Source organism: Ranitomeya variabilis, chromosome 2, assembly GCF_051348905.1.
Source record: "Ranitomeya variabilis isolate aRanVar5 chromosome 2, aRanVar5.hap1, whole genome shotgun sequence".
Taxonomy (NCBI): domain Eukaryota; kingdom Metazoa; phylum Chordata; class Amphibia; order Anura; family Dendrobatidae; genus Ranitomeya; species Ranitomeya variabilis.
In genome coordinates this window covers 92654041-92942398 of record NC_135233.1, presented here as the reverse complement: position 1 = coordinate 92942398, position 288358 = coordinate 92654041, and the positions used below count along the sequence as shown (strand labels likewise).

The 288358-nt window shown below is 44.1% G+C and overlaps 1 protein-coding gene and 3 long non-coding RNA genes across 7 annotated transcripts; 3 read left to right on the top strand and 1 right to left on the bottom strand.

The window, feature by feature from the left end:
- Positions 1 to 31473: 31473 nt before the first annotated feature.
- LOC143809136 (uncharacterized) lies at positions 31474 to 33825 on the top strand. 3 transcript variants are annotated; one of them, XR_013222090.1, is made up of 4 exons: positions 31474 to 31586; positions 31694 to 31819; positions 32033 to 32168; positions 33172 to 33825. It is a non-coding gene; the product is annotated as an uncharacterized LOC143809136 (long non-coding RNA). The 3 variants fall into 3 exon arrangements; XR_013222092.1 differs by lacking the exon at positions 31474 to 31586 and having other exon boundaries at positions 31685 to 31819; positions 33172 to 33392; positions 33514 to 33825; XR_013222091.1 differs by lacking the exon at positions 31474 to 31586 and having other exon boundaries at positions 31685 to 31819; positions 33172 to 33400; positions 33514 to 33825.
- A 43272-nt stretch (positions 33826 to 77097) lies between these two features.
- SPTBN1 (spectrin beta, non-erythrocytic 1) lies at positions 77098 to 283074 on the top strand. 2 transcript variants are annotated; one of them, XM_077282706.1, is made up of 36 exons: positions 77098 to 77309; positions 140257 to 140441; positions 206027 to 206178; positions 213996 to 214169; positions 214982 to 215073; positions 217039 to 217119; positions 220486 to 220601; positions 222607 to 222719; positions 228135 to 228322; positions 230783 to 230900; positions 231530 to 231688; positions 234280 to 234582; positions 234662 to 234815; positions 235874 to 236744; positions 236826 to 236963; positions 237047 to 237803; positions 239503 to 239705; positions 240323 to 240413; positions 241405 to 241551; positions 243558 to 243821; positions 250855 to 251079; positions 251222 to 251311; positions 256304 to 256582; positions 258553 to 258683; positions 258833 to 259037; positions 259725 to 260099; positions 261952 to 262196; positions 262395 to 262533; positions 262917 to 263001; positions 263132 to 263328; positions 263723 to 263835; positions 263914 to 263980; positions 272437 to 272675; positions 279095 to 279268; positions 279794 to 279836; positions 281581 to 283074. In XM_077282706.1, exons 2-36 carry the CDS (start codon positions 140300 to 140302, stop codon positions 281794 to 281796), a joined length of 7086 nt encoding a protein of 2361 aa, XP_077138821.1. In that variant the 5' UTR covers positions 77098 to 77309; positions 140257 to 140299; the 3' UTR covers positions 281797 to 283074. The 2 variants fall into 2 exon arrangements, with proteins under 2 accessions (XP_077138821.1, XP_077138822.1); XM_077282707.1 differs by lacking the exons at positions 77098 to 77309; positions 140257 to 140441 and adding an exon at positions 173387 to 173601.
- On the top strand, positions 149898 to 152543 carry LOC143804529 (uncharacterized). The gene is made up of 2 exons (XR_013221044.1): positions 149898 to 151071; positions 151329 to 152543. It is a non-coding gene; the product is annotated as an uncharacterized LOC143804529 (long non-coding RNA).
- On the bottom strand, positions 251216 to 252819 carry LOC143804528 (uncharacterized). Its single transcript, XR_013221043.1, has 3 exons — positions 252733 to 252819; positions 251457 to 251545; positions 251216 to 251351 (listed from the first exon to the last, which is right to left on the bottom strand). It is a non-coding gene; the product is annotated as an uncharacterized LOC143804528 (long non-coding RNA).
- Positions 283075 to 288358: the final 5284 nt, after the last annotated feature.

Sequence of the window (288358 nt, the reverse complement as noted above, 5' to 3'; positions counted from 1 at the left end):
ATTTTTATCATGGAGGGGTGCAGAAACGCTGCAGATCCGCACAAAAGAAGTGACATGCACTTCTCTGAAATCCGCAGCAATTCCGCACTGATTTTTCTGCACCATCTGCACAGCTTTTTTTTTTTTCTCATTGAATAACATTGTACTGTACATCACAGTGCAGATCTGTAGCGTTTCTGTGCGGAAAAATCCGCTGCGGATCCGCAGCAAATCCGCATCGTGTGCACATAGCCTTAGAGAACAGAAAAAATATTTGGACGACTTCTTTAAATGCACTACTATGCACTTTGTGGCATTTTTACGCACCTTTAGGAGGTGTACTCAAGTCCAAAAAAGATGCTTTTTTTTCTCTAAGCTTTTTCTAAAAATGTCTCCACAAAAAGCACAATCGTTCTGATCATGAATTTATGTGGTTTTGGCTCAGATTTTTTTTACTGCAGGAATGCTGTGATCACACACTTAAAAACATAATTGCCCTGTTTACATACATGTTTTCACATAGTGCCTATAGGAAAAAAATGCACCAAAAAATGTTCAGCTCAGCAGCGTATTTATAGGGAACCTGTCACGTGAAAAAAGCTAATAACCTACAGATATGAGGCTATTCTGCTGGTTAAGGCTACGTTCACATTTGCGTTCGGCGCCGCAGCGTTGGGTTCTGCAGCGTCGCCGCATGCGTCATGAACCCCTATATTTAACATGGGGGCGCATGGACATGCGTTGCATTTGCGTTTTGTGACGCATGCGTCGCTGTGGTGCATGCGTCAGGGCGCAGAGAACGCAGTAAGTTGCAGTTTTTTCTGCGCCCAAAACCATGCAAAAGTGGATGCATGTGTCAAAAAACGCTGCTTTGTGCATGCGTTCACATTTGCGTTGTGCATTGCGTCGCCCAACGCAAATGTGAACGTAGCCTAATAGCGAGCTGACACCATGCGCCGCCCGCACTTAAAACCCCGCTGCTGGGAGGAAATTATCTTTATTTTTAACGCAACAAGTTCCCTTTAAACGCTTTCACAAAATCACATCCACTTCGCTTGAACTATTACGCAGTATTCACACATCCAGCTGTAAAGGTCCATGATTTACAAATCGGTCTCAGATCTCCCTATCCGAACTGAGCAGCTTATATGAGGCTGTCAAGATCAGGACAGGAAACCCGCGGCCAGTCCGAACATCGCAGACCACAACGATGTGTGAATCCATTACACAAAATAATGCAACCGAAAAACTGCAGCATTTTTACGCTACAGTAAACACGACTTCAGCCTATTTTTTAGGTTAGTGATATTTTTTCAAAATGCAGCATGTTTGAGCTGAGGAGATTTTCAAAGCACATTTTAAGAAGGCCACTAAAAAATTGCTTGTGAAAAAAAATACATGAGATTCATAGCAATCCCAACCCTGCACCTACCGTATATTTTCTATTAAAAAAAAAAAGAACAAATAAAAGGTTAGGTAATCATTTTCAGATTTGGTTAGATTTGGGAAGAAAAAAGTTTTTGCCCTTTAAAACAAGTGAAATACGACCCGAGCTGAATGGCGCGATTGTGCTACTGCTTGTCAAAGGCCAGCAATCAGATTGTAATTACCGCAAGGCATGCAGTGGCAGGGAAAAAACACGTATAAGTTGGGAGATGCTTGTCAGAGGCAGCACGCTGCTTGAAGGAAGAGCAGGGCTGTAGGGCCATCTTCTCAGCAATTGCTATACAATAGCCACAGGACTGTCGCCTGACTGCTATGTTGGACCCTGTAGGATTACTGAGGAATATTTGCCATCTCCCTTGTCAGTAACAAATGCACACAACTATTTCCTTATAATCCCATTAATGTTCTGGATGCCAATGTGATTACTGCTTGCATTTGTATGAAAATTATATTAAATGTACGAGAAATTAAAGTGATTTGCCTCTGAAAGTATAGACTTTGGGGCAAATTTATTGTAATGTATTCACACCAGTTATATGTATAACTTTAAAAGCAGAGTTTCACAACTCTGTCCTCACAGCTCCCCCACACATCAATGGTAAGGGAATCCGGCACTCCAAAAAGAAAGCTTCAGTAAAAAGTATTCGATCACACGGTCCAATAAAGTGAAAAAAAAGTGACGTGCACAGGTGAGAGAACATGTGGCATTTTCTGATGCCTTGATAATAATTGCATCACCTGTGCAATACTAAGGACATCCTGAAAACATGATCTGTTGGGGGCCGTGAGAAAGCAGCGTTTCCCAAACTCCAGTCAAGGTGAACCTGACAGCTGATACATGTAGAGCGCCCCCGTAGGGCAGTGGGGTACTCGGTATCGGGCCCTTCGGTTCTCAAGGGGGATGTCACGGTGGCTGACCCTGGTCCGTGGCCCTAGGGACATCCGTTGTAAATGGGGGAAAGGTCTTTAAAGGGATAATGTTCGTGACGCCACCTGTGGTATTCGGTCAGGGTGACCGACGTTGCTGTGAGGGGTCTGCTGGGGTGATGTTATGGCAGCTAGATGGTATACCTTCCCACAGGTGAAGTGTGTCCCCAAGGCTTTCCAGAGTGTAGATAGTGGATGGTGTGAGGCGCAGTGAAGAACGAGGACACAAGGTTGCAGTCTCTTTACCTTTACTGAAGGCTTCAGCATCCGCAGTCCAGAGCACCAGATCACAGGGTAGGCAGACTCTGGCCGGTCTGAAGGCAAATCCAGAGTCCCCTTATCCAGGTGGAAATCAGTAGCCTTCCTCTAGCGCCTGGGTGTTGTAGTACCTCCCTGCTAAGCTTCTCGGTAAGGTCCTCACAACTGATGTTGGTGTTCTAGATGTTATTTCTCTTTCTCTCTGTCCCCCAGATGGAATGGATAGGACAAACCTGTATGACTGGTGGCCTGAGGCTTTTTACAGGGACTCTATCATGCCCCGGCCCCCACAAGTTGCCACCGTGCCTCCTGGGTATGGGTCGGGCAGCTAACGTGGAATTAACTGTCCTGCCGGTCTCTGGAGCAAGGCTTGGAGACAATTACTCCCTCGGTGTTCTGGCTACCGGATTCTGCGCCTCAGAAAGGAGGCAGCCTTTTGCAGGGCAGAACTCCTTCTGGATTCCTCTCCTTGTGCTATGACTTTGTTTCTCACCCTCTACAATACAATTCTCTTTCGTGTCCTTCCTTAGGATGCTGCCGCACGTGGGGCAGGCGCAGTTCTGTGGCCTTCTGTCTAGGCCTCTGACAGGATCCCACCCGTCAGGGACCCCTCTGTCTGCAGCTCTTTGATGTTCCTCCTTCCCTCTGGCTGCCCGACAGGATGCTGCCTGGGTGAAACCCAGTCAGCTTCTGCCTAACTTCCTATCCAGCCCACCAGTTTTACCTAATTGTGAGGAGTGCCCTACTAAATAGGAGCATAACTCGCCCTGGTGGACTGGAGTGTGAAGTGTGGTGTATGGATTGTGATACCTGGTAAAGAGATCTCCTTTATTGCCTTCAGATGTAACATCACTCCCCCTGGTGGAAGAATGACATTACTGCAACGACCAGAACCCTGGGGCGCTGCACATGTTTCCCGATCTTGATTTCAGCCATTTATGTTTCAGTCTGAAATGCTGAAGCTTTACAAAGACAAACATAGTTTAAATGCTGCCAAGGACTGAACCGCACAGGAAACTAGTCGGTCAGGCAGGTCCCTGTTGGCGTCTCCCCGCCCATTCCTCTTGAGTGACAGTTCTCTACCGATGTGCGTGTATAGGAAGAGACCTGTCACTCCAGTCCAGTTATGTACATATACTTCTACTTATATATTCTCTAATGATAAACTATTGTCATTCACAGTGCATGTATGATAAAGGTCACATAGACTGAAACGTCTCGTTTTTATGCACCTTATTGAACCTTGTGATCTAATAAATTTCACTGAAGCTCGTTTATTGGAGTGTCGGATTTCTTTACCATTTATTCCATATTATTACCATACGAGTACCCGTAAACCTAGGAGTTCTGTATTTCTCTGTTTGCATAGTCCAGGGGAGTGGGCAGGAAGAAACCGTCAGGGACTTGCCTATCCGACTAGTGTATAGCTCGACTCATTCCCTGGCAGATTTTAAAATGTTTTCCTTTCACAGTCAAACATATATAGCTCACATCATGTAGCCAGTGTCTGATAACCGTGGTTCAGGCAGCATGCATCACCTTTCAAGTTCCTTTTAAGCTGTGCAGCTCTGCAATTGAATGCCCCCTGACGAAGGTTGTTTTTACCGAAACGCACGTTGGGGCAGAGGCGTGTCCCAGGAGGGTCTATCTACATTGCGTTGGGTATATGTTGACAATCGCCATATCATTGTACTATTATTGTCCTGCGATTGCCACTGTGACTATAACGGCTGCACAATATGATTAGTGACTGCTATTTTGCAGCTCTTTACTGTCCGTTATGATGCAGCGTCTCTTCTGTAAGCCCCTGACTTGTAGGTATCTCTGTTTGAGTATTGAGTACATGTGATTTCATGATGGCACCCCTTCTTTTTGATCATTCAAATCAGAGCATTGAGAGTACTATAGATAATTTTTTAATCTAGGACTATATCTTTATTGATCGACCCCCTGGCTGCATGCCTCTTGCCATTGTGTTTCTTACAGCACTGTTTGACTGTGTGTTATGCATCATCTCTGTGCACCTGATGTCATTTTTAATAATAAAGTTTTGATGTCTTATATCATATTCTCTGACCTTGTATCATCTGTTGTTTGGATATATATATAGCTCTGCAATTGAGCAGTTCTGGCCACCGCCAACACTGGGAATAGATGATTGTTGGGGGTGCCAATTGTTGCACCCCCCGATCACAGATTGATGACCTATCGAGGGTAGGCCATCAATGTTAAAGTCCCAGACAGACCCTTTAGTATGAAGCAGAAATAAGCATGATGACTCACTGCTAGACAGTACTAATACATGTTACGAAAGGGATTATTGTAATGTATTCTTATCAGTGGCAGGTTTATCAAAACTATGCAATTTATTTCTTTTTATCAAGTTTATAAAAAAACAGTAAATCATACTCCTCCTGTTATTTAGCTGTTGTTCTTTAAAATCAACAGCCCCCCTACAAATTATGATGCACCCACAACCCCCCCAAACAGTATGATTTCCCCACCCTCAGATAGGGAAACACATAAAGTGTATACTTTAAGGGGTATTCTTATCTCAGACAATTCTGGTATATCCAAAGGATATGTGTCATGGAATGGAGAGTTGGTTGTGTAAAACTAATCAGTGGCTTTTTAGCGCCGAATTTAATTGAATAAGTTACATGTTCCCCTTTTCCCCCTTTTTTTTCAAACAGAACATTTTTCTTTAATTGCAAACAAGGTCGCAGAAGCTCCATCTTTTGTATGCATGGGATACTGATGCATATTTTGTCACCCATGGAAGAAGATGGTGGCAAAACGCGCATCGGGTGAGGGGACGTCTGAGTGAACACTGTGCCCTGGCACACTCTTTGCGGTCACAAGGTAATTTGTATACATAGTAACATAGTAACACAGTTAGTAAGGCCGAAAAAAGACATTTGTCCATCCAGTTCAGCCTATATTCCATCATAATAAATCCCCAGATCTACGTCCTTCTACAGAACCTAATAATTGTATGATACAATATTGTTCTGCTCCAGGAAGACATCTCCATTATTGTCATCTTTTGATATATACACTTCTATATACTACCTGTGTATTTTTTGTCCTGGAGACATTTCTGTTCCCACCATGGGGCTTTATAATGGGTTCATTTCGATAAACTTTACTTACCATTGCACTCGATCTTATAAATACATTTGGATCCAAGCATATAATTCAACATCTTTGCGTGTTCCCTCTTTGCTCAGTACTTGCTGATACTTCTGTGTAGTACTTTGATGACCTTTTTCATTAAAATAGTCTTTCCGTTAAATGCATTAATATATATTCCCTTGTGCATATCCTTTGTGTAGTATTAAAATTTCAACTATTGATAGAGCCAGGTTTTTGTTATAAGGATAATTTGAGACAGTTGCAGCTAAATTATTATTATAATTATATCTCCTTGTTCATTATATCCATACCTCATTGGTTTCACCCAGCAGCGTCCCTTATATGACATTTTTGCTTTTTGTATTCTTTGGTTTTAAACTCTTATTATTCAATACAATTAATCTTTTTATGGATATCTTCTTTACTCGATCCTTATTTTGGTTTGAGTTTTTGCTATTGGTTCAAGACTGTGGAACTGCCATTCTGAAAAATAATGGACTGTAACTTTTAATGGGATACTGATTGTAGTTAGGATACTGGTAGATTTTGGAGTTGAATTCACAAACAATTATGGGTCTGATTAATCAAGTATTTTGTAGGTTTTTTTTGGGTGGAAAACTGTTTAAAACGTCGTAAAATAATGCAGCTTTTTTTCATTTTAATGCAAGTCCCTAGCCAGCTCTCCTCACTTTTCAACTGGAGTGAGTGTGGATAAGCAAGCCCAACAAATTTATCATATCATTTGTGCCTCAATAGAAGCATAAATAAGGACAGGAATGTGTGCCAGACTCTTAACTGGCATATTTTTTTTAATTTTTTTTAACGACGGTGCACAGCAGCTGAAAGATGCACCAAATTAATTATCAATATTATTATTAACCCCTTAAGCCCCAAGGGTGGTTTGCACGTTAATGACCGGGCCAATTTTTACAATTCTGACCATTGTCCCTTTATGAGGTTATAACTCTGGAACGCTTCAACTGATCCTGGCGATTCTGACATTGATTTCTCAAGACATATTGGGCTTCATGAAAGTGGTAAAAGTTCTTTGATATTACCTGTTTATTTGTGAAAAAAAAAAAACGGAAAATTTTGAAAATTTTGAAAATTTTGCAATTTTCCAACTTTGAATTTTTATGCCCTTAAATCACAGAGATATGTCACACAAAATACTTAATAAGTAACATTTCCCACATGTCTACTTTACATCAGCACAATTTTGGAACCAACATTTTTTTTGTTAGGGAGTTATAAGGGTTAAAAGTTGACCAGCAATTTCTCATTTTTACAACACCATTTTTTTTTTTTAGGGAAAACATCACATTTGAAGTCATTTTGAGGGGTCTATATGATAGAAAATGCCCAAGTGTGACACCATTCTAAAAACTGCACCCCTCAAGGTGCTCAAAACCACATTCAAGAAGTTTATTAACCCTTCAGGTGTTCACAGGAATTGTACAATTTGTCCTGAGTACACCGATACACCATATGTGGGGGTAAACCACTGTTTGGGCGCATGGCAGAGCTCGGAAGGGAAGGAGCGCCATTTGTCTTTTCAATGCAAAATTGACTGGAATTAAGATGGGACGCCATGTTGCGTTTGGAGAGCCCCTGATGTGCGTAAACATTGAAACCCCCCACAAGTGACACCATTTTGGAAAGTAGACCCCCTAAGGAACTTATCTAGATGTGTGGTGAGCACTTTGACCAACCAAGTGCTTCACAGAAGTTTATAATGCAGAGCCATAAAAATAAAAAATCATATAAATTATCTTTTCGCCCCCAATTTTTTATTTTCCCAATGGTAACAGAAGAAATTGGACCCCAAAAGTTGTTTTGCAATTTGTGCTGAGTACGCTGATACCCCATATGTGGGGGTAAACCACTGTTTGGGCGCATGGCAAAGCTTGGAAAGGAAGGAGCGCCATTTGACTTTTCAATGCAAAATTGACAGGAATTGAGATGGGACGCCATGTCGCGTTTGGAGAGCCACTGATGTGCCTAAACATTAAAACCCCCCACAAGTGACCCCATTTTGGAAAGGAGACCCCCTAAGGAACTTATCTAGATGTGTTGTGAGAACTTTGAAAGCCCAAGTGTTTCACTACAGTTTATAACGCAGAGCAGTGAAAATAAAAACTCATTTTTTTTTCACAAAAATTATTTTTTAGCCCCAGTTTTGTATTTTCCCAAGAGTAACAGGAGAAATTGGACCCCGAAAGTTGTTGTACAATTTGTTCTGAGTACGCTGATATTCTATATGTGGGGGGGAACCACCGTTTGGGCGCATGGCAGAGCTCGGAAGGGAAAGAGCGCCATTTGGAATGCAGACTTAGATGGATTGGTCTGCAGGCGTCACGTTGCATTTGCAGAGCCACCGATGTATCTAAACAGTAGAAACCCCCCACAAGTGACCCCATATTGGAGACTAGATCCCCCAAGGAACTTATCTAGATGTGTTGTGAGAACTTTGAACCCCCAAGTGTTTCACTACAGTTTATAACGCAGAGCCCTGAAAATAAAAAATCATTTTTTTCCCACAAAAATGTTTTTTTAGCCCCCCAAATTTTTATTTTTCCAAGGGTAACAAGAGAAATTGGACCGCTAAAGTTGTTGTCCAGTTTGTCCTGAGTACGCTGATACCCCATATGTTGGGGTAAACCCCTGTTTGGGCGCACGGGAGAGCTCAGAAGGGAAGGAGCACTGTTTTAGTTTTTCAATGCAGAATTGGCTGGAATTGAGATCAGACGCCATGTCGCGTTTGGAGAGCCCTGATGTGCCTAAACAGTGGAAACCTCCAATTGTAAATGAAACCCCCAACCCAAACAAACCCCTAACCCTAATCCCAACCCTAACCACACCTCTAACTCCAACACACCCCTAACCATAAGCCCAACCATAACCCTAACCACACCCCTAACCCTGACACACTCCTAACCCTAATTCCAACGTAAATGTAATCCAAACCCTAACCCTAACTTTAGCCCCAACCCTAACCCTAACTTCAGCCCCAACCCTAACTTTAGCCCCAACCCTAACCCTAACTTTAGCCCCAACCCTAACTGTAGCACTAACCCTAACTTTAGCCCCAACCCTAACTTTAGCCCTAACCCTAGGGTTTGATTTACTTTTATAGCGGGTTTTTTAGCAGATTTCTATGATTTGCAGCTGTCACACACTAAAAGACGCTTTTTATTGCAAAAAATTGTTGTCATGCCCTCAGCCGCCGGTCCGGTCTCTGCTGCGCAGGGAGACCGACGCCTATCACACAGCCTTACTCACCCTGTCCGTGGCTCCAGATGATCAGCGGCTCCTTTCTCTGCTAAGAACCTGCATCCTCTTGGCAGGTCTCCTGGAAATGCTCTTAGGAGCCGCGCCCCGCTTCCTGCACATACTTGAAACAGCTGGGCACCTGTTCGCTGTTAGGGCTGTCTGTGTTATGATGCTCTGTGCATAAAAATCACCCTCCCCTTAAGGAAGGTGCCTGGGCAATGTGCTCATTCTCTGGATTGTTGCCTCAGCTTCAGGCCACGCTCTACTATGCTCTACACTTTACTTACATCTCTATTTTCACAGAGTCCTCTTCTGGCGATTCCCATCCTGGACTCCTCTGGTCTCTCTGGTTCCTACTCCACAGAACCCTCCAGACCCTGCTACCGGTGGGATCAACCTTTTTGGATTTCATGGACCTTCAGGGATTCTCTCCACCAGCAGGTCCAAGTATTCTACAGTGTTGCTAGTTAGTCAGTACGGGTCGTCCTCTGGTCCTGGATTCGTGGCATTCAGGCCACCTGGTGTTGTGACGGGGGAATCCCTGTATAGGGGTACACCTTGCCCGGTGCTCCACTACGTGGTACAGTGTTGTGATCCAGAGGTTCTTTCCCTGACACCTTTTTCCTTGTTAATAAATATCTTTTGGTTTATGAGATCCACTCTCCTGTCTTTTGAGTATCGGGTATACAGCCGCCACTGCACCATCAGTGGTCTAGTGAGTCCACTATACCTTGTCACACCCTGTGAGTTGAGCACATTGCGTTGTACCGCGGGTCTCAGGGAAGCCCGCAGGGAGCCCCCTCCCTTTTTGAAAAAGCTGAAACGCGAAACGCGTGTCAGGGGCTGCGGGGCGAGGTGGGGACATTCCCCTGACTAATAATGGGTAAGCACACCTTTGGATTTATTTTTGGTCTGAACTGGCTTATAATTAGGTATTATGGGTTGATTTGATTGTTTAAAGCCAGCAGGTCTTTCTTTTTATAATTTGTGCGTTACATATTTACTTCCCTGGGTTACATTGTATTGTTGTCCCTCAGTCCTGCATATCTGCAGATCTCCTCTGGTCAAATTTTACTTAAAAGTTTTTGTATGTTATTTTCTCAATAAATGAACCTTTTTATACTTCTATGATGTTGTTTGGGACATTTTTGCTCTATTTTTCTGTTTTGTTGATACGTATAATTGTAGTTCAGTACCAGTAGAACATCTCAAAGATATTAAAACACTGAAGCAACTTTGTGTAAACCAAAATTTCTGTCAGTTTCAAAACTTTTGGCCACGACTGTATGCTGTAGCTGATTCTACACTTAAAGTTCCACAATATATACAGGTGCTTCTCACAAAATTAGAATATCATCAAAAAGTTAATTTATTTCAGTTCTTCAATACAAAAAGTTAAACTCATATATTATATAGAGTCATTACAAACAGAGTGATCTATTTCAAGTGTTTATTCAAGTTAAAGGGAACCTGTCACCTCAAATTGGCGGGATATGTAAATGTCTTTTTTCCGGTACGATGGGCGGCGTTTCGTCTTCATTTCTCCACCCCATCTGTCTCTGTTGTCCGCAATATGTTTGTGAATTAGAGTACTTGTCCTCCATAATTCATGCGTGCACAATGCTATCTTCGCTCGTGCACGCGCAGTATGCTTTGCCCAACTGCGGGCAAAACCAAAAAGCATTACTGCGCATGCGCCCGTGCACTATGTCCCAGATCACAGCAAAATACTTCCGGGACATAGTGCGCGGGCGAGCTTGAAAAATTATTTTAAAATCCAAAATGTTGGCCTACTGAAATGTATGTTCAGTAAATGCACTCAATACTTGGTTGGGGCTCCTTTTGCATCAATTACTGCATCAATGTGGCATGGCATGGAGGTGATCAGCCGATGGCACTGCTGAGGAGTTACGGAAACCCAGGTTGCTTTGATAGCAGCCTTCAGCTCGTCTGCATTGTTGGGTCTGGTGTCTCTCATCTGCCTCTTGATAATACACCATAGATTCTCCATGGCAGGGGTGGTGAACCTTTTTCCAACCGGGGACCATTTGGAAATTTATACCATTATTCGGGGGCCACACAAAAATGATCAACTTGAAAATTACCCCGGTGTATATATAGTCAAACAATTAATTATGGTAACTCACCCTTAATGTGACGGCTGGAGCGGTTTCTCTTTTGTTCAGCTGTGATGTTAGGTGATACTGATCATGTTGCTTCTCACAGCTGCTTTTCCAGGTTTGTGTCGGCCAGGAGAGCAGTCAACTTTTTGTCATAATAAGTTTTGTAAATCATATACATCACATAGGTGACGCTAGGACTATTGTATATACATCAAATAGGAGATGCTGAGATAGCTGTATGTACTCCACATAGAAGACGATGGGACTGCTGTATAAGCATCACATAGGATACACTGTGACTGCTGTCTATACATCACATAGGAGATGCTGGGACTGCTGTATATGCATCACATAGGAGACGCTGAGACTGCTATATCTATATCACATAGAGGATGCTGAGACAGCTGTATATACATCACATAGGAGATGCAGGGACTGCTGTACATACATCACAGAAAACACAGGGACTGCTGTATATACATCACTCAGGAGACACTGGGACTGCTGTATATACATCACACTGGAGACGCTGGGACTGCTGTATATACATCACATAAGAGACACTGGGACTGCTGTATATACATCACATAGGAGACGCTGGGACTACTGTACATACATAACATAGGAAACATTGAGACTGCTGTATATGCATCACAGGAGACTCTGGGGTCATATAAATTACAGGAGGGGCTGGGGGGCATGGATATCACAGGAGATGCTGGGACATATTCATCACCAGAGAGGCTGGGGGGAATAGACATCACTGAGGGTCTATATACATCACTTGGAAGCACAGACAGCACAGGAGGTATATATGTCCCAGGGGGGACTAAACATCATTGGTGGGGTCACATGCATCACTGGGGGCTATATACAGCACTGGAGAGATATACAGTACTCGGGGGATATACATCACTTTTGGGGTAAATGCATCACTGGGGAAAACATACATAACTTGGGGGCACGTACAGCCCTGGGGGGATATACCACACTGGGGGAGGGGGGATATACAGCACTGGGGGGCAGGCATCGCCGGGGAGGCACATAGATCACCGGGGGGACACAGAGATCACCGAGGGATGGTACAAAGATTACAGGGTGGTACAGAGATCACATGGGAGCACAGATATCACAGGGGGTACATAGCAGGGGGGGCACAGGGATCACAGGTGGGCACAAAGCTGGGAGCCACAGAGATCACAGGGGTGCACATAGCCTGGGGGGAACAGAGATCACAGGGGGCACATCACAGGGGAGGCACAGATCACAGGGGGGCACAAAGCTGGGAGCCACAGAGATAACGCGTGCACATAGCCAAGAGGCACAGACATCACAGAGGGCATATAGCTAGGGGGCACAGAGCTCACAGGGGGCACACCACAGGGGGGCACAGAGATCACAGGGGAGGGCACAGAGATCACAGGGGGCACAGAGATCACAGGGGGCACATAGCTGGAGGGCAGAGATCACATGGCACATAGGTAGGGGCACAGAGATAAAAGGGGGCACATAGCTGGAGGGCACAGAGATCACAGGGGCACATCACAGGGGAGGCACAGAGATCACAGGGGGCACAGAGATCACAGGGGGCATATAGTTGGGGGGCACAGATCATAGGGGGCACAGAGATCACATGGGGCACATAGCTGAGGAGCACAGATCACCAGCAGACAGGCACAGAGCTACCGGCAGAGATCCCTGGGGAGGCACAGAGCTGCGGGGCACAGAGATGCCTGGAGAGACATAGAACAGTGGGGCACAGAGATCTCTGGGGAGGCTGTTGTGAATTCCGCTCTTGGGCTCCCTCCGGTGGTTGTAAGTAGCACTTTTGTGAGTTCTGCTCTTGGGCTCCCTCCAGTGGTTTTGAGTGGTATGGCTGCTTCTTGGATTTAGCATCAGCAGCTGCTTCCCCTGATCGTCTTTCTGGCTCGGCTATTTTAGTCTGGCCTTATCCCTCAATCAATGCCAGTTGTCAATTGTTCCTGCTTGGAGTCACGGCTCTTTTGGATTTCCCTGACACTCTGACCTGTTCAGCAAAGATAAGTCCTTGCTTGTCCTTTTGCAGTCCTCTTGTTGTGGACTTATTGTTCAGCACATTCTATGTTTTGCTCATTTGTCCAGCTTATCAGTATGGATCTATTCAGCTAAGCTGGAAGCTCTGGGCAGCAGATTTTGCCCTCCACACCTTTAGTCAGGTGTGGAGATTTTTGCATTTCTCTGCGGTGGACTTTTTCTAGTTTTTATTACTGACCGCACAGTGTTCTGTCCTGTACTATCTATCTAGCTAGAAGTGGCCTCCTTTGCTGAATCTTGTTTCATTCTATGTATGTCATTTCCTTCTCCTCTCACAGTCATTATTTGTGGGGGGCTGTCTATCCTTTGGGGATTTTCTCTGAGGCAAGATAGCTTTCCTGTTTCTACCTTTAGGGGTAGCTAGTTCTCCGGCTGTGACGAGGTGTCCAGGGAGTGACAGGAACATCCCACGGCTACTTCTAGTGTTGTGTTAAGATCAGGAACTGCAGTCAGTATAGTTACCACCTGCTCAGAGCTAGTCGCATGTCGCTCCTAAATCACCAGTCCATAACAGGAGGCACAGAGCTGCCAGCACTCTCTGCCAGCAGGTCCTCTTCCAGGACAGGAGGACAGGAGCGCATTGGGCGCTAACCTCGCCCACTCTGATGACGTCATCATTTATGTGCAGGCAGGCAGCATTCTGTAGACGCATCTCCATTAGTAATTCATGGGCTTGATGTCACCTAACAATACAAAGGTGACATCGACCCCACAAATATGAACCCCACTTGCCACCTCTACAGGGCAAGTGGGAAGAGACAAAGTGCCAGAATTGGCACATCTGTTATGATCCTTAGTGGTTGAGGATCACAAATTACTCCAGCTAAGTAACAAACATAGGACAAGCTCTAGGGAGGTGGCAAACTGGACTGACCGCAAATCTGAACCTATCCAAACACACTAGAAGTAGCCGGTGAATGTGCCTAAAAATCCTAGACGTCTCGAGCCAGCCTGAGGAACTAACTACCCCTAGAGAGAAAGAAAGACCTCTCTTGCCTCCAGAGAAATAATCCCCAAAGATATAGAAGCCCCCAACAAATAATAACGGTGAGGTAAGAGGAAGGCACATACACAGGGGTGAAAGCAGATTCAGCAAATGAGGCCCACTAATACTAGATAGCAGAAAATAGAAAAGGGAATCTATGCGGTCAGTAAAAAACCCTTACAAAATATCCACTCTGAGATTTCAAGAACCCCCACACCAACTAATGGTGTGGGGGAAGAAACTCAGTCCCCTAGAGCAACCAGCAAGCGAGGAAATCACATTTTAGCGAGCTGGACTAAAAACATAATGAACGCTGATAATCAAAAAATAATCAAACAAAAACTTAGCTTGTCTTGGAGAGACTGGGAGCAAGGTAGACACAAGGAATCTGAAGAGCACTGAATACATTGATAGCAGGCAAGGAACTGAGTATCCAGGTGAGCTAAATAGAAAACCAACCAAGGATAACGAACCAGCTGATGCTGCCAACCTGCAGAAAGACAACACTACACAGTACCGCTTGTGACCACTAGAGGGAGCCCAAAAATAGAGTTCACAACACACATCTAATAGATGTGCCTTTTCTGGGTGGCTGTGGCCTGCTGTTTTTAGGGTGGGGGGCCAATATCCATGGCTCCTTACCAACCTGAGAATACCAGTCCCCAGGTGTCTGATTTAGCAAGGCTGGCTGTCAAAAATGGGGGGACCCCATGCTGTTATGGTTATTTTTGATAACCAGCGTTGCGGAAACTGACAACTGAGGGTTGCAGCCCCCAGCTCTCAGTTTTGCCTGGCTGGTTATCAGAAATACAGTGGAACCTATGACTTTTTTTTAATTATTTAATTTCCTGTGCAGTCACCAGCAGATGAATACTCACATCAGCCGCTCCTGCTCTCACTGTTATTAGCGGCAGCAGGTGTCGGCTGATGGGAGCAGTAGTCCCAAAAGCCGACACCAATAACCAGAGGTAAACTTTATACCTCCGATCATAGCTGCGGGCTCACACTGTCATTTGAGCAACCAAAGTCGCCTTACTACCTGGGTGACCAGCCAGAGCCGTGTTATGATGTGCCTCCAAGATTTTAAGATGCAGATGTATGGGTACTAGTGATGAGCGAGCACTAAAATGCTCAGGTGCTCGTTGCTCGGGTCAAGCAGATTGGAATACTCGGGTACTCGACTAGAGCAACGAGCCCAATGTAAGTCTATGGGAGATCCGAGTATTTTTACCGCGATCCCCCTCGGGGGTCCTTTTAAGGTCTAAAAAGTCTGAAAATGATAGAAACACTGCTCAACTGATACAGGAACATCATGGGGATCGCCCCTAGAAGCATTCCTGACTCCTAGTTCACAGCTTTAAACAATTTTTTCCGAGATTCATGCCATTTTTCCCAGTGCCACAAAAGACACACTAAAACGAAACCAAAACGGATTTTGCTGGGAAATATGTTAAGGCACATCCTTTGCAGGTTAATGACTTGCCTGTAAGGCCAAATAATTACCCCCAGACCGTAAATTTCCTCCCCCACTTGGGCTTAGTTCAGACGCAGCATTTTTGAAGTGTTTTTGAACTTAACATTGCTTCTAACCACTACAAATGCATTCACTGGGAAATGTCATTGTAACATTTAACAACCCTAGCTGGCCATGTGTGTGACACATAAGCAGACCCATCTTGTTTCATTTATGAAGGAGGGACTCTTAAAGTCACAGAGCCTATTTTTACTGGTGCATCAGGCGGCATTAATCTTCTTAAAGGGGCATTATTAAACAGTGGGTCTCCTAAACTGTTGTAGCCTACGCTGTGAGTGGATGGGCTGCCAAGAATTACGATGCACCACAATACCCCTTTCATAAGATGTCCAGGAGGGCCTCCTGAAAAAATATTGCATTGAATGCAAGGCCTGCCCTGCTACCAATTCATATGCACCCCAATAAGCCTTTGAACCCACATACTGGATGGGCCCATGAAAAACCACTTCACAATATGCATTTTGTACTCCCGTACTCCTTTGTTTTACACATTAGCAGCAAGGCCAGCCCTGCTGCATAGTCAGTCATATGCACCCCATTATGCCTTGGAACCCACATACTGGATGGGCCCATGAAAATCCACTTCACAATATTCATTTTGCACTCCCGTACTCCTTTGTTTTACACATTAGCAGCAAGGCCAGTCCTGCTGCATAGTCAGTCATATGCACCCCATTACGCCTTGGAACCCACATACTGGATGGCCCCATGAAAATCCACTTCACAATATTCATTTTGTACTTCCGTACTCTTTTGTTTTACACATTGGCAGCAAGGCCAGCCCTGCTGCATAGTCATATGCACCCGATTACGCCTTTGAACCCACATACTGGATGGGCCCATGAAAATCCATGTTAGCGCCGCCGCTGCTGTCCTGCGTCGTGGCTCCTCTGCTGCTGGGTCCGGGCGCGTCCGCTCCCTCTCCTCGGTTGCTGTGTCTGTTGCCGTCCCTGCACGCTCCAGCCGCTCTGTCTCTGGGTCTGGGCGCGCCGGTCCTTCTCTCCCTGCTGCTGCGCGTTCCCGGCGCTCCACTTCCGGGTCCAGACGTGTCAATACCTCTCCATCACTTCCGGTGCCTTGCTCTCCTGAGGGTATGCTGGGTCTGCGCAGGTGCTCTGGATTCTCCAGAGGGCGCAGGCGTATCCACTCTGTTTCTTCTTCCTGGGGTCACCCAGGTCAGTAATTCTGCAACCAATCCCGTTCCTGCTCCTGCTATAAGAGGCAGGTTCTCCTGTTTCCCTGCGCCTGATTGTCATAGCTTTGCTATTGCGTCTGGCCCTTCCCGCTTTAGTACTGTGCACTCTCTCCGTTAGGTTCTTCGCCTTCGCCTCTCCGTTCGTTCTTTCCTCCCTTGGTTCCCTTCTAGTTCCCGGTCATTCCCTTTTCTTGTGTCTTATTTTACCTTTTGTTTTCCCTTAGTCTCCCTCCGTTCTGGCTTCCCAGTCCTCCTGATCGTCGTCTGACTATCTGGGTCTCCCGCCCGTACTTCCTCTCCAGTATCAGCAGACTCTCGTCTCCTCCATCTTGGAGCCGTCCCTCTTGGTACTTCCACCGTGGGTAAGTGACCTCGGGGCCTGTATAGGGGTTGGTTCTACTCTAGGTCCGCTCGCCCAGGGGTATGTCTTCCCACGGTCCAGAGGGTCCACTCTAGTTTTTCTGTTCTGCCCGTTATAGTACAATCAGGCCATGGACCCCACAAGTACCCCTTTTTCGGCCCAGAAGGAATTGGCCCATTTACGAGATAGCCAGCAGTGTATAATGGCCTTCATGAAAACAATGGAGTCACGCTTGACCTCTCTGCAAGCTGCTGACCCTGTAAATGCCGCCCAGCTGGCAAGCCTCCAACAGGAGCTCACTCAGCAGCGAGATACTCAGTCCCGTATGCTAAGTTACATGGCGTCTATTGATGATCGCCTGTTTAATTTACAGTCCGCTCCTGCTGCTTCTGCACAAGCTTCCCCTCTTGACACCAGTCCTTCGTCCACTCCTCATCCTCCTCCTCGTGTGGGTAAACCTCCTAGGTATGGTGGCGATCCCAAGCTCTGCAGAGGGTTTCTGAACCAATGCCGTCTCCATTTCGAGCTCCTGCCAAAGCAGTACCCCTCGGATCGAGCTAGAGTGGCGTTTATTGTGTCTCATTTGGAGGGGGAGGCTTTAGCTTGGATGAATCCCCTGTGGGAGAGTGATGATCCCGTAGTCTCCCACTTAGAGGATTTTCTTGAGACCTTTCATAAGGTTTTTGATGAGCCCGGACGTTTGGCCTCTACTACTGAGTCTCTCTTTAATTTACGTCAGGGATCCTTATCTGTCGGACAATATGCCATCCGTTTTTGTACTCTGGCATCGGAGCTTGGGTGGAATAATGAGGCCCTTGTGGGTGCTTTCTGGCGGGGTCTGTCAAGCCGAATCAAGGACGAACTTGCTGGACGTGACACTCCAACTACTCTGGAGGATCTAATCTCCCTCGCTACTCGGATAGACCTCCGCTTTCAAGAGCGTTCTCGTGAGTCCGCTTGTGAGAGGAGATCTAATTCTTCTACATCTACTTTCCGTCAGTCCAGTAGTCCTCGTGTCCCCGTTACTACTCCTTCTACCTCTCCTATACCTGAACCCATGCAAGTGGATCGAGTAAGGATGGCAGAGCAGCGCCGTAAAGAGAGGCATGCCCAGGGTCTCTGCTTTTATTGTGGTAGTGCCGCTCACTTGCTTCGCAGTTGCCCAGATAGACCGGAAAACTCCTCCGCCTAGGACAGGTAAGAGAGGCCTCCCTAGGTGATCCTGTTTCCTCTCAACCTTTGAGTCTTTCAGTTTTGCTTGTTTCCAACCAGGGTCGTTCCTCCGAAATCGCGTATGTGGATTCGGGCGCGGCAGGTAATTTTATCAGTCTTGACGTGGCTCGGAGGCTTCGCATTCCAGTTATCTCGTTGGACTCTCCTCGCCTAGTAGCGTCGGTGGATGGAAGACCTCTACGGGAAGCAATTTCTTTAGTTACTGAAGAGGTGGAATTACAAATCGGGGCTCTACATCGTGAAAAGATCGACTTTTATGTTCTGCCGAATCTCTCTCACGCCTTTTTGCTTGGTCTTCCGTGGCTCCGACTTCATGAGCCTACTCTTAATTGGCGTTCAGGAGATGTGCTACGATGGGGTCCTACTTGCCTTGATCGATGTCTACGGTCTGTGTGTCCAGTGTTCTCTCCTCAATCCACTTGTGTTCCAGTTGGTTTACCTTCTCCCTACTGGTCGTATGCGGACGTATTCAACAAGAAAGAGGCTGAAAATCTTCCTCCACATCGTTCCTACGATTGTCCGATTGATATCCTTCCCGGCTGTTCTCCTCTTAGAGGAAGAATTTATCCTCTCTCGGCTGCAGAAACCAAGTCTATGTCCGAGTATATTCAAGAGAACCTGGCTAAAGGATTCCTCTCCTGCTGGAGCAGGGTTTTTCTTTGTAAAGAAAAAAGACGGATCTTTACGACCTTGCATTGATTATCATGGATTAAACAACATCACAGTCAAGAATAGGTATCCTCTGCCTCTTATACCAGAACTCTTTGATCGTCTTCCAGGTGCTCGTATTTTTACTAAGCTAGACTTAAGAGGAGCTTACAATTTAGTCCGTATTCGCTCCGGTGACGAGTGGAAGACCGCCTTTAACACCTGGGATGGACATTACGAATATTTAGTTATGCCCTTCGGCCTCTGCAATGCTCCCGCGGTTTTCCAAGAATTCGTCAACGATGTTTTCCAAGACCGTTTTCCGAGACCTTCTCTACTCATGTGTAGTAGTTTATTTGGATGACATTCTTGTATTTTCTCCAGATCTTCCATCGTATCGAAGGAGTGTTCGCAAAGTTCTGCAACGTCTGCGAGATAATCACCTGTATGCCAAGTACGAGAAATGTGTCTTCGAGCAAACCTCCTTGCCATTCCTTGGATACATCATCTCGGATTCTGGTCTCAACATGGACCCCGAAAAGGTGAATGCCATTCTTAACTGGCCACGACCCTGCGGAGTGAAAGCCATTCAACGGTTTATCGGATTCGCCAACTACTACAGGCAATGCATTCAGCATTTTTCTTCGATAATCCATCCTCTTACTTCTCTCACCTGTAAAAGCTCCTGCTCCAAGGCATGGACTCCGGAGGCTGAGAGGTCATTTGTATGGCTTAGGCTACGTTCACATTTGCGTTGTGCGCCGCAGCGTCGGCGCCGTAATGCACAACGCAAACAAAAACGCAGCAAAACGCATGCACAACGCTGCGTTTTGCGCCGCATGCGTCCTTTTTTTTATTGATTTTGGACGCAGCAAAAATGCAACTTGCTGCGTCCTCTGCGCCCGGACGCGGGCACCGCAGGGACGCATGCGGCGCAAAACGCAAGTGCGACGCATGTCCATGCGCCCCGGGAGCGTCTCCCTGCTTCTCAGCACAGCGTCCACACCGCCCCTGGCATCGGCATCGTTCAGCGCTCCTCACCCTGCGAGCACCTCGCTTTGCCAAAAGCGCTGTATACTGCCCTGCTATTTCTCAGGCGCCTTGCGCTCCCGCTCCCTGGCTAGCATTTCACCCAGTGTGTGACCCACACACACCATCCATGGTCTCCAGCTTTGACAACTATATCTGATGAAGGTCTCAGTTGTCGAGACCGAAAACGTTTATATGTTGAGCTGGATGCACCAAAATAAAAATCTATTTTTGAATCTTGCAACAAATTTCTCCTGAGTGCCAAGTATATTTTCATTTACATTTACGGGTTGGATCCCTAACTTGAGCACCTCCCAAGAATCCCTGAGTGCCGTGGTCACCACTTTCCACAAGAAGGGTGTTATCTTGGGGCCATTCTTCTAAATTGGCGGGTCACGCTGGATCCAAGAAGACTTTCGTCCTCATCTCCCGGTACTACTGGTGGCCTACCTTATGTCAAAACGTCAAAGAATTTGTCGCTTCTTGCCCCTCTTGTGCGCCGCAGCGTCGGCGCCGCAACGCACAACGCAAACAAAAACGCAGCAAAACGCATGCACAACGCTGCGTTTTGCGCCGCATGCGTCCTTTTTTTCATTGATTTTGGATGCAGCAAAAATGCAACTTGCTGCGTCCTCTGCGCCCGGACGCGGGCTCCGCAGGGACGCATGCGGCGCAAAACGCAAGTGCGACGCATGTCCATGCGCCCCCATGTTAAATATAGGGGCGCATGACGCATGCGGCGACGCTGCGGCGCCCGACGCTGCGGCGCCGACCGCAAATGTGAACGTAGCATTAAAGAGTCTTTTTCCACCGCTCCTGTCTTGCATCACGCAGAGGTAAACAAACCCTTCATTTTGGAGGTAGACGCCTCTTCCACGGGTGCCGGAGCTGTGCTCTCGCAAAAGACTTCCGAAGGTCAAATGGCTCCCTGCGGTTTCTACTCTAAAGCCTTTTCGACTTCAGAACGGAACTATACCATTGGGGATCGAGAGTTGTTAGCAATCAAATTGGCTTTGGAGGAATGGAGGTATCTACTAGAAGGATCTGTACATCCATTTGTAATTTTTTCTGATCATAAGAATCTTGCATACCTGCAAACTGCGCAAAGATTAAACCCTCGACAAGCCAGATGGTCCCTGTTTTTTGCCCGTTTTGAATTTGAGCTACGCTTTCGGCCAGGCAATAAGAACATTAAAGCTGACGCTCTGTCTAGGTCTTTTCAGCTGTCAGATAAGGAGGAGGAGCCTGCACATATCATCGATCCTTCTAAAGTCATAACTGTAGCTCCCTTACAGTTGATTCATCCTCCACCGGGTAAGACCCTTGTCTCGGACTGCGACACAAGAAGGGTGTTATCTTGGGGACATTCTTCTAAATTGGCGGGTCACGCTGGATCCAAGAAGACTTTCCTCCTCATCTCCCGGTACTACTGGTGGCCTACCTTATGTCAAGACGTCAAAGAATTTGTCGCTTCTTGCCCCTCTTGTGCCAGGAACAAAGTACCCAGACAACTACCATTGGGAAATCTGCTCCCTCTTCCTGTTCCGTCTGCACCTTGGCAAAATATTGCCATGGATTTCATTACCGACTTACCCAGTTCTTCCGGATGTACAGTCATTCTTGTTGTGGTGGACAGGTTCTCGAAGATGGCTCACTTTATTTCGCTGCCTGGTTTACCCTCTGCTCCTGAGTTGGCGGACATTTTTATCCTGAACATCTTCAAACTCCATGGTTTTCCTCTGCACATTGTGTCGGACAGAGGAGTACAATTTACTTCTACTTTTGGAGAGCTCTGTGCAAACTCCTTAGGGTGTCTCTGGACTTTTCTTCCGCATATCACCCTCAAACTAACGGTCAAGCAGAACGAACCAACCAGACCTTAGCCGCCTATCTGCGACACTTCACTAATGCCCATCATAATGACTGGGTTAATCTGCTCCCTTGGGCGGAGTTTGCCTACAATAACCACTCCAGTGAAGCCTCTGCGAGAACTCCTTTCTTCGTTGTATTCGGACAGCATCCTGGTTTGCCTCTTCCAGTCTCTCCTGCCTCCGGTGTTCTGGCAGCCGACTCTTTAGCTTTAGAGTTTTCCAAGATCTGGAGCGAAGTCAAGGAGACACTTGACAAAGCATCTTTAAGAATGAAAAGACAAGCCGACAAGAGTCATTTAGATTCACCTCCTTTCTTGCCTGGTGATAAGGTCTGGCTTTCTTTGAGATTCATCAGACTCAAGATCCCATCCTACAAACTTGGTCCACGTTTCATAGGTCCTTTCGAGATTCTGCGTCAAGTCAACGATGTCGCTTACAAGCTGAGATTGCCTGCCTCGCTCCGTATTCCCAATACCTTTCATGTCTCTCTTCTTAAACCTGCTGTCTTTAACCGGTTTTCATGCTTCATCTAGCACCTCTTCTCAACCAGTCAGCGCTGACAACGTCTTTGAGGTGAAGGATATTTTGGCTGTTAAGAAAGTTCGTGGTAAAGATCTTTTTCTTGGTTGACTGGAAGGGTTTTGGTCCGGAGGAGAGATCTTGGGAACCCTTGGAGAATATTGATGCCCCTCGTATTCTTTATAAATTTCGTGCCAGTTTACGTAGGGGGAGTTGTAAGGAGGGGGGTACTGTTACCGCCGCCGCTGCTGTCCTGCGTCATGGCTCCTCTGCTGCTGGGTCCGGGTGCGTCCGCTCCCTCTCCTAAGTTGCTGTGTCTGTTGCCGTCCCTGCGCGCTCCAGCCGCTCTCTCTCTGGGTCTGGGCGCGCCGGTCTTCTCTCCCTGCTGCTGCGCGTTCCCGGCGCTCCACTTCCGGGTCCAGACGTGTCAATACCTCTCCATCACTGCCGGTGCCTTGCTCTCCTGAGGGTATGCTGGGTCTGCGCAGGCACTCTGGATTCTCCAGAGGGCGCAGGCGTATCCACTCTGTTTCTTCTTCCTGGGGTCACCCAGGTCAGTAATCCCTGCAACCAATCCCGTTCCTGCTCCTGCTATAAGAGGCAGGTTCTCCTGTTTCCCTGCGCCTGATTGTCATAGCTTTGCTATTGCGTCTGGCCCTTCCCGCTTTAGTACTGTGCACTCTCTCCGTTAGGTTCTTCGCCTTCGCCTCTCCGTTCGTTCTTTCCTCCCTTGGTTCCCTTCCAGTTCCCGGTCATTCCCTTTTCTTGTGTCTTATTTTACCTTTTGTTTTCCCTCAGTCTCCCTCCGTTCCGGCTTCCCAGTCCTCCTGATCGTTGTCTGACTACCTGGGTCTCCCGCCCGTACTTCCTCTCCAGTATCAGCAGACTCTCGTCTCTTCCTTCTTGGAGCCGTCCCTCTTAGTACTTCCACCGTGGGTAAGTGACCTCTGGGCCTGCTCCTGACGGTCCCTGTATAGGGGTTGGTTCTACTCTAGGTCCGCTCGCCCAGGGGTATGTCTTCCCACGGTCCAGAGGGTCCACTCTAGTTTTTCTGTTCTGCCCGTTATAGGACAATCAGGCCATGGACCCCACAAGTACCCCTTTTTCGGCCCAGAAGGAATTGGCCCATTTACGAGATAACCAGCAGCGTATAATGGCCTTCATGAAAACAATGGAGTCACGCTTGACCTCTCTGCAAGCTGCTGACCCTGTAAATGCTGCCCAGCTGGCAAGCCTCCAACAGGAGCTCACTCAGCAGCGAGATACTCAGTCCCGTATGCTAAGTTACATGGCGTCTATTGATGATCGCCTGTTTAATTTACAGTCCGCTCCTGCTGCTTCTAGTTTTTCTGTTCCGCCCGTTATAATCCACTTGTATTTTTTAATGGTATGATGGTTCCCTCTCTGCAGAATTATTTACAGGAGAATTTGGCAATTTTATTTGCCATGTTTTTAACACTAAGGGCTCATACTCACTTGCGAGCAACTCGGATGAGTATCGCACGGCAATACCCGGCAGGGGTGGATTAAGGGTAGCCAGGGCCCCGGGCTGTTCAGACACTGTGGGCCCCCTCCGGTCATGTGACGGGGGTCATGTGACAGTGGTCATGTGACGGGGGTCGTGTTATACCCAAACCAGATTATTCCAGAAAAATGGCCAGGCCCTACTCTACTGTAACCTATTAAATATTTGTTAAAATCTGCAATACAATTTAGGTATATTTTGACCAATAATATCACATACAAGGAACAAATACCACCGCGCCATGACCAGACCACAAATTACAACCACAGTGATCGAATAATATGACATACAAGGAACAAATACCACTGCACCATGTCAAGACCACATACTACCACCACTTGGTGACCAAATAGCACATTCAAGGGACAAATACCACAACACCATTTCCAGACCACATATTACCACCACATAGTGACTGAATACTACAATACTGATCAATAATAAAAAAAAAACACAATACTATCACCATCAGTGCCATTATACACAGGAGATCTGTACTTAGTATGCAGTGTCTGTGTAGAGGTAATTCAGAGATCACTGGTGGTATTATACACAGGAGCTCTGTATATAATGTATAGGTAATACAGTGATCACTGGTGACATTGTACACAGGACTTCTGTATATAGCATACAGTGTATAGTGTCAGTGTATAGGTAACACTGACTCGCCAGTGACGTCTCTAGGTGAAGTCCTTCATCTTTCATCCAGCACAGACCGCCATCACTTCATCCAGCCAGGACTCATTTCTGCAGGAAATAACACAGTTATCTCGAGCTCTGCTTGCAGAACACATTACTTAATTTTTCACAACTTCTACATTACACCACATGGAGAAAAAAAGGTGATATAGTGTCACTCTGCACAGTAACAGGACCGCCCCCCCCCCATTTAAAACAGTATACTCAAAAAATAAAATAAATACATCACTGCAGTAATAATATCCCTTAATTAGCCCCTATGGTAATAATATTCCCACACCCTGGCCCCGTGTGTCTCATTCCTGGCTCCAGCCATATGTTCTCCCATCCTGCACTCATGAGTATCCATTCTACCCCATGTGATCTCCCCGTCCTGCCCCATCTGTCTCCATCGTATCCATCCTGCCCCATCTGTCTCCATCGTATCCATCCTGCCCCATGATCCAATCCTGCCCCATGTCTTTCATTCTGCCCCATGTCTCCAATCATGCCCCGTGTCTACATTCTGCCCATGCCTCCAGTCCTGCCCCCAGTGTGTCCAGCAATCTGCCCCAGTGTGTCCAGCATATTACCCCCAGTGTGTCCAGCAATCTGCCCCAGTATGTCCAGCATATTGCCCCAGTATGTCCAGCAATCTGCCCCAGTGTGTCCAGCATTGCCCCCAGACAGTGTCTCCAGCAATCTGCCCTAGTGTCTGACTCCAGCATATTGCCCCCAGACAGTGTGTCCAGCAATCTGCCCAAGTGTGTCCAGCAATCTGCCCCAGTGTGTCCAGCATATTACCACCAGTGTGTCCAGCAATCTGCCCCAGTATGTCCAATTGTCCAGCATTTCCCACAGTGTCCATCATTGCCCCAGTGTCTCCAGCATTGCCCCAGTGTCTCCAGCATTGCCCCCAGACAGTGTGTTCAACAATCTGCCCCAGTATGTCCAGCATATTGCCCCAGAGTATCCAGCATTCCCCCTAGTGTGTCCAGCAATCTGCCCCAGTCAGAGGCGTAGCTAGGGTTTTGGTTCAGGGGGGGCGAAGCTTTTGAGTGGGCCCCTAACCAGGTAACCTTGATTACAACTCGGTGACGCATCCTAATAGTGGAGGAGGACCTCAGCAGATGACCGCGCTATTACTGAAAATAATCTCTATACAAAGACCAACATGGATATTACCGCAATATGGTCAGTGGTAGATACCAGTCCTACAGAACATATAAGAGATTACAGCACAGTTAGAGATAATGACTTACCGCTGACGTTCTTTACGATGGAATCATTCATTTTTCCTGTCTTTTCCATCTGGCCAAGACCGACATGACAACTTCTTCCAGCCACGACTCGGCTGCAGAGATTACAGCAAAGACATATTTCACTTCTCATATTCCAGTCCCATCACCATCTATTCCCAACCAGCACAAACTCCTCATCCTGCTGATATCCCAATACTGAGCCGCTGCTGCCATATGTGTCGCTATTACTGCACCTGCTGTGTGGTTCTCTGTGCCTTCTAAATTCTAAAGCGCCCCACTATAATATAGTAGTGCCGGGTGCAAGTGCCCTGGAAACTGTGCCAATATTTTGCCCCTAGAAAGTAATAATGCCCTCTGTGTGCCCCTTTGATAGTCACAGTAACCTGCGTTCCCCTATGACAATAAGTGCCCACTTTAAATTTAATAATGTCCCGAGTCTCCCACCTGTACAGCTCATCTATACACAGTATGATGCTCTCTTATACACAGTATAATGCTCCCTCACTGTATAGTACCACCCACACAGTATACTGACCCCTTATTAGCCCCCAAACTGTTTGATGGCTCCAACACTGTAAGATGACCCCCTCACTGTAATATCCACACTGTATGATGGCCCCCTAGATAGCCTCCATATAGTATAACGCACCAGATAGTCCTCAATATAGTATAATGCACTCCCCATAGGACTTCATATAGTATAATGCACTCTCCATAGGCCTTCTTATAGTATAATGCACTCCCTATAGGCCTACTCTATATTGCATAATGCACGCCCATAGGCAGACTCTATAGCATAAGGCAGCTACCATACGCAAACTCTATAGCACAAGGCAGCCCCCATAAGCAGACTCTATAGCACAAGGCAGCCCTCATAAGCAGACTCTATAGCACAAGGCAGCCCCCATAGGCAGACTCTATAGCACAAGGCAGCCCCCATAGGCAGACTCTATAGCACAAGGCAGCACCCACAGGCAGATTCTGTAGTATAAGGAAGCCAACCTAGGCAGACTTTATAGTATAAGGCAGTCCCCCATAGGCAGACTCTGTAGTATAAGGAAGCCCTTATATGCAGACTCTGTAATATAAGGCAGCCCCCATAGGCAGACTCTGTAGTATAAGGCAACTCCATAGGCAGACTATGCAGTAAAAGGCAGCCCCCATACACAGACTCTATAGCATAATGCAGCCCCCATTGGCAGACTCAGTCAGCATAAGGCAGCCCCCATAAGCAGACTCTCAAGCACAATGCAGCCCCCATAGGCAGACTCTATAGCACAAGGCAGCACCATAGGCAGATTCTGCAGTATAAGGAAGCCCCCCAAAGGCAGACTATGTAGTATAAGGTAGCCCCCCCGTAAGCAGGCTCTGTAGTATTAGGCAGCACCCCACAGGCAGACTTTGTATTATAAGGCAGCCCCCCATAGGCAGACTTTGTAGTATAAGGAAGCCCTATAGGCAGACTCTGTAATATAAGGCAGTCCCCATAGGCAGACTCTGTAGTATAAAGCAGCCACCATAGGCAGACTGTAGTATAAAGCAGCCCCCATATGCATTATCTATAGCATGAGGCAGCCCCCATAGGCAGACTACAGAATAAGGCAGCCCCCATCAGCAGACTCTATAGCACAAGGCAGCCCCCATAGGCAGACTCTATCGCACAAGGCAGCACCCATAGCCAGATTCTCTAGTATAAGGAAGCTCCCGTAGGCAGATTCTGTAGTATAAGGTAGCCCCCCATAGGCAGGCTCTGTAGTACTAGGCAGCACCCCATAGGCAGACTTTGTAGTATAAGGCAGCCCCGCATAGGCACACTCTGTAGTATAAGGAAGCCCCTATAGGCAGACTCTGTAATATAAGGCAGCCCCCATAGGCAGACTCTATAGTATAAGGCAGCCTCCATAAGCAGACTCTGTAGTATAAGGCAGCCCCCATAGGCAGACTGCAATAAAGCAGCATCCATAGGCAGACTCTGTAATAAGGCAGCCCCCCATAGGCAGACTCTGTAATATAAGGCAGCCCCTCATAGGCAGACTCTGTAGTATAAGGCACACCCCCATAGGCAGACTCTGTAATAAGGCAGCCCCCATAGGCATACTATGTAGTATAAGGCAGCCCCCCATAGGCAGACTCTGTAATAAGGCAGCAGCCCCATAGGCAGACTCTGTAGTATAAGGCAGCCCCCCATAGGCAGACTCTGTAGTATAAGGCAAATGCCCCATAGGCAGACTCTGTAGTATAAGGCAGACCCCCCCATAGGCAGACTCTGTAATAAGGCAGACCCCCATAGGCAGACTCTGTAATAAGGCAGCCCCCCATAGGCAGACTCTGTAATAAGGCAGCCCCCCCATAGGCAGACTCTGTTATAAGGCAGCCCCCCATAGGCAGACTCTGTAGTATAAAGTAGACCCCCCATAGGCAGACTCTGTAGTATAAGGCAGACCCCCCCATAGGCAGACTCTGTAGTATAAGGAAGCCCCCCATAGACAGCCACTGTAGTATAAGGCAGCCCCCCAGAAAAATAAATACCTCTCTTCTTCATGGCTTCTCCGCTGCTCCGAGCACCCGCTCATCTCCAGACAGCGAGTGTCGGGTAGTGACATCATCACGCCTGCTGTCAGTGTTGGAATCGGTGATGTCAGACACTGACAGGGGGTTGATGGGAGAAAGCGTAGCGCTCCTTCTCTCATTAATGCGGTCAGCTGTATCGGCATCCAGCTGATACAGTTGAACCTGCGATGACAGGCGGGGGGCCCACTGCTGACACCGGGCCCCCCCGCCTGCTCAGGGGCCCCATAGCGGCCAGGTGGCAGAGCAGGGAGATCGATTCTCCCTGCTCTGCCACAGAATGGAACTGTATCGGCGCACTGTGCACACGCCGATACAGTTACAGTAGCGTAGCTCCGGGTGGGCCCCCTCAGAGTGCGGGGCCCAGGGTGATGCCCCCTCTGCCCCCCGGTAGCTACGCTACGCTACTGGATAGATGGAAACTGTGCAGGAAATGTGAGAAGTCATATATGTCTTTCTTGTAATCTCTGCAGACAAGTCCTGGTGGGAGAAGTTGTCATGTTAGTCTGGGCCAGATGGAAAAGACGGGAAAGGTAAACAACTCCATCAGAAAGAACATCCTCTGTAAGCCACTATCTGGAACTGTACTGTAATCACTTGTGTGCTTTGTGGGACTGGTATCTACCACTATATGGCCACAATATGGCAGTAATATCATTGCTGGTCTTTGTGGAGATGTTTTTTTTTGTTACAGCTGGATCGTCTGCTGAGGTTCTCCTATACCCACGATTAGAGTGCGCCACTGTAGCTGCAATCAGAGGATAGGGGACCACTCAGAAGTTTCCCCCCCCCTTGAACCCCTAGCTGCACCTCTGACTCTTGTACAGTCCAGCCCATGGCATATGTGACAGACCTGTGTATCACATCACCCCACGCCTGACCAAAACAGTCCAGTGAGGATAAAATTTGTCACAATGAATATGGCGCTGCACACACTGCAGGTTCGATGAAAATTGGAGGTGGAATTTGTGCTGTTTTGGTTTCGACTGTCTCCATATAGAGCGCGCTAATGTCCACTGCAGCCGTGAAACAGACCTGGCACAGGGGCAATGGGTTAATGGCTGGGAAGGATCAGAAAAGGGGATGCAGGGGCTTCATAAACATGGCAACACCGTACAACATGGCTTCCAATATATTTATGCTAGAAAACGTAGATACATAGTGACCTGGCCCCACAGGGCCTTATCCTACCAAACACCGAGACTGAGACTCCACTGTGACCACTCGTTCCCTCAGGAAATTAAATTTTTTTTTGCTTCTGAGGCATCTGGAATATGATGCCATACTATATAATAAAGAGCGAAGGACAGCACCAATGTCACGCGACGTCTCTCTTTGTCTCAAGGACTAACCCTGAACTGGTCACCAATAGCTCCACCATTTTGTGAAGACATCAGTAATATTTTTGATGCATTAAATCCTCCTTCAGTATTCTATAAACATGCTGCTGGGGGTGAAGTTTTAAATGGAGTCTGTCATCAGATTCATGCTGCTGAACCACGGGAAGCATGAATCAGATCCCACAGCCAGTATGAATCAGATCCCCTAGGCGGCATGAATCAGATCCCCTGGGCGGCATGAATCAGATCCCACAGGCAGCATGAATCAGATCCCACAGACAGCATGAATCAGATCCCACAGGCAGCATGAATCAGATTCCACAGGCAGCATGAATCAGATCCCACAGAAAATATGAATCAGATCGCACAGACAATATGAATCAGATCCCACAGTCAGCATGAACTCAGATCCCACAGACAGAATGTATCAGATCCCACAGGCAGTATGAATCAGATCCCACAGGCAGCATGAATCAGATCCCACAGGCAGTGTGAATCAAATTCCACGGGAAGCATGAATCAGATCCCATTGGCAGCATGTTAGGTATTAGTATGTAGGTATTCATTATACAAACTAGGGGGCAGGTCAGTGAGGGATCAGTGACCTGCCAGCAGTCTGCATTATGAATATCTAATCAGAGCACCACATACACCAGCCCCGCCTTAGGGCACGAGCATATCATTAACTACAAACTGAAAATAAAGATTAAGAAACAACCATAAGATGGATTTCATCAACCAATATATCATTTTATTCAGTATAACGGCGATGACCTGACATTCTCCTGCTGACAGGTTCCCTTTAAGCAGCAGCACATGAAGTCACAGTCATGCGCTGCACACAAACTGTGCTATCAAAGGGTGGAAAGTATGGTCATACCAACCAATATGCTCTACCATAGTATAACTACTTGTTACTGATGTTAATGCCAGCAGATGTCACGCATGGTCATTTTTGTGACATCATGTGATACAGACAGCCATTGTTACCTCACAACGTGATGTCACAATGATTGTGGTCTGTGTAAACTGGTGTTCCGGGGAAAATGCTCATTTCAGAAGGTGAAGACAATGAGAACAGAGGACCAAGGATCGAGGTTACAGATTCTCTTTTCAGGAGGTGAAGACGAGGAAACGGAGGACCCAGGATCGAGGATACAGATTCTCTTTTCAGGAGTTGAAGACGAGAAGGAGGATCCAGGATCGAGGATACAGATTCTCTTTTCAGGAGGTGAAGACAAGGAAATCGAGGACCCAGGATCGAGGATACAGATTCTCTTTTCAGGAGGTGAAGACGAGGAAACAGAGGACCCAGGATCGAGGATACGGATTCTCTTTTCAGGAGGTGAAGACGAGAAGGAGGATCCAGGATCGAGGATACAGATTCTCTTTTCAGGAGGTGAAGACGAGGAAACAGAGGACCCAGGATCGAGGATACAGATTCTCTTTTCAGGAGGTGAAGACGAGAAGGAGGATCCAGGATCGAGGATACAGATTCTCTTTTCAGGAGGTGAAGACAAGGAAATCGAGGACCCAGGATCGAGGATATAGATTCTCTTTTCAGGAGGTGAAGATGAGGAAACGGAGGACCCAGGATCGAGGATACAGATTCTCTTTTCAGGAGGTGAAGATGAGGAAACGGAGGACCCAGGATCGAGGAAACAGATTATCTTTTCAGGAGGTGAAGATGAGGAAACGGAGGACCCAGGATACAGATTCTCTTTTCAGGAGGTGAAGACGAGGAAACGGAGGACCCAGGATCGAGGATACAGATTCTCTTTTTAGGAGGTGAAGATGAGGAAACAGAGTACCCAGGATCGAGCATATTCATTCTCAAGGAGGGAAAGAGGGGAGAGGGTAAGTGAAGCTCACCATATTGATGACTTCATTTCTTTAGTATGAGCTCACCTGGAGGGTGCCATATCCTCTGGTGATAACAGCCATGATCATAAGAAGAAAGGAAATTTATTCGGGAAAATCCAATCCACTAATAAATAATATTATATATTACCAGATTGGATTGTGCCAATTAAATTTCCTTTCGTCTTTTCATACTGATTCTCATTTCAGAAGGTGAAGACGAGGCGAAAAGAGGACCTAACATTCAGGTGTCGACGAGGAGAAGGAGGACCCAGAATAGAGGACACAGATTCTCATTTTAGGAGATGCAGACAAGGAGAACGAGGCACCAGGATCATGGATACAGGTAGATTAGAAACTTTACAGGGTGTTCAGATAGTGCACCTTGTACCAACATGGACATCTACCCTCCAAGTCTATGGTTGTAAAGTACTACATTTCTTTAGTCTTTGCTGTCAGAATCTCTAGACTTTCGATATGAAGGTTCGAAGTGAGGTCACAAGGTGGAATGTTGAGCACTCAGAGTTCCATGTAACAAATGTGAGGTCACCCGTGGGGTTATCATAAAGGTTAACACAAAGATGGCAACTAGGATGGAGACACCACAGTGGGTTGTTCCGTCATTGACACTTCAAGTGGCAATTGTGGTTGGTACAGATAGTTATTGGGGTGAAAAGCTGCCATTATTTCACGACATGAATGAGGGCATTGAATAAATACATTGTGGATATATATTGTATTTGCGCCATTTTTTTAAGCAAATTGCAAATTTCACTGTCTTAAAGGCTTTTTTCAATGTTTCATGTATTAAACTATTTTTAACTGTATATGTTAAACATAAAAATAACATGAAGGGGGCATAATACTTTTGACATGAAGTACAATATATGTATGACTGCACATCTACATATGAGTCACATATTCTAGACAGTTAATGGCTAGAATAAATACATTTAGATTGCAATAATTTTTAATATGCATAAAACATTTCTATTTGCTTAACAATGTTTGCTGTGAATTGTAACATTTGATACATTGCTCTCATGTAACTTTGGGAAGTGTTCAACCATGCTTAAAAAGTTTAACTAACGTAATGTGCCCAAACTATATCATTAAGGTAAGGCATTTGATAAATGTGGAGTATGCACATAGTATTGCATATAGGGATTGTTATATATTATACATTATGTTCTCACTTATGTGCAAATAACAGGGGAACCTAGTAACAATCTAGTTTAAATACCACGGAGCACATGTAATAAACTCAAACAATCAAAAAGCATCATTTCTTTTTACAGTAGCCTTCAGATTTCTAGGCCAATGCATGACACATTACTTTTTCTTTCCAGGGACAGTATCTGGATGCTGGAATGAAGACTGAAGAATATAACATTATCCATGAGATTGTTTAGTCTTAATCGTTTCATATGCCTGTACATTATATTTGATGCCTTCTGATGTCATCAGAAATGACATTGCGGTTTACCACATCTACAGAGCTACAGGAAAAAGCCCAATACTGGTTCTATTATTGACCAGTTGATTTATGCCACTTAAGGAATCTGTTATGGTATAATGGTACTAAGTCTGTAACCTAGGATGTAATGTTTGTGGGGTTTAGTGTTTGTAGGGGGCAGTGTTTGTAGGGGGCAGTGTTTGTAGGGGGCAGTGTTTGTTTTCTCTTTTTGCAGTGAAGATGAATGTAACCACGCTATGACCTCCCATCGGTGAAGAAGATGTGTGGCGTGCTGCTAGGATATAATAAAGAAGATCTGGTTTCAGGAAACTACACTTAACATCATTGCTATACATGTACATCAGTTAGTTGTAGTATGGCCTTGGTCCAGGGTTCTTGAACTGATTGCCTTTTCTCGGGGTCGAGAAGGAATTTTTTCCCTGTGACACAGATTGGCTCAATGTGTCCAGGTTTTTTGCCTTCTTCTGGACCAATGGCTTTAGGTAGAAATAGAGATTGTATTTAATAAAAATATGTTTAAAATTCATTGATTTGTCTCCTCCTAATTTCTTTATATTACATACTGCTCTCATAGTTTTTATATGTTAGTTCTCAATTTTACAAACCATGGCTGCTGCATTATGAAGCCAAACAGAATATACAGAGATGGTAATGGATGGATAGATGGCCACATAGGTGATCATATGGTTCATTTTTTTCTGTACTTTCTATTGCAGGTATTAAAAGTCTTTAAATATTTGAATTTGCCATCTTTGTAAAACTTTTCCAGAAAATTCAATTTGCAGCTATTTGCAATATTGCAAGGTCTCTAATTGCCTGGAAGACATACACTCACCGGCCACTTTATTAGGTACACCATGCTAGTAACGGGTTGGACCCCCTTTTGCCTTCAGAACTGCCTCAATTCTTCGTGGCATAGATTCAACAAGGTGCTGGAAGCATTCCTCAGAGATTTTGGTCCATATTGACATGATGGCATCACACAGTTGCCGCAGATTTGTCGGCTGCACATCCCAAAGATGCTCCATACAAGGCAGGATGGATCCATGCTTTCATGTTGTTTACGCCAAATTCTGACCCTACCATCCGAATGTCGCAGCAGAAATCGAGACTCATCAGACCAAGCAACGTTTTTCCAATCTTCTACTGTCCAATTTCGATGAGCTTGTACAAATTGTAGCCTCAGTTTCCTGTTCTTAGCTGAAAGGAGTGGTACCCGGTGTGGTCTTCTGCTGCTGTAGCCCATCTGCCTCAAAGTTCGACGCACTGTGCGTTCAGAGATGCTCTTAGGCCTACCTTGGTTGTAACGGGTGGCGATTTGAGTCACTGTTGCCTTTCTATCAGCTCGAACCAGTCTGCCCATTCTCCTCTGACCTCTGGCATCAACAAGGCATTTCCGCCCACAGAACTGCCGCTCACTGGATTTTTTTTCTTTTTCGGACCATTCTCTGTAAACCCTAGAGATGGTTGTGCGTGAAAATCCCAGTAGATCAGCAGTTTCTGAAATACTCAGACCAGCCCTTCTGGCACCAACAACCATGCCACGTTCAAAGGCACTCAAATCACCTTTCTTCCCCATACTGATGCTTGGTTTGAACTGCAAGAGATTGTCTTGACCATGTCTACATGCCTAAATGCACTGAGTTGCCGCCATGTGATTGGCTGATTAGAAATTAAGTGTTAACAAGAAGTTGGACAGGTGTACCTAATAAAGTGGCCGGTGAGTGTATGTATAACTCTGATGTCTCCTAGGATTTTATAGACTAAACAATTCCAATGGCTTTTTATCGAGTTGACAAAAATGTTCCCTTTATTTAGGCAGTTGGAACAGGCTAGCTGTTTTCAGAGTGAAGAAGCAATGGCCTGTCACTAAGCCTTTATATATTTTTCTCAACTTTGGGAGCAGTTTTCTGTTTGTGCACCTTGTAGAGGGTACGGTTCACAGCATTGTACGGTATAGCTTTATAATACAGTGGACAAGGATGGGACAGGCGAGGCTATGTCTGGCAGTGTGGGGCCAGCTCAGACAGTCCAGGCGGCAGCAGTACAGTATCCATTGCAGTCAGAGGCATAGCTAGGGTTTCAGCTAAGGCAGAGGCGTAGCTAGGGTTTCAGTTTAGGGGGGGCCAAACATCTGAGTTGGCCCCTAACCAGCTAACCCTGTTTACAGCTACGGTTGCGCACTCTAATTGTGAATATAGGGGAACCTCAGAATATGACCCTACTGTTATTGAAAATAAATCTATATAGAAAAACGAACATTGACTTTACCGCCATATTGTGACTATATGCAACTTCGATGGTCACAATACTCTGAGTGCCCCTATAACAATAATGCTTAAGTGCCACTTAACATTTAATAATGTCCCCTAAGTTCCCCCATGTACTGCTCCATTATACACAGTATGGTGAGCTTAAAGCTTCCCTATACACAGTCTAAGGCCCCCACAGCTCCCCTCTACACAGTATGATGATTCTATAACTCCCCTATATACCGTATAATGTTCCCACTGCTCCCCTTTACACAGTATGATGTTCCCACTGCTCCCCTATAGATAGTATGAGCCCAAAGCTCCCCTATACACAGTATAATGCTGACAGAACTCCACTATAGAAAGTATAATGCCTCCCAGAGCTCCCCTATACAGTATACAGTGTAAATGATATGATGGGCCCGCAGCTCCCTTATACACAGTATGATGGGCCCGCAGCTCCCTTATACACAGTATGATTGGCCCACAGCTCCTTTATACACAGTATGATTGGCCCACAGCTCCTTTATACACAGTATGATGGGCCCGCAGCTCCCTTATACACAGTATGATTGGCCTGCAGCTCCCATATACACAGTATGATTGGCCCACAGCTCCCGAATACACAGTATGATGGGTCCGCAGCTCCCGTATACACAATATGATTGGCCCGCAGCTCCCGTATACACAGTAAGATGGACCCGCAGCTCCCTTATACACAGTATGATGGGCCCGCAGCTCCCTTATACACAGTATGATGGACTCACAGCTCCCTGTCATGATTTGGATAGCCTGGTCATTTACTCATCCTCCGGCGTAATCACTATTTTGTGGCACTGCTGCAGTGCCGCGGCTCAAACTTGTGAGCGCAGCTTCTGACAGGCCGGAAGTTACAAGCTATGTCACAAGCGGTCAATGTAAGACTATGAGGCTATGTGCACACATTGCGGATTCGTGTGCGGATTTACCGTGGATTTCCTGTGGTTTTTGTGCAGATTTCACCTGCATTTACCACCTGCGGAATCCTATACAGGAGCAGGTGTAAAACGCTGCGGAATCAGCAAAAAGAATTGACATGCTGTGGAAAATACAACGCAGCGTTTCCGCGTGGTATTTTCCGCACCTTGGCACTGCGGATTTGGTTTTCCATAGGTTTACATGGCACTGTAAACCAGATGGAAAACTGCTGCGAATCCGCAGCGGCTAATCCGCACCGTGTGCACATAGCCTGAGAGTGAGAAAGAGGCCAGAATGAGGCTCCACAGACTCACATTGATTAGTGACCTCTGCGCTGCTCCATAAAACACTGGAGCAGCAGACAGGCCACAAACTGCAGGAGATGGAGCCGAGCAGAGACAAAAACCGATGAAAACGCCAGAAGGTGAGTATCAGACAGGGGTCAGGGGACGTGGATTGTCAGCACCGCTCCAGGAATGAAATAAAAAATAATGTTGGAGTGGTGCTGTAAATGTGATGCAGCTCTTGGTTACTGTATGCGGGCTCCTTATACTAATACTCATAAAAGACCCAGGTGGTACGTATCAAAAGCCCCCTACTCCCCATCTCCAGCCTCCCCAGACAGCAAATATTACATGTGATGGAGTCAGTGGCGTAACTACAAAGTTATGGGCCCCGGTGCGAACTTCCAAATGGGGCCCCCCGCCCGCCATACAATTCAATGTAACCCCCATAGAATACAATGCAGCCCCCCTCATAGTATAATGCAGCCCCTCCATACAGGGGCAGTGAGAAAGACACGAGCAAATGGTGACGAGGGGGCAGGGGAGAGGGCACAAAGGGGCAAGGAAGACAGCACAGCCCACACAGAGGTATATACAGCACAGCCCACACAGTGGTATATACAGCACAGCCCACACAGGGGTACATACAGCACAGCCCACACAGGGGTACATACAGCACAGCCCACACAGGGGGACATACAGCACAGCCCACACAGGGGGACATACAGCACAGCCCACACAGGGGTATATACAGCCCACACAGGGGTATATACAGCACAGCCCACACAGGGATATATAGAGCACAGCCCACACAGGGATATAGACGCCGGTATAGTTATATGCGGCGGCGGCACTGGCGGGGGGAGGGGGAGGAACAGTGCAGCGGCCCACTACTGGCACCGGCTCTTCTGGCATTTGCCAGAAGTGCCCGATGGCCAGTCCGGCCCTGCTCTGACCTGCCGGCCCCGGGCCCCGGCCCTGCACCCTTCACCCAGGAGCGGAGCGTGCGGCTGCATGTATTGCTATGCGGCCGCACGCTCCTGAGTGCCGGGTGCAGGGCCGGGTATTGCTGTGCGAGACTCATCCGAGTTGCTCGCAAGTGAGTATAAATCCTAAGGCTTTAAAGAAGGCTAATACTTGCAATACAACGCAATTTTATTACAAAGTACAAAATTCAAGGAATAGTATGAGTGCGTACACTTTTGTATATGTACTTAACATACAAAGGTTAATAAGTACATATAAGGATTAAATACATATGATTACGTATATATAAAGATTAACTACATACAGTATACTTACATCATCAACAAGAGGCTTTTAAACATCATCCATCTGGAATATCAGAGAAGCAACACCAAGACAGAGAACCCCTGGGAGATTACCTACACTGCATGGGCATCCGCAATTATGCAGATATGAGCACACTATACATGTACAGGTACCCCAGTTTTGGCATCTGTCTTAGTCATGTTTCTCTGGTATTAAATAGTGATTTACACTATGTAGTAACTCTAGTTTCACCCAGCCCTTCAAGTGGCCAGCTTTCAAGGTTGTATGAAACTGACATATCATGGAGTCATCAGACGAGGGTCCATAAACCCCTAGAATATAAAAGCCACAAAGATTTAGATTAAACCATCACAGGCAGAGTTTCAGTAAACCTTAATGTTTTACAATGACAAACAGCAAACATATAGAGGCTTAGAACTGTTTGTGAAGTGAATAAACAAATATTTCTCAAGATTGTGTCACTATGAGCATTGTCTGTCACATCTGTAAATGTTTTAAAATGAATGCAGCTATGTAATTGTCTGAATGCATTTGGTATACAGTATTTTAATCTGGATTCCAAATCGCCATTTGTACGAGATTCCCCAGTTGTACATTTGATGCAGCCAAAGTTATGTCTCTCAAGGAGAGAAACTATTATAGTGGACAAAGAAATATTTGGCATGAACTACTGAGCCAAACTAACAACATTGCTTTATCAAATTTATATGAAGAGTATTGTGTCCAATGTGAGCAACCAGGCAACACAAAAAGGACCTTTTCAAGTGAGCTCTTTAAGGTACACAAATGTTATGAAGTCTTTGCCAACAAGGATGTGGTTTCACCAAATGGGGGGAACCTTTTTTAAAAATATACTATTGCCATCACAGCTCCCCTTGCTCAAAATTCTGTGGCCTATAACAGTACAGAACACGTTCACCCAGGTCATGTCATCGGAGATAAGGAAGAAACATTGCAGGAAACCGAGTTAAGAAGTAGGCCCAATGTAGAGGTGTGGGTCTCTGAGACTTGTAATGGAGTGCATGCACTGACAAACAATTCCCCAATGGGGGTCCTTTTTTAAATAAAATAGTGCCATCACAGCCCCCTTGCTCAAAATTCACCAGCCTATAACAGTATAGACCACATTCACCCTGGTCATCTAGTCGCAGTTAAAGAAGAGACATTGCAGGAGACAGAGTTAAGAAGTAGGCCCAATGCAGGGGTATGAGTCTCTGAGACTTGTAATGGAGGGCATGAGCTGACAAACAATTCCCCAATTGGGGGTCCTTTTTTAATAAATAAAATAGTGCCATCACAGCCCCCTTGTCCAAAATTCACTGGCCTATAACAGTACATAGCACGTTGACCCTTGTCATCTAGTGGTTCTGGATGATGAGGATGAGGATAAGGAGGAGGATAAGAACAAACAGACCAAATCTGGAAGCGTATACCCATGTGTGGTTGTGAAGAGGTGCATGAGAATACACCTCCCCAAAACAGAGAATGTATTTGAGGTTATGTTTCGCTGTTTTCACTTGGTGGTGTACAGAAGTCTTTCCCAATCCAGCCCTTGTTTATTTTTATAAGAGTCAGCCTGTCAGTATTTTCAGTTGACAGGCGGATGCGCTTATCTGTTGTAATTCCACCAGCGGCACTAAAAAACCGCTCTGACAGAACGCTAGCAGCAGGGCAGGCCAGGACCTCCAAGGCGTAGAGAGCCAGTTCATTCCACATGTCCAGCTTGGATACCCAATAATTAAAAGGCACAGAGGAATCACGAAGGACGATCTGCAAGGTACTCCCTCACCATCTTTCCAAACATTGCACTTCTTGTAACAGCACCCCTTGCCTCTGTGCTGTCACGATGGGAGGGTCTCAGAAAACTGTCCCAGAACTTTGCCATTGTTCCCCTGCCTGAGCTGGATTGTACTTCTGTCTCTCGCTTGGACTCCTTGGTTGTACAACAAACTCTGACGTCTGCTGCCAGCGTTCTCACATGGGAATTTTCTAAGTAATTCCGGGCCCTCTGGTACTGCAACATTTTAGTACACCTCTCTGCCTCTGGCAGAAGAGATTGAAAGTTCTCCTTGTAGCGTGAGTCTAGAAGTGTCACCAACCAGTAATGAGTGTCACCCAAAAGTTTTATAATGCGAGGGTCACGTGAAACGCAGCGCAACATAAAGTCAGCCATGCATGCCAGACTGCTAACAGGCAAGACTTCCGTGTCCTCAACAACAGGACGGCTGACCATGCTCTCCTCCTCCCTGTCCTCAGGCCATCCCCGCTGAACAGACGCCATGACAGCTGTGCTTGTAGTACCGTCTATAGCGCATGAAAGTAGCTCCTGTTCTTCCTCCTCCTCATTGCCTACCAATCCGCATTGAGAAGACATGAGGCTGGGCTGAGTGTAATCCCCCTGTATGGTTCCTTGCTCCATGTCCTCTTTCTCTGCCTGCAATGCATCCTCTTTAATTGTGGACAGATAGGTTTTCAGAATGCTGAGAAGTGGGATGGTGACGCTAATTATCGTGTCATCGCCTCTCACCATCTTGGTGCAGTCCTCAAAGTTTTGGAGGATGGTTCATATGTCTGACATCCATGTCCATTCCTGAGGACTTATGTGTGGAGTCTGAACTGAATATCGATGGCCTTGTTGATGTTGGTAGTCAACAACTGCCCTCTTCTGCTCACAAATCATTTCCAACATATGCAGCATAGAGTTCCAGCGCCAGGGGACATCACAAACACCAGTCGGTGAGCTGGAAGCTGCAAACGCTGCTGAAGCACGGCAAGGGCGGCTGAAGCTGTAGTTGACTTTCTAAAATGGGCAGACAGACGGCGTACTTTCACTAGCAGATCCGGCAGCTCCGGGTAGCTTTTCAGAAAACGTTGAACCACGAGGTTAAGCACATGGGCCATGCAAGGTATGTGTGTGAGCTCACCTTGCCTCAGAGCCGCCACCAGGTTACGGCCATTGTCACACACGACCAGGGCCGTATTTAGGGTTTCTGCTGCCCTAGGCACTTTTAGTGCTGCCTCCCCTTTGGTGAGTATGACACTATCGGCAGTGACTTTAGCAATAACCGCTGATGTGAAAGTCGCCTTTTGCAGCAGATTGGGCAGTTTTTCTGCATGTGCCGCGTAACGGATCACTTACAGCAACACTGCGTTCGGCCTCATTCATTCCTTATGGGATTTGCGGCACTTGCCATGATCTGGCAAATGCGGTACCATACCTCCCACCTTTTGAAGAAGGGAAGGAGGTATAAAGTGTGCGGCACGCATAGCGCGCCGCGGCAAATTTTAGGCCACACCTCTGACCACACCCATTTCACAACTAGTCACACCCATATCCACGTCCCAACCACAGCCATTTAGCACTGCTGATCACACTGTTTTATATACAATAATTATAAACGAAACAATATGGCCACAGTGCTCCATACTGTATAATGGCCACACATGATGCTCCATACTGTATAATGACCACACATGATGCTCCTTCCTGTATAATGGCCACAAATGATGCTCAATACTGTATAATGGCCACACGTGTGTCACGGGGGAACTAGATGAGCGAGAGCTAAAAACCCGGGCCGCTGCAGTTTCCCTCAGACTAGGGGAATCCTGACTGACCCTCTACCTGGAGTTTACACTGAAGGTGTGCATGTCCAGGCCTCGAACCTCACCCTGACTCCTGTTTTAACCCTAGGCTGAAACCAACCGCCCACCACCCAGTGAAGAGGTAATACACCAATACCCACGGTTAGCACAGACAAGGATAAAGGAAAATATACACCACGCCGCAGTCACTCAGGAATACACTATAAATGTGCAGAGCAAAATAAATACAAATATAGGAAGGAGTAAATAAGACGGAGGAAAATACACCACCAGCAACGAATCTCCAACAACCAGCTCTCCACTCCAGACCGAGATAACAACGCACAAGGCAGAAGCTATAATCGGCGACGCCCAACAGGAGAACTATTTAAAGGCCATGGGAATGGCCCAGCTTCCAATCCGAGGATTAGGTAAATTAACCCCGGAACAGCTAGATCAAATCTAGCAGACGCCAATGAGCAAATAGTGGTCAAAAGCGGAATTACCGCTGTCTGTCGGACGACCTGGTCTGAACAGCGTCCGACATGACAGTACCCCGCCTTCTACGAGGGACCCCAGGGCCCTCACGGCTTATAGGACCCGGCTTGTCTGGATGGCGACGATGAAAAAACCTGACCAGCCGATCCGCATGAATGTCCGAGGCTGGTACCCAGGACCTCTCCTCAGGCCCATAACCACGCCAGTGTACCAAGTACTGTAAAGTGCGACGCACTACACGAGAGTCAACCACCTTGGAGACTTCAAACTCCAAATTACCATCCACCAAGACTGGAGGTGGCATAGGCGCCGCGTCCACAGAACCCACCACCTTCTTTAGAAGAGACCTGTGGAACACGTTGTGTATCTTATACACTGTAGGGAGCTCCAATCGGTACGCTACTGGGTTAATGACGGCGGTGACCCTAAATGGACCAATAAAGCGTGGACCCAATTTAAGGGATGGTATTTTGAGTCTTATGTATTTTGTGGATAACCACACCCAGTAATCCACACTCAGGTCCGGACCTGGCACACGCCTACTGTCAGCCACACGTTTGTACCTAGCACCAACACTCAACAGGCGCTGTTTAACTCTCCTCCAGACTGATGACAATTGTGTTCCTAACTGGTCCTCCTCCGGAACGCCGGAAGAGCCCCTCTGACTCAAGGTACAAAATTGAGGATGTAGCCCGTAAACACAAAAAACGGAGACTCCCCAGACGACTCCTGGCTGTGATTATTGATGGCAAACTCAGCCAAAGGAAGAAAGGTAGACCACTCCTCCTGGTTATCAGAGACAAAGCAGCGTAAGTACTGTTCCAAATTTTGGTTCATACGCTCAGTCTGACCATTTGACTGAGGATGAAACGCCGAAGAATGAGATAACTTGATCCCCAGCCGTGAGCAAAATGCTCTCCAAAATTTTGACACAAACTGAGACCCTCTATCAGACACGATGTCAGACGGAACCCCATGAAGTCTGACCACCTCCTGCACAAATACCTGAGCCAGAGTCTTAGCGTTAGGCAACGAAGGCAAAGACACAAAGTGCAACATTTTAGAAAACCGATCAACAATCACCAATATGACCGTGTTCCCAGCTGATGAGGGCAAATCAGTGATGAAATCCATGGAGATTTCCGTCCAAGGCATACTAGGTACCTCAAGAGGAAGTAGTGTGCCAACAGGACGGGAGCGAGGCGTGTTAGCCCTAGCGCACGTGGTACAAGCTGCCACGTATGAGACCACGTCCTGTCGGATCTTGGGCCACCAAAACCGACGTGACACCAACTCCAAGGTACCTCTAACCCCTGGGTGGCCAGCCAGGACAGCATCATGATGCTCCGCCAAAACCTTTAGGCGGAGATGAAGCGGTACAAAAGATTTGTTGACGGGAAGCTCAGATGGTACCTCCTCCTGAGCCTCGGCAATCTCAGCCTCAACCTCGGTAGTGAGAGCCGAAACCACAACACCCTTTTGGAGGATGGGTACTGGATCCTCCCGAGGTTCTCCCCCCGGAAAACACCTGGACAGAGCATCCGCCTTAGTGTTTTTAGACCCCGGTCTGTAAGTGACCACAAAATTGAACCGCGCGAAAAACAATGCCCAGCGAGCCTGCCTGGGGGACAGACGCTTGGCTGACTCCAAATACAGCAGATTCTTATGATCGGTAATAACAGTAACCTGATGTACCGACCCCTCCAAGAAGTGTCGCCATTCCTCAAAGGCCAACTTAATTGCCAACAACTCCCTGTTGCCGATATCGTAGTTACGTTCGGCGGACGACAGTTTCTTGGAGAAATAGGCGCACGGACGTAAACCACTCAAAGATGAGCCTTGAGATAGTACCGCCCCCACACCAACCTCAGACGCATCGACTTCCACAACAAAGGGTTTAGACACGTCTGGCTGCACAAGAATGGGGGCTGAAACAAAACTGTTCTTAAGAAATTCAAATGCGCGCACAGCAGCCTCAGGACAAACGGAGAAATTGGTACCCTTTTTAGTCATGTCAGTTAGCGGTTTAGCAATGATGGAAAAATCCTTGATAAATTTCCTATAGTAGTTAGAAAACCCAAGGAACCGCTGAAGTGCTTTCAGGTTATCAGGACGTTCCCAATGCAGCACCGCTTGCACCTTAGCGGCGTCCGTTTTAAAACCAGAAGCAGACACAGTATAACCCAAGAAAGGCAACTCTTGAACAGAAAATACACATTTCTCAAGTTTAGCATACAGCTTAATCTCTCTGAGAAGCTGTAACACCTGCCTGACATTATCTAAATGAGCATCACGGTCGCAAGAATATATGAGAATGTCATCAAGATACATGATAACTAATTTCCCCAAAACATGCGAGAACACATCATTGATGAAATGTTGGAACACTGCAGGTGCGTTAGTCAACCCAAACGGCATCACCAAATTTCCAAAATGACCCTCAGGGGTATTAAAAGCCGTCTTCCACTCATCACCTTGACGGACTCTTATGAGGTTGTACGCCCCCCTGAGATCAAGCTTGATAAACCACTTAGCACCTGCCACCTGGTTGAACAAATCTGGTATCAGAGGCATTGGGTATGGATCACGTACCGTAATCTGGTTCAACTCCCTGAAATCCAAACACAGGCGTAATCCGCCATCTTTCTTCTTCACGAAGAAGAACCCTGCTGCCACCGGCGAGGATGACGGCCTGATGTGCCCTTTGCTCAAGCTTTCAGCAATGTAATCTTTTAACGCTTGTCTCTCCAGACCGGAGATGTTAAACATCCTTGCTTTAGGCAATTTGGCCCCTGGTTTAAACCTGATAGAACAGTCATAAGGACGATGTGGCGGCAACTCTGAACAACCCTTCTCAGAGAACACATCCACAAAATCCAGAAATGACTCCGGAACGCTTGAAGTCACCGCAGCCACACATGTTGCCAGTCAATTCTCCTGGCAGAACTCGCTCCACCGAATTATGTCCTGAGTTTTCCAGTCAATTACCGGGTTGTGCATAGACAACCAAGGAAAACCCCAAACCACCTGAGCAGGAAGATTCCTGAGCACCTTACATGTAACCCGCTCGGAATGTAGAACTCCTATGTGGAGTTTCACCTCAGCCACAAATTCAGTAATCTCCCCCTGAGAGAGAGGAGCAGCATTGATGGTGACCACGCGAATAGGATGAGAGTTTTTCAATCCTAAAACCTGCTGTGCGCGCAAACTCCTCATCAATGAGATTTGTGGCTGAACCACTATCCACAAAAACAGTAATTGGCAGCTCACTGCCAGCAATAAAAACCTTAGCTGGGAGCATGTACTGAGAAACCACCATGGAGGATATACATAAGCTCAGATTGGTCTCCTCCACACCATCTGAGCTTAGAAGTTTTCCGCCGTTGCGTTTTTCTTAGACAGCAGAGGACAGATGTTAGTAAAATGACCAGTTTTACCACAGTAAAAACAGGCTCCCTGCTTCCTGAGCTCAGGGGCTTGATGCTTGACATGTGACACCCCTGCGATTTGCATAGGTTCCGTGGGCTCACCTGCAGCAACCTCACGTGAACCTAAACCTTCTCCCACAGGCGGCGTCTCATGCTCCCCCTGACGCAAACGACGATCAATGCGGACAACCAGACTCATAGCGGAATCTAGAGAAGCAGGAGTGTCGTACATCAGAAGGGCTTTTTTAACCCTTCCAGAAATCCCATGTATAAACTGACTCCGCAATGCTGGATCATTCCATTGTGTATCGATCGCCCAGCGACGAAATTCAGAACAGTAATCCTCTGCAACTCGCTCCCCCTGGCGAATAGTGCGTATCTTAGATTCTGCTAGAGCCATTCTGTCAGGTTCATCATAGATTTTCCCAAGAGAAGAAAAAAACCCTCCACAGAGTCAAATGTAACAGAATCAGATGGCAAAGAAAACGTCCATGCTTGGGGATCCCCGCTTAACAATGACAACACCAGGCCCACGCGCTGAGCCTCATTACCCGAGGAGATCGGGCGCATGCGGAAATATAGTTTGCAAGCTTCACGAAAAGAAACAAATTTACTGCGTTCCCCAGTAAATCTTTCAGGCAAAGGAAATTTAGGCTCAGCAACTCTTCCTGTCGCTCCAGCCTGCACAATAGATACTGCTAGTCCCTGTTGCTGCACTGCCCCCCTCAACTCAGTGACCTGTAGGGACAGCGCCTCCAACTGGCGAGTTATGGAAGTCATGGGATCCATGGCAAAACACACACAAAAAAAAAGAAACCCCCCTTTTTTTTTGTTGTTGTTGGGCCGATTATAATGTCATGGGGGAACTAGATGAGCGAGAGCTAAAAACCGGTCGCGTTTGTGACCCGGGACTAAAAAACAAACAAAAAAACCTTGCTCAGGTGCCGCCCCCCGCAATGTCGCCACCCTAGGCACGTGCCCTTGAGTGCCTAGTGGCAAATACGGCCCTGCACACGACCATGCCTGGCTGTAGGTTCAGCGGTGTCATCCAAATATCTGACTGCTCTTTCAGCGCTGTCCACAACTCTTCTGCATTGTGCGGTTTGTCACCTATGCAGATTAGCTTCATCACAGCCTGTTGCCGCATGGCTGAGGCGGTGCTGCAGTGCTTCCAGCCTCTGACTGATGTGTTGATTTCAGAGATGGAGGATGAAGAGGAGGAGGAGCTGGTGCAGGAGATGTAGACTGTGGGGGCAACCCTGATTGAAGTAGGGCCAGCAATCCTCGGCATGGGGAGGATGTGTTCCATCCCAAGGTCCGACTGGGCCCCGGCTTCCACTATGTTAACCTATTGTGCCATCAGTGAGATATACCATCCCTGCCCACAAGCACTTGTCCATGTGTCCGTGGTTAGGTGGACTTTCCCTGTAACAGCATTGCTGAGGGCACGGGTAATGTTGTGGGACACATGCTGGTATAATGCCGGTACGGCACACCAGGAGAAATAGTGGCGACTGGGGACCGAGTACCTTGGAACGGCTGCCACCATCAGGTTGCGGAAAGCTTCAGTCTCAACGAGCCTTAAAGGCAACATTTTGAGCGCAAGCAGAAGAGAAATGTTACAATTTAGGACTGTGGCCTGTGGGGCGTTGGCTGGGTATTTCCGCTTGCGTTCCAAAGAATGGGGTATAGACAACTGAAGGCTGTGCTGGGGCAAGGACGTGGACGGGCTTGATGATGTTGGTGCTTGACTGTGGGCAACAACAGGTGCAGGACTAGAGGCATCTTGACATGCACGGTGGACTGGGGATTGGCTTCTGCGCAAAACAGTGGAAGAAGCAGTGGTGTCACCTGCAGTGTTCCTGGAGCCTGGGGTTCGGCCCACAAAGCCGGGTGCCTTGTTGCCATGTGCTTGATCATGCTGGCGGTGGTCAGGTTGGTTGTTTTGCTACCCCTGTTGATGCGGGCATGGCAGGTGCTGCAAATGGCCTGTTTGGGGTTATCGGCAGAGTCTTTAAAAAATAACCAGACTCGGGAATATCTAACAGTTGGAATAGCAACTTCACTCATATTGGTGTTATGGGGAACGGATGCACGCCTTCTGTCTGTGGCCACCACACTGCTTCTTCCTGCCTGTTGGGGGATATGCCTCCTTTCCCATATGTGCTGCTGTCCTCGCTATGCATGTCCTCCTGCCAGGTTGGGTCAGTCACTATGTCATCCACCACCTCGTCTTTCACATCTGCACCCTGCTCTTCCTCCTGACTTTTTGGCAATTGTGTCTCATCATCGTCCGCCTCTTGTGACACTTTCCCACCATCGCCTTCGTGTGACCGGGGCTGGTCAAAGCTTTGGGCTGCTCTACATGCGATCTCATCTGTCCCCACTTCAAGTTGACCGGCCGAGAGTCCGGAATCTTGAAATAGAAAACTGAACAGCTCTTCAGAGTGTCCAAGTGTGGGATCAGTTGTCTCAGGGCACTCGGCATAGTGGGAGGAAGGAGGATCAGGGTGAGGAATATCCGGGCCACACTCACGGCTACTCAGACTTGACCATGTGGAAGACATGGTGGTGGTGGTGGCTAAGTGACTGGAAGCATTATCCGCTATCCAACCAACAACCATTTCACACTGCTCTGGCTTCAATAGTGATGTGCTGCTGTCCCCTAGAAACTGGGACAGGAAGGTCGAGCGAGAAGATGTGGGTCTTTGTTGTGTCCCACTTTCAACTTGGCCACGGCCTCGTCCTCTGCATGCACCATCAGCATCACGTCCACTTCCCCGTCCCTTGCCCCTTGCCTTGCCCATTTTAAATGGACTACTGCACTATTTCAAAAGCTCAACACAAATGTATTTATTTGGAGCTAAATGATATCTGATCAGTATGCCTGCAAAGCTACGATTTTTCAAACACAAACACCAGGCCTCAGCCTGACAAAACAGACGGTATTAAATTTTTTGGGACTTTTGGTGAATTTAAAACCCCCAAAAAAGAGTGGCACAAGGCTATCACACAGAACTATGCTACGTATGCCTGCTGAAATACGATTTTTCTAAACCAGATACAACAGAACTCAGCCTGACATAACAGACTGTATTAACTTTTTTTTAGAGTTTTGTATAATTTAAAAAAAAGAAGAACTAGGCTAGCAGACAGAACTATGAAACTTATGCCTGTCAAGCTACAATTTTTCCACCACAGATACAACAGGCCTCAGTCTGATATTACAGACTGTCTTAAATTTTTTTTTTTTTTTTTAGAAATGTTTAAATGCAAAATAGTGCTGCATATAAGTAGAGTAACAGACAGCAAAAACAGTGGAAAACCGGCCTAAAATGCCCAAACTTGGAGCATGCAGATACATGAGGCCTGTCACGGAAATACCACACTGCCAAATATGTGGCCTGTATTTTTTTAAATGCAAAATAGTGCTGTATATAAATAGAGTAAAAGACTGGAAAAAACTGGACTAATGGCCTAAAATGCCCAAACTTGAAGCACGCAGATATATGAGGCCTGACACAGAAATACCACACTGCCAAATATGTGGCCTGTATTTTTTTAAATGCAAAATAGTGCTGTATATAACTAGAGTACAAGACAGCAAAATCAGTGGAAAACCGGCCTAAAATGCCCAAACTTGGAGCACGCAGATACATGAGGCCTGTCACAGAAATACCACACTGCCAAATATGTGGCCTGTATTTTTTTAAATGCAAAATAGTGCTGTATAGGGTTGAGCAAAACGGATCGGACAAATTCAAAAATCGCCGACTTTCAGCAAAGTCGGGTTTCATGAAACCCGACCCGATCCCAGTGTGGGATCGGCCATGCGGTTGGAGATCTTCGCGCCAAAGTCGCGTTTCGTATGACGCTTTCACCGACATTTTTCAGCCAATGCAGGAGGACGCAGAGTGTGGGCAGCGTGATGACATAGGTCTCGGTCCCCACCATCTTAGAGAAGGGCATGACAGTGATTGGCTAGCTTTCTGCGGCGTCACAGGGGCTATAAAGGGGCGTGCATGCCGACCGCCATCTTACTTCTGCCGATCTCAGCATAGGGAGAGGTTGCTGCAGCTTCGTCAGAAGCAGGGATATAGTTAGGGAGGGAAGATTAACCCCCAAACCGCTTGTGCTGTAGCGATTTCCACTGTCCAACACCACCTTTTTTTTGCAGGGACAGTGGAGGCTATATCTTTGTGCATCAGCTCTGTAGCTTATTAGGCTGCCTTATAACGCTCCCTGATAGCTGCATTGCTGTTTGCACCGCTGCTGTGCAAACCAACTGCTTTTTTAAAAGCAAAAATCCTGTTGCTGCTTTCTGCAGTTATCTTGTTTATTTGTCCACACTTTTGTGTGCAGCAGTCCTTTTTGTTGCTGCCATACTTGTCCTGAGATCATTGTAGGGAGATAGAAATACTACTACAGTCCTTGGATTTTTTCAGATATCTTCCAGCCACTTGCTGCCACTTACATTGCGTTGTGTTACACACTGTGCCTGAGTTGTGGTGCTGTCTCCCCCCAAAAAAAGGGAGATTCAAATTCTCACAAAGTGGATATGCGTCAGTTCTGTTAGTTTGTCGTATATCAGCCAGCCACGTTCTGCCACTTACATTGTGTTGTAAAATACAGTGGGCCTGAATTTGGGTTCAGTCTCCCCCCCAAAAAAGTGAGATTGAAATTCTCACAAAGTGGATATACCTCAGTCCTTTTGGTTTGTGGTGTATCAGCCAGCCACTTGCTGCCACTCACATTGCGCTGTAAAATACACTGGGCCTGAGTTTGGGTTCTGTGTCCCAAAAAAAAAAAGTGAGATTGAAATTCTCACAAAATGGATATACGTCAGTTCTGTTAGTTTGTCGTATATCAGCCAGCCACTTTCTGCCACTTACATTGTGTTGTGTTATACACTGGGCCTGAGTTGTGGTGCAGTATCCCCCCCAAAAAGGGAGATATAAATTCTCAACAAGTTTAGATACACCTTCTACCTTGTTTTATAGTACCATATAACGGTTGTTATTTTGGTTACATTTTCTCAAAAATGAGGAAGTCTGGTGGAAGAGGCCGTGGGCGGTCGTTCCCAGCTGGTACTGATGGTGGTGGTGAATCTGGTGGTAGTGGGAAAAGCAAAATAGCAGCTAAGGCTCGAGTTGTTGAGCCAGCGTCATCTTCTGGCTACACAAGGCCTCGAAGGCTCCCTTATCTGGGAGTAGGAAAACCACTGTTAAAGCCGGAGCAGCAGGAACAAGTTTTGGCTTTCCTTGCGGACTCAGCCTCTAGCTCTTTCGCCTCCTCTGCAGAAAGTTCCAAATTTAAAAGCAGCGAGTCGTCAGTGGATGCTCCCGGTCAGGAACAAGTCGCTTCCTTGTGTCCTTCACCCAAACCAAAAGAGAAGGATGCGTCAGGCGACACTACAGGTTACTCCATGGAGCTCTTTACACATACCGTGCCTGGGTTAGAAAGGGAAATTGTTAACAGCCCATTACAAGATGAATCGGACAAGGAGTGCACTGATGCACAGCCACAGCTAGATTATTATGCTGTTCCATTGACTCAGATCACTACATTGCCCTCGCAGTGTACTGAGGCAGAATCTGACCCTGATGAGACTATGGTGCCCCATCCCGAACGCTATAACACCTTACACGGTGACACAGAGAAAGGTGCACATGACATTGAAGAGGAGGTGATAGATGACCCAGTTGTTGACCCAGATTGGCAGCCATTGGGGGAAGAGGGTGCCGCTGACAGTAGCTCAGAAGCGGAGGAGGATGATCCGCAGCAGCCATCTACATCGCAACAGCTTTCATCTGGCTTGCCCGTCTCAGGCCAAAAACGTTTGTCAACCAAAAAAACAGTTTTAGGACAGCGTGGCCATCCAGTGAAAGTAGCACAACGTGCAATGCCTGAAAAGGTATTCCATAGTAGGAATAGTGGAGTGTGGCAATTTTTTAACCAAGATCCGAATGATCAGTGCAAAGTTATCTGTAGGAAATGCTCAAAGACCTTAAGCAGAGGGAAGAATCCCCAAAATTTCAATACAACGTGCATGCGTAGACATTTAACCAGCATGCACTTGCAAGCCTGGACTAACTACCAAACATCCCATACCATTGGTGCACCTGCTCAGAATGAAGGTAGTCAGCAACGCTACATTGCTTACCTCACCGTAAGCCCACCGGTTAGGACACCACCAGCAGCAAATGTGGAGGTATCGCCGCAAGGCCAAAGCAGTCAGGGAATCACAAGGTTTTTGGTAGGAAACACTGAATGTAGGTCAACCTCAAGAATACCATCACCAACTCTCTCTCAATCCGCCATGTCCACCACCACCACTTGTTCCACTATATGCAGCTCTCCAGTCCAGCTCACCCTACAAGAGACTCTCATTAGGAAAAGAAAGTACTCATCCTCTCATCCGCGTACACAGGGTTTGAACGCCCACATTGCAAGACTAATCTCATTAGAGATGATGCCCTACCGGTTGGTTGAAAGCAAAGCTTTCAAAGCCTTGATGGCCTACGCAGTACCACGCTATGACCTACCCAGTCACCACCTCTTTGCGAGAAAAGCCATTCCAGCCCTCCACCAGCATGTCAAAGACCGCATTGTCCATGCACTGAGGCAATCAGTCAGTAGAAAGGTGCACTTCACAACAGATGCATGGACCAGTAGGCATGTCCAGGGACGTTACGTGTCCATCACGGCACACTGGGTTAATGTGGTGGATGCATGGTCCACAGGGGACAGCCATAGTGGGACAGTTCTGCCTAGCCCACGGTCTAGGAAACAGTTGGCTGTAGGCGTTCGCCACTCCTCCTCCTCCTCCTCCTCCAGAAGCGAAATATCGTCCTCAGAGTGCAGTCACACGACCACTCCATCCGCAGCTGCCAGTGTTGCACACGAGGTGTCCCATTATGGCACAGCTAGTGGTAAGCGTCAGCAGGCTGTGTTGGAAATGAAGTGTTTGGGCGACAACAGACACACCGCGGAAGTACTGGCCAAGTACTTGCAGCAAGAAACTCAGTCATGGCTGGGCAGTGTACATCTTGAGGCAGGCAAGGTAGTCAGTGATAACGGAAGTAATTTTATGGCTGCCATAGCCCTTTCAGAACTGAAACACATACCTTGCCTAGCTCACACCTTGAACCTGGTGGTGCAGTGCTTTCTGAAAAATTATCCAGGGTTACCAGCCCTGCTCCTGAAGGTGCGAAGACTTTGCTCGCACATCCGCCAGTCGCCCGTACACTCCAGCCATATGCTGAACCATCAGCGATTGCTGAAGCTTCCCCAGCACTGCCTAATAATCGACGTTGCAACAAGGTGGAACTCCACACTGCACATGCTTCAGAGGCTGTGCGAACAGAGGCGTGCTGTAATGTATTTGTGGGAGGATACACATACACGGGTAGGCAGTTGGATGGCAGACATGGAGTTGTCAGGTGTGCAGTGGTCGAAGCTACAAGACCTCTGTCAAGTCCTTCAGTGTTTTGAGGAATGCACACGGCTGGTAAGTGCAGACGACGCCATCATATGCATGAGCATCCCACTAATGCGTCTGCTGATGCAAAGTTTGCCGCACATTAAGGAGCAGGCGTCTGCAGCCGAGGAGGAGGGAAGCCTTGATGACAGTCAGCCATTGTCTGCTCAGGGAACTTTCCTGGACGAGGTGGGGGACGAAGAGGAGGAGGATGATGGGGATGGCAATAGAAACTGGTGGCGTTACAAGGTCAGGTACAGGGTTTTTGCGGGAGACAAGTGATGTTGATTTGCAAGAAAGTGCTCCTCAACCCAGCACAAGCAGTGAATTGACACCTGGAACATTGGCCCACATGGCTGAGTATGCCTTGCGTATCCTAAAAAGGGACCCCCGCATTATCAAAATGATGACCGATGACAATTAATGATTGGCCTGCCTCCTGGATCCACGATATAAAGGAAAATTACAAAATATCATGCCACATGAGAACCTTGAGCAAATATTGGCTACCAAACAAGCAACTCTTGTAGACCGTTTGGTTCAGGCATTCCCAGCACACAGCGGCGGTGATGGTTCTCACACGATCTGTAGTGGGCAACATGGCAGAGGTGTTAGAGGTGCACAAATCAGAAGTTGCGTTGGACAGAGGGGTTTTATGACCAGGTTGTGGAGTGATTTCGCAATGACCGCAGACATGACAGGTACTGCTGCATCGATTCAAAGTGACAGGAGACTGCATTTGTCCAGTATGGTTACGAACTATTTTTCCTCCCTTATTGATGTTCTCCCTCACAAGTCATTCCCCTTTGATTACTGGGCATCTAAAATAGACACCTGGCCTGAATTGGCAGAATATGCTTTACAGGAGCTCGCTTGCCCTGCTGCTAGTGTGCTAAGAGTCTTCAGTGCTGCTGGTTCAATACTGACCGAAAAAAGGAATCGTCTGGCTACCCAAAATGTTGATGATCTAACCTTCATTAAAATGAACCAATCATGGATTTCAAATTATTTTGCCCCACCTTCCCCTGCTGACACGTAGCTTGCTTACAAAATTTCTTGCTTTTGGCCTCTTCTTACTGACTGCTCCAATTCCTCCATTTGCAGCTGCTGAATGTCCACCATAGGCCATTTTTTTACCTCTCTAAATGGGCTGACTCCCCCCACAGGGCCGTGGTCACCACCTAGCGCAAGCACTCGTACGAGTGCCGTTTGCCTGGACAGGTGGGTGTGCCCACTTTTGGGCGACGGCACTGGCACAGGGTCCCTCATAGTACAATGAAGTGTCTCTGACGGTGGTGGTGCACAGCCAATGTCAGACACAAAGTCGTAATATGAGGGGCCCTGTGAAAGTACCGCAGCCCACGAGAGAGTGTTCCCTCCCAGCTCAAACAGTGCTCTACCACTTGCAATACTTACCTCTCCCTGCTCCACCACAGTGTAGTCTGTGCTGATAAATCCTTCAATGACACTGCCAATACAAATTAGTTGAAATGATAGATGATAGTAAAAATATACAGGGGCCCTGGCCTCCATTTAGACCAGTTAATACTTTGCGCCAACTACCACTGTCTGCTACTCAGCAGAGGAGCCCACCCCTGTACCTACCTATGCCACCTGTTTATTTATGAACATTTTTTTGGCAGACATTTACCTCACTTTATTATTTTGGCCTACTAACTGTGTCAGCCACTCCTTACAGTTGTCCTCCACTGAACAAAGCTATGCCGCCTGTGTACTCCTGTTACCAGTTTTGAAGTGCATTTAGCCTACTTTTTTATTTTAGGCCTACTAAGTCTGTCTGCGCCACTCCTTACACTTGACCTCCACCGAACAAAGCTATGCCGCCTGTGTACTCCTGTTACGAGTTTTGAAGTGCATTTAGCCTACTTATTTGGGCCTACTAATGGTGTCTGCCGCTGCTTGTTGTTCTCCACTGAACAAAGCTGAGCCTCAATTTTCATCCTGTTTCGAATATTAAACTGCATTTGGCCTACTTGTTTGGTTGGGCCTACTAACGGTGTCTGCCGCTCCTTGCTTTTCTCCTCCACTGAACAAAGCTGAGCCACAATTTTCATCCTGTTTCGAATATTAAACTGCATTTGGCCTGCTTGTTTGGTTGGGCCTACTAACGATGTCTGCCGCTCCTTTCTTTTCTCCTCCACTGAACAAAGCTGAGCCGCAATTTTCATCCTGTTTCGAATATTAAACTGCATTTGGCCTACTTGTTTGGTTGGGCCTACTAACGGTGTCTGCTGCTGCTTGTTGTTCTCCACTGAACAAAGCAGTGCCACCTGTTTACTCCTGTTACCAATTTTGAACTGCATTTGGCCCACTTTATTACTTGGGCCTACTAACTGTGTGTGCCACTCATTACAGTTTTCCTCCACTGAACAAAGCAATGCCGCCTGTTTAGTCCTGTTACCAATTTTGAACTGCATTTAGCCTACTTTATTATTTGGGCCTCTATCTCTGTTTTTCCTCCTCATCCTGCCCATTGCCCAGCCACTGCTAGATGAGTCTGCTGGTACATTGACCCAGACCACTACATTCCCCTTGCACTCTACACAGCCAGAATCTGACCCTGCTGAAAGTCAGGTTCCCCTTCCCGCATACTATACCATCTTACACGAGGACAAAGAGGAAGGTGCAGATGAAAGTGCAGGTTTCTTCATCAGGTGGGGGGCTTACTCGTTGGCGACGTCACTGGCACAGGGCCCCTTATAGTACGCAAAGTGTCTCTGCCGGTGGGAGGTGCCACCGCTGTCAAACACACCGCGTACTATGAGGGGCCCTGTGCCAGTGCCAATGCGAACGAGTGGGCCCCCCTGCTTGCTCAGGATCACAGCACTTGCAAAGTTTAAATACTTACCTCTCCCTGCTCCACCGCCGAGACGTAGTCCGCGTTTCCTGGGCCCATGAAAAACTTGAACCAGCCCTACCACCCCACAACTTTAGCCAAAGGACCCCCAATTTTCAATGCCTAACTATTATTATAAGGTAAACTAAGATTGACAAGCTTAAGTAACAAGAACTGATGTTTTTGGCATTAAAATGGGCACCGTAGGTGTTTTCTTGTCCTCCACTCACTGCCGACTTTGATTCCCCATTGACTTGCATTGGGTTTCGTGTTTCGGTCAGCCCCCGACTTTTCGCAATAATTGGCCGATTTCACCCGACCTGACTTTTGAGAAAGTCGGGTTTCGCGAAACCCGACTCAATCCTAAAAAAGTAAAAGTCACTCAACTCTAGCGTTGTATATAACTAAAGTAAGAGACAGCAAAACAGTGGAAAACCGGCCTAAAATGCCCAAACTTGGAGCACGCAGATATATGAGGCCTTTTTGGTTTTTTGCCGAATTTAAAACAAACAAAAAAAGAGTGGCACAAGACTACCACACAGAACTATGCTACTGCGGAAATTTGATTTTTCAAAAACAGATACACCAGGACTCAGTCTGACTTAACAGACTGTATTAATGTGTTTTTTGCTTTTTGGTGAATGTAAACCAAAACAATTTGACCAAGGCTAGCACACAGAACTATACTACGCATGCCGATTTTTCAAAAAATTAAACACTAGCCCTCAGCCTGACATAACAGAATGTATTATTTTTTTTTTTGGCTTTTGGGTGAAAAAAAAATAAATTGTAGAACAAGGCTAGCACACACAACTATGCTACGTATGCCTGACAAACTATGATTTTTAAACAGATGTACCAGGCCTCAGTCTGACATAACAGCCTGTATATATTTTTTTTTGGAGGGGGGGGTGTGTGTGAATTTTTTTAAAAAAGAAAAAAAAAATGAAAACTGCAACTAGGTATATAGTAAATAAGTAGCAGCAGACAGTTATGGAGCTTTGGGAGGGAGGCAATGGGAGCTATGTACGCACATACAGTGCCTGCAGGCCTTGCACTGATGTGGATATGCCTTGTCCTGCCTACCTATTGCTGCAATCTCGGGACCCACAAATTAGCCCTAAAAAGGACTGTTGGCTTCTCAGGAGTTGTGGAATTAACAGTTGCAGACCTACACTAACTAATAAAAGCATGATTCTGACCCTATCTCGGCAGCAGCTCTCCCTACTCTCGCTGAATCCGGAGCAGAATGCGGCGAGCAGGGCGGTGCCAGGTCTCTTGTACTTGGGATGATGCTGTGCGGCCAAGCCAAAAACTGCATGACCACAACAAAGATGGCTGCGGTGTTTCATGGCCTGGAAGACAATCCCTGCAGCGTGAATAATCCCGGAAATGCTTGGTGCTCGCCGAGTACACCGATACTCAGGCGATTAACAAGTAGCGGCGAGCACGTTCGCTCATCACTAATGGGTCCAATTTTCCTGAAGGACCCACAGGGGCATCCCCATGAGGAAAATACCGCGCAGAAAAGCTGATTTGTATTTTCCACAGCATGTTAATTCTTTGTGCGGATTCCGCAGCGGTTTCCACCTGCTCCTCAATAAGAATCAGCAGGTGTCAAACCGCAGGTGGAACCGCACAAAACCCACAGGAATTCTGCGGTAAATCGGCAGTAAATCTGCAGGTAAAACGCAGTGCGTTTTACCTGCAGATTTTGCAAAAACGGTGCGGAAAAATCCGCACACAATTCCGCATCGTGTGCACATAGCCTAAATGACCGGAAAATTAAACCTGGTGATAAACAAAGGCCATTTAGCTTGCCTTGAATTAAAATGTTTAGCAGAATCAAGGTGCGTCAAATTTTTTTGATTAGTGATGACTGTGACCAGATGAATGCCCTCTCCAAAAAATGATGTCATTCCTCAAATGCCAACTTAATGGCCAAAAGTTTCCTATTGCCTAGGTCATAGTTTCTTTTGGCCGTCAACAACTTTTTAGAGAAGAAGGCACATTGATCCCATTTACCAGGGAACAACACTTCATCAACCTCGACAATACAATTGATAGCGGTTTATTGGCCAAGAAAAGTACTAAACTGCATCATGTGAGTGCCATGACAGTTGGAAAAATACGAATTGAAGTCCGTCTAACCATTCAGAAGCCAAAAGGTAGATATCCAGGCAAAATATCATAGTCAATTAGTCAGCTCATCCCAAGGTCTATCAATTCTGGCGCTACGAACACGGCAGTGGAGGTGGCTCGTATGCTTTACAATAATGTGATCACAAACGTTGATGCAAGCACCATGTGACACACATTACACAAGTCTGGAATGGTGGCCCGAAAAAAGGTGAAGGAGCCTCAACTTCAATATTGTCATAAGAGGCGTTGGTTTGAGTTTGCAAACAAGTACGAAAAGTGGACATTTAAAGATTTGAAACAGGTGATTTCGAGCAATTACACGAAAGTGAACAGGCTAGGCTCTGATAAGTACAAATGGGTCTGAAATAAACAAGGGAAAAAGGGGCTAATGCATTGAGAAATTGAAAAAAATGTCAAACTTGGTGGAGGAACTTGGATTTCACAGCCAAATGCATTGAATACTTGACCAGGTTTGATGGTGGTCTCAATGATAAGCTATATATGAGTATCCTACAAGATGAGTTACTTCGTATACTCAAGCACTATGCGTAGGAAAAGGACAATATAGTGTTCCAACAGAACAACATGATGCATAAGTCGAGATTGGTGAAAAATGGTTCAATGACAATGAAGCAGAGGTCCTGCAATGGCCCCCACAGACCCCAGACCTCAACTCAATCAAACAATTGTGGGCAGAATTAAAGAAAAAACAGTATTCATAACCATGTGAGTCAACCAGTATGCACCAACTTTGGAAACGTGTAGAAGAGACCTGAGATCAAATTTCGGTCGACACATGTATGAATCTGATCGAGAGCATGCCCAGAAGGATTCAGGCACTGTTGAAAACCAAAGGTGGACTTACAAAATACTAATAGAATAATAAAAATGATAATTTTGATCTTTAGGAGCAAAACAGTAACAATGCAGTGACATGACAAGAATCTGCATAACTAATCATATGCTAAATAGCTGCAAGTCAAATTTAAAGGGAACCTGTCACCCCCCAAATGGAAGGTGAGCTAAGCCCACCGGCATCAGGGGCTTATCTACAGCATTCTGGAATTCTGGACTTCACGGACTTCACGCTGCGGCTCCGGCGCAGGCGTACTTTGTCTGCCCTGTTGAGGGCAGAGCAATGTACTGCAGTGCGCAGGCGCCGGGCCTCTCTCACCTTTCCCGTCGCCTGCGCACTACAGTACTTTGCTCTGCCCTCAACAGGGCAGACAAAGTACGCCTGCGCCGGAGCATGAAGACCAGAAGAGGACGTCATCTGATGAAGATAGGAGGCCCCAGACCGGACCGCGACGCCCATCGGAGCAGAACCGGACCGGTTCCCTTTCAGTATGAGATATCATATCAAAGATGATTGACTATAAAATGATGGCAGTCTCAAGTTCAAATCAGAAGTGGATAATGAGATATGGAGCCTGAAAGTCAAAAGTTCAAAACACTGTTACCCTTTTGCTCTTCACTGTATCAGTCTAGGAGATAATAGTTTTTATAGTAATTCCCTTATAAGCACCTGTGTAATGTGTATTGTTGTCATCTTTATACTTTACTGAAATGATGTGTATAGAGATGTGTGTGTGTGATGAAGAGCAAGTAACACATTGTTAGGGTTTGCGGAACGCACATAATATATTTATTGATGTGATTGGTGCGTTCGCAACCCGGGATCCACCGTGCAGGAAATATCCTTCCGCTAAGTAAATGGCGGCACTATTTGGCGGTATTAACTAGCTCTGTTAGCTTCACAGAGCGGCCGAGAAAGCAAAGCTCTGTGCCCTGTTAACACTCACAGAGACACAGGTTAACTACCCAGAAAAGAGCAGTCAGTGGTCATGCATGCACACAACACTCCTCGCCGGAGGTGCCAGCATTCTAGGGGCTTATTTCAACCGGGTCCCTGAATACTCTCATACACAATCTCCTCGCCGGAGGTGCCAGCATTCTAGGGGCTTATTTCAGCCGGGTCCCTGAACACATTCACGCATATGACCACAGTGGCGCAAAGCATGACCCTTGATCTCCACTGAGAGATCTTACCCTGGGCATGCTCAGTGTGTGCAAAGCAGGACTTAGTCCCAGAAAAGCCTGTTCGCCGTAGATCAGTGCAGGGTACAATAGCAGAGCCTGGAGAGGCAACAAAAACCCTTTGCACTGAATCAGACTCAGTGAGACGCTGGGACCGACGTCTCCGCTGAGCAGGCTCCACTGCGGCCGAAGGAGAATGGGAGACCGCAGCAGAGACAGATCGAGATTCCCCCTATGCAGCAGAGGAAACTCGACTCCTAACACTACCCCCCCAAGGGCCACCCCTCCTTGAGCCTCACTACGCTCAAAAGCTGCAATGAGCAGCGGAGCCCGAATGTGCTCCACAGGCTCCCAGGTTCTATCCTCCGGACCGTGACCCTTCCAATCCACCAGATAAAATTTCTTGCCACGTACCACCTTGCACCCCACGATAGCATTCACCTCAAACTCATCCGTGGATGAACCCGATGTCCCGGCAGATGACTCAGAAAACCGGGACAAATGAACGGGCTTTAAGAGGGAAACGTGAAAGGTATCAGTGATACCAAGGCGTGGAGGAATAGCCAAATGGTAGACCACAGGGTTCACCTGTTCCAGAACCTTGAACGGGCCAATGTAGCGAGGCGCAAACTTAGTGGACTCAACTCGCAGCCTGATGTTACGGGTGGAGAGTCACACTAAGTCGCCAGGAGCAAAGGTCGGAGCGGGGTGCCGGTGTGTATCAGCCGAGACCCTCATTCTCTCCTTGGAGGCCCGGATGGCATCCTGTGTGCGGTCCCAGATGTCACGTGCCTCCACCGCCCAGTCTGCCACCCTAGAATCGGTGGATGACACGGGCATGGGCACAGGGACATGCGGATGCTGGCCGTAATTAAGGAGAAAAGGAGTCTGACCAGTGGAATCGGCTACGGCGTTATTCAAGGCAAATTCCGCCCAAGGTAGCAAAGATGCCCAGTCATCTTGCCTAGCAGAGACAAAATGTCGTAAGTATGTCACCAGAGTCTGATTGGTTCTCTCTACCAACCCATTCGTCTCGGGATGATATGCAGAGGAGAGATTCAGCTCTATGCTGAGTAAACGGCAGAGCTCTCTCCAAAACCGAAACGCAAACTGGGGACCCCGGTCGCTGACAACTTTATCAGGCATACCATGTAAGCGGAAAATATGTTTAATGAACAACGCCGCCAAGGCCCATGCAGAAGGTAACCGTGGTAGCGGCACCAAATGCACCATTTTCGAGAAATGATCGGTGATGACCCAAATGATGGTACAGCCGCGAGACTTGGGCAAACCCACCACAAAGTCCATCCCGACCATCTCCCAGGGCCTGTCTGCCACCGGCATGGGGTAAAGTAACCCAGCAGGCCGTTGCCGTGAAGACCGATTCTGGGCGCAGGAGACACACACCCGAATATAGTCCCCGACGTCACGGGCCATATGCGGCCACCAGTACGTCCTCGCCAAAAGCTCAGATGTCCTCTTGGTTCCAAAATGTCCACCCACTCTGGACGAGTGAGCCCAAGAGAGAACCTCCGGTCGCAAATTCGCTGGTACGAAAGTCTTGCCCGGGGGCACGGACTCTAGCGAAACTGGAGCCACAGTTCTCAGGCTCTCAGAGGGGGCAATAAGCCGAGGTTCCTCATCCTCCTCCTCAGATGACACTACGGAGCGGGAGAGAGCGTCGGCACGAATGTTCTTCTCCCCAGAGAGAGAAGAACAGGGACCATCTGGCCTGCGGAGAATTCAGCCGCTGGGCTGTCTGTATGTACACCAAGTTTTTGTGGTCGGTGAATACTTGGAAGGGAAAGCGAGCTCCAAGAGGTGTCTCCACTCAGAAAAAGCTAACTTCATTGCTAGCAACTCCCTGTCCCCGATGGAATAATTCCTCTCCGCTGGTGTGAAGGTCTTGGAGAAGAAGAAGCAAGGATGCTTCCGACCTTGAGCATCCTTTTGGAAAAGGACTGCTCCAGCACCAACGGATGAGGCATCCACCTCCATTTTAAATGGCTTATCTACATCGGGGAGATGTAGAATAGGAGCGCTAGCGAAGTGTGACTTAATCGAAAGGAATGCCTTGGAGACATCCTCCGACCACAACTTGGGATTTGCTCCCTTCTTGGTGAGGGCAACCAAGGGAGCTACCAAAGTTGAAAAGTGTGGAATGAACTGGCGATAGTAATTGATGAACCCCATAAAGCGCTGCACCGCTTTAAGAGAATGGGGTTCCTGCCAGTCCATCACAGCCTGTAGTTTATCAGGATCCTGTTATGACCCCAATGGCGAGGGTCTCAGAGGAACGTGGAAGTCTGCAGAATACAAAAATCCAGCTCATAGGGCAGTGGTAACTGGGTTGACCATATATCTACTCCTAACGCCAACACTAGAAGTAGCCGGGGATCATTCCTACGTTGATTCTAGATGACACGCGCCAGCCGGAGAATCTAGCTACCCCTAGTAGAGGAAAACAAAGACCTTTCTTGCCTCCAGAGAAGGGGACCCCAAAGCTGGATAGAAGCCCCCCACAAATAATGACGGTGAGGTAAGAGGAAATGACAAACACAGAAATGAACCAGGTTTAGCACAGAGAGGCCCGCTTACTGATAGCAGAATAAAGAAAGGTAACTTATATGGTCAACAAAAACCCTATCAAAATCCACACTGGAAATTCAAGAACCCCCGAACCGTCTAACGGTCCGGGGGGAGAACACCAGCCCCCTAGAGCTTCCAGCAAAGGTCAGGATATAGATTTGGAACAAGCTGGACAAAAATACAAAACCAAAACAAATAGCAAAAAGCAAAAGGCAGACTTAGCTGATATAACTGGAACCAGGATCAGTAGACAAGAGCACAGCAGACTAGCTCTGATAACTACGTTGCCAGGCATTGAACTGAAGGTCCAGGGAGCTTATATAGCAACACCCCTAACTAACGACCCAGGTGCGGATAAAAGGAATGACAGAAAAACCAGAGTCAAAAAACTAGTAACCACTAGAGGGAGCAAAAAGCAAATTCACAACAGTACCCCCCCTTAGTGAGGGGTCACCGAACCCTCACCACGACCACCAGGGCGATCAGGATGAGCGGCATGAAAGGCACGAACTAAATCGGCCGCATGAACATCAGAGGCGACCACCCAGGAATTATCCTCCTGACCATAGCCCTTCCACTTGACCAGGTACTGAAGCCTCCGCCTGGAGAGGCGAGAATCCAAGATCTTCTCCACCACGTACTCCAACTCGCCCTCAACCAACACAGGAGCAGGAGGCTCAGCAGAAGGAACTACAGGCACAATGTACCGCCGCAACAAGGACCTATGAAATACATTGTGAATAGCAAACGACACAGGAAGATCCAGACGAAAAGATACAGGATTAAGGATTTCCAATATCTTGTAAGGCCCAATAAAACGAGGTTTAAATTTGGGAGAGGAGACCTTCATAGGAACAAAGCGGGAAGAAAGCCACACCAAATCCCCAACGCGTAGTCGGGGACCCACACCGCGGCGGCGGTTGGCAAAGCGCTGAGCCTTCTCCTGTGACAACTTCAAGTTGTCCACCACATGATTCCAGATCTGCTGCAACCTATCCACCACAGAATCCACCCCAGGACAGTCAGAAGGCTCCACATGACCCGAAGAAAAGCGAGGATGGAAACCAGAGTTGCAGAAAAAAGGCGAAACCAAGGTGGCGGAACTAGCCCGATTATTAAGGGCAAACTCAGCCAACGGCAAGAATGTCACCCAATCGTCCTGATCAGCAGAGACAAAACACCTCAAATAAGCCTCCAAAGTCTGATTGGTTCGCTCCGTCTGTCCATTAGTCTGAGGATGGAAAGCAGACGAAAACGACAAATCAATGCCCATCCTACTACAAAAGGATCGCCAGAACCTGGAAACGAACTGGGATCCTCTGTCTGACACAATATTCTCAGGGATGCCGTGCAAACGAACCACGTTCTGGAAAAACACAGGAACCAGATCGGAAGAGGAAGGCAGCTTAGGCAAAGGAACCAAATGGACCATCTTGGAGAAGCGATCACATATCACCCAGATAACGGACATGCCCTGAGATAGCGGAAGATCAGAAATGAAATCCATGGAGATATGTGTCCAAGGTCTCTTCGGGACAGGCAAGGGCAAGAGCAAACCGCTGGCACGAGAACAGCAAGGCTTAGCTCGAGCACAAGTCCCACAGGACTGCACAAATGACCGCACATCCCTTGACAAGGAAGGCCACCAAAAGGACCTGGCCACCAGATCTCTGGTGCCAAAAATTCCCGGGTGACCTGCCAACACCGAGGAATGAACCTCGGAAATGACTCTGCTGGTCCACTTATCCGGGACAAACAGTCTGTCAGGTGGACAAGACTCAGGCCTATCAGCCTGAAACCTCTGCAACACACGTCGCAGATCCGGAGAAATAGCTGACAAGATAACTCCATCTTTAAGAATACCAACAGGATCAGCGACTCCAGGAGCATCAGGCACAAAGCTCCTAGAAAGAGCATCGGCCTTCACATTCTTTGAACCTTGTAAATACGAGACAACAAAATCAAAGCGGGAGAAAAACAATGACCAGCGGGCCTGTCTCGGATTAAGGCGTTTAGCAGACTCGAGATACATCAGATTTTTGTGATCAGTCAAGACCACCACACGATGCTTAGCACCCTCGAGCCAATGACGCCACTCCTCAAATGCCCATTTCATGGCCAACAACTCCCGATTGCCCACATCATAATTTCGCTCGGCAGGCGAAAATTTCCTAGAGAAAAAGGCACAAGGCTTCATAACAGAGCAACCAGGGCCTCTCTGCGACAAAACGGCCCCTGCCCCAATCTCCGAAGCATCCACCTCAACCTGAAAGGGAAGTGAGACGTCAGGCTGGCACAAAACAGGCGCCGAAGTAAACCGGCGTTTCAACTCCTGGAAAGCCTCCACGGCAGCAGGAGCCCAGTTAGCTACATCGGAGCCCTTCTTGGTCATATCCGTCAAAGGTTTCACAATGCTAGAAAAATTAGCGATAAAACGACGGTAGAAGTTAGCGAAGCCCAAGAACTTCTGAAGACTCTTAACTGACGAGGGCTGAGTCCAATCAAGAATAGCTCGGACCTTGACTGGGTCCATCTCCACAGCAGAAGGGGAAAAAATGAACCCCAAAAAGGGAACCTTCTGTACACCAAAGAGACACTTTGAGCCCTTGACAAACAAAGAATTTTCACGCAAAATTTTAAAGACCAACCTGACCTGCTCCACATGCGAATCCCAATTATCAGAAAAAACCAAAATATCATCCAGATAAACAATCAAAAATTTATCCAGATACTTCCGGAAAATGTCATGCATAAAGGACTGAAAAACTGAAGGCGCATTGGAGAGCCCAAAAGGCATCACCAAGTACTCAAAATGACCTTCGGGCGTATTGAATGCGGTTTTCCATTCATCACCTTGCTTAATGCGCACAAGGTTGTACGCACCACGAAGGTCTATCTTGGTGAACCACTTGGCACCCTTAATCCGGGCAAACAAGTCAGACAACAGCGGTAAAGGATACTGAAATTTGACAGTGATCTTATTTAAAAGCCGATAATCAATACAAGGTCTCAAAGATCCGTCCTTTTTTGCCACAAAAAAGAATCCCGCACCAAGAGGGGAAGAAGACGGGCGAATATGTCCTTTTTCCAGAGACTCCTTGATATATGAACGCATAGCGGCATGTTCAGGTACCGACAGATTAAACAGTCTTCCCTTAGGAAATTTACTGCCTGGGATCAAATCTATAGCACAGTCACAGTCCCTATGAGGAGGCAGTGCACTGGACTCAGACTCACTGAAGACATCCTGATAATCAGACAAATACTCCGGAACTTCCGAAGGCGTAGAAGAAGCAATAGACACAGGCAGGGAATCCTCATGAATACCACGACAGCCCCAACTTGAGACTGACATAGCCTTCCAGTCCAGGACTGGATTATGGGTCTGTAACCATGGCAGCCCTAAAACGACCAAATCATGCATTTTATGTAAAACCAGGAAACGTATCACCTCGCGGTGTTCAGGAGTCATGCACATGGTAACCTGAGTCCAATACTGCGGTTTATTAGCTGCCAATGGTGTAGCATCAATACCCCTAAGAGGAATAGGATTTTCTAATGGTTCAAGAGTAAATCCACAGCGCTTAGCAAATGAGAGATCCATGAGACTCAGGGCAGCACCTGAATCTACAAACGCCATGACAGGATAAGATGACAGTGAGCAAATCAAAGTTACAGACAGAATAAATTTAGGTTGCAAATTACCAACGGTGACAGGACTAACAACCTTAGCTATACGTTTAGAGCATGCTGAGATAACATGTGTAGAATCACCACAGTAGTAGCACAAGCCATTCCGGCGTCTATGAATTTTCCGCTCATTTCTAGTCAGGATTCTATCACATTGCATTAAATCAGGTGTCTGTTCAGACAACACCATGAGGGAATTTGCGGTTTTGCGCTCCCGCAACCGCCGGTCAATTTGAATAGCCAGTGCCATAGTATCATTCAGTCCTGTGGGAATGGGAAAACCCACCATAAAATTCTTAATGGCTTCAGAAAGGCCATTTCTAAAATTAGCGGCCAGTGCACACTCGTTCCAATGTGTCAGCACGGACCATTTCCGAAATTTTTGGCAATACACTTCAGCCTCGTCCTGCCCCTGAGACATAGACAGCAAGGCCTTTTCTGCCTGAATCTCAAGATTGGGTTCCTCATAAAGTAAACCGAGCGCCAGAAAAAACGCATCAAGATCAGCCAATGCCGGATCTCCTGGCGCCAGCGAAAAAGCCCAATCCTGAGGGTCGCCCCGTAAGAACGAAATAACAATTTTTACTTGCTGAGCAGAATCTCCTGATGAACAGGGTCTCAGGGACAAAAACAATTTACAATTATTCACGAAATTCCTAAACTTAAACCTGTCTCCGGAAAACAGTTCAGGAATCGGTATTTTAGGTTCTGACCTAGGATTTCTGATAACATAGTCTTGTATGCCCTGCACACGAGTAGCCAGCTGGTCCACACTTGTAATCAAGGTCTGGACATTCATGTCTGCAGCAAGCATAGCCACTCTGAGGTAAAGGGGAAGGAGAAAAAAAAACAAACTCAGAATCTTCTTTCTTATAATCCCTCTTCTGCAATGCATTAAACATTTAATACTGGCCTGGCAAACTGTTATGACCCCAATGGCGAGGGTCTCAGAGGAACGTGGAAGTCTGCAGAATACAAAAATCCAGCTCATAGGGCAGTGGTAACTGGGTTGACCATATATCTACTCCTAACGCCAACACTAGAAGTAGCCGGGGATCATTCCTACGTTGATTCTAGATGACACGCGCCAGCCGGAGAATCTAGCTACCCCTAGTAGAGGAAAACAAAGACCTTTCTTGCCTCCAGAGAAGGGGACCCCAAAGCTGGATAGAAGCCCCCCACAAATAATGACGGTGAGGTAAGAGGAAATGACAAACACAGAAATGAACCAGGTTTAGCACAGAGAGGCCCGCTTACTGATAGCAGAATAAAGAAAGGTAACTTATATGGTCAACAAAAACCCTATCAAAATCCACACTGGAAATTCAAGAACCCCCGAACCGTCTAACGGTCCGGGGGGAGAACACCAGCCCCCTAGAGCTTCCAGCAAAGGTCAGGATATAGATTTGGAACAAGCTGGACAAAAATACAAAACCAAAACAAATAGCAAAAAGCAAAAGGCAGACTTAGCTGATATAACTGGAACCAGGATCAGTAGACAAGAGCACAGCAGACTAGCTCTGATAACTACGTTGCCAGGCATTGAACTGAAGGTCCAGGGAGCTTATATAGCAACACCCCTAACTAACGACCCAGGTGCGGATAAAAGGAATGACAGAAAAACCAGAGTCAAAAAACTAGTAACCACTAGAGGGAGCAAAAAGCAAATTCACAACAGATCCATAGCCAAACCCTGGGCAGAGATTATATAACCAAGGAATGGCAAGGATTCCTGCTCAAACACACACTTCTCCAACTTGGCGTAGAGGGAGTTAGCCCGTAAGAGGTCGAAGACTTTGCGAACATCTCTCCGGTGGGAGTCAATATCTGGAGAGTAGATGAGAATATTATCCAGATAGACTACGACCGAGGTGGTGAGCATCTCCCGGAAGATGTCGTTCACAAAGTCTTGGAAAACGGCTGGGGCATTACAGAGCCCGAAGGGCATCACCAGATACTCATAGTGCCCATCCCTGGTGTTAAAAGCTGTCTTCCACTCGTCCCGCTCACGGATGCGAATCAGGTTATAAGCACCCCGCAAATATAATTTAGTAAATACCCTTGCTCCCCGTAGCCTATCAAAGAGCTCAGATATCAGGGGTAGTGGGTACTTGTTTTTAACGGTGATAGCGTTAAGACCCCTGTAGTCAATGCATGGATGTAATTCTCCACTCTTCTTCTGCACGAAGAAGAACCCAGCCCCTGCAGGTGACACTGACTTCCTAATAAAACCTCTTGCCAGATTCTCTTGGATATACTGAGACATTGCCTCCATCTCCGGGAGAGATAACGGATAGACTAGACCCCGGGGAGGCTCAGCACCAGGCAAGATATCGATAGGACAGTCATAGGGGCGGTGAGGTGGAAGGGTCTCCGCAGCCCTTTTGGAGAACACGTCCGCATAAGGCCAATAGTGCTTGGGGAGAGAGGAAAGATCTGCGGGTACCTTAGTTGTAGCAACCTGAAAGCACTCCCTCTGACATCTACCCTCACAGGATTTACTCCATCCCAAAATTTTCCCAGAGGACCACTCTATATGAGGAGAATGAAAACGAAGCCAGGGTATCCCCAACAGGACCTCATCAACTCCCTCAGGAAGGACCAAAAGAGAAATAATCTCCTGATGTGATAGAGATACAGAAAGAGTGAAAGGGATGGTTTGGTGTGTAATCTGTGAAGGTAGTGTCGACCCATTTACCACTCGAATGGTTATTGGCTTGGCGAGCATCACCAGGGGTATTGCGTGTCGCTGAGCGAAAGCCGATGACATAAAATTACTCTCCGCCCCAGAGTCCACGCAAAGCTCTACCATAAGAGTGGATGGACCTATGGTAATTGTCCCCTTGAAGGACAATTTTGAGGTAAACGTCGCTGTGTCTAATGTACCTCCTCCAACTGCCACTAGACGCTGACGTTTCCTCGACCGCTGTGGACACTTGGAGGCAAGATGTCCAGACTGCCGGCAAACATGACAGACCTTAAGGGTACGAGCGGCCTGGGACTTAGACCCCGCTCGCGACCCCTCTATGGCCTCATGTGACTCGGGCGCCTGGACCGGAGATTCCAAAGATCTGGCGAAGGTGGGAGCCAGCCGAAACCTCTGCTTACACTGGGCTCGCTCCAACCCCAGCTCGTGAAAACGAAGGTCTATGCGAGTTGATATAGATATGAGCTCCTCCAGTGTAGCGGGAATCTCCCTAGTGGCCAAAGCGTCCTTCACATGGTCAGCCAGCCCCCTCCAAAATACTGGGATGAGGGTTTTATCTGACCACTCCAACTCAGACGCTAAAGTCCGGAAGAGAATGGCAAATTGGCTGACCATGGCCGAACCCTGAGTCAATGCCAGCAGTTGGAGCGCCGTATCATGGGTGACTTGAGGTCCTACGAAGACCTGCTTCAGAGTGCCCAGAAACCGAGGAACACTCTGCACCACATGATCGCTCCCACAGCGGCGTAGCCCACTCCAAAGCTCTGTCCGACAGGAGAGAAATTACAAATCCCACCTTTGCCCGCTCTGTGGGAAAACGTGCAGCCAGGAGCACGAGATGTATACCGCACTGGCTCACGAATCCCCTACAGGACTTACTGTCCCCAGAGAATTTTTCAGGCAAGGGAAGGTGGGATAAGGTCAGAACAGAGGTGGCAGTGGGTAAAGCTGCTGCAGCCACGCTAGCAGCCTGAACAGCAATTGCGGTAACATCCACCGCCGAGGTTGCACGCTCGAGAGACGCCAACCGGCCCTGCAGCAGCTGGATGTACCCCTGCAATCGCTGTTCCTCCGCCATGACTTAGCCAGATCCTGGCGCTAGTATACTGTTAGGGTTTGCGGAACGCACCGAATATATTTATTGATGTGATTGGTGCGTTCGCAACCCGGGATCCACCGTGCAGGAAATATCCTGCCGCTAAGTAAATGGCGGCACTATATGGCGGTATTAACCAGCTCTGTTAGCTTCACAGAGCGGCCGAGAAAGCAAAGCTCTGTGCCCTGTTAACTCCCACAGAGACACAGGCTAACTACCCAGAAGAGAGCAGTCAGTGATCATGCATGCACACAACACTCCTCGCCGGAGGTGCCAGCATTCTAGGAGCTTATTTCAGCCGGGTCCCTGAATACTCTCATACACAATCTCCTCGCCGGAGGTGCCAGCATTCTAGGGGCTTATTTCAGCCGGGTCCCTGAACACATTCACGCATATGACCACAGTGGCGCAAAGCATGTAACTTTAGAAGATACTAGCGCATGGCCGTGCGGCCATGCGAGCCTTAAATAACTGCAGCACGTACAGGACCTTAAAGAAGAGGACCAATGAGAGATTGCCACTGAGTCTGCGTACCTACAGGACCTTCCTAGAAAGACCAATAGACTTGGCTGCAGAACCTGAACATGTGACCCTTGATCTCCACTGAGAGATCTTACCCTGGGCATGCTCAGTGTGTGCAAAGCAGGACTTAGTCCCAGAAAAGCCTGTTCGCCGTAGATCAGTGCAGGGTACAATAGCAGAGCCTGGAGAGGCAACAAAAACCCTTTGCACTGAATCAGACTCAGTGAGACGCTGGGACCAACATCTCCGCTGAGCAGGCTCCACTGCGGCCGAAGGAAAATGGGAGACCGCAGCAGAGACAGATCGAGATTCCCACTGTGCAGCAGAGGAAACTCGACTCCTAACACACATATGATGCAGTTAAATGATTATGTATTTTCAATCTGTAACCATTGTTTTTTTTCTTTTCTGTTTTGCGCAATCTCTCAATAAACTGAGTTTTTTTAAAAATGGATGATCGTGGAAATGTGATGTTGAAGCCGGAACAGGGAAGTAGAGATGGTCTATTTGAACTTTGGATGGAGGACATCTCTTGCCAAAAAATGACTGGAGAAAACTAACAGAGGACACAGGCAGAGGTAAAAAGGAATGACCGTGGTAAGAGACGTGTCTGTATTTTAATTTCAAGTCTATGCTAGGCTCATTTATTTAATAAAATTTTGGTGAATAACTCCTTGAGGCTGTGTGCACACGTAGCAGATTTTTTGCGTTTTTTTCGCTATAAAACCGCGAAAAAAACGCTAACATTAAGCATCCTATGTAACAGAATACAATCAGCATTTTTTGTGCACATGCTGCATTTTTTTCCTGAGCGGAATCGCAATCCAGAAAAAAACGCAGCATGTTCATTAAAATTGCGGAATCGCGGCGATTCTGCACACATAGGAGTGCATTGATCTGCTTACTTCCCGCACGGGGCTGTGCACACCATGCGGGAAGTAAGCAGATCAAGTGCGGTTGGTACCCAGGGTGGAGGAGAGGAGACTCTCCTCCACGGACTGGGCACCATATAAGTGGTAAAAAAAAAGAAGTAAAATAAAAAATAGTCCTATACTCACCCTCTGGCAGCCCGACCTTCTCAGCGGCCTCCGAGGTGTGTGTGAAGGACCTGCGATGACGTCACGGTCACATGACCCGCGGTCACGTGACCGCTACGTCAATGGAAGGTCCTGAACACACAACATTAGGAACGGACGCCGCTGAGGTGAGTATAACCTTTTTTTTATTTTTTTTAACATTCTATCTTTTACTATAGATGCTGCATAGGCTGCATCTATAGTAAAAAGTTGGTCACACTTGTCAAACACTATGTTTGACAAGTGTGACCAACCTGTCAAACAGTTTTCCAAGCGATGCTACAGATCGCTTGGAAAACGCTAGCATTCTGCAAGCTAATTATGCTTGCAAAACGCTAGTTTTCTGCGGGTATATGCATGCAAATTCTGCATGCGATATACCCGCGGCAGGAGGCGCAGAATTGCCGCGGAAATTTCCGCGGCAATTCTGCTACGTGTGAACTCAGCCTTAATATTGGAATTAGCTGTTGTGAATTGTCAGCTCTGATCACGGACCTAAAGGAAGAAGTTGTTCTTCATTTGTATCTGGATCCTTGGTCAAATACAACGTTTATACAACTCTGAAGCCCTGACTACTTTCTTCCCAGGATGGTTTTATACCAGGGAGAGGATCTGATTAATTTGAGTAAAGAGTTTTTAAATATGCAACTTGGAGAAGGAGCCAAGTCTCCATCCTGGCATCAAACGCCACAAAGGTTTGTAACAGGAAGAAGTAGGGGTTCTTATGGAGGGCATAGGAGAAGTTTTAGTTAGGGGAGAATTTTATTAGTTGCTTCAAACTATTATATAATTTGCCCCCAGCCAGAGGAACAAGATGCTGACACGTCCTCTCCACTTTTCTCGCAGTATTTTGCTTTGCTTATTGTACTTACATTTAAAACCAGGAAACATAATGAAATTAGGGGCTTTGGCAGCAGTGGAGAGGGGGATAAATAGGAATCTGTTCAGATGATATTCTGTTGTATTTGGCAGAGATGGGGAGATCTCTCCAGTGAACGATAGCGGTGATCAGGTCATTTTGGTGCCCACTCTGGCTTGGAGAGCAATGTAGTAAATGGTTTTTTTACCACTTGAGGAAAAAAAACAGACAAGTGTGAAGAGAATTACATATTTTAGTAAAAAAAAAAGAAGATAGTTTTGAATATTTATGGTTAATTCTCACAAGGAAGGTTGTGAGTTTTGTGTCACTTAACACTATATTGTCAATTAGGAAATTGAGACAGAAGATTTAGGTGTGGCTGAAGCTGCCATTATTTAACGTGGGTAGAAAAGCCCTGATTAAGATGTTTGTCTCTCACCTCTAGTTCTTTATGTCCTCAATGTTTGTCCAGTATGGGCTAATGAGAGAATTATCGAATTAATAGAAATGACCTGATTTGGTGGCGAGGGAGGGTGAGAATAAAAATAAATACCGTATATACTCGAGTATAAGCCAAGATTTTCAGCCCACTTTTTTAGGCTGAAAGTGCCGCTCTCGGCTTATACTTGAGTCAGTGTCCCAGGGGGATCGGTGGGGGAGAGAAACCTGCCGGAGCTGGCGGCTGTCACATCATTAATAGCAAGAAAACGAGCACTCACCATCTGTACAAAAGTCTTCCTTTATTGCGGCTTCATGTTAAAAAAGCAGGATATTACAGGGAGAACTGTGGTTCCTAGTGACGACGATCGTTTCGCTCCTCTGAGCTTCTGCAGACCTGTAGAAGCTCAGAGGAGCGAAACGATCGTCGTCACTAGGAACCACAGTTCTCCCTGTAATATCCTGCTTTTTTAACATGAAGCCGCAATAAAGGAAGACTTTTGTACAGATGGTGAGTGCTCGTTTTCTTGCTATTACTGCTATATAGACATTGTTTCCTGTTTTCACGAGCACCCGATTCTGTTGTGGCAGTAACAACGCCAGGTTATTTGCCAGTAAAGCACAGGTGGGTCGATGCTGATAGTGCGTCAAACTTTTTTTCTTTTTTGTTTTCTTTGGCTGTCACATCATACTCACCTCCTCCTGACACGTTTCTGCACGTCCCTACTTCTCAGATGGTCTCCGGCGCCTGCAGCTCTTCCTGTGTTCAGCGGTCACGTGGTACCGCTCATTAAAATAATGAATATTGTCGCGCCTCCACTCCAGTAGGCATGGAGCACATATTCTTTACTTTAATGAGCGATACCATGTGACCGCTGAACACAGGAACAAGCTGCCGGTGCATGCCGGAGACCATCGGAGAAGCAGGGAAGTGCAGAGACCGCGCCAGGAGGGTGAGTATGACCGGGGAGGGTGAGCCATGCGATATTCACCTGTCCCCCTTCCACCGCCGCGCTATGCCTTCCACGTCCTCTGGCTGTGACGTTCAGGTCAGAGGGAGCGATGACGTGTTTAGTGTGCGCCCTATGCCTGAACAGTCACTGCAGAGACCCGGAAGACACAGTGGCGCGCGGCGGTGGAACGGGGACAGGTGAATACCGCAAGTGCTGGGGGCCTGAGCCAGCGGCGACACTGGCACCTGGCCCCCATAGCGCGCCGGTGTCCCCCCCTGCTCAGGACACCGACACCTGGGGCCCAGCGACGAGAGGTATGTAATTTTTTTTTTTTATCGCAGCAGCAGCAGCATATGGGGCAAATTATTCTGTGGAGCATCTTATGGGGCCATCAACCTTTATGGAGCAGCATATGAGGCATATTATTCTATGGAGCATCTTATGGGGCCATCAACTTTTATGGAGCAGCATATGGGGCATATTATTCTATGGAGCATCTTATGGGGCCATCAACTTTTATGGAGCAGCATATGGGCATATTATTCTATGGAGCATCTTATGGGGCCATTAATAACCTTTGTGCAGCATTATATGGGGCATATTTTTGTATGGAGCATCTTATGGGGCCCATCATGAACTTTATGGAGCATTATATGGGGCGTATTTTGTATGGAGCATCTTATGGGGCCCATCATGAACTGTATGGAGCATTATATGGGGCTCCTGATTCAATATGGATATTAAAAAACGTTTAACCTACTGATGTCTCAATTAATTTTACTTTTATTGGTATCTATTTTTATTTTGAAATTTACCTGTAGCTGCTGCATTTTTCACCCTAGGCTTACACTCGAGTCATTAAGTTTTCCCAGTTTTTTTGTGGCAAAATTAGGGGTCTTATACTCAAGTATATACGGTACCTTCTTAAGTTTCAGAAAGAAACAGGCTTGGTCGTTTGCTATTTCTAAAGGTATTTCTCAGCAGCCCAATTACTTACATTTCAGGATTTCTGACTGTGAAAGATGTTTACTCAATATGAAAAAAGGTTTTGTTACACAAGAACATTTTTTAAGAGATGGCCAATGTTTTAATCTTGGAACCATACTTGGGAATCTATAGAAAGGATATTAAATACTAACATGGTAATTGGATGCACCTCATCATGGGATAATATTATATATACACTGCTCAAAAAAATAAAGGGAACACTTTTACAGAATATAACTACAAGTAAATCAAACTTCTGAGAAATTAAACTGTCCACTTAGGAAGCAACGCTGTTTGACAATCAATTTCACATGCTGTTGTGCAAATGGAATAGACAACAGATGGAAATTATTGGCAATTATCAAAACACCCTCAGTAAAGGAGTGGTTCTGCAGGTGGGGACCACAGACCACATCTCAGTACTAATGCTTTCTGGCTGATGTTTTGGTCACTTTTGAATGTTGGTTGTGCTTTCACACTCGTGGTAGCATGAGACCGACTCTACAACCCACACAAGTGGCTCAGGTAGTGCAGCTCATCCAGGATGGCACATCAATGCGAGCTGTGGCAAGGTTTGCTGTGTCAGCTTAGTGTCCAGAGGCTGGAGGCGTTACTAGGAGACACGCCAGTAAACCAGAAGACGTGGAGGGGGCCGTAGGAGGGCAACAACCCAGCAGCAGGACCGCTACCTCAGCCTTTGTGCAAGGAGGAACAGGAGGAGCACTGCCAGAGCCCTGCAAAATGACCTCTAACAGGCCACAAATGTGCATGTGTCTGCACAAACGGTTAGAAACCGACTCCATGAGGATGGTCTGAGTGCCCGACGTCCATAGATGGGGGTTGTGCTCACTGCCCAACACCGTGCAGGAAGCTTTTCAATTGCCACACACCAGGATTGGCAAATTCGCCACTGGCGCCCTGTGCTCTTCACAGATGAAAGCAGGTTCACACTGTGCACATGTGACAGACGTGACAGAGTCTGGAGACGCCATGGAGAGCGATCTGCTGCCTGCAACATCCTTCAGCATGACCTGTTAGGCAGTGGGTCAGTAATGGTGTGGGGTGGCATTTCTTTGGAGGGCCGCACAGACCTCCATGTGCTCACCAGAGGTAGCCTGACTGCCATTAGGTACCGAGATGAGATCCTCAGACCCCTTGTGAGACCATATGCTGGTGCGGTTGGCCCTGGGTTCCTCTTAATGAAGGACAATGCCAGACCTCATGTGGCTGCAGTGTGTCAGCAGTTCCTGCAAGATGAAGGCATTGAAGCTATGGACTGGCCCGCCTGTTCCCCAGACCTGAATCCGATTGAACTCATCTGGGACATCATGTCTCGCACCACCCACCAACGTCTTGTTGCACCTTAGACTGTCCAGAAGTTGGCGGATGCTTTAGTGCATGTCTGGGAGGAGATCCCTCACGAGACCATCCGCCACCTCATCAGGAGCATGCCCAGGCATTGTACAGGGAGGTCATACAGGCACGTGGAATCCACACACACTACTGAGCATCATTTCCTTGTCTTAATGCATTTCCACTGAAGATGGATCAGCCTGTAACTTCATTTTCCACTTTGATTTTGAGCATCATCCAATTCCAGACCTCCGTGGGATATTAGTATAGATTTGCGTTGATCATTTTTAGGTTTTATTGTTCTCAACACATTCCACTATGTAATGAATAAAGATTTACAACTGGAATATTTCATTCAGTGATATCTAGGAATGGATGCAAGATTTTAGTGTCCCCTTTATTTTTTTGAGCAGTGTGATATACACAGCTCACATGATGGAAGCTATAGATGGAATACACTGAAAGTTTCCCATCAGATGAAAAGCATGATGATTTACAAGAGGTTGTGCAGCATCTGAAGCGGAAAAGCTGTGGATGGAGCGCTACTTGAGCGTTATAGTGGCTGTGGGGCGCCCACTGATTACAGACCAGCTCTGCAGGATGGGGAGCAGCGCTGTGCTCAGTCTGCTGTCTGTCCCGGGGTCCTGGCGGAGAGGGGGATGGGTGGAGCACTGCTGCTGATGGTGATGATGAGAGAAGCGAGGGTGGAGTCTCCATCTGAGCGCAGGGCAGGGTGGCTGCTGTGCTCCCAGCCTCCTGCAGAGGTCGCTGTGGCGCTGGCTCTCTCCGCCCCTCTCCGGGAAGAATCAGTGCAGCTGTTGCTGTGTCTGAGGCTGCGGATTCCTCCAGTCCACTCCCTTCATTTCATCCCTGCTCCGAGCTCAGGCGGCTGCCATCCTGCAGGCTCCACACTCCAGTGCATTCCAGGTAATGGCTCCAGCCCCCGCTATTACTGCGCTTCTGCCATGGATTGATGGTGGGTGGGTTAGAGACCTGGATCACGCCGCATCCATACTGGGCTGTGTTCTGTATAGGCATTAATGCACGGGGAGGGCTGGATGCTCCTGGCTGCAGTCTGCATCATTGCAGCAGCACAAGCTCCCTCCTCTGCTGTAGTGTCCTTATACACGGGAAGGGAAGAAGACGTCAAGGAGGGGCTTATGGGGACCGATCGCAGGAGGTGCCCCCCTGGGAAGGGGCTGTGGTGTGCTGCCGGCTGTGGGAGCAGTGCCAAAGAGCCGGGATAACGGTGCGGGCACAGGCGTGGTCCTGTGTGCATGTACGTGCTGTGTGTGTGTGCATTGTAGGGGAACAGTGCTGTATCTGTGTGTGTGTAGGTGCTGTGTGTGCATGTAGGGGAGCAGTGCAGTGTGTGCATGTATGTGCTGTGTGTGTGTGCGTGCATGTAGGGGAGCAGTGTTGTATCTGTGTGTGTGTGTGTGTGTGCATGTAGGGCAGCAGTGCAGTGTGTGCATGTAGGTGCTGTGAGTGTGTGTGCGTGCATGTAGGGGAGCAGTGCTGTATCTGTATGTGCTGTGTGTGCATGTAGGGAGCAGTACAGTGTGTGTGTGTATGTAGTGCTGTGTGTGTGCATGTAGGGGAGCAGCGCTGTATGTGCAGTGCGTTCGTGTAGGGGAGCAGTGCAGTGTGTGCATGTAGGGTCAGTAGTGCTGCACATCTGCTCCTGATCATCCGGTTATATAAGCACAGGGGAGTAAGGTCTCTGTGTGTAATATATAATGTATTACTCCAATGGGTCAGTGTTGGATTGTTGCCACTTTGCTTTTTACCCCCTGGTTTTCTGGTGCCCACCTTCAACAGGTTTTTTTTCCCCCTTTTTGTCATCCCAGTGATTTCCTCTTTATTTTAGCCTGTACAGGTGGATAGTAGAAGTCCAAGTACACAGATGCCCCTGCCATGCTCAGGGTGACATCTCCCCTGCACTACATGTATATGTTGTATCATACACCAGAGCCTTTTATATGGTGCCCCAGGGTGGCATCCTTTTTGGCACTGCATATAAAAATCCTCCAAAGTATTTGTCTGGTAAGAACCACCTGGGTGTCTGAAATTCAATGCAGTGTGAGGTTTTCCATGCGCGGATTCTGAGGATGATGCAGCACTATGCAGCAAACTGACAAACCCAGTATGATGGTTGCAGTTCACATGGGCATCTGCTGGTGTGCCCAGTACAACCCCACCCAAGGATGTTTATAGTCAATGGCCCCCTCCCCCTCCTCTACTGGTCAAGCTGTGCCCAGTTGGTGAACATTCCCCTGATTTCCAGCAGTAGTAATGTTGGAGCTCTGTGTACTTGCTCTAATGTGTGCTGCCTTGTAATGAAGGCAGTGGGGGTGGTTAATTACAGTTCTGCAGATTTAATGCGGTCAAATGGAAGTGCATTCAGCCCTAAGGTCTAGGACATTAACCATTTTACTTCCAGAAGAGTTTACTATAGGGGTGATTACTATTTCTAGATTAGTCGTTGCAGGCTGGGCACATTCATTGGTTGCTGTGGGTGGGATGATGTGCGGACGTGTTCATGCTTTATGATTCCATTTTTCTTTTGGATCTTTGTCTAAATCCAAAATTAACAAGTAAAATCTGTTCCATCCAACATCTTGATGTCTGGTGTAATTGCATGAAGTTTCTGTTGACCGGCCGCCAAGTTAGAGCTAACCTCACCAATATCTCTGCTGAAGACTCTGAAGAACTAGTGGATTCCACCAACTCACAAGTCCTTTGGAATTCTGCACCTGTCTTGTAGGAATGTCAGGGTACGCATGTGTCGATGGTGGAGGGACGGAGTCGTTCTCAGGCGTGGCAGGATGTATGGAATTCCTGGCACAACTTCCATGGCATCTGTAAGCACGGATGAGGTGCAGAAACATGACATTTTGGAAGATTTACTGCTATATTAGGCTACTGAATATGTTCTACCACGGCTTCTCAATTTTTTTTTTTTCTTTTTTTCCGACTGGGTCCTCGCCAGCCAGAATACAATTCCTAGACTGACAGTAGTCATATTCTATGCCAGCTTTATAAAAATTACCTAAATGACTTCACCATCAACAGTGGGGCGCCCTATCGGTGACACCACCTTTGAGGAGCGCAGGTATAGCGCATACATTATGCACACATGTAACTCGTCTATGGGACATCTTGGCTTTAGGGTTACATGTCTGGGGGAGCTGTTTTAATGTTTTTTTTTTTTTATTATTGTATTTGAATCTGTTGATATCTAAATGATCAGATTTGACCTTTGTTGCGGTCTGCATTTGTGTCTGTACTATTCTTGTCTGACTTGGGATGGATCTGTTTCTATACTTGCCCAATGAGAGATGAATGGTGGAAATTTACCACCAGCTTTCAGGTATGTTATTGGAATGTGCAGCATGCCTCCTTGGTGATACACGGAGGGAGATTGTGAAAAATGCCAGGCCGCATCTGGTGGTGGTGACAGAAATGATTATTAGATTTGTAAGGGAATGTGCACACTACTTTTTTTTTTTTGCGCTTAAAAATGTAGTTTTCTAGTGGAAACCACTTCACGAAGCTCTCCTTCTTTTGAGATGTTTTTTGAGGAGTGTATTATTCCCCTTTTTTTTGTGCAGCCTCCTGATTGGACAGTAAATATTTAGGAGCCGATTCCCTCAGCCGCTTCTGAGATATGACGCAGTTTTTTTTATTTTTCCCACTAGGCGTTTTTCTAAATCTGAAGTGGTGGGGGGAGAATGCTTAAATGCCCCTGTTTGTGTACTTATTACATAGTTACATAGTTATTAAGGTTGAAGGAAGACTTTAAGTCCATCTAGTTCAACCCATAGCCTAGCATGCCCTAACATGTTGATCCAGGGGAAGGCAAAAAAACCCCATGTGGTAAGAGTAAGCTCCATCATGGGGAAAAAAATTCCTTCCCGACCCCACATACGGCAATCAGACTAGTTCCCTGGATCAACGCCTTATCAACTTAATTACTGTGAGCTAAATGAACCAGTGCTTTTAATGTCCGTGCACCAGAAATTGGGGAAAATCTAAATTTTGTCAGTAATGAAGACTGCGGACACAACGTTAAAACAGTTATTGTTTGTGTTTTTTTTCTTGTTAAAATCTTGTAATTTTTACCACACGCTTTAAAATTGTCCAAAACATGAAAAACTTTAAACTTGACCTGAAGATTTCAGTCACGATTTGTATATTGGATAATAAACACCACAAACCAGGCATTAGCATTGGTTTTGGGGATGTCTGGACACTGACTGGAAAACAACGCTCAAGTTTTTCTTTTTGTAAATGATCAAATCTCGTGGGCATCTATTCCTTAGGCCGGTTTCACACGTCAGTGGCTCCAGTACGTGAGGTGACAGTTTCCTCACGTACCGGAGACACTGACACACGTAGACCCATTAAAATCAATGCATCTGTGCAGATGTCATTGATTTTTTGCGGACCGTGTCTCCGTGTGACAAACACGGAGACATGTCTGTGTTCGTGGGAGCGCACGTATTACACGGACCCATTAAAGTCAATGGGTCCGTGTAAAACACGGACCACACACGGACCTTCTCCGTGTGCAGTCTGTGTGGCGTGCAGGAGACAGCGCTACAGTAAGCGCTGTTCCCCCCACATGGTGCTGAAGCCGCGATTCATATCTTCTGTGCAGCAGCGTTTGCTGCATAGAAGATATGAATAATAGTGTTTAAAAGAAAGATCTATCTGTCCGCCGCCCTCCCACCCCCTGTGCGCCCCCCCCCCCGCTGTTTTGAAAATACTCACCCGCTTCCCTCGTTGGCTGTCGATGCTTCCTGTGCTGGCCGCCCCTTCTACTGTATGCGGTCACGTGGGGCCGCCGATTAGAGTCATGAATATGTGGCTCCACCTCCCATAGGGGTGGAGCCGCCTATTCATGACTGTAAATGAGCGGCCCCACGTGACCGCATACAGTAGAAGGGGCGGCCAGCACAGGAAGCATCGACAGCCAACGAGGGAAGCGGATGAGTATTTTCAGAACAGCGGGGGGCGCACAGGGGGTGGGAGGGCGGCGGACAGATAGATCTTTCTTTTAAACACTATTATTCATATCTTCTATGCAGCAAACGCTGCTGCACAGAAGATATGAACCGTGGCTTCAGCACGATGCAGTGTACCACACGCGTGGGTACCACACGCTCCGTGTGGTACCCACTCGGCACACGGGCGGCACACGTGAGCCGCACGTATGGCCTACGTGAGCTCACGGGCACACGGATAACTCCGGTACCGATTTTTTCCGGTACCGGAATTATCTGGACGTGTGGGACAGTCCTTAGGCCTCGGTCACACCATCAGTATTTGGTCAATATTTTACCTCAGTATTTGACAAAACCAGGAGTGGAACAATCAGAAGTAGAATAGACACGTCACAGCTTCTGTATTTATCACTCACTCCTGGTTTTAAATACTGAGGTAAAAATCTCACCAAATACTGATAGTGTGACCATGGCCTTACACATCAAGCTTCCATGCGGTATATTAGAAGACGCACTTGCTTTTTAAATGCCGTGTCTGCTATATATTATTAATTAGCAGTCAGCCATTTGGTAATGTTTTATGAGGCGGTTGTTATGATTGTAGTAACCGATCTTGGATGAGTCTTCACCCAGGAAGATGAGGAGATGCTCGTATCGTCTTTGGCTCCATTTCTGGAATCACATAAGGGACATTGATCAAACTAGCTATGAGAAAAACCAGGCCTTGTTTCCCATAGCAACCAGTCACAGCACAGCTTTCATTTTGTATTCTGCCATTGCAAAATGAAACGTGCACTGTGGTTTTCATGGGCAGCAAGGCATGTTTTCATGACAGGGCTTCATGCAATTTATTTTATTTTTTTTCAGGAAATGTTGAAGGATCACAACCAAAAGGAATTAGCTTCAATGTAGTAGTAGTAGTATTAGCAAATACCTCCAATTAGAAACGTAGTATAGTTCTTCTGATTCGCTAGGTCACTTGCCCCATGTGCAGGGCAATGCAGTAGCTTAGGTGTTAGTGGTCGTAACCATGGATACCTAAGCTCCTGCAATGCTCTGCACATGGGGTAAACCACATAGCGAATAATGAGAACTATGCTAGATTTCTAATTGGAGATATTTGCTAATATCATTACACCTACTACATATTGGGATAGGATCTTGGAGCTGGAAATACACCTCTAATTTCATCCTTTCTTCAGGATGGCTCTGAAAACTGCAAGGGAGCTTGTATCCTATGGATGTATATGACTCATGCACAGAGCCTTCATGGAGCACCAGTAGGTAATTGGGAATGGTCATTTATTGATTATCTGCTGGTGTAAACATGCCTGCAACCACCCAACCACGAGCAAAACACTGACAAAAGGCCCAGGCATCTTCTGGACGTTGTTTTTTAGCCTTCCCATTAAGTTGTATTTAAAGCATAACTCGAGCGTTGTTTTTTTCCAGCCCTGGAGTGACTCTTTAAATGTAAGCCTCCTGCCCCAGTCATATACTCACCTTCTGACGTTTTCACAGCTTTTTTCGGTCCTCCTGCGCCATTTTGTCAGCTCTGCTTCTGACAGAACAAGGCCCTCATAGACCTACCATATATAGACTTAGGCCATGTGCACACGTTGCGGTTTTTGCTGCGGATCCGCAGCAGTTTTCCATGCGGTGTGCAGTACCATGTTAACGTATGGAAAACAAAAACCGCTGTGCACATGCTGCGGGAAAAAAACGCTCAAACGCTGCGGTTTATTTTCCGCAGCATGTTAATTCTTTTTGCGGAATCCGCAGCGATTTTACACCTGCTCCATATTAAAAAAACGCAGGTGTAAAACCGCGGAAAATCCGCAGTAAAACCGCGATAAATCCGCAGGAAAAACGCTGTGTTTTTGCCCTGCGGATTTATCAAAATCAGTGCGGAAAAATCCGCACACCAGTCCGCAGCGTGTGCACATAACTTTATAAAGTGACCTCCGCACTGCTGCATGAAACACTGGAGCAGCCAGCAGGTCCCTTTACACCGACTGGAAGTGGCGGCAAAAATGGATGAAAACGCTGGCAGGTGAGTATCGGGCAGGGGACTAAGCGCCACTCCAGGAGTGCAATTCAAAACAAACGCTGGAGTGGTGCTTTAACCCCTTCACCCCCAAGGGTGGTTTGCACGTTAATGACCGGGCCAATTTTTACAATTCTGACCACTGTCCCTTTATGAGGTTATAACTCTGGAACGCTTCAACGGATCTTGGCGATTCTGACATTGTTTTCTCGTGACATATTGTACTTCATGATAGTGGTAAAATTTCTTCGATATAACTTGCGTTTATTTGTGAAAAAAACGAATATTTGGCGAAAATTTTGAAAATGTCGCAATTTTCCAACTTTGAATTTTTATGCCCTTAAATCACAGACATATGTCATGCAAAATACTTAATAAGTAACATTTCCCACATGTCTACTTTACATCAGCACAATTTTGGAACCAAAATTTTTTTGGGTGACGGAGTTATAAGGGTTAAAAGTTGACCAGCAATTTCTCATTTTTACAACACCATTTTTTTTTAGGGACCACATCTCATTTGAAGTCATTTTGAGGGGTCTATATGATAGAAAATACCCAAGTGTGACACCATTCTAAAAACTGCACCCCTCAAGGTACTCAAAACCACTTTCAAGAAGTTTATTAACCCTTCAGGTGTTTCACAGGAATTTTTGGAATGTTTAAATAAAATTAAACATTTAACTTTTTTTCACTCAAAATTTGTTTCAGCTCCAATTTGTTTTATTTTACCAAGGGTAACAGGAGAAAATAGACCCCAAAATTTGTTGTACAATTCGTCCTGAGTACGCTGATACCCCATATGTGGGTGTAAACCATTGTTTGGGCGCAGGGCAGAGCTCGGAAGGAAAGGAGCGCCATTTGACTTTTCAATGCAAAATTGACTGGAATTGAGATGGGACGCCATGTTGCATTTGGAGAGCCCCTGATGTGCGTAAAAATTGAAACCCCCCACAAGTGACACCATTTTGGAAAGTAGACCCCCTAAGGATCTTATCTAGATGTGTGTTGAGCACTTTGACCCAACAAGTGCTTCACAGAAGTTTATAATGCAGAGCCGTAAAAATAAAAATCATATTTTTTCACAAAAATGATCTTTTCGCCCCCATTTTTTTATTTCCCCAAGGGTAAGAGAAGAAATTAGACCACAAACGTTGTTGTGCAATTTGTCCTGAGTACGACGATACCCCATATGTGGGGATAAACCACTGTTTGGGCACATAGCAGAGCTCGGAAGGGAAGGAGCGCTATTTTACTTTTCAATGCAAAATTGACTGGAATTAAGATGGGATGCCATGTTGCGTTTGGAGAGCCCCTGATGTGCCTAAACATTAAAAACCCCCACAAGTGACACCATTTTGGAAAGTAGACCCCTTAAGGAACTTATCTAGATGTGTGTTGAGCACTTTGACCCAACAAGTGCTTCACAGAAGTTTATAATGCAGAGCCGTAAAAATAAAAATCATATTTTTTCACAAAAATGATCTTTTCGCCCCCATTTTTTTATTTCCCCAAGGGTAAGAGAAGAAATTAGACCACAAACGTTGTTGTGCAATTTGTCCTGAGTACGACGATACCCCATATGTGGGGATAAACCACTGTTTGGGCACATAGCAGAGCTCGGAAGGGAAGGAGCGCTATTTTACTTTTCAATGCAAAATTGACTGGAATTAAGATGGGATGCCATGTTGCGTTTGGAGAGCCCCTGATGTGCCTAAACATTAAAAACCCCCACAAGTGACACCATTTTGGAAAGTAGACCCCCTAAGGAACTTATCTAGATGTGTTTTGATAGCTTTGAACCCCCAAGTGTTTCACTACAGTTTATAACGCAGAGCCGTGAAAATAAAAATTCCTTTTTTTTTTTCACAAAAATGATTTTTAGCCCCCAGTTTTGTATTTTCACAAGGGTATCAGGATAAATTGGACCCCAAACTTTGTTGTTCAATTTGTCCTGAGTACGCTGATACCCCATATGTGGGGGGAACCACTGTTTGGGCGCATGACAGAGCTCGGAAGGGAAGGAGCGCCATTTGGAATGCAGACTTAAATGGATTGGTCTGCAGGCGTCACGTTGCATTTGCAGAGCCCCTGATGTACCCAAACAGTACAAACCCCCCACAATTGACCCCATATTGGAAACTAGACCCCCCAAGGAACTTATCTAGATGTGTTATGAGAACTTTGAACCCCCAAGTGTTTCACTACAGTTTATAACGCAGAGCCGTGAAAATAAAAATTCCTTTTTTTTTCACAAAAATGATTTTTTAGCCCCCCAGTTTTGTATTTTCACAAGGGTACCAGGATAAATTGGGCTCCAAAAGTTGTTGTCCAATTTGTCCTGAGTACGTTGATACCCCATATGTGGGGGGGAACCACTGTTTGGGTGCATGACAGAGCTCGGAAGGGAAGGAGCGTCATTTGGAATGCAGACTTAAATGGATTGGTCTGCAGGCGTCACGTTGCATTTGCAGAGCCCCTGATGTACCCAAACAGTACAAACCCCCCACAAGTGACCCCATATTGGAAACTAGACCCCCCAAGGAACTTATCTAGATGTGTTGTGAGAACTTTGAACCCCCAAGTGTTTCACTACAGTTTATAACGCAGAGCCGTGAAAATAAAAATTCTTTTTTTTTTCACAAAAATGATTTTTTAGCCCCCAGTTTTGTATTTTCACAAAGGTATCAGGATAAATTGGACCCCAAAAGTTGTTGATCAATTTGTCCTGAGTACGCTGATACCCCATATGTGGGGGGGAACCACTGTTTGGGCGCATGACAGAGCTCGGAAGGGAAGGAGCGCCATTTTGAATGCAGACTTAAATGGATTGGTCTGCAGGCGTCATGTTGCATTTGCAGAGCCCCTGATGTACCCAAACAGTACAAACCCCCCACAAGTGACCCCATATCGGAAACTAGACCCCCCAAGGAACTTATCTAGATGTGTTGTGAGAACTTTGAACCCCCAAGTGTTTCACTACAGTTTACAACGCAGAGCCGTGAAAATAAAAAATCTTTTTTTTCCCACAAAACTTATTTTTGGCCCCCAGTTTTGTATTTTCCCAAGGGTAGCAGGAGAAATTGGACCCCAAAAGATGATGTCCAATTTGTCCTGAGTACGCTGATACCCCATATGTTGGGGTAAACCCCTGTTTGGGCACACGGGAGAGCTCTGAAGGGAAGGAGCACTGTTTTCCTTTTTCAACGCAGAATTGGCTGGAATTCAGATCGGATGCCATGTCCCGTTTGGAGAGCCCCTGATGTGCCTAAACAGTGGAAACCCCCCAATTATAACTGAAACCCTAATCCAAACACATCCCTAACCCTAATCCCAACGGTAACCCTAACCACTCCTCTAACCCAGACACACCCAACCCTATTACCAACCGTAAATGTAATCCAAACCCTAACCCTATCTTTAGCCCCAACCCTAACTGTAGCTCCAACCCTAGCCCCAACCCTAACCCTAGCCCTAACCCTAGCAATAACCCTAGCCCTATCACTAGCCCTAACACTAGCCGTAACACTAGCCCTAACCCTAGCCCTAACCCTAGCCCCAACCCTAGCCCTAACCCTAGTCCTAACCCTTGCCCTAACCCTAACCCTAGCCCTAACTCTAGTCCTAACTCTAGCCCTAACCCTAGCCCCAACCCTAGCCCTAACCCTAACCCTAACCCTAGCCCTAACTCTAGTCCTAACTCTAGCCCTAACCCTAACCCTAATGGGAAAATGGAAATAAATACATTTTTTAATTTTTTTATTTTTCCCTAACTAAGGGGGTGATGAAGGGGGGTTTGATTTACTTTTATAGTGGGTTATTTAGCAGATTTTTATGATTGGCAGTTGTCACACACTGAAAGACGCTTTTCATTGCAAAAAATATTTTTTGCGTTACCACATTTTGAGAGCTGTAATTTTTCCATATTTGAGTCCACAGAGTTATGTGAGATCTTGTTTTTTTGCGGGACGCGTTGACGTTTTTATTGGTAACATTTTCGGACACGTGACATTTTTTGATCGCTTTTTATTCCGATTTTTGTGAGGCAGAGTGATCAAAAACCAGCTATTCATGAATTTATTTTGGGGGAGGCGTTTATACCGTTCCGCGTTTGGTAAAATTGATAAAGCAGTTTTATTCGTCGGGTCAGTACGATTACAGCGATATCTCATTTATATCATTTTTTTATGTTTTGGCGCTTTTATACGATAAAAACTATTTTATAGAAAAAAATAATTATTTTGGTATCGCTTTATTCTCAGGACTATAACTTTTTTATTTTTTTGCTGATGATGCTGTATGGCGGCTCTTTTTTTGCGGGACAAGATGACGTTTTCAGCGGTACCATGGTTATTTATATCAGTCTTTTTGATCGCGTGTTATTCCACTTTTTGTTCGGCAGTATGGTAATAAAGCGTTGTTTTTTGCCTCGTTTTTTTTTTTTTTCTTACGGTGTTTACTGAAGGGGTTAACTAGTGGGGCAGTTTTATAGGTTGGGTCGTTACGGACGCGGCGATACTAAATATGTGTACTTTTATTGTTTTTTTTATTTTATTTAGCTAAAGAAATGTATTTATGGGAATAATTTTTTTTTTTTTTTCTTTATTTAGGATATTTTTTTTATTTTTTTTTTACACACATGTGGGGAATTTTTTTTTAACTTTTTTACTTTGTCCCAGGGGGGGACATCACAGATCATTGATCTGGCAGTGTGCACAGCACTCTGCCAGATCTGTGATCTGCTGTGCAGGGCTGCAGGCTTACCAAGTGTCTGCTCTGAGCAGACACTCGGTAAGCCACCTCCTTCCCTGCAGGACCCGGATGCCGCGGCCATCTTGGATCCGGGACCTGCGGCGAGGAGGGAGGTAGGAGACCCTCAGAGCAACGCGATCACATCGCGTTGCTCCGGGGGTCTCAGGGAAGCCCGCAGGGAGCCCCCTCCCTGCGCGATGCTTCCCTATACCGCCGGTACACCGCGATCATGTTTGATCGCGGTGTGCCGGGGGTTAATGTGCCGGGGGCGGTCCGTGACCGCTCCTGGCACATAGTGCCGGATGTCAGCTGCGATATGCAGCTGACACCCGGCCGCGATCGGCCGCGCTCCCCCCGTGATCGCGGCCGATCTGCTATGACGTACTATCCCGTCGAGGGTCAGATAGGCCCAGGTCACCTCGACGGGATAGTACGTCAAAGGTCACAGAGGGGTTAAAAGTATGACGTGACTTCAGAACATAATATACCTGAAGAATGATAAGGTGAATGATCAGGTCACTTCTTTTAACCGTGTGGCGTCTTTGAAAGCTTAATGGTAAGTTCACACTGGGCGTTTTTGTAACTTTTTTCTGCAGCAAAACCTGATTTCTTGGCAAGAAAGAAGCTGCGTCAAAAACACAGATTTAGGCTCTTTTTTGTTGCGGTTTTGGTGCGTTTTTTGCGTTAACTTGTCTTTGTCCATGCTAATGACCATGACTTTTCTGCAGCAAAAACGCTGCAAATAATGATACCTGCGTTTTTGCATAGTTTTTTCAACACCCGTTTAAGCCAATGGGTGAAAAATGCTGCAAAAACGCTGAAAGAAGTGACATGCTCTATGTCCCAACACAAGCAGCAAAGCACAAAATCCTGATGACAAAAAAACCATTGTGTGTGTATGAGATTTCTGAAATCTCATAGGCTTTGCTGGTACTGTAAAAAGCAGCTGAAAATTAGCATTAAAAAAAAGCAGCAAAAACGCCCAGTGTGAACATACCCTTAAGCGATTAAAACTAACAGCTTGAACATATGAACTGCAAAGTGGTTTTACAATAGAAATTAATAAGAAGTCTTTTTAATCATATATTTTTTTTTTTCTTTAAAGCATATTTTCTGGTGTCTTTCAAGAAACCCCCCAAAATATCTATGACCTTATGATACCTAAAGGTGCCTCTAACTTTACCTGCTCTGTTAGGCGCCATACAACTAAAAGGGCAACGAATTATGGAAGCATTTGGGCCATACACAGGGGGACTAGATGTACATTTTACTTGCAGGTCTGAGTCTTCTCATCGACTTTTAAGTATATGTCTTTTGTTGGGTCATAATCTGAATAGTCGGAATATCACAGCATAAAAACGTCATGTGGTTGTAATTTAAAAACAATTTGTTGTAATCCCTAATCCTGACTTTTTTTTTTAAATTGTCAGATTGTATTAAACAGCTGCCGTTTTGTTAGATAATATATATTTATAATATACCAAAATGGCAGCTGTTATATATTCATATATATTTTCATATCTATACATTAGTTTATACTGACGCGGTCTTGCGTGTAAGGTAACACAAGTCAGTCTACATTGCTGATGGATTTTATATTACTGTTTTATTTAGACAAATTAAACGGCTAAATGTTTTTATTTGCTTTATTTATTTGATAATTATACAGATGAGTTATGAGTTATTGTCACTACTAATAATGCTTTTTCTGATTGGACTTCCGTGCCAAGTGCTTGTCATCACTGTTGGGGGGATTCCATGGCTAAAGAATGCCTCCTGTTATTTGTTTGAAGGGCGGCTGTCACCAGCTATGGCATTAAACACGGCTTTGCTGACATCGGAGGTTAGCTCTACACGTTCATTGGCGTTGATGCGTTAGACTTGAAATATTTTGAAAGGGCATTTAGGAGTGAGACAGAGAAGTCTTGGAAATGAACTGAATATACGTCAGGTTTTTATGATCGATGTTTTGTACTGTTAGAGGACATATTGCAAAGTTGGTGTAGATTTAATTTCAAGAGATCAATTTAGTATCCCAAGAACTGTATCTATTGCCTTCTCGTGTTGGTGACTGACATTTTGTAGACAAGGTCAATGGTAGGATGTTGGCTGACTGTCGATAAACTGGCTCTTGTCATAGATCTTGTCACTATGGCTGCAATATTTATTCTTTCACATATAGACACAAGAATTTAAAAAAACACTTAAACATCTTCAAGGCACTTTGCTTTCACTGCAGGTTTTTATGTCCTCTTCCTAGACGAATCATAAAAATTGTATTTGTTATTCATAGTTGAAGGGATTGTCCAGGCACAATATCCATCCTTAGTATGAGTCATTAATATCATGACGTTGGGGGTCCGACACCTGTCAACCCAACCGATCAGCTGTCATTTGCTCCAACGGCTGCCAAAAGTAAACTGCTTCAACAAAAAGCAAGGCACAGTTCAATTTAATGTGTAGTAGCCAATGCCTGGTACTGCTCATCAGTCGCTATTTTTTTAATTTTATTTTTTTTTATGAGAGGTGTTCTGCAGTACGCACCAGCAACAACTACAAATTATTTTACAACTCTGTTCAAAGTATTTAAATCTGGCTGCCGATCTGGTATTGGTCACTTATCCCAAATATAGGACATCAATATGTTGTGCCCAGACATCACCTTTATCTATTATTTTAAGGGTTTTTTTTTTTTTTTTTAGCTGAATTACAAACTTTTGTAATTAGTTTTAACAAACTTGATTTAATAGTAGGATTTTTTAAGGACTTAAATAACACCCGTGAAAGTTATAATGGGAGCCATACTGTTTGTAATTCAGCTTAATAAAACCTTAAAGGGTTGTCCACTAGTAGGACAACCCTTTTTCATACCCCACTCTTTGGCCCTATAAAATAAAAAAGCCCATATTCCTCTCCTTTGCTGGTGCTGACACTGTAGGAACAGCCCTTTCGATCCCGGGGCTCTCGTTCGGTTGTTGCAACACTTGACCCTGGCGCTCAATCAGAGCTGGTGACCTGTGTCCGCCTTTGGACAAATTGAACATAAAGAAGAAATCAGAGATCAACTGCAGCCCGGACTTAGGCTATGTGCACACGTTCAGGAATTTTCGCGTTTTTTCATTATAAAAATGCAAAAAAAGCATACATTAAGCATCCTATTATTAGAATGCATTGTGCATTTGTGTGCACATGCTGCTTTTTTTTTCCGCTGCGGATTCACATTCCGGAAAAAAATGCAGCATGTTCATTCCTTGTGCGGAATCGCGGGGATTCCGCACACATAGAAATGCATTGATCTGCTTACTTTCCGCATGTGGCTATGCCCACCATGCGGGAAGTAAGCAGATCATATATGGTTGGTACCCAGGGTGGAGGAGCGGAGACTCGCCTCCAGGCCAAATAATTGTTTTAAAAAAAAAAAAATCATGATATTCTCACCTTCCGGCGTCCCCGGCAGTCTTCCCGCTCCTCGTGATGCTCCCGTTCCTAATAATGCCTAGCGGCAATGACCTGTGATGACGTAGCGGTCTCGCGAGACCGCTACGTCATCACAGATCATTCTCGCAATGTATTACTGGGAACGGGAGCATCGCAAGGAGTGGGAAGACTGCCGGAAGGTGAGAATATCATGATTTTTTAAAAAATTTTTTTATTTAACATTAGATCTTTTTACTACTGATGCTGCATGGGCAGCATCAATAGTAAAAAGTTGGTCACACTTGTCAAACACTATGCTTGACAAGTGTGACTAACCTGTCACTTTTCCAAGCGATGCTACAGATTGCTTGGAAAACGCTAGCATTCTGCAAGCTAATTATGCTTGTAAAACGCTAGTGTTTAGCGGGAAAACGCATGCCAATTCCGCATGCGTTTTTCCCGCGGCAGGGAGTACTGGAATTGCCGCGGAAATTTCTGCGGCAATTCCGAACATGTGCACATAGCCTTACTGTTCATGTTCAATTTCAACGAAGGCGGGTACAGTGACGCCAATGTTGATTGAGTGTCGGGGTCAGGTGTCACAACAACAATGCACTGGAGCTCTGTGGACCTCTAGTGCCAACACCACAGGAACGGTGCTGGCACAGGAGGGGAGTACAAGCTTTTTTTTATTTTATCGTGGCCCAGCGTGGGATATGACAAGGAGTTGTCAAAGTAGTGAACTACTTCTTTAAGCTTAATAGTATGACCCCCATTATAACTTTAATGTTTTTTTTTTAAATATCTAATTGTTTAGCCCCTTCCCGAACTGTGACACAGCGTATGCGTCATGAGTCGGTGCCAATCCGACCTGTGACGCATATGCTGTGTCACAGAATGATCGCGTCCCGGCAGATCGGGTGAAAGGGTTAACTCCTATTTCACCCGATCTGCAGGGAGAGGGGGAGTTGTACTTCAGCCCAGGGGGGGTGGCTTTGCCCCCACGTGGCTACGATCGCTCTGATTGGCTGTTGCACTTTCAACAGCCAATCAGAGCAATTTGCAATATTTCACCTATGAAAATGGTGAAATATTGCAATCCAGCCATGGCCGATGCTGCAATAGCATCTGCCATGGCTGGAAATCATGTTCTGCCCCCCCCCCCCACTGCCCCCGATCTCCTCCCCAGTCCTCCGTTCTGTCCGGTACCCCCCTCCGTCCCCCTGTCCGCTCCCCCCGTGCTCCTGTCCGCTCCCCCCGTCCTCCTATCCACCCCCCCCCCCCACCCCCTCATACTTACCGAGCCTCCCGAAGTCAGTCCGTCTTCTCCCTGGGCGCCGCCATCTTCCAAAATGGCGGGCGCATGCTCAGTGCGCCCGCCGAATCTGCCGGCTGGCAGATGCGTTCCATGTACATTTTGATCACTGTGGTAAACTTATCACAGTGATCAAAATAAAAAAATAGTAAATGACCCCCCCCCCCCCTTTATCACCCCCATAGGTAGGGACAATAATAAAATAAAGAAAATATATATTTTTTCCACTAGGGGTAGGGTTAGGGGTAGGGTTAGAACTAGGGTTAGCGTTAGAATTAGGCTATGTGCACACTGTGCGGATTTGGCTGCGGATTCGCAGCGGATTGGCCGCTGCGGATTCATAGCAGTGTTCCATCAGGTTTACAGTACCATGTAAACCTATGGAAAACCAAATCCGCTGTGCCCATGGTGCGGAAAATACCGCGCGGAAATGCTGTGCTGTATTTTCCGCAGTATGTAAATTCTTTGTGCGGATTTCGCAGCGTTTTACAGCTGTTCCTCAATAGGAATCCGCAGGTGAAATCCGCATAAAAAACACTGGAAATCCGCGGTAAATCCGCAGGTAAAACGCAGTGCCTTTTACCTGCGGATTTTTCAAAAATGGTGCGGAAAAATCTCACACAAATCCGCAACGTGGGCACATAGCCTTAGAGTTAGGGTTGGAATTAGGGCTAGGGTTGGAAATAGGATTAAGAATAGGCTTGTGGTTAGGGTTATGGTTAGGGTTAGGGGTGTGTTGGGGTTAAAGTTGGGGTTGGGATTAGGGTTAGGGGTGTGTTGGGGTTAGTGTTGGAGTTAGAATTGAGGGGTTTCCACTGTTTAGGCACATCAGGGGTCTCCAAAGGCAACGTGGCGCCACCATTGATTCCAGCCAATCTTGCGTTCAAAAAGTCAAATGGTGCTCCCTCCCTTCCGAGCCCCGACGTGTGCCCAAACAGTGGTTTACCCCCACATATGGGGTACCAGCATACTCAGGACAAACTGGGAAACAATTATTGGGGTCCAATTTCTCCTGTTACCCTTGTGAAAATAAAAAATTGCTTGCTAAAACATCATTTTTAAGGAAAGAAAAATGATTTTTTATTTTCACGGCTCTGCGTTGTAAACTTCTGTGAAGCACTTGGGGGTTCAAAGTGCTCACCACATATCTAGATAAGTTTCTTGGGGGGTCTAGTTTCCAAAATGGGGTCACTTGTGGGGGGTTTCTACTGTTTAGGCACATCAGGGGCTCTGCAAATGGAATGTGACGCACGCAGACCACTCCATCAAAGCCTGCATTTCAAAACGTCACTACCTCCCTTCCGAGCCCCGACTTGTGCCCAAACAGTGGTTTACCCCCACATATGGGGTATCATCGTACTCAGGACAAACTGGACAACAACTTTTGGGGTCCAATTTCTCCTGTTACCCTTGGGAAAATAAAAAATTCTGGGCTAAAAATCATTTTTGAGGAAAGAAAAATTATTTTTTATTTTCACGGCTCTGCGGTCTAAACTTCTGTGAAGCACTTGGGGGTTCAAAGTGCTCACCACACATCTAGATTAGTTCCTTGGGAGGTCTAGTTTCCAAAATGGGGTCATTTGTGGGGGAGCTCCAATGTTTAGGCACACAGGGGCTCTCCAAACGCGACATGGTGTCCGCTAACGATTGGAGCTAATTTTCCATTCAAAAAGTCAAATGGCGCTCCTTCCCTTCCGAGCCTTGCCGTGTACCCAAACAGTGGTTTACCCCCACATATGAGGCATCTGCGTACTCAGGAGAAATTGCCCAACAAATTTTAGGATCCATTTTTATCCTGTTGCCCATGTGAAAATGAAAGAATTGAGGCTAAAAGAAATTTTGTGTGAAAAAAAAGTACTTTTTCATTTTTGCGGATCAATTTGTGAAGCACCTGAGGGTTTAAAGTGCTCACTATGCCTCTAGATAAGTTCCTTGGGGGGTCTAGTTTCCAAAACGGGGTCACTTGTGGAGGAGCTCCAATGTTTAGGCACACGGGCTTTCCAAACGCGACATGGTGTCCGCTAACAATGGAGATAATTTTTCATTCAAAAAGTCAAATGGCGCTCCTTCCCTTCCGAGCCTTACCATGTGCCCAAACAGTGGTTTACCCCCACATATGAGGTGTGAGCGTACTCAGGAGAAATTGGACAACAACGTCCGTGGTCCAGTTTCTCCTTTTATCCTTGGGAAAATAAAAAAATTGTTGCTAAAAGATCATTTTTGTGACTAAAAAGTTAAATGTTCATTTTTTACTTCCATGTTGCTTCTGCTGCTGTGAAACACCTGAAGGGTTAATAAACTTCTTGATTGTGGTTTTGAGCACCTTGAGGGGTGCAGTTTTTAGAATGGTGTCACTTTTGGGTATTTTCAGCCATATAGAACCCTCAAAATGACTTCAAATGTGAGGTGGTCCCTAAAAAAAATGGTTTTGTAAATTTTGTTGTAAAAATGAGAAATCACTGGTCAAATTTTAACCCTTAACTTCCTAGCAAAAAAAAAAATTTGTTTCCAAAATTGTGCTGATGTAAAGTAGAGATGTGGGAAACGTTATTTATTAACTATTTTGTGTCACATAACTCTCTGGTTTAACAGAATAAAAATTCAAAATGTGAAAATTGCGAAATTATCAAAATGTTCGCCAAATTTCTTTTTTTTTTCACAAATAAACTCAGAAATTATCGACCTAAATTTACCACTAACATGAAGCCCAATATGTCACGAAAAAACAATCTCAGAATCACTAGGATCCGTTGAAGCGTTCCTGAGTTATTACCTCATAAAGGGACACTGGTCAGAATTGCAAAAAACGGCCAGGTCATTAAGGCCAAAATAGGCTGGGTCATGAAGGGGTTAAATCAGATTTATTAAAGGTAATTTAAAAAAATTTAGTTTGCTGATTTTTTTTTAACATACCATTAGTAAAAAAAAAAAGTTGAAATCTTGCAAACTAAGCCTCATATTGGGCTGACAATTCCTGTTCTGTGGAGATCACTCTTTAGTAGTCCTCTCATTATCACAGTCGGGATTACAATGATGGTTAACGTCTATATATAGATAATGCAGGATATCGCTATTCACAGGAGGTGATGATCATGGCTCTCCTTCTCCCCTCCCTGCACCATGACCTCAGCACAGGTCACAGAGCAAGCCCACAGTACGTTCCCTTTGGAATCAATCAGCATACTCACTATTGTTTTCTAAGGATTGGATTCAGCTACAAAAATCAATCTCTTAAGGAATTTTCACGTTGTTTATCTTGTACTTGGATTTTAAAGTGAATTTTACTTCAAAATCAACATCAAAAGCCACTTCAATTACTCTGATGTTGATTTTGAGGCAGATCTGTTTCAAAATTCACATAAACATGTAAACGTACCCTGTACCATCCCGTTTACCCATACCTTATAATTTAGTATATGCACAACCTGTCTGGTTTTCATTTCTGGTTGCTGTAGATTTCTGCCCTTAAGAACCAACATGGCTTTTGTGCATAAAAATTAGATTCAAGCTTTATTTTTTCTTGAGCAAATTTGGGACCATTGAATCTGACTAGAAAAAAAACTTCAAAGGCGTATTCCCATCTCCAAGAAATTAGAAACGTAGTATAGTTCTTGAGATTCGCTATGTCACTTACCCCATGTGTAGGGCATTGCAGTAGCTTAGGTGTCCATGGTTACGACCACTCATGTAGTGACAGACAGCTCTTAGTGGTCGTAGTTATAGATACTTAAGCTCCTGTAATGCCCTGCACATTGGGTAAATGACATAACCAATCTCTAACTATACTACATTTCTAATTTGGAGATACTTGCTAATAATATTATACCTGTTACATATTGGGATAGGATCTTGGAGATGGGAATACCCCTTCTAAATCTTATATCCTGTGGGGTATAGTAAGGCCTCAAACTTTTATGGGCTGTATAACGGTTCAGTATAACTTGGTACAATTGCACTTTACAGTTTTGTTGTACCGTTTCCTTAAGCCATAACTGTACTAGTTAGTATGAACAATTGTTTTTTTTGTGTAGTGGACATTACTAATTATATGATCCTTTGAGGAATATTAAAAATAAAAAATAAGTATCTAAACACTTTAATATGACCAAAGGCACTGTAAACCGCTAAAAAGAAATGCTGAAAACAATGAAATGCTTGAAGTTTTACATGCACTCTTGTTGAGGAAAAAAAAATGCTGCCGAAAGTGTGTGCCGGTGAGCTTTATTAGAGTTGAGCTACGTTTGCCACCGGTATGGCTCCCAGAAGCCAGCTGACTTTGCTGGAGAAAAACATTGTCTTTGCGACAGCTAAACCCTTAGCCGGTACAACGGGGCTCTTGGTGGGTGTCCTTCATATTTTTAGTTTGTATTCATTAATAGGTTGTATGGACAGGTCTTGTCTTCATGAGACAACCTCTTATTCATTGACTGGTGACGTTATGTATGCACATATCTGTCAGTGATGGGAAGCAGGCTAAGTGCTGTAGATTAAGGAGAAGATCCATGCGTTTCTCCTGCTGCTTTCCCTAATGCATTCCTTCCCTGTGCCCACTCACACCCACTCAGAGTGCTGTCTGTTTCATGTCAGCAGCCTGCATTTCCGCTCTGCACACTAATATGCAATTAGATACCTCGCTTCCTCTGGTTCCATAGTACTAAACATGAGGTAATGGTGTCGCAGCCTCAAGTACAATACTCCAGTTTACTGCTTCGGTTTGCTGGCTCCAACTAACAACTTGATACCTTTTTTTCATTTTTTTTTTTTTTTATCAAATAGGACTGTGTATAAAATATATTATAATATCTTATTTTGATTCAAGAACTAGACATAGGTATAGTGTTAGTGCAGTGATTCCCAACCTTATTATTTTACTGCGCTACACATCTTCGAGCAGCCTGAAATTAGTGTGTGTATATGTGTATAGATATAGAGATCTCTTAGGATTCTGGACTCACCAAGTCAAAGTTTGCCATTTATGCACCTACTAGATGGTGGCCCGATTCTAACGCATCGGGTATTCTAGAATATCTATCTATGTATGTATGTATATAGCAGCCACATAGAATATAGCACAGGCCATGTAGTATATAGCAGACAAATACTACGTGGCCTGTGCTATATACTATGTGGTTGCTACATACATACATACATACATACATACATACATACATACATACATACATACATATTGTAGAATACCTGATGCGTTAATACAGGCCACACAGTATATAACAGTGGCCACGCAGTATATAACACAGCCCAAACAGTATATAACACTGGCTACGCAGTATATAACACAGCCCAAATAGTATATAACAGAGCCCACGCAGTATATAGCACTGGCCAGGTAGTATATAGCAGCCACACGGTATATAACACAGCCCACGTAGTATAGAGCAGTGTGGGCACCATATCCCTGTTAAAAAAAAAAATAAAAAAAATATATATTTAAAATAAAAAGTAGTTATATACTCACCCGCCGGGATCCAGCGAAGCTGTGCCGAGACGCGCGCAGCTGCCGCCCTCTTCCGTTCCCAGGATGCATTGCGAAATTACCCAGATGACTAAGCAGTCTCGCGAGACCGCTAAGTCTTCTGGGTAATTTCGCAATGCATCTCTGAGAATGAAAGCTGGCGGAGGCCGCGCGCGTCTCGGCGGACTACGGAAGGTGAGAATAGCAGTTTTGTTTTTTTTTTATTATTATTATTATTTTTAACATTACATCTTTTCACTATTGATGCTGCATAGGCAGCATCAACAGTAAAAAGTTGGGGACACACAGGGTTAATAGCGTTAACGGAGTGCGTTACCCGCGGCATAACGCTTAACGCTGTCATTAACCCTGTGTGAGCGCTGACTGGGGGGGGGGGGGGGGGGAGTATGGAGCGGTCGCCGGGCACCGACTGGACGGAAGTAGGGAGGGACTAATCGGACTGTGCCCGTCGCTGATTGGTCGCGGCAGCCAGGACAGGCAGCTGGTGAGACCAATCAGCGACGCAGGATTTCCGAGACAGACAGACGGAAGTACCCCTTAGACAATTATATAGTAGATTCCATTTAAGCTGCTCCCCTGGGTGGTATTCTTTTTTGTTTTGTTTTTTTCTTTTATAAATCTGCTTTAAGGTTGACGAGATTTGGTCTTTCTTTTTTATTTTGTGCTACTTTTATGGTCTTTACAAAGGGGTTGTTCACAGGGTGATAATGCAGAGCAGCCTAAAGACACCCCTCTCTCCCCACCCCAGAGCAACATTTATTTCTATATTTTTTTTCCCCCTTTTTAGAGCGTCAACATTTATATGGAAAGAAGCTTTTGTGAATCTCCATATAAAACTGAAGGAGAAGTGGAGGTTTTTCCGCCAACTTTTTTTTGCTAATTCCACACAAAATCGGTAGCATTTTAGAGTGCAATACCAGTGGATAGGGTTTATCAATGCAAACGTTAAAATCACGTATTTGTGGCAGAATCCACACCAGAAAAAGCCTGCTGCATTTGTACTTGGCTTAAATGGATTGTTTGGATCTAATATATTGATAAAAGAATAAAGGGTTATTCACATCGCTAGATTATCTTGAACGAGCGTTGCTAAAAACGCTCTCGTCGCGATTATCTCTCCATGTAAACAGGCTGTTGATGATTGAGCAAAATACTCATGCATCAAGTAAAATGATCATTTGTGCAGTAAAAGATCATCGATCTCGGCGGTACGTCCCCATGTAAACACGACTCATGCTGCCGAGATCTATGGCAGCCTATACACATTGAGCAATCTAGTAAAGATTGCTTAGTGTGCATTGTTTACTGCGGTCTGCTTGTGTAAACAGCAGGCCAGTTGTGGAAGTGAACGGTCAGCACCTTTATTAGAGTCCCTAAGGATCTCTGGGAACACAAGTGTCAGCCAGGTCTTGGAAACTGCAAGGTCCGAGAAGAGACTAGTCGGCAAGGCTGTGGGTACAGTCGGTAAAGTGGCAGCCACAGGCGCTTTGTTTACATGGTTCATAGATTGTCAGCTTGCGAGAAGGTCCCTCACTCCTTCTGATACCGGAGTTGTGTTATGGTGTGTTATCTTTATTGTCTGTAATAGTCACCTCTAAAATTGTAAAGTGCTGCGGAATAACTTGGCGCTATAAAAACTATTCCCGAAAAAGTGGGCTGAAGGATAGATTGTGATCACTGAAAGGCTCCGCTAGTGTCATTACTGCTAGGAAGATTGGAAGTCGCTAATCTGTTCTGCAAAATCTCACCAACTGTGCCGCTGAAGATGTTTGCTGGAGACGGGTCACTGTTTTGTAGCATAAAGAACGAGGTCTGCATCTCCTGTTGTATTTTTGTGTGCAATTCCAGATGTTAAAGAGGAGTTTGTTCTTATGGACTGTTGTGGTTTCGTGGGGTCGCTGGGAATCGGAGCCAAGCAATGCGTAGTGGACCAGAGGAGCTGGGAACTATCCATTATGGTAACTGGTGCACACAAGTCCCCCGTTTTTCTGTAGCGGGGCGGAATGTAGAAAAGAAGCCCTCGCACGAGTGTACCACCGCGAGCCCCGTTACAGGTACATGATGACAGTGCTGATACAGAAGAGCGATTTAGGCCTCTGTCCAGATCTGCAAGAAAGTGAGACTCATCAGCAAAACCCGACATCCCTGATTGTAAGTCACTGAGGTCTGTGCTGCCTTGAATTTAGTCATTTTGCCGGATATTGTAGGAAACAGAATAATAATAAAGTATACACAGCAATGCCCACAACACAATTTTTTTTTATTTTTTTTTTATATAGAAATAGGGCTGTAAATTTAGGGGACCTGTCACTTTTCATAATGAGTAATTAATTACTCAGAGTAAATGCCACAGTTCTCCTGAAACTTCTGTACCAGATCCATTGCTGAGATATGACCCTATCCCCTGTATTTTGCAGTAACTAGTTTTATTAGCCGAATGGACATAGTCCTCCTATGACTTGTCACATTTCATGGCCAAGCTGTGAGTCAGGGTGGTCAAGGAAAGATACAATGCAGCCGACAGCACATCAATGTTAGGATGCCCACTCCAGTCCAACGACCCAATTGGAAACAAACAGTCCAGCACGAAAAAAAGGACAGCATCCAGTCCAGGTGATGAAAAAATTCACAAACTTTATTCTGCCATGATGCAATGTTTCGACCAATACATGCTTGACAAAGACCTGTATTGGTCGAAACGTTGCATCATGGCAGAATAAAGTTTATTGTGAATTTTCATCACCTGAACTGGATGCTGTTCCTTTCTTCATGCTGGAGTGGTCAAGGAGTCCAAGGTTAGAAGCCAGGAGGGCACGTCATAGACAGAAGGAAGAGAAAAAAGCGTGGTCAGGTAACGTTCCGAGGTCAGAGTACCGGGAAGATAATGGATCAGAGCTGAAGGGGTTAAACAGGCGGATGGTCAGCATGAAGTCCAAGTTTAGGCAACAGATCAAGCATACAGGCTTCAAGGCACAGGACAGCACAAACCTCACACGCTGAATGTACATCTGGCAGAGTTCTGGGAGACACAGCTCAGTTAAGAAGCATGGCAATTAACTGGAATAATGAACAAATGGAGACAGCCGACTCCTCACAGTCTCAGATTGGATAGTTGAGCTGCCAATCAAAGTACAGACAGCTTCAGCACACCCCCTATACCAGATTGGATGGCCGAGCTGTCAGTAACTGCATCCCAGACACCGCCACGCTTCTCCATGGACTTCTTGAAGATTACCACGCCCAATTGACTAACAAGACTAAATTTTTCGCTGTATAAAAATCTTGTATTCAGTTGGCAGTGTGACAGCCCTAACAGGATGTAACATTGTGCCCTGTTTGATGGATATTACTTATTTCTGTACCTGCTGCGGGGTGATCAGTGGATATGACATACTCCTAATAAACCCTATTTAGAGCTTCATTATGTTCCTTCAGTTCCTTCCTGTTATCTGCTGCACCCATACATGTGCTGTCAGCACACTGGACACACGAAAACCTAAAAGCTAGAATACCCCTTGGATTAGTCTCATAGTGCAGATGCGGTTCTCGTCTCTGGCCAGTGTCATTGCAGTGTAGTCACGGGCTTGCTGCTGTAAGGTGTGGCTCCATCCCCTAGGACTTTGGCTGCTCCCGCTGCACAGAGGATGGAGGTTTTCCGAAGGGCTGCACCAGAAAATATGACATAATAGCATGAGTAATTTCCTACAAATCCCTGGTGCGCGTTAATGCAAAAGCCACTCGGAGAGCAAATCATTTCACATTTACTTATACATTATTGCTATTCTTAGGCTATGTGCACACGTTCAGGAAAGTGTGCAGAATTTTCTTGAACAAAACCGGACTCTGCAGGAAATCCGCGTGCAAAAAATATGCAAAATTAATGAACATGCTGCGTTTTTTACTGCGATGCGTTTTTTTGTGTGGAAAAAAACGCAGCCTGTGCACACAAATTGCGGAATGCATTAAAAATGATGGGATGCTTATATACACTGTGTTCCAAGTTATTATGCAAATCGGATTTAAGTGTCAAAACAATTTAATTGTTTTGTTTTTCAAATAAACTCATGGATGGCATTGTGTCTCAGGGCTCAATGGATCACTGAAATCAATCTTAACCCCTTTCTGCCATTGGACGTACTATTCCGTCCATGTGGGGTGGGCCCTAATTCCCAAGGACGGAATAGTACGTCCAGCACGATCGGCCGCGCTCACGGGGGGAGCGCGGCCGATCGCGGCCGGGTGTCAGCTGCCTATCGCAGCTGACATCCGGCACTATGTGCCAGGAGCGGTCACGGACCGCCCCCGGCACATTAACCACCGGCACACCGCGATCAAACATGATCGCGGTGTGCCGGCGGTACAGGGAAGCATCGCGCAGGGAGGGGGCTCCCTGCGGGCTTCCCTGAGACCCCCGGAGCAACGCGATGTGATCGCGTTGCTGCGAGGGTCTCCTACCTCCTATCCCTGCAGGCCCCGGATCCAAAATGGCCACGGGGCTGCATCCGGGTCCTGCAGGGATTACTTCCGGGTGCCGTGCAGACTGCAGATGAAAGCTGCAGCCTGCACGGCTGTAAGTGAGATCGGTGATCTGACAGAGTGCTGTGCACACTGTCAGATCACCGATCTGTAATGTCCCCCCTGGGACAAAGTAAAAAAGTAAAAAACAAATTCCCACATGTGTAAAAAAAAAAAAAAAATAAAAAAATTCCTAAATAAAGAAAAAAAAAAAATATTATTCCCATAAATACATTCCTTTATCTAAATTAAAAAAATCAAACAATAAAAGTACACATTTAGTATCGCCGCGTCCGTAACGACCCCACCTATAAAACTATATCACTAGTTAACCCCTTCAGTGAACGCCGTAAAAAAGAGGCTAAAAACAACGCTTTATTCTCATACCGCCAAACAAAAAGTAGAATAACACGCGATCAAAAAGACAGATATAAATAACCATGGTACCGCTGCAAACGTCATCTTGTCCCGCAAAAAACGAGCCGCCATACAGCATCATCAGCCAAAAAATAAAAAAGTTAGTCCTCAGAATAAAGCGATGCCAAAATAATTATTTTTTCTATAAAATAGTTTTTATCGTATAAAAGCGCCAAAACATAAAAAAAAATGATAGAAATGAGGTATCGCTGTACTCGTACTGACCCGAAGAATAAAACTGCTTTATCAATTTTACCAAACGCGGAATGGTATAAACGCCTCCCCCAAAAGAAATTCATGAATAACTGGATTTTGGTAATTCTGCCTCACAAAAATCGGAATAAAAAGCGATCAAAAAATCTCCCGTGCCCGAGCATGTTACCAATAAAAACGTCAACTCGTTCCGCAAAAAGAAGACCTCACATGACTCTGTGGACTCGAATATGGAAAAATTATAGCTCTCAAAATGTGGTAACGCAAAAAATATTTATTGCAATAAAAAGCTTCTTTCAGTGTGTGACAGCTGCCAATCATAAAAATCCGCTAAAAAACCCGCTATAAAAGTAAATCAAACCCCCCTTCATCACCCCCTTAGTTAGGGAAAAATAAAAAAAATTAAAAAATTTATTTCCATTTTCCCATTAGGGTTAGGGTTGGGGCTAGGGTTGGGGCTAGGGTTAGGGTTGGGGCTAGGGTTAGGGCTAGGGTTAGGGTTAAGGCTACAGTTAGGGTTGGGGCTAAAGTTAGGGTTAGGGTTGGGGCTAAAGTTAGGGTTAGGGTTTGGATTACATCTACGGTTGGGAATAGGGTTGGGATTAGGGTTAGGGGTGTGTCTGGGTTAGAGGTGTGGTTAGGGGTGTGTTTGGATTAGGGTTTCAGTTATAATTGGGGGGTTTCCACTGTTTAGGCACATCAGGGGCTCTCCAAACGCGACATGGCGTCCGATCTCACTTTCAGCCAATTCTGCGTTGAAAAAGTAAAACAGTGCTCCTTCCCTTCCGAGCTCTCCCGTGCGTCCAAACAGGGGTTTACCCCAACATATGGGATATCGGCGTACTCGGAACACATTGGAGAACAACTTTTGGGGTCCAATTTCTCCTGTTACCCTTGGGAAAATACAAAACTGGGGGCTAAAAAATAATTTTTGTGGAAAAAAAAATATTTTTTATTTGCATGGCTCTGCGTTATAAACTGTAGTGAAACAATTGGGGGTTCAAAGCTCTCACAACACATCTAGATGAGTTCCTTAGGGGGTCTACTTTCCAAAATGGTGTCACTTGTGGGGGGTTTCTACTGTTTAGGTAAATTAGGGCCTCTGCAAACGCAATGTGACGCCTGCAGACCATTCCATCTAAGTCTGCATCCCAAATGGCGCTCCTTCCCTTCCGAGCCCTCCCATGCGCCCAAACGGTGGTTCCCCTCCACATATGGGGTATCAGCGTACTCAAGACAAATTGGACAACAACTTTTGGGGTCCAATTTTTTCCTCTGTTACCCTTGGGAAAATACAAAACTGGGAGCTAAAAAATAATTTTGGGGGGAAATTTTTTTTTTTTTTTTTAATTTTCACGGCTATACGTTATAAACTGTAGTGAAACACTTGAGGGTTCAAAACTCTCACAACACATCTAGATGAGTTGCTTAGGGGGTCTACTTTCCAAAATGGTGTCACTTGTGTTTTTTTTTTTACTGTTTAGGTACATTAGGGCTCTGCAAACGCAATGTGACGCCTGCAGACCATTCCATCTAAGTCTGCACTCAAAATGGCGCTCCATCCCTTCCGAGCCCTCCCATGCGCCCAAACAGTGGTTCCCCCCCACATATGGGGTATCAGCGTACTCAGGACAAATTGGGCAACAACTTTGGGGGTCCAATTTCTCCTGTTACCCTCGGGAAAATACAAAACTGGGGGCAAAAAAAATATTTTTGTGGGAAAAAAATGTTTGTTTTAATTTTACGGTCCAATTTCTTCTCTTACCCTTGGGAAAATAAAAAATTGGGGGCGAAAAGATCATTTCCAGTTCATCCACCTGACAGCACCATGGAGGTTGTCTTCTTATCCACAGTGGGACAGGAAACCACGAGTATAAAAGGACCCTCCCCTTACCAATCCTCAGTGTTTTTCCTGTCCCACTTTGGATAGGAACCGCGAAATTCCGGCAAGCTCCGTGGGGATGTGTGGATCGGGGGGTCTAGGCCCTGTTTTACCCTTCCCGCTGCAAGAACCCCGTGCGCTGAAACCCGACACAGGGTCCCTCAGCCTACCCAGTGTAGCGCTGCTCCTGGGGTTGCCGGACGTTCCTCCCAGGGGGGGCTCTCGTCCGTGCACGCTGTAACTCCCTGTGACATGAGGCGGTCAGGCGGCTCACCGCAGCACCGCATCGCCCGGGCAGCGCCGCACGCTGAAGTCCGGAGTAGCCGCTTCCGGGTGAGTCAGACAGGGTCGGCGTCTGTTTCCGGTACGGAGCACTTCCGGGGCATGCCGGCGAGCACGAGCGCTCCAACGCCAGAAAGGGTAAAAGGTAATGGGAGTAGGTAGACCCCTATCCTGCAATATCCGAGATGGAGGATTCCGCCAGGATAGAGGGTGATAATCAGGCCCACGTAAGTCCCCCCGCAGAGGGCAACTGGTAATACCTGCCCCCCGACTGTTTCTACCTCTTTCTAAAACAGAGCCGCTTCTGTTATTATAGGTAGCCTCCACCGCCGCAGCTAAGAAAGGGAGAGGTAAGAAGTGCCCCTTATGCTCCACTAAACTAAAGGACACATGGCAGAAACCCCTGTGTGAGCCCTGCACTAACCGCATACTGGGCGAAGAGCAGGCCTCTCTCATGTCTAACATGCGGGCTATTATCAGGGAGGAGGTACAGGCGTCAGTCTCTGGCTTAATGACTCCTCAACCATCACAACCAGATAAGAAGAGAATGAGGGATTCGGCCTCTTCGTCTGAGGGGGCCTTGTCCGATTCAGAGCTGGAGAACGAGGAGTTTAAAGACCCTCCCGGCAGGTGAGGGGGCTCCGCGCTGTGCACAGCCCCGGTGTCCGGCGGGATAGACACTTACGTCTGCTGTTTCTCCACAGGGGGAAAAAATACTTATTTTCCTCTGCGGACACGGACGAGCTCCTGGGCGCAGTAAGGCACACCATGCAAATTGAAGAGCCGCCAGCCTCTTGTTCAATCCAAGATGAAATGTTTGGCGGATTACGAGCCCAGACCTCAAAAGTCTTCCCCGTCAACGCTCATATTCGTGGAATGATTCTGGAGGAATGGGAGGAGGCGGAAAAACGCCTAATCATTCCTAAAGACTTTAAGCTACGCCTCCCTTTTGATCCAGCGGAGGTCAAAGACTGGGAGGATGTCCCTAAAATAGACATTCCCTTAGCCAGAGTCTCCAAAAGAACTGCAATACCCTTTGAGGACTCATCTAACCTAAAGGAGGCTATGGATAGAAAGGCAGACAGTCTCCTAAAACGAGCCTGGGAGAGCTCAGCAGCTGTAATGCGTGCGAACATAGCAGCAACTTCAGTAGCACGGTCTATGCACCTATGGGTGGACGACCTAGCGGACCAGCTTTCCTCTAAAACCCCTAGAGAAACAATATTAAAATCCCTTCCCCTCCTTAAAATGGGTACAGATTTCTTAGCAGATGCGTCGGCAGAAACAGTAAGGTTTACGGCCAGGAATCAATCCTTATCAAACGCGGCCAGAAGAGCCATCTGGCTCAAGAACTGGTCCGGGGACGTACACTCCAAAAATAAGCTCTGCGCCATACCATTTTCAGGGGGAAGAGTTTTCGGTCCGGTACTAGATGACATCTTAGAAAAAGCGTCAGATGATAAAAAGGGGTTCCCAGAGGACAAACGCAGAAAATTTCAGCCCTTTCGGAGACCACGTTTTAATCAAAAAAGTGATTATAGGGGGAAAGGGAAACAAGGCAGGTGGAGCTACCCAAAGGGTGGAGAATCTAGAACCAAAAATAAGGAATCCACCTTTTCAGGTTCAACACCGAGCTACCATAGAAAATGACGCCACCAGAGTGGGAGGGCGTTTAACCAGGTTTTCGGGAGGCTGGCAAAAGATCACTACAAGCCCATGGGTGTTACAACTAGTGGCTCAGGGCTACAGAATCGAGTTCTCTTCTCCTCCCCCACAAAAATTCCTGATCTCCAGCCCCCATCTCACCGCAACATCGCCCATGTGGGTAGATATTCAGGACCTGCTAAAAACAGCTGCGATTGTCCCGGTACCTCCCCAAGAGATAGGACAGGGATTTTATTCAAGCCTATTCTCTATAATAAAACCTTCGGGGGAGTCAAGAACTATCATAAATCTCAAACACCTAAATTCTTGGGTAGTATACAAACGATTCAAAATGGAATCGATAAGATCTACGATTCCCCTCCTGGACAGGGGAGTGGTTATGTGCACTCTAGACTTAAAGAGTGCGTATTACCACGTTCCTATCTGCCTAAACCACCAAAAATATCTGAGGTTTGCAGTAGAAAAAGGAGGAAAAGTCCTTCATTACCAGTTTCGTTGTCTGCCGTTCGGTCTAGCTTCAGCGCCAAGAATTTTTACAAAGATTATGATAGAGGTAGTAGCCTACCTAAGAAATCGAGATATCTTAGTCATCCCGTATCTGGACGACTTCCTTGTGGTAGCAGACACGGTAGATCAACTCAGGATCGACTGTCAGTTCGTAATCTCCACACTGCAGAATTTGGGGTGGATCATAAACTGGAAAAAATCCGATCTAGTACCCAAACGGAGCATAAAATTCCTCGGGGTCATGTTAGACTCAGATGTCAGGATGTCCTTTTTGCCGGAGGAAAAACTGCGAGGCATAATAAGCAAGATTCATCTCTTCGCGAAAAGCAGAGTTTCCATCAGAGATGCTATGAAAATCCTAGGAATGATGACGGCCTGCATACCTTGCGTGAACTGGAGTCAGTTTCACTCCCGACAGCTTCAACAGGCGATTCTCTCATCCTGGGACAGAAGACAGGGATCCTTGGACAGGGTGATACAGCTGCCAAACCAGGTGAAAACCTCGTTGCGTTGGTGGACAGATCCCAAAAACCTCAGGCGGGGAGTACCCTGGAGTCATACTCCCGAAGTAATAATTACCACGGACGCAAGTCAGCAAGGCTGGGGAGGCCACGTCCAGGGAAGGTATTACCAGGGTCTGTGGACCCGAGAAAACAGCACGCGGTCCTCAAACTTCAGAGAGCTGCTCGCAGTCTGGAAGGTCCTATCTTCAGCGCAAGCCTTGGTGAAGAACAGGCACATAAAGGTGCTCTCGGACAACACGACAGCAGTGGCGTTCCTTCGACATCAAGGTGGTCCGAGACACAGAGCTCTACAGCAGTTGGCGGAACGAATCTTCAGGTGGGCAGAAGTGACGGTACTCTCGATCTCCGCAGTTCACCTGGAAGGTTCCAGCAACCAAGTAGCAGACTTCCTGAGCAGGAGGACGGTTCTATCTACAGAATGGGAGCTAAACAACGTGGTTTTCAGAGACCTGTGTCGTCATTGGGGGTACCCGGAGATAGACCTCTTTGCAACCAGACAGAACGCAAAAACCAGCATCTTCTATTCACTAAACCCTCAGGAAAACCCGGCTGGAGTCGATGCCCTCTCCCAATCATGGGAGAGAGGCCTGTTGTACGCGTTCCCACCGCTTGCTCTAATACCAAGAACTCTCAGGAAGATCGCAGAAGATGGAGCCAAAATCCTTCTTGTAGTACCGTACTGGCCGAAGAGGAGTTGGTTTACCTTACTGAAAAAGATGTCAAAGGAGAAACCAGTTATTCTTCCACAAAGAAGGGATCTCCTCTTTCAAGGTCCCGTTCTCCACCAGAATCCGGAATCCCTCCGTCTATCAGCCTGGATCCTGAGCGGCAAGTCCTAAGAGCAAAGGGTTTATCGGACGAGGTAATCTCTACGTTAAAAGCAAGCAGGAAGCCAGTAACCTCTTCTATCTACTTAAAAATCTGGAAAAAATTCTGCAGTTACTGTGGAGAAACTGCAGTCGATACTGACCGCCCTAATGTTCCCAAAATCCTCGATTTTCTCCAGGCAGGGTTTAATGCAGGTCTCAGACCCAGTACCTTACGGGTACAAATCGCGGCCCTTAGTGTTTTCTACGACTGTACTTTATCAGCTCACCCATGGATAAGTCGATTTTCCAGGGCAGTTGCAAGACTAAAACCTCTGTTAAGAAAGACTATCCCACCATGGGACTTAAATCTGGTTCTTAACGAATTATGTAAAATTCAGTTTGATTTGGATGATAACCCAGACATAGGTAAATTGTCCCTAAAAACGGCCTTCCTCGTAGCCATTACTTCCGCTAAGAGACTGGGAGAGCTTCAGGCCCTCTCTATTCAAGATCCATACTTACAAATTTTTCATGACAGGCTGGTTCTGAGACTGGACCCAGCTTTCCTTCCGAAGGTGGTCTCCGATTCAAATATTAATCAGGAAGTCATACTCCCTTCCTTCTTTCAGTCTCCCAAAAATCAAAAAGAGTCTCTTTATCATAGTCTGGATGTTAGAGAATCGGTTCTTAAATACCTAGAAATTACAGCACCCTGGAGGGTAGATAATAACCTGTTTGTTCAGTTTAGAGGCCCGAATAAGGGTAAGAAGGCGTCTAAATCCACAATCGCGAGATGGATTAGATCCGCAATAATATCGGCCTATAAAGCCCGGGGGAGGGATCCACCGGGTTATATCAGAGCACATTCGTCTAGGTCAATGGCAGCCTCATGGGCAGAAAAAGGGGGCGCTTCAGCAGATCAAATTTGTAACGCCGCTTCCTGGTCAAATCTTAGTACGTTCTCCAAACATTACAAACTAGACGTAATGTCAACACAATTAAGTTTTGGCAGGAGGGTACTCCAGGCAGTATTCCCACCCTAGGAAGTAGTCTGCTTTGGTACTTCTCCATGGTGCTGTCAGGTGGATGAACTGGAAAACGGTAATTAGTCTTACCGGTAATAGTATTTCCAGGAATCCATCCTGACAGCACTACTAGTTTCCCTTCCCATGCTAATTTACTAAGATCTAATGTGATGTAAACATTTGTATCTTGCTTGTGTTTAATAAAATATTCTTTTTTGGCATCCATCCAGATGTGGTACTTTGAAAATCACTGAGGATTGGTAAGGGGAGGGTCCTTTTATACTCGTGGTTTCCTGTCCCACTGTGGATCAGAAGACAACCTCCATGGTGCTGTCAGGATGGATTCCTGGAAATACTATTACCGGTAAGACTAATTACCGTTTTTTGTGAAAAAATATGATTTTTTATTTTTATGGTTCTGCATTATAAACTTCTGTGAAGCACTTGGTGAGTCAAAGTGCTCACCACACCTCTAGATAAGCTCCTTAGGGGGTCTACTTTCCAAAATGGTGTCACTTGTGGGGGGTTTCAATGTTTAGGCATATCAGGGGCTCTCCAAACGCAACATGGTGTCCCATCTCAATTCCAGTCAATTTTGCATTGAAAAGTCAAATGGCGCTCCTTCGCTTCCGAGCTCTGTCATGCGCCCAAACAGTGGTTTACCCCCACATATGGGGTATTGGCGTACTCAGGACAAATTGTACAACATCTTTTGGGGTCCATTTTCTCCTGTTACCCTTGGTAAAATAAAACAAATTGGAGCTGAAGTAAATTTTGTGTGAAAAAAAAGTTAAATGCTCATTTTTATTTAAACATTCCAAAAATTCCTGTGAAACACCTTAAGGGTTAATAAACTTCTTGAATGTGGTTTTGAGCACCTTGAGGGGTGCAGTTTTTAGAATGGTGTCACACTTGGGTATTTTCTATCATATAGACCCCTCAAAATGACTTCAAATGAGATGTGGTCCCTAAAAAAAAATGGTGTTGTGAAAATGAGAAATTGCTGGTCAAATTTTAACCCTTATAACTCCCTAACAAAAAAAAATTTTGGTACCAAAATTGTGCTGATGTAAAGTAGACATGTGGGAAATGTTACTTAAGTATTTTGTGTGACATATCACTGTGATTTAATTGCATAAAAATTCAAAGTTGGAAAATTGCAAAATGTTTAAAATTTTCGCAAAATTTCCGTTTTTTTCACAAATAAACCTATGTAATATCAAAGAAATTTTACCACTATCATGAAGTACAATATGTCACGAGAAAACAGTGTCAGAATCACCGGGATCCGTTGAAGCGTTCCAGAGTTATAACCTCATAAAGGGACAGTGGTCAGAATTGTAAAAATTGGCCCGGTCCATAACGTGCAAACCACCCTTGGGGGTGAAGGGGTTAAACACATGTGATAATTAGTTTTCCAGGTGATTCTAATTAAAGGAAAACTACTTAAAAATGATGATCCACATTATTAAGCAGGCCACAGTTTTCAAGTAACATGGGAAAGAAAAAGGATCTCTCTGCTGCTGAAAAGCATCAAATAGCGCAATGCCTTGGTCAAGGGATGAAAACATTAGATATTTCTTGAAAATGTAAGCGTGATCATCTTACTGTTAAAGGGAACCTGTCACCCCCAAAATGGGTGAGTATAATCGAACGTCTTTTTCTCCTCTTTCAGGTAACATCGGGGGCTTATCTACAGCATTACAGAATGCTGTAGATAAGCCCTGATGCCGGTGAGCTTACCTCACCAGCCATTTTGGGGGTGACAAGTTCCCTTTAAGAGATTTGTGGCTGAATCTGAGCACAGTCATGTTCGTGCTGATAAAGGCATAATGAAGAAGGTTTCTGCCAGGCAAATTCATCGGATAAAGAGAGCAGCTGCTAAAAAGCCATTACAAACCAGCAAACAGATATTTGAAGCTGCTGATGCCTCTGGAGTCCCTCGAACCTCAAGGTGCAGGATCCTTCAAAGGCTTGCTTTGTTTCATAAACCTACTATTTGGCCACCCCTAAACAGTGTTCACAAGCAGATACGGTTGCAGTGGGCCCAGACATACATGAAGACTAATTTTCAAACAGTCTTGTTTACTGATGAGTGTCGAGCAACCCTGGTTGGTCCAGATGGATGGAGTAGTGGATGATTGGTGGATGGCCACCATGTCTCAGCAAGGCTGCAACGTCAGCAAGGATGTGGAGGAGTCATGTTTTGGGACGGAATCATGGGGAAACAGCTGGTAGGGCCCTTTAAAGTTCCTGAAGATGTGAAAATGACCTCTGCAAAGTATACAGAGTTCCTGACTACTTTCTTCCATGGTATAAAAAGCAGAAACGTGCCTTGAGGAGCAAAATCATCTTCATGCATGACAATGCACCATCATGCTGCAAAGAATACCTCTGAGTCATTGGCTGCTATGGGCATAAAAGGAGATAAACTCATGGTGTGGCCACCATCTTCCCCTGTCCTCAACCCTATAGAGAACCTTTGGAGTATCATCAAACAAAAGATCTATGAGGGTGGGAGGCAGTTCACATCAAAGAAGGGTTCCTATGTTAACATGTAACTTGGCCTGTTAGGATGTTTTGGAGTTAAATAGCTTTTTTGTTCAGTGAATGTCACCTCCTAATGCTGCAAATTCTTCAAATGAGCATTTTCAGTTCTTTAAAACATATCAAATGTTTAGAAATTCTACTGTGCCTAATAATTTGGAACAGTGCATTTTGAGGTTTTATTCATTTTGGAGATTATACTGTTATCATTGGGAGGTTTCTTCAATAAAATTCGATGTATAATCTAACGGGTGATGACTTTTATTAGACTGACTGTCATGTGGACCGACCATTTAGGAAAATCCGAGAAAAATATCATTTGCATAATAATTTGGAACATAGTGTATGTGTGTTTTAGTGTTTTTTCCCGCAGAAAATGGCTGAAAAAATGCCAAAAATCCTGAACGTGTGCACATAGCCTTAAGGTTTCTGTATGATGGAGGCGGATGCCATACTGTATGTCAGTGTATACTGACTGCTGCAGGGAGTGTACAGGTGGTCTGCATACTACTGAATTATAGAATATAACTTTTTTTTTTTTTTCTCCTCCTGAGTTACTGCGATATTACACACTTGTACATAAATCTAGGCTTGTTGGTCAAGGGGGCGTGATTCTGAACTCTTCTTATTGGGGTCTTCATGAGCATCATACCCCTTAGAGTAAAAAGACTATCTGTATCCATTGGGCGTTTTACATTTGAAAACACAAAAGTACGTGAATCATGCTTTTATTATCTTATCTCAGTGTATATATTTTAACAATGGAAATGAATGGCCTACCTACGTCCTTGTATGTCATTCATTGAAATGCTCCCAGTCTGCACATCCGACCTGCCTGGAAAAAAAATGTAGATGTAGCTGTACCGGTTCACTGACTGACTTCAGAGCGAGATTACCAGGTGGAGGACACAGAGGTCAGGACTATATAGAGTAAATAGCTGAACTTTTCCTGGGATGTTTCTTCAGCTGCTGCTGGTTGGCTTCATGGGCCGCAGCAGCACTGGTCTGCTGGATGGAGGCTGTTAACCTTCAAGTGACCTTTAAGGCTGTTCTGCAAAGCTGTATTTCCATGCAGGGCAGGAATGTCCTCAGCACTAGGTGACATGTCACAGCTGTTAACCCTGTCCTCTGAATTTTAATTAACACTATAATTGTTTCTGGAATTAGATCTGATATTTTTTTTTTTTGTCATAGTTGGCATTTTATTTTAGTTTTCAAATTTAGTTTTTTGGCAAAATATTACAGATCCTTTATTGGACAGAGGAAAACGGTAAAAGACGTAAAAAGTCTGCAAGCGTTGTAGAAACCTGTGCTCCTGAACCAGCAGCTTTTTGCATAGATTCAGTGCAAAAATTCACACAAAAAAACACTTAAATTCTCTTTTCCATTCTTTTAAATTGAAAATCAGACTTATTGTGCACATGGTGCATTATGTTCCATTTTGTCCATTTTTAGACTGGTTTTCCTGCCTTTAAATCACTGCAAAATATGCAGTTTTGTCAGTTTTAGTTCTAGTTTCTGATTTATGTATTTGCCAAGTTTTTGGTGTGGAAAAGTGGCAAAAAAGCACCATTTTTTTTACACTCCATAGTATAATTAATGCTTTTAAAACCAGGCAGAAAATCTCATAAACAAAATGACATCAGAACAGGGTGGGGGAGAAAAAGCTTTTTTTAGAAGAAAAATTCAAACCTAAAAAAAAAGATTTAGCTGTAAAATCCATTTTAGATACACTTTGAAATGGATTAGTTGCTTATTCCATCAGAGTGAAAGGCCTCCTTCACAAATCTGTATAGAACACGTACGTGAAAAACCGCTAATGGTGCCATCTATCAGTGTTTTCCCCGTATGGATGAAGAAATAAATAACACAACTTCTTCTACACTTTGCAATGTTAAAGGGAAGGTGCCATAAAAAAAATTTTTTTTTCCAGCAATTGAAATAATGTAAAGAATTAAAGTTTACATTTTCTTAAAAAATATTATCATTTGTTTATAATTTAGTAAAATATGAAAAATAATTTAAAAAGGTTTGGCATTTCCACTTTTAAACACTACGGGGAGCAGCTACTGAAATTTGACAAAAACCTAGTGTACAATTAGCTCACATTACTGCACTGCAGTAAATATGGGCGGAGTCTGCTGACATGGCTGTGATGTCACTCATCCCCTTCTGGGTGTTTGCTAAGGGATATGAGAGCATGAGATTTAGGAACAGTGAGCAGCTATTTTGTTGGTGACTGCAAAGTTATACTAACAAGTAGATAGTTTCCAAGGATGGCAGGCAGCAAGGATTTTGGGAGATATATGGTGGAAGGAGCAGGGTGACAGCATCACAGAGTATTTCAGGAGAGCAGTGTGCTGGTCTATGGGGGGCACCCTGTTCAGTGCGCGGAGCATCCAGGGATTGTACGTAGAGCGCTGTCTTTTATACACATGGATGGGCCGTCGACCCACAGAAATCCAGGACACATTTCTGCTGATTGATGGCCTGTTCTGATCCAGACTTTGCATGCAAAGACCCCGTTCCCCTCCTCAGATCCTGTCCTGGCGATGTGTGAAAGCGAGGCCACAGGCGCAGTCTGGGGTGATGCTGGGAAGCAGCCTGAGGGGAAATGTAGCCATATAGTAACAATAAAATGAGACGCCTCTCTTCAGCTGCCTCACCAGCCCTCCCCTGACTGCACCTAACTGGAGATCATGCTGCCCCCTCTATTACCCCAGACCCGTGTGCAGGTGCTCAGCCAGAACCACCCTAGAATGGGTCCCCTTTCTGAAGATAATACTGCCTTAGTGTTCTCACATATTACCGCCATATAGATCATACATAATACCGTCAAATAGATCACACATAATGCCGCCATATAGATCACACATATCACCATAGTGTTCTCACATAATACCGCCATAGAGATCACACATTACCATAGTGTTCTCACATAATGCCGCCATATAGACCTCACATAATACCGCCATATAGATCACACACAATACCGCCATATAATTCTCACATAATACCGCCATATAGATCACACAATACCGCCATATACTTCTTACATAATACCGCCATATAGACATCACATAATACCGCCATATACTTCGCACATAATGCCGCCATATAGACCTCATAATACCGCCATATACTTCTCACATAATACCGCCATATAATTCTCACATAATACCGCCATATGCTTATCACATAATACCGCCATATAGATCACAATACCGCCATATACTTCTCACATAATACCGCCATATAGATCACAATACCGCCAAATACTTCTCACATAATGCCACCATATAGACCTCACATAATACCACCATATAGACCTCACATAATACCGCCATATAGACCTCACTTAATGCCGCCATATAGACCTCATAATACCGCCATATACTTCTCACATAATACCGCCATATAGACCTCACATAATACAGCCATATACTTCTCACATAATGCCACCATATAGACCTCACATAATACCGCCATATAGACCTCACATAATACCGCCATATAGACCTCACATAATACCGCCATATAGACCTCACATAATGCCGCTATATAGATCACACATGCCGTCAAATAATTCTCACATACTACCATATAGATCACACATACTGCCATATACTTCTCACATAATGCCGCCATATAGACCTCATAATACCGCCATATAGTTCTTACATAATGCCGCCATGTAGACCTCACATAATACCGCCATATAGATCACACATGCCGTCAAATAGTTCTCACATAATACCACTATACAGATCACACATACCGCCATATAGTTCTCACATAATACAGCCATATAGATCACACATAATGTAGATAAAATAGATCACACAATACTGTCAAATAGATCACACAATACTGTCATATAGTTCTCACATACCACCATGTAGATAACACATAATACAGTCAAATGCTTCTCACATAATACCGCCATATAGATCACACAATACTGCCATATAGTTCTCACATAATGCCGCCGTATAGCTCTCACATAATGCCGCCGTATAGTTCTCACATAATGCCGCCATATAGCTCTCACATAATGCCGCCGTATAGCTCTCACATAATGCCGCCGTATAGTTCTCACATAATGCCGCCATATGATCTGCACGATCAGCTCTATCCTCACCTACTGTATCCTCACCCATCCCTTGTAGATTGTGAGCCTTCGCGGGCAGGGTCCTCACTCCTCCTGTACCAGTTATGACTTGTATTGTTCAAGATTATTGTACTTGTTTTTATTATGTATACCCCTCCTCACTTGTAAAGCGCCATGGAATAAATGGCGCTATAACAATAAATAATAATAATAATAATAATATAGCTCTCACATAATGCCGCCGTATAGTTCTCACATAATGCCGCCGTATAGTTCTCACATAATGCCGCCGTATAGTTCTCACATAATGCCGCCGTATAGTTCTCACATAATGCCGCCATATAGTTAAGTATAGTATATAGCATAATAATAGTATAATATAGTATAGAGCATGATACGGGTAGCGTACTGATGCCATCCGTGTGCAGTATGTGTTTTTCTCGGACCCATGGACTTGTATTGGCCCTTGTCATCCCTGGCTGCTGGGAAAAAAATGGACAAATCTCCATGTGGTTTTTCATGGACACATGGTCCTTGGCATGTGTGCAGCCCCATAGGTTACAATGGGTATGTGTGCGATCTGCCCAAAAAGGACAAAAAAAGCAGCTTGTCACTTGCGTTTATGTAGAAAAAAAAACCCTCTTGCTTGACAACTCCAGCAATGTTCCATGTACAAAGTCTGGCAAAAAATGGCCAGAAACATCTGACCGCTGCATACGGCACGTCAGTAAACCACAACAAAGAAAGAACGGTGCATGAGAAAGTTCCCGTCTGCGGCCAGTAAGGTCTCCATCCTGTGAGGGGTCTGCTTAAAGTGTTCATTTTGCATTTGAAAGGCACAATAGTTCTAGCTGCCAAAACCGTGAAACCAGCCCATCAATCTGTTTCCTTGTAATGTATCGGAAAGCCTAAATCTAAGAATAAAAACCTTTAATTTGTCCGGGGACAAGGATGTGTCGGAAAACTTTGCCACTTGTTGGTTCAATAGAATAATGTCCAGAACGTGAGTACATGGAAGCCTAGTCCTCACCTGAAGGGCACGCTGTACTGTCTGCAAAGCCGGCTGTGGAAAATGAGGTGCATGACACAAAGGTTGAATTCCTTAGTTCCTTGCCAGGAAACGTCCACCTAAATTCTGCTTTACTCTGGATTAAACGCATTGTAATCAGATGAGATAAACTTGTCAGTTACTTCCCAATGACGGATAAACTGGCACCTAAAATTAGCCGGCATTTCAGACTTTTAGCCCATGATTAGCATTGGCAAGAGCTCATGCAAGTACCAAGTCTTTACAGTTCTAGAGCAATGGAGGACCGCTTTTAATGAGTTTACATCTGGCCCCCTAATATGGACCAACGGCTACTGGTCTTCCATGTTAATAAAGGAAACCACGCAGTGCATTGTTTGGGGGATGATGTTCCGGTATGATCTTGTACAATGAGACTGCATTATTCCACACTGATGGAAGAAAAAGTTTAATGACTGATCCAAAACCCTCTTGGCCATGTGTAATGAGCCCATCACATAGTACAAATGTATCTTTTTGATGTCCATTGAACAGAAGACAGTCTGCTGTGTTTGGTAACCTCTTTTTGACATACAGATCTAGTTGTTGTAATAATAGCCATGACCAACCACAGTGCAGTGATTTGTTTATGCACTCAGTAATACACTGCTCAAACAAATAATAGGCAACACTTAAAGGGAATCTGTCACCCCCAAAATTGAGGGTGAGGTAAGCCCACCGGCATCAGGAGCTTAACTACAGCATTCTGTAATGCTGTAGATAAGCCCCCGATGTATCCTAAAAGATGACAAAAAATGGTTAGATTATACTCACCCAAGGGCGGTCCTGCTGCTGGTCCGGCGCCTCCTATCTTCATCAGATGACGTCCTCTTCTGGTCTTCATGCTCCGGCGCAGGTGTACTTTGCCCTGTTGAGGGCAGAGCAAAGTACTGCAGTGCGCAGGCGCCGGGAAAGGTCAGAGAGGCCCGGCGCCTGCACACTGCAGTAATTTGCTCTGCCCTCAACAGGGCAGACAAAGTACGCATGCGCCAGAGCTGCAGAATGAAGACCAGAAGAGGACGTCATCTGATGAAGATAGAAGGCGCCGGACCCGGACCAGCAGCGGGACCGCCCCGGGTGAGTATAATCTAACCTTTTTTTTCTCATCTTTTAGGATACATGGGGGGCTTATCTACAGCATTACAGAATGCTGTAGATAAGCCCCTGATGCCGGTTGGCTTACCTCACCCTCGATTTTGGGGGTGACAGATTCCCTTTAAACAACACAATGTAACTCCCAAGTCAGTCACACGTCTGTGAAATCAACATGTCTAATTACAAAGCAACACTGTTTGTGAATCAATTCCTCCTGCTGTTGTGCAAATGGAACAGACAACAGGTAGAAATTATAGGCAATTAGCTACACAATCCCTATAAAGGAGTGGTTCTGCAAGGGGTGACCACAGACCATTTCTCAGTTCTCATCCTTTTTGGCAGTTGTTTTGGTCACTTTTGCATTTTGTCATTGCTCTCATCCTAGAGGTACAGTGGCATGAGGTGGTGTCTACAACCCACAAGTTGCTCAGGTAGTGATGCTCATTCTGGAGGGCAAATCAATGCGAGCTGTGGCGAGAAGGGTAGCTGTGTCTGTTAGCACAGTGTCCACAGCATGGAGCAGATACCAGGAGAAGTGGAGGGGGTCATAGAAGGGCAGTAACCCAGCATCAGGACTGGTACCTCCTCCTTACAGCCCAACACCGTGCAGGGCGATTGGCATTTGACAGAGAACAGGAAGATTTGTAGATCCGACATGGGCACCCTGTGCTCTTCACGGATGAGAGTAGGTTCACACTGACCACATGTGACAGTCTTGAGATGCCGTAGAGAACGTTCTACAGCCTGCAACATCGTCCAGCATGACCAGTTTAGCAGTGGGTCAGCCATGATGTGGGGAGGAATTTCTTTGGAGGCCTTCCATGCCCTCCATGTGCTACCCAGAGGTATTCTAACTGCCATTAGGTACTGGGATGAGATCCTGAAATGTTAGCATCATTGCCATCATCATGTAGGAACTGCCATGGCCTGGCCTGCCTGTTTTCCACACCTGAAAACAATTCAATTGAGAACATCTGGGACATCCTGTCTCATTCCATCCACCACGCTACGTTGCACCATAGACTGTCCAGGAGTTGACTGATAATCCATGTCTGGGAGGAATCCCTCAGGAGAACATCCGCTGCCTCAGGAGCATGCCCAGGCGTTGTAGGGAGGTCATACAGGCACGTTGAGGGCACACACAGTACTGAGCATCATTTCCTTGTCTTGAGGCATTTCCGCTGAAGTTGGATCAGTATTTTGATCTTTCACTTTGTGAGTATAATTCCAAATCCAGACCTCCATGGAATATTAATTTTGATTTACATTGATCATTTTTATGTTTTATTACTCTCAACGCATTCTACTATGTAGTGAATAATGATTTGCAACTGGAATATTTCATTCAGTGATATCTCGGATGTGGGATTTTAGTGTTCACTTTATTTTTTGGAGCAGTGTATAAACCATGAGGCCATTTATTTATTTTTTACATGATAATATTGTATACACAGCACAAAAACAGCCTTTTAGGGGAAACCACGTGAACCGGTCCTTTTATACGTCTTGGCCATGTTCTTGGCGCGCGATCACTGCACATTTACTGTTAGGTTATCCCCACATGTGTTGCAGCTGTCCAATAGCTGCGAGATATGTTTTGGCCTTGGTTGCCGCTGACCTCTCTGTGGCATGTCACCAATATGGACTAACTGCTCTACTGTAAAATGTTAAACAGCTGCCTCTCCGATATGTCTCGCCATTGCTGGCTTCTTCAGGGAAATGAGGCTGCAAAAAAAAAGCCTAATTTCCCTGAAGAAGCCAGCAATGGCGAAACATATCGGAGAGGCAGCTGTTTAACATTTTAGAGCAGTTAGTCGATATTGGTGACATATGCCATAGAGTGGTCCGCGGCCACCAAGCCTAAAACGCCATTGACATTAACAATTTATTGTCCGGTTACTTTTGATAGGCCTCATATGGGGAAATATTGAATAATATTTATCCTATTTCTAATCAGCCAGAGAAATTAATAAGAACATTGCAAGGGGAGGGATTGAATAATACCTACATCATTGTGAGATTGCTTATAAAAAAAAAAAAAAAAAAAAAAAAAAAAAAACTAAAAAGGAAAAATAATGCTTACCCCTGAATAATAGCCATCAGACATTTGAAATTGGGAGCAGCAATTTCATTGTGAGATGAGGAATTATATTCACCCCGAATGGCTATTACAGTAAGCTGGAACATTGCTGTCTAATATGGATTCTGTATTTTTAAACGAGCAATTTCACTATTATTGTTACAGTTTAATAAGTTACCGTATATACATATACTTGAGTATAAGCTGACCCCGAGTATAAGCCGGGTAAGTATTGTCCCCTCATTCCTATCCTGGTATGTTTGGCTCCCCCCGTCCTGTCCTGCTCTGTGTGGCTCCCCCTGTTGTATGCATGGCTCCCCCCGTCCCATCTTGTATGCAATGCTCATCTCTCTCCCCCCTCCCATCCTTGTAAGCATGGCTTCCCCGTCCCATCTTGTATGCATGGCCTTCCCCCGTGTCCCATCTTGTATGCATGGCTCGTCTCTCCCCCCCCCCCCCATCCTTGTATGCATTTCTCCCCTGTCCCATCTTGTATGCATGGCTCCCCCCGTCCCATCTTATATGCATTGCTCATCTCTCTCCCCCCCCCCCCTCCCATCCTTGTATGCATTTCTCCCCCCGTCCCATGTATGCATGGTTGGGCTCCACTAATCCTCCCCGTCCTTCTCCATCATACTCACCCTCCTCACACCGTCACCGTCGCTGAACATCCCTGTCCGGCGCGGCAGCTTCTTCCTGTGCTGAGCTCATTAAGGTGATGAATATGAGCTCCATGCCTGTGGGAGTGGAGTCGCATCCATATTCATGACCTTAATCAGCGGTACCACGTGAACGCTCAGCACAGGAAGAAGCTGTCACGCCAGGACAGAGATGCAGCGACGGAGGGTGAGTATTGATGTCTTCTGGAAGCCGGTGGCTGCAGCTGTCTCTGTGCTACAGCCGCCGGCTCCCCGCTCCACCTCCCCTGCCGGCTTTCTGGACCATGACTCCTGTATAAGCCGAGGGGGGCACTTTTAGCAAAAAAAATGCGCTGAAAATCTCGGCGTATATACGGTATATTTTATCTTAGAATCTTTAGATAGGGTCTTTTTGCCATTCGGCAACTTGTAAACTGTACATAAAGTGCAGCACAGATTCATCTCAACTAAAAGCCGAGATCCTTAGATCCCGAACAGAGCAGACATATAGGACATTTCATAACTTTCCCAAATTCTTATGAAAATATTTACAGCACATCCTGCATTGTACTACTGTACCCAATTTATTATATAGTTTAGGAGTTGGTTCACTTTATACCGACTGAGTCTGACTCAGACACCACCAAAATGGACTCCGACTTTTCAGCGTTTTTCACCCATTAAAAGTAATGGGTGGCGAAAAAAACGCTGTAACGCAGGTATCGGGTTTTGCTGTGTTTTGTGCCAAAACTTTATGAAGTAGAATGATTTTTTTTTTTTGGGTCACTAAACAATATCCGCATGCAAAAAAGACAAATGTAGCGTGACAAAAACGCAAGAAAAGACAAGCGAAACTTGGTGCTTTACTGACGAGAGCAGGTTTTGTTGTAGAAAGAAACGCCACGTGTGAACATAGCCTTACACATCAGCACTTGCAGCAGATATTTGTGCTGCAAATACGGAATGCGTGCACACACTTTTATAGTCAATAAAATAACTTTCTTCAAAGAACGTTCCCAGAATAATCCCATAAAAATCGTTCACCCATTGCCTGATGGTGTTGACCACGCGTGGCCAGTTTGAATGAGCCGTCCTCTTGGTGTTGACTTTAACCCTAGTGACGGAGCCAAATTTTTGAAATCTGACCAGTGTCACTTTATGTGGTAATAACTCTGGAACGCTTCAACAAATCCCAGTGAATTTGATAGTTTTTTTCGTGACACATTATACTTTATGATAATGATAAATCTAGGTCGATATGTTTTGTGTGTAGTTATACAAAATATCAGAAATTTAAGAAAAATGTAAAAAAATTAGCAATTTTCAAACTTTGAATGATTATCCCTTTAATCCAGATAGTCATACCACAGCAAAACATTAATAAATAACATTTCCCTCATGTCTGCTTTACATCCGCACCATTTATAAAATGTTCTTTTATTTTGTTAGCCTTTTAGGACGTTTAAAAATGTAGCAGTAATATTGGAAAGAGGTTTCCCCTCCTACCATAGCTGAGTGGTTCTCCAAAGTTGACCATATCTCTAGGCTCGAAGAATTGTCCAGTTGGGAAATGAATAGTCATGACCTGTACGTAAAGGTTTGGGCCCCTTGGAAAGAGTTACGAGCAAGCGAGGCCACTTAATTAAATTAAATTAAATTAATTAATTTGTTTTAATTTCACTTTTACCTCTCAATGTATGCCCACGGTGTTCTGAGTTATGACTGGTTGTATTTATACAGTTTTCATTTGTTATTGAACATGTCTCAGTGTTTAGTACCATTGCAGGTTGAACCAATTTTAATCCCCCCCCCTACCCCTACCCTTGATTTCTCCTTTGTTCTCTCTTCCCCTTCCCTTTACTTCAATCCTCCCACCCCTAAACCTTTTTTTTGCTTTCCCCTTCCCCTCCTCCCCTATATTGTTCCCACTCCCCACCTTCTACCAACGTAGTCACTAAATTTTGCTCTACTGACTTCGAGTATTCATGCTTATACTATGTGACATTTGTTCATTGTTTTTTCATTTATTCAAAAATAAAGAATTTACAAAAAATGTAGCAGTAATTTTTCATTTTTTCAAGGAAATTTACAAAATTTATTTTTTTAGGGACTTAGCCATGTTTGAAGTGCCTTTAGGGGTCTCATATATTTGGAAACCCCCAAAAGTGATGCCATTTTAAAAACAGCACCCCCTGACATATTGAAAACTGCTGTCAGGTAATTTATTAACCCTTCAGGTGCTTTTCAGGAATTAGTGCAAAGTGACATGACAGAAATGAAAATGTGCATTTTTACCACCTAAATGCCTCTAACTTCTGAACAGGTTACAACAGCCAGCAGACTCTTAGGGTGCGTGTCCACGTTCAGGATGGCCGGTGGCATCGCCGGAGCGGCGAAGCCGCTCGGCGCTAAGCCCCGCCCCCTTTCTGGGACTGGATGATGCCGGATGTGTTAACTGTACACATCCGGGATCATTGCACCCTCGCATAGCGCCCTGTGATATTACTTGCGGCGACGCAGCGTCGCCGCAGGTAGCACGGACATGCTGCGATCTGAAAAGACGCGCAGCATGTCCGGAGTCGCAGGGCCGACGCGTGCGTGTTTCCACGCATAGTGGACATGGGATTTCAAAAAATCCCCTCCACTATGCTGGAACATCTGGTTGCTGCGTGTTTGACGCTGCAGCTCTGCGCAGCATCAAACAAGCAGCGTTTACTGACCGTGGACACACACCCTTAGGCCGCTATTTGGTCATGAATTGCCAATTGCAAACATCAGGACCACAAAATCATGATCTGAGGGCACCAATTTGGATTAGGAGGAAGCCCCCACACTCTGTTAACCATTTATAATGATGTAGTCACTATTAAAAGCAGCATCTAAGGGGTTACACAGATTTGGACGGTGCCAACACTGATCGTGGCTGATGCAGCAAGTTGTGAGCTATAGTGTACAGCCGACAGCTGCTGGATTGTCACCTGTATGGGGGATGCTATTCTCTTATATCTCAGGTCAGTTAAAAGACTTATTGGCGGTCATTAAGGGGTTAAGGAAGAGTCCTATTTACAAAAAAAATAGATAAATAAAAAAAATAAATATTACAAACCCATCACCTAACTTTTTTTTTTTTTTTCCCCCACTTATCTATCCTATAAGCAAGCTCTGAAAATGTTGTCTCTGCGGTGCGTCAGCTGCACATTGTCATCGATGGATGGAGAGCCTGTGTGGTGACACATGAGTTACCAAAAGCTCTTAAACAATGGGTGCAATGTCTGGGGAAGAAACTCTGGAAAGGAGACTGTGTTATTTCAGCTGCCCCGTCACACAGAACACATAATTGCTCTGATTAGTCTTTAACACCTACTTCACACAGATGTATCCCAGTGCAGGAGCCATTTTGAGGTCTTATAATGAAAACTGAACATTTAGTGCACAAGAAAATTTGGGAACCCTAAAAAATGAAATGTTGATAAGGTCGTCCCCTTTCAGGAAACTTTCTGCTGTAAGCTTCGGTTGTACTAAAAATCAATCTTAGAATTACCGGTACTTTCCCTACCTGAAACCAGTGCTGGATCTGTACAAATGTCCTGGTCTGTTTTTTTTATCATCTCGACACCGCTGCAGACAATCACTGTGGTCAGCGACTGTGTATGCGGCACGAGAAAAGGAGCTCACAGATTTTCCTGAAGGAGACCTACTGTACTTTTTATGCAGTATGGAGTAATAAGGTGCCTGGCCGAGGTCCATACAGCGGTATGCCAGGCACTTGGAAACGCAACCCCATCAAGTTTGTTTGTCTCCCTCCTCGCCTAATTGTTTTTTTTTCCCTCAATATTTTTTTAACCTACCGTATTTTGTTTGAAGAAAATGCTTGGTGCTAACCAATATGGCGTGCTTTACCATGCCCTGCTATTCCATATCTACACCTTGTATTCTGAGATGTGTAGAGATGTGACCACCTCGTGAGTAGCTGTGAAGAAGACGACCATGTTGGTTTTCGTTAACTTTTCCCAACAGATCCAACAAAGAAACTGGTAAAGTGATTGAGAATACAAAATGACTGTTCAACCAAGCACAGTACTTTGTAAGTGACATAGCCCTAATGAAAATCATAGCATTAGTGTCCAAATGACAGTGAGTGGTCCTTTGGGAAAATATGCTGAGTCGCTTGGAGCACCCTCAATGTGGCCGATTAGAACAGTGCATCTTTGCCTAGTGGTTTTCCATCTATCTCTGCCCTCTTATAGCTCCTGTAACGCCAGAGCTGCCAGTGACTGAAGAGGGAGACTGAGATGGGCGACAAACAAGTAGTTGGGAAGGTGCACTGAACGGTCTGGCCATGCAGAAGGTGCACGGAGTGCCTCATTAGCATATTTCAGTAAAGAACACCTTTTGGAGAACACTGCAATGGATTTGTCCACGAAAAGAACAATTTTCATTACGGCTACAAGGTGCTTTGCTTGGTTTGAACACTCATTTTACACTCAGTCTCTTTAAAGGGTATATCTGGGACTTTAAAACAAATGTGCCTAATCACTAACGAGCTGGTAGTTGCTACCTACCGGCCTGTTGTGCCTGAAGCTGTCCTCTGCCGACACAGAGCAGTCACAGGCTTCCACTGAGGTCACGTCAGCAGGGCGGCAGTATCTCTTCCTGTTGAGAGGGCGGACTACTGGTGTCATGCTGATTGACAGCCTGCTCTCTGCCTAATTGGGGGAAGCCGGCTGTCAATCAGCATGACACCAGTAGTCCGCCCGGTCAACGGAAGAGAAACTGCTGCTCTATTGACAGGGAGCAGCTGAATCTCTGGCAGGAGCGGTCAGTGACCAGTGCTGGGTAAAACATTCAGGTAGTTGCCTCTGTTGTATTTTAAAGTCCCCTTTAAGTGCTCATGCACATGGCCGATTACCCCGGACGAGCACAATCTGTGGTTTTCATGGGTATTCTATGAGGCTGTGCACATGTCCAAAAAACGGAGACCTGTCCAATTTTTGATACGATTGTCGGACCAGTTTATAGGTCCGTTAGGAGCATCGGACTGCACTCGGATGACTTCTGGTTTTCACAGACTGACATAATGGAGGATGTGGAGAGACTCTGCCCCTCACCACTCTCCGTGTCCAAGAAAAACTGATGTCTCCCTGATCGAACATCAATCTCTGATCAAGATAAATCAGACTGATTTTTCGGATGCAGTTGAAGCTGTCGTGTGGCCCGACCCCAACAAGAGAGAAACTCAAGTACTAATACTTGGAAATCATCGCCAGTGTTGCTTGAGACGAGCGTCCTATAAACACAATGTAATGGGGAGGATATATGGGAAATCTAGAACTACTCTCCCACTGCAGAGATGGGAGACTTGGGGATTTTTGGGATCTTTTTACATTTCATATTAAGTTTCAAAGGCGTATTCATCTTTCAAAAGGGCAAAAACTCTTCCGTTGTCGTGTGATTTCCAGTATTACAAGGTCCGTTTTTCCAAAGCAGAAAATCAATATTTGGTATTTTTCATCCCAGCCAGGATATAAATGTGCTTTTTGCTGCAGCTGCTCTGTGTACATCAATATTACTCAGAGATAATGATCCTTCTGCAGAGATGTAATTGTTAAATCCAGTAATGCATCTGGCCGGCTTATGCACACGTTATAAATAAACCCGTATTACACGCCGTTCATTGCGCCACTCTTTCATGTTGCCATAGCCTTTAATTTCTCTCTGCAGTGACGCATGCCTCCATATTTTCTGCTCCGGGTGTTTGGGAACAAAGCTGGCAGCGCGGGGAGCTTTCTGTAATGCTTCACTAACAATGCGCCACAAATGGGTTTTTTTCCAGATCATCTTTTCTCTTGCTGGAAGCTTTGCACCGCCTGCAGTCCTGGGCGCCTTCCAAGCTGAAAGAGACACCATGGGGCTGGTTGGGCAAACTGGTCTGTAGGCTGCCGGTAATCTGCTAGAGGAGGCTGCTGATTGGCAGCTGAGGGTGATCATCCGCTGTTAGAGGACCAAAACAGAGTTTTTTTCCTGATTCATCAACGCCTTCCCACCTATATTTTTGTCTTGTGTGTTTTGAGCCTTTTTTTGTTCTCGTTTTCACGCGATTCATTGCGCTTTTTTTAAAAGTCCATTTATACATGCCACGTGCCCGCCTGTTTAATGATTAAGAAGTTTTGGAACATACCTGCTTCATCAATTGGTGCTTTTTAAAAAGGTGAAACATTTAGCGCAATTTTTCTCCAGTAACCCACCACCATTCCCCCAACCCGGTTTGTTTTTACCAACACGCCTAAGTTTGTTTCAATTCTTCCAACTTTGCTGCCAAATCGTGACTTTTTGCGTCAAGTCGCAAAAGCAGTTACAAAAAGTCAAAAAAGCAACTAATGCCACAAGACAAAAAAGGGAAAGTGACTTAAAAAAATGCAAAACAAAACTCAGCAAATGAGGGATCTGGGCCAAGGTGATTTTCCACAATTGGGTGTTTTTGGTTTTTGTCCACCTGAGAAGAGTCTAAAGTCCCTAATTTAAAACTTCCCTGTAAAGGGCAAATAGTGACCATTTGTATGGTGGTAACTGGTCACACATGGAACAGTGAAGCCGGGTTCATACAGACAAGTGTATGCAAAATCGTCGTTTTTTGTCCTAAGTTTTTTTTTTTTTTTTTAATTACATGAATTCCATCATTGCAAGTGTAAAACCGCTCATGTGGTCGTCGACCTTGGTTTATGTGCTAGCCATTTTGCGCTCATGGTGATCTATTTCCCGATATGACGCTGCCACCTCGTGCCGGCATTCTATATATCCATCGGGCATACATCTTGCAGGTTGTGGTGGACTGTATCCTGTCTTTCCGGCAACCATCCATGTCCAGTGTCTGACGCTATCCCTGCTGGCTGTGGTGGGATATTCCCGGTTCCCTGGTCTGTTAAACCCCTTTTTCTAATTGTTGCGGGTTCCCAGTCCCCACCAGTATCCCCTTCCTCGCTCTCCGCGCCATGCTGTGTAGGTGTACTATAATAATGTATCGGATACGGTGATGCTTTCCTCTTGTGTCCCGGGCTTTATTCTCGGTGAGAAAGCATGGTGGCTTACACTCCAGTCCTGGGCATTGTGTATTCAGGCAGTGAGGTCATTGTGGTAATTGCAGTTGTGCGAGTCATCGTCGTGTTGGAGCCTGTATCGTGGGAGCACAATCTGGTGACTCGGTTTCTATGTGATCTAGACTTCAATGATGTTGATCTAATGTGAGTACGTCACGGCGCTGGTAACTCAATCCCATGGGCTTATATCACAAAGGCTTCTTTAAAGGGAACCTGTCACCCCCAAAATCGAAGATGAGCTAAGCCCACCGGCATCAGGGGCTTATCTACAGCATTCTGTAATGCTGTATATAAGCCCCCGATGTATCCTGAAAGATGAGAAAGAGGTTAGATTATACTCACCTGGGGGGGCGGTCCGATCCGATGGGTGTTGTGGTCCGGTCCGGGGCCTCACATCTTCTTACGATGACGTCCTCTTCTTGTCTTCACGCTGCGGCTCCGGCGCAGGCGTACTTTGTTTGCTCTGTTGAGGGCAGAGCAAAGTACTGCACTGCGCAGGCGCCGGGTCTCTCTGACCTTTCCCGGTACCTGTGCACTGCAGTACTTTGCTCTGCCCTCAACAGGGCACATAAAGTACGCCTGCGCCGGAGCCGCAGCGTGAAGACAAGAAGAGGACGTCATCGTAAGAAGATGGGAGGCCCCGGACCGGACCGCAACGCCCACCGGAACAGAACCAGGACCGCCCCTGGGTGAGTATAACCTAACCTCTTTTTCTCATGTTTCAGGATACTTCGGGGCTTATCTACAGCATTCCAGAATGCTGTAGATAAGTCCCTGATGCTGGTGGGCTTAGCTCACCTTCGCTTTTTGGGGGTGACAGGTTCCCTTTAAATCTAAAATGGGGGTCCCTTTCAGATTTTTTTTTTTTTTTCCTTTGGCTTTTTATCTTAATGTCAGTTTTTAAAAAATCCATTAAAGTGGATATTGTGAATGTTTCCCCTGGAATTTTTTTTTTTTAATCAAAATAGGGATTCAGAATTAAGTCTTAACTTGTCTCTTGGGGTCTTACTGGTAGAAACAACAGCAATTCCTACAACATTGACCCTGTATTAAAGGGAATCTGTTATCAGGTGTTTGCTACGTTATCCGAGAGCGGCATAATGTAGGAAAAGAGACCCTGATTCCTGCAATCGCAACTGCTGCACCCAGTAAACGATCAGAGTTTTTAGATGAAGCAGAGCTCAGAAAGCTGCCCATATCAGGCTCTCTATGCACATTGTATATGCACAGTGAGCTGCTCATCGAAGGAGGGGCGTGGTCCGACTAGAAGGCACATGAGCTGTAGTCCAGGCAGTGATAATCTCTTGGTGATTAAACCTTCATTATAATTAAACGGTGCATAGCCTAATAAGTGACATATCGCTGAAATCTGTGTTTTAGCCTCTGTCTCCTGCTGTCTTCAGATTAATGCGCCTGTTCAAGATCCACTTTATTCATTCTCTTAGGGGCTGCCGGATAAAAGCCAAGTGCAGCGTTTGGATATTTTGCAATATTTTTGCAAGTGCCATAGACAGTGCAGGGAGGAGAGTGCAACATGCGCATTTCAGCTCTGTTCAAAACAGACCGAAACTTGGGATCGAGAATCACCTGGACCTTTAGGTGATAACATTCAATTCTGAGAATACCCCTTTCACCGTTATGATTTCTTATTGTATCTTTATTGTAGCCTGATGCAGAGCTCCAAATTACCTCCAAAAGCAATGAAGGGAACATGTTTGTCCCCTGTAGCTGCCAGTAGCATGAGCGTCGGGGTATGTTCACATGTAGCATATACGCAGCAGATTTACGGGCAGAAAAGCCAATGCGTATTATTGTGGTATGATTTTAATATTGGATTTCGTATTTTGCAATATGTAGGGTGAAATGAGGGAAATCTGACAAAATCCACGATGAGTCCACAACGGATCACGGACACGGTTGTTAATGGCACAGTCTGTATGGAATAAAATGGACGGGTATAGATTATTGTGCAGCCAAATATCTAAGGATATTGGTTTCGCCAGGAAAGGTTGCATCAGGGGCTTATTTACTAGTTTTCTCTTTTATGACCTTGCTTGTAAAATCTAAGCACACAGTACAAAGTGCTCAGCAGTGGGACTTGCTTTTTCCTTCCTATATGGATCGTTTCCAGTAGGTGGCAGCAGACCTCTGTGAATAATCCCGCACTGTTGCGGTGTAGTATATTACCGTGCTATAGTCATTTCCCTAGAAAGTTACTGCTAAACATTATTTTGAGGATGAAAAGTAAATCTTTGGCGTTGTGGAAGATCTGTACATCTGCAGCCAAAATCCAGTGAAAACACACATTTTTGTGGTTTCCAGTAGTGGTGTACTGGTATCTTGCAGGGTGTATGGAGTTACATCCTGAGTAGTAAACCATGATGAACGTGTCTGACATTCTTGTTCATTATATCATTGGGGGATTTTGTTTTGTGCTTTTTTTTTTTTCTTATTTACAGTAACCATTGTGTTTTTTTTTCTCATCTTTTTTGGTTTCTGGTACCTCATCTAATGACTTTCTCCTTTTAAAATGTTAACCCTTGCACTGTTATGTATCGAATTTCAGTATAATGGATTCTTGTGGCACATAAAATAATTTTTTATATTGTCAGTATTCCATTTGTGGCGCAGTTTAGTATGCTCTGATGCCCATATTGGCAGCATAGAGGCCGGAGTCTGTCGCCATCCTAATTTTACTGGATGGATCAGGTATACTCAAACGGATTGTTCAGAGGTTGCGGGTCTTATAGGAGCATTTGACTTATTAATGAGCCCCTCTAAGATGGATTTTGTAGCCCATGGATTGCTGGGGAACAACTTACTATGTGGTATCAGATTTTAAAAGCAAAAACATTATTTTGTGATACTCTGTCACACTAGGTCTATGCTGTATGTCCGTCTGCCACCCCGTGGTTGTCGTGTGAATTGCAGTCTATCAAGGCTGGCTTGTAATATTGTCACATGACGCTTGGAAAATTTATAGTAATATTGCTGTAGTCAATTAGCTGATTTCTGGGACATTGATTTTGTCCCTCTAAGTGTCTCAGTGCATGATAGGATGTGGCTTGCCATACAGGATGAACATGTAGTGATTCACGTGAAAAATGACATGCATTACAGCAGATATCATATTGCACGGAAATGTATTTATATTGGCATTTTAATTAATCTCCTGTGTTTTAGAGATCATAATGTAGAGGTAATGAGGCTGCCTTCACATGCACTGTACTTTTGTTTGTGTAAATAAAAAAAAAACTCTTTAAACTTCATGTGATTTTTAGAAGTATTTCTTTCAGGTCGGCTTTTTTTAATTACTATTATTCAAGCATTTCTTTCTTTCTTTTTTTTTTTTTCTCCAATGCCTATGGAAAAAATGGCTGAAAAAATCAATTTAACAGTGAAGCAAACTAGGACAATTAAAAGGTTTTTTTTTTATATTATGGTAATTTTCACCAAATATCTGGCTCCAGCATTTGATACAGAAAAAAATTCACAAAATAGAGCTGTTTCTTGAAAACCTTTTGTTACCCATAATTTGGGTGCATTTTAGCAGTTGTTCTAAGGACACAAGTCCCATGCCTATCGCGCGTCTATCAACCCATGTATAACATTTGTTAGTGTGGGGCCTAGAATCTGTGGTCTGGACATCACTGGCAGCCGAAGGTGCCCTCATTACCTCCATGCGATGGAGACCTTGGCGTATGCAAGGTGCACAATTTATAAACTAATAATTATAAAGTCGGTTACTCATTCCGAATGACGTCATCAGAGTTACTTTAGGAAAATGGCCGTTGTGGTTCTCCCAAAGTATCTTCCACTTCAAAAACTGCTGGTATGCCGGCGTCTAATAGACTGCGGGTGCACATACCTATAGGCCATGTTCACACGTTGCGTTTTTGCTGCATTTTTTTTTTTTGCAGGTAAAACCTGCTCTCTTGGCAGTGAAGAAGCTGTTTATAAAAAGCAGGTTTTTTAGGATCCCAAAGTTCAGCTTTGCTTCCACCACAGAAGCATGAACACAGGTCACCGATGCAAGACATATGTGAAACCATCCATCTTTGGAAAAAGGGCAATTTGATCAAATTATTTAGTGGAAAAAGATCTTTGTCTGAATGCATAATGACTATCCTGAACAAAAAAAGTTCACAAGTTCAAAAAAAAATACACAATTAAAGGGAACCTGTAACTCCCCCAGGCGTTTGTAACTAAAAGAGCCACATTGTGCAGCACTAATGCTGCATTCTGACAAGGTGGCTTTTAGTTCTTGGTGCTGTAACTGCAGAAATAATCGATTTTGCAATTTGTCCAAAATACCTTGAAACAGTCCCGGGGGCAGGTCTTTCCCCCCCAATACAGACGCAGCACCGCCGTCACTCATGCCCTCTTGGCACCTGGCGCCGCCTCCTCAGCGTTGTTTTCAACTGTCCCGGCACCTGCGCTGTTATCTTATGCCTTGGGCATGCGCAGTTAGCGCTGCCCGTCTGACATCATTTGATGTCTTGCTGACTGCGCCTGTGTGGCCGCGCTGCCCGAGATCCCGCCCCGCAGTGTGAATAAATCTCGATGCTGCATCTGCAATAGGGGCGGGGGGGGGGGGGGGAAAGACCTAGCCCCAGGACTGTTTCAAGGTATTTTGGACAAATTGCAAAATCGATTATTTCTGCAGTTACAGCACCAAGAGCTAAGAGAGCCACCTTATCAGAATGCAGCATTACTGCTGCACAAGGTGGCTCTTTTAGTTACAAACGCCTGGGGGGGGGGGGGTGACAGGTTCCCTTTAAAATGTATCAGTGGGGGGAGGTGAATTGGTAAAAAAATAGTTTACCGCTAGTTTCACATTTGCGGTTAAGTCCGCAGCGTATCGTCCGCAATAGCATGCAAAAACGCATGCAAACGTCTGGTAACGCAACATTTTTTTATCCGCACCAGCTTACACATGATGGTAAAAACCGCAGCGTTTGCATGCGTTTTTACATGTGTTTTTATGCGCATGCGTTTGATATCTCCAGGAGGGTTGCGCATGCGTTCCCATAGACAGTAATGCATTTTTTTGCCGCATTCCTTGCGCTAACAACCGCATACGTTTCTAGGCGGCAAATTGACGCCTCTAAAATTACTACATGTAGCGTTTACCGCGCCAAGCCGCAAACGACGAAACGACGCATGCGTCGTCAAACGCGGCAAAACGCAACCAATCGCAGACACCTGCGTCCCTAATGTTAAAGATGGGAATACACGACGCATGCGGAAAATTGCGGCACAAACGCTGCGGACACAACCGCAAATGTGAAACCAGCCTAAGACACTGGCAGTTTGTAGGACTTTGACACTATTGGTCAGCCCGTGAGTTGATCAGGTATTGTTCACTTTCACACCTTGGTCGGTCATTTGTTAACTTTTACACATCACTAATTTAATTAAACTGTGTTAATCCTAACTTCCATTCTCAGGTGAGGACACCAAGATATTATGGTATAAATTTGAGAAAATCACAAAAAGAAATGGGTTTCACATACTGCAGGTACAAATTGTACCTGCTTTTTTTTTATTATTTTTTTTTCTCTAAAACCACAGCAAAACCTGATCCCTGCTTTTTTCCACTTACTTGTTGCTTTCTATGGGTGAAAAAGTGCCAAAGTGACCTGCTGCAGTTTTCAAAAACTCAGCAGTTTTCCAATTCAGTCAGGGAAAAAAACTGTGTGTGTGCATGAGATTTCTGAAACCTCATGGCTTTTGCTGGTACTGTAAAACGCAGCTTTAAGTTTCCATAAATGCAGCAAAAACCCAACGTGTGAAAATAGCCTATGGTTATGCTTCTGTACTTCACCTTGTCTCCATTCTGCGGCGAGCGCACCCTCTGAAGGGTTATTCCCATCTTCAGAAATGGTTATTGTTGAATAACGCTTGCAAATACAAATAATTTGGCAAATTACTGGTTATTTAAATTTTCAGCCATTCTTCAGATATTAACATTTTATTTTTTGCTTCCAGCTCGTCTTGCAAACCGACCATCGCTGCGGAACATGTGCAGTTCTTTTTAACATTTGATCTTGTTAACACTGTTTTGAAGCCGGCAAGGATCGCTGAAGCGTATTGTTTCTGCCTAAGGCTAGCTAGCAGCGGCGGTCGGTCTCCTAGGCAATGTACTGTAAGCAAAGGAATAAAAAAAAGTGCTAAAATCACAACAACAGCTGCACATTTTAATAAGTAAATTGGAAAGGTTCTTGTATTTTTAAGCACTATCCGACTATATCCATCTGGGAAGATGGGAATAACCCTTTATTGGGTTTATGGCAGCTATTATTTCCACTCGCACGCTTTACAACATGTGATAGAGTATTATGGCCGGATAAACACGAGATATCAATACGTCTTCTCTACAGTCATAGTTGTATACACAATTATACATAGCTGGAGCTGGGATCATTCAGTTGCATTGTGATAGGTGATCTTTGAGGTCGTTCCTGTTGGCGTGGTCCAGACAAGTGTAAGGGCTCATTCACACATCAATGTTTTGTTGATTTTTTTTTTTTGTATGTAGACAAAAAAAGTCTGCATTTCATCATCCTTTATTATCAGTTTGGTCAGTGGGTCAGTTTTACCATCAGTGTGGTCAGAGTTTCATCAGTCTTTCGCAGAAGAAAAATCTGAGCTGTTGGAGGGTTCTCAGGCTTCAGCTATAAACAAGTCCTTGAAAAACGTACAACACGCAGATGGCAGCCCAGTCCTTTCCAATTTATATTTTTTTCCCACTGATATATAGACTTGCATTGTGAGTTTGGTCTGAAGCTTGGGTCAATATTGGACAAGTGACTAGTCAGCCCAAGTAAAGCAACATGTGAGGCTGCCGTCACACTAGCTGTATTTGGTCAGTATTTTACCTCAGTATTTGTAAGCCCAAACCAGGAGTGGAGCAATTAGAGGAAAAGTGTAATAGAAACATATGTAATAGAAACATATGCACCACTTCTGCATTTATCACCTACTCCTGGTTTTGGCTTACAAATACTGAGGTAAAATACTGACCAAATACTGCTAGTGTGACGGCAGTCTAAGCTGCCTCATAGACTGTCACAGGTACGAGTGCTACCACTGATGGCAGTCTTATGAGGAAAACGGACACCTGAATGAGACTTTACTGTCAGACTGTGACCAAACTACACCATCCTGTCTTGTAAGGACATGCCATAACCAGCGAAGAGTGGTGATCGCGCTGCTAGGACCACCCATGATTCGCAAAGCGAAGGGAACACCAACAGTCAATCTCATTTAGATGACACCACCATTTTTTCAGTTCCAAAGATCACCAAAAACTCATCGTGGGAAGACCTCAGTATTTGTAAGCCAAAACCAGGAGTGGAACAATCAGAGGAAACATATAATAGAAACACGTCACTGCTTCTGGATTTTTCTCCCACTTCTGGTTTTTGCTTACAAATACTGAGGTAAAATACTGACCAAATATTGAACACTACAACTGAAGAATGATGAAATGGGATTCCTCACTACAGTACACTTTTTTTTTTTTTTTTTTTCCCCTCGCTATTCTAGAGTCCATTCACACAGTCCTGTTCACCTCTCTAATAATAATTTTTGTATTTTTATTTTTTAGAATGTGTTATAAATACTAACCGGCAGGTAGTTGCTAACTCTCTGCCTGTTGTCTGATGCCGATCTCTGTGGTCGCGGACTGCTCCTGCAGGTGACTCAGTGGCTTCTGTCGATAGCCGGCAGGAGCAGTCTGCAGTCATTAGGAGCCCGTGTGTGCCGGATACCACAGATAAGGGCAACTATCTGCCTGTTTTTATGCCCATAGTTAAAAATAAAAAGTCCTGGAGAACCTCTTTGGAGATTCTTCTAGATTCTTGAGTCAGTGTTGCTTTCAGAGGTTTTGTAGAATCTGACTACGATATTTTGTCAGTAGCTTCTGCTCTTCAGAAGATATTTTGCACGGTATAAAATAATTTGTATCTTCTCTACTTTTATCAGCGGTTTAATAAATCAATTTTAGAATGAGCTCAAGGCCGAATTCTCGTGGGGTCGGTGTCTTGTGCTCCTCTGTTCCTGGATCAATAACTGCTTCTCTCATCCTGGGTGGAGTAGATGATAATGGACGCTGTCCAGTATTTTGCATGGTCTGCTGAATATGACTTCAGTGGAAATATAGCTGATGTAGTCTCTTCCAAACGTCGTATGTAAATGTTTCCATCATTGCTACAGTGCAAAATGGAAGATCATTTCCTTTACACTATTGACTTTTTATGTGGTAAGGTGGTTGTTCTGTAAGGCAGGGGCGATATCCGGGACATTATGTTATGGCCACAATTACACCCTTTTACGTGGTTCCCTGAAAGTGCCCACATGAAGCCGAAATCTTGCCTCTGTCCATTTGACCTTTTAGATCATCTAGAGGGGGCTGCACTACTTGCGTCCCCTTTCTGTGACCCAAATTAGAGGTTACAGGTTACATTATTGGGCGACTGCTGCAGGGATATTTATTGGCACATCCGGTTTCCCTGGGTGGAGAGGGAGGGTTGGAGAAGTCATACTCGGAGGAGATCACCAAACCGGCTTCAGTTCAGAGAATCCTATTGGAAAAATGTCACAAAAAGCGCTTACGACAAATGCCGCATGTCAACACTTTGTGTGTCGTGAATTTGACATCTTACTATAGATAAAGTAACAAGTGGCCATAATAAAACCGTTTAAAAAACATCAACGAAAACTTATCGAAAGCTGAAAAACTGTGTGATTCCAGCCGAATAAAGCTTTATATTTGTAATGTAGAAATAATGAGTGAGATTGTGAAGATCGCCTCCTGTACACTAGGGAAATACGTGGACGTGGCTTCTTCCCGTGGTACCGAACTGTCTCCAGGCAGCAGAAAAGTCGCTGATGTCAGCCCATTATTTTGTGAAGGGTGAGAATGCAGAGAGGTTTGGGATAATTGGTTTTAAGGAAGAGAATTATTTTTTCCCCTCCCGTAAAGCGCACTCGAATCACCATGACAATAATGTATCGGGGAAGTTGACTCTTGACGTTGGACACAATGGACGTCCTGTGCCCGGCATTGTCTCCCGTTGTCTTTATTCAATGTATATAGGTATAGGCGAGTTACTAGATGCAGAACGGAGGTCAGTGACACGTCTGTAAACATGCACTTACATTTCCAAAGATATTCTTGAGTTGTGTGACATTCATGAAAAGCCATTTCCTGAGACTCACAAAAAAGCTGTGACATTGTGCAAGCTGTAAATCTGCGGCTCCTGCCAGTCCTGTGGCTGTAAAGAAAAGGTCTCACAATTGCCGCTTTCTTGTGTGGGGCTTGGCACAGAGACTAATGTGTTTTCCCAGAAACCTTTCAGGTTGCGTTGGCACCAGCATTATTGTAGAAGAGGAGTAGGCGATTTACATTAATTTATTCTTCATTTCATAGCGGAGTTACATTTCTGTGCAGGAAATGAATTGATGAAATCTGAAAATGTAAAAAATATCACTCAACGGGTAACTCCATCAGCTATTCTCTTGGAGAATTTGTGAACAATCTGGCAAATTTCAAAATATAGAGTGAGCATGGATTCAGATATTAGGAGGTATGCTGATGTGCCCAAACAGCAGCTGGTGAAGGGCCTGACACTTTTTCCAATGTGTTTACTTGGCACTAAAGTGAAGCCCTCAAATTTCTTAAAACCTCTAACACTTTTACCCATTGAAAATGGTGGGAGATATACTTTTTGAATTTTTTTTAATATTTTGATGGCGAATTAAATCTTTAATCTATAGCAACAGGGAAAAAAAGGGCAGCTGTAAAAAAAACACCACACAGTGGGGACACTATAGCCACTCCCCTTACGCCTTGATTGACAGCCAGCTCTATACACACACGCTGCGGAGCTGGAAAGTGTCGAAGTGATTAGAGCTCTAACTGTAACCACTCCTGCACCATCCTGGAAATGAGCGGCTGCAGGGATAACATAATTTTCTCCATGTAGCTGCACTTCTATGTAAGGAAAACAAACCTGATTTAAATCCTCTTTACGTGCAGATTACCACTGTATCTAAATACCACTATATTTGCAGGTAAAGAGATTTTTTGGAGGTGCCCGGTTCCCTTTTATAGATGACTTCAGTATTTCATGTGGGGAAAAATGGCAAGGAACGTGCGTACCATGTCAGATTTCTTTTGCTATTACATGGTTCTTTCAATTTCCTTTTCTACATGGAAACATTTGGGTAATATTGCATGTTTTGGGCCTAAAAAAAGTATAACCAATAAGTTTTGAAACCATTTTGTTTTTAAATTTTATGTTATAAATGGGACATTATAGTATCAAATCAATACTAGGTTATCTCCACACCAGACAGAAATTCCGTGGTAAAAAAAAATTGGCAAAAATTGGTACAGATTTTGTCGGTTTTATTGCAAAACTTCTAATTCCACCTTTCACATTAGATATGGGAATATTTCCAGCCTAAATGTATATATTTTGCAGGGTGTAGATGAGACTTCATAAAAGACCCCCCTGTACAAGAACAGTATATGGGCCCTTTTCAGGCTAATTGCTCACCATAATGCAGAATTCCACATGCTTTGGCTTCCCTATTGGGCCCCTGTATCAATGGTATGGTATGTTCTACCCTGACGCAGGACCCTTATGCTACCATAAAGGGGTGGTAGCAAGTTTGAAAGTTACTACCCATCCATAAGATCCCATGTGAATGTAGTGGAGGTTGTGCTTGTTCACCTCTGTTGGGTATAGTCTCCACGGGGCAACTGTAGACGGCAGAGTACAGCACTTTACAAACTCTAGGAGTCCCAAACAGGATAAATGGAGCAGAGCTGCATAGGCTCGACCTCCACTCCTCCTCAGAACCCCATTCTCAGGATTGATGGGAGTCCCATCAGTCGGGGAAGATATTCCCCCATCTTATTGGTGTAACAAAGGATAGCCAATCTCATTACTTTTGGCTTATTGTTAAGGGCTGGGCTATTTAGGTGTCCGGAAGATCACTTTGTTTTGGTGATCACATTTGGTGTGCGAACCATGGCATATGGGAAAATGGTGTCCTCGTTGCTCATAGTACAAGTGACGGTTGTCTTCGAATAATTTCTGACATACTTTTGGGTCTAATTCAATAACTACTGGGAAAATTGAAATTTTCCTTGAAGTTCTCTGGTGAACATAGATTCACATTGTTCCTCTTCTTCGAGCAGCATTGTACACATGCTTAGATAATTCGGTATTTTTCATTCTCTTTGGACGTCAACTCCTATTTACACGCAGTTGAACCTAAATGTTTGAGATGTCGGAGATTATTCACTGGTGTCGCATCTTGTAACCTCCTGTCACTTTTTGCTTGCCTCTTCAGATCTGAGTGAGCTGTAGCTGATGATAGGTTAGGGAGGTCCAGAATGACGGCTGTCGCGACAGACTTTGACAACATTGAGATACAACAGCAGTACAGCGATGTCAACAATCGCTGGGACGACGAGTGGGACAATGAGAACAGCTCCGCCAGGCTCTTCGAGAGATCCCGCATCAAGGCATTAGCAGGTAGGTTCAGAACACTTATTAATGGTGGAGTTTTTTGAATGTTCATAGGACGAAGGCCAACTTCATACATCTGACTGACCGGACAGTCACTGTCCCAAGTATGGACCCTGATGTTTGGACCGACCGGGCTGATGAGTTCTGGTCAGGAGAGCGTGGCCGGTCTGGACATCATGGACTTCAACAGTCAGATGTGTGATCCTGGCCTAAAGGTGAGGTCTATACCCGCTGGGCTGTCATCTGTACTTGTATGTCATTTATTTGATGAACTTCATCCACATGTTTTCATGTTCTTTATGAAGAGACCGCAGGTAAAGAAGGATGCAGGGACAAAAAGGAGCCAGAAAGCAAATAACTTTTTCAACTTTCCTTTTAACTTCCAACCCAACAAAGATAACAACAGTTTTCCACGCAGGGAACTTAAGTACAAGATCACAATTTCACAGTAAATCCTATCTATTATATAGGCGCCCTGACTTATACCCGCGGAACACGACAGCGCCTCACTAGTGACCCCCTAACAAGAAAAAGTCAACAAAGTTCACTTATCAGCGCTGTTTCAGCGATGCAGTCCTGATGGTGAGGCTCCGTCAGCGACGTAGTCCTGATGGCGGGGGAAGGAGGTGTCCTCCGTCGACGGGCCCAGGTGTAAATTCGAGACCAGAATGTCTGTTGCGGTGCTGCGTCACCTCCTGCAGGCGGACGTTGATCCGGGATAACAGTTTCCAAGTCCACAGAGGAGTCTTTACGGGGAGAATTAGCGGAGTAATCCGTATCAGTGACCGCTGAGACAAACCCAGGAGGGACCGGAGCACTCTCTGGCAAGATACTCCCGGGGAGCGCGGTAATACTGTCCCTGAGACGATCAGCGCTACCCCTCTGCTTTGGGGGTCGCTGACGACGGATGCGCCGCTTTCTGGGGGCTCTGGTAATTGCCCGCAGCGTCTGCTGCACGTTCTCCCCCTGCTTCCAGCAAGTCTCACTGCGGCCTGCACATACACAACAACGGCGCTGCAGTTCCCTCTCCTCAGAGTTCTCCCGTGCTTCTCTGCCCCTGCTCTCGCGCGCTTTTCTCTTTATCCTCCCCTTTTTCTGCGTCACTCCGTCTCCTGTCACATTCGCCTGGCTTCCCGTACACCCTTCAAATCCGTCCCCCGGAACCCCGACTCCCGGCAACAAGGCTTCCGCCCGTCTGTACGGCTTACCAGGTCCCCGTCCCCTACATTTACATGGTAAACTGTTGTATACCGCTGAAAGGACGCTCTTTTGGCCTTCATCAGGTAAATGAAGATGTTCCTCAGTGTGAGGCTAGGGTCACACCACCGATTTCTCCACATGTGGAAAAACGGACTGATTATTTTGATCAGACTAGCATCAGTTTATTTGTTTTTTCATACATGTACAGGAAAATATATCTTATCCACCTTGTCCTTTCTGTCAGTCTGTGAAAACTAGACCACACTCCATCATCCCAAGTGCGGTCCTTTTTTTTTTTTTTTTTTATTTCTGTTTCTTTTTTTTCTTCCAAGAACTCATACTTGCATTGGCGATTTTGGTTTGACCCCCAGGATCAAAATCGAACAGGTCCTTTTTTTTTTTTTTTTTTCCGCAGACCACTTGGTCCAAGGAGAGATGATCATACATGGGCACGGACCCATATAATATTGTGGGTACGAGTACTACCCGGGAAAATCGGTCATGTACCTGAGCCTTATATGCGATGAAAAATAGGTTGTGGACTTCCTAGGGGATGTCTAAATGGGCTGGATTTGCTGCAGATTTTCCAAGATGGAGAGAGAAATCTGTACCAAATTGTGCAGATTTTGCTGCAGACTTTCTACAGTTTATCATGTATTGCAAAGGGTGAAATCTGTCCTGAAAATCTACAGCATAAAATGACTGACTGCGGCCCAACCCATATCTGCCTGGATTTTCTTTGCAATGTGTAAGAGTTTTTTTTTTGTTGGAGTCTTGCAATCCTTTTCCCTGTCCATATAATTTTTTTTTAGTAAAAGTAGCTAAAGTCACAGAATAGAAATGGCTGAAATGCTGCTGTTTTTCTGGTAACAGATTACATTTTTAGTTTCGCAGCTATTCAGCCAAGTAGTTCTAACCACAAGTTCACATGATTGAAACCCATGTTACCCACTGTTGTTGTCAAGGTCAGGGCGGCCATCTGTGGTTAACCCTATAAATGCCTGGTGGCTATTTCCCTAGTGTTAAACTGGATGAGCCATAATGTGTGCCTGTGTACCACTGCGTCGCTTTACAGAATTCTTCACCTCCTGCTTTTAGTGGTTTGGACTTTGACATAGATGATGTCAAGGCTGCAAAGAGCAATGTGCTAATCTCTAGATATAGCTGAACGTATATAACGATGCACTGTAAAATGGCATGACAAAGGCTAATAACAGACAATAGACATGAGCTGGGACTTGGATTACTGGAAATAACAATTTGACATTTAAAGGAGTTCTACCAAATTTTGAAAAAACTTCACTGTTTTCTTCTCAAAACAGCCCCTCAGCTGCCCACAGGTTGGGTATAGTATTGCAGCTACAGCCCATTCACTTCAGTAGAGCGGTGCTAGAACACCAGACACAACCCATGGGCAGCTGGCTGCTTTTCACTAAGCATCTGTGTGCTTATCCTGTACAACCCCTTTAATATGAGCGCTGCAGCGGTGATCGGCAGATCCCTGGAGGTGGGACTCCCGAGAACCCTAACAGACGAGGGAAGATGTAACCTTTTCCTTACTTCTCGTTCAGTGGATGCTGCAGGGTAAATTTAGTATGTGCAAGGGACAGTCGGGTAATAAATGAACGCCCCGAGCCCACTGGAGTAAAGCCCACCATACACTTTAGATAGCTGTTGAACGAACAATGTTTGGCCGGTAGGAGGCAGCTATCTTGACTGACTCTCCCATGTACAGACGGATCCTGTGCTCTCTACATCTGACAGCGGCTTATCTCACCAAGAACAAAAGGTATCAGCAGTCCAAGATCGGACATGCCCGATCCTTATTACCCCTGACACCAATCCAAGATCGAACATGCCCGATCCTTATCACCCCTGACAGCAATCCAAGATCGGACATGGCTGATTCTTATCTCCCCCGACAGCAATCCAAGATTGGACATGGCTGATTCTTATCTCCCCCGACAGCAATCCAAGATCGGACATGCCTGATCCTGATCACCCCTGACACCAATCCAGGATCGGACATGGCTGATCCTTATCTCCCCCGACAGCGATCCAAGATTGGACATGCCTGATCCTTCTTCCCTGACACCAATGCCTTACCCTTATCACCCCTGACACCAATGTTGTAAGATCGGACATACCTGATCCTTATCTCCCCCGACACCATTCATAGTTTGTTGTGAACCATTGGGTGATGCTCATTGACTTCTGTTACACCCTATTTTCCCCTTTAAACATGTAATGTGGCCAAAGCGATGGAGGGTGGCTATGTATTGATCTCCAGACTCCTCAGAATAAATACTTTCCACAACAGACGCAGGCATCATCTGTCCCGTTGTGGTGACGTGGACTACTCCCTGTAAAATTCAATACCTCTGCTGCATGTTTGTTAGGTGGGGATTTTCCATCCAGCTTCCAATTAGTAGGACAGTCTAGAAATAATAGTGAGACCATTATTAAGTCGTAGACTTCTCTGTCTGTCAGGACCTTGATAACAGAATTACTGGGAGGCTCAAGGCAAACAAAGGCGCAGGCTGTATAATTCCTGTGGGCAAGTATGAGGTTATGTCATGCAGCGAGCCTCACACCCTAATGGCACCGTCTGTAAATGATTCTCCAGATCCCATGCTCACCTGCAGCATTTCTGACCTTGAAGCAGAATGTCTCGGTGCTGTGGAATATATTGCTCTGAAAATGTCCTGTACTGTATGCCTCCTGGGCCGGTCCCCAGTGAGCAGTGCACATGGTTATGTATTGTTTCTTGGCCGCAGGACGATACGTGCTAGAAAAATCTTCTGTGTCTTCTGCTGCTGAATTGTGCAGCATGTTAGTAAACTATGGCCACCTCCTGATCATTGATGGCTGATGTGTGTAACACAAGAAGATTGGGTGAGGGGGAATGATTTGCGCTGCTTTGGCTAGAGAGGACTTTATTGCCCACTGCACTATTTACTGTGAAGACCCTCAAACTAAGCAGCAGCCCCTCAGCTACGTTGGACACGGTGACATAAACAGTGGGAACGTCTTGTTATTTGAGGACCAGCGAGCGCAGAGAAGACGGATTGCTGTTACTTTCTATGGCTCGGTCCTTCTCTTCTGATCCAGAGGTCTGAGTTTGAGTCCTCTCTAGGGTTTAATTTAATTGGAGAGGTGTAGTGTCTGCGTAATGTCGTGGACTGGATTCATCCAGTTAGTTTTGAGTCCATAGTAAAGGGAATCTGTCACCAGGTTTTCCATCTGGAAGTAAACCCTTTGAAGAACAGCGCCGATTCTGCAGTACCCAGCAGCAGCTACATAACAAATGGATCTGTGCCCTGCAGCTCTGTTCAATATGTTTATATCCAGCCAACACCAGCGATGATAACAGCTGATCTGTGGTTGTTCTGGGTGTTGGACCCCACGGATCTGATATTTGTCATGATTCGGACCAGGTTTTGGGTTTTGTGTCTCCTTTCCCTGGTCTGGTCAGTCCAGGGGTTAACTTTCTGCCTCGTTTTGGTTTCGGGTCTGCTGTTTCTGTGCGCTGTGTCCTGCAGGCAGTGTCAGTTGTACTTCCTCCCTACGGCATGAGTAGCTAACTCTGGTGAAACCCTGATTTGTCCTGCTGTGTTTAGCTGACTTTGCCCATGTGTGTTCATTTCTCTCTTCCCGCCCCAGCTCTGTGTTTACCCTTCGTGTCTGGATTCCCCGGTACTCAACTCGGCTTTGGCTCTGACCTGACTCCGTCTCTTCCTTCTGGTATTTCTGCTTCTGACTTGTACTAACCCCTTGGCGCTCCTCTGACTGTGTGTGATTTTCCCCTTAGTACTACACTACTCTCTGGTATCTACCCGGCTTGTTTGACTATTCTGCTGCCATCTGGTGGTAGCCTCGCTGCAGTTCTGGTCTGCTCTGAACAGGATTTCAGTCCTCTCTTCGCTGCCACGTAGTGTAGTTTGCAGTTACCTGCAGAGCTGCAGCGTGACAATATTGACTAATTCTATACAATGATTCCGAAAAATACTGCACTCGTCAAAATGAAGTTTTATGCTTAATAATGTAATTTTATTTGCAGCAAGTGATTTGTAGCGACAAGCAAAAACGTTTGGGCCAATTTAGTGGCCTTGGTCACATAGTCGCACTGTGCAGGGAACATATGCTATTGTGTCCCCTAGTGATGCGTGAGAAGTATGGCCAGTCTGTGAGGTACAAGGCAGCCGCCAATCTGTGGTGGTGACCATGCTCAGACACGGCAGTGTCAGCACCTGCAGCTGTACCACCACCGATTGGCGGCTGCCTTGTACCTCACAGACTGGCCATACTTCTCATGCATCACTAGGGGACACAATGGCATATGTTCCCTGCACAGTGCGACTATGTGACCAAGGCCACTAAATTGACCCAAACGTTTTTGCTTGTCGCTACAAATCACTTGTTGCAAATAAAATTACACTATTAAGCATAAAACTTCATTTTGACGAGTTCAGTATTTTTCGGAATCATTGACTATTGGGACAGTCAGTCCCTTCTTACTAGCACCGTCCATCTCCCGTAGTTGAGTGCTAGCCCTCTGTTTCCATAATTCTATGGACAGGTCGTCAGTATATTATGACAACACCTTTTGAGTACACCTAGACCATGAATTCCCCCAGTTCTTGACTTCATCCTGCATTCTCCCCTGTCCCTAATACAAATCACACTTGCACTTTCATATGTGCTGATCTCGTTGGAGGCTGTGACTTGAGGGTCTTCATGTGACTGTTATGTAGCCAAGGTCCAAAGATCAGTTTATACTGATATTGTAACATCTACGGCATGTCTAATGAAGCTGTGTGATCAGCTGCTTCCAAGAAGTGTTTTTAAGACTTTCTCAGAATATACATCTGATGTCTAAATTTTAGCAAAAGGAATTAATTGTCACAAGCATTTAAATGAGTTGACTCACAATCACAACTTCTCAAATACAGTGGGTACGGAAAGTATTCAGACCCCTTTAAATTTTTCACTCTTTGATTCATTGCAGCCATTTGGTAACTTCAAAAAAGTTCATTTTCTTTCTCATTAATGTACACTCTGCACCCCATCTTCACTGAAAAAAAAAAAACAAATGTAGAAATTTTTGCATATTTATTAAAAAAGAAAAACTGAAATATCACATGATCATAAGTATTCAGACCTTTTGCTCAGACACTCATATTTAAGCCACATGCTGTCCATTTCCTTGTGGTCCTCCTTGAGATGGTTCTACTCCTTCATTGGAGTCCAGCTGTGTTTAATGAAACTGATAGGACTTGATTTGGAAAGGCACACACCTGTCTATATAAGACCTCACAGCTCGCAGTGCATGTCAGACCAAATGAGAATCATGAGGTCAAAGGAACTGGCCAAGGAGCTCAGAGACAGAATTGTGGTAAGGCACAGATCTGGCCAAGGTTACAACAGAATTTCTGCAGTACTCAAGGCTCCTAAGAGCACAGTGACCTCTATAATCCTTAAATAGAAGATGTTTGGGACTATGAGAAGTCTTCGTAGACCTGGCCATCCAGCCAAACTGAGCAATCGTGGGAGAAGAGCCTTGGTGAAAATGGTAAAGAAGAACCCCAAGATCACTGTGGCTGAGCTCTAGAGATGCAGTAGGGAGATGGGAGAAAGTTCCATAAGTCAACTCACTGCAGCCCTTCACCAGTGAGGCCTTTATGGCAGAGTGGCCCGACTGAAGCCTCTCCTCAGTGTAAAACCTATTAAAGCCGGTATAGTGTGCTAAAAAACACATGAAGGACTCCCAGACTATGAGAAATAAGATTCTCTGGTCTGCTGATACGAAGATAGACCTTTTTGGTGATAATTCTAAGCAGTATGTGTGGAGAAAACCAGGCACTGCTCATCACCTGCACAATACAATCCCAACAGGGAAACATGGTGGTGGCAGTATCATGCCATGGGGGTGTTTTTCAGCTGTAGGGACAGGACGTCTGGTTGTCATTGAAGGAAACATGAATGTGGCCAAGTACAGAGATATCTTGGATGAAAACCTCTTCCAGAGTGCTCTGGACATCATTCTTGGCCGAAGGTTCACCTTAAAACAAGACAATGACCCTAAGCACACAGCTAAAATAACAAAGGAGTGGCTTCAGAACAACTCTGTGACCATTCTTGACTGGCCCAGCCAGAGCCCAATTGAGCATATCTGGAGAGACCTGAAAATGGCGTCCACCAACGTTCACCATCCAACCTAACGGAACTGGAGAGGATCTTCAAGTAAGAATGGCAGAGGTTCCCCAAATCCAGGTGTGAAAACTTGTTGCATCATTCCCAAGAAGACTCCTCATGGCTGTACTAGCTCAAAAGGGTGCTTCTACTCAATACTGAGCCAAGAGTCTGAATACTTATGACCGCGTAATATTTCAGTTTTTCTTTTTTAATAAATTTGCATTTCTGTTTTCTTGCACTCAAGATGGGGTGCAGAGTGTACATTAATGAGATAAAAATGAACTTTTTAGAATTTACCAAATGGCTGCAATGAAACAGAGTGAAAAATTTAAAGGGGTCTGAATACTTTCTGTACCTACTGTAAGTCATAAAATAAGTCATCAGCAGAGTCTTGTAAGAAGTCCACAAATGGTGCCCAATTGGTTACAAGAATGGGTGACCAGGGTATGTGAACCGGTGACTTATCATGTCTCCGGCCACACTATTCAGTGTCTATGGGACTGATAGAAAGTATTCAGCTATATGTGTTTTCCACAGTAGCGGTGCACATGTCAGCCTGTTGCTCCATCCACGTGGCAGATTCTGTACCCTGGTTCTTGTTGGGGCAGACTGCGATCAGCAACCTATGATCAACATCATCTGACACTCATTGACCATCGTGGCCAGGTCCTTTGTAAGTTCCTTTGAAAAATTGGTGTTTTTACCATCTTTACTGAGGAACGCTTCCACTGCTACCCATAAATATTGGTGGAAATGACATGGGTTACAAGCGCCAGTACCGTACTTCATGGACTTTCTGCTCCACTAGATCTGGACTGAACTCTGGCAGTGACAATGGCTGGTGCAGCCTTGGCTTGATCACTTGGCATTGTGATACTCCTCGTCATGGCTGTACCTAGGAGGAGCAATATGGCGCGTGCTACACTGCCAGCTGGCACAGCTTGTAAGTACGCCAGTGTGAGTAACTCTCCCACCAGCCTACGTCTTCACCATGTCAGTCCTACCTGATACCTTGTCAGAAATGTTGCCAGACGTCCTTGGACCCATTATATAGCAATCTAGAAAGTTGCGTCCAGGTTCCCATGTGCCGACAGTTTATAAAGGCTCCTGCAGCTTCAATTATACTTAATTGCGGGTGTGGGGGTGTATTTCTTTTCAGTCTGATCTTCACCATTATTGCTGCATGATGTCATTCATGTTTCCTCTCCATTAGCAGCTGTCACTTGTGGGGATGGAGGCTGTGAATCATTTCTCCTCTGGCTTTACGTGAGACTGTCCGTTCTTCAGGTCTGGCATCGTGATGAATGTCGTAGCTCTGCTCGTTAATTGTAATTTAGACCTTTGCTGTTTCTGGTGTAATTACAACGATCGGCATGTTTTCTGAGGGCTGTAAGGTATTCTGTTTTATACTCCAGGTTACTGCTTTGTGTTCCTAGCTCGTTTTTTTAGACTCTTCTTTTTTTACGCTCTGAAACCCACCGCATTTCGACTATCCAGGGTTGTTTGTAACAAGGGACGCTAATCTCATGACTGGTTCCCTCTTAAACAAGAATGGTCACCCTGTACTGTGTATTACTCCTGCTCACAGGGCTGCTCAAGCTGCGGCCCGGGCATCACGTGGCCTGCCATGCCATTTTGTGCGACCCCCCCCCCCCAGCCTTCTGTATACAGTGGTTTCCATGTCAAAGGGAAGAAGATGTAGTGCCCAGGAGAAGCATGAATGAGCACAGAGTACCCATATCCAAGTCCCACATATATGGACAGACTAGGGTTCCTTGACCCATGTTTAGCCCTCCAGACAAGTATATGTGGGTTGGAGTGGTGGCTGCCTGTGCCTGCAGCTCGCACTATTCTGTTTTAAAGGGAATCTGTCAGCAGATATTAGATATTTAATCTCAGAGCAGCAAGTAAGTTTGATTCCAGTGATGTCCCTTACCGTACTAGACTGTGTTGTAGTTTCAATACAATTGGTGTTTTATTAGAAGGAGATTATCACTGCCTGACTAGGTCTCACGTGCCAGGCAGTCAGGCTAATCTGTGTAATCCCGCCCTCACCACTGGGAGTTTGCTGACATTCAGTGGTTGAGGCGGGGGTTATACATAGCTTACCAATATGTCCAGTGCTACATCTACAACAGAGAAAACAGGCATTCTATCAAAACTACACCAAGCAGTCCAATAAGTGATAGATCCCTGGAATTGGGCTCTATTGCCCTATAGTATATTGCTCTCCGATTACATAACAGAAATCTGCTGACAGATTCCCTTTCGGGGAATTGTAAAATGCAGGCGTCTACTAGAACACCCGTAAATAAACAGGTCTGCTAACAGCTGGCATAACGGCCATTCATTATGATCCCTTTTCCATAGACTTCTTTAATGGTCACAATACAAACAACTATCTTGTCATGCATTTTATTTTTTTCCCGGCTCTAAAAAGGATTGTAGCTGAATTGCAGCCAAAACAGCCAGGACGTTTTTGTCCCCATTCATCTGAAGGGATCCATTACTGGATCCTTTCTATTTCCATATTTGTTTTCCCAATCAGGCTACAGTAATGTAGATATTACTGTTTTTGCTCCTCATCCGTACACAGTAGTTGGCTGTGAGATGACATGGACTTGCATGCTAACTATCTGTAGGTTTTCGTTTTTTTGTGGAAGGAGGTAATGTGCCTTTTCTCCAGACAGTATTGCCTGAAAGTCTACGTATAATAGCTGGATCTCCACAAGTAGAGCAGCTCCATCCAAGAATCTCAATGAAATGTAAACTGATTTCAGTCTTCAGTTTTATGACAAAGGTAAAATGCTTTCATTATTGATGACCCATCCTCTGTTGTGGCAGAAAGGAGCCGGCCGGGAGCTGACAAAATCTCACAAAATCCCGGCTTATTTAAGCCAAAAAACTGTCCCTCATTACTTGTGTGTTTTTCAGCATAAATTGTAGAACAAAATTAAGCCAACCACTAGATGGTGTAAGCCTACATTAAGGAGGCTAAGGTGTGCCACAGTTATTAAGCCGCCTGTGCCACTCCAACAAATTTATCACTTTTTAAGACCGTCTAGCCTTAAAGGGAATCTGTCACCAGGCTTTTACTACCTCATCTGAGAGCAGTATAATGTAGGAAAAGAGAGCACCGGTTCTAGAGAAGTCACTTGGTTTACTGGGTGCAGAGGTTATAACAGTTTTTTGATGCATGAGAGCTCAGAAAGCTGCCTCCGCAAGGCTCTGTATGTGCATTGTGGCGCAGTGGTTAGCACAGCAGCCTTGCAGCGCTGGAGTCCTGGGTTCTAATCCCACCTTGGACAACATCTGCAAAGAGTTTGTATGTTCTCTCCGTGTTTGCGTGGGTTTCCTCCGGGCACTCCGGTTTCCTCCCACATTCCAAAGACATACTGATAGGGAATTTAGATTGTGAGCCCCATCAGGGACAGCGATGATAATGTGTGCAAACTGTAAAGCGCTGCGTAATATGTTAGCGCTATATAAAAAATAAAGATTAACAGTGAGCTGCTAATCACAGGAGGGGCGTGATCAGACTAGCCATTGTGGCAGTGATAGTCTCCTGGTAATAAAACCATAATGGTAAGTAAACCGCAGCACGCCGCCTAAGTTACACATGGCTGAATTCAGTGCTTAACGGACCAACATCATGCTGTCCTCAGATTACATAGCAAAAACCTGCTGACAGATTCCCTTTAATTTGTCACTCATGGGCTAGACTGTTTTAGGAAAACTGCACCACTGTATTATGCCTAGTGCCGGACCAGAAGGGGCAGATTGACTGATCTTTGGTTGACTTAAAGGCTAGATTTGCAGATCCATGTTGTGTGGATCGTAATTCATGAACCAACCATGGATCTCCTAGCCCGAAAACTCTTTATTTCATAAGCTGCAATAGCCATTAAAAAAAAAAAGAGCTCAGGTGCTTTCCCTGTGTAGATGGTGCAGGCTGCTGAGTTCACTGACTGGCTGCAGAGCTGTTGATGTGACTGAAGTGCTGCAGACCGGTGCAATGGCGGAGAGCCAGCTGCCGAGTTCACTGATTGGCTGCAGACCGAGACGGTGTAATGGCGGAGAGCCAGCGCTAGACCTCTTGAAAGGTAAGTAAAATTTGGTTTGTTTGAAAGCACGTTTTCTGGAAGGAGAGAACCTTTTCGAATGGGGTTTCCGGTTTCAGAAAGTTCCTGTTCCCTCGGGTTCTTCACTCGCCCTCCCTGGGTCCAGAGTCTCCGCTGCTGTCTGTTACTATGTGCAGTGCAGTGTAATTCTACCGCCAGTTTGTGAGCTCGCGCTGTCAATTTGGGCAGAGTCGCTGAGCTCCGTACCTGGCTGCACTGCAGCTGCTGATATAGTGGACCCAAGGAGGGTGAGTGATGCCCATTTGTTTAAAACAAACTGCAGCCGTGTGACAGGGTTTTTTTTTTTCAGATCCAGAAAACCCCTTGCAGTTCTGCGTTAGACATCACACAATATATTGCCTTTACTGGAGCTGGTCGTTAATTTTCAGCCTTTGAGAGATTACTTCTCCACTATTTAAACCCAGTGAGTTTCTATTATCTTCACACAAACGTGGAAACATGGAGAATAGATGTTCGTACAATGCTCGCTGCTTTCCACAGCTTCTGTTATCCCATGATCAAAAGCCTTGAATTACAAGTTTTGCAGTGAAGCATAAGTACAAAAATAAGGTTTGAAATCGGATTAAAAATACATTTTTTTTTTCTGCTCCTTTCATGTATTTTTTTTTTTTTTAAATGTGACCCCACCCAGTGCCGAAGCTTAGATGGAATTATTGCCTCTTATCATGTTGTCACTACTGGGAGAAATTACATGGGACGGTGTAATTATAATTTCTTGGCAGCGGAGCGACTCTCTGAAATGTATTTCTAAGCACATATGTGTTGTGGATTATCAGCCGTCCCGGCGCACATCCCGTGCCAATGGTTTTATCAACAGATTGCATTTAAACAAAAGGGAGACAAAAGTCTCCTTATCTCTGTGACTGCGCTCTCCAGGGCAGAATCCGGTATTTTTGTTGCATTCCCTTAGGTAGAGGAAATGTGGAGTGTGGCCTCTGAAGTCTCCTTTCACATGTTCCCCGTTCATGAGTCGGAGGGGCCAGTTTCCTCCATGTAGCCCCTCTTATTATTGGAGTATTTCCTTCAGTCGTCATTCCCATGGCTGTCCGAGCCCTCCGGAGATAAACAGGATGTCTCCCCGGCCGCTCCCCCCCGTATTCTGAGCTTATTGATGGTCATTGTCTTCACTGAAGACTCTGATGATATTTCAGTGTGTCACTGAAGTGCATTTTTTCCTATATTAAGCTGGTCTGATGTTGCGGCCAATGGTAATTGTCAGAAGATGGCTTAGATTAGAACTGCGATGTATCTATAGAAATGAATGTTCAAGCAGATCTGTCACCATACATTTATTATTAAATTAAAATTAACTTCACAAAGATTACACAGCCATTCTGATGTGGATTTTGAAAATAAATACACCAGCCTCATCAGGCCTGAGAACTATTTAATAAAGTATGCAGTTTGTATGATGAAATCTATTGACTAATTCACTTAAAAAAAAAAAAAAAAATTACTCCAAAGTTGCCCATGCATATTAAATTAATGTTTGTGAAACCTGCTAATTTGAGCTGGACCAGTGAACCAATTTATGTACCGTGTATGGAGGAGTATCCCAACTCTTCGATGCTAGAAGAAGAGTCCAAGATATTTTTTTTTTCTGCCCAAGGCCCCATTCACACATCAGTTTTTTGCCATCAGTCACAATCCGTTGGCTCGACGTATCCGTCGCAGATTGTGAAAAACTGATACGATGAATCCGTTTTTTTCGCCGGATCCGACTAGCTGATCTGGCTAATTAGATCCTAAAAAAATCGGAGCATGTTCAGTTTAGAAAAAACGGAATCCGTTGCTGGATTCTGTCATTTGACGGATCCGGAACCATAGGCTTTCATTCTAGCAAACGACGGACGGCGATGGATCTGTCGCTGTCTGTTTTTTCGACGTACACAAAAAACGTTACTATGTCCGTTGTCTCGGCCGCCGGACAGACAATTTTCGATGGATCCGCCGAACGACGGATGAAACATGAGGCCATCCATCGCAATCTGTCGCTAATACAAGTCTATGAGTAAAAAACGGATCCGGCGGCATCAGTCGCTGGATCTGTTTTTTTTTTTCATAATTCGACGGATTGCGACTGATGGCAAAAAACTGATTAAGTTTAAGCAGATTAAGTTTGTGTCTAAGAAATGTCTGAGAGTTATTTCTGCAAAACAAACTTATGCGGCACTGACATTTTTTAATATGCCTTGATTAGTGTCTACTGCTACACTTGAGTGCTGATCTGTAGCACCTGGGAGCGGACACTACACAGTGTATAGGGCAGTGCTGTTCCAGCACTGTACACTGTTTACGTAATCAATACTGTACTGTTCCAGCTCAATACATGATTTCATTCAGCAGTCGCTTTTTCAGATAGTAACTGCTAGGTGGGAGTACCTAGTGTAGGAACTCCACCTGATATTGATAACCTATTGAATAGATTAGTCCTGGAATTCCCTTTATGGATGGGAGATGATTGAAATTTTAAAAATGAAAAACGGGAGGAACGGGTTTTATAAAGGCAAGTATAAATCTAGGAACTAGAGCTGAAACGTCAAGTTTCGATAGTCACATTTTGTGTGTCAAGTCACAATACCTTTTTTTTCAATGCATAATTTGGGGTTTTAAACATATTCTCTTCTACTGAACACTTTCAAGAGTGCCGTTTTCCTTTGTTTTTATGTCCCTTCTGGAATTGTATGAATACGGTAAGTTGGCATCTGGGTGTTACCTTTCTCATTGTCAAAGTCCTGTGTCCCTACACTGTACACCATCATTGACAGCACTGATTGGATAGTGTAATGTATGGACATGCCCCCAATTGGTAACGCCCACTTGTCAATGTATTCATATTTTTTGCTAGGAATAACGGGAACAGCACAAGTTTTATAAAAGCTTTTTACTAAAACAGACTTGTCAGTAGAGCGGACAAGTCCCCGGTAAGAGTAGGTCATCAATGCCGTAGTCCCGGAAAGCCTAAGTGCGTGTTGTCTAGCTCCTGCTGATTAATGGCATTATACACGCCGGTACATTAGAGCCATAAATGAGAACTGAATAGAATAAGGAAGTCGTTAGTATGGATCAATCTATAGTGAGGATCCACACGGTAACAAATGGACATTTTACATGTCCATAATGGCATTGTTTGGGGATGATTCATTCAGGTTTCAGATTAAAGGGTTTTCTTGTATTTTGATTAAAAAAAAAATGTAATGGCAAAGAATGTGATTTAATAATAGTAATAGAACCAACATCTATGTACCTCTTCAATCCATCGATGCTCGGGCATCACTTTTCTGTTGGTCCCTGCCGGCCTTGGTTTACTTTGCATCAGCGATCATGTGACCGCTGCAGCCAATCCCTGGCCTCAGTGCTCTTGAGTTATATACACAGGCATCACTGCTAAGGCCTGTATGTATAGTGGATGTATGATCTGCGCAGAGTAAGGGCTCCTTCACATGAGTGATGTTTCTCGTATGCAAAAAAAAAGTCTGAGTTTCATCAGTGTTTTTGATCAGACTGCCAGCAGGTTTGGTCAGTGTCAGTTTCTTTACCATCAGTATTTCGGTTAGCTTTTAATCCATTTCTCAGGTGAAAAAAAAAACTGATGGGGGAATCTGGAGAAAATTGCACCAAATAGTGAAAAACAAACTGCGCACAGATGGCATTCGCGTGCAGTCTGATTTTTTTTTTTTCCATCTTCGCTGACCCATAGACTTGCGATTTTGATGTGCTACTCTGATCAATATCTGACATGTCTCCTTGCTTTTGTGCGGATCGTGTGGTCTGAGGAATAAATCGGACATACGAAATTCCCCATAGACTGTCGTAGGTATGAGTGTTTTCCAAAAAAAAACCACTGCACTCACACGAAAAATTTGACGTCTGAGTGAGCTGCTCTGGGGCTGCACAAGATATAGCTGGTGAGTAAGTGAAATCGTTTAGTGCCGAACTTTTGTTGCCATTTTATCATGGGTAAGACAATAGATTCAGATGGCAGTGTTGTCCAACATGAGACAATGGGCATAGGTCTGTAACCCCCAACTGGCATGAGATCTTGTGTGTAAGTTGCAGAGAACATAGAAATTAAAAAACAAATCCTTATTTTGTATAGAAGTGTCACACCTGCCCATGGTTTGTATCTGCTACTCCGGTCCGTCCGAAATGAATGGATCGTGTCTCTAACGTCAGCTGCCAAGCTTTCCAGTCCTGTGTAACCTCTGTAAGACTGTCCATGTGCCACTTGAACCTCTCATTAAATATATTCATCTGGTGTATTCCTTCAGCTTGGATGAATGGGAGCCAATATACTTAGTGAATATGCTAAGTGTAAAAATAAAACATTAGAATTACACAATGTATTTCCACATTTCTCTTCTACATTCAGACGGTGACAATTCGCACCCATAGCTACAAAGTGTCCATGGACTTGTGTTTCATAGTTGAGCACATGTGGCTGATCCGGGCTTTAGTGCTGTGTGAAAACGCATTGATTTAAGAGAAAATCGTCTTAGCTGGGGACACAAGGCCAGAGGGATGCTGCTGAATAATGAACGAGCGTGCTGCGGCGCTGAGTGCATGAGAGAACAAGGTCAGACGAGAAGGACATCTGAAGGATTCACTTGATACAGGAGAGGAACATTAGACCACAGTAACCACACAGCAGATGTCTGTCTCACTGTACAGTTAATCAGTTTACGATCCTTGGGGCGATCGCATCTGGAGCTCCAACATGGAGACTGTTTGCAGGCCACTAGTCCGCGCTTGTGCCCTGTATTGAGGAGCGCTCACAGGACCCTGACTGCTTTGATTTACTTGCTCATAGACCTGGGGGAAAAAAAAGACCTGGGACATCGTAGTGATGTCTGGGATGCAAACTGCTCATTTATATTTCATGGGATTTTTTTTATCTTTCTTTATCATTAGCATAGTAAGTAGTGATGAGTACCTAAACCTGATGACGCTAGTGTTCATCCAAGGCCCCTCCAGGAAGAGGAGGAATGGAGATCTGTGCGTTGTCATCACCATCTATAATTTTAATTCATGGAATAAACTGGTCGCTCTATTGGAAAGTCAGAACCGTGAACATGCAGAGCTTACCAGACTACGTTCCTAGTCTGAGAAGTATTCCAGTGATCTCCAATTTTGCATTGTGAATGCCTTTGAGCTGGATATATGGCGAGTGAGTTATTGGGGTACATTGTCCTCAGATGTAAAGAGAGCCCTAAGTGTTAAAAATCTGTGTCTTTAATGACCACATACACAATAGATAGAAATCATCCGAACCCAGCATTTTCTACTGGATCAGCTTACCGTCTAATGCCTATGGGTCTTCCGACTGATCCTTGTGTACGGTGAGGAGGTGAGCCTCTGCCAGATGATTTATACAGTGGAACTCTCGTAGAGAAGGCAAGCAGAGCCCAGCATTCCTGTGTATGCGTCAGGAGAGATGGATAATGTGTATGGCCAACATTAGTTTCCATCACAAGCACTAACCATGGAGTGCAGGATCCTTCACACAAGAGGAGTCCATCAGTTGCCGCATTTATCTATTAGGCTACAGTCACACTAGCAGTATTTGGTCAGTATTTTACATCACTATTTGTAAGCTAAAACCAGGAGTGGAGCAATTAGAGGAAAAGTGTAATAGAAACATACGCACCACTTCTGTATTTATCACCCACTCCTGGTTTTGGCTTACAAATACTGATGTAAAATGCTGACCAATTACTGATAGTATGACTGCAGCCTTATGGGGACCATCAGGTTTAGACAGTTCTGGATCATCAAGCTCCATTCAACTTGTTCTGCCGACATTAACCCCCTCAGCTGGGGTTAATTTTTGGCAGCTGCACATTTGTGGTATTAAATATGACTACCATACCTGGTCACACTGTGTCCACAAAAGCAGCATGCACTCTTTGACTTTTCACTTTCTCATTTGGGTAATATAAAAGGGCCTCCAACCACCAATATTATAGCGTCTGGACAGGTGCTCAGACAAGACAAGACTTTTTAACTGCTATATGGAAGCTACAAACCAATCTATGTATTCTAAGACAATCTTTCATGGCAAATCCACATGTGGCTGGTAGGCTACTGCTTCTTGTATAGATCCTATCTATGTGAATGGGGATTCCTGAAAGGAATTAATCGCATTTCTAGTTTACATCTGCAGCAGAAAACCAAGGGTCAGCCTCAGATTCCTGACAATGAACATATCCAGGAACATCAATGGTTCCGTACCTCCAAAGTTTCATCTCAAACTCCACAATCTGTACAGTAATGTGATTTACAGAGCACAAAACCTAGTGCTCAATCTCCGAAGGAAGCCATTTTGCTATCTGAATGTAATGAATGTTCCTTTTCATTTGGTTAGTCACAAAGATGTGATGGGTGATGGATTCAGATTTCAGCCAGGGTAACATTTTCTCAAACACCATTTCCTTGTGGAGGTAGACACGGGAAACAGATGTAAGGAAACTCTTTGCTTTTGTAGCCAGTCAAATTATATTCCTGCATGGCATCTTACTTTGTGACCTAAATTCTTGGCTTTTATTTATACGTAATGTTGATAATGGATGACCTTTTAGATATATTTTACATACTCTTCTCCTTGCCCCTTTCATCTGTTTCCTGCTTTGCGAAATGTTAGTAAGTTGGTCAAATCAAGGAGCCAATAGACCAGACCAAGGACATGAATTATGAGGTGTTGGTGTGCCCCTCCGGCGCAGTTCTATTTTCTAATGTGTTTGGGGTTATCCTAACGCCCATCATGGCAAATTTTGGGTGAGGGGGTAGTGAAGTATTGAGCATGATGGATTTCAGCGTGCCCAAACCTTTGGTCTCATGAGGGATATAAGCCACCATTAGAGGGGTCTGACAGCATTAGCTCTTAGAAGTTCTTCAATGGCTCACAGGAAAATAAAAGCTTTCTATTTATTTCTGTATCTGTCTATGCATAGGAATATTGAAGTAAAAGCAGCCCCCCAACTTACAAACATCTGACTTGTTTGTACGAGTAACCAGGGGTTCTATGTCCAGAGGTTGGCAACACTGCATAGAAACGTTTGTGCTTGAAGAAAGGACTGTAGTCCTATAATCCTCATCATAAAATAACCTCAGCACAAAACAAGAGCCAAAAAGAGCTAGTTACGAACCTCTGATGTTTAAAAAAAAAAATATATATATATATATATATATATATATATATATATATATATATATATATATATATATATATATATATATATATATATATATATATATATATATATATATATATATATATATATATATATATATATATATATCACCGTTAACCACTCCAGCCAACCCGCGGCGTCCGGTGGTCTTGTTTCCTCCACCACTCCACATCTTCACTAAATGCCAGGACTTCCAGCCACATCCAGAGGTCGCCACGTGTAGGAAGGTCATGACGTCAAGATATGCACTGCGACCTTATAATGCGCAGTGACCTCGAGGGCCTTTGATGAAAAGGCTGGAGATGTGGTGCACAATAGAGCAAAGAGGACTGCATGGCGGGCATCGAGGCTGTGTAAGGCCCCTTTCACACCTCAGTGATGTGCCGCCGGATCCGTTTTTTTCTCATAGACTTGTATTGGCAATGGATTGCCTCACTTTTCATCCGACGTTCGCCGGATCCGTCGACAAAAAAAAAATCCATCGCCGTCCGTCGTTTGCTCGAATGGAAGCCTATGGGTGCCGGGATCCGTCAAATGACGGAATCCGGCAATGGATTCCGTTTTTTTTTTTTTAACTGAGCATGCTCCGATTTATTTAGCCAGATCTGCAAGTCGGATCCGTCGGAAAAACGAATCCGTCGCATCAATTTTTCACAATCTGCGACGGATCAGTCGAGCCAACGGATTGTGACTGACGGCAAAAAACTGATGTGTGAAAGTGGACTAAGCAATGAGGTTGTTTTTTTTTTTTTTATTTAATTTTTTTTTTAAACCAATACTCTGCCACTCTAGACGCTCCCCCCCCCGCCAACCCACCACAACTGCTCTCTGCAGGCCATCTGGTCCTTTTCTTTCGCCATTGTGTGCCATGTCTCCGGCCTCTTCACTATAGGTCAGGACTTCCGGGCAATGAGAATTTAAAAAAACAAACAAAAAAAAAACCCCCTCTACAATCCCCCAAAACAAAGTGCTGTGCATGCAGACTTTTCAAAATAATGCCACAAAAAAAGTCTGCAAAATGCAGTATGGGAACGCAGCTGTGCAAGGTTTTTTTTTTTAATCTATGAGATAAACGCACCCTATGTGTAATTCTTTAGATTTTCTGTCATATCTTGGAGTGAACACTGTCGTAGAAATCTTGATAGTCTTGGTTCTCCTTGGTAGAGAAGAGTGTCATGGAGAATGCATTGAATCCATTCTGAAAATTACACACATGACCCTTCCACAGACCACCTATTATGTTACCTTGCTGTGGCGTTGCATGTTCCCGAAGGTTGAAATGCTATACTACACTCTCAGGTGATCTTACTCTGCGGTAACCCAATTCTTGTGTGTCTTGGAATGTAAGATCTGCTCACACTTTACAGACGGAAGTTCATAAATTCAGACTCGATCTGTACAATAAAATATTGTCTGGAAGGAAAAAATGCTCTTAGCTTGAGTCTAAGGGTATGTTCACATTTAGTCTTTGAGTTTTTGGAGTGAAGACTTATTTTTTCCTTTTTAAGGAGAATTTTGGATGGTTTCCGCACAGTTTCCTATCAAACCTCCTTTAAAAGAACCAAACCTGAACATACCATTAGCCTGGTTTCAAATGTTGGGCATGTATGGACCGTGATGTCCGGACTGGCTGCAGGTCTTCCTACCTGATCTCTGCCTATGAGGTTGTTGCGTTCAGGCCAGCACACCCTTGGTCTGTACTCTGACTGAGTGTCAGTCATGGGAAACTAACCTAAGGATATGTGCACACGATTACTTTTTTCAGGCAAAATCCCCCTGAAAAAGCACCGTAGAAGTGTTACAAAAAATAAACATAATCCACAGCAATGTAAGGCTACTTTCACACTAGCGTTAACTGCATTCCGTCACAATGCGTCGTTTTGCCGAAAAAACGCATCCTGCAGAACTGTTTGCAGGATGCGTTTTTTTGCCATTGATTAACATTAAGCGACGCATTGTGACGGATTGCCACACGTCGCACCCGTCGTGCGACGGATGCGTCGTGCAGTGGCGGACCGTCGGGAGCAAAAAACGCTACATGTAACGTTTTTTGCTCACGACGGTCCGCTTTTTCCGACCGCGCATGCGCGGCCGGAACTCCGCCAGAGCTCTGCCCCCACCTCCCCGCGCTTCCCCACACCTCACAATGGGGCAGCGGATGCGCTGGAAAAATGCATCCGCTGCCCCCGTTGTGCGGCGGAGACAACGCTAGTGTCGGGAACGTCGGCCCGACGCACAGCGACGGGCCGAGCCCGACGCTAGTGTGAAAGAAGCCTAAAAAGTAGATTACAGTGCACATGTTCTGTTTTTTTTCCCTCACTACTTTTAACTGCTTCAGGGTTTGGAAATCCTTGAAGCTGTGTAAAGAAGTAACATGTTAATTTTTTTTTCTTCTTCATGAAAGTATAAAGCAATGACACGAGCTGCGGAGCCACCGTAGAAACGATTGGTGAAGACTTTTGAGGAAAACGCCCGCCAACATTTTCCGAACTGGTTTTCACCTTGGAAAAACTCAGTGGTTACACTGGCATCTTAAGGCTATGTGCACACGTGAGGATTCTTTGCAGAAATTTCCTGAACAAAACTGGACTTTTTCTGCAGGAAATCCGCATGCGTTTTTTTCTCGGTTTTTGTTCGGATTTTTCGTGTTTTTTTCCGGAGCTTCCCAATCCATTAAATAGCGGGAAATCTGCGAAAAAGCCGCAAAATTAATGAACATGCTGTGTTTTTTACCGCGATGCGTTTTTTCGCAGAAAAAAAAACGCAACATGTGCACAAAAATTGCGGATTGCATTGTATTAATAGGATGCTTAATGGAAGCGTTTTTTTCACGATTTTATCTAGAAAAATCCGGAACGTGTGCACATAGCCTTAAGATGACGTGTGCACATACCCTTCGGTCTTATTTGGACGTTCTGAATTTTGAACTGATTTAGGAATTAATTCTGCGCCATAATCAGGATTGTTGCCTGATCTTCATGCTCCATGTTCCGGATTTAAAAAAATAAATAAATTAAAAATTAGCTCCACCAAACCAGGTATATTCTACCTTTACTTGTCTGTTACATCTTCATCCAGTTGGCATCATCGAAAGTTTTCAGTCTTTAGATGGTGTAATGTACATGAAGCTCATACTAATACACAGGACACTTTTCGCTATGTTTACTGTCCCCATATTTGTCACTTCTCTTTTTTCTTCCTTGCTGTCACTCCCTGGCTCACATGTACATTTCTTGCAGTGATGAAATGCTGTAAATACTTTTCTCATGCTGCAGAAAGAAGTATGACAATGAGCCTTTGGAAGTATGGTGGGAGGTTTTACATTCCATCGATCATCATTTTCACATTAGCTGAACCCATTCAGGATAACAGACGACGTATTCAGCAATTCAAGGCATGAGGAATATGGCTGTAGGGACATGTGCACATGAAGCCCTTGTGATTCATATGGGGGGACTGGACAGTGGAATGTTAACCACTCATGAAATCTGCTTTATTTACATGGGCAGAAATCTTTGCAGACTTGGGGTATGTTCACACAAGGCATTTGTTTCCTTCATAAGAAAGGTGTTTGCAGGAAAAACACACATTAAGTGCCTGTTCTTGCTTTTTTTTAATGCATTTTAGTGGCATCTTTGATATTTTTGACATTCATTGTGGTGAAAAACATAGTATAAAGATCAAGTTTTGTAAATTTCATTATGCTGAAACTGTAAAGCACAGCATTTTTGCTCACAAAACGCTGCAAATACTCAACGTGTGAAGAAGCTCTTACTGCACAGGATGATGTACAGCGAAATCCACACTGGCCAAACCACTCCAAGTTGTGTAATTTTGATGCAGATTTCTTTGCTTCAAAATTCTGTGGATTCTCCTCAAATCTTGCCCATCGCACTGTGAGTGACATTGAATATCTAGAAAAAAGCGGCCATATTTACCAAACCTGGTCACTAGTGATGAGCGAGTGTACTCGTTGCTCGGGTGACCTCCGAGTATTTGTTAGTGTTTGGAGATTTAGTTTTCATCGCGGCAGCTGAATGATTTACAGCTATTAGCCAGGCTGAGTACATGTGGGGGTTGCCTGGTTGCTAGGGAATCCCCACATGTACTCAGCCTGGCTAGTATCTGTAAATCATGCTGCTAAGGCATGCATAAAGCAGACTGGGCTCCAGGGTAAACTCCATTGTCCCCAGCCACTTCATTGGTGGTTACAGAAGCCCTCCTATGAGGATCATTTCTTCTATACATAAGTGTGTTAATATACTCCCCTACCGCTGTCTTCTCCGAAATCCAGTGCTGTTCTGCTCCTCTTCTCAGTGATGTCCTCACTCTTCAGACTCTCCTGGTCACTCTATGCGTGATCCTGAAGTCTCTTACAACATAAGTCTAAGAATCTTTGTTCTGACACTTCATGGGCTTACGTTAGAAAAGTCCTATTTGGGTCACGTAGAGCGCAGTGCTACCCACAGAGTCTGAAGAACAGTGACATCAATGAGAAGAGGAACAGAATGGTGCTGGATCCTGGAGAAGATGGCGGTAGATGAATAAGTTATAACAGGCACACTAAAGTACATACGTATACACAGATTTTAAAAAGATCTTATCCTGAGGACTTCTTTTAAAAATGAACCACAACCCCTGTTTCTGGTGTCCATCTCTCCTGCCTCTCCTTTCTCAATTTTTTTTCTTGTTCTTTCTTGTCCCCTTTTCACAGTCCATCTCTTCTCTCCATCCAGATCTGTTTTCGGTATGGGATTTGTCTTGGGTCTGGTTTAGTGTCTTGTGTATAGAAAAAAAAAAAGTAACTTTGGAAGCGAAGAAAAATGTAAATTGTGCGTGACCGCTAAGTTTTATGCTTCATTCATTTATCAAGCAATATACTTGTCCATGTTTAGAGGGCTGTTCAATGCAAGGTTTTAACTTGTGGTCAACCATTAAGATGTAAATCGAAGATTTGGGGGGGGCAATTTTTTTTATTTTTTTAAATCTTAAATTTATTGCTGAACATAAATCCAACCCTCTCAACTCTGCAGATGTCTGTTCCTAACCACCCCCTTGAAGAAGCTGATGAAACACATGTGTTGGGATGATCTTTGTGCACAGCGATACTGTTATGTGATTGTGATTTTCGTTTTTCACGGTTTGTTTTTCCTCAATCTCCCCTTTAGATTATAGTTTCGACTTTCTGATTTATATTTGGTTGTTTAATGAATTTACTTTTGGGCTCCTTATGCATTTGCCTGTTAATAGTGTCTGATTTCCAGTTTATCTAGTTGTGCAACCAGACTTTCATGTATCTCACAGCCATACTTTTGCATATGATATTCTAGTCTCCTATCTGTAGGTCGATATTTTGCTTATAGGATTGACTATTTAGTTTGCTGCTCTAGGTTGGTTCAAATTCCTATTTCTAGCCTAAACTTCGCTCTTAAAATGTCACAATAGACTTAAAGTCTCAAATTATTTTTATTGTGGGCAGAGTTTTATACAGTACTGTGCAGACTGTCTCCTCTCCATGAGAAATGGACTGGATATGTGCATTCAAAAGGCACAAAGGAAGGGAAAGGACAACATCTTCGGGCACTTTGTATAGTGTGAGGCAGTGACTCGTGTCACAGGTAGGGATCGCTGTGTGTTCTTCCCTGATTGTGCATGGAGACAGATGAAGTCCATAGGTGTGCATGGCAGTCACAGATTTCCGGTCTGGGTTTTCCATGTGGCTGAAAACCACAGGTTTGTTTGATAAAAAAACCCTGCAGTAAGAGGTATGGGTGTGCAACGTCAGTGTCGGTCTGGTGTGTGCTGTTGTGCAGAGCAGAGGCCTGCAGAGCGCTGGCTGTGTGTGTGTGAAGCAGCACAGGCCTGCGGAGCCAGCTGCTATGGCATCAGAATAGCCTGGCACCCGCAGCGTACACAGCGATGCAAGTCGTCCATGGTAACTGGTCTTGGATGTGGACAGTCCTGTACCCGAAAGAGGACTTGCATGTGTAACGATTGCAAACAGGTGGATATGGTGCCCGGCTGCTATCTGGAGGATATCCTGGGCTGTGTACGACTGTGTGAGTAAAGAGTCTGTGATACAGCGGTGCAGGACAGCCATGGGAACTAGTCAGAGGAGGACTGGCGTGTGTAGTGTCTGCAACATTTGAAGCTGTGTTTGGAGACTGTAATATGGCGTGCGGTCGCCATACGGATACTGGACAAGGAGAGGTCCGGTGTGTTTAAGGACTGCAATCTAAAAGCCATATGATGTGTAGTGCTATGAAACTGGCACTGAGACGAGATGCAACTGTGTGTATTGAACTTTGATGACATGTACTATAAAATGCTATGCACCTTTGTGTCAAGTAACACATTAAAGAGAATTTTGTGTTTGAACTTTGTGGGTCACTGCCTCTTCGCTGCGTACGGTGCTACTGCTCCATTACAATAGCTTTTTAAGACGCAAAGGGAATCCAACAGTAGGATCAATCCTCTTAAGCCTTTTTTATGATCATGCAGATCATAACATAGAATAAAATGATACCTTGATATCTGCAATCCGATGTCTTTTTTCCCCCCAGAAATTAAGGCTTTTTATTTTAAATAAATAAATGTAAATGAGCTGTTAGCAAAAATATGGGCCAGACATTGATCTCCCTGAGAATCTGCCTCCAGAGATTATTTTAAATGAAAGGGCGAGTTACCAGTGTGAGACATGTAATGACTGACAGTCTGCTCTACTGATCTCGCTAAAGATCTGTGCGCGATTGCAAAATGCCTGGAGCAGAGTAAACCTTATTGTGATTATAACTAGCTCAGTACAGCCAAACTTTCTCATTACAAACACATCTGTATGTAGGTAGTCAGTGTGGGGGGGGGACAGTATATCAGATCCGACAGCACTGTGAGAGGACAGCGGCAGGTGTTTGTAATAGGGAAATTTCTTCTGTACTGTGTTAGGTCTGATCTCACTGCAAAGCTGTGTGGTTATGAAAGTAAACGGTCAGTCATTATACGTATGTCGCCTTTTCATTTAAAATAAGCTCTGGAGGCAGAGTCTCAGGGAGATCCAAGTCCAGCCTATAGATCTTTACAGCTCATTTGCATATTAAGGAAAACGTGGCTTCATTTTATTCAACTTTCCATGACTTTTTTGCCCTTTTGAGAGTTGATCCTACTGACTGATTTCCTTGCGATTATTCACTTGATCAACATATGAATACAGTCAAATCTTTTTGCAGCGTCCATTCCACTTTGTACAACACTTTGGAATGGTGAAGACTTCAGAGGAGTGGTGAGTACATGGGTGCTTGCACATTCAGTGGCCCCGTTGGTCTGGGCTTACGTCTGAACCGACGGGGACATACACTATAATGGTGCCACCAGAGATTGAGTGCTCCGCTTATGAATCGAGTACACGTTAATAGAGGAGCATTTCTGCCTAACCTTAGCATGGTGTGCCTGTATTAATAGGAAAGATGGTGGCCAGTTCCATAAGTGCAACAAGGCGAGCACTAGTTCTCCTTATTACATACTAACTGTGTGTAGGCCGGATGAGGAGTGCTGACTCTTCTGTTCTCTCACAGATTTTCAGCCATTTAACCCCACATATTTTGTATATTGCTGTGGGCATAAATTTAGGGGATTTTCACATTTCCTAGCATCAATGAAAAATGAAATCTGACAACGATGTACCAGTGGATCTGGGATAGAAATCCAATGCTGTTACTCGCTTTCTTGCTACAGATCTGCATGAGAATTAGCATCAATTAAGTGAAAAAGCATGGTACTTTTTTTTTCTAACAACCTTGCCAAAAATCTGTGCATATACTTTTTTTTTTTTTTTCTTTTTTGTGCATGTCCACAAGATTTCAAAAACCCTTCTCCCATGCATGAAATGCAGGCTTCTACATGTTCATTTCATTGTGCAATCCTTACTGAAATGCTCAACAGATCTTTAAAGGGGCTGTCCACTTTTGCGGACAACATTTTTCTTATATGCATGCAATTGGATATAGAAATCATTTTTGCAGTTGGTGCAACATTTATAATGAAACCCGTTTGCCTCCTATAGCCGCTGTATTATACAGTCTATTGCTGGATGTAGAGTGAGGTAACAGGGACGGCCATATTATCTTTATTTCATCAGATGTGTTTTTGGCGTTTACTATTATATAGGTGTGACCGGGTCTCCTCCTGCTCTTGTTAGTGCAGCTTTCCAGCTCTCCAGTCCATACAATGGCTGCTGGCGGAGGAGCATGTGACCAGTCCTGTCCATCAGCCTTGTCCAATGGAAAACCTCACACGAGAAAACTGTCTTCCTATTGGAGGAGGCTGATGGACAGGTCTGGTCACATGTTCTTCCGCCAGCAGCCATTGTATTGAGCTGTGCAGTCTGTGAGGAAAGGTGCGCTAACGAGCAGGAGGAGAACCTGTCACATCTGTATAATGGTAACGGCCACAAAATTATTTCCTAGCACATCTGATGAAATAAAGGTAATGAGGCGACCCAGGTACATCATTCTTCAGCCAGTAATACACCGTGTAAGGCCACGTTCACACGTTCAATATTTGGTGAGATTTTTACCTCAGTATTTGCCAAAACCAGGAGTGGAGCAATCAGAGGAAAAGTATAATAGAGACACGTCACCACTTCTGTATTTATCACCCACTCCTGGTTTGGGCTACAAATACTGAGGTAAAAAACTCACCAAATACTGACCGTGTGACCGTGGTGTCATACAGCGGCTATAGGAGGCAAACCGTGCAAAATTTGTACCAAAACCCAATTGCAAAAATGATTTTTATCCCCAACTGCATGCATTTAGGTAAGAAACAAAAACTGTCCCCAAAGATGGACAACCCCTTTTAAGGATGATATTGGGTCATATATTTATTAAGCACACTACTGTAATATGGCAGAATCATTGGGTTAGCCATCAGAATTGCTTTAATACTCTTTGGGAATGTCCAGATCTCTTGCTTATTGCACGCGCTCTGCAGTGATATGACCGCTCCTATCTGGATCCCTGAAAAACTGTTCAGAGGTGCCGCTGACGGACGCATTCATTACAATGAGACAAACTGAGTACAAATGGACTCCATGTTTTTTTAAAGAGGTGTAGTCTGCTACGCTCCTTTGCTTGTTCGAAAAGACGGAGCACAAGTTTGTAATGGCCCATTTTTCAGGGATTCTGACCGAAGCCATCAATCAATTGGTGAACATTTTATGCACTTAACTTTAGCCATATTCTGTGTTTTGTTTTAATCCCTTTCACCCTTTGGCTTATCAAATGTCCCTATATTACAGCATTTTATAAAGACTACTTGTACATGGGCCAGAAAATCTTACTAAATTTGACTGACTTTAAATCCGTGAATACTATTTTTCTAAGACTTGGTGTAAAAATTATCCATATTGGTTGTTGCTGCCACTAGGGGGCATACCCGTTGCTCCCCATGCATCCTGCACGCATTTCTGCAGGTACATGCCATGTGTCATTTATGTTTTAAGAATCAATTAGTCAACTTTCTCATACACCATTATGTGCTGGCATCTACGTTTTAATCTAACTCGACTGATGCTATATTTTATTATTTTACATATATATCTCTAGCTATGCAGCACTCTGCTAACGTTTTAAGCAGTTGTAGAAAAAAATGCTGCAAAGTAAGAATGCTTTCAATATAGCAGCGTTGATACTGTAATTTATTAACACTAACCTTCCCATGGTCTATGACCTGTGAAATTAACCTGTCTTCCACAACCTCACCTTTGTAGCAGACTGGCTTTCCTCACCCAGGTTTAAGCCTCCCACAGTTGTTTGTTTCAATCTACATATGAAAATTGCAATCCCGATCACTTTTTTGGTATAACTTAGTTACTTGTACACCTGACTATTATCCTACAAATGCCTGACAGCATGCAAGTGTACCTAGAAGAATTCATACTGTTTTTTGAAGGCAATGTGTTGTGATACCAGATATTGCTTTAAAGTGGCTATTTGGGGCTTTTTTTTTTTAGTTCTTAGCCCCATATGCAAAAATATAATAGGCAGGTAGTTGCTAACTACCAATCACTGATGGCACAAAACAATCACTGTCCACTCCTGATGATAATTTTGTGGCTTCCGGTGATGTCAAGTTGACAGTTCAGCTTCATTACTTCCATTCTACTGTCGTTGGGCTGTCACTGCCTATATTATACTGATTGGCATCCAGCTCCCCACTACCTTACTGCGGGGAGCAGGCTGTCAATGAGCATGACATCATCAGCGACACCCTGTTAACAGAGCAGACGGGAAGAAGATGATCTGCTATGTTGACAAGAGGTGAAACTAAACCGGACTATCACCAGCAGAAATCGTCTTGCGCAGAACAGGCAGGTAGCTGTCTGTTTAGTTCTTAGACACAGACACACACACACACACACACACACACACACACACACACACACACACACACACACACACACACACACACACACTGGATAACCCCTATTTTAATTTAATTTTTGTTCATTCACTTTGCATTTTGTTAATTGATAAAAGAACAAACTTAAATTTTCTCTTTTTTTTTTTTTTTAAAGCATTCTCACATTGCTGAATTTTTGCCACACCTGCCTAAAACTTGTGCAGTTGTGCTTTCAGCTGAATATAGTTTCCAGCGAAGTGTCCCCATTTATCTTCTTTTCATCAACCACATCACTTATATTTGGATTATTAGATCAGATCGGAGTCTCATTCTTGTCTTTGCAGCGGAAATTAATTTCATCCATAAGATAATCCTGCCCTCCTCGGATATGACAGGCAGTGCTGTCTCGATAGATTGTGTTTCCTCGTCTGCTTCTAACGTGGTGATTTCAGTGTGTCTGTAAGTGGCCTTCTTTCTCTGACTGCAGATAAGTCACTGACCAGAAGATGGTCAGACATTTACCTAAATACGACACCATACCATAATGGGGGACGTGCAGTATAACCGGAAATATACGTCTTTAAGGGCACAGTGTAGAGCAGTGATGGGCAACCTTTTGAGCTTGGTGTGTCAAAATTCGCCAAAAAACCGAGCATAACTTGGGTGGTGTGTCACCTTGATAAAAAACCATAAATTTGCGACATGTATAGTTTAAATAACAAATACCGTATGTATAATTATAATTATTTAACTTACCTGCTTAGTGACTTCTTTGTTCATCTGTCAGTTGGTTTCTTTTGTTGGTCTTGCTATTATTTAACTTGTGTGGGGTGCCGTGAACTAAGATAAGTGAGGGGGAGGGGGAATTCTTGTGATGGCGAACCTGTGGCACTCCAGCTGTTGCGGTGGTAACTCAGATATTCTTTTAATAATTGCATCTTTATTCTGCATATCATGAAATAGAACTGGTGCACATCTTAAGAGAGTATCTTTAATAAATTCTCCCTCACTGAGTGCTTTTCCATGCTGAGCTATGGAGTGAGCAATGCTCAGACTTGCAGATGTTAAATTTGTAGAGCTTTTTACAAATTTAAGGATGGAATTAGATTGGCTCTTATGAAGGTGTAGCTGCCTGGAAATGTATTCCTTCCTTTCATCCTCACTTTTTTTCAAGAGCTGGGAATGATTAGTTTCAAAATGTCTATTTACATTCCACGTTCTGCTTACTACCGTTTCACTACATAGAACGCAAAATGATCTGCCATTTTTTTCTATAATGCCATACATCTCAGTCCATGTCTTTTGAAAGGGTCGGCTACTGCTACTACTACCACTCCCTTTACTTAACTTTGGTTTTTTATTTTGTGGCTTCTCCATGAGAGAAGATTTATAGTTAGCCCTGCAGGCAATTAGCAGAAATAGGGGTTAATAAGGATGCACCACAAACAGTAATGGTGGTGAAATGGAGTCTGTACTATGCTGCAAGATGGCGTTCCTAATGGCGGGAAACGGCACCCATAGCACAGGCCTCTTCCAGCCTCCCCCTCACTTATCTTAGTAATGGCCAATGACACCCCACAGTTCACTGGATGATGGTTGCTGTAGTTGTCACAGGGCCTGCAGACAGCAATCACAGGGCCTGCAGACAGCAATCACAGGGCCTCCAGACAGCGATCTCCTCAGGCCTCAGAAGTGCAGCCTGGGACTTCTGGCCGGCGCAGCAGGGAGCAGCACAATGCCACCCAAATAACAGAGCTAGGGCGCAGAGCGGACTCTAGGCATGGGACCGGTAGGTCCGATCTTTCCGGCCGGCGAAGCAGGGAGCAGCGCAATGCCGCCCAAACAACACAGCTCCGACGCAGAGGCCTGGGACTTCCGGGAGCTGCGCCGGGCCTACCGGAAGTCCCAGGCCTAGACGCTCTGCACCGGAGCTCTGTTGTTTGGGCCCACAGACCTCCTGCATGGCATCCGACCCGCGCGGAGGCCTGGGACTTCCGGGAGCTGCGCCGGGCCTACCGGAAGTCCCAGGCCTAGACGCTCTGTGCCGGAGCTCTGTTGTTTGGACCCACAGACCTCCTGCATGGCATCCGATCCGATAAAAAATCGGATCGGATGCCATGCAATGTAAAGATGCAATTTCTATGGGGCCGCGGCCGGCGTGTCACTGAAAATGACTACGCGTGTCAGCACTGACACGCGTGTCATAGGTTCGCCATCATTGGTGTAGAGCAATGAGCCGATATTTGCAGAAAGTCCCCAGTTCATTTATAGGTGTGGAAGACGAGTGACAGCCAGTATGGCCGACCGTGCAACTTACAGGGTAGATCACCCAACAAGCACTTACAAACCTAGAAAGCATTTAACAACTGAAGGCCATTTATGTGACAGGTGACTTTATAGCTTGAGGTGGAAATGCTTCTTCAGGCATGTGTGTATTGTAGTCTGGCCTTCACTTCTGTAGAGTGTTGTGTAGCACTACTCTGTCACATCCCATATGCCGAGAGCCGTCACCTTCACAGCTGTCCTCTCGTGCATGCCGCATCCTACAATAATGTACTCAGCTTTTTCTTATATGCCTTGGATTGAATGGTGGCAAGTACTAAATCATTTAATTAAAACAAACAAAAACCTTTTTTGTTGATCTTTCATGTGCCAGTCATATGAAATCTAACATAGAAACCATATGCAAATCGGGCTACAAGTGCACTGGGGATTGTCGGTGTATTGGCACGCCCTCCGTGTACGTCCAGTCTGGTTTGCATATGGCTTCTGCATGAGATTTTTCCTGACTGGCACACCGTGTAACATGGATTTACTATGTGGAGTTTTCAGCCTGAAAAAGCCATGCCAAAAAATCTTAGGTTCATACTGCTTGGAAAACGACAGAAAAGAAAGCCCCATGCACAAAATAAGACAAAACAACTCGTGAAAAAATTGACTATTTATCTATTTATTTATTTTTTAAGTAGCTTCAAAAGTTGCAGAAATAATGTGGGTGGAGGGTGCTGAAAAAAACATGTATGTGTATATACATATCTGTGTGTGTGTGTGTATTGTTTTCTATCCGGTGTGTCCTGGTGGCCGGTCACCCTGTGATATTCTATTATCAGCGACATTTTCTCCCTGATTTCCTAGGCCCCCGTGCACACAGCGCTGATCTGCGGGGATCCCTGGACTACAATGGCCGCTGTCCTCTTGAGCGTTGTCACACAGTAATAGATTGCTCCACACAGATATGTGACAGCTATTGATTGGAGTGACCGCGCTCGTTTCCATCTGATGGTAATCTGAGACTTTTCCGTTACATGAGGCTCTTAAACAAAAGATTGTAATTCCAGCAGCTTTGTTCAGGAGCGTACCATTGTCTGCGGCTTTGTGCAGCCAGCTAGACAAGCAGGGCCAGCCTTCTGGGCTGCAGACACTGTGTGCAGGGAGTTTAGCATCTGATCCTCCTTCCACAAATGTGTCCTCATGTTTGGCATTTTTGCATTTGGCTCTCCTTAGGGGCAGCCTCCTACCCTCTCCTGAGCTGCTATGGTTCAGCCTCCATTTCCTTTACAATGTCTTATGCTAATCAAGTGACATCACCACTAAATACACAGTGTGGCTACTGATTAAATTACACACCAGCAAGGTTTGCAGGAGGTGTGCTGCTGCTCTGCTGCCGCCTGTGTGTGTCTGAGTTATCCAGCATGCTGGGGGACACACTAGATCAGCACTGAAGCCCCCTATGGAGGTGATCCCACACACAACCTGGCCGTTACTGACCACGTCTAGCACAGTCTGACACTCGTGGGCTTGTGGATTTTGTACTCTGCTTGTATTGATTCAGACTTAGCACCCGGCGCTTGTCTCCTGCACGTTGGAGCTGTTTGGATTTATGGTGGGGGTCTTCTGTGGTTTATGCCTCCGATAGCACCACATCTTCTTTCCAAATGGAATTGCAAAGGACCTCTAGCCTATCGGGCCCATTGTCCCCAGGATTTACTGGGCAGGTACCCTACAACTACAACCAGCTGGAGGGACGATTTAAGCAGCTACAAGGTAAGCTTGGGCTTGTCATGGCTGCTTGTTAGCTGGGTTGCTATGATATCTGGCTGGAAAGCTGATGTTCAGTTACGGTGTAAATAATGCAGGTGACCTGTAATGGTAACCACACATGAAATCGGGATTGGTGTCCCAGCCATGGCTTGGTCTCTGTCTGTTATCCGGGTATTGTGGTTCTGCCATTGAGTGTGCAGGGACTTGATGGCTGTCACCGGTGTGTTCACGCCCCATGGTGTGGAATGGATGGACAAGACACCGGGGAAACAATGGTGGGGAAGGAGTGGTCTTTTGTGTGGAATTCAGCTTCTGATGGTGGCTTCCAGGCAGCGTCTAACACCAAAGACACATTACTCTCTCAATGTGACAGCTCGCACTGTCGGCATTCTCAATTATTTAACAACTGGAAATGAATATGGCATTGGCAAGCAATCTTACACCTAAGTGAAACCTCTCAAATGGCTGGGGAACTGTAGGCATGTCTCACTATTTCACATTCTTTTCCTTATTTCCAAGCAATTGTGAGACCATTGAAATTGTATAGAGTGGCGCTGTCGGGATGGCACCCTCAGAGTGGCACTGTCGGGATGGCACCCTCAGAGTGGCGCTGTCAGAATGGCACCCTCAGAGTGGCGCTGTCGGGATGGCACCCTCAGAGTGGCGCTGTGTACTTATGGTAATATTTTCTGCAATCTGTCAGAAAATGTGCTGGTCTCTGATCATTCACACATATACAGTAGATTTTCTACTGGATTTAATGAATGAACTCCGCTGCTCTTGGCTACTTCAGGTGTCCAGCTTTTGTGTCAGACACACCCAGGAGTGTGCAGTATGAGTATGTAGGTACAGTATATTTACCCAGGAGTAACCGACGGGCCATTAAATAAAGTTACACATTCCACACAACTCTCTGCACTTGATAGTGTGAAAAGTTTGGTCGATGACCCTTAATAAATTCCTTGTACATATTATAACAATTAAGGCAGGAAGAGGAAAAGCAAAATGTTCTGTGTGCATTGAAATTATCAAAACTTGAAGAGTGTATGTAATATGCAAAACCTTTCACTTATCAACTTTGCAATGTCACAGCAACATTGAGTATAGGGAACAGTGTGTGTACAGCAGATACATCTGTGTGTGTATGTATATATGTGTATATGCACACTGTATAATTGTGTATGTACAATGAGGAGCAAAAAGGTAACAATCCTTTGAACTTTTGACTTTGTCTCCATATCTCATTATCCACTTCTGCTTTGAACTTGCGACTGCCATCATTTTATAGACCGTCATCTCAGATATTTCATACATAAATTTGACTTACAACTATTTAGCATATGATTAGATATGCAGATTCTTGTCATGTTACTGCATTGTTACTGTTTTGCTCCTAAATATCTAAATCTTTATTTTTATTTACTATTTTGTAAATCCACCTTTGGCTTTCAACACTGCCTGAATCCTTCTGAGCATGCTCTCTATCAGATTCATACATGTCGACCAAAATTTGATCTCTGGTCGGGTCTCTTCTACACGTTCCCATAGTTTATGCATACTGGTCGACTCACTTGGGTATGTATATGATGTTTTTCTTCAATTCTACCCACAAGTGTTGGATTGGGTTGAGGTCTGGGGACTGTGAGGGCCAATCCAGCAGTACCTCTACTTCACTGTCATTGAACCGCTGCTTCCCTAATCTCAACGAATGCTTCATGTTGTTGTCCTGTTAGAACACTGTCACCCTTTTCATAGCCATAGTACTTGAGTGTACGAAGTAACTAATCTTGTAGGATACTCGCATATGGCTCAGCATTGAGACCATCATCGATTCTGGTCATTAGGGTTGAGCGAAACGGGTCGTTCATTTTCATGAAACCCGACCCGATCCCTGTGCGGGGTCGGCCATGCGGTACGCGATCTTGGCGCCAAAGTCGCGTTTCGTATGACGCGTTTAGCACCATTTTTTCAGCCAATGAATGAGCGTGGGCAGAGTGATGACATAGGTCTTAGGGGAGTGAACGCCTATCGTCATGTTATCGCTTGTGTGCAGTAGGGATTTGGAATGTGCAAAATGAAATTTTCTGTGCTGGGAGAGAGAGAGAGACACACACTCACTCTCTGTGGTCGGCCGATTTCACTCGACTTTTAAGACAGTCGGGTTTCACAAAACCCGACTCGACCCTAAAAAACTAAAGGTCGCTCAACCCTACTGGTCATGTATCCAATGCCTTTGGCTGTGAAACAACCCTGTATCATCAGGCTTCCACCACCGAACTTGACATTTCCTTCAGTTTCTCAATCCATTAGCTCCTTTTCCCCTTACTTCTTTCAGAGCCTAGTCTATTGACTTTCGTGTCATCATTCAAAATCGCCCATTTCAGATCTTTAAATGTCCACTTTTCGTTCCTGCTTGTAAACTCGGACCGATGTTTCTTATGACAATATTGAAGCTGTAAAAGAACAGAGGTATCACTTATGCGCTGCTATAATCCAATATTCGGTGAAATTAAAACATTTATTTAATCAGATTTAAAAGTCAACACGTTTCGAGGTCATGCAGGACCTCTTCATCAGGACTAACCTGGAGATTTCTTCACATTTTTTTGGCCCACCATGCCGGATTTGAGTAATGTTCATCACACGGTGCTTTCATCCATGTCTGTGATTTCACTATTATGAAGCTTTTGAGCCATGTTTGTCGCGCCAGAACTCTTAGACCTTGGAATGAGCCGACTTGTCGACCCTGATATTTTGCATGGATGTCCACCTTTTTGGCTTCTGAATGGATGGACGGACTTCATTCTTCCAACTGTCATGGCACTCACATTATGCAGTTGGGCAATTTTAGTGGTCAAGAGATCGCTATCAATGAACTGGATGATGCTGTTTCTCTTTTCTTGGAAAATCATCTCCATGGCTGCTCGTTGATTCGAACCAATGACCTTTCACTTGAGAATCAACCGAATAAAACACTGAGCTATCAGGGAATGTGAGGTTGTATTTTGTAGTATTCGGGAAGAGAAATATTTTTCCACCACCAGGAGCAAAACGGTAACAATGCAGTGACATGACACGAATCTGCATAACTAATAATATGCTAAATAGTTGTAAGTCAAATTTATGTATGAAATAGTAAATAGATGATTGTCTATAAATTAATGGTAGCCTCACAATCAAAGCAGTAGTGGATGGTGAGATATGGAGATTGAAAGTCAAAAGTTCAAAACATCTACATCTGTACTCTTTTGCTCTCCACTATGTATGTATGTCTGAGTGAAAGAAGGATCGCACGTTGGGACTTCAACTGCGGATTCTTTTATTTTCAGAGGCGATAAGCTGCTGCCAGAGGAGTCTTGTCAGTGGCTTTCTCCTCTCTCCATGTTGAAGACATATAAACTCTTGGCCAAATACTCATATTTATGGGAAGCCAGGAGAAATGACTGCCTGCTGAAATAAAAAATGTTCGCTCTGGTTATATTTTGTATACGGCCAGCGTCACTATTCATCTTTCATTATAACAGGTGTTCTGTCAGCAACCTGACAGAAGAGGACAACGCTAATGCTACAGATATAGAGAAACAGTCGTCGCGTTTCACTGGATTATTCTATTCTGGGGTGTGTCCTCACACTGTCCAATCCGTGCTAAGAACATCAAGACTATGTAGGGCAACAAGGGGAGTAGTCAGCCTCTGTCAAGTCATGTAGAAATTTTTAGGAGGACTAACATTAATTGCATAGCACACAATAATGGGAACAGATTATCCAGAATTGGGATTTCATAGACAATACAAGTAAGTACTAAACACTTAGACTATGACCGTGTTTTCCGATTATGCTAATCAGACTGCTCTCCGAGAATATGATCTGATCTGTCAGATGTGGAAAATACGGGAGAAAAAAATTATTATTTTTTTTTTAATAAAAACTTGATCCCAGCTCACCCAGTTGCTCTATGCTCATCCATCTGGGGCTCAGACACCGGCCTCGCCCTGGCCTCACATCGGGGAGAATAGAATAAATTGGAGTCCAGCTCAACAGGACTGGATTTTCCTTTTCTTTTTTTTTTTTTCAAAAGAAAAAAATAGTGCATAGAAAAGAAAAAGTTTTACATGGTCGACATGACTCTGTCAACTGTCAACGCATTTTGACTGCACTATGCAGTCTTACTCATGAGTCACGAGTAAGACTGCCTAGTGCAGTCGAAACGCGTCGACTGGGTCATGTCGACCATATAAATTTATCTTTTGTATGCACTATATTTTCTTTTGAAAAAAAGAAAAGGAAAATCCAGTCCTGTTGAACCGGACTCCAATTTTTTTTATATCTTTTTTTTTTTTTTTTTCCTTCAGAAAAAAAATTCAGACAAGTTACGGTAACAGCCGCATAAGATAACCTTGCATACCAAAGATACGCTCGTCCTCACTATCCCTTATAGTGAGAGGTGATCGGTTCTACGTTAAATTCCACTTCACATTTCCCTGAAGCGATCTATTTTACTCTTACAGCCAGCTCAGATTGAGTAGAGGCTGACTATAGATCTAATGAAAAGACGTCCAGGGAAATGTCACTCCCCCATTATCAGTCCTTTCTCCCCATCTCTGGTTGAGAGCCTCCAGAAACCTTTGCGTGTGTCTGAATGATATTAGCCGCTCTTGTTTATCAGCTGCTGGAGGTTGTGTTGTAGTTTCCTTACTGACATGTGCGGATTAGGTTGGTATGTTTTGGTTACCACATGGCATTGTTGGCATGATTGGTTGGGGTTTGCGGTGATGAGATTGCCATTGTTGGGCTCGCGCTGCGGGGTATGGCAGGCACTTGCAGGAAGTAGACTGGATTGGGCTGAGCTGCTGATGGGGTTTGGCCCGCCTCGCCGGGGATGGCGATGGAGCTGAGCAGGTGGGATGGGGCATGTAAGGTTTTTTTATCAGAATTCAGAATAAATCTGCCGCACAGAGCTGGACGGTTTATTACCAAGCTGCTGCATAGTGTGAGCCCAAACCCTGTGACATAAATCATCAATATGTCCTGCTCTCATGCCAGCAATGGGCTTAGGCGAAATCCTAATGAAAAGCATGGGGGTTAGAAGAGGCAGATCTCTGTAACAAAAGGCTGCTTATTCTCCACACTTTAAGGGGGGCTAGAGGAAAAGGCAGCAACTGAGCTTGTCAAGGGTGGGGTTCACCTCCAGGAAACACTTTAAATTACCCGAGCAAGCCCAAGGCCTCCAGTCCGACATCAGTGTAAGGAATTGTCTGCTCCTCCAGTAATGTAGAGGAATTGTGAGTGATGCCGGCCCGGTCTGGGGAATACGTTCCTGCATATGGACGGCATCACGTTTCCACTTCACAGTGCAGATGTTTTAGTCTTGCTATGCTACATGTCAGCCGTAACATAAGTCACGTCTGACATTGCTGCACCCAGCAATAGGGAACTAATTACTAACCTATGCGGTTGTTCCATCATGAAGTAACATTATTGTGTAATGTGTGTGTGTGGGGAGGGCGTATGGTTAAAAAAACAGCTTTTTTTACATGTCCAAAGTATTCCAAGGCTGAACAAGATGTTGGCGCAGCTTCTCCCCATCCATCACTTTCAGTTACATTTAGGGTTTTATAGATTGATGCCTGACAATAGCCAGGGGAAATGTCCGTTCTCTTCAGTGTTATATCATACAGCAGGTCACATCGTTACACATGACCCTAGTTTTTGCTTTTGGAATACAAAAAGCAGAGTTAAAAAAAAAAAAAAAAAGTTGTCTGTGTGTGAATACATGTATAGGAGCGTGTGTGTATGATATGCACACAATGGGTGTACGTTAATACCTACTGTATATACATAGTGAGTATAAGCATCACTTTTGGGGTTTACATTTTGTATTTTTTTTGCACCCCCCGGAGAATATATACGGTAACTACTTTTTTACAGGTCTGTAATTTGTGCCTTTGCTGTGTTATTCCTACTATATATTTGTGAATAAATGGGCAACTGGGTGTTACCAGTTTGGGTTGTGTCCTGCACCCAGTTCAATCAAAGCTGACCCCTGTGACAGGAGAAATAAGAACGAGTTGTCAATCTAATATATAAAGCTGAATGTGTGTGTGTGTGTATGTATGTATGTATGTATGTATGTCCGGGATTGGCATCTGAACCGTCGCAGCTACAGCCACAAAATTTTGCACAGTCACACGTCTGGACCCTGAGAGCATCAAAGCTATGTTGTGAGGTGAAATTTTAACCCCACGCTTTCCAATTCACCAAACAATTTTGCCCCTATCTACATAATGGGGAAAAAATGAAAGGAAAAGTGTTGGAGGCAAATTAACAGCTGCCAGATGTGAACAAGGGGGACTTAAAGAATGACAGCGATGGCGCCAAAGAGTATATACTGTACAGTTGCTAAGGTGGGGCCCCAACATGGGATAATCACCACACCACCACGGGGATATGAACACACACACAAAATGCGCCACATACTACCACGTGCTCGAACACATATACCACCCTCAGCGCACATTTCACCACACATACACCAACCTCGCCACATAAAAGTAGAAACACAAAAGTCGCCGCTCAAAACTCGCCACGCGCAAAACTCTCTACATGCAAAACTCGCCACACGTGCAAAACTCACCTCATGGAAAACTCGCCACACGCAAAACTTGCACACGCAGAAAAATTGCCACACGCAGAAAAATTGCCACATGCACAAAAGTTGCAACACATGCAAAAGTTGCCTCACACAAAACTTGCACATACTCAAAAGGCACCACACATAAAACTCGCCACGCGCAAAACTCGCCATGCGCAAAACTTGCTGCACACAACGCTAACCTGTCACATGCAACTCGACACACAAAAAGTTGCTACACGCATGTCGCCACACAAAACTCATCTCACAAAAGTCCCTACATGCATGTCGCCACACGCAACTCAACACACACAACTTGACACACGAAACTCGCCCTAAAACACACACAAGTCTGGTATTATCCTTCAAAAATAAAAATCTGATTAATAAGCAGACAAACTACAAGAGCAACAAATGTACCATATAGGAATCCGGCAGCTGTCAGTCACATGACCAGTCTATTATGTGTATGTGTGAGCTAATATATACTGCCAGGGGGTGGGCTTACTGTTGGCTGGGGATTTATCAGGCTGCCATTTTAGCTTACAAATACTGAGGTAAAAATACTGACCAAATAACGTGTGAACGAGGTCTAATACAGGAGGAGATGACATACAGATATATACTATATACAGGAGGAGATGACACACAGGTATATACTATTTACAGGGGAGATGACAGACAGGTATATACTATATACAGGAGGAGATGACACACAGATATATACTATATACAGGAGAGATGACACACAGGTATATACTATATAGAGGAGGAGATGACATACAGGTACATACTACATACAGGACGAGATGACATACAGGTATATACTATATACAGGAGGAGATGACACACAGGTATATACTATATACAGGAGCAGATTACCTACAGGTATATAGTATATACAGGAGGAGATGACATACAGGTATATGCTATGTATAGGAGGAGATGACATACAGGTATATACTATATACAGGAGGAGATGACACACAGATATATACTATATATAGGCGAGATGACACACAGGTATATACTATATACAGGAGATTACATACAGGTATATCTAATATATAAAGCTGAATGTGTGTATGTATGTATGTGTGTATGTCCGGGATTGGCATCTGCACCGTCGCAGCTACAGCCACAAAATTTTGCACAGTCACACGTCTGGACCCCGAGAGCGTCATAGGCTATGTTGTGAGGTGAAATTTTAACCCCGCGCGTTCCAATTCACCAAACAATTTTGCCCCTATCTACATAATGGGGAAAAAGTGAAGGGAAAAGTGTTGGAGGAAAATTGACAGCTGCCAGATGTGAACAATGAGGACTTAAAGAATGAGAGCGATGGCGCCAAAGGGTATATACCGTACAGTTGCTAAGGTGGGGCCCCGACATGGGATACTCACCACACACGGGGATATGAACACAAACACAAAATGCGCCACACACTACCACGTGCTTGAACACATATACGACCCTCAGCACACATTTCACCACACACACACCAACCTCGCCACATAAAAGTCGAAACACAAAAGTCACCACTCAAAACTCGCAACGCGCAAAACTCGCTACATGCAAAACTCGCCATATGCAAAACTAGGCTCACGCAAAACTCGCCACACGTGCAAAACTCACCTCATGGAAAACTCACCTCATGCAAAACTTGCACACACAGAAAAATTGCCACATGTACAAAAGTTGCACCACATGCAAAAGTTGCCTCACACAAAACTTGCACATACTCAAAACGCACCACACATAAAACTCGCCACGCGCAAAACTCGCCATGCACAAATCTTGCTGCACACAACTTGCTACACTAACCTGTCACATGCAACTCGACACACAAAATGTTGCTACACGCATGTCGCCACACAAAACTCATCTCACAAAAGTCGCTACATGCATGTCGCCACACGCAACTCAACACACACAACTTGACACATGAAACTCGCCCTAAAACACACACAAGTCTGGTATTATCCTTCAAAAATAAAAATCTGATTAATAAGCAGACAAACTACAAGAGCAACAAATGTACCATATAGGAAATACGGCAGCTGTCAGTCACATGACCAGTCTATTATGTGTATGTGTGAGCTAATATATACTGCCAGGGGGGAGGGCTTCCTGTTGGCTGGGGATTTATCAGGCTGCCAATAGCAACCAATCACAGCTCAGCTTCTATTTTGCTACAGTTAATTAACCTGAGCTCTGATTGGTTAATATAGGCAACAAAGACATTCTCAGTATAACAAAGCTAATATATGTTGTGAAATGCTTCTATTAGCTTAGTTTTTGCCTTTTAATAATTACATTTCTATCTATTTGTTTTGTGGTTTTTGTGTGCAGAATACATTTTTGTTAACACATTCTATTTTGCTAACAGCAGTCATTAACCCGGGCGAAGCCGGGTAGTACAGCTAGTTTATTCATAAATTTGTTGTAATAACAGTACTACAATTAAGAGAAAAGATTGTCTATTTTTTTTGTGTAAAAGACAAAAAATTACTAAATCAGGGATGCTGAAAAAGCTGAGGTATCCCCTTCACAAAGAGCACTAAGCTGATATTACTGGAAATGGGTTCTTAGGTTTTCTTTTGTTTCCATACCTCTGCAAAATAAGAAGGCAGTTGTAACGTTTAGTGTGATAATGCCATCATGTCCATTCATAAAAAAATGCCATTCAGTTTAAAGGGACGTAATGGTTTTGCTGCTTTGCATCCAGGGTCTAAATGACAGACGCCAGGTCAGAATCCAAACAGACGCCATTGTAGATTAGTCCTATGGGATCCATTATTAGATGGATTCTCCAGAGTGTCATTGCTTCTATAGTAAACTGAAGCCATAACTCCATTTTGAGCATGGTGATCTCCTAAAATGTCCAGCGATCCTCTCCAACTATCTGGATTCTGATGTGCACAGACTTTTTTCCACCCATATGAAGGTTAGGCTTCATTTACTTGTGCGTTGACGTCTCTGATCGGAGCCGGTGTTACTGGAGGAGAATCAGAAAGGAAAATTGATGCTTAAACCAAAATATGGTTTTAATAATGGCTTAATAATTGCGTAAGAATTTAAAGCGCATTATCCTTGGTAATTGGGAGTGTTCAGGGTGTGCCCTATGGATCCCAGAATTGTCATTGTGGATCAGTCCTGTCTGCTTCCTCCACAAATTGACAATTTGTGATGTTTGTGTATCGGGTGTTACTTTTATTCTCTGCTATAACTTGTGCTATAATTTCAAGCTCCGACACTTAATTACTAAATTGATGCTTTCCTATATTGTGTGAATGTAACAAGCAGTGAAACAAAAGATCAGATGCTACGCTCCAGATTTATGAATGCACAGTATCCAGGCCCTGGGCTACGATTTACGCTTTTTTTTTTTTTTATGATTTTTCCACGCTCCACAAATTATAGAAACCCACTGGAGACTTGTGTCCAGAGATGCATATGGGGCCTGGCCTGTCACAGAAGATTGAACGTCAATTAAGTATTGATTGCACACACAATTGCAGATACTTGCTCCTGAGATGTTATGCAAACTTTGCAAAAATATTTATGGCCAGTTAGTCCTGTATAACGCTATAATATCCCCGTCTTCATAAATTATAGTGGCCCTTCTTGTGTTTGTACCGAAATTTAGAACTATGTGATGCCAAGATCTTATAAATGGTGGTAAGCTATTAAGTCTGTCAGGGCCGGCCCGAGAGATTACAGCGCCCTAGGCGAAACTATTTTGTTGCGCTCCTACTACTTTTAACATACCTCCCAACTTTTGAAGATGGGAAAGAGGGACAAAGTTTCGGCAATTTTTAGGCCACGCCTCTGACCACACCCATTCATAACTAGCCACACCCATATCCACGTCCCAACCACACCCATTTAGCACTGCTGATCACAGTGTTTCATAAAGAATAATAAACAAAAAAATATGGCCACACATGATGCTCCATACTGTATAATGGCCACACATGATGCTCCATACTGTATAATGGCCACACATGATGCTCCATACTGTATAATGGCCACACATGATGCTCCATACTGTATAATGACCACACATGATGCTCCATACTGTATATTGGCCGCACATGATACTTCGTACCGTATAATGGCCACACATAGCTACTCCTACACACGCGGCTGCGCTCTGTACACACGCGCTCCGCTCCATACACCTCGTACACACGCGGCTCCGCTCCGTACACCTCGTACACATTTAGCTCCGCTCCATACACCTCATACACACACGACTCCGCTCCGTACACCTCATACACACTGCTCCGCTCCGTACACCTCATATACACACACGGCTCCGCTCCGTACACCTCATATACACACACGACTCCGCTCCATACACCTCATACACATTCAGCTCTGCTCCATACACCTTTTGCCTTTTGAAAAGATTTTTTATAATTTTTTTCTATTTTTTCTCTGGCGCCCCCTTAGGGTCGAAGCCCTAGGCGGCCGCCTAGTTCGCCTATACGTTTGGGACGGCCCTGAAGTCTGTGCAAGTATTTGAGTGTCCTCACAGTGACAGGTTGGGGTCTGAGTGCTGGGACCCCCATCAATTACAAGAACTAAAATCCTATGTCTCCCATGTATCCCTATTGTGACCAGCTCTGTATACATACATGTTTTATGGGTTTATGTGAGCACTAGTGCACGTGCATTTCCCTGTAAAATGAACAGTCATACGTGTGCGATACTGCGCTGTTCACATTGGAAACAAGGCACCCCCATTCTCATGAGACATGGGACACTGGCACCTGAGGGGTCAAACCGGACGAGCTCCTCAGTCGAGTACTGTACTGTTATACTGGCAGAAGTGCTCCGTCTCTGTAATGGCACCTGCTAATATTGTCTAACGACCTCTCACCCCTCTTGTATACGCCCTTCCCAATCTTTTCGGCCTTATTGACCACTAGGGCTTACATCCGACTCCTCATTTTCCCTGCCTCCAGCTCCCCAGCACGTTCTCACTACTGAGCATGGGCATAAAGTGCAGCACAGATTCAGCTCAACTAAAAGCCTAGATCCTTAGATCAAGAACAGGACAGACATTTATAGGACACTAGATGGTGGCCCGATTCTAACGCATCGGGTATTCTAGAATATGCGTGTCCACGTAGTATATTGCCCAGTTACGTAGTATATTGCCCAGCTACGTAGTATATTGCACAGCCCACGTAGTATATTGCACAGCCCACGTAGTATATTGCACAGCCCACGTAGTATATTTCCCAGTTACGTAGTATATTGCCCAGCCACATAGTATACAGCACAGCCCACGTAGTATATTGCCCAGCTACGTAGTATATTGCCCAGCCACGTATGTCACAGGTTAAAAAATAAACATATACTCACCTTCCGAGGGTACCCTTGTAGTTCTGTCGCCTGTGTGCTGTGCAGGCGGCAGCTTCCGGTCCCAGGGTGTGATGACGTCGCGGTCACATGACAGGTCCATGTCATGGCAGGTCCTTCTCGCAGACCATCCTTGCCAACGGAACCTGCCGCTTGCATGGACCGGTCACCGGAGCGTCGCGAGAGAGGGAAAGGCGGCGGAAGGTGAGTATATAATGATTTTTAATTTTTTTAATTATTTTTAACATTAGATGTTTTTACTATTGACGCTGCACAGGCAGCATCTATAGTAAAAACTTGGTCACACAGGGTTAATAACGGCGGTAACGGAGTGAGTTACCCGCGGCATAACGCGGTCCTTTACCGCTGGCATTAACCCTGTGTGAGCGGTGACTGCGGGGAGTATGGAGCGGGCGCCGGGCACTGACTGCAGGGGAGTAGGGGAGGGACTAATCAGACTGTGGCCGTCGCTGATTGGTCGCGGCAGCCATGACAGGCAGCTGGCGCGACTAATCAGCGACGCGGGATTTCCGTGACGGAATTTGCCGACAGAAAGACGGAAGTACCCCTTAGACAATTATATATATATAGATTTCATAACTTATTATGAAAAAATCTTCAGCACATCCTGCAATGTACTACAGTACCAAATATATTGTATATTTTAGGAGTCGGTCCATTTTATTCTGACTCCATCAAAATGGACACCGACTTCACGACTCTGACTCCACAGCCTTGCTGTACCAAACCTGTGGCTAAGCATAGAAGATATACATCTATAAGGACAAGGTGCTCATTGCGGGATTGCTGCCACTAATCTAAGTTCCCTGCCCATGTAATATACCGTACTCACCAGCTGCTTCTTCTGTTTTTAACGCCGCTTTGGTCGTCTTCTGCAGGCTGTGACCTGCCAGATTGCTCCAGTGTTTTCAGGGTGATCCGGAAGTCACTACTCAATGTAAGTCTATGCGAGCGAGAACTAGGCTTCTCATTGACTTACATTGAAAGCTTGTGTCCTTTACCTCTGACATCCGGTCAGTTAGAAGTTGTGGTCACAATATGGCGGATCGGGTCTAGAGCCTCACCAGGGAAGAGCTGAAGACTGTGATCAGGCACCTTATATAGTGGCACCACTTCAGCGCTGAAATAAAAGTAATAAAAAACCCACTGGAGTGGTGCTTTTAACAACTGGATGGTTGTTTCTGGGATAAATGGTCATATATGAGATGTGATAATGCTCTTCGGACCAGAAAAAATATAGGTCACTCTTGGCAATGAAAACAATGTATTTCCGTTTATTGTGGGTAAGATCTTAATGATTTTATATGTTGAAACTGAACGCCTTTGTAACCGTGCCAGAGCGTGACTGATATTATTCAAGGCACTAAATCAGAAGCACAGGAGTGGGTGTACCATCTTGCCAGCCTGTTACTGCAAGATTTCTTATGTCTTCGCTCCTCCATAAAGAAGATAAGTGGGGGCAGTTAGTCTCCATATCTTATGAATTGCATTTTCATATACACCCAGGTTCGTGTTACATGAAAAAAAAAACCTGGTCTTGATTTGTTTGAGAATGTGAAAACCTAATTTCTAGATCCTTCTCATGTCTCAAATGGTTGACGGTCGTTATACTTCTGTCTGTAATTGTCATGGATTAATAAAAAGCTTTTTTTTTTTCCGCCTCCTGTGTTTTATGGCAGATTAATATTGCTATTCTGCGTTTCTTATGGTGATGGCATTGGAGAACATAGGAGTTGATCTTTACGTTTCGGTAGAAGCCCTACATTTGGAACGTGTTTATCAAATTAAAGGAATTCTCCTAGTAGCCTATGTCTCCTTCTTTCTGTTCTCCTTACTGACATCTGGGTAACGTTATTCAGCCCATAAACTGAGGGCGGGCAAGTGTAGACTCCTTGTACAGCTGCATATTCATCCTGCACTCTACCTGTACGGTCTAAAACATCTGCCGTTAACAAGAACAGATGATTTTACATCCTCTCCAGAGGCATCTGCAGATACATCTGACATAGGGCATCTGCAAGATGAACAACATCATTGCATTATGATCCAAAAATGCAAGGTCAGTAGGTTTCCAGAAGATAAATGACCCCACCATGTAGCGGCAGGGTGTGTCGCCTTTTCCAGTAAGGCAAAGAGTTCAGACAGAAATGTCTTGGATTACTCAACACTGCCCCTAATCTGGTCTGTTCTCAGCATGTAACATTAGTCTTCATCACTTTTATGGTACGGTAAGAATAAAACCTATACAGACTCATCAGATTTCATCATAACGAGAGAGATTCGATCTTCTCTATCGGGTCTATAACTCCTCATCTGTTTGTTGCTTCTCATCTGTGACCATGGGTTATCTTATCTCTTATCTGCATGATCTTGACTGTGTGAAAGTCCTATGTGAGACTTCCTGATGTGTAAAACGCTACTGATGGTTCTAACTATTATTAGACATACTAGTAGTACAAATGTGGGGAAAAAGTTTCATGTTTTCCCCCTATTTTCCGTACCTTAGTACTTGATGTTAGAGGTTGTCCACTATTAATGACCTCCCCATCTGTCCTAATAGTGTATTTTTAATTTGTTTTTTTGCTACTGAGTATGTATCTCTCTGCCAATCACATGAATTAGTATGTCTACAATGTTTTTTTACCGGTGACTTTCTGTCTTTTGTCCATTTTCTGGTCCCTGGGTTCGGTGGATCATCACCACGCCGCTTTAGGAGGAGAATGTTGGAAAGCTTGGTGACTGAGCTGAATACGTTAGCCCAGTAGAGTTTATATTCTACGGTAATTGAATGGGATTATATGGAAAATGGCTTTATTAGATTTTGTTTTTACTTTGGGTTCAATGGCTGGGTTTATTGGATGGTACCATGTATTCTTTCAGTTCCATTCTTCTGTTTGTCATTTTGCTTTGCTGTTAGTTGTGACAATGTACGAGCTGATGGCTGAGTATATTTGAGAAAGCCCACGGGACGGGAGTGGTGGTGATCACAATGTCACTCATGTGCTCGGCCATTTTCTGGTCTAATGTCTGGTGGCACACAGAGGCTGTTGTTTATGCTTGGACCCTCGGTAACTATCACATGCCGGTTCTCACAGTTCTTCTCAATGCCTCTCTGTTCTCGTAATGATGAAGAAAAATTACAGTGAAAGTGGAACATTGCAGTTTAAGTTTCTTCCACAGGCTTCAAAGTTCCCTGGAAATCCACAGTTGTACATTCCTGCAGATCACTAGACAGGCACAAGTTTACGCATTGTAATGTCACTTAGTAGGGAACATTTTTATTAACCTTATTTCTTACTTACAGTTTTTAGGCTTTGTTCACATCAGAATTATTTAATTAGTGGCAATGCCAGACATCAGTGGTGCCCATTGTACCTCATTTACAGTAAAGAAATCCATTGGGTGTCCTTCAAGATGCCTGGCGTTTTCACTGTTTTGCAGGGCTGTGGAGTCGGTAAACCAAACCTCTGACTCCTCAATTTCCATGACACCGACTCCACCAAAATGGGCTCCGACTCCACCAAAATGGGCTCCGACTCCACCAAAATGGGCTCCGACTCCACAGCCCTGCTATTTTGTGTAGTAATATTTGCTGGATCTGAACAGAATGTCCAACACAGGTGTGAACAGACCCTTAGTACATACATGTTTTTTGTTTATTACAGTTGGAATCATTTCTGTAAATGGTCGTCATCCTTGCTGTGTTCATGTGGACTCTAAAATACTGGAAACACAAATTAAGTTTTTGCGTTTCCAAAATTTGAGGGGAACAAAGCAAATTAAACTGTTCAGTTTATTCTGGATTGTTTTGAACACTATTTTATCTAGAGAGGAGCTACCTACAACGCTGTATGTTAGACTAACTAAGGCCGAAGTAGAATGACCGAGACGCTGGTACTCACCCATTGATAGAAGACTATTCACTTAGAAATGGAGCAAAACCTTTATTTTTTAATATTTTTTCCAATTTCCAGAATGTTTTTTTGAATTTTGGCAAAAAAGTAAATAGAGAGGGGTTTACGTCGCTGAATAACAGGAGTGTAAATGAGCGCTACGGTCTGGTTCCCACGTAGTAATTGCTGCCCACGTTTGTTTTTTTTAACTTGATTTTCCCTATGATACTGGGAATGAGTCCAATGGGAACACGTATAAAGCTTTCATTTATACCTGTCTTTCCTTTTTGTATCTGCTCCCAATTTTGGCAGAAGTCAATGTGGGCAGAAAGTGCACGATAACCACAATGAGGTAACTTGGCCTAATATAGCTTTCTTTTGCCCTTTATTCTTAGCACAGGTGCTGGGCCCCAAAACAGACATGGGTAGGCCCTTTTAGTATAGTGTAGGGTGAAAGTTGCAGCACAGTCTGTGCGTGTAACCTTTGTGGCTGCATACGTCACCTCATTTGGGCAAAACCTATGTAAGAAGAATTAATTTTCTAATTGGAGTGTTTGGTTTTTTTTTCCCCTTTTCTTTCAGTTTGTGCCAAAAAGTTTAAGTTTTATCTGTACCTTGGTTCTGTTTGGCCTGCCTGTCATGCCCCCAAGTTTTTGGGTAGACTGTTTGTTTTTTTTAAAGATACTTTATGGGGTCATAAATTTCACGGCTTAGGTAATACTCATTTACCAAATGGTTTTGATTTGAAGAGGACACAAGTCACGCTGTGAACAAATACAGGAAGAAAACGGCATTTACTTTTCATCCAGTGACCTTTGCTCGTCAGATTATGCAGGACTGCGAGCAGGGCTGGGTCTCCTCGGCAAGAGTTGGCATTGATTGTGTGCGCAATTGTTCATTTTCTACTACAAGAACTTTTTGGATATGGTAGTTGGAAGACATGTACTTTTTTTCAATGTCCTTGTTGGAAAGTTTTGTCAGTGGACACTATGCAGATGTGTGATTTACATATGGGTGGTCTACACGCAATCACAGTAGCAATGGAAATCATGGGTAGCTTGATAATGAAAAAGTTTACATATTCCTATGAATCGTGTTTAATTAGCAGCTGAAGGGTTGTCAGATAACCATATTCTTGTAAAACCGCATGTCAAAAGTATAGCTGTAAGATGAGAACGTTCAGCTTTGTAGGATAGATTGGAAATATACACCAGTGGATGCCATAAGCACCATTTTTTGTTCATAATTCTTATCGGCACACCCTTTTAATGTAACAGGATGACTCTGCCTCATAGACATTGGTAGTGAACTGCCCACATGGCAAAACCAGCATGAAGGCTGGTATTTTATACACCGGTCTTCATACAGAGACCACTGGACTAAGATGCACCAAATTCATTGACGAAATGATTGGGGAATAATTAAAGTGCAATAGAGTTATCCAAAATACAGGGTTACAAAAAAGGCACTACCGCCAACACTATAAAGAGTATAAGAGATCCCATCTTCTGCAGATCCGCAAATCTGCATAACCAATGTAGTATCTAAATATCAATGTGTTTAAAAAAAAAAAAAAGTGATCTTTTCAGCTCTCGTGTGAAAGAGACGTATCCCAGTAATTGACTGGATTGCATTACTATAAGTAATTGCCATTTTTGTAGCATAAATTATAATGAATTTGTTAGGCTGCGCTAGGCAGACCAGCAAATGCCAAGTCTCAAATTTTTCTTAATAAAACTGCACACCAGGCATTGCGCAAAAATGTTGCTCAATTTGCAACTGCGCCACCCCAGTTTTCTGGCACAAACTGAATGATAGTTACTTGGTTCCAAGCAGTGGTGTAACTTGAAACTCATGGGCCCCGATGCGAAAGCTCCAACGGGTCCCCCAAATATTTTAACTCTTTAATAGCAATAGTCATTTTCTATAGGCCAAAGTGACTTTTAGGGCCTTGATTCCAGCTCACCCAGTTGCTCTATGCTCATCCACCTGGAGCTCAGACACCGGCCTCGTCCTTGCCTCACATCAAGGAAAATAGAAAAAATTGGAGTCCGGCTCACAGGGCTGTGGAGTCAGTCGGTAAGCCACAGTTGCGACTCCGACTCCTGGATTTATCAGGTTCCGACTCCAGCTCCGACTCCAACTCCTTCATAAATGGCCAATTCGTAACAATAAATTTACTGTTGTAAAATATTAACATCGTGCTTATTCAGTTTCTCACCATCATATAAGTAATCAGACCACTTAGAGCAAAAACTATATTTATTAGAATACAATTAGAATATAGCAAATAACTTTTATAAACTTTTCTAAACTCTTGTAAGTAAATATGCAATAAACACTGTTATGCAGTTAATAAGAAGAAATCTATAAATTTGTCCTCAGAAAAGGTATTGCCCTCTGTCAGATCCTCCTTCATGGATGCCCTCAAATCTGATCTAATTATTTTGAGAGCAGAGAACAACCTCTCTACACTAACTTGGGTTGGTGGCAAAGCAGTAACCACTCGGGCAACATCTCTGACGATGTCAGGATACAGAGGAATCGCTTGTTGCACTGTTATTTTTGATGAACGGTCAAATTTCTCAATTTCTTTTAGTGCACATGAAAAATTCTGCTGAAATGTACTGGCTGTGTTCTTTGATGGGGATGACTCTTCTATGCGGGAACGCAAATTCTTCATCAGTTGATGAGGGTGAAGATGTGGCAGGACGACCAAATTCTTCTTGTTCCTCCTGACTGTTCTGCAACCCTTTCATCCTTACTGCTATTTCAAACAGAGCTTCTTTTCCGTTAGTTAGCTGTTGATCATCTAGAAGAATCCGATGCATTGGGTCTACATAAACAGCTGCCAAAAGAATGTTATTTTGTAATAGTAGCTCCTCTCTCCATTTGATTGATGTAGCAATGCCACTTGCAATTAACCCTCCTCTTTGGGACAGGCGAAACATCAGGTTCTTCCACTCCTTTAAGAAAATACCTGGAGTTAAGTCCTCTGCTTGTAATTTTTTAGTCACTGTAAATGGGTGCTCTAGCAATTTTTCCAGCTCAGTCACCGGATTCCACTGACTTTCATTTAGCGTCAGTTGAGGGTTAGCCATGTCTACAAGAAAGGTTTTCAGTTCAACCAAGCGCTGAATCATTAAGTAAGTACTGCCCCATCGTGTGGCTTGATCAATAATTGCCCCTTTTCCAGCACGTCTCTTCAAAATTGAGTCAACTTTAGGGGTTCTGGCAACAGTAGCCAATTTTCTCACCTTGCCAATCAGTGCAGCAGCATGTCCTTCTTGCAGACTGTCTCTTATAGCCAGCTGTAGCGTATGCACAACACAGCGCATGTGATGAAAGAACGTATTGACACAGTTTTAACAAGATCATCTAAACTATCATGTTGCTGTTCATCTGAAGCAACTTCAGTTTGCTCCTCAGTTACAATACTGCGTTCCTCTATTTCAAACATTTCTGTCTGTGGACCCAGAATGTTCTTCTAGCTGCTGGTCACCATCATTACTCTCATTCATTAGCTTAATAGTACTTATCATATTTGAAGCATTGTCAGTTATGACAGAAAGAACTTGCTCTTTTTTAAGTTCATAGTCTTGCAGAACCTTTTCCACCAAGACCTGGAGAAACTCACTGGTGTGATGAGCTTTGGTGTCTTTTACTGCCAATGTCTTGGTAACTATTTCATTTTTGTCACAAACAAATCGGACATTGATGGCAAAATAGTTCACTCTGTGACGTGTGCAGGCATCCATTTTAAGAAACAGAACGCGTCCCTTGAGAGTTTTTTTAAGTTCTTCCTTTTGTTTAAAAGCTTCTTCGATTACTAATTTACTAATACTCTCTCTCTCTCCAGAGAAACACCAAGCTTGCGGGCCATTTCCCCATTCAGACACATAAAAGCTGGTCGTGAAAATAATGAAATAGGCACACTATCCTTTACAACAAGCTCTGTGATCTGTTATTTAAATGTATCTACTGTCATTGTCACAGTAACTTTGTCACTGACAAAATATCTTGCAACTGATGGCTGCAAAGTTCTCTGCTCCTTTGTTTGGCTGGAAGAGCTGGGCACTGGTTCATTGGTTTGGATGCAGTCTCTCTCACCCACTGCTTTCAGTACTTCTGGATGAAAGCGCTGTAAATGTCTCTTTAGATTAGAAGCTCTGGTAGGAGTATTTTTGCCTGAATATGCACTGATCTTGGCTTCACAGCATTTTTTTTCGTCTGGATCATTTGTCATACACTGACAGACATAATGTTTTCTATCTTGAGTGATGGTGAAATGTTCAAATACAGCTGATTTAATGTGACGCTTCTTTGACATTCTTAGGTTTTTAATTCTGCATTCACAATCCAAATGACAATTGTTTTTCCTAAAAACAATTGTACAAAATTATTGCCAGGTCGTACAACTGATATAGTGGTCAGTAATACTGTTATTCCTCATGTACTCACAGTTAACTGATGCAAAGTTTGTTGAAAGGATAATACTTCTTACAGTCTTCCTCTTCTGAGTAGCAGCTGTGAGATGCTTGGAAGACGCACACCTAGTAAACATCTAGTCTAGAGGAGGAGCTTTACTACTAAGAATTTGCAACACATTTTCACTTTCAGTTTCATACATTGTAAGTAGGGGGGTTGGGGCAGCATGAGGTTAACCAAGTATAAGATTAGATAAGGGCAGTGGAGAACAGTGACACACAAGAAGTAAGAAATGTCTCTATCTGCAGCAGAACTGCTTATCACTGTTGTTCATAGTTTGATAGAACATATATATTTGAGTAACATTTATAAAATTCATATGAAAGTTCAATTATGAAATATTAATACATTTTTTTTAAAGCTGGAGTCGGTACATTTCTACCGACTCCGACTCCGACTCCAACCAAAACTAACTCCGACTCCACGACTCCGACTCCACAGCCCTGCCGGCTCAACAGGACTGTATGTCCTTTTCTTTCTATTTTACAAAATAAATTATGGTGCATACAAAAGACCATGTACATTTTTCTTTTGAAAAAGAAAAGGAAAATCCAGTCCTGTTGAGCCGGACTCCAATTTTTTTCTATTTTCCTTTTAGCGCCCCCTAGTCTCCAGGGCCCGGGTGCGAATACAACCCCTGCACCTATTGTAGTTACACCCCTGGTTCCAAGTACATCCAGCCCAGATGTACGGATTACTCCAAGTGCTGGACATTGGCCTGGGCCATGTTGGGGCATCTTGAGATGTGGAGGAACTTACCAGCTGGGCTGCCACTAGTGAGCTGCGTGCCACCAGGAGATTGCAATAAGGTTACCGCATTCTCCTGTTCGTTCTTAAGACCTTACTGTTTTCTATTACCCGAGTTGTAATGAGAAGGTGTGCGGTGAGGGATGATGCGTCTGCACACAGCTCAGAATAGGGGGATTCTCAGCAGTCAGGTCAGATTAGCGTCTGTCCAGTCATTTAGTCAGCGATTTATCTTTGAGTCATACAACATGTACTAAGCTATATAAAAAATTTTTTTATTGGACTCCGCGGTCTGCTCGCTGCCGTCCAGCTGGAGCACACTCCATAACTGGACTTGTTACAGATCTCTTTCAGTGTATCTGCTGCCAGATGGAATAAATGCTTATGTAATTCCCATGTCCTCCTATATATGAGCCAGGGAACCTATGAAGGGCTAACTGATGAGGATTTTGATGTGTATCCACTCCAAAATCCACATCAAAACACTCCAGGTGAACGTACCCCTAGGCCGGTTCCACCCGTCCCAGTATGGACAGCGATGTCTGGACCGACCACAGGTCTCCTGACCCATACTTAAAAGGGTTGGCCCCTTAATTTTAACAAGTGTGCTGTTCTGTGATTTTCTGGCACTTACACTGTGCAGCATCCTATATGATCTGTGTATACTTCTCACAGCAGCCAATGTAGCCAGGAACAAATGGATCTCTTGTGAGTTAATACAGAGGAAAAATCTGATGCATGTTTGCAGTAAATCAAGGCGGACCTCACAATATCGGACCCTAATAAACTGCACGTAGCCTAATTCCAATGAAAAATCTATTGTCAGATGAATGTGAACGACAACGAAAATTACCCATTGCACACCTGGGCGGCTATCATTCAGATTTTCGCATTAAATACATGCGACAATCCACTTTATAAATGAAAACCCACATACCATTCCACTGTTCTGTATTTTACGTCCATTTTGTGGCTCAGTATTAGGCTCTGCAATTTGGGGGGCAAATATAGACTCATAAAGTAAATAAAAAGTGTGATACTGACATAAACATATGAAGCTACCTATATACAATATTTTCTTTCTATATCCAGATATGAATGAGGCCTAAACATGCTGTAATCTACAAACCGGGTAATCTGCAGGTCATAAATGCATTTATCAGGTTTTGCCTTTGTAGTATTGATGTGTAGAGGCAATCATCTTCTCTGGAAGCAATTTGCTCTCGCACACTCCACATTCCTATGCAGCGCTTTATCTGCCATCGTTTCTACGTGGGTGTACTACATTGTGCTCCTCGTATTCCTTCTGTCGCAGTTATACTGAGAATTTTCTGGAATACTGAGGTAATTGTAGAAATTCACCAGATTATTTTCTATTCCCGAATAAAAGTGGCTATATGGGATCTTTGCTATTGGATCCTATAGTGATGTGCTGATCTGTCAACATTTTGATCTGTTTTTTATTTTTTTCCTGTGGAATCCAATAAAGATACTGGTAAATGCTAGCGTGATTGCAGCCTGGAAGGTCCATCTTGTTACACAGACATAAAGGCAAAACACGAGAAAACACCACCACGACCGTATTTCTGCCAGCATTGTTGACTTGAAATAATTTGGTGGTCAAATATTCATGTTTACCACCAGAATAGGATGGATAAGCGGCTACCAGACTCTGCTTGCTACTGGTTAAAATCCTTAAACCTTGTATCTCAGCAGATATCAGGAGACCATATAGTTGCTCCTATGCCCCACACATGTTAGATGGCGATCTCTACCGAGCGCTCTTGTGTTCGTTACGAAAGAGTCACTGTTAGACTCATCTGATGGGAATTTATGTTCTAGAGAACAAAAGGATCAGCAGTCAGAAATGTGACATGCAGTCCGCTTCTCCCCCTGACAATCATCTGTCGTTGCCCTCTTCTCCTCCATACACATCAATATTGGCAGGTTTGATGGATGTTAGTCTGTGTATCGCCTTTAAACATTAAATTGCTGTGAAGTCCCTCGGATAATGATAGGTTCCTGAATAATCTAATGATTAAAGCCTTGCTCAATCCACGTTAGAGATTACCGTCAAACAGTCATGTTGCCCTATGTGTACTCCTATAGAAGGCTCTGTCCTTTACTACTAGGCCTACACTGGCATATGTCACCCGTAAACTGTAGAGTCAGCTCAGCTGGTACATATCTAAAGTAAAATGTCCCTCGTTTGGCCTGTGTTTCGTAAAGTGGTACCCTATGGATAAGACTTTGCTAGTAACTTTTTCCTGCGAACACATCAAATGTAGGGCTGAAATGGTATGTACTTCACGTGTGGAGATTCTAAATAGACCTGCCTACCTGCTTGTTTTCCCTCAATCTCCATCCTCCTCTTCGTTCACTGACTGCTCGGTCTTCATAGAGCCACGGAAGGGTGGAAATAGATGGAAAAGAAGCAGGTAGGAAGATGTGTATAAATAATTGGCTCCGCCACAAATCACACAGCACTCTTGGTTTGAACAGTCATTCTGTTCTTCGAGTCCCCTTAAACATGCACGATTCTTCTTTACCTTCAGTCGACCAGGGTCCCAATACATATTAGACATTCTGCTGAACCCATCAACATCAGGGGGTTGAGCTGACATTAGTCTGTGTATGGGTGCTTTTAGTCCACTATAAGACAAGATATCTTGCCATTCTATATGGCCCCACTACAGCAGGGGAGATTTGGGTTTCCTCAGGAATTCCATCAATTTTGACCAATCTGTGAACACCATTACAGTCGCTCGCACCCATTTTTACACTCATTGGACTGTGAAACTTGTCCATTTTGTGTTCCTCATTAGCTGGCCTTTCTCTCAGGTCTTAGCTGGCCACTTTTGGCTTCTGATTTATTTCTGTGCTAATTTTATAAATAAACTTCCAATTTCTGGTTTGTTTTCAGCTGCCAAGAGCATCAGGAAATGTTCCTCGCAGCTGCTACAGTTCACCCCACGTTCACTTCCTCTGTGCGTTGTTCCCTGTATTTACGGTATTCGGATATTTATTTGGTTCCATCTTCCCTAGAAGCGATGACTGTCTTTTCGAAGACTACATGATTCTTTGTCATTGGATCGTATGACTGTTTTGCGACATTCGTAATATATATTTCCACTTGTACATGAAATATTACATAGGAAACCTTGTGCCGGCCTTATGTGCAAAGAAAATGTGAGAATTTTACTTTTGAAAACTGTAGCAGTTCATTCTGACCATTTAGGACGTGTTCACATGTCTCGCTGCATTTTTCTGATGTAATTTACATGAAATCAGGGCAAAAACCCAGTTTTACATAAGTGCAGAGCTTTTGCCACAGTATTGCGGTACATACCTGGGAACATTTTTCGTTATTGAGGCTATTTTATGTTATTGATGTAGAATTCCCTATCCCTTAATGTTGAGTTGATACTTTTTTTTTTCTGCACTGGGGACAGAAAAAAACAGATCTGCACCAGCCTGTCCCCATTCACTATAATGGCGTCCATCATTTAAAAAAGTGCATGCTATTTTTTTTTCTTCTGGTAATTGATTGTACTTACATTGGAAACTTCGACATAAGTAGGCTTAAAGGTGTTGTCCTGATTCACCAAATTTCAGCCCACAGGTTCAGTTATGAGGTCTCCAACGGTGCCCCTGTTCTCTGTTGCTTGGCAGTGCAGTGTGAACGACGTGACTGCAATCCATAAATTGGCCACATAGAGTATGTCCACACGTGACAGCAAATATTGCAAAAGGGGAAAATCTGCAGATGGAAAATTTAGATGCTTAGCATTTAAAAATTAGCAGCACAGATCATTTTCATCATGGTAATTATTCACACCCGTGTGGATGAGATTTTTTTTAAATCTTAATCCTATACAAATTTGCTACCCGCAGATCTGCAACATGTGAATAAGCCGGTATTTTTTGTTGTTGTTTTAATGAAGAAATGAAAGCTATCTAGTAACAATTACAACCTATGAAGCATTCTGTAAATTGTTAAATGGCAATATTTCCCATTCCCCTCCAATTCCTACAATACATTGAATAGTAGGTTCAAATAACCATTTGTAAGAACTTTTAATACCAAAGGCCTGTCTCGCTGGGCAGTTTCCTTCGATATGTCTAGAGTTTCAAGCACAGGAAATTGCATCTGGCTCATATTTAGTACTGTAATACAGATAATGTGACAAATGACACGTGTGGTTCTCCCTTGTGAAAGTATTCTGAGATTCGGGCGGTATGCTGAACATGTCCCGGCCCCGTGTGAGTGAAGATGGAGCACATGCTGTATACATGGCGTATACACGGTGACAGCAGATATTGGCCATGCCGTTCTCTTGTTTGGCTATTAACACAGTTTCCATCGTAACCAGCATGTTTCTGGTATCTGACAAAAAAAAACAAGTGACTTGATTGTGAACAGACCCCGAGGTCATGTGCATTAAGGTCACCCTTGACACACAACATATACATAATCCTAAGAATGTGTGCAGCATGTTGGAGGCTGAAGCTCCTCCAATGTCATAACGGAGGGGACCTTTCAAGTGTGAATAATTTCTCTGAAATGTATGTCACATAAAAATTCTCACAAGTCATCTTTGCTCTGTGATTAACCTCCAGATATGTGGTGGGAACCTTTCTCCATTGTATTTTTTTTTTTTTATTAGAGAAACCAATCTAACTCGCGTGTGAGTAGCACTTTCACTCGCAGCTTCTTTTTTTTTTTTTTTTTTTTTTTTTAAGACGTGGGCTCGGGATTTGGTGGTAGGCACTTATTTTTTTTCTTTCTCCTTTTAAGTCATTACCTACACACAATTTCTAAACCCCGATTGATACAGCTGCCTTCCGCAGTCTGCGGCCTCCTCAGAACAAAGCACAACTGCTACTACTCCACACCTGTGGTAAAGAGGGCACCCGCGTGTGACGTGTGTGAGGGCAAGGTGCCATAGATTTGGGTAATATATTTAGGGAGATCTAGAAGCAGCTTCTGGCTGGGTCCTTTTTAGATTTATGGATCACTTACACGGGCCGGTGTCGGGTCAGTAATGAGTTCCGATTGAATGTATTTAAGTTGTTTAGCGCTTGTTTACGGGCCTATGTATACAGGCCAATGGGCAATGATGGCAATGGAATGATCGTAATAATGACTGTTCTTTCTCCATACATCATCATGTTTTTGGCAGCGTAGCTCCGGTTTACACCAAGCTGTGTTTTAGCTGATAACGATGATTTTTATGCCGGCATGAAAATCAGATCACCCAACTATCAAGTGTTCTTGCTGGCATGTCTGTCCTGTCAGATAGGAAGTACCAAATGCTCGTCGATTATCGGCTTGTTTAAAAGAATTGTTAATAATTACAAAATGGCTTCTCACACTGGTTGTTTAGTTCGGAGCAGTGAGAATGGGGCGTCGGTAAAGGATGTGCCCTCCTGTTCTGTTCAGTGTTCTTGGGGCTGACTGAAACATCAAAACTTTGTATTCTGCGGTCAACGTTGGTCCTGCACGTACCATACTATTGTGTTCTACTCGAAAGCCTCCCCCGGAAAGTTGGATAAAAGGAGCCGAAAGTTTCATATTTTGGATTCTGTGCCTCCATTGAAGTCAATGGCTTGGTTTGAAAACTAGAAAAACGTTTGTGTGTTTCCCCGATGGAGTGCAAGAGGTGGTGTGATCGAAGTCTAATTTGTTTCAGGTTTGTCATGTGAAGCTTGAGAATAAAGCGCAACCCTATTCAGGTGTCAAGTAAAAAAAAACAACACAAGTTGTCCAATCTGTCTGTTGCTTGCCGTACACAGTGGAAATGATCTGCTAATTTCATCCATTGCGATGCACAGGCCGCGGTGTGGTATATGTCTAAGCCATTTACTACAGTCAGGCCTGACTAGCCAGAGACTTTCCGCAGACGACTATTGCATAATTTACGCATCCAATTTGAAACCTTAACTAGTTTAGCTACATATCATAATCTGTGACACAAATCCCAAAAATGCAAGAGGTTTATTCCTCATTTTAGGACTGTAGCCAATTAAATCATTCTTTTTCCTGCGGTTGACCGCATATCCAGGGTAAACAAGTGCTGTGTAAATTTAGAGCGTTATTGCTTTATTTTTGTATAAAACGCTTTTCCACAGTCCTCAGTGCAAGATGGTTTAGAATAATGATCTTGGGATGAAAGAAGAATACCTTTTGGCATAGGTGAAGTTGTGTGTCTGTGTGTAAACCTACATCTGAGGCACATGATTTCTGTTCTATTAGTTATTACTAGTCTGGTTATACTTTGTCAAAATCCGTAATAAAGAAACAAAACTAGGTGAGCGGAGTTGCTATATGACCTTATTGCCTTCCGTAGAGGCAGCTTCCTTCCTCATGGTAATGCAAGATAACTGTCAACTGCTTCGGTTTCAGTCTTCTGCTTTCCTGCTTTACTTTGCATCTTCATTTGCATTTCTTCCCCTGGGGAAACTGTTTCAAGTAAGGCATCAAAATCGTAATTCTTGTTAAATTGAAAAAAAATTAAAAGTAATCTGTATTCTTACCCAGCTTTCTGATGCATTGGGATGGAAGAAAGTTGTAATGCAATTATAGAATCTTTACGGGATTATACCAAGGACTGGTGAGGGACCAGAACAGTAAAGTTTGAAAACGATCACTTATCCACAGAATAAGGGCTAACTTGCCGATTGCACTGTGTCCAGCGATTGGGACCTCTACCAAGAATTGGGGCACTGTAGAGCTTTGTCGATTGTGTAGCCACGGTCTAGTATTTGCACCACCACTCAATTCCTTATTTATGGGACTTCTAGAGATTGGGCAGCTACAGTGCTCGGCTATCTCTGGCAGTCCTGTAAACCTTGGAAGTGATGGTACACTTGCTCAACTGCTGGCCCGTTCACTGAGCCCATCACCAGTTTTCTTGTGAATGAGTGATAACTTTAAAAGTTGGTACAAATCCTATAAGCGCAGGCAGTATTACCCCCATCATTCATATCTTACTGGCATCGGTACAGTCTTAACGTGAGCCTGTCAACACGATTTTGTAAAGTAGAGATTAAATTGAGACCCTTTGAAGAAATCCGTTTTATGATTTATTCTTTAATCAACATTTGAAATTTTCTTTTGATTAAATTTCGGTGCACAGGGGCTGGACTGTGCACTGGGTCTTCTCCTCCTGGTCTGTGATTCCCCAGCCCCTGTGCCTACATCCTCTGTTTGAAAAGGAGATTTCAGAGATGAGGCAAAAAACTAAACTAAAAAAGCAGTGGCCTGTGGTTCACAGACTGGAGGCTGAGGTCTGAGTCGGGGAGGAGAAGACCGTGTACAGTATGGCCTCTGTGCACCAAAATTGTAAAAAAACTGCAAATGGTGAGTAAAGAACAACAAAGGTATCGATGTAATCAGTATTATGGCACCATGACAGCCATGTCTTTACTGTGCTGACAGGTTGTTTTTTTTTTAAAGAGCTTAAACATATTGGTTGAAGCCATCGATTTTCCATTTGATTGGTGAACTATCAAATGTGTATACAAGTCTCTTAACATTTGGATGTTAAGAGACTTGAAGAGGACCCCAGTGTAAAAACAATATATGGGCCTTTTGCAGTCCAATAGTTCATCATAATGCACAAGTCTACCTGCTTTGGAGATGGAAATGGACCTCCTGGGTCTTGGGTACCAATGGAAGGTCCTCCCCTGATTGGGCACATTGGGTTATAACATGCCCGATCGTTTGTTCTTATACGAGATGAGCCATATTCCTCTATCGTTAAAACAAAAAAAAAATCTCTCCCCAAGCCATGTGTATGGAGAGTAGGGAAGAAAAGTTTTTTGGCCAACAGCTTTCCGAGGTGGATAGCAACCTTTAGGCCGGTGTCACACTTGCAACTGCAATGCGAGAAACTCGCTCAAGTCTCTCGCCTCAATACCCGGCACTGCCGCCGGCGGTTCAGGCCGGAGCATTCAGCTGCATAGAAATACATGCAGCCGCACACTCCGGTCCTGAGTACCGGCAGCAGGCCAGGTAATGAGGCGAGAGATGCAAGTGTGACACCGGCCTTAGACTACTGCTTCCACCATTATGGCCACTGGAAGAATACGCTGAAATACTGCTGTGACTACCATTAGTATTGTTAGCAGCCACTAGTATTATCCTAGGGTAGAATAATATAAGTCAGGGCTTTATAGTTCTTCAAACTCTAAATCTAAAGATTTGTATATCAGTCTACAGTTTTGGCAGGGCAGCAATGAAAAGGCCATTTCCTGGCCCAAAGAGTCATATTTCTAATCTTTCAATAGAGAATTTACAAAAACAAGATGCCTTGTAATGGAGCATGGGCGAGCGTGATGATGTACGGTATATAATGTATCATCGTAATATCTGGGCCGGGGTCCGAGGTAATTGCTATGATATTTAGCGAAGAATGAAAATATTTGACATTCTACCTTCCTCCACATGAAATACTTCACCCATGGAAGACGCACGTCCTCTTACCCCTTGGAGTCTGAGCACTGGAGGAAGTGGAGGAATTTCCTCTGCTATTGCATTTGTTTTCTTGCGCGGCCAACACAATGGCGTTACTGTGTCGTAGTTCATCGGGCAGAATTCTGTTCCATAATGTCAACACATGAAGGAAGCAGAGCATCAACTTTTCTTGATGAGCTGCAGATCTGAGGTGCTTAATGTGTACATGTGATGTTGATGTCTGTGTGAAATGCGGTGGAATCGCATTAGGTTTTCATTATTTTTAAAATATATTAAAGTGTAATTGTAGTTTCAATTTATATTTCACAAGTCAATAGTACATATGAAAATAATCAACTTTGTGATATATCTAATCAATAACCAATCAATTGGCCTTTTTTTTGTATGTATACCATCTTTGGCCAGTACCTAACCACCTGTAATAATTATAGGGAATAACTCAGGAGACTCTTTGCGTGGAACAAGACAACTACAGGACACAGTTTTATAAGTGGTAAAGTCTATATTATCACACTGTGATTCAAACAGGTGCAGAGAGAAACTCAAGTCCACAACACTTGGTGCAAATATCAAACGCAGCTTAGCAGTCTATAGGAAACTTCAGAGGAAAATGCAATCATGCAGAAAGTCTATGAAGCACAGTTATTCTTGAGGATACTTGACACGAATAAGTCCTTGCTTAGTCCAAAACACAGATAGATATGCTTATAAGGCAGTTCAAATAATATCTTAGCTCAACCAGGGAGGTCTGGGTAATAGTCTCAGGTTCTTGCAGAGCAGAAACGGCTTACAATGTCCAGCAAACGCAGATGGAAGTAAACACGAGCAGCAGATGAAGGGGATTACTGGAACTGGTGTATGCAGCAGGAACTCAGAGCAGAGTAGCAGGATCTCCACACAGGTTCACAGGAGCAGGTATATAGCCAGGGAGTCACCAGAGGTCAGGAGCTGGATGCAAGGCAGAATACTCTAGCACAGACTGAAGGCTGGGGTGGAGTTTTATAGCAGGAAGACACAGTGCACATGAGACCAAAGACGCCATCTTGGAAAAGGGCAGTAATGCACAAAAGGTAATAAATGTTCAGAGTCCTGACACCACCCCTGGATGAAGCATTTCATTGCGAAACACGCGTCGGGTGTGGTGGGTCCCCAGGAGTACTCCATTGGTAACTATATGTATACTTACCTTGTTATACACTTGTATACTACTATATATATTATCTGTTATATTTGGTGCTTTGTTTGTACATGGTCACACAGTACTATCTTGTGTAGATAAACTTCAGTAATTTATATATACATATATATATATATATACACATGTATACACACAAAGATAAATAAAAATATATATATATATATATATATATACACACACACACACACACACACACACACACACACACACACACACACACACACACACACACACACACACACACACACACTGTTTATCTGGGGTCACTTTCCTGAGTTGCCCACCTTGTTTATCTGTGCTTGTGGTAATATACCTATCTTTTAATATTGGTTATATTGTCTCTATTAAAGATTATGGTTGACTTCGTGGATATGTTTAGGTGTTTTTGATATATCTTATCAGAGAAATCCACTTCTTTCTCCTTCTGGACCAATCAAATCATTTTCAGAATTCTTCTGAAGCCTCTGTCACTCCAGCTCTAATCCCACATCCAGTACTTCCTGCTTGACAGACAACCTCTATTCTATTTGACTTCAGGGTAAAGAGCCGTCAGTGAAGCAGGAAGAGGCGGCACTGGGCAGGGAGTAGAACTGGAGTGACAGAGGCTCCAAAACTACAAATGGCTCTTCAGACTCATTTACACATCAATTCACATACTGATTTCTCAGTAATGGAGGAGCAGACTGGCCATGTAACGGTATTTCTGGACTTATTCTTTGAATGCACTACATGCACGTGTAAATAGCTTGGGGTGTGAAAACCTGACAGATTCCCTTTAAAGGGTTGTCCTTAGGGCGCAGTCAGATGGTTGTATTACTAGCACTCACATCGCATTCCTCGAACTTTGCTGTCAACTGCAACTGCGTGACAGCTGCATAGAAATACATGCTGCCACGGGCAGGTCAGGAGAGCGGACGGCCAGCCTGACAATTGCGATGAGATCTGACTGCACCCTAAATGTGACTTCAGGAACGCATCTTCCTCCTTCTTCCCAGCTTAATGCTTGGGGGGTTTTTGTTATTGATTGACAGTTTGTGCCAGCGCCATGGTTCAGCGGCGGGCCCGGATAGTGTGCTCTCTGATTCTGCAAGCTTTTCCTCTGCAGCTTCAGAGCAGGACTTGCAAACTCTATTGCATAGACCTTGTAAGCGTTGCGCTTCTTGCTTCAGAGTCTGCCCACTGCTGATAGACTGCAGCAGAGGACAGTAACCTGTATTGCAGGCGGTAAATAAAACAAAAAAATCCCATCTTTTCTGAGAATGAGGGGGATTTTCAATAAGGGATAAATCGCATTGTTGCTAGTTTTTACAATTAGTATTATATATCCTTTTGCTGTATAAAATTATGCATTAAAAAACTGCATAAAAGTTAATAAAGATACAATTTTACCTTTACTGATCTTAGTGCCAGCATTGCTCATAGGTAGAGGAGTTTTTGTTTGAAATGTTATAATAAGGGAACATCACAAATGCTTTACTTTAATGATCCGTGTAACAGAGGCGGGCACCATAATGTTTATTACACATGGAGGCTTCTCGCTTGCTTGGAGTTGACCCTTGATGACCATTGATGTTCATTTTTCACTTTCTCTATTCTAGATGAGCGTGAGGCTGTCCAAAAGAAAACCTTCACAAAATGGGTGAATTCACACCTGGCCCGAGTCTCCTGCAGGATTACGGATTTGTACGCGGACCTCCGAGATGGGCGGATGCTTATCAAACTACTGGAGGTTCTCTCTGGAGAAAGACTTGTAAGTATCGTCCTTGCAGTGACCTGGCATTGTCAGCCACTCTCTGTGTAACTCATTTCTATACTATAGGGGATTTCTCAGTTCACATGGGGTTATCAGGAGCTTCATTTCCTTCCCTTGTTACGCACACAGGAATCCGAGGTGTGGCGGTTTCTTGCTACACATTTTACTACTTGTTTTCTGCTAAAAATGGGGGTTATAATATCTGCACTACCATCTTCTATCCAATCATGTGTAATAGAGTCATCTGGAAACTTGACATCTGAAATGTAAAGCAAAAGTTCTGCTTGATCTGTAATTCTATACCGATACTAGAAACGCCATCCCGTCATTTAGGTAATGCTGTGTTCATCCGAAACTCCTGAAAGGGATTTTGTAATTTGTCAGGAAACCCTTTAAATGCACATTTATATGGTGTTCATCTTGAAGATCTAGACTGACCTATGATTGCCCAATGTTTCATATTAGGAGTGACTTTAATAATACAGCTAATAATGGCCTATATTCAGTATTTAAAGGGGTTGTCTGGGAATTTTATAAAGTTGGTCAACAGATGGAGATGTGTTAAAATGGTGAAATGCCCATTACTCACCATTCAGTAGCCTGCAACAGTGACCATGAGTGTGAAACTCAGGGAGTTAACTTTAACAGTGGGTGTTTTATAGCTTTTACTGGGGGCGTGTACTTCTTCTCCCAGTGTGAGGCTCACCAATCATAAGCAGGCTGCAGCATACAAGAGCAGAATGACCAGTGATGTCATTAGGGTGTGGCACTATTAACTTATTTGGGCTGCACACTCTGTCTGACAGAACCTGTGTACTCAGGTCATGTGACCCTGATGACCTCACTGATCCTTCTGCACTTCTATGTTGCTACCGGCTTATGATTGGTCAGCAGCACACTGGGAGAAGTACACGCCCCCTGATAAAAACAATGATAACACCCCCTTGGACTTGACAGATGTTAACACATTAGGTGCCAAAACTTGATTGCCAATATCTTCCTAATAGAGAAGTGTAAAAAAAATATATATATATATTCCAGTTTGCTGCCATTGTTAAATTGTCCAGTTCAACATGAAAAAAATGGTGAAAGATCCTCTCTTATTCTGCAGATAGCAATACACAGTGCAACACATAATATAGGTGGTAAATGGTGGAACATTTTCAATTACTTTCATCCCCAAGTACATGCAGGTTAAAATAAAAAAAAATAAATAAAAAAAAAAAGTTCTCAAAGGTGGACACCTTCTATTTGCTCTAAATGCCGTCCATCATATTTTTGTAGACTCCTTTTTGAGTAGGTCACGTCCCCTTAATATGCATATCAAAATGTGGCTGGGGAAACGGGCGTATCTTAACTTGTAATCCTGTTTTTCACAAAATTTCACCACTATTTTAGTTTAATTGTGTTAGCCAAGGTAAGCCGACTAATTGTTAAACTTGCACTAAGCAGTCTAAGGGCTTGTTCACACTTTGTGTTTTTGCCATATTTTTTTCATAGTAATAACGCAGCATTTTACAGTACCAGCAAAGTGAATGAGATTTCTAAATCTTACACATGCTGCTTTTTTTTAGTTAATCAGTTCTTGCTCCTTTACTACAGAAGGTAGTAGGGCCATATGTTTAGGGTTAAAAAGTCAGGTGTCTCCATAAGTTGGTGACTGGTGTTCCCCAGTGAGACTGGCTGGAAGTTGTTTCCTAACTTTCTCCCTAAGGTTTTGTTTTTAGCCACGTTTACCCCCTTACCAAAGTACAGTTGTGTCATATACCAACTCCCTGACTTTGATGCGGACTCAGGAAGTGAGCCCGCATCTTTCCCTGCTCACGGTGGCTGTGATATTTAGCCGTCATTTGCTGCTAACAGCCACGAGTGCAACGGAGCACTGCCCTTGGCTGTTAACCTATTAAATACCACTATCAATCTCTGACAATGGCACTAACAGTGAGCTGGCATGGAGACACATCCTTTCATGTGTCCATCAGTGTCTTCTTTGATGTTAACGCGGGGCACTGATCAGTTGCCATGACAGCCGGGGGTCTGCTGAAGACCCTTGTCCCTGTCATGACGGTACTCCTGTGAATAACAGTTTGTCTGGTGTTCATAGAGTAACTGTACTGACTTGTAGAATCCTATTACCAGGTTATTTTTACTGCATAGTGAACATGATAAAAAAACACTATTGTGCAATTACTCCGCAGCGTTTTTTACCGTGCAGAAACGCTGCAGATCCGCAAGTGATTTACAGTACAATGTAAATCAATGAGAAAAAAACCCGCTGTGCTAATGGTGCGGAAAATTCCGTGTGGAAACGCTTCTGATTAAAAGAAGTAGCATGTCATTTATTTGTGCGGATCTGCAGCGTTTTTGTACCCATTTCATTATAGAAATCCGCAGGGGTAAAAAACGCAAGAAATCCGCACAAAATCCGCATAAAAAACGCGTCAAATCCACACCTGCGTTTTCTGCCTAGAGATGCAGAATCTGCACAAAACATTCCTGAGGCAAAACCGCAACGTGTGCACATAGCCTAAGCTTCCAGAAACCACACCTGGGCAGAAAGTCTGAATTATTTTTTTTTCCCCACTTTTGTTTTTCATCCCACTTTCAGTTTGCACACATGCATGGCAACACTATTCTTCTCTAACCTTCACTACCTTTCTCATACACATGCATGGATGTATCTTCAGTGGGGAGAGGGAATTAACGTACAGCTACGTTTTTGTTTTCTAATATGTGACGTAGCCCTGAGACCGTCTCTGATCACTCAAAACATTTCTCACGTTTGTTGGTCAGATAGCTGAGCGCACACAGAGCCAGCGCTGTGGAGTCTGTAAGCCAAACCTCCGACTCCTCAATTTCCCCTGACTGCACAGCACAGGTCACTACTGAGCATGTGCATAAAGTGCAGCACAGATTCATCTCCACTAAAAGCCGAGATCCTTAGATCAGGAACAGAACAGACACTTATAGGACATTTCATATCTTTCCCAAATTATTATGGAAACATTTACAGCACATCCTGCATTGTACTACTGTACCCAATGTATTTTATATTTAAGAGTCGGCCCCTTATATTCAGACTGCACCAGAATGGATACAGACTCCCCTGCCTTGCGCAGAACAGTGTAACAGATCTTCTATTGAGCCTGCACTGTGTACATATCACACAGGAGCAGAGTTTGTATGATTGGTGGGGGTCTCAGGACCTAGACCTGCGGGACATTACAGGCCCTGTCACATTTTAGAAACTGCATGATGAAATTAATCATTGCTCAATCCTTCCTTCTTTCAAAAGTGCCAGGAGACCCCCACACACATAATGTAGACGGACAGTCGCTCTCGTGTATATAGGCTTTGTGTATCATGAGCGCGGGACATCTTTACTTTTCAGGTTCTTCATGCTACAGCAGAGTTCCAGTTCTCTGGAATGGCTTCTTATGTATTTAGATAATTAGTGGAGATAATTTTATCCTGCAGATCTTACAAAGAAGCCTCGTTCTGTAATGTTAGGGTATGACCGGTCATTACAAGCTCCAAGTGAAAGGGACATTGTTCATTGTGTACCAACAAACCTCTATTCCGGCCCTGGTATTACTAGATAATGTGCGGCTCCCGAGACACATGATCGATTCTGCACAGATCCCTCAGTGACTGCAGAACTGCCCTCTCCTATACCGCCTATTAGTCCAGCAGTCGAAAAGGTTCATGTCCTCCTAAAAGAGAGGGTTACCTTGTACACACAGTAATTTAGAGAGAGTTGTTTGCCTGGATCGCTATGCAACAGGAATGCATTGTGGAAAATAGCGCTGTTATCAGTGGGTGTGTAAATGTCTACACAATGAATGCGCATTATTCATCATCTCCAGTCATGTCTGTGTAACACATCGACACACACGGAAGTTAGTATCCTTCAGAATTCTGACAGACGCTAGAAAATTGATAGGTGGGTAGTCATTTGTTGTGACAGGCACCACGGTCTATTGCAATTGTTTACATAGAAGCCCCCCTTTGTGCCGCACTGTGCAGCTCTGACCCACAGTACAAGTCAGTACTCCACTTTTAGTGTAAATGGATAAGTTTAAATTGTAGGATGGCGAACATACCCTAAGTCGCCTCTAGCTGTTGACACCTTAATGACAGGGCCTGACCCTGCAACTGTGACTGCCCCTCAGTAAAAAGTTTACCGCAGGTCAACAGGCGTCGACTGAAGAGACTACTACTCCCATCAGGCTATGTCTGATATCACTGATAACAGTGATAGCAGGCACCGCTGATGGGAGAAGCAGTCTCTCGTCAGATGGTGCCTGTGCGCAAATTAAAAAAAAAATCATTTAAAATAATTAAATGCATATTCAAAATAAAAAAAACATTATACTCACCTAACGTTTAATCCTTGATGCCCATGTCCCCTGTAACCAATCAAAAATGATAAACAACCATATATTCTATTGTCCGCTGTAGTCCATGTAATCCAGAGTGTCCTATGACGATTTCACTTGTAGAACAGTCCCATTGGACCGGCCGCTGGCTACACACTGACAGGAGCATCATCGCTCCCACAATTATAGCATTGAGCTGCCGTGAGAGAGGTCACACGAGTTCATCAGCTAATGAGCTCAGGTGATCTCACTTTCTCACGCAGCGGTGGTCCCATAAGTGAGATCTCCTCTCTCTATTGGCAGCTCAGCGCTATTCACTGCGGCGCGATGACACTTCTGGTAGTGTGTAGCCGGTTAGAGCAGTCACATCTCCTGATGTGACTGTTCTATAAGTGAGATCGCCGTGGGACACTGGATTACGTGTACTATGGCAGACAGGAGATTGTACAGTTGTTTTATTTTTGATTTACAGGGGACATGGGCATCGGTAATTAGGCGTTCATTGAGTATGGTAAATTTAGATTTAATAAAGTCTGTGTCATTTTTTCAAATAAAGAACTTTATTCTGGGTGTATTTTATTTATAAACATTTACTATGGGGTTAGTAATGGGGGCGTCTTATAGACGCCTCACCGTTACTAACCTGGGCTTCATGTCAGCTGCCAATACCAGTTGAAAAAAACAATGAAGGATGCACCATAATTTACCAAGAATGATTATTCTAGAACATTGAAAATGCATTACTGCCATAGAAAATGGGGAAAAAAGTGCTATATAATGTACACATGAAATATTTATCTGTAAAAATTGCTATGAAATAAGGAAGGTCCTTCGCGAATAGATGGGCCAAAATATGTGAGCCCAATTGCCACGTGTACATTGGGTCCTTGTCCTGTTTTGTCACCTCTCGTGGGCAAAAAAGCCTACAATTTATGAGTCAGGAGTGGACCAGCTAACAACTTAAAATTACTTGTGGCTAATGGGAGTGGGAGTGCACATGTCCAAAAAGGCTTAATACAAATAGAGAAAAAGACCAGCACATCCAAGCTAGTGTGAAAAGGCGCCAACCAAACAAAATCATACAAGTTGAAAAACGATAAAGGATGCACCATGATTTAGAACATTGAAAATGCATTACTGCCATAGAAAATGTAAAAAAGGAAAAAAAAGCTCTATATAATGTACACCTGAAAAATGTATCTGCTTTTTCCTTTTTTTACCATTTTCTATGGCAGTAATGCATTTTCAATGTTCTAGAATAATCATTCTTGGTAAATCATGGTGCATCCTTTATCGTTTTTCAACTTACATGCTTTTTTTGGTTGGCGACTGTTCACACTAGCTTGGATGTGCTGGTCTTTTTCGCTAGCTGCCAATACAAGGCTGACCTGAACCCCAATACTATCACCCCACTTGCCTTCGCCCCTGGGGAAGAGCGAGGCTAAGCTTCAGATTTGGCGCAACTTGCTGAAGCGCCATTTCTGGTGCAGCTGAGCACTGATGGTTTTTAGTCTTGGAGGGCGCCAATATCCATAGTCCCTTTCTAGGCTATCAATATCAGCCCGCAGCTGTCTGCCTAGCCTTTGCTGCTTAGATTTTATAGGAAGACTATACATCAATTTTTTGGGGGGGTTCCCCTGTAATGCAGCTAGTAAAGGCTAAGCAAACAGATGTCCGCTGATATTAATACCCTTGGAACCTTTTATGGCTATTGGCTCCTTCTCAGAATATTAACATCAGCCCTCAGCCGTCTGCTTTCCCTGTGCTGATTATAAAAATTACGAGAGCCGACGCAATTTTTAAAAAAAATTAACAGTTATCGTGGTGCACGCAGATTTCTGCCAGCTGTGGTTTGGTTGCAGCCTATGTAGGTTCATTCTGTTAACGCTCCTACATAGGCTGGGGACTCTGTGTGTGTGTATATATTTAACTCTTTACTTACCGGTTTAGTAATGGGGGTGTCTGGCTGACACCTCTTCATTATTAAATCTACTGACAACTGCTGATACCAAGCCCTAATCCCATTACCCTGATACCACTGCATCAGAATGAAAAAGGGTTGAACCAGACTAGCGTCTCCGCAAGAGAAATTGACATGCTGCGGTCTGGAGAGACGCGCCGTATGTCCGTCTCCGCAGGTGTCTCTGGACCCATAGTAGACATGGGATTTCTTAAAATCCCATCCACTATGCTGTAACATCTGGACTCTTCGGGTTAGACGCTGCACAAGTACGTCCAACCTCTGCGTTTACTGGACGTCTGCACATACCTTAGGCCCCTTTCACACATCAGTTTTTTGCCATCAGTCGCAATCCGTCGAATTTCGAAAAAAACAGATCCGGCGACTGATGCCGCCGGATCGTTTTTTTTCTCATAGACTTGTATAAGCGACAGATTGCAACAGACGGCCTCACATTTCATCCGTTGTTTGCCGATCCGTCGAAAATGGTTTGTCCGGCGGCCGAAGACAACGGACAAAGTAACGTTTTTTGTGCACGGCGAAAAAACGGACAGCGACGGATCCGTCGCTGTCCGTTTAACTGAGGCATGCTCCGATTCAATTAGCCAGATCCGCTAGTTGGTCTGTCCAAAAAACAGATCCATCGCATCAGTTTTTCACATTCTGCGACGGATCCGTCGAGCCCATGGATTGTGACTGACGGCAAAAAACTGATGTATGAAAGGGCCTTAATGTATATTACCCTCAATGTTCACTTCTCAGCAGCATCAATGGGCCACAATATTCACTGGAGGATCATGGCACCTTCATTGTTTACCCACATATATTAGCTTGGCTTGTATTGCTTGCAGCAGCATTCATTGGCCTTGCTGGTCTCGGAAGTTGGAAGTCCACCAATAACACACATTCATGAATCATTGTGTCCCCCCATAGACCCCTTTATCGGTCCTCTTTGTCTCTCCATCTAAAGCCAAGGCAGACAGGATTGATGAACTATGAAACCTTGGCTTCCGTCCTTTCCTTTGGCCCATATTTTAAGAAGTCCTATGGTTTATTACTAGTGATAATAAACCATTAACAAAAAAATAAAGAAAAACTGAGCAAATTCTGTAAAAAAAAAAAAAAAAAAAAAAAAAGTTCCTTGAAATGTGGATTTGTTTCCGTTTTGTTCAGAAACCATATAAGATGTATACTGTGAAAGTGTGCCACAATATTGTGCTGATCCCGCCATACACTGGAATTCCAGGTTTATTGATGTCATGGTATTAGTCTGGGCTGGGGATAATTCTTACTTCTGAAAATCCACTCACGACTGGCAGGTTTCCAGTCTGGCTTACCAGCCTATTGTTTAACACATCTGCACTTGTTTTAGTTTTTACATTAGATCCAGCCATTGTTTTGTATTTTTCTATGTAGATGTATTGCCGCCATGACCAATACATATACTTTAATCTCTGGCTTTTTTTTAAATACAGCCTAAACCCACCAAGGGAAGGATGCGCATCCATTGTCTGGAGAATGTTGATAAAGCTCTGCAGTTCTTGAAAGAGCAGAGAGTCCATCTAGAGAACATGGGATCACATGACATTGTCGATGGAAACCACAGACTGACGCTGGGCCTCATATGGACCATCATCCTCCGATTCCAGGTGAGATAGATCATGGTGCTGATTCTCCACTTCTATTCTGCTAACGTCTACCTACCAGAATACCCCTTTAACTTCTCAACTATCCACTTCCGCTCCATTCATTCCCCATGTGATTTGGTCCGCAAGAGAAGGCAAAAACCCGATGTCCATGTTTCTGCCTTCCAGATCTTTCACTAGGTTGTGTTCCTATGAGAGAGGAGTGTGAAATTGAGGCGGTCTACAATTATCACTTTATTGCTGGTTGATCATTCACATCACCATACTCCTAGGACTACTTAAACAAAATAAATAAAAAAAAAAAGTACTTATACCTGCCAGCTGTATACAAAGCTACGCCTGCAGTGTTTGCGCCCATAACTAGGGTATATGATATGTCTAAATAATCCACACAAAATGACTGAATACATTCAATTTACCAAAGGAAAATTTTAACCATGAAAAATGTCATTACTTTTCTAACAGACAAGCCAATATTGCTTCAAGTAAAAAGCAAGCTACTGTTGGATAAAAACAATTGTCCTCCTAGGCATAAAAAAGTGCAAAATTTACTTTTTAATTGCCCAAAAGTTATAGAAATTTGACCAATATATCCCACAAAAATTAGAATAGTTCTCTCATAACATTGCTACTCGGGGTCTGTAATGCTACTGCCTGATGCCTGCACCTATTGCTATTAGGCCAGATGTTATCATGTTGAATGGTTTTGCTTTCATACCACGAATTTGAAGCTCACGCATGTGGTAATAAAGTTGTGTGCCACCTGTCGGCCGTGTGCTGACATCTTCTCAACGAATGCCCTTTGTCTCTGCCAGATTCAAGATATTAGTGTAGAAACAGAGGACAACAAGGAGAAGAAATCTGCCAAGGATGCTCTGCTTTTATGGTGCCAGATGAAGACAGCTGGGTGAGTAGAGATTAAAGGATTAACCCAAAAGATCTTCTTACAGAGTTTAGAGTTTTCACAAAAACAATTGCGCTGGCTGCAAGCATGTCCCCCGTAACTGGATTACTGCAATGCACATAAATGACTGTATTCACAGTCAAATACCCGGGATTGTGGGGATGTGAGGAAATATGCATACATTAGGCGGCGGGTTCACTTACTAATCCAGTGTGCGTGCGAGGGATAGGCCTGAAACCCTCGCACATGTACCCTCTTAGAGATGTGCATTACTAGTAACGCATAGCAAAGGAATTTACTAGCTGTGGGTTTTTCTAATGCTGTCTGTACAAATGGACCACCAGAAATATCATTTGGCTCCTGCAGATGTTTAGATCCCGAATCATCAATACCAGCGCATGCCTCTCAATGAATCGGGAGCCACTAACAAGTGGTGTGCGCCTCGCCACAAATATTAGTTCAGTAAGATCAGTTAGTGTTGCAACTTTTCAAAGCGATTTGTGCCAGTTTTCCGCCGTAATCTCTTTGATGAATCAGGGCGATAACATTTATACGGTAATTACAGTACGTGTTCTTTATTTTATTTATAGAACTATATAGTCATTAATTCCACAGCGCTTTACAGATATCGTCATCCCTGTCCCCATTGGGACTCACAATTCCCTATCAGTATGTCTTTGGAGGGTGTGAAGAAACCGGAGAACCCGGAGTAAGACCCACACAAACACGGGGAGAACATACAAACTCTTGGCAGATGTCGTCCTTGGTGGGGTTTAAACCCAGGACCCCAGCGCTGCAAGATTACAGTGCTAACCACTGAGCCACCGTGCTGCATCACTAGTTTATAATTCACCATTAACCTGTCCGAAGAGAAATAACTTGTCAGCAGCAGTATCTTGGCCTGGTGATGTGTGAGGAGTCTATAGACACCTAACCCCATAGGGTTTCTTTAGTGTCAGGTTGTATTTAAAGGGAACCTGTTACTTATTCATGGTGCCCATACCACAGGCAGTATGATTCAGAGCCTGGCTGCTGGATTTCTGACTGGTATGGTTTTTACTAGGAAACACTCCAATGTTTCAGAGAGGGCCTAGTTTTAAGAGGTGTCTGGGGTACTATAGAAATAGATGTGACTGGAACAGGAGCCACCCCTGACTTCCTTCTCCCTACATTGCTCCAGTTGATCGACACGTCACCCTATGTACAAACATGGAAGAGACCTGTCAGTCAGCTAGAGTGGTGCTGGGAGGAGCCGGCCAAGAGCGGCGCTGGTTCCAGCCACATCTATTTCTTTAGTCCCTGGCCGGCTCTTAAAATAGTCTTCTCTGGAACGCTTGAACGTATTGGAGTAAAACATACCAGTCTGTCTTTTCCTGACTTTAGATCTCCATTATTCTTGTTACTGGCTTGCTATTAGCTGTATTATATTCATGTTTTGTTACACGATAAAATAGCACTTTATGCTTTGTGGAACTTCCTTTTTTGCATTGGGCAGGGACCCTTGCTTATAAGAGAGGTGGTTGAGCTGGGCTGAGTGTTGTGTAAGCACTTTGGTGTTTTTTTAATTTATTTTTAATTTAAGTGCTTTTAACTGTGTATTTTTTTTTATATTTAAGGCTTAAGAAACTTGTCTTTTCACAGGGTTCAGTGATGATAATGATATAATATAGAATACATTCCTTGGCGTATATTTGGCTTTTGTAGTCATCTTATAATTTCTGGATGTTGGATTTGAGGTGTCTGACCAAAGCTTGTTTCCTTCCTCAACGATGAGGCATAAAGGTGTAGGGGAAATTGGGAAGAATAGTGGCCGTCTGATCTAGCCTATGGCGAGGAAATCTTATGGAAATAATGTCTTACTAGTAACTTGGAAATTGAGTTATGACATCATTTTTATTGTACTTGGTCCATTGTCCTTAAAATGAGCAATCGATGTTTTGGATTCTTATAAATGTGTTTGTGTTGCAGGTATCCAAATGTAAATATTCATAACTTCACAACCAGCTGGAGAGATGGCATGGCGTTCAATGCACTCATTCATAAACACCGGTAAGACGAGAAAATGTTTTATATTTGACAGTTTTATTAATGTACTTTATTATTTGTCGCTTTATCCACCCAAAGAAGTTCTTTATAACACTATGCTATCTAGTCTTAAAAGGCCTTTCTACATGACTACACTTAAATCTCTATTAGGCTATGTTCACATATTGCGTTTTTGCAGTGTATTTTATGCAGATTTTCATCTGTGTTTCACAGTACCAGCAAAGTGAATGAGATTTTGGAAATCTCACGCACACACCTTGGTTTTTTTTTATTTTCTGTTTTGTCACAGAGCTACGTTTTTGCAAAATGCAGCATGTCACTTTCAGCGCTTTTGCAGCATTTGTTACCCATTGAAAGCAATGCGTAGTGCAAAATACTGTAGAATTATACACCATGTCCCTGATCGGCCTCATCTAAACACATTTTAGGTCTTCTGTTCTAATTATTATTATTATTTATATAGCACCATATATATAGCAATTACAAATATCACTTACAGTAAGCAAACTAACAATTACAGACTGATGCAGAGGGGTGATGACCCTGCCCTTGTGGGCTTATATTCTACAGGATGGTGGGGATGGAGACAGTAGGTTGAGGTTTGCAGGAGCTCCGGTGTTGGTGAGGCGGTAGCTTCGGTAGTGAAGAGGAGGCAGCGGGGGCAGGGCAGGCTGTAGGCTTTCCTGAAGAGATGGGTTTTCAGGTTCCGTCTGAAGGATCCGAATGTGGTTGATAGTCGGATGTGTTGGGGCAAAGAATTCCAGAGGATGGGGGATATTCGGGAGAAGTCTTGGAGGCGGTTGGGTGAGGTGCGAATAAGTGTGGAGGAAAGAAGGAGGTCTTGGGAGGACCGGAGATTACGTGAGGGTAAATTAGTTCAGAGGTATATGGAGGAGACAGGTAGTGGATGGCTTTGTAGGTCAGTATTAGTAATTTGAACTGGATATGCTGTGGGAATGGGAGCCAGTGAAGAGATTTGCAGAGGGGGGAAGCGGAGGAGTAGTGAGGAGAGAGATGAATTAGTCGAGCAGCAGAGTTAAGGATGGACTGGAGAGGTGCAAGGGTGTTAGCAGGGAGGCCACAGAAAAGGATGTTGCAGTAGTCAAGGCGGGAGATGATGAGGGCATGCACAAGCATTTTAGTAGATTGACGGATGAGGAAAAAAGATGTGAGACTGTGTCTTGGTGTGTTTTATAATCCCTCTGCATTTATTGTTGTGACTTGTCTTCATGAAAGTCATGAACTGTTCTCCACCCGGGCCGGATCTGATTTATTTTGACAAGCTGAAGAAGTCCAATGCACACTCCAATCTTCAGAAAGCCTTCAACCTTGCAGAGCAGCACCTCGGGCTCACAAATCTGCAGACCTGCATGTGGCAGTCATGTGTGCCTCATATAGGCTCTATTTTCCCCTCTTACCATTAAGTAATGTACCAACGCTTAAAGAAACTAGGCTTTTTTTTAAAGAAAGGGCTAAAATACATCTTTATTAAAAACATATAAGAAAATATAGCATGTATTTACGTATGTAAATACAGAATATACAGGAAGGGGATAAAAGTACAGGAAAAAAGTGGGCATACCTGGATAAAAAAAATCTAGCATAGTCTATTGCACTGTTATATCCATTCACAGACTCTCATATATCACAAGTGGTAGGTAGGAAAGAATGTATAAAGTACAAGTAATATACCATGTAGTTTTAGATGTACATCTTGATCTTGTTCAATGAATCCAAGTAGTAGGTCCAGTCATAGAACAATAATACACAGGATAAATCACATATCTGTAGAAGTAGTATATAAATGTAGCTACCTGTAATAATAGGCTAATATGCTATTAAGCCCATGTAATCCTAAATATGAGAAGAGTCTTCAGTAAACTATTTCAATAATACCTTATAATACTATTGGACCAAGGTATGACAGATGACCATCCAATCTATACATAAATGGACACACAAAGTAAAACTATAAAGGTAATGTTACCAGCAGTGCAGAGAGCCAGGAACCCACCACACCCGACGCGCGCTTCGCTTTAGAAAGCTTCTTCCAGGGGACGATCCTTTTTTGGGTCATATGATATCTGACAGAGGATATTGGTGTAGTCATTAAGTAATGTAGTGTTACCCACATTGTTGTATCAGATTGATTGTGTTCTTATCCAATGTTGACCTTTTAACTTGCTAAAATCTGATATACAGTATTACATTTAAGGTATGAAGAATATTAGTGTATTTCAAGGCCTCCTGAATTGTAGATGCAGATGCATGTATTCCCCATGAAATAACAATTATGGAGCAGCGTCTCATAGGATAAGTCTGTTGATTAATATCACAAATTTAGGACTGTGTAAGTACCCTCCTTGGGTATATGTCCCCCTGATTGAGAAACTTGACTCCCCGAGGCACCATGATGGGCCATTGAAGACCCCATTACACAAGTTTCTCGTCAGCAGTTCTCCACCGATCTCCACGAGCCTCAACAACAAAATCTGAAGAGGTTGTGTAAAAGGGACCATTAGCTACACAAAATTGACATGATAAATGTATGTAAACTTATAGCGTCCAGTGCTGAACAACGTGCAGGAATGTATAAATATGTGAGGTGTGCTTCATATTTATGAAGGTTTTCTGGCTCCATTTACTATGAAAACACACATTTAGGGAGAAATGACAGGAATTACAGTAAAATGAATGATTCACATTTGTAGAATAGTTAGTAGTAATTGTAAATGGATCAGGGAAGTGCGAAGTTCATTAATGTGGCAAACTGGGAGTTGTGGTCTATGCAGTCAGAGCAGAGAGGAATTTTCCTAATTAGTTCCTCCAGTCAGTATATCTGTAGGCTGTTCGGCCAGGCCTTTAGAGACAGACTTTCATTATGTGCCAGGAAATATCTGTTATCCCGCTATTCAGTACGCCATTCATTCTTGTTATTTATCTCCAATAAGTCGTCATTTTGCCACCATGCTTTTTATAATTTAAACCACTTGTCCAGAGTCCAAGTAAAACAGTCTAGATTAGAATCTGATTGTCAGGAAGTCGGCCTGTAATTAAATTTATACTCTGAAAAAAGTGTTTTTTCCTTGTATTTGTAAAGCACATGGATATTGTGACATTGTATTTTTTATTTATTGTAGGCATCGCCATTCAGTTTGCTGTCTAAGATTTAGTTCCGTTTTCTAGAAATCCCATTATCCATTTCATGAGAACAAGAATAATATACAAATTCTATGTTGATGGTGTCCTGGTCAGGTCTCGGTAGCTGAGCTTGGCGCTGTGTGACAGTGTCATTGTATGTTTTATTATCTTTCTGCATTTATTGTTGTGACTTGTCTTCATGAAAGTCATGAACTGTTCTCCACCTAGGCCGGATCTGATTGATTTTGACAAGTTGAAGAAGTCCAATGCACACTACAATCTTCAGAATGCCTTCAACCTTGCAGAGCAGCACCTCGGGCTCACAAAGCTCCTGGACCCAGAAGGTGAGCAGCGTAATAAGTACAAGTTGGTTCTAAGAGAATTCATCGCCACAAAGATCCCCTTAAATTATGGCATCTAGAAGGTGCCCTTACAAGTCTTTAATGGATGTCCCTTGTAAGTGAGTGCAGTTCTCACTGCCGGTTGTCTGCTGATTGCCTCCATGGCTACTTCCTGCAAGAAAGATGCTTAGTGGTCCATAATCCCGCTTTGGGTTTATGCACACTGTGTCTCTTTTAGGCAGATTCATCCTAGAAAAGTGCTAAAAAAAAAAAAAAGCTGCAAAGAATGAACATAATTCACAGCAACGTAAAAACAACTAGCTGTGCACATGTTTCGTCTTTTGTTACCTCTTTTAACCACTTTAGGTTTCGAAAAAGACGAGCACCTGTTAAAAGTTGTAGTACGTTTTTTTCTTTGGGCGGCTTTGTGTTCACTCTTGGAAGCTGCTGTGTATTTAAAGTTTATTTAAAAAAAAAAAGAAAACACCCTGGAAAAACACCAACAAAGATGCTTTAGGAAAAACATGGTGTATCTTCGCCACAGAAAACCCGGTGGGTTCGCTGGCATCTAAGACGCAGTGTGCAAATACCCTTAATGTGGCGTCACACATCAGGGTCAGTAACGTAAATGCCTATGAGGCTGTGACATTTGGTCAGGAGATCAGTGATCTCCGTACATCATGGTCTGTGCCTGGAAGGCTATGTATGAAAACCCGCCTTAGAGGAAAGTAAAGTAACCTTTTTATGTTCACAGCCTAAATATTAGCTTCTACTTACAAACTACACAAATGAACCCTATTTGAAGGTTGAACTTGCTGTCGTCCACTTCCCCCCCCTAATGTGATAACCCATTGTACAGATAGTAGAAAGGGTCAAATGTAAGCGTAACACAGCAGCCTGACTACACACGGGTAGTCTGTATCCCTAGAGACTCATAGGTCTGTGGAGGAGCTGTAAGCAAGAAACAATAGAATATTTTTAAAGAGAACCTGTCATGTTGAAAATGCAGTCCAGTCTGTGGGAGCATGTTGTGGAGCAGAAGAGCTGAGCAGACTGGGAGCATGTTGTGGAGCAGAAGAGCTGAGCAGACTTGGGAGCATGTTGTGGAGCCGAAGAGCGGAGCAGACTGTGGGAGCATGTTGTGGAGCAGAAGAGCTGAGCAGACTGTGGGAGCATGTTGTGGAGCAGAAGAGCTGAGCAGACTGTGGGAGCATGTTGTGGAGTGGAAGAGCTGAGCAGACTGTGGGAGCATGTTGTGGAGCGGAAGAGCTGAGCAGACTGGGAGCATGTTGTGGAGCAGAAGAGCTGAGCAGACTGGGAGCATGTTGTGGAGCAGAAGAGCTGAGCAGACTGGGAGCATGTTGTGGAGTGGAAGAGCTGAGCAGACTGGGAGCATGCTGTGGAGCAGAAGAGTGGAGCAGACTGTGGGAGCATGTTGTGGAGCAGAAGAGCAGAGCAAATTGATATATAATTTTGTGGAAAATGACTTACTATGACTTAAAAATAAATTCATGTTTGTTCTGGGTTTGGCAATACAGGAGGCAGACCTGCTCTGCCATTGACAGCCATTTTTGTAGGCACAGCTATACAGGGAAGTCTTAAATCACCCACTTGACACCTGACGCCCAAAGGAAGCAGGAATAGAAATAAATGATTTACAAACTATACTAATTTCCCACAAAATATATATCAATTTTCTCAGCTCCTCATTTTCTTTGCGTGGAGACTAAAGATTTAACTTTGTGTTAAATGTGACAGGTTTCAAGAATTCCAAAGTTGCTTTAATTTGTTTTTCCCCATGGGTGCAGTGCAGTATAGACAGGTTTACCCTATGGGAAATGTTTATATTAGAAGATTATTCCAATCCTCAAGAATAGACATGTTTGTTCTTTATAGGCTAAATTGATGTAGACTTTACAAAATCTTTCTTCTTTATAATGTATCCTTGTCGCTGAGTCAAAATAAATAATTGGTTGGGGCCTTTTTGAACTTTATGGTTTTATTCTAGATATAAGCGTGGATCATCCTGATGAAAAATCCATCATCACTTATGTTGTCACATACTATCATTATTTCTCAAAAATGAAGGCTTTAGCCGTGGAAGGAAAACGTGTTGGAAAAGTAAGTATTTAAAAGAAAAAAGTTGCATTATATTTGTTCATTTAGTAGTTTTCTGAGATGGCGATAAAAGAGGTTGTCCAGGACTTTAACTATGATGACCTATCCTACAGACAGGCCATCAGTGTTAATCGGTGGGAATGTGACTCCCAGCACCGCCTACTATCTCCTGTTCCTGGTGTCCTTGGCAGCTGGAAGCACTCAGTTACGGAGCTACACAGTTCTGTCGACAGAATAGTGGCCACAGTTTGGTACTGCACATCTGCCCCCCAGTGATTTGAATAGGGGGTGTATATGCAATACCCACCCGTGGCCTCTGTTCCTTTGACGGAATTGAGTAGGCTGTCAATGTTAAAGTTCCAGTCAACCCCTTCTAAGATTACCTCTATTCACTCTGAAATTCCCACACCAGGTAACTTTAGCAATATGGTAACCTTTTTCTGTTAACCGCCTTGCTCAATTGGGACATCATCCTCCCTGAATCATAAAATAGTAGACTTGGGCGAAAAGATTCTTAGGAGTCGAAGTCATTGGCTGCCGGACCAGAACACTGCAAACCTCGTCCCTCCTACTGCATACCCCAATGCATCTACTGATTGCTTGCCGGTCATGTAACGTGTGCTACGTTGCATTGATGACCCAGGGCCTACTCTGGTGTCAATCTGGGACTACAGACATGGCGGCTGGACCATTGTTCTGCGAAACAGTGTGCACAACTCTATAAAATAGTCTTGCAAGTCACAAGCCGTAAAGAGTCCTGATTCTATTTGATTTGGACCATTTATATGACAAGTAGAGTTGGAATTGACGGAAAACTGCAGATGTGAAGTCAGAACTTGTGGAAATGAAATAGCAATTTGGAAGAAAACCCCAACATGTAGACTTTTTTCTTTTTTTGGGGGGTGAGATTCACGGCATAATGGAAAGAGCATGTAAACTCTCTGCGTGGAATAATTTAATGTAGCAGATGTTACACTCACCATTATTGGGACACTCTGAATTATATGATAAACGGTTTCTCCTGTATGGGATGTTAACCCCTTCCCGACCTGTGACACAGCGTATGCGTCATGAAAGTCGGTGCCAATCCGACCTGTGACGCATATGCTGTGTCACAGAATGATCGCGTTCCTGCAGGCCGGGTGAAAGGGTTAACACCAGTTTCACCCGACCTGCAGGGACAGGGGGAGTGGTACTACAGCCCAGGGGGGGTGGCTTCGCCCCCCGTGGCTACGATCGCTCTGATTGGCTGTTTCACTTTCAACAGCCAATCAGAGCAATCTGTAATATTTCGCCTATGAAAATTGGTGAAATATTACAATCCAGCCATGGCCGTTGCTGCAATAGCATCGGCCATGGCTGGAGACCCCGATCTGGCCCCCCCACCGACTGACGGCGGCGATCTGCAGCCGCCGTCAGTGTTCCCTACCCCTCCGTCCTGTCCTAGGTGCCTTCCCCTCCCCTCCGCCCCCCGCTGTCCGATCGCACCCCCCGTACTTACCTAGTCCCGGTGTCCTCGGTCTTCTCGCATGGGCTCCGCCATCTTGGAAAATGGCGGGCGCATGCGCAGTGCGCCTGCCGAATCTGCCGCCCGGCACCCCCATAGGTAGGGACAATAATAAGATACAGAAAATATATTTATTTTTGTTTTTCCGTTAGGGGTAGGGTTAGGGTTGCACTTAGGGTTAGGGTTGCACTTAGGGTTAGGGTTGCACTTAGGGTTAGGGTTGCACTTAGGGTTAGGGTTGCACTTAGGGTTAGGGTTGCACTTAGGGATAGGGTTGCACTTAGGGATAGGGTTGCACTTAGGGATAGGGTTGCACTTAGGGTTGCACTTAGGGTTAGGGTTGCACTTAGGGTTAGGGTTGCACTTAGGGTTAGGGTTGCACTTAGGGTTAGGGTTGCACTTAGGGTTAGGGTTGCACTTAGGGATAGGGTTGCACTTAGGGTTAGGGTTGCACTTAGGGTTGCACTTAGGGCTAGGGTTGCACTTAGGGATAGGGTTGCACTTAGGGATAGGGTTGCACTTAGGGTTGCACTTAGGGTTAGGGTTGCACTTAGGGCTAGGGTTGCACTTAGGGCTAGGGTTAGAATTAGGGTTAGGGTTAGAATTAGGGTTAGGGTTGCAATTAGGGTTAGGGTTGCAATTAGGGTTAGGGTTGCAATTAGGGTTAGGGTTGCAATTAGGGTTAGGGTTGCAATTAGGGTTAGGGTTGCAATTAGGGTTAGGGTTAGAATTAGGGCTAGGGTTTGAATTAGGGTTAGAATTAGGCTATGTGCACACGGTGCGGATTTGGCTGCGGATCCGCAGCGGATTGGTCGCTGCGGATTCGTAGCAGCTTTCCATCACGTTTACAGTACCACGTAAACCTATGGAAAACCAAATCCGCTGTGCCCATGGTGCGGAAAATACAGCACGGAAACGCTGCGTTGTATTTTCCGCAGCATGTCAATTCTTTGTGCGGATTCCGTGGCGTTTTACACCTGCTCCATAATAGGAATCCGCAGGTGAAATCCACACAAAAAAAACTGGAAATCCGCTGTAAATCCGCAGGTAAAGCGCAGTGTGTTTTACCTGCAGATTTTTCAAAAACGGTGCGGAAAAAAAACGCACACAAATCTGCAACGTGGGCACATAGCCTTAGGGTTAGGGTTGGAATTAGGGTTAAGACTAGGGTTAGGGGTGTGTTGGGGTTAGGGTTGGGATTAGGGTTAGGGGTGTGTTGGGGTTAGTGTTGGAGTTAGAATTGAGGGGTTTCCACTGTTTAGGCACATCAGGGGGTCTCCAAACGCAACATGGCGCCACCATCGATTCCAGCCAATCTTGCGTTGAAAAAGTCAAATGGTGCTCTCACCCTTCCGAGCCCCGACGTGTGCCCAAACAGTGGTTTACCCCTACATATGGGGTACCTGCATACTCAGGAGAAACTGGACAACAACTTTTGGGGTCCAATTTCTCCTGTAACCCTTGGGGAAAATAAAAAATTGCGGGCTAAAAAATTATTTTTGAGGAAAGAAAAATGATTTTTTATTTTCACGGCTCTGCGTTATAAACTTCTGTGAAGCACTTGGGGGTTCAAAGTGCTCACCACACATCTAGATAAGTTCCTTTGGGGGTCTAGTTTCCAAAATGGGGTCACGTGTGGGGAGTTTCTACTGTTTAGGCACATCAGGGGCTCTGCAAACGCAAATGACGCCCGCAGAGCATTCCATCAAAGTCTGCATTTCAAAACGTCACTACTTCCCTTCCGAACCCCGACATGTGCCCAAACGGTGGTTTACCCCCACATATGGGGTATCAGCGTACTCAGGAGAAACTGGACAACAACTTTTGGGGTCAAATTTCTCCTGTTACCCTTGGGAAAATAAAAAATTGCGGGCTAAAAAATCATTTTTGAGGAAAGAAAAATTATTTTTTATTTTCATGGCTCTGCGTTATAAACTTCTGTGAAGCACTTTGGGGTTCAAAGTGCTCACCACACATCTAGATTAGTTCCTTGGGAGGTCTAGTTTCCAAAATGGGGTCACTTGTGCGGGAGCTCCAATGTTTAGGCACACAGGGGCTCTCCAAACGCGACATGGTATCCGCTAACGATTGGAGCTAATTTTCCATTCAAAAAGCCAAATGGCGTGCCTTCCCTTCCGAGCCCTGCCGTGCACCCAAACAGTGGTTTACCCCCACATATGGGGTATCAGCGTACTCAGGACAAACTGGACAACAACATTTGGGGTCCAATTTCTCCTGTTACCCTTGGGCCGGGCTAAAAAATCATTTTTGAGGAAAGAAAAATTATTTTTTATTTTCACGGCTCTGCGTTATAAACTTCTGTGAAGCACCTGGGGGTTTAAAGTGCTCACTATGCATCTAGATAAGTTCCTTGGGGGGGTCTAGTTTCCAAAATGGGGTCACTTGTGGGGGAGCTCCAATGTTTAGGCACACAGGGGCTCTCCAAACGCGACATGGTATCCGCTAACGATTGGAGCTAATTTTCCATTCAAAAAGTCAAATGGCGCGCCTTCCCTTCTGAGCCTTGCCGTGCGCCCAAACAGTGATTTACCCCACATATGAGGTATCGGCGTACTCAGGAGAAATTGCCCAACAAATTTTAGGATCCATATTATCCTGTTGCCCATGTGAAAATGAAAAAAATGAGGCTAAAATAATTTTTTTGTGGAAAAAAAAAAGTACTTTTTCATTTTTACGGATCAATTTGTGAAGCACCTGAGGGTTTAAAGTGCTCACTATGCATCTAGATAAGTTCCTTGGGGCGTCTAGTTTCCAAAATGGGGTCAAATTGGACTACAACGTTCGTGGTCCAGTTTCTCCTTTTACCCTTGGGAAAATAAAAGATCATTTTTGTGACTAAAAAGTTAAATGTTCATTTTTTCCTTCCATGTTGCTTCTGCTGCTGTGAAACACCTGAAGGGTTAACAAACTTCTTGAATGTGGTTTTGAGCACCTTGAGGGGTGCAGTTTTTAGAATGGTGTCACTTTTGGGTGTTTTCAGCCATACAGACCCCTTAAACTGACTTCAAATGTGAGGTGGTCCCTAAAAAAAATGGTTTTGTACATTTTGTTGTAAAAATGAGAAATCACTGGTCAAATTTTAACCCTTATAACTTCCTAGCAAAAAAAAATTTTGTTTCCAAAATTGTGCTGATGTAAAGTAGACATGTGGGAAATGTTATTTATTAACTATTTTGTGTCACATAACTCTCTGGTTTAACAGAATAAGAATTAAAAATGTGAAAATTGCAAAATTTTCGCCAAATTTCTGTTTTTTTCACAAATAAACGCAGAAATTATCGACCTAAATTTACCACTAACATGAAGCCCAATATGTCACGAAAAAACAATCTCAGAATCGCTAGGATCCGTTGAAGCGTTCCTGAGTTATTATCTCATAAAGGGACACTGGTCAGAATTGCAAAAAACGGCCAGGTCAAAATAGGCTGGGTCATGAAGGGGTTAAAATAATCAGATTTTTAGATGTATCGATTGTATGCATTCATGAATCCTAAATGGCCAAAGGGTTCAGGTCTTTGAATCCCATTATTCCCACTTTGTCACAAACGTCTTACTGTTACGGTAACTTTCCTTGTTTGTTATTATTGCTGCCAGCGCCATGTTGTTAGCTTTTGTGCTCTTTATTCCAGACTGGAAAGACCAGTTTAGTTTCCTTGAGTCAAACTCTATTATACTGTTTGTAAAATTCATCCAGTTTTGTTTTAACAGCCCTAGTTTTATATTTTATAAAAGCTTTAGTATTTTTGTTTTTTATTGCAAATTCCATCAGTCAGCATACATCATGTCCTTGTCCTCTAGAAGAATTTACGGAAGGAATTCTTGGCTCCACCACAGATTAAAAGTTGTAAGGCGTTTGTGAAATGTGCAAACAATTTTATATATATTTACAGGTGCTAGACCATGCCATCGAAACCGAAAAGATGATTGAAAAGTATGAATCCCTAGCATCCGACCTCCTTGAATGGATCGAGCAAACTATAATCATCCTGAACAACCGGAAATTTGCCAACTCACTCGTTGGTGTTCAACAGCAACTTCAAGCTTTCAACACCTACCGTACAGTGGAAAAACCACCAAAGTAAGAAGGGAAAAAGGCTGTGCCTAGTAGGAGAGAGAATCCCTTTTCTTTTTTTTTCTCTAATGTAAGGTCATGTTCCCACGTAGTGTAAACGGTGTTTTGTTTTCATGCAGAAAATTCCACTTTTAAGGGTATGTGCACACGTCAGGATTTCTTGCAGAAATTTCCTGAAGAAAACCGGAAATTTTCTGCAAGAAATCTGCATTTTTTTTTTGCGTTTTTTTCGCGTTTTTTTTTTTAGCATTTTGCAAGCGAAATTAGCTTGCAGAATGCTAAAGTTTTCCAAGCGATCTGTAGCATCGCTTGGAAAACTGACTGATAGGTTGGTCACACTTGTCAAACATAGTGTTTGACAAGTGCGACCAACTTTTTACTATAGATGCTGCCTATGCAGCATCAATAGTAAAAGATAGAATGTTTAAAAGTAATAAAAAAAAAAAAAAAGAAATGGTTATACTCACCTGCAGACAGCCGATCTCCTCAGCGGCGTCCGTTCCTATAGATGATGTGTGTGTGCAGGACCTTCGATGACGTCGCGGTCACGTGAGCGGTCACATGACCGGTCTCGCGACTCATCGCAGGTCCTTCACCACACACCAGCTATAGGAACCGAAGCGGCAGCATGCACCTGAGAGGCGGGAAGACTTCGGGGCCATCGAAGGTGAGTATATCACTATTTTTTATTTTAATTATTTTTTTTTTTTTTACCACTTATATGGTGCCCAGTCCGTGGAGGAGAGTCTCCTCTCCTCCACCCTGGGTACCAACCGCACATAATCTGCTTACTTCCCGCATGGTGTGCACAGCCCCATGCGGAAAGTAAGCAGATCAATGCATTCCTAGGTGTGCGGAACCCCGCAATTCCGCAAATTTAATGAACATGTTGCTTTTTTTTCCGCGATGCGATTTTTTCGCAGAAAAAAATGCAACATTTGCACAAAAAATGTGGAATACCCTGAAAATAATGGGAGGCATATGTTAGCGGTTTTTTTTGCGTTTTTTTTCGCGTTTTTATCATGTTTTTATAGCAAAAAACGCGAAAAATACTGAACGTGTGCACATGGCCTAACAGTTCAAGCAAATTAGATATGATTTGACGAAAGCTCGTGCCCACTGTGACTGTGCATTTAAAAACAGTTGTTGAACTGATTTTAAGTGCTGAATCCCAGAATTTCTGCACGAAAAAACACATGAAACACCATTAAATAGCACCAAAACCATATAAAAAAGGGAAATCATGTAAAAAATGAGGATAATTAAAGCAGATTGCTATTGCGTATTTTGGTGCCGACACCGCTAGGAATAAAAACAGCATTTCTGCACTTGGGAATATGGCTCTAGGGGTTACTAAACTGCTATTCAGATGTTCAATTTTTTTATTTTTATTTATTTTCAGGCACCATATTTGTATGAGAAAAAAAAATCTTTGCATGCACTAGTTTCTTCTGTGTGTCTGCCTCGCCTTTTGAAGTTTAGGGTGCGCTTATAAAGATATCCAATACCATCTGGGTCAGCCTTATAGCATCTGATTTTTCCCTATTGCAGTTCATTACCATATGAAACTCTGAATTTGGGCTTGTTAATTTTAATAACTGCTGATGCGGAGAATCTGAGGCCATACATATGACAACTTGAGCTTTTTTTTTAGAATAAAATCGGACAATTTTTTTTATATGCCCATGTGAATTTAGGCTTGGAGTACGTCTAGACATGGAGGATTAGCTGCAGTTTTCAAATCTGCAACTTGCCTAAATGCCACAGATTATCACCACGGGTCTCACTCCTTCACTGTACACAGGGTGAAATCCACAGTAAATCTGACATGTGAGAGCAGCGTCTGGACTTAGCTGTCATACAGCGGTTTGCCAGGACAGAGACCTGGAGATTTAGGTGGAGATTTAAAAAACTCTGAGACAAAGCCTTAGAGTAACCATTATTTTTAATTTTTATTTCATAAATAGTGCACATGAAAATAAGCAACTTGGTAACATATGTTCTCAGAGAATTTTTCAGATTACAGTTGGTGATTTTAAAGTTCTATGGAGAAGAGGGAGGAGCTACAGGCATTCTGCTGCAAGTTCTGAAAATGCCACAGTTCTCCATAGAATGGCATGAGCACCAACTGTCATCTCAGAAAATCGGAATTCACCCTGAGAAATTTGAGAAGGGTCAGTTCAGAAGGAGAGAGGTGAATCAGATTTGTTTAATAAGATATATTACATAGAGTCATATTTTCATATAAACTGATTTATGAAAAAAAATTAAAATGACGGTTGCCGTGTAAATCTTTGTCAGTTTTGACTTCTCTATCACAATAAAGGAGTACTGACTGCTATAAAGATATGCAAAGAAATTGCTCAGCACAGATAATAAAAGGCAGAGTTTGTCTGTAGAAGATTTGTATGGTAAATTAGTTATGTATTTTCTCACCGCCATTTTGTTTTTCCTTGGTTTTTGTAGATTTACAGAGAAGGGAAACTTGGAAGTGCTGCTCTTTACAATTCAGAGTAAGATGAGGGCTAACAACCAGAAAGTGTACATGCCAAGAGAAGGCAAGCTCATCTCCGATATCAACAAGGTGAGAACAGCCAGAGTGTGCGGATCCGTGTACAGCGGGAGAATGATGAACTGCAGGCGTACATCACAGTAATGTGAAAATGGTGCAAAAGTCCGTACGGTAACGGTCTGCCATAGCAAGAGATCAGGTCACTGTTCTTATTTTGTAACACGTAGTAAATAATGTTCGGTTCTGATATATTCTTTATAGTTCCGACACTTATCCAAAGCCATATGGAGGGGTGTTATGAGCCAGTGTTTGGTTTAGGAGGATAACGTCTGCGCTCTCTACCGGCTCCTGCTGATTCCGTGCTTTTACGTGTTGTAAATGAGAACAACCGTACAATTTTTGAGCCACAGTTGAGTAGAGAGGTGTAAGACCTTTTGTCTGAGGTTTGCTCCGAGCTTGTGCCTATCTCGGATTTGTTGCTACAAAGGCTCTTGTTGTCCCATTGCATCATATATTAAATGGCCCTCACAAAAGATTCACATCCCTAATTCCTGGTCTTGTCAACGTCTGCCGAGTGTCGGTGAATGGTCCTCTGTTTCTTAGTCTTGGCATTACTGCCTTGAGAAGTGTCCTTTTTGGAGACAAGTTTTCTGAACTCGGAGTAAAAACCTCTCCTTTTTTTCTTAATTCAATTTGCCCAGGCCTGGGAAAGACTGGAAAAAGCCGAACATGAGCGAGAGCTCGCACTGCGAAACGAGCTGATCCGGCAGGAGAAACTGGAACAACTTGCACGAAGGTTTGATCGCAAGGCAGCTATGAGAGAGACCTGGCTGAGTGAGAACCAGCGCCTGGTGTCTCAGGTATGGGCAGAGATGACAAACCTGTGGGAAAGGTTGGATACTAGACTAATATATGATCTTGATCAGGTAACTAAGTGAATTGCACATTTTTTGAGCTACTTAGTAGCTATTACTCTATAGCACCCTATTATTCAGCTGCTATAAAGACACCCCAGGTGGTCGGTGAATTTGTTGTCCATTCTTTTTGTTTGCAATAATGATTAATACGTTAAGTTGGACCAGAAAAGTCTTCCAGAGCTCTTGCTGCAGCTGGCGACTTGTTAACTTTCACTGACTTGTATATCTGCAGTCATTGATCCTTTAAATATAAAAGGAGTGTCACGTTTTTATGTAAAAAAAAAAAAAAAAGAATATCACTTGGTATCAGCTGTAGTGATGAGCGAATGTGCTGGGATGAAGTGTTATCTGAGCATGCTCAGGGGCTAGCAGGGTGTCTTTGGTGTGCTTGAAAATTATGCTCAAATCCCCACGGCTGCATGTCTTGCTGCTGCTAAACAGCCACAACACATGCGGGGATTTGTTTGTTAGACAATCCCTGCATGTGTTATCGCTGTCTTAACAGCCGCGAGACATGCAGCCGTGGGGACTCGAGCATAATTTTCAAGCACAATGAAGGAACTCAGTTAGCACCTGATCATGCTCCGATAATGCACGTCTGCTCATCACTTAGGCTTCTTTCACACTTCAGTTGTTTGGCGTCTTTCTGCTCCGACATAGTGACGGATCGACGGATCCGTCAAAATTGTTGAGAAAACGGTTCTAACGGATCTGTTTTTTTGATGGACCGTTACTTGGGGGTTGTCTGGGAAAAGTATCTACTTTTTGGAGCATGCGCAATTGAAAAAGCGGATTGGGGCGACGGATCCGCCGAAATGACGGTCGCGACGGATCCGTCGCCCATAGGCGGCCATTCTATGGAATGGCGGACGCGACGGATCCGTCGCGAACGGCCATTTCGGCGCAGACAAAAAACTTTATAATGTCCGTCAATGTCTAGACAAAGTCCGCCAAATTTCGACGGATCCGTCGCATGGCGGATGGAACGGACGACCATCCGTCGCTAATGCATGTCTATGGGAAAATAGCGAATCCGCCCAAAAAAAAATGGCGGATCCGCTATTTGAGGAAAATGGCGGTTTCAGACTGACGCCAAAAGACTGAAGTGTGAAAGAGGCCTAAGCTGTCCTGTATACTCAACCGTGCACTTTTCACGTTATTTGTAAATGGTGGCCCAATGGGAGGTTCTCATAGGCCCGCTTAGGTCATATGGATGTCCTATAGGAAGGTTGACTGTTTCAAAACAAAAATGGAAAACTTTCAATCATTCGTTCCCATTGTGTCTGACTTGAGCCATCCTTGTCTTAAATGAGTGGTCAGTCATCTGAAGGCCTGTGTGTAATGCTGTATACAACTCTTTTGCAGCAGGGCTGTCTATGGCTTTTCTGGTACAATGTGCTGTTTAATGGGTGCGGTGAGTGGGACCTGCTGTGAGTGGGACCTGCTGTGAGTGGGACCTGCTGTGAGTGGGACCTGCTGTGAGTGGGACCTCAAGGAGCAAAAGGATGAAGATAGATGGGAAACAAGTAGGTGGGAAAGGTGCACTGAATGGTTGGGCCACGCTAAGGCTGCTTTCACACTAGTGTCGGTACGGGTCCTGTCGCAGTGCGTCGGGCCGACGTACCGACGCATGCTGTGAAATAAATGCCCGACGTGGGCAGTGGAAGCAGTCTAAGGCTACGTTCACATTTGCGTTGCGTCGGGCGCAGGTTCGGCGACACATAGCGACGCATGCGTCATGCGCCCCTATATTTAACATGGGGGCGCATGGACATGCGTTGTCTAGCGTTTTGTGACGCATGCGTCATTTTTGGCGCAAGCGTCAGGGCGCAGAGGACGCTGCATGATGCAGTTTTTTTGCGCCAAAAATCATGCAAAAAATGGACGCATGCATCACAAAACGCTGCGTTGTGCATGCGTTTTGCATGCGTTGTACGTTGCCTCGCCGACGCTGCACCGCATAACGCAAATGTGAACGTAGCCTTACGACGCTTCCGCTGCCCCATTGTAAGGTCCGGGGAGGAGGGGGCGGAGTTTCGGCCGCACATGCACGGTCGAAAATGGCGGACACAACGCGCAAAAAAACGTTACATGTAACTTTTTTTTGTGCCGACGATCTGCCAAAACACGACGCAACCGTCACACGACGTAACCGTCGCACAACGGTTTTTTACGTGTGGCGATACGTCGCAATGCGTCGGTAATGTAAGTGTGTGGGGAAAAAACGCATCCTGCGGACAACTTTGCAGGATGCGTTTTTTCTCCTGAACGACGCATTGCGACGTATTGCAAACGACGCTAGTGTGAAAGTAGCCTTAGGGTGCACCATTTCATTGATTTACATTGTACTGTAAATCACTTGCGGCTCTGCAGAGTTTCTGCACAGTAAGAAACGCTGCGGATCCGCAGGTAATCCCCAACGTGTGCACACAGCCTCAAAGTTGCAGGATAGAATTTAATTTCAGTTTCATTTACCATAATTTTTAATAAATACCTGTCTCACTTTTAAGAATAAATATTTCTTCTTGTTCCAGGATAACTTTGGCTTTGACCTACCTGCTGTGGAAGCCGCCACCAAGAAACATGAAGCCATTGAGACCGATATAGCAGCCTACGAAGAGCGTGTGCAGGCTGTGGTGGCCGTGGCGCGAGAACTGGAAGCCGAAAACTATCACGACATAAAACGCATCACTGCTCGTAAAGATAATGTCATCCGCCTTTGGGAATATCTCTTGGAGCTGCTGCGTGCAAGGCGTCAGCGCCTGGAAATGAACCTTGGATTGCAGAAGGTCTTCCAAGAGATGCTCTACATTATGGACTGGATGGACGAGATGAAGGTCGGTCGTCTTTCTTCGGCACTTTATTCTGCAATGCAATGTTTAGCCTAAATTTGCTGACTGTCTTCTTCCTTTGCAGGTGTTACTGTTATCTCAGGATTACGGAAAACATTTGTTGGGGGTTGAGGACTTGTTACAGAAACATGCATTGGTAGAAGCAGATATTGCCATTCAGGCTGAGCGGGTGCGAGGTGTTAATGCGTCTGCCCAGAGATTTGCCACCGGCGGAGAAGGTAAAGAATGGGCAGGTGTCTAATGTAGCTGGGGATAGACTTTGGTGGAACTTGTTTAATGGGACTGTATTGTAAGAAATTGATCAAATATTTAATATTTAAAAAAAAAAATGTATCCACATGAAAATATCCTGAAACATTGCAGTTTCACACGAACCACTAAATCAGGTACAAAATCCTGTTATTTTCTGCAGCTCAGTTATTAGCTTTGCTGTGTATGCCGTCACAGATGATCAGTCATCTCATCATCATTATTATTATTAGAGGGTGTGCATGTTAATAACAGCTATGCTCTAGATACAATAGTGTATAAACACCATTAAGGCTTCATTCAGACTCCTGTGGTTTTTTTTTTTTGTTTTTTTGCAAAACACACTTTCGTTTTAACAGCTGTATTTGGGCAGCATCTTATTTCACCATCAATGTGGCATCAGTAAATTGCAAGTGCTGTCCATTTTTTTTTTCACTGACCCATTAACTTTAGTGGACGACTTTGATCTGCAAATTGAATCAAAAACTAATTTTTTTTTGTAATGTCTGAATGAGCAGCCTAAGTATCGCTCTACACATTACCTGATCCCTGTATCTCCCCATCCGTTCTGCAAAAATCCTGTCAATTATTTCCAATGCCATAAACTGTACAACTGAATCCTGCTGTGCTGACTATATACATATAGGAAGGTTTATAACTAAACAAAATAGTTGCAATATTAAAAATAATCAGTAACACATTATTTATCTATATGCTCAATATCATTCAATCAAATAAAATTAAAATTGAATGTATGATACCTCCCCTTATGGCCTCATAATTTTAGATATTTTTTCATATAATTTAGATTTTTGTAAGCCTGTTTGCTAAGAGTAAAATTGGTAAATATGAATATCACAATATTCCCTGCCGATGGCTGTATAATTAATTCCTGGAAAATAGATCATTGGTTTATGTTTTCTCCACCTTACATTTTAAGACAATACTTTTTGAGAGAACCTGTAAGGCTAAAGATGGACCATTGTAGAAAACACATTAAGCATATTCGGTTTTATCTATTTTCTAGGTTATAAGCCCTGTGACCCACAAGTCATACGGGATCGTGTGGCTCACATGGAGTTTTGCTACCAAGAACTGTGTCAGCTGGCGGCTGAAAGACGAGCACGGTTGGAAGAATCAAGGCGTCTCTGGAAGTTTTTCTGGGAAATGGCAGAAGAGGAGGGATGGATAAGAGAGAAGGAGCAGATCTTGTCTTCTGATGACTATGGAAAGGATCTGACCAGTGTAGTTCGTTTGCTTTGCAAACATAAAGCGTTTGAAGATGAGAAGAGCGGACGGAGCGGTCACTTGCTGCAGACGATCAAGGAAGGTGAGGAGATGATTACAGAGGAGCATTTTGGATCTGAGAAGATAAGAGAGAGAATAAAGGATATTCAGGAGCAGTGGGCGAACCTCGAGCAGTTATCTGCTATTCGCAAGAAACATCTGGAAGAAACATCCAGTTTCCATCAGTTCCAAGCAGATGCTGATGACATTGATGCCTGGATGCTGGACATCTTAAGAATTGTATCTAGTAATGATGTTGGACATGATGAATACTCTACACAGACTTTAGTAAAGAAACACAAAGACGTAGCTGAGGAGATTGGAAGTTACAGATCAACCATTGAGGCTCTCCACGAGCAAGCAGCCGCTCTACCGGAGGAACAGTTCGAGTCTTCGGAAGTACAAAGCAGGTTGTCTGGAATAGAGGAGAGATACAAGGAACTGGCCGAGCTATCAAAGCTTCGGAAACAAGCTCTTCAAGATGCCCTTACTCTGTATAAGATGTTTAGTGAAGCTGATGCTTGTGAACTTTGGATCGTTGAGAAGGAGCAGTGGCTGAACAATATGCAAATACCAGAGAAATTGGAAGATCTAGAGGTTATTCAACACAGGTAGCCATACTTTACTTGCTATTTGCAGACAGGTTTTATGAGATTTATCTGATACTAAGTAGTGATTTGTCGTCATTTTAGATTTGAAAGCTTGGAACCAGAAATGAACAATCAGGCTTCTCGAGTGGCTGTAGTTAACCAGATTGCCCGTCAGTTGATCCACAGCGGACATCCAAGTGAGAAGGAAATCAAAGCACAGCAAGACAAGTTGAACACCAGGTATGTATTTAGACAGGCATCAGAAACTTTAGTTTCTAGCATTTTTACATGTTCACCCTTTTTTTGTATTTTCTTTTCTTAAGATGGAGTCAGTTCAGAGAACTGGTAGATCGAACAAAAGATGCCCTCAGTTCAGCCCTTAGTATTCAGAATTACCATCTTGAATGCAACGAGACCAAGTCGTGGATCAGGGAAAAGACCAAAGTCATCGAGTCCACTCAGGAGCTGGGTAATGACCTGGCTGGAGTTATGGCTCTCCAGAGGAAGTTAACAGGTATGGAACGTGATTTAGCTGCTATTGAAGCCAAACTGACCGATCTCCAGAAGGAAGCTGAGAAACTGGAAGCTGAGCACCCTGATCAAGCTCAAGCGATCATGACAAGACTTGCAGAGATTAATGACGTTTGGGAAGAGATGAAAACTACCTTGAAGAACCGAGAAGAGTCTCTTGGTGAAGCCAGCAAGCTCCAACAATTCTTGCGTGACTTGGATGACTTCCAGTCCTGGTTATCAAGGACCCAAACAGCCATTGCCTCAGAAGACATGCCAAACACCTTAGCCGAGGCTGAAAAGTTACTGACTCAGCATGAAAACATCAAGAATGAAATTAACAACTATGAGGAAGATTACCAGAAGATGAGAGACATGGGCGAAATGGTGACACAAGGACAGACAGATGCACAGTACATGTTCTTACGCCAGCGTCTTCAGGCTCTTGACACTGGATGGATCGAGCTTCACAAAATGTGGGAAAACAGACAGAATCTCCTAAGCCAGTCCCATGCCTACCAACTCTTCTTAAGAGATACCAAGCAAGCAGAAGCTTTTCTTAATAACCAGGTGCGTTGAGACATTGCATTTGTGTTGTAACTCCTTGTAATGACTGCTTCTATGAGGTCTTTTTAGGGTACCCATATACTTAACGGTAGTGATTTACTGCAAATTGACATGATTTTTACATGGGAAACACCTGCTTATAAAATGCTTCTATGCTGAAAACCACATTTGGGGGGATGTGAATTCACAGCCAAGCCACATAGCACCCTAGGTGTACCAACCTAATTCTCTAAGGCCTGAAAAAAAGTTGTTGCTAGTGTAACACCCCAGGTAACCGGTTGTTGCAGTGGTATTGCTTTCCTTTCGGGGAGAGTGATACCATGCTTGAAAGCGAGGAAGGATCCCTTTAACAGGTAACCGGTACATGCAACACTGTTCTGACTCCAGGCCAGAAGGGGGAGCTCTAGACCCAGTTACAGGTGAGCTTCCCTAGATATATATATATATAGATATATATATATATATAGATATATATATATATAGATATATATATATATATATATATATATATATATATATATATATATATATATATATATAGATATATATATATATATATATATATATATTCTGGTCTGGAGGAGGAGTTAGTTAGTCAGTGAGAGACAGAGAAGGAGAGAGGAAACAGACAGAGAGAGTCTGAGATGAAAGCGGGGGCCGTGCAGCCATGTGAGGTGCTGCAGCTCCTGGAAGGAACAAGAACAGAGCAGTCTGTAGGAGACTGAGAGGGGAAGTGGAGTGCAGGAGATTAAAGAGCTGGAGGGAAGCTGCCACTGAGCTTCCTCCACGCTGAAGCGCAGAATTCCGGTAGCCGGAAGAACGAGGTTGTGGGGGTAACTTTATGCCCCACGGCAGAAACCGGCGGGCAGCAGATTGCAAGTCGCCTGTCCATCATTAACACCCGAAGGCACAGTGACAGATGGAGCCCATAGTCATCCTGAGAGACCCTGTAAAAAGGCTCGAGTTACCTGCCATGTGGGTAGTGTCCTACCAGCAAGGGGGACAGAGAGAACGTGAGAACCTTGTGTGAGGCCTAAGGCAGCAAGGGCCTACATCATAGCGCAGAAGGGAAGGCTTTCATCCCCACCTGGTAAGGGGGATTCCTGAGTCGCTTCCAAGCCGGCCTAACTGTACCAGTACTTGTGATCCGGTACCCTGGACTGTGGCTGCCTGAACTCTGCAGTAAAAAGGTAAAGAGACTGCAACCTTGTGTCCTCTGTTTCTTACTACACCATCTTTATCTACTACATCGGGAGCCCTGGGGACCCAGCTTAACCTGTGGGAAGACATACCATCCATCACCCCAGTGCACCCCTTTAAGCAGCGTCTGTCATCCCTGACTGAACACCACAGGAGGCGTCACAAACATCCTTTCCTTTAATTTGGATGCCCAGGGACACGGACCGGGTCGCTGCCACCGTGACTACCCCTTTAACGACGACCGGACCTGGTACCGAGTACCCTTAGGCCCTTAGCGGGGCGCTCCACTACAAAATGTCAATGTCAAGTTCTGATTACTCAATTGATTAATTTGAACTCAATATCAGTACATTGCCTTCCCCCAGTCAAATTTATTTTTACTCCTAATATAACCATCTGAATAAATTCTTAAATGGCACATAAAAACAATTTACTAGAAACTGAACCAGAGCATATAAAGTCTAGGAACTCTCTAAGTCTGTGTATGATCCTTTCGTCATAGGAATATGTCCTGGCCCACACTGAAATGCCAAATAACTTGGAAGCTGCTGAAGCTGCCATCAAAAAGCAAGAAGACTTTATGACCACCATGGATGCCAGCGAGGAGAAAATCAATGCAGTTGTAGACACTGGAAGAAGGCTGGTCAATGACGGCAACATAAACTCAGATAGGATTGAAGAAAAGGTGGACTCCATTGACAGCAGGTATGAACCACAGTTTCTTATTGGTAATCTGTAATGCTTTTATTACTTTTCTGAAGCCTCGGACTCCATCTATAGTTGTCATTCTTAGCAATTTTAACTTTGTCCTTTTATTAAACTTAGAAAGAACATTAGTCATTTAATTCCCTTTCTATTGAAGGATTTAATGATCAATGAACATAAACCTGTTACATTGTACATGCAGTCTGATTTGTGGACATCATGGTATAAAAAGGATAAACTGCGCTTTATGATATATAGGTTTATTGGAAATGACTCGGTATGACTTGTATTTTCTTCACTGAGCTCCCTGGTGTTTGTACACGAGTCCAGTGAGCGGTCCGATTCAATGATTGACAGCTGTCACCGCATGCACAGTCATACAAGGATTACAGTCGGTCACGGAGTAGGACCTCCCACCAGACTCGTATGTGTACAATCTCAGGATTTCTATGAGTAAAATGCCAGTTTTACTTTTCCTACAAAAATGTCTCCGTCTGATCGGCTCCTCCTGCTTTCAAATCGGATACCACTTTCGACATAATGGGTTCCCTTTAGGATGAAGGTAGTAGCAGTCCTGCACCCTTGTATTTAAATACTTTGGTTTTTTTTCATTTTAGACATAAGAGAAATAGAGAAGCGGCAAACGACCTCTTGACACGTCTGAAGGACAACCGAGAGATGCAGAAGTTTCTACAGGATTGCCAAGAGGTACTACCTCCTATCCTCTATTAACTTAGATTGATAAAACATATTTGATTTTGTAAAAAACTTACATTACCCATTAGTATGAAATATTAATTCTTTTCTTACAACTGTTTTTCTATTCATCGTGCTGTTGACAAGTGGGTGTTACCAGTTGGGGGCGTGTCCCTATGCAGTCTAACTGTTGCCCAATCAGATCTTAGAGGCCCAGACTCTTGTCGGAACACACCCCTTTAAAAAAGGAATTAACGCCCTTTTGTCTATTTATAAATTTGTAGGCAGAATGAGAGGGAGCGGCGTAGTGCAAATGTGGAAACAAGATTTCAGAATTATTATGTTATGAGGTTTGCAATTAGTAAAACAGACCTTACAGGAGAGTTTTCGGATCTTCTCTAACATAGGTTGCTGTGATGAAAATGCACAGATTCAAGTTCACAAATGTATTATTTTTTTATGTACAGTATATTACAAAATTTGCACACGTTATTGTGTACCCTTCTGGCTGAGTAGCATTTCATTAAGCTGCTGTCATGGTTGGGTGCCTTTCCTTCTCTGGTGTCCCATGATATCTGTGCATTAATGATGTATGGCGTCTGCGAGAAGCATTATTTATGAGCTCTGCTGTAGAATTGTGGAGGGGGAGATAACGCCAGAGTCCTCCAACACGGGGAGGTTCAGATAACTTCGAGCCAAGACCTAGCATTTATTTTTAATAACTTTTATTCTTGATATTACTTTTTATATTGTTAACCTGGAGATAAAATGTAGCATAAGGATGACGATCAGCAGCTCCTAAGAGAAACGGGCGTCTCTCCAGAAAGAGATGGATGTGTCATCGATTGGATCCTAGATCAGTCTTCGATCATATCCAGAGAATTCCATATGTTTTACTTTATTTGCGCTTTTGATACGTTCCAGATGTGCAGGCAGTAGATTGGGGGTTTGTTCGGAGCATTGCGTGTATCTTATGAATGTGACATTTTCCCTGTCTTTTCAGCTCTCTCTGTGGATTAATGAGAAAATGCTCACTGCCCGAGATATGTCTTATGACGAGGCCAGAAACTTACATAGTAAATGGCTGAAGCACCAAGCCTTTATGGCAGAACTGGCTTCCAACAAAGAATGGCTGGACAAAATAGAAAAGGTAATAAACGGCAAATGCTGCGCAAGTTCTGCTTAAACGAGGGCATCTGGTATGAATATTAGCCGCCCTCCACAGATGTGTGAACACTCTGCAAATGACTTCACATCAGATCCCTTAAAGGCGCTGTCCAATATTTTAGTAGTTAGTTTAGTAGTATCTGATACAGATCGGCTCCGGCGACCGGATGTAACCATTGTATGGATCAGAACTGCACAGCACCGACAGTGGGTAGTAGCTGTTCCTGAGGACTGTAGCTCAGCTCCTATTTAATCAATCTGATATTGATGACCTGATGATTCGTCATCAGTATGAAAGTGCTGGAAGACCCCTTTAACCACTCATCAGGTCTTGAAGAAGTTGTAAGGTTTGGTTTCTGACTGCATTGTCTGTGGCATCTGATTGCTCGCTCCATCTCTTATTGCAAACCTTCCGTGTTTCTCCCAAGAGGTCATGACTGCGCCAGAATTTTCAATAGTTCTGCAAGATACTGATCCCTACTTTATGTCCCTCAATTGGTACCTTAAGGGTCTTTTTCATGGGGCTATGATTGCCAAAACAGATTTCTTTCCAAATTAATGTCCAGTATTAACTTGTGTTTTCTTGTTTGGCTGCTGGACATTTCTAGTTGGTCATTTTTTAGAATTATTGGTCCGTTATCCAACTCTACATGTAGACGGGGAAGTGCTGCTGAAAATCAAAATGTGAAGAGAACGAATTGGAGATCGTTTATGTATTAATGAAGTTGAAAAAATGGATCGATTTCTTTAAAGCACCACTGCGGCATTTTCTTACTCAACTGGCTGAGTGGTATTGATAATGCCTGTACCCTGCCCCTACTAATATACTTCCCTGCCGCTGTCTTCTGTTCTTCCCGCTCTTGTGACACAACTTCGGGCTGACCATAAGGTAGCGGTCACAATGCTCAGTGTAAGTCTGAGACCCTCGTTCTGGCTCTCATAGACTTACATTGAAAAGTGACCCCCGGCTCACGCTGCAAACACTTGTCACAAACTGCAGAAGACGCCCGGAGAGGTGCTGAGCGCAGAAGAAGATGGCGGCTGGTAGGTAAATTATTAGGGGCAGGGCACAAACATTAGTCATATTCCGGCAGTTACAAAACAAACGCCAAACAACCCACCGGAGTGGTGCTTTAATTGGGGATTGGTGCTTGTTGTGAGCAGCTTATTAGCTGATTAGCTTTACGATACATTTAGCCTCATTTTACCACCATAGAGATACATGAGCAATGATCTGCCAACAGTGTAAAGATACATGGTGACCCGGCTCTCCATTGCCCCCACTATGCAGTTGTGCCCACAGTGTATGAGCCTGGGAGCCTAATGGTCACTGCCAGGTCCCATCACGAAAGGCTCGTCAAGCAGATCTAGCATGGAGCATGCTGCACTACCTGCTGTATAGCGGGAGGATCTCTGCAGGTTCATCACTCCGACACATGTTTCTCCAGACCTAGAATCATGGCCGCCATACAATAATTAGCATTCTGTATAACGATGTTTGTTGTTAGGCGCCCATTATCATGTGACCACTGAACTCCAAGGGTGGAGATCACAGACACAAATATCTTGCTGGGATCTAACTATAATTAAAAAGTACAATAAAGGCCCCGATTTACCAAACTGTTTTCCCGAGATTTCTAGCTTAAAACTGTATGAAAAGACACATTTTACAGTTGCGCAAAAATGTTGCAACTTTTGATATTTGACAACTTTTTTAAAAATGTGTGGAGAGTGGCTGACATTAGTTACGTCACAAAAAATAAAAATAATCATAAATTTCTGAAGTCCCGTAGTGACTGGTGTCCTACAGGTTAAAGCGAGGAACATTTCAGACCACATCTGAATTGTTATCACTGTGCATTCTTGTCTATACTCTCGGTACGTTTCTGTAGATGTTGGTGGCCATGGGGAAGGTTTGCAGACTTCAGCTTTCTCTAAATATCACATGTTTCCACTGAACAGTTTTCGGTGAATGTCTTTGTTTCTTAGGAAGGAAAGCAACTGATTGCAGAGAAGCCAGAAACTGAAGCCGTAGTGAGGGAGAAGATGACCACCTTGAATAAGATGTGGGAAGAGCTTGAATCCACCACACAAACCAAGGCCCAGAGACTTTTTGATGCCAACAAAGCTGAACTTTTTACCCAGAGCTGCGCAGATTTGGACAAGTGGCTCCATGGCCTGGAGAGTCAGATCCAGTCTGACGATTATGGAAAGGATCTCACCAGTGTCAATATCCTCTTGAAGAAGCAGCAGGTGAGATCAGCAAGGAAAAAAAAAGATGAAAAAACAAAATAAAGCCTTGTTTTTTCAGCACTTCCATAATGTTCATCAGTGATTGTTGGATGTTGATTTTGACCTGTATCTGTGATGGCTGCACGAAGCCTTTCTCACATAGAAATCATTGTGCTCTATAATCTCACAATAGATATTGTCACACTTTTTTTGTTTTTACTTTAAAGCCAAAATGGAAAAGCAACAGTATTTAAATTCTACTGTCACATTTGTGATGAAGCTTTTGACAGCTCTTTTTTAGGATTTGTTTGTGCAGCCAGATGTATCTTATGTATCTTCCAGGTCTACAGTGTTTTGATTTGATATATGGTTTATTTGTTGTGTTTTTTTTTTTGTCGATGGCATCTATTTTAACACACATTTTAGATGTCGACTCATCACCATTGAAGCTTATAGGTGTATTTAGAGTTTATACACGGAGTAAAATGCTGGGTCCACATCAGCAGTAAATGAATACATGTGCTTCTCCAATATTTCAGATACGATTGGAAGCAAATAATTTGTTTATAGCACACGATTAAATCTTTGTGAATATTGGGAAAAACCCGATACAAATGTAACAGATAAAAAAAATTATACTAAAACCTAAAAAAAAAATGAAAGCACCAAGTTTCATAATCCAAACTACATATTTTATTAAATAGATCTTACACCCGGTAAGAATGCTGCACTTACTTGAATAATCCATGTCAGAATGGCTGTGTAATTATTTATAATTTGGCCCACCTTGACGGCCAATTCCTCAGTATCCCTCCTCCCTGCTGCTGCTTAGATCTTACTATGCTCAGTACAAGCTGCTGCTAGAAGTAAGGCTGGGTGGACAGAAGCTCATGAGATATATATTTTGGACTCATAAAATACTCATCCTCATATCAGGAATACACCGCCATTCTAATATGGATTATCAAAGTACCGTATATACTCGAGTATAAGCCGACCCGAGTATAAGCCGACCCCCCTAATTTTGCCACAAAAAACTGGGAAAACTTATGACTCTAGTATAAGACTAGGGTGGGAAATGCAGCAGCTACCGGTAAATGTCAAAAGTAAAATTAGATACCAATAAAAGTAAAATTAATTGAGACATCAGTAGGTTGTGTTTTTGAATATCCATATTGAATCAGGAGCCCCATATAACGATCCATAAAGTTTATGATGGGCCCCATAAGATGTTCCATATTAAAATATGCCCCATATAATCCTGCATAAAGGTTAATAATGGCCCCATAAGATGATCCATAGACACATTTGCCCAATATAATGCTGCACAAATGTTGATTATGGCCCCATAAGATGCTCCATAAAGATATTTGCCCCATATAGTGCTGCACAAACGTTATGGCCCCATAAGATACTCCATACACACACTTGCCCCATATAGTACTGCACAAACGTTGATTATGGCCCCATAAGATGCTCCATACAGACACTTGCCCCATATATTGCTGCACAAATGTTGATTATGGCCCCATACAGACATTTGCCCCATATAATGCTGCACAAACATTGATTATGGCCCCATAAGATGCTCCATACAGACACTTGTCCCATATAGTGCTGCACAAACGTTGATTATGGCCCTATACAGACATTTGCCCCATATAGTGCTGCTCAAACGTTGATTATGGCCCCATACAGACACTTGCCCCATATATTGCTGCACAAACGTTGATTATGGCCCCATACAGACACTTGCCCCATATAGTGCTACACAAACGTTGATTATGGCCCCATACAGACACTTGCCCCATATAGTGCAGCACAAACGTCATCGCCACATAAGATGATCCATATAGACACTTGCTCCATTTGCTGTTGCTGCGATAAAAAAAAAAATTACATACTCACCTCTCCGTCGCTCAGGCCCCCGGCACTTTCAGTATTCACCTGACTTCGTTCCGGCGCCGCTCCATCCTCAGCGTCTTCTGCACTGACGTTCAGGCAGAGGGCGCGCACTATCCACGTCACCGCGCCCTCTGACCTGAGCGTCACTGCGGAAGATTCTGAAGACGGAACGGCGCCGGAACGAGGAGCGGGTGAATATCGCACAGCGCTGCGCTCCCCCTACTCACTATACTCACCTGCTCCTGGCGCGGTGCAGTTTCTGATTCCCCGGCGCTGCTGCTTCTTCCTCTACTGAGTGGTCACCGTTACCGCTCATTACAGTAATGAATATGCGGCTCCACCCCTATGGGAGGTGGAGCAGCATATTCATTACTGTAATGAGCGGTACCATGTGACCGCTCAGTACAGGAAGGAGCTGGGGCGCCGGGGACCTGCAGGGACCGCACCAGGAGCAGGTGAGTATAATTAGACAGCTCCCCCTCCCCTGCCGACCCCTGGGTATGACTCTAGTATAAGCCGAGAGGGGGACTTTCAGCCCCCAAAAATAAGCTGAAAATCTCGGCTTATACTCGAGTATATACGGTAAGTATGAGTTTCACCAGGTCTATGAGATCTATTTAATAATGTATACAGTTAGCATGGCAAAATCTTGTGACCGATCCACTTTAAAAGCAGGAGTTAAAGTACCATAATCAAATATAGTTATTATTATTTATTATTATAGCGCCATTTATTCCATGGCGCTTTACATGTGAGGAGGGGTATACATAATAAGTACAATAATCTTGAACAATGCAAGTCACAGCTGGTACAGGAGGAGAGAGGACCCTGCCCGGCAGGGCTCACAATCTACAAGGGATGGTTGAGGATACAATAGGTGAGGATAGAGCTGGTCGTGCAGTGGTTTGGTCGATCGGTGGTTACTGCAGGTTGTAGGCTTGTCGGAAGAGGTGAGTCTTCAGGTTCTTTTTGAAGGTTTCGATGGTAGGCGAGAGTCTGATGTGTTGTGGTAGAGGGCTCCAGAGTAGGGGTGATGCGCGAGAGAAATCTTGTATGCGATTGTGGGAAGGGGAGTAGAGAAGGAGATCTTGTGAGGATCGGAGGTTGCGTGCAGGAAAGTACCGGGAGACGAGGTCACAGATGTATGGAGGAGACAGGTTGTGGATGGCTTTGTATGCCATGGTTAGGCTTTTGTACTGGAGTCTCTGGGTAATGGGGAGCCAGTGAAGGGATTGACAGAGGGGAGAGGCCGGGGAATAGCGGGGGACAGGTGGAGTAGTCGGGCAGCTGATTTAGAATAGATTGGAGGGGTGCTAGAGTGTTAGAGGGGAGGCCACAGAGCAGGAGGTTACAGTAGTCGAGGCGGGAGATGATGAGGGCATGGACTAGGGTTAAGCAGATTCTTGGTTTAGGAATGTACGGATCCGTGAAATATTTTTGAGTTGAAGGTGGCAGGAAGTGGAAAGGGCTTGGATATGCGGTTTGAAGGAGAGATCAGTGTCAAGGATTACCCCGAGACAGCGAGCTTGTGGGACTGGGGAGAATGGGCAGCCGTTTACTGTAATGGATAGGTTCGTTGGGGGGTTCGCGTGAGATGGGGAAAGATGATGAATTCTGTTTTGTCCATGTTAAGTTTTAGAAATCTAGCGGAGAAGAAGGATGAAATAGTGAATAGACATTGAGGGATTCTGGTTAGTAGGGTGGTGATATCTGGTCCAGAGATGTAAATCTGTGTATCGTCAGCATAGAGATGATACTGAAAGCCGTGAGATTCTATGAGCTGTCCCAGGCCAAAGGTGTAAATGGAGAAGAGCAGGGGCCCTAGAACTGAGCCTTGCGGGACTCCGACAAATAGGGGGCGAGGTGAGGAGGTGGTATGTGAGTGAGAGACGCTGAATGTCCGGTCAGTTAGGTATGATGAGATCCAGGATAGGGCCAAGTCTGTGATGCCAAGGGATGAGAGGGTCCGCAGCAACAGGGATTGGTCCACTGTGTCAAAGGCAGCCGACAGGTACAGGAGGAGGAGGACAGAGTAGTGTTGCTTGCTCTGGTCTGTTAATAGGTCATTGGTGACCTTAGTTAGGGCAGTTTCAGTGGAGTGGTGTGACCGGAAGCCTGATTGTAAGCTGTCGAAGAGGGAGCAGGAAGATAGATGAGAGGACAGTTCAAGATGGACGTGTTGTTCCAGTAGTTTTGAGGCATAGGGGAGAAGTGATATAGGGCGATAGCTAGATACAGAGGATGGGTCAAGAGAGGGCTTTTTGAGGATAGGTGTGATTGAGGCATGTTTAAAGCTGGAGGGGAAAACACCAGTTGTGAGTGATAGGTTGAAGAGATGGGTTAGGGTTGGGGTGAGGACTGTGGCGAGGTTTGGGATGAAGTGGAAAGGGATCGGGTCAAGTGCACAGGTGGAGAGTCGATCTTCTGTAATGGTGGAGAAGTTGGAGGTGGAGGGCTGGGTAGTTGGGAGGAAGGGCTCTGGGTGTTGTCGACTGAGAACATCAGAGACCGTTTTAATCTTCTGCTTGAAAATGAGGCAAAGTCTTCAGCTGAGATGAGTGGGGAGGGAGGAGGTGCTGAGGGATGGAGGAGGGAACTGAAGGTGTTGAATAACTGTTTATGGTTGTGAGACAGGGAGGATATAAGAGATGAGAAGTAGGTTTGTTTTGCTGTGGCGAGTGTGGTCTGCTTGGGTGACATTTTCATCGTATAATATAGAACATGTCATCTTTAACTGTAGAAAGATGGAGAGAAGTGGGGTATTTTTTTCCTTTCTTATCCACTTTGGCCAAAGTGGATTACTTTGATTGCCACCTAGCGGAGATGGCTATGCTGCGTGTCCACCCTTTTACCGGCCTTGCAACACTACAGCGATATATCCCAAACCATACTCATCTACAGACACTGGGAAGTTGTTTTCTTTAATTTTTGGCTAATTCTCATGAATCTTTCCCATTGAGCACTGACAAGAGGACTCCACCATAATCTGCGTTTTCTTGGGGGTGGGTTGTTTTTTCAGTGCACCATTTTTTTTTTTATAATTCATAAGATTCCTTGATAGTTAAAATTGTATATAAATAGCAAAGTAGAAATAGTCTGATAGGATGCCAATGGAGACTTATTGCTATCATACCACGGCAGATTGCACCTCGACGCTCATATTCCAAGCTACGCTTTTTTGTTTACACGCTTTTTGAAATCCTTTTAAAAGGCTCAATAATAAATCTGTACAAAGTACCAAGAGTGAGTAAATGACTTTTTACATTAGTTCATAAGCCATTTCTAAGAGCCAAAAAGCCCAGGACAATGGAGGGAATGTGTAAACAGCTCGGAGCTCCTACACGGCCACTGCCCGCCGCGGCCTCTAAACAGCTTCTGTGTGCACATTTATTGTTATGGCGGAATGTGATCTCTGAAATGTCAGATATTCAAAGGATTTCAGACACAGAGACTACTGTATGCTGGAAATAAGGAATTAACACAGATTTTATTTCCCCCTCGCTCTTCATGGCTCTGTTTCCCTGTTATATTTAGCTCAGACTGGAGACGGGTTCATCTAGCGATTATCTGACCGTAAAGGCTTTAACCCCTCTGGGATGAAGGCTCAATATTACATTGGGTACTTTTGTGCAAATCATTCCACAAGTATGATAGTGGGACATAAAGGTCCCTTTGATCGGCTGAAGATGCCAAGTGACAAGATGGCAATGACTGCATGCGTGTCTACTGCTCAGCTGAAATCTACTGTTAAGGGAAATGTTTGTGGTACATGTATTTAAAAAACAAAATGCTGACAATCTTTATTGAAAGGCAAAATTACTAATTTTACAGTTTTGACATTGTCCACTGGAGCTTTTTTGGCCTGATACTTCCAGTCCTTTCAATAAGAGTTTTCAGTAGGCTCCTTATCAGCAGAGGCAGCGTTACAATGACAAGTACCGTAACGCCTCTCTACAAAGCTGATAACTTGGGATCCACCAGTCACAATAGGCGATGTTGCAGCTGACCCTGCTCTCCCTCTCTCCACAATGACCGTTGCACAACAGTGAGATGCCTCAATACAAAAGACAGGCTCCGTTTGTTCATTTTGCCCAATGTACATTTGTTGTTTCCTTAAACAGGAAGTTAGAATGTAAGAAAGCTCCAGTGGCCCAGGTGAAAATTGTAAGGTTTCTAATGTTTATCTTTAATACAGACTGGGATATTGTAAAATGAGAAATAATTTACTGCACTTAAAAAGATATTAATATGCACAAACCTAGTGTAGACAAACCATGATTTTCTGATTATCACTTCCCTTGAAGCTTACTAAAAAAAAAAGTTGGGATGGCAAAACCTAATCTCGTGTGTGAGGGACAACCTGACTTTCCGCTTACAGTATGCCTCCTTACTGGCATAAAAGCCATGAGATATTGAATTTAAACCCATTTTATCCTAGTTTCCTGTATTTAAACAGAGAATTACGATGAACTTCATTAGAATTGGTGTATGGCTGGTATATATCTCCTATACAGTGGTCAGCCGACAGTGATCTCCTGACCAGCGAAAACTAACAATCATTTTTTTTTTTCAATAGGGGTATTGGAGTTATCTGCAGTAAGTTGTGGATTATTTTATTTAGTTATTGGGAACTAAAGGATTGGCTGATGTAGTTCACCACGCTGGGATCCTTGTCTCCCCACCATCATCAGTCTGGGGATGGTTTAGCTGACATAAATCTAATGCGGAGAGCGATCAGATAAAATCCACCTATATAACTTAGCAAATTTATAGAGACAACGCTATGGCTATTAGTCTATTCGGCAATATTAATTTTATTTTCTCCTTCGCCACATTGGGGGACACTGAACCATGCACTTTGTTTATTTATTTTTACAGTAGTATCATTTATTTTAAAGGAATTAATTTAAAAGAATGAAACCCCAAATGGCTGGGAGACTCTTTAAGTCTAACTGGACTGTTAGGTCCTTGTCCAGGCCTGTGTTCTGTTTTAGTTGAAGAACAGATTTCTTGATCTGTGTTCGTGGGAAGCTCCAAGTTATAGAGTGTTCATGTCAATAAAATTTTGGTACCAACCTAAAAATGGGAAATGTGCTACACTACCATTGTACATTCTAACCATGAACTGACTTTGGATATTTCTTGCTAGATGTTAGAAAATCAGATGGATGTCCGTAAGAAAGAGGTGGAAGAACTTCAGAGCCAGTCACAAGCCCTCAGCCAGGAGGGGAAGAGCACCGATGAAGTGGACAGCCAGCGCATCGTCGTGGAGCAGAGATTTGTAGAGCTGCTTGCTCCCTTAAATGAGAGGAAGAAGTATCTCATGGCCTCTAAAGAGATCCACCAGTTTAACCGAGATGTGGAAGATGAGATTGTAAGTGAATGGAAACATCCTGAGGTTTATCAGGACCTGTTATCCATTTCATTTGTTACTTTTTAGATTGTGGTTCTTGTTCTTTTCTATTGATTATTTCTTCCTTTCTGTAGAGAGTTACTTTGGTTTCATCTTTTTTCAGCTATGGGTTGAAGAAAGAATGCCGATTGCCACATCCACTGACCACGGACACAACCTCCAGACTGTCCAGCTGCTAATAAAGAAGAATCAGGTCTGTATTCTCAGCTCTTAAATGTTCTTACTGGAAAAGTCTGTGTTATTGTAATAATAGATTAGCAGACATTATTTCAAAGTAGAAAAAAACAATCTCTTACATTTAAGATCTTGCAAAACATTTAGACGATAAGAAAACCTACCAATTTTTCCCAGAAGTCCCATCCATACAATATTCCATGACCTGACATTCCAAGGACATTATCCAAAAGATTCATAAATATCGAAACCTCTATGAAAAAAAAATTACAATTTACCCTTTTATTATGTATTTAATTCCTTTGTTAAGGGAACCAAAATCACAATTAATTACTGTCTCTGAGTAAACAAGGGATATATGACCTCTTTACCTCCCAAATGCCAGTCCTTAACTGATATCCAGCCTTCAAAAAAGGGGATACAAGAACAATTTTATGGTGAGTGGTTATTGGGTAGGGATTAAAAGATGCCAGGTATGTTGATAATGCAGAAATAAAAAGAAGGAAATACTTTGCTGGCCCTAATCAATCCCTATTTCCCATGAGGAAACATCCCTACCCGACCACAGGGATGGGCACCCGAAAATATGCAGTAGTGCCCCCACAGATATATAGCAGTAATTCATGGACGCCCCAAAAATGTGTAAAGACTGGCATTAAACTGTAATGTCCCATCATCCGATACAATAGCAGCCTTGACATTAGCAGATGGATCATCTGTTCTTATGTTTATCTGATATTCTGATTAACAGGGTTCCCCAATAATATTTCTTCCCAACATGTTTCCCCTCTATACAGAGGTTCATCAGGGGATTCTGTTAAGGAATTCTTTCAAAGAAGGTGGAGGGTTGGGGTGTACGATTGCTTCATTCCCACCTCTATCTCCTGCATACTAGAACATCAAGAAGATTTAAAGAACACCTGATAACTCTATCCCCAAAGTCCCCACCCCTACACTACGCCATGAAATGATTACGTGCCCCCGAGTGCTTAATAGGTTAAAGCCGATCTTCAGAGATTATTTTTTTTTAAACTTAAGGCTATATGCACACGTTCAGGAATGTATGCAGAATTTTCCTGAGCAAATCCGGACTCCTTTCGCAGGAAATCCGCTCGTGTTTTTTTGAGTGTTTTTTTTTTAACAGAGGTTCTTAATGCAATAATATAGAGGAAATCCGCAGATTTTCTGCAAAATTAATGGACATGCTGCATTTTTTTCCGCGATTTGTTTTTTTTTTTTTTTTTTTGCGGAAAAAAACACAGCATGGGCACAAAAATTGGGGAATGCATTAAAATGATGGCATGCTTAATGTAAGCGGTTTTTAAGCGTTTTTGCAGCAGAAAAGCGCCGAAAAAAACGCGAAAAATCCTGAACGTATGCACATAGTCTAAAGTTGTTGTCCAGTACTCGGACAACTCCTTCTCAGTCACCTTTACTCACCTCCGCTGTTCCAGCACTGGCTGTCCCAGGGCTCACTTCACAATGTCACAGGATCCCTTTGGCTAATCAGCGATGGCTTCTCTCCCAGCCGTTGGACAAATCACATACTGTACATCTAGAGGACGTGAGAGAGCAGCTGCAACTCCGACTTCTCAGGATGTCCAGTACATCTGAAGGAAGGAACTGTGAAGTGGCCACTGATTGGCTGCAGAGATTGTGTGACATCATTGTCATGACAACCAGTGCCGACATCACTGGAACCCCGCTGTCACTGGAGGGGAGTGTAGGTGTTATCATTTTATTTGGGGGATACATAAAAATTGAGAAGGAACTGTCCAGGCAGTGGACAACCCCTTTTAACATACTATATGGCCCAGAGCAGAAAGAGTCACACAGTCCTGACCTCCCCCTTGTGGCTTCATTGGCTTTTATCCCACCTTTTATATGTCACCAGCGTGTTGCCGTACAGTCCTACAGAACTGTGTGCAGTGCAGCATGGCGTACGCTGCCCTGCTTCACCTTTGTACCGAGCATGCGCCTAAAGAGAGGGGTAGATGCAGTACACCTCAGTGTTTTGTGCAGGGAGTTGCACTATTCCTGTTAGGTATGATTACATAATATGTAGCAATACTGTGCATACGTGAATAGGCCCTGTATGAATATAAAGATGCCGCAGCTGAATGTTTATTCAGTATGCTCACCATGTAGATTCAAGAAGATGGCTGATATCGTATTGACATGGGCCTTGTTTGTTTTTGTTTAACTTTTTTTTAAAAAAAATTTTTTAATCCCAATTCTTTTCACCCACATCACCTTCCCTGGTTGAACTTTTTTTTATAATTTTTTTTAATTAACTGTTCTAAGTTTGTGACCTCGCATAACTCCTGGCAGCACATACAGAAACATTTTTCTTAGGTTTTCTGGTGTGTGCTTGTATGAGTTGCAATAAGTTTAGTGAAAGTAATTTATTTATTTTTATTTTTTTTTTATGTGACATAGCCCAATAGTTATAAAAGTGACAAGCTGCTGCAATACATACAGAGACTGTGAATGAGACTGGATATTTAAAGACTTTCCTCCACCAGCCCACAATTAAGTTTTCCATTTTGCAGTTTTGTAAATCTCATACAGCTCCAGCATTGCATCACTCTCCTCGCAGCCTTCATACTGTGGAATGTGATTTGCGTAATTTCCTTCCTTTGGAGCTACACCCTATAAAACAATCAGAAGAGCTGTAGATGAGGCTGTTCTCGTTATCTCACTGGTAGCCTCGCTTCCTTCCATGTGGATGTGATCATTATTTGGGGATTATAAGAGTTTTCCTGATCTGACAAACAGATGAATTTTCTTGAGCACATATATTTTTAAATGTTTTAATGAATTAGTAAAATGTTGAAATTATAAATTTACCTGAATAATGAGCCACAGCCAGGAAAGGCCCTGCTAATGCTGGGATCCTGATGCATCAGGCACCTTAGGGAAAGACTTCTAAGGCTATGTGCACACATGGCGGATTCTCTGCGGATCCGCAGCGTTTTTTGCGGTGCAGAAACGCTGCAGGTCCGCAATTGGTTTACAGTACAATGTAAATCAATGAGGAAAAAGAAAAAATGCTGTGCACACTTTGCGGAAAATCTGCTGCGGAAACGCTGCGGTTTAAAAGAAGTAGCATGTCACTTCTTTTTTGCGAATCTGCAGCGTTTTTGTACCCATTCCATTATAGAAAACCACAGGGGTAAAAAACGCAGCAAATCCGCAAGAAAACCGCAGCAAAAACGCACAAAAAACGCAGCGGATCCGCACAAAAAAACACGACAAATCCGCAGCTGATTTTTCTGCCAGGAGATGCAGAATCCGCACCAGAAATTCCTAAGGCTAATCCGCAACGTGTGCACATAGCCTAAATCTGCCTAAAAGAAAAATTCTGATACCAATCACAACACAGTTTTCATTTTTTTTGTATAATGCTCTTGAACGATGAATAATCGTAAGAAATATATATTTTTTTCATTTTCTAATGTTTTTGGAAGTCTGCCACAATGACTCATAATGGGATAGATTAAGTTTGCATATAGAATAGTGCAATAGGCTATGTATTTAACAGATGATAGATTGGTCTATTACAATATACTTTTATTATATAAAATATATGTCCTCCTGTGCTGATGTCAGATTATGGATAAAGCAATGACAATTGCAAATTTGTGAAACTAAAAGAATAAACAAGTTGCAATAAGGGAAGGTATAATGAATGTGGATGTTCACTAAGCTACATAAATGATAAGGAATGTCAATGATAGATGTGCCAGTCTATTAATCTGATTCCTTCAGGTCTGTGATAGCGGATAGATGGTATTTTTGGTTGAATGAATCCATTTTGTTGAGTGCCCCAACCGGTAGCGACTCTCCAAAGTTCACTAGTACAGAAGCTGACGGTGATTAGTGATGAGCAAATGTGCTCTCGGAAAAAGTGTTATCTAAGCATGCTCATGCTAACCAAGTGTCTTCGGCGTGCTCGAAAAATAGGTTTGTCGCTGTGGCTGCAGGTCTCGTGGCTGTTAGACAGCTGCAACACATGCAGGGATTGCCTAACAACCAGGAACTCTCTGCATGTGTTGTGGTTATCTAACAGCCGGGAGACATGCAGCCGCCGAGACTCCAACATATTTTTTGAGCATGGCGTAGACACTGTTAGCCTCCGAGCATGCTCAGATTACACATTCTCCGATCACGTTTGCTCTTCACTAGTGGTGATGTCACGAAAAGCTACTGGGCTCCAAAGTGGACAAAAGATGTAACTCATTTTGAAAAGTTTCCCTTTTCTACATCAGGGATGACGGAGTGCACACCTTGGCTTCTTAATTAGCTTTCACTAGTGGTGAAACACTTTTCATTCTCCTAATTGGCCTAAATATTTAGTTCCTTCAATATTACAGAAACTGCTGCTGTATCAATTAATCAGTCTCCATTCGTGCTATAATATAACTGATAAAGTTTTATTATAGTAATTAGAAAATGAATTAACATAAAACAAGATCCTTAAAAGTAAGTGTGACTGCAAGGAGCGTGGTAAAATGATTACTTATTTTAAGAATAATATTTATATTGCATGGTGGAAATATTGCCGTTATCTTTGGAAACACAGTCTGCGTAACTCTTTATGAAAAAGCAGGTTTCTCTATTTCAGTATTTAAGCCTTGCGAGGTTATTGAATCCATAATGAATATCCAGCCGATTTCTGCCCTGGACATTAATTTTATACAATTGTCCACTCTCAAGTCCGGTTTAACAATTTTAATACCATTCCATTCATTTTGCCATCAGGTTTTTTAATAAAATGTTGCAGTATATATAATCCATTACAATCTATTGCGAGCAGCTCGCCCTTTACAAGCATTCACCGATCCTATCTGGAGCCGCGCTCTCTCTTACTAAGGCCATTGCCATCACCAGTGGTTTTCTTGGTCAGGGATCATTTTAGGTCATGGCACCAGCCTGTGTTACTTGTAAGTGAGATTATTTGGTGATTTATTACTTGACTTACTATGTTGGTATCGTATGTTTTAATCAGACTCTCCAGAAAGAGATCCAAGGTCACCAGCATCGTTATGAAGATATCTTCGAAAGAAGCGAAAAGATTTTGGAAGATGCTAACCTGAACGCAGAGCCCATCAACCAACGACTCGCAGATCTTCAGGCTTTATGGAACCAGCTTAGTGACGAAACGGAGAAGAGACACAGGCGGCTGGAAGAGGCTCACAAGGCTCAGCAATACTACTTCGATGCTGCTGAGGCGGAGGCCTGGATGAGCGAGCAAGAGCTGTATATGATGTCTGAAGAGAAAGCCAAGGTGCCTAAGAATATCATTTGTATGGGGTGACGGCAGTGCAAAAATGTAATCCGTCATTAGTGGGAATTTTAGTTTTCTTTTTAATGGGTTATTTCCAAAATAGCAAGTCATTCCCCTCTCTTTTGACCCCCAACCTGAAACCTGAGAATGAATCTTTGTCCCCCTGTCTTGAATATAGTGGAGGAGAGAATGATCACCCTCGGCTCCATTCATTCTCTACCAGAGTGCTGAAAATAGTGGAGCGCTATACTCCTCATTCTCCAGTACTCCCATAGACGATGAATGGAGTGGAGGTCAAGTTAGCGCCCTTCCTCTTCATTCTAGGCAATGCTCTGCAGAGCCCGGATGTAGGGTTTCCAAAACTCCATTCATAGGATCACGGGGGGTCCTAGCATTCAGCCCCTCTCCCCTTAGGAAAAAGGGATAACTTGCTATTTTGGGAAAAACCCTTTTATGAAATGCTATCCATACATAATTGCACATACAGACATAGACCGTACCTTAAAATTATGAAATATTGCTGTCTTGGGCATGCACAGAATTATAACAAAGGCATATATAATATATTTCTTGTCTCTGTTATAATTCTGTGTATGCCCAGGCTTATAAATGTGGTATATAAATATATATACAGGCTTAAATTGTGGTGTGTGTATGTATGTGCGTGTGTGTGTGTGTATGTGTGTGTGTGTGTGTGTGTGTGTGTATATATATATATATATATATATATATATATATATATATATATATATATATATATATATATATATATATATATATAATGTGTATGCGTGTGTGTACATAGCAGCCACATAGTATATAGCACAGAGCTATGTATATAACACAGCCCATTGGTGGCCGCGACCAATCAGCGACGCGGGATTTATATATATATACGTAATACTTTGCTGGCTCAGGAGCTGACCCAGCCGGCATCTTGCTCTTATTGCTGCTTCTTAACCATCTAAATGACATCAGTGGTTTATGACAGCTGGGGGTCTGCTGGGGTCCCCACAATTGCAATTTTAGTCACCCTTTTGAAGGGACTGTGGCTGGGTCTCATAGGAGAATTTCATGGTGACTGTGTACTGCAACTGTGATATTGCACATACAGCAGTGTTCCACTATATAGGAGAAGCGATCAAATGGTCGCAGGTTCAAGTGCTCTAAAAAAAATGTCTTCCCTCTCCCCCCACAGCACTCTGTTAAATAATAATAAAAATCCATACTTGAAATTGTGACATTCTTGATAGTTTCATAAATTGGACTAGCAAATTCTTTATAAAAGTGAAGAACCTCAAGTCTGGCCGTGTTTACTCTGATCATAGTCTGACACTTCCATTTCTGTAGAGATCATCACTTTTAAGTAGTCATCTCATTATCATAACAGCCAAATATACAATGACCAGATAACACCCATGTGTAATGGCGCAGGACCCTCCATTCATAGTAGGTGATGGTCACAGCTCACCTCCTTCTCCTCCCTGCATTATCACCACTGCACAGGTCACAGAGCAGACCCATAACCCTATCGGCTATGCTTTCTCATAGATGTCGCTGAACATCTCTAGACTTTCTTATGGTCCATGCGGCTGATGTAAAGCAAATTTCTAAATCCAGTGTAGAACTGCAGCTCCGGCACGATGGCCGCATTATAATCCTAACAGAAAGTAGAATACAAATCTACAATCAGAAAATCACAATCAAATATTTCAGTATTTTAGTTTTAATTAGTGTAAAAAAAAATATCTGGGTGATGTTTTCCTTTTAATATATAATCTTTTCCCTTTATACTGGCTGTACTCTTATACACAGAGAATAAATATGGAGCTGGTGCAGGCCAGGAAAGTGTCATGGACAATGCTCCATGATGATTACCAGCGTTCCTGCAGAGCATCGCAGACACTGTATGATAAGTAACTTTCCATTCCACATATCGGGTTCCTGCTGACCCCGGACATTTATTGCAGGATGAGCAGAGCGCGGTGTCGATGCTGAAGAAGCACCAAATCCTGGAGCAGGCAGTGGAGGATTATGCGGAGACTGTGCACCAACTGTCCAAGACGAGCAGGGCTTTGGTGGCAGATGGGCATCCGGAGAGGTTAGTGGCCATTTTTGTATACATCTTGTGAAGGATTGTTTATAGACTTCCTATCTGATTATTTATCACTTATTCCATTTTATAGTAAATGCATTTCTTTCACTGTGGCTTACATAACATTATCCCCACCCATTATATCGTCTATACAGTGAGCGCATCAGCATGCGTCAGTCGCAAGTGGATAAACTTTATGCAGGTCTGAAAGATTTGTCTGAAGAGAGGCGAGGAAAACTGGACGAACGGCACAGGCTGTTCCAGCTCAACCGTGAGGTGGATGATCTGGAGCAGTGGATCGCAGAGAGAGAAGTCGTGGCCGGCTCCCATGAGCTGGGTCAGGACTACGAGCACGTTACAGTAAGTCATCGCTTTTATAATCCTGTTTGTGGTAAAATGTTATATTTGGTTACGGTAGAAGGTTCATTCATTGTCGTGGATTATAGCAGTTGGCAAAGGTGTGAAAAATCTTACTTTCTTCCTGAAAAGTGCCACACCAGTCTGTGGTTTGTCTGGTATTGCAGCTTGTCCTCATTGAAGTGAATAGGAGCAGAGTATCCAATACACGGTGAACGGAGCTGTGGTGTTCTGCTTCACACAGTGGATATAAACCGCTACGGAGGGAGCTGATAACAGCTGGTCTGATATTGATGAGCGAACATGCTCGGATAAGGAGTTATCCAACCGAGTGTCTACAGCGTGCTCGAAAAATATTCGAGACCCCGCACCCGCATGACTCGTGGCTGTTTGACAGCCGGAACACATGCAGTGATTGTCTTAACAAGTGAGCATTCCATGCATGTGTTGCGGCTGCTGCAGCAGCTCTCATAGAGAAGTTGGTTAAACTATCTAGCGAGCCAACGTTGAGTCGGCAGCGATCTATTTTATGTGGGGGGGGCTTAAGAATAGGTTGTGAATTTCAAAGTAGTGAACGACCCTTTAAGGAAATTGAGGAATTTATTTCACTATTATCAGTCATTTGCCACCTTGGTTAAATTTCCTCTTTCTGGGTATAACTAAAAAAAAACCTGTTTTCTTTTCTTGCAGATGTTACAGGAAAGGTTCAGGGAGTTTGCACGTGACACTGGCCACATCGGGCAGGAGAGAGTGGATACTGTCAATCACATGGCGGATGATCTTATTAATTCGGGACATTCCGATGCAGCTACTATAGCAGAATGGAAGGATGGTCTCAATGAGGCCTGGGCAGACCTGCTGGAACTCATCGACACCAGGACACAGATACTGGCTGCCTCATACGAACTGCATAAATTCTATCACGATGCTAAAGAGATCTTTGGTCGAATACAAGATAAGCATAAGAAGCTCCCGGAGGAGCTGGGAAGGGATCAGAACACCGTGGAAACACTACAGAGGATGCACACAACCTTCGAACATGACATCCAGGCCTTGGGCACTCAGGTATGGTTTGTGGTAGCACTGTCCACCTCTAAGCAGTGCAGGATTTATGTTGGTGTCAGATTGCTCAGTGGCCCCTTATAAATGACCGGTTACAGTAGCGAAAGGGTTTAATTAGCATATATACTTGTGTATAAGCCGAGTTTTTCAGCACCTTTTTTTTGTGCTGAAGACACCTCCCCTCTGCTTATACAGGAGTCATTGTCCCAGAAAGATGGAGAGGGAGCAGCGAGTCACAGAGGCAGGAGCCTGCATCTTTAACAGTGCCCTCTGCTAAAGAGGAATGAATATTCACTGCCCCTGCAGTGAATATTCATTTCTCTTACAGCGCGCACAGTTACAGCCGCAGCCTACATCTCTCTGCATCTCCTTCCGGCCGAGCGATCACATGTCCCCCACTCATTAAGATAATGAATATTCACCTCTCTCCACTCCCATAGGCGTGGAGTGAATATGCATTACTTTAATGAGTGGGGACATATGATCGCTCGGCCGTAAGTGCTGCTGGCGCCAGAACGAGATGCAGAGAGGGTGTGCAGGGGAAGGTATGTAGGATGTTTTTTTGTTTTTTTTTAAATAGGAACCATGCATACAAGGACGGGGAGCCAAGCACACCAGGATAGGGATGAGGGGGACAATGCATATATGGTTTATACTCAAATCAATATGTTTTCCCAGTTTTTTGTGGCAAAATTAGGTGCCTCGTAGTGATGAGTATAAGTACGTGTGGGGATTCCCTATCAGCCAGGCAACCCCCACATGTACGTATGCTGGCTAACCGATGTAAATCATTCAGCTGCGGCAATAAAAACTATATATTCGCTCATCACTAGTGCCTCGGCTTATACTTGGGTCGAATTATACTCGAGTAGATACGGTATTAATATAAAGAAAACTTTAAAAGTTTTTGTTTTTGTTAGAGAGCAGTGCATTGTGGGAACTCAAGAGAGTTGCACCGTTTTCTCATCTAATGCATTACCGTGTTTTCCTGAAAATAAGACGAGACCTTATAATATTTTTATCTCCAAAAGATGGGTTAGGGCTTATTTTCTGAGGATGTCTTATTTTTTTCCATGAACAACAAACTACATTTATTTTTGAACAAAAAAAAATCATTATATTCAAATATAATTGTCATCACATACAATGTACATACAGCCTAGTTGGTCCAGATTCCCTCAGTTAATGGACCTTTGGTGACAACTCTGGCCCTTATGGTAACTAGGGCTTATTTTTGATTTTTGGAATATGGCTTATATTTAAAGCATAACTCCTGTAAAATGATGCTAGGGCTTTATGTACAGGTTAGGTTTGTTTTCCGGAAACACGGAGCATGTGTTTCAACGTACTTCTGACCTGTCATACACTTGTCAGAAGTTTTGATTGGTTCTGCCCTCCACCATAGGTGTAAATGCTCTCGGCTTAAAGCTGCTCTCCTCTCAGGATAAAGATGGGTGTCATACAAAGTCTGTGATCCAGTCTTGTGTCGTGAGGGAGGGCAGTTCTCAGCTGAGTGCCTCATATTTTTGATCTGCAGGGTCTCAGAAGCCGGCCACTACTGAACTAAACTTCTGACACGTCTGTATAACTTGCCAAAAGTTTCCTGGAAGTTGTTCAGTCTCTCTAGAGATTTTCTTATCAAGCTATAATCCCTTGAGGATGTAGTTAGCTTATCATGAGTTCGGCTTCTGAAACTATGATCGGCAATTCATTCCTCCTGCAGTGGTTGTAGGGTTACATACATGGAGGGTGGGTGTAGTATTTCATGTCGGCCATTAAAATGGAATGCATAGGCAGACTGGGTCCCCTACAAATACATCCAGCGCTGTACTAAGGTTGTGCCATTGACTTTTAGGTGAGGCAGCTGCAAGAAGACGCGACACGACTGCAGGCTGCTTATGCAGGAGATAAAGCTGATGACATCCAGAAGAGGGAGAGCGAGGTTCTGGAGGCCTGGAAGGCATTGCTGGATGCATGTGAGGGACGGCGGCTCAGATTGGTGGACACAGGTGATAAATTCCGGTTCTTCAGCTTGGTCCGTGACCTTATGCTTTGGATGGAAGATGTCATTCGCCAGATTGAAGCCCAAGAGAAGCCAAGGTACTGTACTCTTGGTGCTAAAAGCTACATCCTTCAAATTGGACCAGGTTTACAAAGTCATTAGAAAGCTGAGCCTATGTCTATAAGAAATATAAACCCTTGACCAGTAGACGTCAGATCGCCAGTTTAGCAGTGTCTTCAGATACAGCCTCCACTGTTCTGCACCATGATTGATTGCATTGTCTGCTATCATTGCAGGGATGTGTCTTCAGTAGAATTACTAATGAATAATCACCAAGGTATTAAAGCCGAGATTGATGCCCGAAACGACAGCTTTACTACATGCATCGAGTTGGGCAAGTCTCTCCTGGCAAGAAAACACTATGCATCAGAAGAGGTGAGGCGCCAGGATAATTTATAGCTCAGCTGCATTGCAGATCTGCATGGACTTGGCGGCAGCAAAGGCGGACTCTCCGGTGAGAGCAAGGTCTCGGCTGCTGTTTCCTCTGTGCTAAGCACTTCCCAGTGTAAGATGACTTCAGAGACACCAAACTGCTAACACCATGGTATTTAGTCTTCAATGCTGTTTTGTATCCCTGGGCAATATAGATGAAAAATTATCGATGGGGGGGAAAAAAAATGTTTGGGAGCTGAATCTGAATGGCCAATAGGGCTGTGAGTGATTGATGGCCCTCGGTTAATAAACAGAACAGAGGATTAGATTTGGTCCTTTAATCTGAATGTTACATGCTGATACACCAGACGTCCTTTTCACAACAGATAAAAGAAAAGTTACTGCAGCTGACAGAGAAGAGGAAAGAAATGATTGACAAGTGGGAGGACCGGTGGGAATGGCTAAGACTGAGTAAGTTGATGTCAAACACCTTTGGCCGTAATTCTAGAAATTTCGCTCCCCTGGGATGGTTTCTTATTTAGTCAAAATCCCTTTAATTTTGTGCATTTGAACTTTTGTTCATCATGTCTGTCTCTCTCAGTTTTGGAGGTGCACCAGTTTTCCCGAGATGCCAGCGTTGCAGAGGCATGGTTATTGGGACAGGAGCCATATTTGTCAAGTCGTGAAATTGGCCAGAGCGTCGACGAAGTGGAAAAACTCATCAAACGGCATGAAGCATTCGAGAAGTCTGCAGCTACTTGGGATGAACGGTTTTCAGCCTTGGAAAGACTTACCACGGTAGTCACCTTTTGTTTGCTGGTGGATTATGCGGTTTTACAAGGTTGCACCCCTGCCAGCTCTTCTAGTATATTAGTAGCCTGACTATTTCTCATGGGCTGGTGGTTACTACACAGCTAGAAAATAGTTGTTTAATTTCATTCCAAATGATTGTCATCAATAATCTCATTCTGACCACCATGTGAGATTACAGGGCACAACTCAAAGCAGCATTACCATAATAATGATGGCAGAGGAAGGGCCGACCTCCTGCATGGTCTCTTAGTCCTGCATTGATCTTATTGTCATGAATTTGTGCAATGCGGCGTAAACATGGCTGGATATCCTTTGTTTCTCAAATCTGGTGTCAGCCCCACTGAGAACCTCACTGTTACTTGCTGTAATTCTCTTTTAGTTGGAGTTATTGGAAGTCCGCCGTCTGCAGGAGGAAGAGGAGAGGAAGAGGCAGCCCCCCACTCCTGAAATGAGTCCTAAGGTTTCAGAAGAAGGGGATTCACCACAACAATGGCAAGTCTTGTCCTCTTCTCCCCCGATCATGTAAAAAAATATTTAGTTCTTCTGACCACTTACTTTTTTTAATTTTAGGGATGGAACTAAGGAAGGAGAACAGATTTCCCAAAACGGATTGCCATCCGACCAAGATTCACCACGGGTTAGTTACCGCTCCCAAAACTACCAAAGCTACAAAAACTTGATTAGCCGAAGAACCGCCAATGACAGGCAGTGGTCTGGACTGTAAATTCTCTTGTGTCTACCCCACAAAAAAATCAAGTATCGCTGTTACTTTTTGACCCAAACCCACTGGGACGTACTGTCAATAACATTTAATATAGTTTTATTTGCCTTGACTAATCGCAGGTACTAGGTCACATGTTTTTTTCATATGTATTTTTCTTGAATTCGTATTAATAGGGTCGTCTGATACTAATGAACATTGTATTAATATTCACCTAACGGACCCCCGCCTCTTCTCTGTTCTGCTGCCGGAGTCACACTGGCTTCTTTTTCTGGATGGGGTTGTCAGGTGACCACTGCAACCCGTCGGCAGAATGGAGGAGCGGCGAGATTCCGGTATGTAAGTTTGGGGATTTTTTTTTTCATTTTAACATTACCCTCAGCTCATTAATACAATGTATTCATATCCAACAATCCCTTTGGATTGAAGTACAGTTTTGTCTGGGATTTTTTTTTCCCATTGCAGGGTCTATATCGCACAACCAAGACATGCCTGAGCAGAATTTAGTGCAGCAGATTTTGCTTCCTATGTTACGTGTGTATCAGCCATTGTCTGTTCCTGTTACTGCTCCCGATCCTGAGCTATTCCAGCCTGAATGCCCCTCGTTTTATTACAGGCCATATACTCTTATCAGAGATATAACCCTGTGGAAATGCAGTTACCCCAGAATCATTCACCAGCTCCCATCAGTGAATTGATATTTAAGTAGTAGACTTGTTACAGATTTTATAGCATTCATACTTATAGGCACATAAAATGTGTTATGTTAATGTATCAATACTAAAAGACTCAAGTGTAGAATTTTCTATAGCTTTTATTAACTTTCAGCCTTTTTTTACCGCTGATGTGGAATGTCCTGCATTCGGTGATGTAATGTTGTTGGTGTCCATTAGATGGCAGCACTAAGACGTTGTTTAGGATTACTGCGCTGCAGGGGTGCACGGACTCTAACATGGCCTCATGCACGTGACTATGAGAAGTGTATGAGAGCACACCTAGCTCTCTATGGCTCGGATACATTAAGCATAGGTTGCATTTTTACTTTTTGTCGGATTCTAAATATAAAGTCACCAAAGACACAAAGATATTCTTCCGTAGTTAGATCTCATGTCTTGTAATATAGTGCCTTATTGAGGTGGGAGAGTGTATGGTCCCATAGTGCAAAGTCACAGGGACCCGTGGTGCCTTTTTTCTGACTCTGGCCTTTTAATAGGGGTTTATTACATAAAGGAAACGTTACATAGACCGTTGAATAAAGATGGTGACTATTCACCGTTTATAACCATCTTGTTTTAAAGTATTTAGATTGGTTTCAAGGGGTCTTTTCATGTTACAAATGGATGACATTGCTTGGATGTGCCATCGCTGTTGGGGGTCGGACCTGAAAGATAAGGCAGCGCTCGTCTATTGCTGTATTCCCTCCAAATTATATAGGGGCGCTCCGCAGTACCATGCACACTCGGGGGGTCCGGGCCTCCTTGCAGGGGTAAGCCAGCCCTGCATCCCCTTCATTCCCGGGACCAGTGATGGAGAACATGATCTTGGTGATACGCCATCATATGTAAGATGGGAGAGGAACTCCTTGAAGATCTAAATGCAGAATCTGTGAGATGGATTTGGATCTAATTCTCTGCAAGTGCAACTCATTTAGTAAATGCATTAGTACCACCGGAGCGAGCCTGTTACTGTATGTAGTAGACCTGGAGCCGCTGAGGGTTGTCCTCTCAATCCCCATGATTGTCCGAATATTTCACTCTTCAGATCCGAGAAGCAGCCAATCATTTTTATCTTACGGTACTTTGTTTTCTAATCACCGACATCACATAAATGTATTTCACCATTTCTTCTTTTCATTGAGCATGTTCTATTTTTTTTCCCCACTTTTGTCAGGAAAACTGCAAGTTGCTTCTTATTTCTGTTCACAATTCACTCTGTATTATTCCACCTAGAAAAATGAGTCTCTCTACTGTTTATTAATTATTGCTGATTATATAAGATTAATTTGTAAATGATGACATGAATGCAACGTGTTAAACAGATTATCCAGAATTTGTCTTTTATTTTTCCCCCAGAAATAGCTCCACTCCTGTCTAAGGGTACCGTCACACAGTGCAATTTTGATCGCTACGACGGTACGATTCGTGACGTTCTAGCGATATTGTTACGATATCGCAGTGTCTGACACGCAGCAGCGATCAGGGATCCTGCTGAGAATCGTACGTCGTAGCAGATCGTTTGGAACTTTCTTTCGTCGCTTGATCACCCGCTGACATCGCTGGATCGTTGTGTGTGACAGCGATCCAGCGATGCGTTCGCTGGTAACCAGGGTAAACATCGGGTAACTAAGCGCAGGGCCGCGCTTAGTAACCCGATGTTTACCGTGGTTACCAGCGTAAAAGTAAAAAAAAAAAAAACCGTACATGCTCACCATCTGATGTCCGTCCGGTCCCTTGCCGTCCGCTTCCCGCTCTGACTGTCTGCCAGCCGGAAAGTGAGAGCAGATCACAGCGGTGACGTCACTGCTGCACTCTGCTCTCACTGTACGGCCGGATCTGTCAGAGCAGGAAGCGGACGGCAAGGGACCGGACGGACATCAGATGGTGAGCATGTACGGTTTGTTTTTTTTTACTTTTACGCTGGTAACCACGGTAAACATCGGGTTACTAAGCGCGGCCCTGCGCTTAGTAACCCGATGTTTACCCTGGTTACCCGGGGACTTCGGCATCGCTCCAGCTCCGTGATTGCAACGTGTGACCGCAGTCTACGACGCTGGAGCGATAATCATACGATCGCTGCGACGTCACGGATCGTGCCGTCGTAGCGATCAAAATTGCACTGTGTGACGGTACCCTAAGGGCTATGACTTGTATTACAGCTCATTGCTATGCACACAGATAAGAATGGTGCTGTTTCTGGGACCACAAAAAAATCCTTTTTTTCTTTATTTCTAATCTTAGATCACCACTTCAAGGTACATCTGATTACTGCACACAATGGAGGCGGCCATGTTGTAGATTCATCAGATCTAGTGACATGAAAGGGGTTTTCTGGTCCCCAGGAGTGTTACTTTAAAAAACAAACCTGTTTTCCCTCACCCTCCTGGGTGCAGTGCGAGTCGCCACTGATGCTCCAGATGTCGGCTATTTTCTGCAGCGCTGATTTCACATTGACGGCTCTGCAGCCAAATCCGTAAGCTCAGCTTCTCGTGCTGTCTACACACTAACGGTTGGCTGCAGCGCTGTCAGCTGTAATCTACACCCGAACAGAGGCGGAGAGCCAGCGCTGTACCTGGGGAGGGGGATCAAAGCGCTTTGTTTTTTTAGAAACTGCATCTGGGGCTATATATATACACCTTTTAACTAATCTGAGTGCTCTTCTGAATATTGCGCCTCTGAATTATCTTGCATGTCCTCGTCGTATCCTCATTGACGATGGTCCTGAAGTCGCACATGGCCGCCCCAGTGTGATGTAGGCAGCGGTTCTGAACTCATGATACTAATGCGATGATGTTATAAATGTATTTTCTTATATAAACATATGACTATTATATTTAAATCTATTTAACTTTATTCTTGAGCTATATTTTATCAGAAAAGTCAATAAAATGGTGCAGAGACTCCAACATATCAATCAAATGGAGCATAGCTTTGTGCATCTGGATACAGCGAGCCTCGCCATGCATGTCACTAACGACTCACGCACATCACGCGTCACTGACCCGATCACAGGACTAACTACCATGTGACGTCAATGCCACCGCAAGCGCTGCGTCCTTGTCTGTCAGCACGCCGTGCCCGCATGTGCCCATTAAAGTTCATCTGCTTGTTCGTTTCTACATGTTCAGCACGTTTGTGTTCTTTTGTTTTGCGAGCTTCTGTTCTCAGTTCCGTGTTTAATGCTTCAATGGAAAGCGACTGATATATCCACGTTCAGTATGTTCAGTGCGTAGGAGTAACGTTGTCGGCTTCCTTAGTCCACTTGTAGATGTCGCTTACACGCACCAGATTAATGCCGCTTTTCACCAGCCAGCCGTTGCAATTCTGAAATTTTTGTTGGGAATTAAGATATTAAAACAGTTCCAAGAACGGACTGTGGATAAGTGGCGCTAACCTCACGCAACCTATTTATGGCCATAGATGTGGAACTGCTAATATTTTTTGGTGTGCCAAATGCCAAAATCTACTCTGTGGTTGCAATTATAAATATTGCTACGATCATGGACCCATACGGGTCCACACAGAATGTCTGTTCCAACCAAGTACAGGCGCTCGGTGCACCCTTAGTTAGTATGGCCAAAAAGTTCAGTGCACCCTCCAACCTTTGTTTTACCTCTATCTCCACCCTTCTATGCCTTTATTAAGCCAGAACTGTCAATCAAAATAGAGGGGGGCAAAGATATTGAGTGTAGGCTGTTTTTATTTTACATGGGGGAATAAGCAATTGTGAAATAGTTTGCTGAGCTGTGGGAGAACCTTTTTAAGGTTTCTTGCAGTACAGAATCTCCTTGTGGAGACTTCCAGCTAGCTTAGGGAGTCCATAATCCAAGCTATACTACATGGGGGAAAAGGCTGGGCTAATTGGCCGTTTAGGTAGCTACCCGGTAAGTTAGTGCCCCGTCATTTAAAGAGCCTTACATCATAACTGGGGATATTGGTCAAACCTGAGTTTGCTCCGAAAGCGATAGAAACCCATCTGTAGACAGGGGGTCTTTTTCCCCTGTCAGTACTAAGAAGGCTGGGAAAGATTCAGGCTATAATAGTTCTTAGGCCACATTCACATGTTCAGTATTTGGTCAGTATTTTACATCTGTATTTGCAAGAAAAATCAGGAGTGGAACAATCGGAGGAAAAGTAGAATAGAAACACGTCACCACTTCTGTATTTATCAGCCACTCCTGGTTTTGGCTTACAAATATTTCTAAGGCAAAATACTGACCAAATGCTGAATGTGTGAACGTGGCCTAAGGAGATTTTTTCTCCTTGTGGAGAAACCAGGCTAGAGAATGCTTCCAAGGAAAAAAGGTTTGTAAATTGGCTGTCCCCCAGTAAAAAAAAAAAAAAAAATCGAGGAGTCTGCTGTAACCCAATTATGTGTTGATAATGGCTTCATCAGCTCGTCCATCCAAATCACAAAATAATGGATAAATGGGTTTTCCGATGCTGCTCAGCATCAGTACATCGGCAACCCTGATGGCATTGTCGGCAGATGTCTGCCACGATGGGTGCCCAATCCACGTGTGTGATACCTGCTGCTCCCGCACTCACCCTGGCAGGCATCCGCTGAGCAGTGCCATTAGCGCCTGACGCCATAACTGCTTAGTAATTTGAAATCTGTTTCCAATAGACTGAAAACTATTAAAAGGTCCTCCCCATACTTTCCTGTTCTATCGACCACTGAAAACCAATAAAAATTCTCACAATCCATTGAAATTCCAATTTTACGATTTTCCTAGAATAATCATTTATGTACAGAAATCTCATCTGATTTGCTCCATCTTATTTTAATCTGTGATCCTTTTTTATGTTCCTCGAATTGTCTTCTGCCTCTGAGCTCAGTGCGCTGCACAAGTAAGGGCCCCGTCACACACAGCGACGCTGCAGCGATACAGACAACGATGCCGATCGCTGCAGCGTCGCTGTTTTGTCGCTGTGTGGTCGCTGGGGAGCTGTCACACAGACAGCTCTCCAGCGACCAACGATGCCGAGGTCCCCGGGTAACCAGGGTAAACATCGGGTTACTAAGCGCAGGACCGCGCTTAATAACCCGATGTTTACCCTGGTTACCAGCGTAAAAGTAAAAAAAAAAAAACACTACATACTAACCTTCCGCTGTCTGTCCCCCGGCGTTCTGCTTCTCTGCACTGTGTAAGCACAGTGGCCGGAAAGCAGAGCGGTGACGTCACCGCTGTGCTGTGTTTTCCGGCTGGCCGGTGCTCACAGTGCAGAAAAGCAGAACGCCGGGGGACAGACAGCGGAAGGTTAGTATGTAGTGTTTGTTTTTTTTTACTTTTACGCTGGTAACCAGGGTAAACATTGGGTTACTAAGCGCGGCCCTGCGCTTAGTAACCCGATGTTTACCCTGGTTACCAGTGAAGACATCGCTGAATCCGTGTCACACACACCGATTCAGCGATGTCAGCGGGACCTCAACGACCAAAAAAAGGTCCAGGCCATTCCGACACGACCAGCGATCTCACAGCAGGGGCCGGGTCGCTGGTACGTGTCACACATAGCGAGATCGCTACTGAGGTCGCTGTTGCGTCACAAAACTTGTGACTCAGCAGCGATCTCGCTATGTGAGACGGGGCCTTTAGCGTCCTAGTGATGCATCAGAGAAGCTTTAGACTTATCTCCTGGATTTAGTAGTGTAGACGCCTATAGTGTGATAACAAAATCTGTCTGTTGTGGTCTATGGAGGAGCATCAGTTACTTCAGTTTACCCACAATTTCACAAGACAATCCTTGATACCATTAAGTATCGCCTGACTGTATGTACCCCATGCTTTACACTAAAGGGATTGTCATCTTTACTCCTGACCTATTAGAACAAACAGAGAGAGGACAGGATTTTTAGCAAGAAAAGAAAGCCACTATAGAGAGCAGCTCTTCATCTAAAGGACATGGCACATTCGATAAAAAAACCTTGATTCCATTACAATTCTGGGATCTAGAGCTGATGTGATGTGATCGGTCACAACAGCGGTCTGTGACGTCAGGACGTATGAGGGAGTTCTGGTGCAGCCGCAGCTTTTTTGATAACCAGCATGGCATGATGTCCTACTACCACGATGACGGCGCACCAGGTCAGCGAACCAAAAGAGCCGCAGGTGCCAACGGGTAAGAGGCCGTACCTCCCTCACCTGTCCAGTGGTCTGGAAGAGAACGTGCAAATCCATTTGCACCAATTTAAGCAGGGAACCCCTTACTGAACTCATTATTAAGGGAAGTGAGGGATTGTTTAAAATAAACCGGTTTAACATTTTTTTTTTTTAATAAAAGACTAAATCTCACATTTGACAAATTTAAGAAATTTTGCCACTGTATAAAACATTCATACTTGCATTGCAAATCTTGTTGGCCTGTCCGGCCATTGCTTCCCCCAGGAATTCAGCAGTTTTTGGGGAGTTGGACCCTGATGATCCCCCTTGTTAAACCAAAGTGGTTTTTATTATGCCCTGTTAGCAGATGGAGTATAGGAATCTAAAGGCGGTCCCCTACCCCTTCCCATCGAAAACTTTCCACCAAAAAGCAATCTATATTTTACATTAGATGCAGTGGGTGACAGAGTTTACTATACACCAATCTCGGCATAGAGCGCCTGCCATTAATCTCTTCAGCCGTGTTATGATAAAGCTGCGGCTCTTTGCTTCATTTTATCCTTGGCGTAAAATAAGGGACTGGCGTTATGTGTACTAAGTAGTAAGTAGCACCGAGCTTCCATAACTTGCTAATCTCACTCTTCGAGCTGCTTCAGTGATACTAAATAGCAAAAACAAATGTCAGGGTGTGAGTCCTATCCTTAGATAAGCGATACTAGGAATCCATTGTTATTGAACGGCTCCTGGAGACGACTTCTTGACCAGTCAGCCACTGGAAAACATGGCTCTCTATGCCATCCCGGGTCACCAGCCAGCAGCGAACAACCAGAACTGCAAAGCACTCGATGGGCAAGGCCTTGGTTCTGTCTTTGTTTTGGGGGTAAATAGTCGTGTGGTGTTGAGTGACTGTGGTGGTTTCTGTCGTCCATTCTTAACTCCGATCCAATTGACCTTAATGATAAGCACTACAATAGCTCTGGTTACCAAACGACCTGTATCTCACAACTCCTAATTTCCCATCTGCTCTCCTGAAAATCCAATCTAACCAGGATGATGGAATTGGAAATGCATGGTGTAATTTCACTTTAATCTTTGCATGTCTTCTGATTGTTTTACCGCTGGTAAAATAGGAGTATTTTCAGAAACCAGGCCATAGCCCAGTATGTTTCTGACAATGCTTATGAGATCTGACCTGTTATTAATCCCCATCTATAGTGTGGTGACAGGACAGGGTTCTGTAACCGATGGCTTTACCCTATATTCTGGCGAAAAGGATTGAGGTACAGTTATGCACAGTCCGCACTCCCTGTTATCCACCTCTATAAATTAATACTAATCATATTGATACAGCTAATTGATTTTCTGCTTATTTATACTGGTGTCTGGTGTAAGAGCAGATTTTCTGTACTTCAGTCCTTTTCTGTAGGTGAGCTGCCGGCAGCCATTAATAAATGGTTTCTGTACAGCCGTGTTGAATAGTCTATAGGTGACCATCTTGAGCCGTGCTGTTCTGCATGGTTTGTCATATATTTATGCCATTCTTTTATGTTTTCAGATGGCCGAAAATGCTGAAACCAATGAAATGGTTAATGGATCCACAGAACAGAGGTCAAGTTCAAAAGAATCCAGTCCCATCCCATCACCCACTGCTGACCGTAAATCGAAAGCGGGCATGCAGTCGCAGACCGCCTCCACTCTCCCAGCCAAGACGCAGGACATTCCTTCCTCTCAGTTTGAAGGTTTCTTGCATCGCAAACATGAATGGGAGGCACATAATAAGAAAGCTTCCAGCAGGTATAGGGCAATGAAAAATGACTGTGTGTGGTATTCTTTTAATATAGAAGTCTGAAAAATTCTACTACTTCTGGTCCATCCATCCACCCACCATTGCATATACCTCCCTTTTTATCTAAATGGGATGACAACTCTGAGCTGATTAATATGGTATATATTTGTATCGGTTGATTTTCTGAAAAGCAAATTCCCTGCATAGACATTCATTTTAAAAATGACTTTGTGGCTGCCTGCAGCTACCATTAGGGGCAGTGTAAAACATACTGTAACTCATTGAACTTGGGAAGACAGTAGCAGCAACACCCAGGCTTCCTCTTGTTGTGCCTGTAGATAGCCAGAATCTTATCTTTAAATCTTTGTCTGTTTGGCATTTTGGGACTTGAGAAATTAATCAGCATGTAAACTTGGACCTTAAAGCTCCAGCATTCTTTTTTGTATTGCAGTGCTGGAGTGGTGCTACAAATTTAAGTTCCCTGCCCCTACTCTCATACTTGCCAGCCACCGTCTACACCTCTTATCTGCCTTGTTCTGGCTCTCATAGACTTGAAATGAAAGCTCATAACCGTTACTTCTGACTTAGGTCAGTCAGAAGTTGAGGTCACGAAATGGCTGTACAGGACCAGCTAAAGATGGCAGCTAGCAATGTAATATTAGGTGCAGGGATCTTACATTAGTAGCACCACTTCAGTACTGAAATGGGGGAAAAAATGCTGGAGCAGTGCTTTAAAATCACAGGAATTTACTTTATGGCGGTTTGATCTTAAAGCATAAGTAAACTTTTTTTTTTTATTATTATTATTATTATTATTATTATTGAGCAGCCTTTGCAAATGTATGAATCTTTGTAATATACTCCATTATTGTATTTTGCTTCCTTCTCTCTCAAACATAGTGCTGAAAGTGTTGCTTTAACTACCGTAACTTGTTCATGATCCTTTCATTTGCTGCTCCAACAATATATACAATCCAACTCCTTGTGTGAGCTTCTGTTCCCCTCCCCACATGCTCAGACACACATTATTTGTACATACTATTTGAGTATCAATTCTCACTAGAACAGCATGAAGTAGGCAGATAAAACAGCATTTCTCTATCGCATCATTGGGGGATACAGGTAACCATGGGGTGTATGATGCTTTTGCTAGGAGGATGACACTAGGCATAAGAGTTAGCGCATCCTTAGCCGTGTACACCCACCGACTGGCACTAAACTAATCGGTTTTAGCTTTGTGTCAGTAGGAGGCAGACACTGGACTGCACTCAGACCTGTCTCTACCTTAGGTTCATTTGTTGTGTTTTATTAATAATGTCCCTTTTTTTTCAGATTCTTCTATCTTCGAGCAACAGAGTATAACTGCTCTTCCCATCGAGCAGACTGAGCGTGTCTTGGGGTAGCTCGGCCGGGTGATCATTGCCACCCTGCCCCAGCCCGCTCACCCACCATAATGAGACAGTGCCGGAAGGAAGAAGGATCCACTTCCAGTGATCCCCTCCCCTCACCTGGGACTCTTGATGCCGTCTTTTCCACTGCGAGGAAGTAATTATGTATCCTTTCTTCCCCAGGCACTCTTCACAGTGGAGCTCCAAAAGAGGGATTCCAGGGGCGCTTCATCCAAAAAAAAAAAAAGGAGCACTGCAGTTCCAGGAGTATTGTTGGATAGCACTCCTGTTCCTTTAAATCCTGGTGCCGAAATACACATTTGGTATTCCTATTTAATTTGGGTCCCTGCTTCTGCCGAGGCCTACATCTCTGTAAGGCTGAGGCGCAGTGAGGAATGTGGCCTATCAGTCGTGGGGACTTTCCTGCTCCTTTTTCACCCAGTCTCCGCTTCCCTTGCTGCTTTTTCCAGTGTGGGTTCACTGCCTGCTCTTTGTGGTCTCCACCCACTTTTCTCCTCACCGGTGCCATTTCCCCACGGCCTGTCTGCGGTCCCTGAATAGCTCCAGCTATGGTTCCACACGCGGTCCTTCTCTAGCACCTCAGATCTCCTGCTTACCAGGAACGGATAGGCTCTGTCCCGTCTCTTACATTTTAAGCACAGCCCTCCTCAGTGGTCACTCCAATGCACCATCTAATCCCTATGCTTAACTCCAGGGAGACTCAATTCCACCCTGTACCTCCTCCCATTTTTCTTTGCAAGGCCAGATCGTCCTGTAAGAAAAAAATGCTCAAAGGCTATAATACGTCCCTCTGCTCAGACTGTGGAACTTCTACCATGGAAGGCCCACAGGAGCCCCACGTGACGTGCTCACGTGCTGTGAGAGTGCGCCCCCTGCCTCAGAATGGGCTGCCGCTCTATCACAATTTGTAGCCAACTTAACCAAGGTACCCCAATCCTTGATAGAGGTCTTGACTCGTCTAGCTAATCAACCTACCACTTCTGCTGCTCTGATCGCTTCCTGGGATGAATCAGATGCAGACAGCTATTTGTCCCAGCATGGCAGATCGCTCACAAGGTCTAGGATCTGTCTGGATCTCCTTCTCTTTCCACATCCCCCAGGATGGGACTCCATGTCTCTCTACATCTTTTCCTGGGGCAGCTCCACGCCACTCTGAGTCAGACTCCAATCTGGACTTGGATCAGACTTTTAAGTTACAGGACATGATGGACAGCCAAATATCAGCTGTTAATCAGACCCTTAGAGTCAAAGGAGACGAGCCTCGCTCCACGGAGCTCTATGTCTCTGTCAAAAAGACCAAACCCGAACTACTTAAAAAATGACAGTGCCTCCCTGAAGTATCCCACAGATAGGCACGTCGAGTCTCTTGTGACACCAGCCTTTGAGGCCGCGGGCGCATCCTTCTGCCCCGCTTTCGCCTCCACATAGGTTTCCAAGGTGGTCTCTACCTGAGCGAAACTAATGCATCTTCTTTCAGGCCATCTTTTTCAGACAGGTGTCATAGTCCCCGTCCCCACTCGGGAGCGTTTCTCAGGTTTCTAGTTTAACCTTTTTGTGGTTCCAAAGAAGGACATTTCCATGTGTCCTAACCTGGACCTCAAGCTCCTGAACAGATGGGTTCACCTTTGTCCCTTCAAGATGGAGTTTCTCCTTTTGGATATAGCCTGCATGGAACGAGGAGAATTCTTCTGCTCAGTGGACATCCAAGATTCCCATCTTCACGTCCCAATATGCGCTTACCACTAAAGATTCTTCCGTGTCACAGTTCGGGGTTCTCACTAACAATTCACGGCTCTCACCTTTGGCTTGACCTCAGCCCTCAGGGTTTTCACCAAAGTCATGGTGATGGTCATGGTTTTTCTACTCCCCAAAGGGATCCAAGTCATTCCCTGTGTAGACTATCTTCTGGTAAAGTCACTGACCTACCTGGAATGTTGCGAGAGTCTTTCGATCACTCTCAATAATTTTCCGGCCTAGGCTGGCTCGTCAACAGAACAATGTCCGCTCTGGTCCAGGCCCAATGTCTTGTGTTCCTGGGCATGCTGTTCAACGCAGCATGGGCCAGAGTCTGTATGTCAGTCTCATCGGATGGGGTGCCATTTTCTCACACAGTCCAAGGATGCTGGAACTTCTGGGAGTCATCTCTCCCAAACAACATTCTGGAACTCAGAGCCATATACTTCCCTCTCCTTCACCGACAGGACCTGCTAGCAGGTCGCCCAGTTCGAATTCAATCTGACAACGCCACAGCTGTGGCATACATCAACCCTCAGGGTCGTGCAAGGCAGTATTCTCAGAAGTTTTAAGGATTCTGTCACGGGCCTAGCAGTGGGTTCCTGCAAGCTCAGCAGTACACAATCTCGGCATGGACAACTGGACTGCCGACTTCCTAAATCACAAGTGCCTCTCCTCAGGTGAGTGGTCCTTGAACCTAGCAGTGTTAAAACAAATCTGTCAAAGGTGGGCACACCGGACATCGACCTGATGGCTTCCAGGATGAACAACAAGGTCTCTCATTTTGTGTCCAGGTCCCGTCATCCTCTAGCGATCTGATGCAACACCCTGATCCTTCCTTGGCCCCAGTTCGACCTTCCATATTGATGTCCGCTTCCATCTCTGATCTCCAGACTTGTCAAGAAGATCAAAGCAGAAGGGGTACCAGTCATCCTCATGGCGTCAGACTGGCCCAGAAGGGCTTGGTACACAGAAGTGTTCAACCTCCTCGCAAACATCCCGAGAAAGCTTCACGGCTGCCCAGACCTGCTTTCCAAGGGCCCCCTCCTCCACCAGAATTCACGTTCTCTCAATTAAACGGCATGGCTGTTGAAGGCACAGTCGTGAAGAAGGCAGAGTTTTCTACTCAAATCATTCAGGCCATGATCAAGGACAAAAAACAGTCTTGTCGCATTTACCATGGAATGCCTTCTTTTGCTGGTGCAAAACCAATCAGGTGGCATCCATGTCATTTTCTTTTCCATCCCTCCTGGCTTTCCTGCAGTCTGGACTAGAATCAGGATTATCCTTCAGTTCTCTCAAGGGTCAGGTTTACGCTCTCTCTCTCTCGATCCTGTTCCAAAAGAACCTGGCCTCCCGCTTTCGGGTCAAGACCTTCTTGCAGGGAGTCGCACATTCGGTTCCTGCATATTGGCCTCAATCTTGTCCTGACCTTTCTCCAAGGACCCCAATCAAGACATCGACGACTTTGCTTTCCGGGAAGATTTCCTTCCATATTGCAATCACTTCTATCAGGCGGATCTCCGAGTTGGCATCTCTCTCGTGCCTCTGTCCCTCCCTCATCCTACACCAGGACAAGGCAGTCCTGTGACAGGTTCTTTCCTTCCTTCCTCCCCAAGGTGGTATCTCCCTTCTACCTTAATAAGGACATTGTTCTTCTTTCTCCATTTCAGCCGCAGGAACAGTCCCTCCACAAGCTGTTAGGGCCCTCCATCTCTATCTCTTAAGAACTGCATCCTTCAAATGCACAGACTCCTTGTTCGTTATTCCAGAGAGTCATCATAGAGGACTTCTCGCCTCCAGGGCCACTATCACTCGTTGGATCAGCTCTGCCTTATTGAAGGCATATCGAGTCAAGGATAGATCGCCCCCACCAGGAGTGAAGGCCCACTCCACCTGCGCTGACTTGGCCTCTGCAACCCAGCTCCGCAAAGCTGCCACCTAGGCCTCCTTTCATACCTTTTCCAAATGCTACAGAATGCATACTTAACTTCGGTCGATGCGTGTCGCTTGCAGGACTTTCCTGCAAGCGGCAGTTGCCCATCATCCTACCTGATCTGGTCATTATTCTTCTGCTTCCCACCGTTAGGACTGTTTTTTGGACGTCTCATGGTTATATGTCCCCCCCAATGATGCGATAGAGAAAAGAGGATTTTGGGTACTCGCTGTAAAATCCCTTTCTCGGAGCAGTCATTGGGGGACATAGCTCCCACCCTAGTTTCATGTTTGTGCTAGGTTTAATCACGTGCTTGAAGTTAGTCTTCTTGTTGCTTCTACTGCTTTCTCACTAACTGAGCTTCATGCCAGTTGGTTGTACCCTGCAGAGGAGGAACTAACTTTTTTCATGGCTAGTGTCAGCTTTCTAGCGACAGCAGTATTCACCCTATGGTTACTGGTGTCCCCCATCGAAGGCTCAGAGAATGGAATTTTATGGTGAGTACCCAAAATCCTTTTTTTTTTTTTTGCATGTTGTTTGAGGTAGAATTACAAAGATGCATAACAAGGCTCATGAATAATTTAAAAAATAAGTTAACCTTAAAATACTTTTAAGCAGTAAGTAATAGAAATGTCGGTGTTTTTAAAACAAAGTCCACAAAATACTGAATCCATTAATGTAGCGTTTATTCTCTGAGTGTTAAATATAAGACTGTATTCTCTGAATGTAAGTATAAGGCTTCTTGAGGGCCTGATTGAAACTCTGCAACCGTTTATCTCCATTAACCTGATTGTAACTCACTACTGCACTTTATTGAATAGTTGTTCTGAAAGAGTTACGTATCTCCAAATTTCACCCCTCCATTTATTATATCAGTGATGGAAAAAAAAATCAACTTTCTAAATATAATTAAAAAAAAAAATTTGCATACCATGAGATTTACACACTCCTGGTATGCAAATTTCACACTTACTGTTAAAAGTTGCCACCAGGCAGCTGGACCGAAAGTTCCTGGTGCTGCGTCACTCCACAGAAAATAATGTGATCTTCTCTGCACAGCTTCATCTTGAAAACTTTCACGAGATCTTGCTAATTAGAGCAGGAAAAAAAGCCTCTAACAGAGTTCAAAGTTGTATGTTTTGTACCCCATGTAATAACTGAAGTCTATGGCTCTGGCACGTCTGAATCCTGTTTTTCGGTGGTTTAGACAGAACCTCAATGGAGTCTCAAAACATGATGTGAACCCGGTCTTAAAACTACAGATTGTCGTCATCATCTTTATGCTTCTTTCACACGGTCACCACGCTTTGGGTCAGCTGATAACTGATGTGTTCCTTCTTTTATTTAGGTCTTGGCACAATGTATACTGTGTGATAAGCAACCAAGAAATTGGATTTTATAAAGACGCCAAGACTGCAGCATCTGGTATTACCTACCACAACGAGATCCCGGTGAATCTGAAGGAAGCCCTCTGTGAAGTAGCCACTGACTACAAGAAGAAAAAACATGTGTTCAAACTGAAGTGAGTGGGCTGAGCTGTGCCTGTCTTTAGGGTCCAATCTTCTTAATTTATTTGAAACCTTGTAAATGTAAAAGATAATTGGTCAGTGTGGGACAAGGACCGGCTCCTGTAATTTTCTTGTGTACAGGGCTGTACCTGTGTTGGGTGTAGGGGTTGGAGTTGCGCCTGGGCCCTGGAAACTAGAGGGGGCCAAAAGAACCCCCTGGCCCATATGAGAAGACCATTACTAATGTAGGCCTGTGATAGTTGAGGGCTATGTTAAAGATTTTGCATTGGGGCCCACCAGCCTCTGGGTATGCTTCTGGATTTAGTTCTTTCACTGTATGCTGCCCCCGTATACTGTTGCTCATACACGGTCATAGTGTGGCAGTCACTTCTGTTGTTTCTGTAGATGTAGGATGTCCTCCTACATGGCCAGAGGGGTAATACATTTCTACCATTGTGCTTGGGATGGGACTGGTGTACATTAATGTAAATATTAATTGCATATGCGTCATTCATTCATCTTCTGTTTCATTTCTACAGACTGAATGATGGTAATGAGTACCTCTTCCAAGCCAAAGATGATGTAAGTTCTCCTATATTCCATTGTTAATTAGCAGTGTTTTATACATACAAACCCCAATGCAAATGTTTTTTTTTTCTGTCATATTTTGCAAATATGACTATAGTCTTTTCAGTACAATATATGCAAAGTAAAAGTCTAGTAGGATTGGTTTTAATGGTGCTTCGCCCCATGTTCTGTACATTTTGCTCTTAACTAAGCAGAAAAGAATAATATCCATTTATCGTGTGTATAGGATATAGCTATATTACACACTAAATATTCTATAGAGAGATGAGAACATCATGGCGTTACAGGCCCATAGCCCGCAGCTGCACGGCCATTGTGATGTGTCGGGTTCAATGCTATATAGACCATTTTTGGATTCATACCACCAGCTATAGAGATCTCTAGATCCTGAACAGACTCAAAAATGTCAGATATGTACATGAATGTAAATACTTCTATCCACACGCCGCCTCTGTCATCACCGCACTCTTCTCTCTTCGGGTGCCTCCAGTACATCCATGTAGTCTGATCACTCTTACAGATGAGCGGTCTGTAATACACTGTGTGTTATATTATATTATTATACAGGAAAGCTCCAGACTACTTGCTGAAATGCAACTTCTCCACCGAGTATTCTCTTTTATTACCTGCGATCACTTTTAAATAAGTATCAGATAGTATCCATGACAGTGGAGCTACACATTAAACAGCCTTGTACAGTGCGTCTTTCCTTAGTACCTAAACCAAAAAAGTGCCAGACACTAATGCTGGGATTACACGGCACGATCCATGCTGTCATACAACTTCTGTCCCATGGTTGTTTAATTGACTGGTTAGACAGGACTGGTCCTGTGCCTATAGAATATCATGTAGCACATCTCCGAGTTAGAGGTTAATGTGCTGCCGAGAACGATGTGTTTTTTTTTTTTAGCCATTTTGAATTGAATCTGTCAGCAGGTATTTGCTATGTAATCTGACAGCAGCATAATGTAGAGGTAGAGACCGGTCTAAGGGGTAAGGTTTCTCCTTATGGAGAGTGACATACCATCTCTGGCTTGTCAAGGTAAGGAGGCTTATTCGCCGTGCAATGCTCCTCTGGGAATTTAAATATGCAAATTGCCTCTTCTGAGAAAAAGAGGACTTTACTCTATAGCGCCACCTATTGGAAGTAGCGATCCTACAAGTCACAATCAACCCTTTAATGAGTCGTGCAATATGACTTAGGATAAAAGCCAAATCAGTATCCTGATTCCAGTGATGTATTATTCAGTTTACTGGATGCAGCAGTTATGATAGAATCGGTCTTTTCTGCTGCAGAACAAATATTGGAATGCTGATCCCTGTATAACCCCGCTGCAACAACTGATTGGCAGCTCTGTGTACATTTTGCATAGGTAGAAAGCTGCCAATCAGTGCTGGGGGTGGAGTTAGACCAACAGGCACATGTCAGCTAGTACTGAAGTGATAATCTCCTGTTAATAAAACACTCATTTTATTGAAACAAACACACAGCCCAGTAAGTGACACATCGCTGGAATCGGGCTCTCAGCCCCTACATCATGCAGCTCTCAGAACACATTTTAAAAAAGTGTCTGCCGGTTTTTTGCTATCATCACACAATGAACGAAGTTTTGTTTATCATGTGATTGCAAAGTCAAAACAACTGTTCCTACCAATTCTCATTCCCTGATTATTTGCTCATCTAAATGGACCATAAGCCAAATACTTGCCGACATGTAACCTGGAATTTCTCTTGCAGGAGGAAATGAACGCATGGATCCAGGCGATCACAAACGCAATCACAGTCGATAAAACAGAGGTGTCTCTGAGCACACAGAGCACTCCAGCGTCCAGCCGGGCCCAAACTCTGCCAGCCAGCGTAACGGTCACCACAGAGTCCAGCCCTGGCAAGCGGGAGAAAGACAAAGAGAAGGACAAGGAGAAGAGATTCAGCCTCTTTGGAAAAAAGAAGTGAACTGCAGCCTAGAACAAAAATAAAAAACAAATCATAAACCACTGCACTTCTATTACATTTTTATTTCTTTCAGTGAAATGTCAGCATGCAAGCTCAGAACCAATACATTACTCCGTGCCTAATGTTCCCGGGAGAGATTTAAAAAAGAAAAAAAAAATTAAAAAAAAAAATTATTTATAGTATGCTAAATAAAAATATGGAGGCACACAAGTTTTAGGGGCATTGGGCATCTGGATGAGAGAGGACCATTTTTTTTACTATTATTTCCCAAAGGCATTGTAGAATAAACCTCAATATTTAAACTCGTCCTCAATTTTGTGAGGCTGTCTTGACAACAACCCACCCTTACTAATATTGATAAGATATGCAAGGCAGCGGTGCTTTAACTCCTGATTCTTAATGTGATTGTTCACATCACCGACAGATGTATAAAGTTCAGACCCATCGTTCACTACCATTCCCACAAGAGCTAGCATGGAGTTTGAGAGAATCCGAATATGTGGTAGCCGAGTGCAGACACTTCCTTTTTTTTTTTTTTTTCTTTTGCCAGTAGATTGATTGGGCACCTACTTATTAACACAACACAGCTTTCAAGCGTCACGTGTGTATTCTCCGAATGTTGGTGTTTAAGGAAAGGATTAGCAGTTTTAAATACTCCTGTAATTTTACAACTTTTCTGTTTTTGTTTATATATTTTCCTTTTTTTTTCTTTTTTTTTTGCTGAAATACACTATATTGTATGTTTCTGATTTAATTCTAGTACAAACTATAACTAGATGTATAATAAACCCTTTAAAGGAATCCTTGATGTTAAATGTACAAGTGAAATGAAGCATTTACTGGAACAAAAAAGTAATGTTACTCAATTGATTACTTGCTTGTCGGCTACAGCACTGTGTTATAATTTTGCTACATTATTTTGCTATTTGATACATAGTGTGCATTTCTCTGTCACTGTAACTATTGTAATGAGAATTTACATTTTACTGCACAATCAGAATGACCTTTATTAGGAATGATATCCTCCCAATGACTGGGCCTGTATTCCTGGAACTGGCTTTCAGTTGAATGGAACTGTACCTTTTTGGGGTTGGGGTGGCGCCGCGCACTTGTGGCCATTGCTGAGCTCCAGCCTCCATTATGCACTCCGCCTGCCGGTGACGTTTGGAGGTGCAGTTCAGTAATGGTCCCGATTGCTGAGGGTTGCTCAACCCTTGCTCTAGAATTTTGCCCTATCTGTTAAATATATGCTATGTCATTAAATGCTTTTAAAAATGACAGATACTGGAAATTGTTGGTTTCTTTCATTGCTTGCTATACTTTAGGCTCCGATGCAGTGTTAATTGTTGTTTTTAGCACAAGGAAAATTAATATTTTTTTTTTTCTCGGATGGTTAAGTTTGTGATCGGATAATAGTGTGTATACAGGAGGCTGGCAGTGTTTGGGCACTTCTGCTCGTCTCTCATTGAAGGAAGGTTTACGTGTTTAATGTGGTTTTCCTTAATGAGCGCAATAGACCTGAGAAACTGGAAAGGTCTGAAATGCCATGTATAACAAACAGAACACAGTCGGATGATTAAATGCTTCTGACGGGAGAGACCAAATTAGTGCGCCGCGGTGGACCTGAAAGAGCAGCTGTAATTAAACACAACATCTGCAGAAAAGTATGGTCTTGCTGAACTCCTGTCCCAGAAGATGCATACCAGGGTGCTTAGTCTAGGAACTGCACCCAGTCTAACTTGTATCCGCTGTTTTTAAATGGATCGTTTGTCTTCATTAGCGTTTTGTCAGTACTTGGAATAGGAACTTCATTTCCCAGTATGGATTGCACCAGCCATAGTCTGGGATCCTGCAGTTACCCTTGTATGTGATTTGACAGACAGGAGAGCAGGAGCAGAGCCCAACCCCACGTCCTGTAATCTGTCTTGGTGTCTCTGCTGCTAAAGATGGACTACACTTAACTAAAGGCAGCAGGTCAACAATTTAGACAAAGGGGAGACGCCTCCCAAGTCTACTATGCAATATTTAGTATTACAAATCTTTCAATCACAAGTGTAGAAACTATCTAAATTATTCTAATGTATAAATTGTCCTGGAAATTTGCAATTTTCACACCCCTATATAAGGCAGGGGTGTCTACAACCCTTACTCCACTCTTCTGCCTGCAAACCAGACCAGGAAAATGCCAAACTTTCCCATTAAAGGGATGCCATCATCAGAAAATGACCTATATTTTTAAATCAGATTTTTGTGTTGAATGTGTTTTTTTTTTTTTTTTTTTTTAAATGTTGGCACTTTTTTTACATCACAATCTATTAAAAATAAAAATATAGAATCTGGCAATTACATTTGGGGCTTTTACTTCATTATTTCAGGAAACAACTCCTGTACACAGCGACAATTGTCATACCCTGACCTTATTTCTTTTTAGGTTGAATTATCTAATGAGCCTGTGCAGTGGTCATTATGAAGGAAAGATTAAGCTGTGATGGTGGATCCTGTGTGATCTGCTGTGTATAGAGGTATTGGCAGTCATTCTAATCCTGCCTCTGATAATAGTGAGCCTGCTGAAAGGACAGTAAGGATGAGTCTAAAGAAAAAGACCCAGTGGCCAGCATGGCAAAGTTCTTTTTAAGTGCATCAAACACAAAAATCTGATTTATACAATAAGTAATTTTCTGATTATGTCCCTTTCAGACATAGTTTAGCCAAAATTGGAAATATGAATTTACCATGGATCTCTGCAAGATTTCTAGAAGAGCTAGGTAAATGTTAGTGATAATGAATGTGAACAAATACTTCTATTTAGGTCAGGTTCAGGCAGCCATATTTCACGGTCCTGACCAGAACTTACTGCCTCATAGAGGTTATCTGGTTCAGAAGACCCACGGTCCACATCGGCATTGAGGTCCGTATACAGATCGTGAAAGAAGTCTGTCTAAACCCTGCTTTACTTTACTTTTACTTTTCTAGGTTGTGTTCCTGCTGGTCACACAGAATATAGTTTTTGCCTAAGCAAACGCCCATTCAATCATACCCATGTAGCCAAGAGGGAGACATGAGATAATGGCATCCTACAAAGGGTCTGACCCATCTTTTTCCTGGAGAAACCTCAAGGGACAGTCCAGGATCTTCTTATACGCTTCTGATTGTTGATGAAGCCATCACATATCGGGCCAGCCATTATTAGCATCTTAGCCTTTCATTGTCCTACACCGGTTCTGTTACAAACACGGCGTGACTCTACTTTCTGTGGTCGGAGCTGGATGGATTCCAGTCTTGGATATAAAAGGCTGAAATAAGACTAACTTTAAGACGTGGCATCAGGTTTTGACCATACGCTTATGATTTGCTAAAATGATCTGTGCAGTTTGTGGAGACTTTTCATGATTTGTGGCTCCCTTATATTAGGTCTGCATTCATGTTTCAGCTGTTGCTGCATCTTCTAGTGCAAAGACCATTGCAAGGAATGTACTAAAAAAGAAAAAGGCCTCATCTTCACGTACAGGGTCTTCTAAGTTTGTAGACTTCAAATATCAAAATCTCATTCTCACACTGCATAAGCTGTTCTGCAAAAGGAAGAAATCCGTCTCTATGAAGTCATTTAAGTGGCTTAAGGCAATAGGCCTTATTCATCAATGCATTCACTCTACTTTTTAAAACCTTAATTAAAAAGTTACAAAAAGTAGAAGTTGCCTCTAAATTTTGAATTTTTTTGCGTCTTCACACCATTTTTTCCAGTTCCGCCGAGTTGGGCAGAGCTGGTGCAGAACAACATAGCTCATACAACGCCTGATGAGCTGTGTCATTCCCTGTGCCAGATATCTCAATCCATTATATGACTGAAGTGAGATTTATAGCGTAGTGCATGGAGACTAATGTCACTTGTCAGGCGCTCCGGATTCATGAAGAGTTGTGACTCCAGTACGTCGCCCTCATCAAAACCAGTGTGAACCATGCCAGTCTTGTTGAAGTAGGTCTATTGCTTCTTTCCAATAACAGTCTTTAGATATTATTAAAGGTTTTCACCAAATATTCAAAGTCATATTTCAAGGGATATTCTCAAGTTTGGAATTTATCCCCTTACCAATGGAAAGGGCATACCTTCCTGACTGCTGGATGTCCAACCATTAAGACCCCCCTCCGATTCCCAGAACCGAGCTCTGAAGAGCTCCGTGTGACTGGAGTGGAGGTAATCAGGAGTACTGCTGCTTTATATTTATGGGAGTGCAAAAGTCCACATCATTAGCCACCACTCCATTCACATAGGCCTCTTCAGAGCCTGGATTCTTGGTGGGATCAGTGAGGGTCCCAGCCGTCAGACCCCAGTAATCTTGGAAGTTATTCCCTATCTAAAGAATAGGGGATAACTTTCAAACTTGAGGATGAGCACCATTCCCTACAGATAGGGTAAATGATAACTTACAAATTACTACAGGGCTGACCAGTGGGATGCCCAGTAATGCTGAGAAGGGCCCTGAAGAGCCCCACATGAACAAGCAGTATCCAGCTCACCCAGCACTATAGGTGGCTGATTTCTGCAGGTCTGATAGATGAAGGCCTCACCACCTAGTAAGGCAATCCGTACTCTGATCGTGTTTAATGGACCTCTGACTGAGGCCTAAAAAAATCTGTTATTGGAGAAGTGTCAGACTGTATGTTGTTTTGATAATCAGCTGTTAATCATCCCACATATTTTTGCTGAGGTCCCATGTCCTGCATGACCAGGGTTGCTCCACGTGTTGTCTATGGGACTGACCGACATAGCGAAGTACAGCACATAGTTAACTTTGTAACTGCCACAGACAACAAATGGAGAGACCATGCACATGCATGACGGCCACTCCAAAGGGGACGTGTGTACCCCAGCAATCGCACCCACACCACCCATCCTATTGATAGGTGATAAGTCTTTGATCAGTTTCACACACTACTGCTTTATTCCAGCCTTGCTATCAGTATTTCAAAAAGCCTATTTTCCATATGTGAAAAGCTCTCCAATACTCCTCATGTTTTTTCTTTTTTTTGTTCCCCAGCCTCTCGCCATTGTCTCATATTTGTTTTGTTGGCTGGTTTTGCTTCCGATCTTTGCAGCATCCAGACTGGGTTTTACCTTCACATGCTTGACCACTGCTCCGTTCACACACGATTTTGGAACCCTTGTTTCCGGAATTGGCGGGGTTCACACCAGTCGCTCCTACATTTGGCACCTATCCCACTTTCCTTACTCTGCAAAAAGTACTCAACGTGGCCTACAACATATCAAAAGTTTTAAAATATTTATTATGTAGTATTCTTAGCTCATCAATATTTGATCAGTTTGGAGGTTCTCAACTTAGCGCAAGATTACACGGTGTGGTGGACTTGTGAAAGAAGTTGAAATGTCGTGCTCCTTAATTTATTGTAATGGATAGTGACTACGGTTTCGTAGAAATCCAGTAGGGCTGAATCTCTGCTGAAAGCCAGATTGCTATTGCGGCCACTTATGGATTGCAGTGTGTTATAGAGAAAAATAAAAATCCATAAAGACATCTCCTGAGAGGGGACATATCACTCTCACATTGAACATATGGGATTAATTATAACTGGGGAAGTGAGGGCTGACACTTCAACCTCAATTGAAGCAGGGAACCCCTGCAGTGAGCAGGTAATTTCAGCAGAGATCTGCTCTGGGAAACCACCACCATCACCGGGATTCCTTTACACAGAGTCAGAATAGTACACTTCTGTGGCAAGAGCTTCCTCTGTTCAAAGGGCTTGTCTAAGAAAATTTGGAGCCAGTGGTCAGTGATGAATATTGTGGTTTTCATCAATCCGATATTTATGGGAGATATATTTTTGGTGTAATAACAAAGGGACGAACATAATGCATTCACTCACATCACCGTAAGGCCATTCTAACCCTTCCAACTTAATATTGATCTGATGGATGATGCCATCCATGACATATTTAATCTATAGAAAAATAAAATCGCAATAGGAAACATGAGTACAATAACTACATCCAGGAGCACAGACCTAGCACATCCCACAACCAGCCCCCATATGAGCTCACCAAGTGTAAGTATGAGGGTATAACCGTGAGCTAATAAAAATCGAGAGTTTGGGTTTCTGTCATTGTTTATTCTGGAAGACAGTTTGCTGTGAGTGTTCCATTTTCCTAACCGGAGCACTTCCCTCTAGGAAGATAAATACCATTCCTGCAATATCAGGTTTAGTAATTCTCTTTCGTTATTTTATTTTATGTAATTGTATATACCGTAATGTTTTGTTCCCATTTTGTAACATCTGTTGTATATTTTTTTATAAACACTGCCTACCTTTTTGGATTAAATATATAAAATTTAATAACTACGTTCCTCTTGTTCTGTAAACAGCACCCCTGAAGCCATACGTTACTTGTAACAGGTGTCCAATCAGCCTGTACAAATGATTGGTGGTGCAAACTAGTAGTTCCTTTTGTTATTGTGGAGTTGACAGCAATCGTATCAGGGTACATATATATATATTCCATGAGTTGGAATTGGAGGTGTATATACCATATGCTCACTGTGAGTTCTCA

Excerpts from the sequence above, each read along its gene's own strand:
- SPTBN1 (XM_077282706.1), top strand. The coding sequence starts at position 140,300 with ATGACGGCTGTCGCGACAGACTTTGACAACATTGAGATACAACAGCAG. Across the intron at positions 236,745-236,825 it reads CTAGAGGTTATTCAACACAG|ATTTGAAAGCTTGGAACCAG; the intron begins GTAGCCATACTT and ends TCGTCATTTTAG. Across the intron at positions 263,981-272,436 it reads CCGACCAAGATTCACCACGG|ATGGCCGAAAATGCTGAAAC; the intron begins GTTAGTTACCGC and ends TTATGTTTTCAG.